Source organism: Ophidiomyces ophidiicola (assembly GCF_022830035.1).
Source record: "Ophidiomyces ophidiicola strain CBS 122913 chromosome Unknown scaffold_31, whole genome shotgun sequence".
NCBI lineage: Eukaryota > Fungi > Ascomycota > Eurotiomycetes > Onygenales > Onygenaceae > Ophidiomyces > Ophidiomyces ophidiicola.
In genome coordinates this window covers 1-260,378 of record NW_026054671.1, presented here as the reverse complement: position 1 = coordinate 260,378, position 260,378 = coordinate 1, and the positions used below count along the sequence as shown (strand labels likewise).

At 49.6% G+C, this 260,378-nt stretch overlaps 93 protein-coding genes across 93 annotated transcripts; 50 read left to right on the top strand and 43 right to left on the bottom strand.

Moving 5' to 3' along the window:
* Window positions 1-11: 11 nt before the first annotated feature.
* LOZ57_005773 (uncharacterized protein) lies at window positions 12-578 on the bottom strand (the record flags this gene model as incomplete). The annotated part of the gene is made up of 1 exon (XM_049254800.1): window positions 12-578. A coding segment is annotated over one exon (567 nt), but the record flags the coding sequence as incomplete, so codon positions are not given.
* Window positions 579-1,489: 911 nt separating this feature from the next.
* LOZ57_005772 (uncharacterized protein) lies at window positions 1,490-2,812 on the top strand (the record flags this gene model as incomplete). The annotated part of the gene is made up of 1 exon (XM_049254799.1): window positions 1,490-2,812. One exon carries the CDS (start codon window positions 1,490-1,492, stop codon window positions 2,810-2,812), a length of 1,323 nt encoding a protein of 440 aa, XP_049106316.1.
* A 224-nt stretch (window positions 2,813-3,036) lies between these two features.
* On the top strand, window positions 3,037-4,644 carry LOZ57_005771 (uncharacterized protein; the record flags this gene model as incomplete). The annotated part of the gene is made up of 1 exon (XM_049254798.1): window positions 3,037-4,644. One exon carries the CDS (start codon window positions 3,037-3,039, stop codon window positions 4,642-4,644), a length of 1,608 nt encoding a protein of 535 aa, XP_049106315.1.
* Window positions 4,645-5,415: 771 nt separating this feature from the next.
* Window positions 5,416-5,904, bottom strand: LOZ57_005770 (uncharacterized protein; the record flags this gene model as incomplete). The annotated part of the gene is made up of 1 exon (XM_049254797.1): window positions 5,416-5,904. The coding sequence occupies one exon, from the start codon at window positions 5,902-5,904 to the stop codon at window positions 5,416-5,418; it is 489 nt and encodes a 162-aa protein (XP_049106314.1).
* Window positions 5,905-7,328: 1,424 nt separating this feature from the next.
* Window positions 7,329-8,442, top strand: LOZ57_005769 (uncharacterized protein; the record flags this gene model as incomplete). Its single annotated transcript, XM_049254796.1, has 2 exons — window positions 7,329-7,461; window positions 7,526-8,442. 2 exons carry the CDS (start codon window positions 7,329-7,331, stop codon window positions 8,440-8,442), a joined length of 1,050 nt encoding a protein of 349 aa, XP_049106313.1.
* Window positions 8,443-9,281: 839 nt separating this feature from the next.
* On the top strand, window positions 9,282-9,913 carry LOZ57_005768 (uncharacterized protein; the record flags this gene model as incomplete). The annotated part of the gene is made up of 2 exons (XM_049254795.1): window positions 9,282-9,658; window positions 9,721-9,913. 2 exons carry the CDS (start codon window positions 9,282-9,284, stop codon window positions 9,911-9,913), a joined length of 570 nt encoding a protein of 189 aa, XP_049106312.1.
* A 1,762-nt stretch (window positions 9,914-11,675) lies between these two features.
* MDR1 (GTPase-activating protein) lies at window positions 11,676-16,557 on the bottom strand (the record flags this gene model as incomplete). Its single annotated transcript, XM_049254794.1, has 5 exons — window positions 11,676-12,551; window positions 12,604-12,706; window positions 12,761-14,314; window positions 14,395-14,766; window positions 14,855-16,557. 5 exons carry the CDS (start codon window positions 16,555-16,557, stop codon window positions 11,676-11,678), a joined length of 4,608 nt encoding a protein of 1,535 aa, XP_049106311.1.
* Window positions 16,558-17,414: 857 nt separating this feature from the next.
* On the bottom strand, window positions 17,415-18,740 carry LOZ57_005766 (uncharacterized protein; the record flags this gene model as incomplete). Its single annotated transcript, XM_049254793.1, has 1 exon — window positions 17,415-18,740. One exon carries the CDS (start codon window positions 18,738-18,740, stop codon window positions 17,415-17,417), a length of 1,326 nt encoding a protein of 441 aa, XP_049106310.1.
* A 1,179-nt stretch (window positions 18,741-19,919) lies between these two features.
* On the top strand, window positions 19,920-21,032 carry LOZ57_005765 (uncharacterized protein; the record flags this gene model as incomplete). Its single annotated transcript, XM_049254792.1, has 4 exons — window positions 19,920-20,045; window positions 20,095-20,484; window positions 20,548-20,653; window positions 20,710-21,032. 4 exons carry the CDS (start codon window positions 19,920-19,922, stop codon window positions 21,030-21,032), a joined length of 945 nt encoding a protein of 314 aa, XP_049106309.1.
* A 1,303-nt stretch (window positions 21,033-22,335) lies between these two features.
* LOZ57_005764 (uncharacterized protein) lies at window positions 22,336-22,914 on the bottom strand (the record flags this gene model as incomplete). The annotated part of the gene is made up of 1 exon (XM_049254791.1): window positions 22,336-22,914. One exon carries the CDS (start codon window positions 22,912-22,914, stop codon window positions 22,336-22,338), a length of 579 nt encoding a protein of 192 aa, XP_049106308.1.
* Window positions 22,915-24,614: 1,700 nt separating this feature from the next.
* On the bottom strand, window positions 24,615-26,047 carry LOZ57_005763 (uncharacterized protein; the record flags this gene model as incomplete). Its single annotated transcript, XM_049254790.1, has 5 exons — window positions 24,615-24,796; window positions 24,848-25,013; window positions 25,067-25,365; window positions 25,415-25,743; window positions 25,791-26,047. The coding sequence occupies 5 exons, from the start codon at window positions 26,045-26,047 to the stop codon at window positions 24,615-24,617; spliced, it is 1,233 nt and encodes a 410-aa protein (XP_049106307.1).
* A 2,035-nt stretch (window positions 26,048-28,082) lies between these two features.
* On the top strand, window positions 28,083-29,731 carry LOZ57_005762 (uncharacterized protein; the record flags this gene model as incomplete). Its single annotated transcript, XM_049254789.1, has 2 exons — window positions 28,083-28,387; window positions 28,441-29,731. The coding sequence occupies 2 exons, from the start codon at window positions 28,083-28,085 to the stop codon at window positions 29,729-29,731; spliced, it is 1,596 nt and encodes a 531-aa protein (XP_049106306.1).
* A 370-nt stretch (window positions 29,732-30,101) lies between these two features.
* SPT6_1 (Transcription elongation factor spt6) lies at window positions 30,102-34,563 on the bottom strand (the record flags this gene model as incomplete). Its single annotated transcript, XM_049254788.1, has 4 exons — window positions 30,102-30,358; window positions 30,420-34,089; window positions 34,164-34,343; window positions 34,393-34,563. The coding sequence occupies 4 exons, from the start codon at window positions 34,561-34,563 to the stop codon at window positions 30,102-30,104; spliced, it is 4,278 nt and encodes a 1,425-aa protein (XP_049106305.1).
* A 1,195-nt stretch (window positions 34,564-35,758) lies between these two features.
* On the top strand, window positions 35,759-37,509 carry STE7 (MAP kinase kinase (MEK); the record flags this gene model as incomplete). Its single annotated transcript, XM_049254787.1, has 4 exons — window positions 35,759-36,049; window positions 36,111-36,268; window positions 36,333-36,870; window positions 36,922-37,509. The coding sequence occupies 4 exons, from the start codon at window positions 35,759-35,761 to the stop codon at window positions 37,507-37,509; spliced, it is 1,575 nt and encodes a 524-aa protein (XP_049106304.1).
* Window positions 37,510-38,350: 841 nt separating this feature from the next.
* Window positions 38,351-39,072, top strand: LOZ57_005759 (uncharacterized protein; the record flags this gene model as incomplete). The annotated part of the gene is made up of 2 exons (XM_049254786.1): window positions 38,351-38,568; window positions 38,616-39,072. 2 exons carry the CDS (start codon window positions 38,351-38,353, stop codon window positions 39,070-39,072), a joined length of 675 nt encoding a protein of 224 aa, XP_049106303.1.
* A 319-nt stretch (window positions 39,073-39,391) lies between these two features.
* HFD1 (Hexadecenal dehydrogenase) lies at window positions 39,392-41,119 on the top strand (the record flags this gene model as incomplete). Its single annotated transcript, XM_049254785.1, has 4 exons — window positions 39,392-39,537; window positions 39,597-39,827; window positions 39,885-40,684; window positions 40,743-41,119. The coding sequence occupies 4 exons, from the start codon at window positions 39,392-39,394 to the stop codon at window positions 41,117-41,119; spliced, it is 1,554 nt and encodes a 517-aa protein (XP_049106302.1).
* A 512-nt stretch (window positions 41,120-41,631) lies between these two features.
* On the bottom strand, window positions 41,632-43,444 carry LOZ57_005757 (uncharacterized protein; the record flags this gene model as incomplete). The annotated part of the gene is made up of 3 exons (XM_049254784.1): window positions 41,632-42,853; window positions 42,930-43,349; window positions 43,401-43,444. 3 exons carry the CDS (start codon window positions 43,442-43,444, stop codon window positions 41,632-41,634), a joined length of 1,686 nt encoding a protein of 561 aa, XP_049106301.1.
* A 1,094-nt stretch (window positions 43,445-44,538) lies between these two features.
* LOZ57_005756 (uncharacterized protein) lies at window positions 44,539-45,330 on the bottom strand (the record flags this gene model as incomplete). The annotated part of the gene is made up of 1 exon (XM_049254783.1): window positions 44,539-45,330. The coding sequence occupies one exon, from the start codon at window positions 45,328-45,330 to the stop codon at window positions 44,539-44,541; it is 792 nt and encodes a 263-aa protein (XP_049106300.1).
* A 717-nt stretch (window positions 45,331-46,047) lies between these two features.
* Window positions 46,048-49,695, top strand: ISW2 (chromatin remodeling complex Adenosinetriphosphatase; the record flags this gene model as incomplete). The annotated part of the gene is made up of 4 exons (XM_049254782.1): window positions 46,048-46,161; window positions 46,262-46,288; window positions 46,357-46,500; window positions 46,561-49,695. The coding sequence occupies 4 exons, from the start codon at window positions 46,048-46,050 to the stop codon at window positions 49,693-49,695; spliced, it is 3,420 nt and encodes a 1,139-aa protein (XP_049106299.1).
* A 369-nt stretch (window positions 49,696-50,064) lies between these two features.
* Window positions 50,065-51,765, bottom strand: LOZ57_005754 (uncharacterized protein; the record flags this gene model as incomplete). The annotated part of the gene is made up of 1 exon (XM_049254781.1): window positions 50,065-51,765. The coding sequence occupies one exon, from the start codon at window positions 51,763-51,765 to the stop codon at window positions 50,065-50,067; it is 1,701 nt and encodes a 566-aa protein (XP_049106298.1).
* Window positions 51,766-52,027: 262 nt separating this feature from the next.
* On the top strand, window positions 52,028-56,518 carry LOZ57_005753 (uncharacterized protein; the record flags this gene model as incomplete). Its single annotated transcript, XM_049254780.1, has 3 exons — window positions 52,028-52,285; window positions 52,339-55,858; window positions 55,911-56,518. The coding sequence occupies 3 exons, from the start codon at window positions 52,028-52,030 to the stop codon at window positions 56,516-56,518; spliced, it is 4,386 nt and encodes a 1,461-aa protein (XP_049106297.1).
* A 1,424-nt stretch (window positions 56,519-57,942) lies between these two features.
* Window positions 57,943-59,689, top strand: LOZ57_005752 (uncharacterized protein; the record flags this gene model as incomplete). The annotated part of the gene is made up of 4 exons (XM_049254779.1): window positions 57,943-58,206; window positions 58,269-58,307; window positions 58,362-58,452; window positions 58,509-59,689. 4 exons carry the CDS (start codon window positions 57,943-57,945, stop codon window positions 59,687-59,689), a joined length of 1,575 nt encoding a protein of 524 aa, XP_049106296.1.
* A 754-nt stretch (window positions 59,690-60,443) lies between these two features.
* Window positions 60,444-61,686, bottom strand: RSM24 (37S ribosomal protein S24, mitochondrial; the record flags this gene model as incomplete). The annotated part of the gene is made up of 2 exons (XM_049254778.1): window positions 60,444-61,060; window positions 61,119-61,686. 2 exons carry the CDS (start codon window positions 61,684-61,686, stop codon window positions 60,444-60,446), a joined length of 1,185 nt encoding a protein of 394 aa, XP_049106295.1.
* Window positions 61,687-62,028: 342 nt separating this feature from the next.
* On the top strand, window positions 62,029-62,832 carry ALG13 (N-acetylglucosaminyldiphosphodolichol N-acetylglucosaminyltransferase catalytic subunit alg13; the record flags this gene model as incomplete). The annotated part of the gene is made up of 3 exons (XM_049254777.1): window positions 62,029-62,431; window positions 62,492-62,630; window positions 62,694-62,832. The coding sequence occupies 3 exons, from the start codon at window positions 62,029-62,031 to the stop codon at window positions 62,830-62,832; spliced, it is 681 nt and encodes a 226-aa protein (XP_049106294.1).
* A 566-nt stretch (window positions 62,833-63,398) lies between these two features.
* ARP1 (centractin- actin- protein of the dynactin complex) lies at window positions 63,399-64,687 on the top strand (the record flags this gene model as incomplete). Its single annotated transcript, XM_049254776.1, has 3 exons — window positions 63,399-64,166; window positions 64,247-64,561; window positions 64,625-64,687. 3 exons carry the CDS (start codon window positions 63,399-63,401, stop codon window positions 64,685-64,687), a joined length of 1,146 nt encoding a protein of 381 aa, XP_049106293.1.
* A 1,013-nt stretch (window positions 64,688-65,700) lies between these two features.
* LOZ57_005748 (uncharacterized protein) lies at window positions 65,701-66,207 on the bottom strand (the record flags this gene model as incomplete). Its single annotated transcript, XM_049254775.1, has 1 exon — window positions 65,701-66,207. The coding sequence occupies one exon, from the start codon at window positions 66,205-66,207 to the stop codon at window positions 65,701-65,703; it is 507 nt and encodes a 168-aa protein (XP_049106292.1).
* Window positions 66,208-70,359: 4,152 nt separating this feature from the next.
* Window positions 70,360-71,382, top strand: LOZ57_005747 (uncharacterized protein; the record flags this gene model as incomplete). The annotated part of the gene is made up of 6 exons (XM_049254774.1): window positions 70,360-70,477; window positions 70,541-70,649; window positions 70,705-70,908; window positions 70,970-71,020; window positions 71,072-71,210; window positions 71,272-71,382. The coding sequence occupies 6 exons, from the start codon at window positions 70,360-70,362 to the stop codon at window positions 71,380-71,382; spliced, it is 732 nt and encodes a 243-aa protein (XP_049106291.1).
* A 410-nt stretch (window positions 71,383-71,792) lies between these two features.
* Window positions 71,793-72,341, bottom strand: LOZ57_005746 (uncharacterized protein; the record flags this gene model as incomplete). The annotated part of the gene is made up of 1 exon (XM_049254773.1): window positions 71,793-72,341. One exon carries the CDS (start codon window positions 72,339-72,341, stop codon window positions 71,793-71,795), a length of 549 nt encoding a protein of 182 aa, XP_049106290.1.
* A 1,526-nt stretch (window positions 72,342-73,867) lies between these two features.
* Window positions 73,868-74,732, top strand: YHC1 (U1 small nuclear ribonucleoprotein C; the record flags this gene model as incomplete). The annotated part of the gene is made up of 4 exons (XM_049254772.1): window positions 73,868-73,934; window positions 74,010-74,168; window positions 74,233-74,313; window positions 74,392-74,732. 4 exons carry the CDS (start codon window positions 73,868-73,870, stop codon window positions 74,730-74,732), a joined length of 648 nt encoding a protein of 215 aa, XP_049106289.1.
* Window positions 74,733-75,397: 665 nt separating this feature from the next.
* Window positions 75,398-77,878, bottom strand: FLC3 (putative flavin carrier protein 3; the record flags this gene model as incomplete). The annotated part of the gene is made up of 4 exons (XM_049254771.1): window positions 75,398-76,039; window positions 76,094-76,594; window positions 76,663-77,453; window positions 77,506-77,878. 4 exons carry the CDS (start codon window positions 77,876-77,878, stop codon window positions 75,398-75,400), a joined length of 2,307 nt encoding a protein of 768 aa, XP_049106288.1.
* Window positions 77,879-79,625: 1,747 nt separating this feature from the next.
* On the top strand, window positions 79,626-81,585 carry HAS1 (ATP-dependent RNA helicase; the record flags this gene model as incomplete). The annotated part of the gene is made up of 4 exons (XM_049254770.1): window positions 79,626-80,175; window positions 80,235-80,956; window positions 81,017-81,277; window positions 81,340-81,585. 4 exons carry the CDS (start codon window positions 79,626-79,628, stop codon window positions 81,583-81,585), a joined length of 1,779 nt encoding a protein of 592 aa, XP_049106287.1.
* A 4,058-nt stretch (window positions 81,586-85,643) lies between these two features.
* Window positions 85,644-86,155, top strand: LOZ57_005742 (uncharacterized protein; the record flags this gene model as incomplete). Its single annotated transcript, XM_049254769.1, has 2 exons — window positions 85,644-85,748; window positions 85,805-86,155. The coding sequence occupies 2 exons, from the start codon at window positions 85,644-85,646 to the stop codon at window positions 86,153-86,155; spliced, it is 456 nt and encodes a 151-aa protein (XP_049106286.1).
* Window positions 86,156-87,452: 1,297 nt separating this feature from the next.
* Window positions 87,453-87,707, bottom strand: LOZ57_005741 (uncharacterized protein; the record flags this gene model as incomplete). Its single annotated transcript, XM_049254768.1, has 1 exon — window positions 87,453-87,707. The coding sequence occupies one exon, from the start codon at window positions 87,705-87,707 to the stop codon at window positions 87,453-87,455; it is 255 nt and encodes an 84-aa protein (XP_049106285.1).
* A 3,390-nt stretch (window positions 87,708-91,097) lies between these two features.
* Window positions 91,098-92,936, bottom strand: RAM1 (CAAX farnesyltransferase (FTase) subunit beta; the record flags this gene model as incomplete). Its single annotated transcript, XM_049254767.1, has 7 exons — window positions 91,098-91,392; window positions 91,476-91,754; window positions 91,805-91,922; window positions 91,972-92,099; window positions 92,154-92,228; window positions 92,287-92,442; window positions 92,590-92,936. 7 exons carry the CDS (start codon window positions 92,934-92,936, stop codon window positions 91,098-91,100), a joined length of 1,398 nt encoding a protein of 465 aa, XP_049106284.1.
* Window positions 92,937-97,477: 4,541 nt separating this feature from the next.
* Window positions 97,478-99,965, top strand: LOZ57_005739 (uncharacterized protein; the record flags this gene model as incomplete). The annotated part of the gene is made up of 4 exons (XM_049254766.1): window positions 97,478-98,605; window positions 98,664-99,515; window positions 99,576-99,774; window positions 99,835-99,965. The coding sequence occupies 4 exons, from the start codon at window positions 97,478-97,480 to the stop codon at window positions 99,963-99,965; spliced, it is 2,310 nt and encodes a 769-aa protein (XP_049106283.1).
* A 3,584-nt stretch (window positions 99,966-103,549) lies between these two features.
* LOZ57_005738 (uncharacterized protein) lies at window positions 103,550-105,725 on the top strand (the record flags this gene model as incomplete). Its single annotated transcript, XM_049254765.1, has 2 exons — window positions 103,550-104,446; window positions 104,538-105,725. 2 exons carry the CDS (start codon window positions 103,550-103,552, stop codon window positions 105,723-105,725), a joined length of 2,085 nt encoding a protein of 694 aa, XP_049106282.1.
* A 2,852-nt stretch (window positions 105,726-108,577) lies between these two features.
* On the top strand, window positions 108,578-111,879 carry cta3 (potassium/sodium eff; the record flags this gene model as incomplete). The annotated part of the gene is made up of 3 exons (XM_049254764.1): window positions 108,578-109,316; window positions 109,373-110,404; window positions 110,456-111,879. The coding sequence occupies 3 exons, from the start codon at window positions 108,578-108,580 to the stop codon at window positions 111,877-111,879; spliced, it is 3,195 nt and encodes a 1,064-aa protein (XP_049106281.1).
* A 467-nt stretch (window positions 111,880-112,346) lies between these two features.
* LOZ57_005736 (uncharacterized protein) lies at window positions 112,347-113,531 on the bottom strand (the record flags this gene model as incomplete). The annotated part of the gene is made up of 1 exon (XM_049254763.1): window positions 112,347-113,531. One exon carries the CDS (start codon window positions 113,529-113,531, stop codon window positions 112,347-112,349), a length of 1,185 nt encoding a protein of 394 aa, XP_049106280.1.
* A 1,469-nt stretch (window positions 113,532-115,000) lies between these two features.
* On the top strand, window positions 115,001-115,978 carry COQ3 (Hexaprenyldihydroxybenzoate methyltransferase, mitochondrial; the record flags this gene model as incomplete). Its single annotated transcript, XM_049254762.1, has 1 exon — window positions 115,001-115,978. One exon carries the CDS (start codon window positions 115,001-115,003, stop codon window positions 115,976-115,978), a length of 978 nt encoding a protein of 325 aa, XP_049106279.1.
* A 786-nt stretch (window positions 115,979-116,764) lies between these two features.
* Window positions 116,765-118,348, bottom strand: LOZ57_005734 (uncharacterized protein; the record flags this gene model as incomplete). The annotated part of the gene is made up of 3 exons (XM_049254761.1): window positions 116,765-117,634; window positions 117,751-117,890; window positions 117,952-118,348. The coding sequence occupies 3 exons, from the start codon at window positions 118,346-118,348 to the stop codon at window positions 116,765-116,767; spliced, it is 1,407 nt and encodes a 468-aa protein (XP_049106278.1).
* A 3,738-nt stretch (window positions 118,349-122,086) lies between these two features.
* On the bottom strand, window positions 122,087-124,348 carry sif3 (Sad1-interacting factor 3; the record flags this gene model as incomplete). The annotated part of the gene is made up of 3 exons (XM_049254760.1): window positions 122,087-122,256; window positions 122,314-124,234; window positions 124,295-124,348. 3 exons carry the CDS (start codon window positions 124,346-124,348, stop codon window positions 122,087-122,089), a joined length of 2,145 nt encoding a protein of 714 aa, XP_049106277.1.
* A 962-nt stretch (window positions 124,349-125,310) lies between these two features.
* On the bottom strand, window positions 125,311-127,455 carry LOZ57_005732 (uncharacterized protein; the record flags this gene model as incomplete). Its single annotated transcript, XM_049254759.1, has 1 exon — window positions 125,311-127,455. The coding sequence occupies one exon, from the start codon at window positions 127,453-127,455 to the stop codon at window positions 125,311-125,313; it is 2,145 nt and encodes a 714-aa protein (XP_049106276.1).
* A 6,366-nt stretch (window positions 127,456-133,821) lies between these two features.
* On the top strand, window positions 133,822-135,077 carry RAD50_2 (DNA repair protein rad50; the record flags this gene model as incomplete). Its single annotated transcript, XM_049254758.1, has 3 exons — window positions 133,822-133,841; window positions 133,893-133,941; window positions 133,998-135,077. The coding sequence occupies 3 exons, from the start codon at window positions 133,822-133,824 to the stop codon at window positions 135,075-135,077; spliced, it is 1,149 nt and encodes a 382-aa protein (XP_049106275.1).
* Window positions 135,078-135,780: 703 nt separating this feature from the next.
* RAD50_1 (DNA repair protein rad50) lies at window positions 135,781-139,798 on the top strand (the record flags this gene model as incomplete). The annotated part of the gene is made up of 5 exons (XM_049254757.1): window positions 135,781-135,801; window positions 135,850-135,933; window positions 135,998-136,450; window positions 136,501-139,737; window positions 139,790-139,798. 5 exons carry the CDS (start codon window positions 135,781-135,783, stop codon window positions 139,796-139,798), a joined length of 3,804 nt encoding a protein of 1,267 aa, XP_049106274.1.
* A 317-nt stretch (window positions 139,799-140,115) lies between these two features.
* rad1 (checkpoint clamp complex protein Rad1) lies at window positions 140,116-141,252 on the bottom strand (the record flags this gene model as incomplete). Its single annotated transcript, XM_049254756.1, has 1 exon — window positions 140,116-141,252. The coding sequence occupies one exon, from the start codon at window positions 141,250-141,252 to the stop codon at window positions 140,116-140,118; it is 1,137 nt and encodes a 378-aa protein (XP_049106273.1).
* An 839-nt stretch (window positions 141,253-142,091) lies between these two features.
* On the top strand, window positions 142,092-145,449 carry GCN5 (histone acetyltransferase; the record flags this gene model as incomplete). The annotated part of the gene is made up of 9 exons (XM_049254755.1): window positions 142,092-142,113; window positions 142,169-142,260; window positions 142,314-142,352; window positions 142,408-142,616; window positions 142,677-142,791; window positions 142,854-143,561; window positions 144,189-144,361; window positions 144,433-145,144; window positions 145,213-145,449. 9 exons carry the CDS (start codon window positions 142,092-142,094, stop codon window positions 145,447-145,449), a joined length of 2,307 nt encoding a protein of 768 aa, XP_049106272.1.
* Window positions 145,450-145,794: 345 nt separating this feature from the next.
* On the bottom strand, window positions 145,795-146,555 carry LOZ57_005727 (uncharacterized protein; the record flags this gene model as incomplete). Its single annotated transcript, XM_049254754.1, has 2 exons — window positions 145,795-146,463; window positions 146,550-146,555. The coding sequence occupies 2 exons, from the start codon at window positions 146,553-146,555 to the stop codon at window positions 145,795-145,797; spliced, it is 675 nt and encodes a 224-aa protein (XP_049106271.1).
* Window positions 146,556-147,642: 1,087 nt separating this feature from the next.
* CCC2 (Cu(2+)-transporting P-type ATPase) lies at window positions 147,643-151,278 on the top strand (the record flags this gene model as incomplete). Its single annotated transcript, XM_049254753.1, has 1 exon — window positions 147,643-151,278. The coding sequence occupies one exon, from the start codon at window positions 147,643-147,645 to the stop codon at window positions 151,276-151,278; it is 3,636 nt and encodes a 1,211-aa protein (XP_049106270.1).
* A 418-nt stretch (window positions 151,279-151,696) lies between these two features.
* On the bottom strand, window positions 151,697-152,736 carry LOZ57_005725 (uncharacterized protein; the record flags this gene model as incomplete). The annotated part of the gene is made up of 3 exons (XM_049254752.1): window positions 151,697-152,048; window positions 152,107-152,406; window positions 152,489-152,736. 3 exons carry the CDS (start codon window positions 152,734-152,736, stop codon window positions 151,697-151,699), a joined length of 900 nt encoding a protein of 299 aa, XP_049106269.1.
* Window positions 152,737-153,529: 793 nt separating this feature from the next.
* Window positions 153,530-154,312, top strand: LOZ57_005724 (uncharacterized protein; the record flags this gene model as incomplete). The annotated part of the gene is made up of 1 exon (XM_049254751.1): window positions 153,530-154,312. The coding sequence occupies one exon, from the start codon at window positions 153,530-153,532 to the stop codon at window positions 154,310-154,312; it is 783 nt and encodes a 260-aa protein (XP_049106268.1).
* A 368-nt stretch (window positions 154,313-154,680) lies between these two features.
* On the top strand, window positions 154,681-155,900 carry LOZ57_005723 (uncharacterized protein; the record flags this gene model as incomplete). Its single annotated transcript, XM_049254750.1, has 4 exons — window positions 154,681-154,854; window positions 154,966-155,284; window positions 155,343-155,361; window positions 155,420-155,900. 4 exons carry the CDS (start codon window positions 154,681-154,683, stop codon window positions 155,898-155,900), a joined length of 993 nt encoding a protein of 330 aa, XP_049106267.1.
* Window positions 155,901-156,181: 281 nt separating this feature from the next.
* Window positions 156,182-157,901, bottom strand: DCR2 (Phosphatase dcr2; the record flags this gene model as incomplete). The annotated part of the gene is made up of 3 exons (XM_049254749.1): window positions 156,182-156,440; window positions 156,493-157,826; window positions 157,887-157,901. 3 exons carry the CDS (start codon window positions 157,899-157,901, stop codon window positions 156,182-156,184), a joined length of 1,608 nt encoding a protein of 535 aa, XP_049106266.1.
* A 359-nt stretch (window positions 157,902-158,260) lies between these two features.
* Window positions 158,261-159,648, top strand: LOZ57_005721 (uncharacterized protein; the record flags this gene model as incomplete). The annotated part of the gene is made up of 3 exons (XM_049254748.1): window positions 158,261-158,504; window positions 158,566-158,636; window positions 158,698-159,648. The coding sequence occupies 3 exons, from the start codon at window positions 158,261-158,263 to the stop codon at window positions 159,646-159,648; spliced, it is 1,266 nt and encodes a 421-aa protein (XP_049106265.1).
* Window positions 159,649-159,719: 71 nt separating this feature from the next.
* LOZ57_005720 (uncharacterized protein) lies at window positions 159,720-160,939 on the bottom strand (the record flags this gene model as incomplete). The annotated part of the gene is made up of 4 exons (XM_049254747.1): window positions 159,720-160,476; window positions 160,565-160,634; window positions 160,688-160,742; window positions 160,868-160,939. 4 exons carry the CDS (start codon window positions 160,937-160,939, stop codon window positions 159,720-159,722), a joined length of 954 nt encoding a protein of 317 aa, XP_049106264.1.
* Window positions 160,940-161,805: 866 nt separating this feature from the next.
* On the bottom strand, window positions 161,806-164,147 carry CCR4 (Glucose-repressible alcohol dehydrogenase transcriptional effector; the record flags this gene model as incomplete). The annotated part of the gene is made up of 2 exons (XM_049254746.1): window positions 161,806-163,022; window positions 163,088-164,147. 2 exons carry the CDS (start codon window positions 164,145-164,147, stop codon window positions 161,806-161,808), a joined length of 2,277 nt encoding a protein of 758 aa, XP_049106263.1.
* A 1,706-nt stretch (window positions 164,148-165,853) lies between these two features.
* LOZ57_005718 (uncharacterized protein) lies at window positions 165,854-167,047 on the top strand (the record flags this gene model as incomplete). The annotated part of the gene is made up of 1 exon (XM_049254745.1): window positions 165,854-167,047. The coding sequence occupies one exon, from the start codon at window positions 165,854-165,856 to the stop codon at window positions 167,045-167,047; it is 1,194 nt and encodes a 397-aa protein (XP_049106262.1).
* A 1,785-nt stretch (window positions 167,048-168,832) lies between these two features.
* Window positions 168,833-169,368, top strand: LOZ57_005717 (uncharacterized protein; the record flags this gene model as incomplete). Its single annotated transcript, XM_049254744.1, has 2 exons — window positions 168,833-168,931; window positions 169,000-169,368. The coding sequence occupies 2 exons, from the start codon at window positions 168,833-168,835 to the stop codon at window positions 169,366-169,368; spliced, it is 468 nt and encodes a 155-aa protein (XP_049106261.1).
* Window positions 169,369-169,912: 544 nt separating this feature from the next.
* LOZ57_005716 (uncharacterized protein) lies at window positions 169,913-172,990 on the top strand (the record flags this gene model as incomplete). Its single annotated transcript, XM_049254743.1, has 1 exon — window positions 169,913-172,990. The coding sequence occupies one exon, from the start codon at window positions 169,913-169,915 to the stop codon at window positions 172,988-172,990; it is 3,078 nt and encodes a 1,025-aa protein (XP_049106260.1).
* Window positions 172,991-173,398: 408 nt separating this feature from the next.
* Window positions 173,399-174,409, bottom strand: LOZ57_005715 (uncharacterized protein; the record flags this gene model as incomplete). Its single annotated transcript, XM_049254742.1, has 1 exon — window positions 173,399-174,409. The coding sequence occupies one exon, from the start codon at window positions 174,407-174,409 to the stop codon at window positions 173,399-173,401; it is 1,011 nt and encodes a 336-aa protein (XP_049106259.1).
* Window positions 174,410-174,688: 279 nt separating this feature from the next.
* LOZ57_005714 (uncharacterized protein) lies at window positions 174,689-175,186 on the top strand (the record flags this gene model as incomplete). The annotated part of the gene is made up of 1 exon (XM_049254741.1): window positions 174,689-175,186. One exon carries the CDS (start codon window positions 174,689-174,691, stop codon window positions 175,184-175,186), a length of 498 nt encoding a protein of 165 aa, XP_049106258.1.
* Window positions 175,187-175,522: 336 nt separating this feature from the next.
* Window positions 175,523-177,526, bottom strand: vps5 (Vacuolar protein sorting-associated protein vps5; the record flags this gene model as incomplete). The annotated part of the gene is made up of 5 exons (XM_049254740.1): window positions 175,523-175,696; window positions 175,752-176,354; window positions 176,406-176,786; window positions 176,842-177,329; window positions 177,388-177,526. The coding sequence occupies 5 exons, from the start codon at window positions 177,524-177,526 to the stop codon at window positions 175,523-175,525; spliced, it is 1,785 nt and encodes a 594-aa protein (XP_049106257.1).
* Window positions 177,527-178,149: 623 nt separating this feature from the next.
* LOZ57_005712 (uncharacterized protein) lies at window positions 178,150-179,112 on the top strand (the record flags this gene model as incomplete). The annotated part of the gene is made up of 3 exons (XM_049254739.1): window positions 178,150-178,543; window positions 178,603-178,712; window positions 178,777-179,112. The coding sequence occupies 3 exons, from the start codon at window positions 178,150-178,152 to the stop codon at window positions 179,110-179,112; spliced, it is 840 nt and encodes a 279-aa protein (XP_049106256.1).
* Window positions 179,113-179,348: 236 nt separating this feature from the next.
* Window positions 179,349-180,305, bottom strand: MDE1 (Methylthioribulose-1-phosphate dehydratase; the record flags this gene model as incomplete). Its single annotated transcript, XM_049254738.1, has 4 exons — window positions 179,349-179,380; window positions 179,477-179,568; window positions 179,630-180,105; window positions 180,174-180,305. The coding sequence occupies 4 exons, from the start codon at window positions 180,303-180,305 to the stop codon at window positions 179,349-179,351; spliced, it is 732 nt and encodes a 243-aa protein (XP_049106255.1).
* A 549-nt stretch (window positions 180,306-180,854) lies between these two features.
* LOZ57_005710 (uncharacterized protein) lies at window positions 180,855-182,775 on the top strand (the record flags this gene model as incomplete). The annotated part of the gene is made up of 5 exons (XM_049254737.1): window positions 180,855-180,986; window positions 181,042-181,321; window positions 181,378-181,508; window positions 181,567-182,220; window positions 182,284-182,775. The coding sequence occupies 5 exons, from the start codon at window positions 180,855-180,857 to the stop codon at window positions 182,773-182,775; spliced, it is 1,689 nt and encodes a 562-aa protein (XP_049106254.1).
* A 742-nt stretch (window positions 182,776-183,517) lies between these two features.
* On the bottom strand, window positions 183,518-185,357 carry ALD6 (aldehyde dehydrogenase (NADP(+)) ald6; the record flags this gene model as incomplete). Its single annotated transcript, XM_049254736.1, has 4 exons — window positions 183,518-183,710; window positions 183,788-184,011; window positions 184,079-184,716; window positions 184,772-185,357. 4 exons carry the CDS (start codon window positions 185,355-185,357, stop codon window positions 183,518-183,520), a joined length of 1,641 nt encoding a protein of 546 aa, XP_049106253.1.
* A 1,016-nt stretch (window positions 185,358-186,373) lies between these two features.
* LOZ57_005708 (uncharacterized protein) lies at window positions 186,374-187,198 on the bottom strand (the record flags this gene model as incomplete). Its single annotated transcript, XM_049254735.1, has 4 exons — window positions 186,374-186,490; window positions 186,557-186,985; window positions 187,049-187,090; window positions 187,145-187,198. The coding sequence occupies 4 exons, from the start codon at window positions 187,196-187,198 to the stop codon at window positions 186,374-186,376; spliced, it is 642 nt and encodes a 213-aa protein (XP_049106252.1).
* A 1,122-nt stretch (window positions 187,199-188,320) lies between these two features.
* Window positions 188,321-189,812, top strand: LOZ57_005707 (uncharacterized protein; the record flags this gene model as incomplete). Its single annotated transcript, XM_049254734.1, has 3 exons — window positions 188,321-188,359; window positions 188,413-188,469; window positions 188,526-189,812. The coding sequence occupies 3 exons, from the start codon at window positions 188,321-188,323 to the stop codon at window positions 189,810-189,812; spliced, it is 1,383 nt and encodes a 460-aa protein (XP_049106251.1).
* A 161-nt stretch (window positions 189,813-189,973) lies between these two features.
* Window positions 189,974-191,859, bottom strand: ECM39 (alpha-1,6- mannosyltransferase; the record flags this gene model as incomplete). The annotated part of the gene is made up of 4 exons (XM_049254733.1): window positions 189,974-191,235; window positions 191,291-191,464; window positions 191,512-191,781; window positions 191,844-191,859. 4 exons carry the CDS (start codon window positions 191,857-191,859, stop codon window positions 189,974-189,976), a joined length of 1,722 nt encoding a protein of 573 aa, XP_049106250.1.
* Window positions 191,860-192,071: 212 nt separating this feature from the next.
* On the top strand, window positions 192,072-192,530 carry LOZ57_005705 (uncharacterized protein; the record flags this gene model as incomplete). Its single annotated transcript, XM_049254732.1, has 3 exons — window positions 192,072-192,105; window positions 192,168-192,413; window positions 192,475-192,530. 3 exons carry the CDS (start codon window positions 192,072-192,074, stop codon window positions 192,528-192,530), a joined length of 336 nt encoding a protein of 111 aa, XP_049106249.1.
* Window positions 192,531-193,764: 1,234 nt separating this feature from the next.
* Window positions 193,765-196,351, bottom strand: LOZ57_005704 (uncharacterized protein; the record flags this gene model as incomplete). Its single annotated transcript, XM_049254731.1, has 3 exons — window positions 193,765-195,961; window positions 196,026-196,228; window positions 196,316-196,351. 3 exons carry the CDS (start codon window positions 196,349-196,351, stop codon window positions 193,765-193,767), a joined length of 2,436 nt encoding a protein of 811 aa, XP_049106248.1.
* Window positions 196,352-199,629: 3,278 nt separating this feature from the next.
* LOZ57_005703 (uncharacterized protein) lies at window positions 199,630-199,896 on the top strand (the record flags this gene model as incomplete). Its single annotated transcript, XM_049254730.1, has 1 exon — window positions 199,630-199,896. One exon carries the CDS (start codon window positions 199,630-199,632, stop codon window positions 199,894-199,896), a length of 267 nt encoding a protein of 88 aa, XP_049106247.1.
* Window positions 199,897-200,666: 770 nt separating this feature from the next.
* On the top strand, window positions 200,667-202,295 carry HTS1 (Cytoplasmic and mitochondrial histidine tRNA synthetase; the record flags this gene model as incomplete). Its single annotated transcript, XM_049254729.1, has 2 exons — window positions 200,667-201,944; window positions 202,002-202,295. 2 exons carry the CDS (start codon window positions 200,667-200,669, stop codon window positions 202,293-202,295), a joined length of 1,572 nt encoding a protein of 523 aa, XP_049106246.1.
* A 146-nt stretch (window positions 202,296-202,441) lies between these two features.
* COQ6 (putative ubiquinone biosynthesis monooxygenase) lies at window positions 202,442-204,029 on the bottom strand (the record flags this gene model as incomplete). Its single annotated transcript, XM_049254728.1, has 2 exons — window positions 202,442-203,793; window positions 203,858-204,029. 2 exons carry the CDS (start codon window positions 204,027-204,029, stop codon window positions 202,442-202,444), a joined length of 1,524 nt encoding a protein of 507 aa, XP_049106245.1.
* A 287-nt stretch (window positions 204,030-204,316) lies between these two features.
* SNX4 (intercellular trafficking and secretion) lies at window positions 204,317-205,912 on the bottom strand (the record flags this gene model as incomplete). Its single annotated transcript, XM_049254727.1, has 2 exons — window positions 204,317-205,519; window positions 205,625-205,912. 2 exons carry the CDS (start codon window positions 205,910-205,912, stop codon window positions 204,317-204,319), a joined length of 1,491 nt encoding a protein of 496 aa, XP_049106244.1.
* Window positions 205,913-206,732: 820 nt separating this feature from the next.
* LOZ57_005699 (uncharacterized protein) lies at window positions 206,733-207,053 on the bottom strand (the record flags this gene model as incomplete). The annotated part of the gene is made up of 1 exon (XM_049254726.1): window positions 206,733-207,053. The coding sequence occupies one exon, from the start codon at window positions 207,051-207,053 to the stop codon at window positions 206,733-206,735; it is 321 nt and encodes a 106-aa protein (XP_049106243.1).
* A 769-nt stretch (window positions 207,054-207,822) lies between these two features.
* On the bottom strand, window positions 207,823-210,434 carry KEX2 (pheromone processing endoprotease; the record flags this gene model as incomplete). The annotated part of the gene is made up of 2 exons (XM_049254725.1): window positions 207,823-208,627; window positions 208,684-210,434. The coding sequence occupies 2 exons, from the start codon at window positions 210,432-210,434 to the stop codon at window positions 207,823-207,825; spliced, it is 2,556 nt and encodes an 851-aa protein (XP_049106242.1).
* Window positions 210,435-213,060: 2,626 nt separating this feature from the next.
* On the top strand, window positions 213,061-217,637 carry LOZ57_005697 (uncharacterized protein; the record flags this gene model as incomplete). Its single annotated transcript, XM_049254724.1, has 6 exons — window positions 213,061-214,657; window positions 214,725-215,992; window positions 216,045-216,170; window positions 216,225-216,439; window positions 216,508-216,803; window positions 216,877-217,637. The coding sequence occupies 6 exons, from the start codon at window positions 213,061-213,063 to the stop codon at window positions 217,635-217,637; spliced, it is 4,263 nt and encodes a 1,420-aa protein (XP_049106241.1).
* Window positions 217,638-218,257: 620 nt separating this feature from the next.
* TRR1 (thioredoxin-disulfide reductase) lies at window positions 218,258-219,500 on the top strand (the record flags this gene model as incomplete). The annotated part of the gene is made up of 3 exons (XM_049254723.1): window positions 218,258-218,279; window positions 218,367-219,266; window positions 219,331-219,500. The coding sequence occupies 3 exons, from the start codon at window positions 218,258-218,260 to the stop codon at window positions 219,498-219,500; spliced, it is 1,092 nt and encodes a 363-aa protein (XP_049106240.1).
* A 1,083-nt stretch (window positions 219,501-220,583) lies between these two features.
* On the top strand, window positions 220,584-221,201 carry LOZ57_005695 (uncharacterized protein; the record flags this gene model as incomplete). The annotated part of the gene is made up of 1 exon (XM_049254722.1): window positions 220,584-221,201. One exon carries the CDS (start codon window positions 220,584-220,586, stop codon window positions 221,199-221,201), a length of 618 nt encoding a protein of 205 aa, XP_049106239.1.
* A 934-nt stretch (window positions 221,202-222,135) lies between these two features.
* Window positions 222,136-225,399, bottom strand: LOZ57_005694 (uncharacterized protein; the record flags this gene model as incomplete). The annotated part of the gene is made up of 1 exon (XM_049254721.1): window positions 222,136-225,399. One exon carries the CDS (start codon window positions 225,397-225,399, stop codon window positions 222,136-222,138), a length of 3,264 nt encoding a protein of 1,087 aa, XP_049106238.1.
* A 1,428-nt stretch (window positions 225,400-226,827) lies between these two features.
* Window positions 226,828-228,172, bottom strand: TVP38 (Tlg2-vesicle protein; the record flags this gene model as incomplete). The annotated part of the gene is made up of 3 exons (XM_049254720.1): window positions 226,828-227,155; window positions 227,226-227,630; window positions 227,685-228,172. The coding sequence occupies 3 exons, from the start codon at window positions 228,170-228,172 to the stop codon at window positions 226,828-226,830; spliced, it is 1,221 nt and encodes a 406-aa protein (XP_049106237.1).
* A 1,666-nt stretch (window positions 228,173-229,838) lies between these two features.
* LOZ57_005692 (uncharacterized protein) lies at window positions 229,839-232,178 on the top strand (the record flags this gene model as incomplete). The annotated part of the gene is made up of 3 exons (XM_049254719.1): window positions 229,839-230,740; window positions 230,793-231,536; window positions 231,593-232,178. The coding sequence occupies 3 exons, from the start codon at window positions 229,839-229,841 to the stop codon at window positions 232,176-232,178; spliced, it is 2,232 nt and encodes a 743-aa protein (XP_049106236.1).
* A 486-nt stretch (window positions 232,179-232,664) lies between these two features.
* LOZ57_005691 (uncharacterized protein) lies at window positions 232,665-233,767 on the bottom strand (the record flags this gene model as incomplete). The annotated part of the gene is made up of 3 exons (XM_049254718.1): window positions 232,665-233,378; window positions 233,450-233,670; window positions 233,728-233,767. 3 exons carry the CDS (start codon window positions 233,765-233,767, stop codon window positions 232,665-232,667), a joined length of 975 nt encoding a protein of 324 aa, XP_049106235.1.
* An 852-nt stretch (window positions 233,768-234,619) lies between these two features.
* Window positions 234,620-236,376, bottom strand: AIM9_3 (Phosphotransferase enzyme; the record flags this gene model as incomplete). The annotated part of the gene is made up of 3 exons (XM_049254717.1): window positions 234,620-235,506; window positions 235,585-236,254; window positions 236,353-236,376. The coding sequence occupies 3 exons, from the start codon at window positions 236,374-236,376 to the stop codon at window positions 234,620-234,622; spliced, it is 1,581 nt and encodes a 526-aa protein (XP_049106234.1).
* Window positions 236,377-236,816: 440 nt separating this feature from the next.
* TVP23 (Golgi apparatus membrane protein tvp23) lies at window positions 236,817-237,605 on the top strand (the record flags this gene model as incomplete). The annotated part of the gene is made up of 4 exons (XM_049254716.1): window positions 236,817-236,901; window positions 236,986-237,031; window positions 237,118-237,404; window positions 237,457-237,605. The coding sequence occupies 4 exons, from the start codon at window positions 236,817-236,819 to the stop codon at window positions 237,603-237,605; spliced, it is 567 nt and encodes a 188-aa protein (XP_049106233.1).
* A 277-nt stretch (window positions 237,606-237,882) lies between these two features.
* Window positions 237,883-239,446, bottom strand: LOZ57_005688 (uncharacterized protein; the record flags this gene model as incomplete). The annotated part of the gene is made up of 5 exons (XM_049254715.1): window positions 237,883-238,367; window positions 238,428-238,745; window positions 238,802-238,959; window positions 239,016-239,161; window positions 239,279-239,446. 5 exons carry the CDS (start codon window positions 239,444-239,446, stop codon window positions 237,883-237,885), a joined length of 1,275 nt encoding a protein of 424 aa, XP_049106232.1.
* A 2,508-nt stretch (window positions 239,447-241,954) lies between these two features.
* Window positions 241,955-244,149, top strand: LOZ57_005687 (uncharacterized protein; the record flags this gene model as incomplete). Its single annotated transcript, XM_049254714.1, has 13 exons — window positions 241,955-241,979; window positions 242,119-242,251; window positions 242,308-242,391; window positions 242,448-242,578; window positions 242,638-242,768; window positions 242,823-242,921; window positions 242,979-243,186; window positions 243,246-243,393; window positions 243,446-243,522; window positions 243,577-243,640; window positions 243,692-243,768; window positions 243,832-243,903; window positions 243,962-244,149. The coding sequence occupies 13 exons, from the start codon at window positions 241,955-241,957 to the stop codon at window positions 244,147-244,149; spliced, it is 1,437 nt and encodes a 478-aa protein (XP_049106231.1).
* Window positions 244,150-245,609: 1,460 nt separating this feature from the next.
* Window positions 245,610-247,523, top strand: LOZ57_005686 (uncharacterized protein; the record flags this gene model as incomplete). Its single annotated transcript, XM_049254713.1, has 6 exons — window positions 245,610-245,689; window positions 245,758-245,775; window positions 245,830-245,954; window positions 246,011-247,005; window positions 247,073-247,209; window positions 247,262-247,523. The coding sequence occupies 6 exons, from the start codon at window positions 245,610-245,612 to the stop codon at window positions 247,521-247,523; spliced, it is 1,617 nt and encodes a 538-aa protein (XP_049106230.1).
* A 994-nt stretch (window positions 247,524-248,517) lies between these two features.
* Window positions 248,518-249,255, top strand: LOZ57_005685 (uncharacterized protein; the record flags this gene model as incomplete). Its single annotated transcript, XM_049254712.1, has 5 exons — window positions 248,518-248,537; window positions 248,649-248,723; window positions 248,823-248,866; window positions 248,936-249,025; window positions 249,083-249,255. The coding sequence occupies 5 exons, from the start codon at window positions 248,518-248,520 to the stop codon at window positions 249,253-249,255; spliced, it is 402 nt and encodes a 133-aa protein (XP_049106229.1).
* Window positions 249,256-250,829: 1,574 nt separating this feature from the next.
* On the top strand, window positions 250,830-252,624 carry SFU1 (GATA type transcriptional activator of nitrogen-regulated proteins; the record flags this gene model as incomplete). Its single annotated transcript, XM_049254711.1, has 3 exons — window positions 250,830-251,137; window positions 251,204-251,751; window positions 251,807-252,624. The coding sequence occupies 3 exons, from the start codon at window positions 250,830-250,832 to the stop codon at window positions 252,622-252,624; spliced, it is 1,674 nt and encodes a 557-aa protein (XP_049106228.1).
* Window positions 252,625-253,209: 585 nt separating this feature from the next.
* LOZ57_005683 (uncharacterized protein) lies at window positions 253,210-254,634 on the bottom strand (the record flags this gene model as incomplete). Its single annotated transcript, XM_049254710.1, has 1 exon — window positions 253,210-254,634. The coding sequence occupies one exon, from the start codon at window positions 254,632-254,634 to the stop codon at window positions 253,210-253,212; it is 1,425 nt and encodes a 474-aa protein (XP_049106227.1).
* A 1,378-nt stretch (window positions 254,635-256,012) lies between these two features.
* On the top strand, window positions 256,013-257,075 carry LOZ57_005682 (uncharacterized protein; the record flags this gene model as incomplete). Its single annotated transcript, XM_049254709.1, has 4 exons — window positions 256,013-256,317; window positions 256,402-256,711; window positions 256,796-256,851; window positions 256,916-257,075. 4 exons carry the CDS (start codon window positions 256,013-256,015, stop codon window positions 257,073-257,075), a joined length of 831 nt encoding a protein of 276 aa, XP_049106226.1.
* A 2,271-nt stretch (window positions 257,076-259,346) lies between these two features.
* ras1 lies at window positions 259,347-260,221 on the top strand (the record flags this gene model as incomplete). Its single annotated transcript, XM_049254708.1, has 4 exons — window positions 259,347-259,364; window positions 259,439-259,553; window positions 259,625-259,900; window positions 259,986-260,221. The coding sequence occupies 4 exons, from the start codon at window positions 259,347-259,349 to the stop codon at window positions 260,219-260,221; spliced, it is 645 nt and encodes a 214-aa protein (XP_049106225.1).
* Window positions 260,222-260,378: the final 157 nt, after the last annotated feature.

Below are 260,378 nucleotides of genomic sequence, written 5' to 3'. Positions count from 1 at the left end.
GGGGCGGAGGCGGGGGCGCGCGGGGCGGGCGCGGGCTGCAGGGCGGGCAGGTTGTCCAGCTTGGGCCGCTTCCGCGCGCGCTTGGGGGCGGCGGCAGCGGCGGCAGCGGCGGCTGGGGCGGCTGGGGCGGCGACGGCGGGCTTGTCCTTGGCGGCTCGGCCGCGGCGGGGCTTCACGTGCGGCGTGTCGTCCTTGGCGTCGGCGTCCTTCCGCTTTCGGACGCGACGGGGCTTGGCGTCGGGCTGTGGCTGGAGCGCGGTGGCGCCCGGGGGTGTGGCTGGAGCGTCGTGCTTCCTCGCCGGCATCGTCGCTGTTGCGGTCGCTGTCGTGGTGGTGCTGGTGGTGGCAGTGGGCGCCGCAGGATCAGGAGGCGCGGCGCGAGCAGGATCCGCCGCGGGGAGAGCGCGGTGGCTGCTGCTGCCGGCGGCGCTGTGCGGGTGGTGGTTGGTGCTGACGGTGGGCGCAGCGAAGCTCTCGCACTCGGAGAGCGTGCTGGAGGACGACGCAAGGGCGGGAGCGGCGTCTACAGCGTCGTGCGTCAGCAGGGCGGGGGCGGCAGCATCGCCGGCCGTGGGCATGCTCTGTGGCAGGTGACGCGAGGGCGTGCGTGGCGGTCACCAGGCGCGGTGGTGGTGGTGGTGGTGGTGGTGGTGGTGGACGACTGACGACGACGCAGGGGGGACGCGGGCGGAGCGAAGAAAAAAAATGGACGAGACGGGCGACGCAGCGAAAATGGGAAAAGTCGGGTGTGTGGAGGATGCGGGTGGCGGAGGGGAACACGAAAGCGCAGACCAGCAAAGAGCAAAGCCAGAGGCGAGCGACGGCTGGAACACGAGAGGGCGAGAAGGGCGAGAAGGGCGAGAAGAGACGAGAAGACGCAGGCAGGAAGAGGAGGAGGAGGAAGAAGAAGAGAGAAAGAGAGGAAGAGGGAGAGAAGAAGACAAGCGACGGGAGGCGAGGACGGCGCAGTTGGCAGAAGCAATAAAAGGAACTAATCTTACGGCCTGGTGGCATTTGCCTGCCTGTCTGCGCTGCGCTGCGCTGCTGCCCGCCCGCCTGGCTTGTCTGGCCTGGCCTGGCCTGCTGCTGCTGTGCCAGCTGGCCGCACGCTGTCTCACCCCTGTAATCCCGGCCGTGATCGAGCCCGCCAGAGCTGTCGCTGCTGCTGTTGCTTCACGCTGCCCGCCCGCATCGGCACACACAAACACACCGCACACCGGCCGCTGCTCCAGCCCCTGCAGCCCGGCCGCCGTCCTGCCGCTGCGCGCTGTCTCCTCGCGCCTTTCGCTTTTCGTCCGAATTCGAGATCGACCGCCGGCAGTCCGCGCTAGCCCCGATACGGCATGGCGCCCCGGCGGCTACCGGGCCCATTTAGAGTTTTAAGCCGCCCACCCAACCTGTCGGCGCGCCGCCGAAACCGAGCTTCGCCAACCCAACGCAACCCAACGCGCGCGCTGCCTGCCCGCCGCCGCTGTCCCGCTGTCCCGCCATGGCCCTGCGCGGCGAGCGCTTCATCGTCAGCCTGTCCGACGCCGAGGACGACGCCCCCGCTCCTCCCCACAGCTCCATCCCCGCCCTCCATGGCTTCGTCGCCGACATCAAAGAGCGAGAGCCCTCCGCGCCCGCCGCCCCAGCTCCTCCGCGGCTAGCTTCTACAGCAACAGGGTTTCCGCAGCCCAGGAAGAGGAATGCTCCGTCGGCATTCAGGCGACAGCGTGCGACGCAGAATGCTGCTGCCACCGCGACTCCGCCGCCAGCGAACGCACCGCGCTCGACCCCCGCGACAGATGAGCGACGCGCCATCGACGAGGAGAATAAACAAAGACTGGCGTCTATGGGAGCTCCTGAGATCGAGAGAGAACGTGCCGAGTTGATGTCGGCTCTGTCGCCGTCCCTCATCGAGCGGCTGCTGAAGAGAGCCACGATCTCAGATGAAGAAGGCTCAAAAGAACGACAGGCAACCAACATTAACGAAGAGAGCTCACGGCCAGCTGATATTCCTACCAAAACTCCAACTGAAGATATCCCCCAAGCTTCTACCGAAATACACCAGGCAAACACCCCTTCCCACGACGACACCCCACCTCCACAGGTGCCGCAGGACATCTACCCGGCCTCCCGACCCCCCGCCCCCATCCACTTCCCCAGACCTCCTCTCCGCGACTCGCCCATGCCCAACCTCGATCCCGCCTCGCCGTCCTTCCTCGCCGACCTGCAAACGCACTACTTCCCCGAGACGCCGCACAACGCCTCCTCGCTCTCCTGGCTGACACCCTCCGCGCCCGACACACCGCCCACCTCCGCCTACCACCCGAACAGCATCGCCACGTCGCTCGCGCCCGCCGCCCTGCGCTTCTCACTCACCGGCGCCCTGCTCGCGCCGCGCACCGCGCTCGCCCTGCCCACCACGCTCGGCCTCCACCACCACGCCAACGACCCCGAAGCCGCCGGCTACACCATCTCCGAACTGGCCATCCTGTCGCGCTCGGCCGTGCCCGCCCAGCGCTGTCTTGCCTGGCAGGTCCTGGGCCGTCTGCTGTACCGCCTGGGCCGCGGCGAGTTTGGAGAGAAAGGGAATGCCATGGCCGAGGGCCTGTGGAGTGTGGTGGAGCGCGAGAATGTCGTGGCGGCTATGCTGGATGAGGCTGCCGGAGGGCAGGGAGGGACCGAGCCGGGCGTGAGGACGCGGAGTGGAGGTATTGGGAGGCATGCGAGTGCGAAGGCGTGGGCGACCGAGGCCGTGTGGCTGTGGCGGCGTGGGGGAGGCGGGGATAGAGGCCTGGTGAGAGAGGGCGAGGTGAGGTCGAAGTGAAGCCGATTGCAGTCTGATGAAGATAGATGATAGTAATTTCAAAGGCGTTTTGACGGCACCGTCGGCTTGATCGGCTGATATTCGGAACGAGAAGCTCTCTCGTATTCACTCAGCTTAACACCATAGCTGAACGTATAAACGATGCATCGACTCTTCTCTGGCCTATCTTCTCCAGCTGTGTTTCTAAACTACTTACAACTACTCCTCATATCCCAGTCTCCGTGATGCCTATTCGCCTCCCCAACCGCACGTCCTTCACGCCCCAAACCACCGTCCGATCGATCTGGGAATCTCTCCATCTCCCACCCTCGGCCCTCTCATCCCTCTCCCTATCCTGCGACCCCGATCACGACCGCTTCTTCCCATCCTCCTACAAACTCGACCATCTCGCGCAGGCCTCCACCGCACTCGCCACCCTTGCCGGCGCCCTCCTCTACTCCACACGCGCGCGCCTCCCACAGCCTCCCAGCGTCACCATCTCCGCCCGCGGCGCTGCCCTCTCGTTTGTCTCTGAGCGGCTCTACACGCTCTCCTCGCAGCCGCCGCCGTCCTCGTGGGGCGTGATATCCGGCCTGTACCTCACGCGCGATGGCGGCTACGTGCGCGTCCACGACGCGTTGATCAATCACCGTCGTGCCATTGCCGAAATCCTAGGCGTCGATATGACGCCGGACGGCATGGTGAGTCGCGAGCGCGTGGCTCAGGTCATTCGGGAGGGTTGGGATGCGGAGGAGCTGGAGAGAGCGGCGTTGCAGGGCGATGCGGTGGTGGTGAAGCTGAGGCGGATGGGCCAGTGGGAAGCCTGGCCGGCGGGCGACGAGCCCGTCCATATCAACAGGTTTGCGGTTCCGGACGCTGCGACTGTCGGAGATGGCGGCGCGGGGATGGCAGGCCATTTTGGAAATTACACGGATGCCCTGGATCCTGGCACGCAGCCAAGGCCGCTGAAGGGATTACGGGTGCTGGAGCTAAGTCGAGTCATCGCCGCTCCAGTCGCTGGAAGGACTCTGGCCGCTCTGGGGGCAGATGTCCTGTGGGTTACGGCCCCGGATCTCCCTGCTCTCCCCGCTCTGGATATCGACCTCGGTCGCGGCAAGCGCACAATCCAGCTGGATTTCCGCCGGCCGGACGACAAGCAGACGCTCCTCGATCTCGTCCGGGGCGCTGATGTCTTGATCCAAAGCTATCGACCGGGCAGTCTGGCAAAATACGGGCTTGGGCCAGAGGATCTCGCGGCCGTGAATCCGGGGCTTGTGTACGCCAACATGTCCGCTTACGACGAGCGTCCGCAGGAGTCGAACGAGTCGCGGCCATGGGCCGGCTACAGGGGCTTTGACTCGCTGGTGCAGACGTGTTCTGGAATGAACGTTTCCGAGGCAGAGCACTTCCTCGCGTCGTCGCCGGGCCGTGGGAACGAGAGCACGGCTGACACCACCACCCCTGCTCGCGTCCTGCCCTGTCAGGCTCTCGACCACGGCGCGGGATACCTCCTGGCGACCGGGGTCCTTGCCGCCGTCTACCAGCGGGATTTCGTCATCGGCGGGTTTGGCTCCTACGCGGTCGACGTCTCTCTCGCCGGCGTCGCGAAATATCTCCAATCCCTGGGGCAGTATCCCGCAGACTCAGGATTCGCCGTTGCAGATGCAATCCCAAAGGAGTATCCGCTGCCCAGTGACGGTGGCGGCTGGAGCGAAGACCACTGGGAGACCAGGCAGAGCGGTTTTGGCGAATTGAGAGGCGTCAAGTACCCTGGGTCTATCGACGGAGGTCGAATTGCTTGGGATGTGATGCCAAAGAGGCTGGGGAGTGATTATCCGGAATGGATGGCTTGATGTCGCTGTTGCGGGCCACTACGCTTTGACACTCACTGTGGACGGTGCTTGCACCAATTGTCCTCGAGCCTGGCCGGCAGCAAATTTTACAATAATACTGGCCAAGTGATACACTACTCTTTTCTGTTTCTCTATTTTCGACGCGAATGCAAGTTGATCCTCGGGCTGACAACACTGCATAGCTCAGGAGCTGATTTAGCGAGAGACCTCTGACAACCCCCAGGTATTTTGTGGATCTGGTGTTAGCCAGCTAGAGAGCTTTTTGTTTCAACGGCTTTTACGCTTCTTTGACACCTTCCGCGGCGAGGAATCCACCCATAATCCTCCAAAGCGCAATGCATTTAACGACAATCAAAACAGCAAGTGATGCGAAATGTATCATATTCATATCGTCGGAATCATCATAACCTACGTATAAGTATTTATTACTAACCGAGGTCGCCTTTCACGCTAGTTTTCTGGATATAAATTGGATGGCCGCCTCCTGGTATTTCGGAATATACCACTGATGAACTCCAATCACTATTCCACGATCACAGAAGAAATCTCCTGTGTCGCAGAACGATTGCATGCGATCGGCATACACTGAACATGACTGCGCTTGTCCGCGTGGGAACAGCTGGGTTGAGGCAGTCAGCAATCATCATGGAAGACAAAGTTGCCGAGACCATGGACTTACTCCACTTCGCTTCGAAGTCCCCACGTTGTAGGAGTTGCCCTCCGTATGTCGCGGGTCCCCGAAACCCACAAAAGCGGTCACTAGGCCTGATGTTAGCGGTGATCAAGCAGCACACTCTGGAGGGATTGAAACGTGCCATGATTTCCAATTTCCCTGGCGATTGGAGGAGTAACGGGACCGATGCCAGCAACGCCGCCCCCTCCGCACAGACTGTCACCGATGACATGCGCGCCTTGCGAGTAGCCCAGCATGACGATTTTCGAATTTGGGCACCGCTTCACATACGCTGTGAGCTGCCTAGTCACAGCCTGGGTTCCTTGGGCGGAATTGGTATCATATGGGATGATTTTTGCTGGCCACACGATGGCCTCTCGTGTGGCACCGGTAAATAAGGCAGCAAGCGCCGTGGCCACTGGAGCCAACGTCGAGCCCTCGCCGGCCGCCTGGTTGCTGCCGCGCGCGCTCATGATGTGAACCGCCGCACACGCTTCCGTATTGGCAGAGACATCCCGGGGCGTCGTGGGGAGAGCTCCCGCAAAACAAGCACTCAGCGCAAGCGCTGTGAAAAGCTGGGCAAGCATGGCCGTGAAGGGATGGTCCCTGAAATTTGACAAGGCGGAGCGGCGTCGGTCACAGGGTTCGTGGAATGTCGAGCCGGAGCCTTCTGCGGTTCCCAGACAATGGTCATGCTCTTGACGGCTGGGGAAGCTACCAGCTATTTATATTCTGGGTTTGAACTGCTCTGCAAGCACAATAATCTCTAGCAATCCGATGCAGCTGCCCAGTTCTTCATCACATGCTTGTAGATATTAATGTAACATCGGCCCGTGGGCGGCGGGGAGGTTGCCGTCCCCCAGATTCTCCGCCTGACGGCAATAAAGCGATCTGCAACAAAAGTCCTCTGGCTGAGCAAGAGCAGAACTGGTTCCTTTGCTAGATGGTGAGTAGGGAGCACATTGCTGCTGGTGACTCTTCATGTATAGGGAAATTGTACAGAATAAGACCACCAAATCTCATATCATTGGTGTGTTTTAAGTAAACAATCATACTATTCCTAAAAAAAAACAGTTAAACTAGGTAGTTATCTAACGAGCTAGTTAGTTAGTTGGCATTCCCATGCACTTGGCTTCAGCTTCACTCCCCACAAAACCACTGGAAAGAATGGGTATTCTTATCCAGGTTTGTGCAGGCGCTGGGGCTGGGCTGTGGACTTGTCTCCTGGTTATCCTGCTGGAAGATCAGCGGACTTTCGTTTTCCCAGAGAGGATCATCGCCTGCTGGAAGCAGATCAGACGGGATTGCGCGGACGGCCTTGGATCCACGTGCAGGCTAGCAAAAGCATCGCTGCCACTGTTGTTTCATGAGTGGCGATGTTTTTAGACTAAATCCCATGAAGCATGTTCATACATGCCTAGTGGCGCACTTTGGATACAGGGCCTGAAGAGACAATTCAATCTAAATGATTAAAGGCTTGTGAATGTGATTTCTTCTCTGTTCATGGTATAGCACATCGCTATTCCACTTCTTACTATTAATTTGGGGTTTTTTCTTGTTGCCAAACAAAGGGGGCAGCTCTGTTTGTTTTCTGCAACCACATATATTGTCTATCACGGGGAAAGGGGATCAATATGCTGTTTGTTGTTGAATGACAGCCTGTTGAATCACAGTGAGGAACACTTACAACAGGAGCATGAAAAAATGCTGCGCAAAATAAAGGGCAAATGCCTGTGCGTGAGCAGCTAGCACCCTCTGGAGGCAGAAGATTGCGGAACGTTCTATACATCATTGTGCTCCTCGCTGGTAACAAACTGGGCCTTTATTCACAGCATGATACTCGGAGACAATGGATTTGTCGACCTTTTCAAACTTGCACACACCTTTAAATCAAAACTCCTCATCATCTCTCTTTCTCTTGGTTCCAGGCCCATAATCTGCATCTTCAGCAGTATTCCAGATCAGCATCTCTATCAGCAGGACAAAGGTACTAGACCTTCAAGCATCCACGATGAAAATGGCCTTAAAGGCCGCTCTTCCAGCCCAGCATAATCGTTTATACCAGGCTGTACGGTCTGTGTTTATGAAATGGCTGAGTGAGCTTGGGGACTCACTCATGGACTATAGCCTGATCGTCGATGAAGGTAAGCAACACCCAGTAAATCTCTCATTCGCCTTGCGATTTGGGCTGACGGAGATCACTACCAGAATCATTCATTAATCAGGGTTTCGTTCGTGTTGATCTCGGCCTCGTCCCATGGCAGAATCTTGGCCCGCTCTGCGTGATCAAAATCGCGTATGACGAACCAAAGGAGAAATGGCTGTCAGAAATCCGTGGCTGTGTTTCGGGAAGAGAAAATAGCTGTAGGCTTGCTATCGTGGTGGAAATTCATGAAAAGCCCGACGAGACGCGACAGCCACCACCAGCTGCGGAGCTATGGAGCTGTCTTCCCTTTATGCATAGACATGATGTCGGTCAGCTGGCAACGTCCATTCTGCAGTTTTGCAACCGGAAGGGCTACCATCTCACAGAGAGGTTCTCATGCAAGATCCATGTGCAGTACCTCCGTGAGACTAACCCGGAGCTGATCTGGGAGTGCGAGTTCACAGAAGAGAGAGTCTATTTACCTATAATGCATGATGCATACGAGGGAAAGCTCCAACTCCGTGAAGTTTTCTTGCCCGAATGGGAGACCAAAAGAGTTTATTCGCTCCCATTTCTTCAGCTTCTGGAGGCCATGCCGCGTAGCCTCAGCGCCCACGGATACGCGAAAGCACTCCACATGGCGGGCATGAAGAAGAAAGAATTACTCCCGCCAGTTGAAAATTGCGAAAACTGCAGGCTCTGCAAGAGCCACTCTGAGCCCTTCGAGTTTCTCAGGGGGATGTATAGAAGGGAAGCAGAGCAGAATGAAAAGGAAGAAAGGGAGCGCCGGGCGAAGGAGTACAAAAGCGGAACTGCGAAACGGGCCAAGCCGCAGGAAAAATTTGTACTCCTCGACGATAACGACAGCCTGGAAGATGCGGATGGCGAATTGGACGACCTAGAGGATGAAGATTCAGAGCAGGACGAGGCCAGTGAGTATGAGGACGGAGACGTAGACGGCGATACGGATATGGATTGACCCGGATCAAGGCTGGGTCAACCACTGCGGACTTCGTCTCGCCTGAATAGCTAGCAGAAATGAGGGCTTTGGTAATTGCATTTGGATTGGCGTTTGTATGTAGAAAGAAAGGGAGCTTTTCGACATTGCCGTTATGTGACTAGTTAAGGGTGGCTATCGTCGGCCGTCAAGCAACCTCATCACAGCCTCCGCAAGCAAGGAGTGACGCTCTGTTTCAAAGATGCCTTCGTTCTTGCGCCTGCGTTTGCGCATTCCAGTCGCTATTATGCATTTCCAACCCCGGCCTGTCCGTTTCATTCCATCCGAGACGTAGTTAGTCAGAACGGGATTTCGCTCACGGCTTTTTTTTTGACAGACGTCTCTCACCGTACACACAGCCCTCGTCCAAGGCTCACCCAGCATTCTCTTTTCCCTGTCTTGCAAGTGTTCATCATTTTGAACCCAGCTCGTTCATCGACTGTGCGCGATGGTATCCGCTTTGTCTAGCGATGTGGGAGGGGCCCAACAGGCGACGCTCAACAGCCCGATCTTTCAGCTTCCCATGGAGCTCCGGGAGATGATATACGTGCATCTTTTTAAGAGAGGGCGACTCCATGTCTGGTACTTCGGCAGCAAGGACTCGAAGGTGTTCAGGGAGGGTTGGTGGCATACCGTCTGCCATCGCCTGGCCGACTATGGGACAGATCGGTGTAGGACGCGCCCCATTGCTGCGCAGAAGAACTTTCTTACCCACGAGCAAATTGAAATCGCACGTCTGCAGGTCTTTGGGTGGCTGCTTAGCTGCTCCAGAGCGTGAGTTGTCATTTTATTCAGTATCTACGATCGTATCTGTGACTGATATGGCTGTATGCGCCCACCTCTCCAGGTACCATGAATCCATCCACTTCCTCTACTCCGCAAACACATTCTCGATCGAACCAAACTACTTTCCCCCATTCTCAGACGTGAAGCGACTCTTCCCATCCCACTGCCTTTCTGCTGTTCGATCTCTCGAGCTCCTATACCCTGTTGCCACATATCGTGATCTTCCCGTCCTTGATAGATTCACTTCTACGATTGCCCATATCCCGCTTATATTCCCCCACCTCCGCTCATTTCATATTGCAATTAGCTCCTGGTGGATGCTTTGTGCACTTGAGCACTGGGAGAATTTTGCTGCGGACCATTCAGAACTTGTCAAGTCCGAGTTACTCGGCACGCTAGATGGACTCGTGAGGTGTTTTAATGGCCAGCTTAGGGACTGTGAGCTAACGGTGGACCCTAATTATTATGAAATAGTGAAAGTGCTAGAAGACGACAGGACTGGCCCAGCCGAGGTTTCGATGTTCAATTGGTCGAAGAAAACGCTGACGAAAAGACATTGGAGGCAGTTGGATGGAGAGACGGACTCTATGAAATCAAAATTGGGTTATTGGATTGTCATGGCATGCTAAAGGCATGGATCCTCCGCGGAATTGTTGATAGAACTTGATACAGCAACGAATATGGCCGCCGAATATCGTGATATGGAAGGCATTCTCTCACTATTGGCTTTCCTGGGGAAATTTCCGGAGGTATTATTCTGGTCGCTACTGGTAGGACCTCAGACGGAAGTTGACCGGTATGGCTGGACTATGCATATTCTGCGAATTGTGCTGAAACGTATCGGCCGCTGGGTCTAATTTCCGTTGCATGTCATTACGAAAGCAGCCCATGCATGAGGAAACCTGTATTATACTCTAGCACTGCAACTTACTCAACCATTTAAAGACGATTTAATCCAGGAATTGGCATGTGTCACGCCCGCACATCAAGCTTTATACTGGCTTAACGCGCAACACCTACATCGTGGATGTACACAAAGAAGAGGATGTATATGTGAAATTAGATTATTTGACTTCTTTGAAGGCTCGTGAATACAAGAAAGGTACATAATTTTGCTCACATCCACCAGCTTTCCTAGTTCTCTGTTGCCTTGAATTAACACATAGTCCAAATATGAAACACCTCAAGAGACACTGAATTCCCGAACCTTTTTACCATTCCCACCTTATTAGGAACAGCTGATACAATTAACTTGATAGATGCAGTCATTTCTGTGCTGATTATATTACCTATCAGTCTTCCCCCGAGAACCAACCGATTGGCTTCATACGGGCCTCCGAAGAACTTTCAGTCTCCTGTCTTACGTTGTCGTAGTCTATGATAATATGGAAATGTGTACTCGCAATAAATATTTTGGTGCCTTTTTTAAGCTGGTGTATTTACGGAGCTCTATATCCGGCGTGCTGTCAAGCAATTCTACCCACGTTTGAAATGACCCATCTGGGATAGGATGTGCATGCTGAATCCTTGGAGTTCTCTCAGAATTTCCAGATGGCATATGTTAGATGTTGATAGCCCCTATTTATCAACTACCCAGTCGCGATATACTCAACTGGACAGTTGATATTTCTCATCACAACCTATTCCTTGAAACCAAGAGAGCCAGAACCAACGTCTTATGGCCAATTTGGATGCTTATCGGTGTTTTATCAGCATATAACATTAATAAAATAAGGGGTTTAAATCAAATGCCTCAGAAATCCCTCGACAACTCCAGGTTATGTTGGGGTAGCCACGGCAATAGTAAAGAACAAAAGTATTCCACAAAGTTATCTTCTTTTAACGAAATTGAGAAGTGCAGGGGCATAACCTTAACCCAGCTATAAAGAAACCGGTTACATACAACATCGTTAAAGCGAGTAGTATGACCCTTATCACATATCCTTCCTTAGAAGGCGAATAATGGCATTTACGCGACTTTGGATTTCAGCGACTGATACCCCTCGATTGTGAGACCCGTACATTCTGGCCTATATCTATTACCTTTTGATGATGATATAAGGAAATATCTTACTCATACCCTCTCGTTACCGCTATATGATTCTCAGCACACCAGCGATATGTATGCCTGCGAACAGCCAAAGACGCTTACGCTAAGCTTAAATACATAAATATGGCCTCCAGAGGGCTTGGGGGAAAGCTAATAGTGAAGGATTGGAGGCGATTTTCAAGTGGCTGGGTGAGATGGAGTTTACCATGCAAAGGGTCCGAGAGGGAAGGCCTTAAAAGAAAGATTTTAGAAAGGAAGACAGAGTTGGTCTAGGTCAGAAATAAAATGAGCATATCTGTGTCAATATAGAATAAATAAATAATCCGGGTGATATTAGTTATACAAACTGGTCTTCCACATGAGTTCTTGTTTAGATCGATCAGTAAATGCGATCACATATATGCTCCTTTCCCCTTGGCGTCTTCTCCATTCTCCTGGCAAAAATACTTCGTACCCAATTTCCCATCACTTGAACATAGTATTTCGCCAAGCGCAACCATCTTTTCGGACTGGTCTTCCCCGCTGGTCTACTGACTCGAAAGACGTAGTATAGTACCACTGTCGCTAACACATTGAATCCAATATATGCCCATCCAAGGCAAAAGTTTCGCCATCGTTGGTTCCACGATATCTCGGAGCCAGCGAGAAACTGGTCGCCTGATGATAAGGAGCAGTATTCACAAGACTTAATGGCAGACGGGTTATAAAGCTGACCCGGAGCTCCAAGCGAAAAATATCGCTCCAGATATTGACCACATGTGATCCCTGGCGGGGGATCGAATATGGCAAGTTCATTGCGGGCGCAATGGACAACACGGCCATGGAGAACAGTCGCAGCTAGTCCACCAACGATATATGTGAGCGGAGAAACTCGCCACATGAAAATCCAAAATCCCGGGAGCGCCTTTGGGGTCTGAAGGACGCCATTGAACGTGAGCATTAAACTAAACAGGGTCGTGGCAATGCTTCCAGCCGTCTGGGCATCAGGTAACCCGGCAATCACCATTTGCGCAAAGGTGGAGGCAAAAATGAAAAACTGAACGGAATATATAACGAATAAGCCTTGCCGCTCGGAGGATTGATGGATACCAAAGACTGGATAATAAAGCGCAGCCCACACAATGACACCGAGGAATATTTGATACGGTATTTCAACAATCATATTGGCTATAATAAACGCTTGCCAGCTGTATACCCGAGAGGGGCGCTCACGAACTTCGAAAAGGCTCCGCTGGGTAACAAATCGAGGCATAATCTGCAAGTGTGTTAGTGCTGAACTTTGCAGACAACATGACTTGAGACTTTACCTGCTGCACCAGGGTGCTAAAAATTGTCATAAGCATAAAAATGGAGAATAAAGAATTTTGGAGGCCTGCTATAGATGAGTTTTGCATGTAAAAGGAAAATCCACTGTGATTAGACTGGTTAGCATCCGAATAAGTATTGATTAGGGAGGAAACATACATAAATACCGCCGCCATTGCTCCTAAAATCATCTTCCCCCAGATATATGACGGCGTTCTCCAATATTGCTGAAAAACACGAACGGTAACATAGTATACCTGATCTTTGAAAGGCATAGCGAATTTTCCAGATGCATCAGTTAGCTCTCCAGACGACCCCTTAGTTTTCATCTCTGCATGAATTTGATCGATTTTCTCTTGAATCCTTTTAGATTCTTCGCTTGCATTCCACACAGCTGGCCAGTCCTGCTTGGATGTGCCGCTTGGACCTGCCCCAACTATGTCGAGCATGTACTCAGCAGGATTATCATTAGGCCCACATGGCACCGCACCGTGGGCCTCAAAATAGTCAAGGAGAGTCCGAGAATTATCCCCGATGTCTCCAAAATATACCGTTTGGCCACCTTTAGCCAAAAACAAAAGTCTATCAAACTGTTGAAAAAGTATCGCCGAGGGTTGGTGTATTGTTGAAAGGACGGCTTGCCCATTGTCGGCCAATTTTCGTAGAAATGTAACTATAGACCACGAACTCTGCGAATCTAAACCCGAAGTTGGCTCATCTAGGAATAGGAGAAGAGCTGGTTTAGCGGCAAGTTCAACACCAATCGTCAGGAGTTTTCGTTGTTCAACATTCAGGCCTTCTCCAGGATTGCCCACAACGGCTTCACTGAACTCTTCCATGCTCAACATTTCGATCACCTTTTCAACATACGCATATTTCTCGGCTTTCGAAACGGATCTTGGTTGACGCAACATAGCAGAAAAGCGAAGTGCTTCACGGACGGTAGTTGTTTCTAGATGTAAATCCTGTTGCTGAACATAACCAGTTTTCCGCTGGAAGGATGCATCCAGGGGTTTACCATTCACAAACATGTCCCCAGTGATGACGCCAGTTGTTGTACGTTGCGCCAGCGCATCCAGCAATGTAGTTTTCCCAGCACCAGAAACACCCATCAGTGCGGTGAGAGTGCCAGGTTGTACCCATCCGGAAATATTATCCAGGAGCCGTCTAGGCTCTCCTTTGATGCTTATATCATAGACCACATTTCTCCAGGTAAATATGTCTTTTTGAGGAGGAATGACATTAGCGACTTTTTCTCCCGGATTATTCTCGTTTGTATTGAAATTAACCGGGTCTTCATGATCACGTTGCAGTACACTAGTGTCGTTTTCTTCATCTTGGTGTACTGTCTGTTTAGGTGCATAACCTCGTCGAAAGATCAGATATTCTGCAGTTGACTGATTCGAAAGATTGAATTCAGTGGCAAGAAAGTATAGGCCATAAAAAAAGAACATGAAGCCAAAAAGGATTCCCAAGTTTCTCCACAGGTGAGTATAGCTGTAACCATAGCTCGACTTAACCCAGCTGTCTCCTGAAACGGTTCTTTCACCAGGAACAGCACCAGCCACGGCACAGTCAAAATTGGTTCCAGTTCCATACGGAGGAACAAGCACAGAACAACCGTACCGCTGATTATGTATCTCGTTCACAAGAATGGCTTCAAATGCGTAGGCAACCGGGTTAATCCAGCTGATCCATTTGAACCAAGGATGCCTAGTGCGATATTAGATACCAAGTTTGGAAAAAAAAAACATGTGCTATTAAAAGCAACCAACAATGAAAAATTCACTCACATATAGGATCTTTGAATCGTAAACCCCGTATAAATAACAATGGCAAGGATCATAACACCTGCATAAGCTAGAGCCTGTGATACTGTTTTTGTGGCAGCAGCAAGCGTACGGAAAATAGCAGACATAACCAACATCGTTATGAACGTGAATAGAAAGAAAATAAAAAACTGAGCCGGCTCTCTTATGAGCCCTCCTAAAAAGTAAAGAATGACATTGAATACTGTAGCCATTACAAATTTAATGGGAATGTCGGCCACAACACCAGCCATGGCCTCTGCATATGCATGATAGAAGGCAAAGCTGACGTGCTTGGCAACAATTGGGCGCTGAACGTCTATGTCCAAGTCAGTATCTGCGCGAGTGTATATAATTCTAAAGTATCTTACATAGTCTAGATTCAATTAGTTAGCTAAGCCAGTCTAAATTTCAAAAGGTTATATTAAAGAGAAGTATTACTGACCCGTTGATTTCTGTGATGGACATTAAGCCATTTAAGAGAATAGCAAAGAACAAAATTGAACCCTTTGCAAAGAAGCTACTCGTGGTGTCCGGAGTCCCGAAAAAGATCGATCCAATGATCAGTGACATTACAACATGACTGATAATAGCCGCAACTGTGGACGCCTTTTCACCCCACATTCGTTGATACGCGCGTACCATGCATAGTTTGAGTTGCATAAAAATATTGACAGTGTATGGCGACTTCTTTGGAACATGTTTCGCCTGAGCTTGCTGATGAGCTTGACGTTGCTCAGCTAGGGCTTCGCTGACAATAGGATATTCTCCTTCGTTTCGTTGGATGGCATCTTGCAAGTCTATAAAAGCCCGAGACTTATGCCAATGCTGCTCAAATTCCAATGCAGTCCGGGGGACTTTTCCTTCGAACCCTTGTCGGGCTCTTCGTTCTTGTGGGTTAGTGACGGAAGTGAGGAAATCACCCGTGGTCTGTCGTGGAGGACAGAGCCATCCCATATCTTCAAAATACTGCCTCGCTAACTTTGCAGGCCCAAAGTATATTTGCCTCCCTTCGTACAATACAATCACCTTGTCGAACATATCATATATCGCTTGGCTGGCTTGGTAAATAGCAAGAACCTGCGTCATTCCGCCGACATGGGAACTTATCTTCAGGGCACGGGTGAATTCAAGAGCTGTTGCTGCATCAAGACCCCTGGTTGAATTGTCCCAGCACACCAGTTGTGATCCAGAGAGCGACAATTCAGCAATGCTGACTCGTTTTCTTTCCCCTCCACTCACCCCACGAACATAATCATCGCCGACTTTCGTGTTTCGTGTATGGCTCAATCCATAGATACTCATCACCACCTTCGTGATGTGCTTCACGAAAGTCTTCCTTGGGACACCCATAACTCTAACTGACGGAGTTCGAGCGGCAGCAGCAAATTCCAGGGTTTGACCTACTGTTAAGTGAGGAAAATGCTTTTCATCCTCCGCGCTATACGTTGCCTCTCCACGAAACTCTTTGCTGAAAATACGTTGGGGCACGCCGTTATAGTGAATGACAGAATCCTTCCCTTTCTTGAGACCAGCTAGTTCACCGCTAAGCGTTTTCAGGAGCGTAGAGCATCCACTTCCAGGTCGACCAAGCACGATCAACATTTCTCCGGCGCTCAACATGCCATTGAAATCATTAAGTATCACTCTCTCTGACTTTTTACCAAGATATTCACGCAGCCGGAGCGGAGCCATCAAGGGTGAGAGTACAGTACTCTGGTAGTGAACAGCACTTCCGGATCCTGAAACGCGGAGATTCTTGAATGTAACGCCTGTCCGGGGTTTTTTGATGCCGTCATCTTCCATTAACTTCATAAACATCCGAGCCCACTTGTAGAAATCAAACTCCGGCATTGTTGGGTTCAAAACTGGATCTCCAATCTCGACGCCCGCCAATGTATCACGCCTTTCTAGCTGAGTGCTATCGGCCCTCTGTCGACTGGGTGACCGTGACAGGATGGAAGCAACCTGAGCATTGTCGGCGCCATAATTATGCTCAGAAAGGGTTCTAATAGCTTCGTATATCGGTTCATTGCTCTCATCCGACGAAAGGTCAGAAGGTGGAGTACTAGGTGATTCAGGACGATGCTTTTCGTTAGGATGCTTGGAGTGTTCAGTCACAGCATCGGAAGGTGGAAAGGAGCTCATTGCAATCAAGCGCAGCGGCGAGGTGAGCGATGCGTAACGAGAATTTGCTCGCCACTGCTGCAGGTGGTAAGCAAGTTAAAGAAATACCATTGTAAACGTAGGCCTGAGATGCTAAACTGAGCTTCGATCCAGAGTGCCTGATACATTTGCGTAACATTAAGCTTCCCGAGCCCCATTGTTCCCATAGGTCGCATGTCGTCATCACGATTTTTGTATGGTTTAACGCAAAACTGTTTTCCGCGTCGCACAGCGTCAACTAGAAACTCAGCGAATGATGGGGTGGGAAGAAGGTTAGACGAGTTAATCGGTAGCACAAAGAGGAGTCATAATGCTCTTGCGGATGTCGGCTGTGAATGATATAAAGTCAATCTCTGCTGAGTCTCATAATATGGAGTTTGGTAAACACGCTCCTCAAAGCTCTAGATCTTCTACGGGCCGAAAGTACCGCCACAAAGTTCGTCTCGCCATAGGTCCGAATCTAAAGTTTCCAGCGCCAAATTACTATGGGTTGTATTTCACTATCAATTTCGAAAAGTGTAGGCTTTCTTATGAAAAATGCTCTGCCATACGACTAGTAGTCTCACGATGGCCCGTCGTGTCGTGACATCAATGAACAGTCGATGTTGACTTGGAGTGCTGAGTCAGCGGTTCTGGCGCCTTACTCGACTTGGCATTCCCGACGTCCTGACATCGCGGGTTGTGGCCGAATTCCTCGCTTCGCCTCGACGTCAGCGCCCCTTGATCCTAGAAAAACTGGATTGATGGAACTATTCTACAACATGAAGAATTTGGTGATACAGAAAGATACCAGGCTCAATATCTTAGGATGAACGAACAACACAAATCGACGATATGCATCAGTAATGATTTGCAGCAATCCAGGGCCTTGAGATGAGTACGTAAAACGTGGCGAGAACAAAAAGCAGTTTAAAAATAGGCCTCGGCATCTGCATCTTGAATCCGCCTATACCTAAAGATTTCCTCCTTTCCGCACCGCCGAGCCAACCGCTGTGCACAGTATCGTCGGTTCTCATACCAAGATGACGCCCAATCATAACCATTCGCATAGCAGACTCAGCGCTTTCGCTTAAGAGCACCGGAGCGTTAGCGACCGCGTCTTCAAGTGTTGTGGGGCCTCGGACCATGCTCGTAAACGCATCTATTCCAGCGCTATAGTTGACTGTCGCGTTTGTGCCGATCGTTCCCGCAATCGCGATTACAGGAATCCCACGTTTTTTCGCCCGCAGCGCGATTTCGCCAGGAATTTTCCCTTGAGGAGTTTGATAGTCTATGCCACCTTCAGCTGTGATCACAAGGTCGCATTCGCCGAACAGCTCCTCGATCCCGAAGTATTCCATAATTGCTTCGAATCTTGGGCGCAGTGTGCCTCCCATAAGCACAAATCCCGTTCCTAAACCCCCAGATGCTCCACCGCCAGGCATCATCGCGACACTTACTCCAATTGTGGCCTGTACAACTGCGGCATATGTCCCCAATGCCGTATCAAGCTGATCAACTTGAGCCGCTGTGGCCCCTTTTTGCGGCCCATATACCCGCGCAACTCCTTTAGGCCCACATAGAATGTTCTTCCAGTTGCAAAGCACGTTGATTTGAACTTCCTTTATTCGAGGGTGGATTCCAGAAAGGTCAATGCTTGCCAGATTCTTAAGACTTTCTCCGCCGTTTGCTCGACCCAACTCGGATCCGTCTCTGTTTAAGAATCGTGCCCCCAGAGCTTGACACATCCCGACCCCTCCATCGCTTGTTCCGGAGTCTCCGCAGCCAATTAGTACTCGCTCCGCGCCTTCGTCCAGAGAAGCTGCTATCAATTCTCCAACCCCATAAGATGTTGTTTTAGTTGGATCTCGTCTTCCTTTTGGGACCAGACGCAGCCCTGCAGCTTCGGCAATCTCTATGACAGCTGTGCGCGGCCCTATACCGCCAAGAAACCCATATGAAGCGCTAACGGGATCCCTGACAGGGCCGGTGACTGTCAATCGTTTATGCTCTCCTCCGGTTGCTCTGACAAGACCGCGAGCAAATCCTTCACCGCCATCAAATAATGGCACCTTTCGAATGATTGCGTCTGGGACGACACGCAAAATACCAGTTTCGATGCAATCTGCAGCAGCTCCAGGCTCAAGACTTTCCTTGAAACCACTTGGTGCAACTAGTATATTCATAACTCTTCTTTAAGGGGTACAAGGTTATTTGAAATAAAGAAAATCGCGGTAGATACGTTTTTCCAAACAATCACAAGATTAACAGGTAACAGCAGCATTTACAGTTGAGATTGCTCCCTCATGCATCCTTATATCATTTACTTTGAAAAGTCAAACTAAGATGCCCTTCACAAATATTGGCAGTCCACAAAGATCTGACTGACATGCCGAGCGTGAGATGATTGTGGCATTGGGGGGCTGTGTCGAGGTATTTCCGGTCGGCGTTTCGAGGTGCCTATTCCTCCTATGTCACCTCATGAATGCCCTTGGTTGACATCCTTGGCTCTTCGGCTTTCTGTGGACGTGATTGTGGAGCCACAAAAACGCCAGCAGTTGAGCTGCGTTGGATGATGTATGATGCGGTCAAGACCGTCAAGGGAGCGGTTCGACAAGAGAAATCCTTTCAGGTTGCCAGCTGAGCTGAGTTGGCTCCAGCGGCGTTTACGCCCAGCCGATGAGCCTTCATTCCCCGACTCCTTGGTGTTCCTGGGCGCCGCTTAAGAGGCTCTTGGAAAGAAGCAGTGGTCCAGGCACGCTAGACTGCGTCTGGAACTTCTGAAAGAAGTTTAGCGCGATCCTGTCCAAGCTTACCTTTCTGGTGGATCGAGATGATCGCCCGCTTACCTACTTAGTCGTGAAGGGTAACAGTGCACGCGACCGTGGCGCGGTCTCTACGAATTACCTTCACCGCCACAGCTCCGGTCGCATGTTGCGCTTGGCTGGCGCAAAATCTGCTGATTGACCTGTCGTGTCGAGCCGGCTTTCAGGCCCAATCGGTCGGCCCTACTTTCCGTTTCTATTTCTGGAGTTCTAAGTCCCCAATGTAAGGCGTTTCATTTCATCTTGGCTTACGGAAGGGTGTGGGCACACCTGAGGCTTTCGTTGACCAGCGCCCCAGATCTACATTGGTTGACTTACCGGGGCAGTGCAAGGATAACAAATTTATGAAACTCACCATCGACATATGTATATGCCTTACCTACCACAATACTACAAATATCCTTATAAACCCATAGTCAATTTAATTGGCATTTATCTTTCGTCATCATTTCCTACTAGCCTCTCTCTACCAAAAATTTTTTAACAATCAGTACCTGTGCACCCTCTACTCATCTGTCTTGCTTTCAACGCTGGGTAGCTATGTTTTCCCGGCTGCTTGAACCTCGCCCCAAGGGGTATAATCCGCCAACTGCTGGGAGCCCGCCAGACGTTGAACAGGGAGTTAGTGATCAAGAACAAGACGAGGAAGCAAAAGATGATAATCTGGTATGTCGAATGCTTGCTTTGGAGATTTGAAATACTGACGGTTGGATAGGTCACTTGGTCTGGACCAGACGACCCTGCCAATCCTCTGAATTGGTGTCGACGTAGAAAATGGGTCTGCACAATGATCATTGCCCTATTTGCTTTTGTTTCTCCTGTTTCTTCGACCATGTTAGCGCCTGCCCTGTCAGATATTTCCAGGGAATTTCGTATCACAAGTTCCATGGAACAGGCATTGGTTATGTCAATATTTCTTCTTGCATATGCCATAGGCCCATTTCTTCTGGGGCCTCTCTCCGAGATCTTTGGCCGTGTTGTTGTTTTACAGTGTGCAAATACAATATATTTGATATTCAACACGCTATGTGGGTTTGCAAGTTCCAAGTCACAAATCCTTGCCTTCAGGTTTTTAAGTGGTTTAGGTGGAAGTGCTCCGCAGACGGTACGTCCATTAGACCTTTACTTGTTATATTTACTCTTGTGCTAACTATACCTGTTTCTGTAGTTGAACGGAGGTATGCTAAGTGATTGCTGGCGTAAGGAGGAACGTGGTAAAGCGATTGCGATATATAGCTTTGCGCCGTTCATTGGACCTGTGATAGGCCCCATTGGTAGATTTCCAGTTACCTATTTCTTGTTTAGAACTTTTTCATTAACTGCCCTGTAGCTGGTGGGTACATTGCGCAGTACACCACATGGCGATGGATTTTCTGGTCGTCATCTATTTTCGATGCCGGTATCCAGATTCTTTCATTAATCTTCCTTTCCGAGACCTATGCTCCCAAAATCTTGCATGACAAGGCGAAAAAATTGCGCAAGGAGACTGGAAATCAAGACCTCCATACAGAATATGAAACTCCAGATCGAACGTTTTTACAAATCCTACGCAAGAATCTAGTAAGGCCGTTTATCATGCTGTTTACTCAGCCAGTGATTCAGGTCCTTGGTCTCTACCGAGCATATCTATATGGTTTGATGTATCTTGTGTAAGTTCTTCCCTATATGCCCTTAAAAAACTTGGAACTTTCTGATAAGTTTACGTAAAGCCTAGCTACCTTCCCTTTCGTGTGGGAGAAGACATACAATTTCTCGTCCGGAACAGCAAGTTTGCACTATATCTCCCTCGGAGTTGGTTTTATTATCGGACTTCAAATCTGTGCTCCGATAAATGACCGAGTAGGATCGATCCCTATCCCCTGTTCCCAGACCCAACTGACTCGACATAGGTGTATTGTGCTCTTAAGAAGAGATATTCCGATCCTGGCCGTCCAGAATTTCGCATTCCTCTTATGATACCAGGAGGCATCCTTGTTCCGATTGGCATCTTCATTTATGGTTGGACCACACATTATCGGACCCATTGGATCTTTCCCGACATTGGCTGTGCGATCTTTGCCACGGGGCTGATCATCGGTTTCCAATGCGTCCAATCATACGTTGTCGATGCGTATAGTAGGTACGCCGCCAGTGCGACTGGCGCCGTGGCATTTATGAGAACCATGGCGGGATTCGGGTTTCCGCTCTTCGGCAATCAGCTTTATGACAGATTGGGGCTTGGGTGGGGTAACAGTCTTCTTGGGTTTATTTCGGCGGTGCTAGGGCTCCTGGCGCCTTGGGGCTTGTGGAAGTTTGGGAGGAAACTGAGGGAGATAAGTGGATATTGTGCGGGGTGACCACCAGGATGCTGCTGTTAGGGTTGTATTTAGCGGTGTTGGCATTTGGCAAGCAACTGTCTTTTGAGAGTTTTTAAGAAAGTTACTTCGTAATATAGAATGCTACTGGATGAAGGAATGAAATAGTGGATAATACCAACCGTTCATGTCAAAAATTAGCCGACAGCACTCTTAACAGAATTACTCCGGCTTGGAACTGACACAGACCATCGCCAACTAGGTGCGGAGTAGTTATGGATCTAAAGTTGGGTTGGCTTCCGAAAACTTAGTCAAAGCACTGATCCCAACCCAAAACTCAAAGCAGACATCAGGAAATATTCGGCAGGCAAGACGATGGCGATACAAGGAGTTAGCTGCTAGGAGGGATGACGTGTTTTTCTGGAGTTGTTGAGAGCTATCAAGTGAGACGCCTGTGAGTCCATGGGAAAAATGCGACTCTGAATTCTCAGCACCAAGGAAAAGCTTCGGACCCCTTTCTTACTAACTAGTTACTTAATTTCTAGACACCTGCACAAAGAGAATCCATGCTTGTATATGCAGCAGTACATCACCAGGAAACCCACACTCGTGCCGGCTAAATTATACCCGCTTCAAGGAAAGCAGCCCAGAAACTTTCTACCTTACACAAGATGAACGTCGCTAAAGAACGGTGTGATGTGAAAATTGGCTTTATCGGGGGAGCTCCAGGCACCCAGCTGCTGATTTGGCAATGTCTCCCGCGAAGTGACAGTGCGAAAGAAATTCATCCGCCACCAAGTATCACGGGGGCTTTCGACATTGAACAAGGCTAGAGGAATTTGTGCCTTCGAGACCCAGAGCTGCGCCTTGCGGTCCAGATCTGTAGATGCTATAATGCCGTCGACAATTGGGTCGGTGATGAAGAAGTGGTCAAACGGCGCGCCCTGCTTGCGCACCTTGCTTGGATTATAGACAAATGCCTGGTAGGTGACATTGTTTGGGTTCACTTCGAACTCGAGGTAGGTTTGCGGATCATCTCGACCATGGTGGATAAAAGCTTCCATCACTTCATACATCCAAATGTCATCGTTGATACGTTGTTTGGGGTCGAAATAGAAGCTACGCTCCTCAAAGGCCTTAAAAGTTAATTGCAGAGTATTTGGCTCCCAGCATAGGTCAACGGCAGTCTGGGGAAACGGCGCTTGCTCAGGCACTGATTTGCTAAATCTTGCTGTGGCCATTTTGGGGCATCTAGGGACGTCGAGTGATGGCCGAGTAGGTGGAATATTTGCCGGCTTTGGAATCGCTGAAACGGCAACGGCTGCTGTCAGCAGAGAGAAGAGAAGAGAAAGGACATGCATTTTCGCTGGAAATGGTATAAGTATCTCTTTGGCAAAATGACCAGAGAAGATACCACGAGGAGCCTGCAAATGTAAAATCAGGGAACGCCGCTGCGGCGTTTTATAGCCATAGTTGATTCAGTGACCATGGCTCCTTCCATTACATTCACTCCGGGTCTTGGAACGACGGCTGGGCCCATCGAGGGAAGCAATTCGAATTCACTGTTGGACAGGCTTATCGATGCATCGAAGCAATGCGGGCCTAAGATTTTGGTGTCAGGGTATCATAGAAAATGTGACTCTGCCAGCCCAGATCCAGGTATACACCCAGCCTAGAGCTGACTGCTTGTTTGGCCCAAAAGCAGAGCCATGGTACAGATCTATGGAGATCTACGCATTCAAGCGCCGCCTTGACTGTTGTGCTAGGAGAATTTGGCTCTTGATTGACCAATTGACATTAGGGCGAGAAGCTGCCCCATAGTTCGTTGATCGCTAGGGTTTGCCTGTATGCCGTGCCCAGCTGAAGGTCCTTTTGACAAGCGTTGGACTCTTTTTTTTGGCATTCGAGAGCATAGCATCCGACCCATTATTAATGAAGTACTCGGAAAAATGCCTCATTCTAGGTCTGACTACATAAAACGAAACCCTTGCCGGCGGTCGAAATTGTACGCCGATGGCAAGGATTTGTTGTCCGTGCTATTATAGTATCAGCAATAGTATTGTGAAAGGGATTAGGATAAGGACGTCAAACAGCGCACCAGCATTGCATTTGGATAACGCAAAAATGCTCCCGGAACCGGTAACTGCCGGGTCCGCGATGGGTGTTTGCCACAGTACTCAGACGGGCATAGAATAAAAAGAATCAAGAATAAATGCCTGGGAAGTCATATAATGGAGGCAGGATTTGTCGCTGTTCTCCAACTACCCATCCCATACATAATCTAACCTTCCCGTTAGAATGATTAAATATTGGATTTCTGCCAGTTAGTTATGTTGTTACCCGACGGGTCAAAAACCGGCGCTTCCAGACCGATGCAGTCAGGGGGAGGCGGATAGTCAAAACCCAAATACCGCCGAGAATGGTTTATCCAAGACAAAGATCAGGGTTTGGGGATCGGCCTCACCGGGGCTACATTTAATAATGGAATGCTGAATCTATATTTTAGTATAAACGCATGCGCCAGGATGTTGCAGACATGCTTGGGCGTGGTGTTTTGAGACATAACTAGTTAACTAACTAGTTGCTAACCCCAGCCCTTATTCAAAGGGCAACTATTATTAGTTAAGGAAATTTGTCGGGCGGCAAACAAATGGAATATAGTTAGTTACTCTGTACTTTGCCAGGTAAGTAAGGGTATTTAGTCGCCGTACTCTATGATGTAGTTAAGTCTAGTTAGGAGCCAGAATATCTGTCAGTTGCTCACCCAGTCAGCTATTTTTCAAGCTGTCAACCGGGCAAGCCATTGTCAGTTACATCATGGCATTCTATTCCAGGTCGATCAAAATCGGCTTCAGCTATGCAAAAACCTCATGTATACCCGCATTTCTTTCATGTGATTGCAGGAAGAAAATACAATTAAGCCCATTCTTTACATCGTAGCCTAAGCTTCTCCCCCTCCTAGCCAGGGATCCTGTAACAGTTCCTTTGCTGTTGCCCGATCTTCAGGTAACCACGTCAGGGCTCTCCGAATAAAACGAAGGAAACCCGATTTATCCTCTAGTCGGCTCTCAAGGCTTTCCATAGTTCGGCCATATGGAATAGGTGCAAGCCCTAGCCATTCACCTAGGCATTTATTAGACAGAAAAATAAGAATAAAACGTTCATAGCCTGTACCTTTCTCATTCCAAAAGTCGGCCATTCTTTCTCGATTTTTTTCAAGAAATTTTCTTGGGGGCGGCCCAATCGCTGCAATCAATTGTGCGAGGTGTGCAGCATCGTAGAGGTCCCCATCATCGTCGCGTGCAGTGAATAGACTGCTCGGCTCGAGAAGATCCCAGGCCTGATGGTCAAACATTTTAGTATTGAAGGTATTACTGAATATAGGGAGCCTACCGTAAGCCCAACACTCCAAATATCAACAGGATAACTCCAACAGATATAAAGTAGAGTCTCAGGGGCTCGATACTCTAGTGGCATTATGTCACCAGCATGGGGCCCTGGCCCGATCCTAGCTTCACCAAAATCAGAGAGAAGCATCGGTCCTTCTTTAGGCCGCATGAGTCGTGAAATGTAAATGGTCCGACAAGACGAGACCTGCTTGCGTGGCACAGGTGATGAGAATTCTGCTTCTTCGAGCGTTTTTAACAGATTGTTATCATTCACTCCAAGGAGCAGATTTCCAGGGTGTACGTCTGCAGATATTAGTGTCCATGAATGGGCTCTAGAGGTAGAAAGCAATACCAGTGTGAACAGCCTCGCCGTGGGTATGCAAAAAATCCAAGGCTTTAAGGAGTTCAAAAATAGCACCTTTGACGAATCTCTCATCGAAGCCATCCGGTTGAAAGACTACTTTCATAGCTTGCAAACTCATCTGCGCAACTTCAAAAACAAGTGTAATATGCGTGCCACATGGACCATCTATCGTGAAGGAGTCGAAAATTAATCGAATATTGACCCGATGTTTACGTGAGTTGTTTCTAACACGGTCTTCAACATGAGCGTAAAAGGGTAGCTCGCGGTGAGAGAGTGAAGAATTGACATAGATTTTCAGTGAAACGTATTGGTGGTCTCTGTGAGAGTTAGATAAATATTGTGGCCTGCAAGTCTGTTTAATTACCGCAAATCTCGAGCAAGCCAAATCGTGGAAGAAGAACCGAAACCAAGCTTCGCAATGATTTGATAGCGTTCTTGAAATATTTCACCTAGCTGAACAGGGTAAAACCGATCAGCTTTATAGTTAGGTATTTCCTCTTCCTCGATGAGGCGATCGGCTGGGATAGTTTGGAACCCATCTTTGGGTAGCACTCGTGGTTTTTCTGGGCTGTTAGCCGTCGTGGAGGAGAGACTTTTGAAGGAAGTGGCAGCTGCAGGCATCACCCTTAGTGAACAGCCAGCTCTTAATCGAATACCGGCCGGAATTGCTATCCGTTGATAGAAGTTGAAAATCACCGATTTCCTCATGATGTAAAGGCACTTTGTCTCCAAACGCGAGTAGTTATGGGGTTTGGGCGTTTTTTATTAAATCACATAAGATCGGCACAGCAGCTGACTGATTTCATAGTTGGCCTCCAGTTAAGAGGCGATAACGGATAAACTGGCTGTAGAACAGATTCCTGAGGTAGAACTGGAGTCCAAAAATGCTAGGTCACGGGTTTTCGCGCCCAGGGGCACTATGATCTGAGTGGCATTAGCTCTTAATCAACAGGTAGTGATTTAAATACAGCGACATCCGCGGGTTTACGCGTTACAACGAGTGGGTTTCAACTCGTCAACCCATTCATTTAGTTAATAACTTGATAGTCACAATTATCCTGTACTTCTCAATGGTTTCTAAGGTCTGCTCCAAACTACAACAAGCTCTGCTGTTGCCTGTGACGGCAATTATTCCGATACTACTGATGGGGACCCTGAATGCCTTTGGGAGCCGTCGTTCAGTCACCTGTCTTGAAAGTTAGTTAATTATCAACCCGCAATATTCGAACATATTCTGTTTCAGCTCAAAAAGTCGACGGATACTTTGAACTTTGGCGTCAGTTCGCCTTGCAAATTGACCTGTTTGGGCGGCGTGATCATAAAACCAAAGAGAATGTTCATATTGCCGTTGGCATCTTGGGAATGGTCAAAACGGATCGCAAGATCCAAGTAAACCAGGAATTTATTTTCGATATCCTTCCGCCTCCATGGTCGTGAACTCTTTCTTCTCTCTCTCTTGGCCGTCTGGGAAAACATATATTGGCAAGCTTGAACGACACTGACCGACTAGGCCTCTTGAGCCAGCTCAGAGAAAAAGGGCAAAAGGTCAAAGTTGTGGGATTGACTAGCCTTATCATCCAACACGCCGTCCCGTCCTATGACAGTACGCTCACTACATGATATAGTTATGCATGCATGCACTTGAAATGCCACGTCTAAAAGCCAACAAACCCACAATTAGCTCATTTAGCTCACTTGCATCGAAAACGGACTGGGGATGAAGGTAAGGTCGTCTCTCTTACCGTCACAAAACGCTAACTAGATAAATGTAGGCCTGTCTGATTGGGCCAGCGATAACAAGCCAAGTGCGGCGTGTAGAGCACACAGATGTTGTATCCCAAAGCTGTGGTTACTACTACCCAAAGGAACTACCCGGACTCCGTAATTAGGGCCACTGACTAAGTACACCAATCTAGTTCGCCTTTGGGGGCACATGTGAGTGGCGGGCACCACAGCCGGGTTAGGCTCTAAACTCGAGAAATAGGCTGAGCGACGCAAGGCCATACGCTAGCAAGGCAACAATGGGACCAGCTGTCGCCCACGTCTCTGAGCCTCTGCTTCGTGTGGTTTTATCAGATCAGATGTATTACTCTGTACGGAGTACATCGGGTTGAATCCGATGACCCCGCCACCCCGGCTATTTAAGGTTAACTAGCCACAGCTGGAGAGCCGGGTCACATGCGCCGCTAGCCCTACTGCCGGCCAATCATGGCCGCTAGAAAGACCCGGTGGTGGCCCGAACCACGCTCAAGCCGCACACGTCACCTATGGATAAAACGAGCCCGTCCGTGGCCGTTTGTGATTCCAACACCTTCTCGTTTCATTATTATTGCTCTTCCTGTTCTCGTGAGGTACACATATCCCTCGCCGCCAGACTGTCGTTCTTTCTTGACTGATTTCGTGGATCGTTTGTCCGATGAACTCTAGACCCTATCACTTCATTTGCGGAATCTCTTTGATCATCGGCCTCTCTCCTGGATAACCACTAACGTGCGCTGGGCGGACAACGGGCCAACATCTGCGCGCTAGACAGCGCTGTTTTCCCCTTTAATTCTTCCGCTGTTGCATGTCGTAAATCGAGTGGATTTATTTTCTCTCCGTTCGCCCCTATCTGTGATAGCCTAGCCACTGGAACCTTTCCCTGGACTTCGCCATCATGCCTGACCACAGTCGTGCTGGAGATGGCAAGAAGACTGTTTCTCGAAAATCCGTCAAACGTGACGCAGATCGACTGCAGACACTTCTATACTCCTCACCTACCAGCCTTGCTGCCCGGAATAATGCCCTAGATCTTTCCGATATCTCGCAGAGCGCCTCTAGGTCCGCTTCTCGAAACGTCTCACGCAATGTTTCTCGAAATATCTCTCGGGTCCAATCTCGAGAAGAGTCTCGTGTTCCAAGCAGAGAGCAATCTGATGATGAATTAGAAACCGGCAGTGAGAGCGGCGAAACTAGCCTAAGGTATTTTGCCGCAGCAGCACCGTCCAGAAATTTACCAACTCATCTCATTTCAGTACCGTATCCTTTGACGAGCGGCTCGGCGAGATCTCGGAATCTGGCGCTAACATAGACCGATCTTTACCTGGTCTAATTGAAGATCTTGTCGACCGCAAACACGACAGCCTTCGATATCGCGAAGAAAACTTGTTAGCATATTCGCGCATCCTTGCCCACCATTATGCCGCAGAAGAGTTAGAAGACCATGTGGATGATCTGCTCATAGTTTTTATGCAGAGCATCCAACAAGAGTCCTCCGAAAAAGAGACAGTACTGGCTCTCAGGTCGGCCTCTCTGACTGCCGTGACATCACTGGATGGTGCTATTTACAGCCGGGTGAGCAGCCTGGTGAAACAGAAAATTACTGGCGCTTCTTCATTGCCAGTTAAAGTTGCCGCCCTCCGTTGCTTAGGTGCATGTACATACTTTGGTGGGGCGGGGGAAGAAGAGATCATTGACGAGCTGGAATTTTTGATTGAAATTGTCACGTCGAACGGCCATTTCGCTGATGCCCCAGATGACCCAGAAATAGTTGTCACTGCATTGCAAGAATGGGGCCTCCTCGCCACACGAGCAGAAAGTCTAGAAGAGTTGAGCGAGGATGCAGTGGAAGCGTTTGCTGACCAGCTCGAAAACAGCGACACAGATGTACAGGTCGCTGCCGGTCAAAACATCGCCCTCCTCTATGAACGAAGCTTTTCGACTCTAAGGGAAGACGACGAACTTAATGAACGTGACCTACAGATATCTCTTGACGACATATCCAAAGCCGACTACAAAGACGACAACGGCACTCTCCTCGTGCAGCACTATAAACCATACCACGACACCCCCAAAATCGAGCAAAAAGTCCGCCATCTGTCCAACGTCTCCGGCCAGCGCGCCAGCAAGAAGTCCAAGCGCTCGCTCCATATGCACTTCGATGCGATCCTAACCACTATCGAGAACCCCTGCCACGGCCCACGCTACGGAAAGCTTATGGAGAACGAGAAAAGTGAAAGCTACGGCGAGCGCACACAGGTGAAATTCCGCCGCTTCGCCCCCCTCAATGTCAACAGATGGTGGAAATGGATGCGACTAGTCGCCCTGCAGCGACTTCTGGAAGGCGGTGTGATTGAGCATTTGCAAGCCGGTAGCCCCGCGATCACTAACAATTTACCGGGACTGTCCATGGAAGCTCCTCCTCCTGTGAAGCGCCCAAAGCAGACGCGAAGCAAGGGGAAGGAAAAGAGAGCTGTGGACCCGATGAAGGCTCCAAGTGGTAGGAGTGGAGAAATGGAGATGTTATTTGATACCTTGCACGTCTGATCTTGGTTCAACCAGTGGTATTTTGTTAGAATGCTATTGTTTTGGTGCCCATGACTGAAGTACAGCTTCTGGGAGTTAGATGGATCGGATGGGAAAAGTCATGTTATCACATCAGCATTTGGGCTACTGTCGATATCGAAAGCTTTGGAGTTTACAGGGGTACCTTTAGAGCCTTTTTATTGATAAAATAACATTATCCATATTTCATATCCGCCTCAAAGCCCTTTGGGGCCAAATGAAAAAAAGGGGGTAATTTTCTGCACCAAACAAAACCAACCCGATATCGCCTGCATCTAAAAAAAAATCCGCAAAAACATATCACAGTAAATATCAATCGTAAAAGTACATGCACACAGCCAACGGAACTACTTCATCTTCGAGCCTTCTTTCCAGTCAGCATATTAGTATACATCATCTTGAATCCATTGCATAATGCCGTCATGTCGGGATATGGGTTCCGTTGAAGTTCGTATCCCTGGGGTATCACCTTCACCGGCCAACTGTTCATTGATGCGTTTTGTCCCGCTTTGAAGCAGAGGTGAAAGTAGCCTGGGTGTTTGGAGTCGATGCAGAAGGCGTAGGTGGACCGGGTAGGATTTGCGGTGGTGTAGGTGGTTAACCAGCGTTCTATTAGTCGTTAATATATATATCACAATGTCACCGTGAGATAGGGAATGTATGCACATACCAGTAGCGTCTTTCGAGCCAGTTTGGTACTTCTCATGTAATACCATGTCATCGACCTTTCTAGCCATGGCCTTGACATGATTTACAATCAACTCGTCAAGATCGCTGTATGAATACTTTCCACCAATACTGAGAATCCTGCCAACGGAAAATTCATTGTCCTTATCAAGCTCCAGAACATCAATATGCTGGTATACGCCGTCTGACACCTTCCATGTAACCGCCAGATGATCAGGGCCTTTCGAGGAAGGTCTGATGACGGTGTCACCGCGACTTTGCGAAGCAAGAAATTCTTCAGCTTGAGGACCATTGAATGGCCTAAAAAGAGGGTGTTTGATGACCCGTAGGGCACGGCTGTTGCTCTTCGTTTCCTCTTTCATCGTGTCTTGATCACGCTGTTCCTGTCTATCATCCCATTCCTCAGGGAGGCGATCAAAGTCTCTCCGGTAAGGTCGATTTACCTGGTCTTCGCGAAGAGAAGCATTGGCGACGAAGTTCTTACGGTTCAAGTATAGTATTTTTGCCGGAACCGTTTGGTGGATAGAGTACAGAGTTCGAATTGGAATGTCATAGCGGTCTGTTAGTTCCACCTCAGGAACGAGAACGTCGACACCACAGTCAAGTTTGCCATCGATATGGTCATCTGTGATCCTTTTAATAGTTATTGGTATGACCATGCCTTCAGTCAAAGTGTCAGGAGTCTCGCCAGTAAGCATAGTGAATATTGCGTCTGTGCTAAGGAAGACAAATTGTTTTCGCAGTTCTTCGTATGGCTGTTGTAGTTCGGCACGAATAGTCTCAAGAGTGGCACGTTTTCTCTGGTTGAGATTTTTCTCTAGTTGTTCGGCATACTCTTCAAGAATAAGATCGTTGACTTTCTCTTGAGCGTCTTCCTTGACGAGCTTTCTTACAATAGCTCCAGGGCCGTTCTCGTCAGTTTCAGCCTTGATGTCTTCTTCATCAAGTTCAAGTGCATCGGCAGCCATCTTCCGACCAATATCATAATCTTCTGGATGTACACGGGTATTATCCAAATAATCAGTATCAGGATCAGCAGTGTCATAGTCAATATAAAGGAAACTAGCACAATTGTTCCACACTTTTACGCCCATAGCAGGGTATTGAGCATTAACACCGAGAAGCTCCATTCTGTTGTTTACCACACCGCCATTCATGTTAATAATTTTTAGTAGCTGTGAGGCTTTTCGGGGGCCAAGACCGCATACGTAGGTGAGAAGATTGGCTGTACACTGGTCATGAACAGCTTCATTTATGTCCACGCCGCACAGGTTAACCATGTCAACTAAAGCGCTCTCAAGCTGTTTTAGGAGTTTCTCTTGAGAGATGAGCTGTTGGCCAGGTTTGAATTGAATCGATACTATATCTCGGCCAAGCGAGGCGTATTCTTTCATCGGATTTTGGAGATATTTGGCGAGGGCAACACAATAAATACTGAGGTGAGCAAGGCCTGGATGTTCCGACCTGGCCTTCTCGCTGGTGTGATATAACCTTGCAACTTCGTCGTTAACAATGACTACATCGAGAAGATCGCTCACTTCCTCGTCGTTGTCATTAGTATATGGAGAGCTGCGCAAATTCTTTGCGTCAATGAGCTCCGTTAGCTGCCTGCAAAGCTTGCGAGTTTCAGGCGACATCCCCGAAACGCCAATCACATCAGGTCTGCGCCGTTCAACAAGCTCAATAAAAGGCTCGACATCTCTGCCATCAGCGATCATTCTGTCTGGATCGCCAAGAGCAAGATCGGCAAACTTGCCATTCTCCAAAACACGACCATCCTCCTCTACCCAAGCCCAGTAAATTGGATCTTTGCCGATTGTGCCATTGCCGGTCGATAAAGCGAGCACACGAGGAATAGTTCCAAGCATCATGCCTTTGGGTTTGTATGGAGCTTGGTCGAGTCGCAAGGAGAAAGCTTCGCGGCACTCTTTGCCAACATGGTTCTCGCACTCTGTCTTGATATTCTCCTTGACACCACGAGTCATTATCCTTTCTAATTTGCCGAGCGCCATGTCAAGGACTTCTTTTCTCGCTTTATTCCAGGCATCGGCCACTTCACTAAAATTGTCGGATTGAATGTCACGATAGAGCCGTTTTTTATAGCTATCGAAATTCTGAAATCGGACTTTAACCTCAACTAAACCTTCTTCTTCGGCATTTAGCATTCGTAAAAATAGTTCAGGGCGTCGTGCAATGTCAGGGAGCTGCTGATTCCTTAGGTACTTAAACTCATAATACGGGTGGTGTTCGTCGATCTTTTTGAGTCCCTTCTCGGTTCTGAAGCAGTCGATAACACCATTCATATAAAAGGCTTGTCTCAACTCCTTCCGTACTTTTGGGCTCATCGTCAGCTCCTCGGCAAACATTGCCTTGGCCGCTTTGAGGGCGTGAGAACCATTGGCAAAGTTGGTGTCGATATGACCATCAGCCATATCTTCCGGGAGTTCAGTCGGGTCGTCGGTATGATGTCTCTTTGCTTCTTTCATGGCATTCTGGGCAAATCCGTCAGGCGTAATTCCGAATGCACGAACGAGGCCATATGCTTTGCTGTTGCGAATTCTTTCAAAAAATGTCTTGGTAGCTGCTTTTCGACGATGGCTGATCGTCCCGTTTTCTCCATTTCCGTTGACCAACGAGACATCTTTAAGCTGGGATGAATATTCAAAGTAGAGGTAGTCCTGAATATCCTGTAGCTCCTCCATGGTGATTGCGGCTGGTAACATCTGTTCAAACACTTCATCTTGTACATTTGAAATAGTTCGAAGATTGTCATACGTTCGCTGAAGGATATTTCTTTTGTCAACAAGGGCCCGAAACTTGAGGTCATACTCGAAAATATCCCACAAGTCGGTCATATTTAACAACTTTTCGGCCCGGATAACGTAGTCTTGACCGTCAGCGTTTGATTCTCCGGGCGACACCGGCACTTTCGCTGTATGGATAAGATAGTCCTTTCGATGTTGAAAAATGAACGGCACTTCCCAATCATCGGTGACCATGAACTCGAGCACCTTGATGACCGCTTTTTGAAACGGCTCTTTTAACTCTTTGTCCAACCGTTTTTTCAACAGCATAATATTAGAGATCCAGAGAGCCTCTTCCTTAAATTGATCCTCGGAGAGAATAACATGCTTGTAGGGCTTCCTTGCGATTTGATAACGTTCTGGCTCATCAGTAAAGCGAATCAAGTTATCTTCCTCTGTCATCATCTTTTCAGCGAGTTGAGATGGCTCAAAAACATCTTTCAAATCAAGCGGCTTTTCTTCGTCTCTACGATCCTCCTCTTCCTCTTCTCCTTCCATCTCAAGGGCGAACATATAATCGGTTCCGTCTCCAAATGCGGCGCGCATGTCATCGAGAGCAGCTTCATCCAAGCCAGTGGCTTCGGTGACACCAAGTCCAGATATTCCTTTTCTAGCCGGGCGGGCAATTTCTTCATCATCCCGCATACGTTCGTGCTCTTCATCTGAAAAGACGTCCTCTTCAATGAAGTCATCTAGATCATCTTGAAGCCCCCTTCGATCCCGAGCACCTGCACGATACCGGTCAACCTCTTCTTCTTCCTCGTCAGAATTGAATATATCGTTGATTCCCCGGGAGACACCCCGTTCCCGGTCGCCTTTATGGCCACGCTTTAATCGCTTGAATTTTGACTGAGAGGGAAGGAAGAGCAGAATTAGCCACGATGAATAGCTACAAAAAAAATCACAAGGAGATTTCAAGTTACCTCTTGAGAAACAGGTGCTTCAAAGTCTGGGTTATTCTCCCCGATCAGGTATATGTCCTCCTCATCGAGGTCTTCATCGTCAAGAGTGCGTTCTTCGCGGCGTCGCTTTTTCTTTTCTCGTCGCCTTCCAGATCGGTCCTCTTCCTCTTCATCTTCGTCAACGATAAAGCCCTCGCGAACCTAGCGATGTCAGCTTCGGGAGAACCGTGCCTAGACATGAAAGCCTTACAGCACGCGCCGCGTCCTCGTCCTCATCCTCTTCCTCATCGCTAGAGTCGTCATAGCCACCATTTTGGCCCTCTTGACGTCCAGCTACTTCGCCTGTCTCAGCATCGTAGTCTTCGTCATTTTCCTCGTCATCCAACAAGGCCTCGTTTTCTAAAAGGTCGGCGGCGCTCATTCTGGGGAGTGGAGGGCCGGGTGAAATTCAAACAGGATGTCGCACGTCCCCGAGCCAAGATGCACACGGCAGCCGTCACGCTGAAAAGCGAAGGTTAGCAGAGAGAAGAAGCAAAACCAACTGTTCAAAAAATTCCCTTGCGCCTCTTCGCTCCTGGTGAGGTCAAGCTGGACTGGAACCAGCGGCGGCGCCATCCCCGAAGCGGCATAAGCGGCTTATGTAATGACAATGTGGCTTATTAGTGGCTGAAGCTTTGCACCAGCCATATTTCCCGTGACTGACTTAGTCAGCACTTCAAGTCACACGTGATGTCATTTGTCCGGTCCAAATTCGCGTCTTTTTTCGCCTTTCGAGACAAAAACTGAGAGTTGGCGAGGCGTAAAGTCTAGAAGCACGGGCGTTGTGGCGAGTCGTTAGCCGGCCAGCGCTGCAGCATGTGTTTGGCTTTCCGGGCTCTCTCCCACGGATCGGCTCAGGCCTGCATCACCAACGATAAGCTGAGACGCCGTCGTCGCTGCCCTGGCATCTTCCTATGACTCTTAGAGGCTGCTCTCCGTATATCGAGTGGATGGCAGGGCATGGCTGTGCCCAGCGACCGCGACACCACGCCCAGGGCTGGTTTGGCGCCCGCTGCGAGCGCCAATCGCCGTGTGTAGCCAGCCCGGCTGGCGTAGACTGCTAATCATCTGTCTTACAACGCCGCCCTCCAATCTGGGGGCGATTCGCACCTGGTCGCGCTGCGCCGGCCCGCAGAGCCCACCCGGCACCGCAAACCCAGCGAGCCTGCGCGAGTTATGAGAGCGAAGCTAAAAAAACATCTTGCACTGCCAATTCACTAGTTAGCGCCTTGTGTCAAACTCCCTGAACCTTGCAGATAGTCGAGTCCAACCCCTCTCTTGCAATATGCAAAACGGGATCGCCATCGTCAAGCGCCAGCAATGATTTGCCGTGCTTGAAATGCGCCTAGGCCTTTTTGAAAGCCATCAAGCTGCCTGAATAATAATAAAGGACTGCGAACACCCTCTGCTCGCCTGCCGACGTGCCCGACGTGCCCTTCCGCCCCCTCTCCCACCCGAAGCCGCCGTCGTTAGTGAATGCAAGCATTCTCTAGCGGGAAAACAAGGATTTTTGTCTGGGACCTCTACCCTGCTGCAGTGTTCGTCAACGACGTGGTTCGTCTCCCAACAACGCAGTTATGGAGGACGCCTTCAGAGCGCGGACGCTGAAGCGGAAAAATGTCAAAGGCCTTGCACTCAATGCCGCGGCCTCGAAGCTGGGGCCAAAGCCGTCCGACGGAGATGCACAGGTGCCTGGAGCTATCGGGAATACCGAAAGCAGCCGAACCGACACGTTGGAGATTGGGCTCGAGTTTCAGCTGGATCTTCGAAGCGAGGACCTGGTGGTGCTGAAGGAACTCGGTGCTGGCAATGGAGGCACCGTCAGTAAGGTCATGCATGCCTCGACAAAGGTCATTATGGCGAGAAAAGTATGCCCTTTTATTGTATCGCACGAATCCACGAGCCAGCGAGCTAATTGCTATCTGCTAGATCATCCGAGTTGATGCGAAAGAGAACGTGAGGAAGCAGATATTACGGGAGCTACAGGTTGGCCGCCATTGCGACTCTCCACATATCGTCACATTCTATGGTGCATTCACGAATGAAGCCCGAGATATTGTGCTGTGCATGGAATACATGGACTGCGGGTATGTTGAACAGGCGTTCTTGTTATGAACGTGTCACTGTTCTAATTCTTTTTGCCTCTCATAGTTCCCTCGATCGCATCTCGAAGGATTTTGGACCTGTTCGAGTCGATGTCCTAGGAAAGATTGCAGAGTCGATTCTCGGCGGACTTGTCTACTTGTACGAAGCACATCGTATCATGCACAGAGATATTAAGCCGTCCAACGTGCTGGTCAATTCAAGGGGACATATCAAACTCTGTGATTTTGGTGTTGCAACAGAGACCGTCAACTCCGTTGCAGACACTTTTGTCGGCACATCCACCTACATGGCCCCCGAACGTATTCAAGGCGAAGCATATTCAGTCAGATCCGACGTATGGAGCGTGGGCTTGACTATTATGGAGCTGGCAGTTGGCCGCTTTCCCTTCGACTCCTCTGACACGTCAGCTGGAGATAGGGCTAGTGCAGGGCCAATGGGAATTTTGGATCTCCTTCAGCAGATTGTGCATGAACCAGCTCCGAAGCTTCCGAAAAGCGACGCATTCCCAGCCATTTTAGATGAATTCGTTGCTAAATGCTTATTGAAAAAGCCCGGAGAACGCCCTACCCCCCGCGAACTCTTCGTAAGGCATTCCACCATACTGGCCGAGTCGTTACTAACATTCTGATACCAGGATCGTGATGCTTTCATTCAGGCTGCCAAAAGAACCCCAGTTAATCTTCGTGAGTGGGCCATTAGTATGATGGATAGACACAACAGAAAGTCATACCTCGCCCCCCCTGCGCCCCGGGCCATCAACCGGGATGGCTCTAGGGACTCGATCTCCGAATCTGCGCCACCTCAGCAACCGGATCCAAATCCGCATGTAACTCCTACCTCTGGTGAAATCCCTCTAAACTATTCTCATGAGCCATTCATCCAACGTGAGGAAGCAACACCACGGAAATTCACCGCTTCTCCAACTCTCGGCCTTGAACACCTCACTATCAATAACCAAGCTTCTCAAATGAATGGCCAACCTGGTTGGCCTCGGAGGTCGCCCTTCCTAGCCGGGCATCATTCTACAGTTAACTCACCACAGTCATTTGTGCCTCCGCGCATGGCTCCTTCGCCACGCCACCCCCATCCGTCACCTCGAACTGGCGCGCACTCAGCTGGTCTTCCACTTAAAACAGGCCCGTCACCCAGCGGATCGTTGCCTCCTCCCCCAGGCTCTAGCGGGCTAGGTTCCTGGCAACGAGGCCAAGGCAATAGGGTTTAGTGGAATACCCAGCTATGTTCTCTTCGAAATAGACTAGGCGATTGTTTAGATATTGTTATACTTACAATACCCACGGCGAACCAGGACTGCATTGGTCATCAGGAGAGCAGGGGTGCTTTAAGCAACACCCCAACGCTGCCATTCCTTATTACTATCTTGTACCCGCAGAACGGTGCTTTTTCGATTTCTCGGTGCTATCTCTTGCTTGCATGCTCAGGCGTTTTGGTTTCTTCGACTGTTGGCAGTTGTGTCGTCGCCATCATTTTTCCGTTTTTAATCATTCTTTGTCTCTGTGTCTTTGGATATAAAACTTTTGGTTTCTTATCTGCTTTTGTCTTTTGTTGTTTTGAATGCAAGCACTTTTGAGCCGCTCCTTCATACATAATTTTGACTGCAACACGACAGCTAAAAACCGAATGCAAATTTCGATACCCTTGTATGTACATATGTTGCACCTGAATGTATGTAGTTTTACTCCTCTTTGCGCTTTAGACTGGCACCTGACTTAAGTTAAAAACACCTTAACTCTTCGGTTATCCGTTCCATATTATACTTTCGTATATCGCCTCACACTAAACCCTTGCTGATCCAGGGGTTATATTAGACATCTGACGCCCGGTTACACTCCATAGAATTCGGAGGTACGGAGTACGGATGTGACTCATTATTCAACACGGACCAACTGCTATACATATGTGGGCATTTCAATACGAAGAGGTTCTCTTGAATTGTATAAAATCTACTGGGTATTGCCACTTTTTGATAGTTTATTTTTCTTAATTGTTAAAAAGGAAATCAACACACAAAACAATCTTGATTTACATATTTCGAAGGACGAACTATGGCAATACGAATAGCTAATGGAATAAAGTTACGCCCGGAGCTTGAAGATGAAAACGAGCGTTACGTGACAGGAGGTGCTCCCCTCCAGCCGCTACGCGCTATATTGCCCCCTAAAGAGTCTATGCCTACTGTTCGTACCGAGAGGCTTTGCCTTCGGCCCCTGACACATGATGACGCGCAGGCCATTTTTGACTGTAGATCGAAGGACTTGAGATTGTATGTATACATACATCGCACCATTTCGTAGCTAATGTATTATACAGAAATCACTTTAAAAATATTGATGACGTTCATGCCTGGATGGACAGGAAGATTTTCAGTGTGCCGTCCGCACCGGAAAGCCGACGGGTTCAATATGCAGTAGTCCTGGGAGATAATCCTGGCGGACCTGTTATTGGAAGTGTAGGCCTAAACCAAGTGCATCCGGTACCGAATATTGGGTATGGGATTGACGAAAGGTTTTGGGGAAAGGGATATGCGTCAGAGGCAGTGGGGGGGTTGTTGAAGATGTGGTGGGGGCTTCCGCGGACGGAGGGATATGAAGCCGAGGAGAAGAGCGACGACTGGGACGGAAAGGAGCGAGTGTTTGCAACTGCGGATAAAGAGAACACGGCGAGTCTACGAGTGCTGGAGAAGAACGGCTTCTATGTGTATTTCGAGCGGACCATGGGCGACGGCGTGCGGGTGTGCAGCGCGGCGGTGGAGCGGCCGGATAATTAATTGGGCCGGCTGGCAGCCGGCGATTTGAGTTTGGCCGGGCCCGATTACAAACAGGACAAACGGTGCAAACCAACGGTTTCACGTGTAGGTAACCTCGGTCGTTGAGGTCATTGAAGAGGAGAACAGCTGTCTGTGGCTGTCGTCTATCTCTTAAAAAATACCTTGCACAACCAAGACTGCTTGGACCCGGGGCTTATTAATTCTGCTTTTTCCAACTTCCATCTCTAATCTTCTCCTTGTAGCTCTGTACCTGTCGCTGGATTGTGTGATTATAGGCCATACTGAACTATACCTTCATACAGAGTACAGGTGACTGAAAATGGGCGCCGTTGATATCCCAACCCTTCAGTATACCCCAACTGGGGATATATCGGGCAAAGTCGATCGTCTTCGTGCTACCTTTTTCCAACAGAAAACGAAGTCCATTGAGTCCAGGATTCTTCGGCTTCGCAAGCTGTATTGGGCGTATGTATCGCGGTCACCCTCTTGGCCATCGGAGCTAATATGTTTCTTTTGAACTGCAGAATCAAGGATCGTGAAGATCGCATTAAGGAGGCCCTTCGCCGTGACTTAGGAAAGTCTGACTTTGAATCTTACCTGGCCGAAATCACAATGATGGAAAATGATATTATTTTCGTCACCAAGAACTTACCGAAATGGGCAAAGGACGAGAAGGCTGCTGATATCGACTTGACATATTCCTTGATGAAACCAACAATTAGGAAGGATCCGTTAGGATGTGTCTTGATCATCGGGTTTGTTTGACAATTCGTATTGTCGTCTGCATTACTCAGCTAATCATCTGTATCTAGAGCTTTCAATTTCCCATTTTTGCTCACATTTGGCCCTCTTATAGGTGCTATTTCCGGCGGCAATACCGTAATGGTTAAACCCAGCGAATCAGCACCAAATTCAGCTGTGGTCATACAAGAAATTATCGAAGCGGCGTTTGATCCCTCTGTTGTGTCTGTATCCCAGGGAGCTGTGGAGGAGACCAAGACCCTGCTTGCCCAGAAATGGGACAAAATATGCTTCACAGGCAGCAATAAAGTGGGTCGAATTGTGGCCCAGGCCGCAGCTCCGACTTTAACGCCTGTCCTTTTGGAACTTGGAGGTCGTAACCCGGCCTTTATTACAAAACATGCGGACCTCCGCCTAGCTGCACGACGCTTGTTGTGGGGAAAGACTTTCAATGCTGGCCAAATCTGTACGTCTCAGAATTACATCCTCGCCGATAAGGAAGTTGTGCCCAGGCTCGTGGACGAGTTCTCCAAAGCCCTTAAAGAGTATTATCCCAAAGGGCCCAGGGCCTCTCAAGACTACTGCCGGATTATCAACAAAGGCGCCTTTCATCGCATCAAGGCTATGCTTGATAACAGCAATGGCAAAATCCTTCTTGGTGGTAGTATGGACGAGGACGAAAAATTCATTGAGCCGACGGTTGTCCTAGTTGATTCCGTGGACGATTCTTTGATCACCGAAGAAAGCTTCGGCCCGATAATCACCATTTTACCAGTGACAAACTTGGATGAAGCTATTCGGATTGCGAATGAGGTTGATAGTACTCCACTGGCTCTTTACCCCTTTGGGACAAAGGAAGAAGTTGCAAAAGGTACGTTCACCGCACTTCGAGATATTCTGGAAAGTTCTCACTCTTATCTCTATTCAAGTTCTATCCTCTGTCCGGTCGGGAGGTGCATCTATCAATGATTCGTACATGCATGTCAGTATTCCTACACTGCCGTTTGGTGGCGTTGGTGAGAGTGGTTCAGGTTGTTATCATGGACGAAGCAGCTTCGACTCATTTGTTCACCGGCGCTCGATCACAACCACTCCTAGCTGGGTAGAGCGTGTCCTCGCAATCCGCTACCCGCCATATGCGGGGAAACTCAGCAAATTTCTAGGAGCTGGTGTGTTGAAGCCCAATTTTGACCGCCAAGGTCGTGAAAAACTCGGAATTTTCGGCTGGCTGGTCTGGTTTATCACGCTTGGTGGTGGGCCAAACAAATCTGGCGCTGCTAGAACTGCTGCGGTTACTCTCGGTTAGTCTTTTCCTTTCTCCAACATGCGGTTCTTTTTGGTCTTAAACCATGTGGGGACTGTCTCCGGCCTTCGGTGATTACTCCTTTTTCGGCATTGACATCATGAGGCTCCAATCATTCTCTATAACTGGGATATCAATTGTGATTCTAAAACTTGACACCCTCCTATTTTGGACGCTCTAATACACCATATATTCATTGCGTATGTTCTGACTATCGTGATAGTTGCCTACGCTCTGCATCAATACTCGCATCGAGCTTCGAAACTTTGAATATCCTTTGTCGAATAGCAACAGGGTTGCTTAAGTAAGGATCTTTTGAATCTGTAAATTTTTGTATATCTTACAAATAGCCCCGTGTTTTCGGTAGTAACTATGAATTTTGTGTATATAATGTTCATGATTTCAATCACCTCAATGCTATCATCCGGAGATTTGCTCCAATTTCAATACTTACCTGCCAACACCAGGCTAGATTAATATCACTTTTCTGCTTAAATATAAAATGCAGAACATTCTTAGCATCTTCTTTCGATACCCCTTCGGCTCACACAAACATACTTCACGCCCTTATATGGTTTCACACCTTCACCTAGGCCCCGACTTCGTCGCGGATCAACCGCCAGCGCATCCACACGAATTCCACTAGGAATCCATCCACGAATGGAGAAAGAGACCGAAACAGAGTTCGGCATGAGGAGGGATCGTAGCTGAGCCTTGCGGGCTGTAGAAAGGGAAGATTTGTTAGATGCTAAACGAGATTGCTGTTCCTCGGGCTGGTCGGTGAGAGTGCCATCGTCATAATAGCCATGTAAGGGGTTAATGCGGGTGTTTTCATCGACGTCATTTTCTTTTTCAGCCGCATTCTTTGTGACTGTGTCGATAAATCCAACTACAGTGCATCGTAAAACGGCACTTCCAGAGACGTTTCCTGTATCTTTTGGAGTGACAGGAACACGCCACTCTAGGAATTCGTTTCCTGGTAAAAACGTTGCTTCTCCACGGCTGGTTTTGATATCTGTAAGATATCTAACCGATGGCGGTATGGGAACGGAGACCACAACATCTTCTAAACTTGGAGAGGAGCTACCGGAGCCCCCTATATTCCCCAGGAATGACGGTGCTGAGCTTCCAGATCTAGAATTCAGTGGGCCATTTCCACGAGACGTATTGATGCCCGGGAAGTTTGTATTTAATGTAAGTCGGACCTCAAAATCCAACCCATTATTACCCAATGATTTTTGTAGCTCAATATTTGTCGGGAGAAAAAGCTTCTCCATAAAGGTGGGCGGTTCGTCGATACTAGGGTCTACAGGGAGTAGGTCAACCTCGTAGCCAGCAAGTATGAATCGCCCATCCGGTGGCACAAAACTTAATTCTCCAGGTTTCTCGCGCCATCTAGCAAGCCTTACACATGGGTGAAAAACGGGAAGGCTAATTTTATGCTCCAGGCTCTTGTGACCACCAGGTGCGGTCAAAGAAAGTAATAGATTGGGGACGCCTGATATTTTGGAATTAAAGGCGATAGTTCCATTGGCGACGGCGGACAATGCACGACCGGACGGCGCAATAGTGACCTGAAGCGACTCGACTATATCAACGTAGATCTCATTAGAGGTGTGGCGAACGCCCTGCCTGCGCCACGGGATAGCAGGGCCAGCGGATATAGGGTTGTTGGGGGCGGGCATGGTAGTCAATGAGGTTTTCAGGGGGTTCGAAGGTCCCAGAGAGGGAGAGGAGCTAAATTATTTTTAAGGTATTATATTCAGCAACAGCAATTGGCAGCGTAAGATATGCAAAACACTCCAATACCCACCCTGGTAGCCCTACACCACTGAGAAACTTATTCATCCATCCAGGCACCTCGACAACCTCCTGTAGGGCATTCGACTCGGTATTGCACACCACCCCTGCATCGCACATTTCGTTCAATATCTGTGCCACGACATCATAATTATTTTGGATTTTGCTCGCCAATAATGGCGAGCCTATGAAATCCTCCAACACGTCAATGACACGGTGGAGAAATTCGAGAACATGAAGCGGTTCTGTTTCACAACTTCCGGGTACTAAAAATAAGAGGTTTGCGTGAAGTGTTGAGAATACTGAAACGGGAGGAATCGCATCGGGGAGGTATAGCACCGAAGGACGTGGGGCAGGATGCTGAAGGAAGAGTGGGAGGAGAGCGGTAGCTGAAGGTGGGCGGGAGCTGTAGACATGCTCAAGGATAGGAACGCTATTCACAATGATTAAATTTTGCAAAATCAAAGGGTATTGGTATACTTACCTTGAATCATCATAAATATAGAGTGCTTCTATGATGTTGCTCATTTTGTGTAAGAATTGGCTGCGCAGAGCCCAATAACCCTTCCCTACATTTTATAGCTACAACTATAGCAGTTTGGAGTGAAAAGTAAAAATAATCAAAGCCAGAGAGCCCATGTAGAGTGTGATTTCAACAACCCAGTAGATATTTTGTTCATGAGTTGGATCGACATTTCCCTCTTTTGGTCGAATGACATGGTGGATTAGTCAGCATATAAACTTGCGCAAAGAGATTACTATGTTCCATATAATTCCATAGTTAATTCTTCTTACCTTTGGGGATTGTATTGGTGGAGGGAAGGCCTCATCCCGCAATTCGATTATTGTTCAACAGCTCTTTGGAAATACATAGGCAGAATACCATCTTTATATCTTCCATCAGGGTTAACTAGGGAAGAGTAGGGTCTGGTTCGTATATGTACATTTATCATTCACTTCATTGACTGGAGAAGGGGAATATTTTGATTCAGTTCTATTTGAAGAAATTCATGCTAACTGAGCTGTATCATATTCGACCTAGAAGATGAATCGAAATGCTCCATGGGAAATAAACCCCAAAGATATTGAGGAGATAGCCAATAAAGAAAAGTATCAGGATGATTGCCTAGCTTGTAGGCTTATGGGTAAGCTTTTATTGACCTCTATCCGTCTTCGGATTTCCGGAAACTGAGCCTAGGGTGTAGGCAGTGCCGCTTTCGTTGGCCTCGGTGGCTATAGCTACGTTTCAGGAATGAAAAATTTACGGCAACAAGAAGCAGCTATTCTGAAAAGCGGCTCAAAATACAGGATGGGGTCGAGACGCTTGGGTGTAGCATCAATATCGGCGACATTGGTAGGGCTAGGAGTTTGGCGTTTCTTCAGTTGACTACAAAGCTTTGAAGACGCAGTGTATAATGGAAGAGATGAATATTCAAAATTTAGCCTCAGCCGTTGCCTATAAAATATCCTGTAGCTATCTATCTGGTTAGAATAGACTTAGGAGAAAAATGATGATAATGCCAAAAAGTTTGAAAACTCCGCAAAATGCTGCATTATATGCACCGTGACCGGAAACAGGAAATGCATCGTTAAGTCGAACCTCCAAGTATCGACATAGTCGACTATAAGAACCTTCCCCGTTTCCCCCCTCCGAATCCGTCCTTACCGTTCCCTATATTTGAAATGTCGAAAAAGTCGTTGAAGTGAAATTTCCGTTTCGAGCCAATCGCGGAACTGGGATCTCGTGTAGAAGAACGGCCGTTATGTCGAGAGTTACTTCTATGGGGAGTACGAGGGCCACGAGGAAGGACTTCGAGTCGAACGGAAGGGTGTACTATGTGTGAATGATTAACTGATTCAGTCTGTATCGGCGGAGAAGTATCTGGTATCCGCATGTCGGTGTCCTCTGGTATAGCCGATGGAAACTGCGGGCCTGCATTAAACGTGAACAGAGTAGGGCGGCTATCATTTGCGGCGGAATGCGGAGTCGGGTGGTCTTGTCGGGGAGGCGATGCTGATCTGACTTGTCGGCCTGGCTGGCTAGATTCGACGGATTCTTTCCGTGTAAAATTTGGAGATGCTCCCCGATGTGTCTTTGTCGGCTCTCCTTTCTCGTCATCACTGTCATTTGCCGCAGTCCCCGTACCATCTATTCGCTCCGCTATCCAATGGCGAATTTTGTTTCCTTCGCCATCACTAATCCCCAACCCTTCCTTATCTAGAAAAGCCCGGAGATCCTCAAGGGCATCTTGGTATCCAATATGTCGAGATTGGATTTGGTCCGCAACAGCACTTTTATAAAGATTGGTTACTGAGAGCGCTGCAGTCTTGAAGGCCTGTAATAGAACTTCGGGGCGCTGCGTCGTAGAATTTGAGGAAGGCAAGGAGCTATTTAGCGACCGCATGGAATCCATTATAAGCCACCAGAATGATCTGGCAACAGACCGACGTAGATTGCGTGCACGGAGAAAGCTATGCTTTTGACCATGAAAACCTCGTGGAAAAAGTGGGGGACGTCCGGGTCGGAGTCGTAGGACAAACTTGACTCACTGGCCGGAAGAAAACAATTCTCTCAAAGCGTGGCGGCACTGGTAGGAAATATCACCAAAAATGGGTTCTCAGGAGCAAACACAAACTGTCTTGACAACGGCCTTGGGGTGACTTCAGTCTGTCACTTGTCACCAATGTCAGCCGCCCACCTGATTCGGCTGAACGTTCATTACGGTACTCCGTACTCCGTACTGTGGCTCGTTTCCGCGGGAACGAACCGTATCACCAATACGGCCACGATACATTCGGGATATCATTATTCCGATAGAAAGCTTATGAGCTTAGTCATATCAGATACAGCCAATCAACACGTCAGATTTGCCATTAAGCCTCGGGCGCGCAGTTGTCTCGTTTGGGAAGTTCAACTGACGGCGAGCGATTCCCACCCTCGCCGTCCATTCTCCCTTCTAACATCGCTCGCCACCTGGCCAGTAATATCGCCGTGCTCCCGCGCGTTCATGCGTTTCGCTGGATCTTATTGTCCATTACGACGCGCTCAATTCTTATTTACGCGCTATTCTTGACTTTTTTTTCTTTTTTGACAGCGGAGGGTTGCCGCAGCGCGGCTCACAATTTCCAACATGGCCTCATCGCTTGACATTGAAAATTCCTCCCAAGGAGATACACCTATGATTGATTCCACTAGAAACTCATCTATACACCCTGGTGATGATGAAGTCGCTGAACGTTCCGCAGTATGACTTTTCCGCGTCTCCTTGTCTAATTTATTTGGGCGGATCTACAAAAGGACTCTGCTTAAATCTATAGGATTGATGCTAACTTCATTTGTTGTAGGATTACCAAAACACACCTGGCTATTCGGTGAGCACAGCTTTCTGCTCTGTCCTCCCCGGCGCCTTACTGGTTGCCGCGAGACTTACCTCCTATAGGACTCAGATACAAATCCTAATACCACTGCCAGTAGTGCTGCTGGCGATGCGGGCGCGCCTGATGGTCGAAAACGGAGATCCGAGGCTTTTCAGCTTCGCAAGTCTGTTTTGGGTAAAAAGCATGGCCGTCTCGATGAATCAAAGGCAAGTGACCATAATTTACCTGGGCTCCAGCAATTTGCTGACTCTTCTGTTTCTCTCTAGGTTGATGATTCTATTCGAAGGTTCCGCTATTTACTTGGACTTACCGACCTCTTTCGACATTTTATAGATGCTAATCCAAACCCTCGACTAAAAGAGATTATGAGTGAAATAGATCGCCAAAATGAAAAAGAAGCAGCAGCCAAGAAAAGCTCAACGCGAAAAGGCGGTGCTAGTGGTGAACGTCGCCGGAGGACCGAGCAAGAGGAGGATGCAGAGTTATTGAAAGATGAAAAACGAGGAGGACCAGCAGAAACCGTTTTTCGAGAGTCACCGACCTTTATTCAGGGCGGCGAAATGCGAGATTACCAGGTAGCTGGCCTAAACTGGCTTATCTCACTGCACGAGAATGGTATATCGGGTATCTTGGCAGACGAAATGGGCTTGGGTAAGACATTACAAACAATTTCATTCTTAGGCTACCTCAGACATATGTGCGGCATTACCGGGCCTCACCTAATTACAGTTCCAAAATCTACCCTGGATAATTGGAACAGAGAATTCTCGAAATGGACACCCGAAGTCAATGTTCTTGTACTTCAAGGTGCAAAGGATGAACGTCATCAATTGATCAATGATCGTCTGATTGATGAAAAATTTGATGTTTGTATTACCTCCTATGAGATGGTACTCCGCGAGAAATCCCACCTCAAAAAGTTTGCTTGGGAGTACATCATTGTTGACGAAGCGCATCGAATCAAAAACGAAGAATCATCTTTAGCCCAGATTATTCGTCTTTTCAATTCCCGAAACCGACTACTAATCACAGGCACCCCACTGCAGAACAACTTACATGAACTCTGGGCACTACTAAACTTTCTTTTGCCGGATGTTTTTGGTGACTCAGAAACATTTGATAAATGGTTTTCCAATCAGGAAGCCGATCAAGATACCGTCGTCCAGCAGCTTCACCGGGTTCTTCGTCCGTTCCTTTTGCGGCGAGTTAAGAGTGACGTTGAAAAAAGTTTACTTCCTAAAAAGGAAGTGAATTTGTATATTGGCATGTCAGAAATGCAGGTAAAATGGTACCAGAAAATTTTGGAAAAGGATATTGATGCCGTGAATGGTGCGCAAGGGAAACGGGAATCCAAAACCAGACTTTTGAACATTGTTATGCAGCTGCGAAAATGTTGCAACCATCCCTATCTTTTTGAAGGAGCAGAACCAGGCCCGCCATATACTACCGACGAGCACCTGGTTGACAACGCTGGAAAAATGGTTATCCTAGACAAATTACTGAAACGACTGAGGAATCAAGGCAGCAGAGTGCTGATTTTCTCTCAGATGAGCCGTGTCCTTGATATCTTAGAGGATTACTGTGTTTTCAGAGAACATGCATACTGCCGAATTGATGGCTCAACTGCACATGAGGATCGAATCGCAGCAATTGATGAATATAATCGTCCTGGCTCTGAGAAGTTTATATTCTTACTGACTACAAGGGCTGGTGGTTTGGGCATCAACCTTACTACTGCTGATATTGTCGTTCTTTATGACAGCGACTGGAACCCGCAGGCTGACCTGCAGGCAATGGATCGAGCTCATCGAATTGGTCAAACCAAGCAAGTTGTGGTATTTAGATTCGTCACGGAGAATGCAATTGAAGAAAAGGTCTTGGAGCGAGCGGCCCAGAAACTGAGGCTAGACCAACTCGTGATTCAGCAAGGACGATCTCAGCAACAGGCCAAGAATGCTGCCTCAAAAGATGAACTTCTCAGTATGATTCAGCACGGTGCAGCTAGTGTTTTTAGCAACACGGCCGCGAATACCTTTTCAAAAGATATTTCAGAAGATGATATTGATAAGATTTTGAAAAAGGGGGAGGAGAGAACTGCTGAATTGAACAAAAAATACGAAAAACTTGGTATTGATGATCTTCAAAAGTTCACATCGGACAACGCGTATGAGTGGAACGGAGAAGATTTTACCAATCGCAAGAAAGATATTGGTCTCAACTGGATCAATCCCGCTAAACGAGAACGTAAAGAGCAATCCTATTCCATTGATAACTACTATAGACAAACGATACCCACCGGGGGTCGGACAGCTGACCCGAAACCTAAAGTACCCAGAGCGCCAAAGCAAATTCCAGTTCATGACTGGCAATTTTTCCCTCCCAGGCTCCGAGAACTACAAGATAAAGAGACTGCCTACTTTCACAAGGAGATTGGCTATAAAGCTGTCCTTCCGGAAGGCACAGAAGAAGACTTAAGCGACAGAGAGGCGGAACGTGAACTTGAGCAGCAAGAAATCGACAACGCAATTCCTTTGACAGAGGAGGAGAAAATAGAAAAGGAAAAGCTATCAGATCAGGGATTTGCCACCTGGAATCGTCGTGATTTCCAGCAATTCATCAATGGATCTGCCAAATTTGGCAGAATAGATTATGATGGTATCGCAACCGAAGTTGACAGTAAAGCTCCAGAGGAAATCAAACAATATGCCAAGGTTTTTTGGAAGAGGTACACTGAGCTCCAGGATTATCCCAAATATCTTCGTTCGATTGAACAGGGTGAGGAGAAAGTTCGGAAAATGAACCATCAACGCAAACTACTCCGCAAAAAGATGGAGCAATATCGCGTTCCACTTCAGCAATTAAAGATCAATTACAACGTTTCAACCACAAATAAAAAGGTATATACTGAGGAAGAGGACCGATTTCTCCTCGTTATGCTTGACAGACATGGCGTTGATGGTGATGGGCTGTATGAGAAAATTCGGGAAGAAATCAGAGAAAGCCCTCTCTTCCGATTTGATTGGTTTTTCTTGAGCCGTACACCAGTGGAGATCAGCCGGCGATGTACCACTCTACTTAATACAGTGGCAAAAGAGTTTGAGACCGATGGAAAAGTACTGAATGGCGAAACAGGTAAAGGAAGGGGCCGAGATCGTGATGACGATTTGGACAACGGTGAGGCAGACGGGCCTGTCAAGAAGAAAGCCAAGAATGGCGCTGTGGTAAGTGGTCATCCGCAATATGGAGCCGAGGCAAAGCTGATAGACACCCTGCAGAATAAGAAGTTGAAGGCTGTCCAGTCTGTCAAGGGAAGCAAGGCAACCTCTGCTGCAACATCCAGGGCAGCTAGTGTCTCATCCAACGCCCCAGCCACGTCTAAATCAAAGGGCAAAAAGAAATGAATTTTGAATATATACTGGCGTGAGGCAATTTTTGTATCGTACTTACTACTACGTACATTGGGAAGGATTTCCGGTCAAGTTGTGTTCATTTGCGGCGTTTCGTCCATGTTGGTGCTTTTCTAACCAAAATGAACATCTTGCTTTTCGTCGGTGACGTAGCTACATTTAAGGTGCCCTGTTCATCTGAGTTCATAGCCAAATGTTTGCATAGATAATCCCCTCGAACCCACCAACCACTAAGTATTACATAGGTTTATGTATGAAGGCTGCTTACCATATATCCAACGCCGACAAAATGCTAGAATGCTATATCTAAAGATCATATACAGAGTATAGTACATGGGTATCCAGAGAGGGCAAAACTGCCCATCAAAAAACGCGATCTGAAGATTCGGTCATAACGGTTTCTTGCTCAGGAGATTCCGGCTCAATGCGAACGTCTTCAGCATCAGGGACCTGTGTGGTGGTGCTTTCGAAGAAATTAGGAGTAGCTTTTATTGCACTGGTTTCTCCTTGCTCGAGAGGCGGAGTGCGCATAAATGCTTCACAAAGAAGGCCCGCGGCCACGCTAACGTTAAGACTATCAACTTTGGCAGGATCATCAGAAATATTCCCTGTTCTAGCACCAGGGATAGCCACGAAAGCATCGGCTTTGCGTTTAAGGGACTTGGATAGGCCATATCCCTCGCCGCCGAGCATTAGAACACAAGGTGATTTGCGAAGCTGCGAAGATAGGTGATGCGGCGATAGTAACTTGCTCCGCGGTATTGGGTTATAACCAACCATTTCACCAGATGATGGTGCTGGCGGTTCTGCGGCGAAGAAGCGCCACCCGTTCTGCTGTGTGCTGCTCATGAATGAGATAGGGTCATGAATAGACATGAGAGGAATATTTTCTGTGGCACCAGCGGAGGATTTGATAGTCACGGCTGATAATGGGGCCGAATTCCGAGATGAGAACGCAATGGCATCAACGCCGAAAAAATAAGCACTTCGGATGATGGCTCCCAGATTTCCCGGGTCTAGAATACCATCAAGAAGAAGAGTCAAGGGAAACCGAGATAACCGCTCCCTATTATGCTCTCCGTGCTGTTGAAGCAGCATAAGTGGAATGCGACCATTTCGGCCATTGACGTCTGCTTCTTCTCTTGACTGCGGTGCAACGTTGACATCAAAATGGGTGGCCGTACTTGAAGAAACGGGTTGATAGCTCAACGTGGGGAGCTTTGGTAGCGGAGAGACTTCAGCGACAAAGCCATTATGCGGTCGATTGTCGCAGACTTTATTCAACAGATTTGACCAGGTCCCAGAAACAAGTTTCACTCTGGCCCCTGCAGCAGTAGCAAATTTCTGCAGACCATTGACTTTAGTTTCTGTCCACCTCGGTGAATCCACATCAGAATCATAGATATAGAGGGTATATATCTTACGACGACCAGACAGTACAGCAGCTTGCACCGCGGAATAGCCGTAGATGAATTCAGAAACAGCACTGGAATATGGCACAGATTGAGGAGCAACAATAGATACTTTGGAAATAAGTGATAAAGGAGCCGAAAGATCTGTCTCTCTTTCCTTCTTCTTCCTTTTTCCCTTTGATTTGACATGAGGCTGTCTGGACCATCCCGGTCCCTGCATGAACCCGTGGTCATCATTTTCACATTTTCTCTTGTTCCAGCTCAGATTTTCCTTGGATTTTCCAAACCGGCTTCGTGAATTCCCCTGAGAGGCATCATCAGATCTAGGCGTCCAGCGTTCTCTTTGAGGGCTGGCATTATTCCAACTGGGCCTATTATCGCCTTCAAATTGTCTTTCGTTAATTCCGGACCATGTAGTCCGACCCATCAGTGGTATACGAGAATTTTGTCTCCCATGTGGCTTGCGGTCAGGTTGTGCCTTGTTTTTGCCGCGTTTTCCGCGTTGAGCCCAGGCAGGATCTTTGCGACGGCCCCTAGAAATCGCAGAATTAAGAGAGGCATGTCGAGAACCAGTGCGGAATCCGCCTGAATTCAGGTAGGAAGAATAAGCTAGAGGAGCCCTTGTCAGGCGTGGAGCCAGAAGAAAGCCCATTGAAGCAACGACCCGTACCTTCATATGTAACAGAAAATGAAAAGTTCTGGAAATAACGTTAAAAAAATACTGACTAAGCCGCGATAAGGCGATAAGGGGGCTATGGATTAGTTATATAATCCGTACTGCGCGTAGAAGACTTCCAACGCGTCGGCTTCCTCTAATTTCTTATTACTATGTACGACGCCTAGCCGATGATACATTAAAGCTCCATGCCTGATTTTTATGTGCCAATTGACTGCCCCTTGATGCGTAGATCAACATGGAGTCAAGCGATGACAGCAACAGTGAGAAAGGGGCCGCCGATGTCCTCAATCAGTTTGTGGCAATCAAACCCACCCAGCGGCCAAAGGAAGAGCGGTCAGATGATGAGGATCGGCTCCTTTGCGTTGCTATCTCGAAATCCAACTGTGAAGATGAGTTTAAATACTTGCCCGGCCATTCTTATGTGAAAGAAATTCTCTCCAAACTAAATGACGATGCATTTCTTGTCGAACTGGAAAGTGGAGATAGTATTCAGGTGAGAGAAATCGTGCAAGCGCTCAAGTTCAACATCTCATAAGACCTCTATAGATATCATACAATAACCTTCTAGAGTTCTCCGGCGGCTCGGCAGCTCTTCGGAAGTTTAAAAACAGCATTGCAAGACCTCAAAGATCCCTTAGGCGGGGAATACGGCCTCCAACAGATGGATTTGTGGATATTGAGACCCTTTCCTTATCCTCCGACGATGATCAAAATGGTACGCCGGATGAAAGTACGGATTCTTCGGCCAGCATAGCGCCTCGCATGCGCCGTTCGCGACGACTTATCTCTAAACCTACTCATAACTACGGCTTTCCTACTGAGGATGACTCCGATGAATTAAATAGCCCTGTAACTTTCTGCAGCGGTCGCTATTCATCCAGGGGAAAAGGACTTCGTACTTCGGAAAGACTTAAAGGCACCTCAGCCAAACGTATGGTCGAACTAACGGAGAGCGATCTCCCTGAAATTGAAACCTCAAAATCTGTTTCCAAATACCATGGCGCCAGAGAGATATTTGACAAAACTCTCTCTAGTTCCCAATTTCGACTTCAGCATCAACCTATCTGTGCCTCGTGTTCTCGTGGAGAAAACTTTGGCCGATTGGTGCCATGCCAAGGCTGTACGGACTCATATCATCAAGCCTGCCTTGGCTACCGCAACCAGAGGCTTCACCTTGTGACCAAAATAAATACTGGATATTTTATTTTACAGTGCCGCCATTGTCTTGGGGTTGCTAACTCGAAGGACCCATTAGTACCACATCTTGGGAAATGCACCCAATGCCATGATACGGGGTTTTTCTCCAAACCATTACGGCCTCAGTTGACTTCACGGCAGGAGCAGATGCTACGTGAGGAAAATGGCGGGATAGATCCTATAACGAATGTTGACATGGACATGGTGAATAATCCTGAAAATGTCATGTTTCGTTGTACAACATGCAAACGCTCATGGCATAAATCTCACCTGTCCACTATGGACCCAAATACGCTGCAATGCGAAGAATGTGAAAATGCACCCGGAGAGATTGAATCTCTAGTGGCATGGAGACCCTTGGACCTTGATAGCTACACACCAGGCTATACTTCAGATATGCTCCCTGAAGAGTCAAAGGAGTACTTGGTGAAATGGAGGAAACTTTCTTTTTTTAAAGTAAAATGGATGCCTGGTCCTTGGGTATGGAGCGTTACTGCAGCTGTAATGCGTAAAGCTTTTAACAAATCAACTAAAAGCTTAAAGCCGTGCATGACTACGGAGGATGCTACCCCTGAAGAGTTCCTCCATATGGACATTGCCCTTGACATCCGCTACTCGAATGTTGTTTCAAACAGAACAAGAGACATTGATTTAGCTCGTATCAAGGAAGTGAAAGAAGTTTATGCAAAGTTCAAAGGCCTTCCATATGAGGACGCAGTGTGGGAACGTCCCCCAGATGCTTCCGATACCGACCGCTGGCACAGCTTTCAGGCTGCTTACAATGAATGGGTCGAAGGCAACTATCTCGCCCCACCGAATCCTACACAGCTCAAGCATCGTTTATCTGCTGCAAGATCTCTCAATTTTGGCCAGTCCTTAGTAAAAAGATCGCAGCCTAGTATTTTAACTGGTGGTCAGCTGATGCCGTACCAGCAGGAAGGGTTAAACTGGATCTATTTCATGTGGTTCCAGCAAAAAAACGCAATATTGGCGGATGAGATGGGGTTAGGCAAAACTATACAGGTTATTGCATTTTTTGCAACCCTTGTCCAAGATCACTCTTGTTGGCCCTTCTTGGTCGTTGTACCCAATTCTACGGTTCCGAATTGGCGTTCAGAAATTAAAAGATGGGCCCCAAGCCTTCGAGTTGTGACTTATTACGGCCTATCAACGGCACGGAAGCTAGCCCATGATTATGAAATGTTTCCCGGTGGCACCGAGAAGTCAGGACTTAGATGCCATGTTGTTGTCACGTCATATGAAACTGTGGTCGATTCACATGCTCGTCGAGTTTTCTCTTCGGTACAATGGCAAGGTTTAGTTGTTGATGAGGGTCATCGCCTTAAAAACGACAAAAGCCTGTTTTACGAAACGATTTCGAAGATGAAATTTCCGTTTAAACTTCTACTCACAGGAACCCCTTTACAAAATAATATCCGCGAGCTGTTCAATGTCATTCAATTCTGCGACCCTTCCAAAGATGCCAATGTTCTTGAAGAACAATATCGAGACCTGAATAAGGACAACGTCAATGAACTTCATGAAATGATTCGTCCATTTTTCCTGCGAAGGACTAAGGCGCAGGTCTTAACATTCCTCCCTCCAATGGCACAAATTATTGTTCCGCTTTCAATGACTATCGTGCAAAAGAAGTTATACCGGTCAATTCTTGCCAAAAATCCGCAATTAATCAAGGCGATTTTTAACAAGAACGATGGTCAGAGGCTAAAATCATCAGAGAGACACAATCTGAATAACCTTCTTGTTCAGCTCCGCAAGTGTCTGTGCCACCCATTTGTGTATAGCAAGGCAATTGAAGAGCGGGATGTGAGTGCAACATTGCTATATCGAAATCTCATTGAAGCCTCTTCAAAACTCCAATTTCTTGAACTTCTCCTTCCAAAGCTTCAGGAACGCGGCCATAGAGTGCTTATTTTTTGCCAATTTCTGGATTTTCTTGATATTATTGAAGATTTTCTGGACGGTATCGGAGTCTTACATCTGCGCCTGGACGGCTCTATCACTTCACTTCAAAAACAAAAGCGTATTGATCTATTTAACGCCCCAAATTCACCGTATTTCGCATTTTTGCTATCAACAAGGGCTGGCGGAGTTGGGATAAATCTTGCCACTGCCGACACTGTTGTTATTATGGACCCTGATTTCAATCCGCACCAGGACATCCAAGCGCTTTCAAGGGCCCATAGAATTGGGCAACAAAAGAAGGTCCTTGTTTTCCAACTGATGACCAGAGGAAGCGCTGAAGAGAAAATAATGCAAATTGGCAGGAAAAAGATGGCACTTGACCATGTCCTAATCGAGCGAATGGATGCAGAAGAAGACGCTGGAGATGATTTGGAATCTATCCTTCGATACGGTGCTGAAGCACTGTTCGATGATAACGATAGAGCCGATGTTCGTTACGATACCGAGTCTATTGAAAAGCTTTTGGATAGAAGCGAGATTGAGAATACCAGAACCGGCGATGACTCCTCGGCTGAATCCCAGTTCGGCTTTGCTAGAGTCTGGACAAATGAAAACGCAAATTTTGAAGAACAGCTCTCTGAATCCGAAAGCACGACGCTAAGCAGCACCGTATGGGAAAAGATCTTGAAGGAGCGGGAAAATCTTGCGAAAGAAGAAGCATTGTCGAAAGCGGAGGCGTTAGGCCGAGGTAAACGTAAACGACAGACAGTGGACTACACCGTACCCCAGTCTCGAAGGGCTGAACATGCAAGTGATACTGATTTTACGGCCACCGACGTGACTTCAGATGTTGAAGAAGAGCCGGCCAGCCCACTTGAGCAACCTTCGAAACCACCACGGAGGAAACGCGGCCCAAGCCACAAATCTGCAACTTCTGCTCTTGGTATGGTTTTCATTCATAGCTTTTATATATTGGAGAATCTAACGTTATGCAGCCCGGCTCTACAAGCGTGCTCGGCTACCAGAATCCGCACCATCGTCGATGCAGTATCAGCCCTGCATCGCATGTGGCATCGGCCATCCGCAGGGATATTGTCGCCTCAAGCAGGCAGGCGTAGAGCACTGTGGGCTCTGCGGCATCGCCCACTTTGGTTATTCGCGAACATGTCCTCACCTGAACTCCGAATCTCAAGTGGCCAGCATGCTTTCTTCTCTCAAGGAGAGCACGGAGCAGAGAGCCTTGGTTGAAAATGCTACCAAGTACTTGAGGGGCATCAGAGGTGATCTAGTGCGTCGCAAGAAAATCAAGGCGGGGAAGCTTCAGGAAGCTACCAGCACAAACAAGAACCTCAGCCAACACCCGTACGCTCAGCCAAGTGCACCCATTCCCTCAGCAGTAGCAGGGCCGTCAGGAGCGCAGTTGGCAAGATATCCCGGTGTTGTCGCTCCCCCCTACCCTGCTACTGCCCCATATCCCCCGTATCCCCCAAATCTCCCTTACCCCCCGTACCCCGCATACGCCTCATATGCTCCATATCCTTCTCGTCCACCTCCTCATTTCAACCCCCCTCCTCCACCTCCACCGCCGCCTACCACACGCTAGGCTTACCTCGCGTTCACTCATAGAGATTAAGAAGATATTTCCTTGTTTTGCTTTGCTGAGACTAGTGGTAGTTAACTATGGTTGGTGGACAGATATCTATACAATATACTGCTGCGCGATTTTAGATGTTAACCATAATTAAGCTTCAGTGCCATCTCGTGTCTTTGCTTTCTACTCTATTCTCGATAGACGTTGCCTGCCCAGCCTTTGGTGGGCGGCACGTGACCAGGTCACGGGCCGGCTGGGCGCAACGTCCGGCCTTCCGTGGTTGGAGTGTTTGCTGTCAGTTCCAGCATCACCTACTCGACGTATGAAGGCACACGCCGGCTGCTGGGCTGCTGGGTACAGCCAAATGTACTGCTTAACCGGGGTGAGGTTCGGGCCCTCTTGTTCCAGAACTAGGCAGCCTAGTTCCCAGCCACGGGCCAGCAATATGGCCTTACGATCCGCCAATTTTTAAGCGTGCAGTGTAGAAGGGTTGACGAGTGCCTTTTTTATACTGTTGTTTTTTTTTTTTTTGGCCACACGGGCATACTTCGTCGTACTGACGCCCTGGCCCCCTCGTGTTTGTGCTCGTTGACGGGGCGTTTTCTTGATAATCAAGATGAAGAAGCCTAGCACATCATCGTGAAGTATATGCTGCCTTGCATCGTTTCTGCCTAGGGCATAGCCTCTAGGCGGGCGTTTCTCTTCTGGCCCAGTCGTAGAGGCCGGAAAGCCCTCTATTATACCAGAATTCCCCAATACCCGCGACCTGAGACAGTCTTGGATCCTGAAGTAGCAGCCTACTTATTTGTTGTTTTAGCAAGCTTGGGCTTCCGTTCTCCATCCGTGCCACGGATGCAGGCTGCCGAAAGTCAGCTTCTAGTGGATAAGACCGCTCCGCCTGGCCTGAGTGGACGACAAACTGGACTCCGTGCCTGTTGGCAAACAAGGACAGCAGCCTAAACAATGATGGCTGCTGCTATCGCGCAACTTGCGTTGCCGGTGTAAATCATGTGCTCCACGCCCAAGTCTCTCTCTCTCTGAGATACGTGGAGGCCACTCATCTCTACAAGCCCATCCATCTGTGTATTTATACTTCCATGCTGAAGCCAGTCTTTGTTTCTTCTCTATATCCTTATCATGGCGCTGGCGCACTCAGGATGCAAGGTGGTAGCAGTCTAGCTGGGGCTGTTGGTGTTCGTCGTGCTGCCCACGCTCCCCTCCCAGCAGGTGCGGCAACTCCCCTCCCCTTTCTGCTGTGTGTTATTCCTTTCTTCGCTTAACCCATATTTTTACTGTGTGCGTTTCCCACCACCCAGCCCCTCTATTTCTACTGTTCCTTTATTTCTTGTGCTCGCTTTTTCTACTCCTATCTTGTTCACTCTCATCCTCAGTGTATTCCAGAACAGCATATTTCATCCAGCATCTCCGGGCTCAGGATGGATACGTCCCTCCGCCCCCAGTTTTTCATTTCTCGTCAGGATGGCAGCCTTACCGCCCTTATTGCAGTGGATGAACTCCCCCCGCACATGTCCATTCGTGGCATCCCCCGCCTCCTGAATCAGAACGACACCCAGGGCATGACCAGCCTGGGCAGTGCAAACCATCGTGGCCTGTTCTATTCTGTTGACCATTTCCCTCAGAACCCCGGCTATGCAATGAACAACATCTGTGACCAAAAAGCACTGCCTCCAGGTCCAAAGGTATCTACTACACCTCTTTCTTACAAGCATTGCTGTTGAGCCATGTGCTGACAATCAAATAGAATGGAAATCGTCATGGAAAAGACCTTTTCAAGAATAATGTATGCAAATTCATTGCTCTCTAGATAGCTTAGTGATTGCTGATGCGTTTTCAGCACTCCAATCCCCGTCAGGCTAAAGGATGTGCTAAGAAGGAATATTGCTCATTTTGGCTTCGCCATGGAGAATGCGACTACCAGCAGCAAGGTGAGATGGACCCATTCTTTTTTAGTCAGGTCAAAGGGGCTTACTGGGCATCAAAGGCTGTATTTTCAAGCACGAAATGCCCCGCGATCCCATCACCCTCGAGAAGCTTGGTCTCAGGGACATCCCACGTTGGTACCGAGAAAAACATAATGTCAAGAGTATTGCGGCTAGTATTGAGAATGCACGGGCTCGCGCGAACCGCTCCAACGTTCAAACTCTGCTTTATTCTGGAAAACAGGAGCCTGAGCGCCTCGCAATTGAGGCTTCCAATAGTACCATCAATCCCAACAACATGGGCCCCGGTTGTGCTGCTGCGCCCCCCGCTTCTATCTCTGGTCCTATCAGCCAAGTCAATCTTGTCAATGGACCGGGCACCAATCATCATATCACAGCAAAAAATAATGAAGTCTCTTCAACCGAAACGCCTGGACATCGTCAGGGGTTCGACATTCCCTCTCATGGCGGCCCGACTGGATTTAACAAAGTAAACATTACCAATTTGAAAGACAAAGAAAATACTACAAATATGGACAAAGGTTTGCACTTCTACCGCCAAGCCTATCCGAATATCCCAAATGCTGTCGAGCACTTTACTGCAGCTAAGAATGGGCAAATCGGTACCAATTACCACATTCGCGCGATGGGTCAGGCTCAAGCTAGCAGTGCGACCTCTAGCCAAGATGGTCGATTGACTTCTGTCCCAAAACAAGGCACAAAATCGCTGTGGGCTCTGCATCGTGGGGCTGTCGATATATCAGAGCTTCCACTATCTCCGTTTCCTGTTCCTAAATCAATGGGAGACTTTACCATTAACCAAGAGCAGCCCAAGAAGCATCAGAAGTCCCGCCGTCTGTATCAACCCCGAAATGACGCCAAATCTACTAGCGGTCAGGAGAAGCTTGCTGCTAATGATGACACTAAACGCTTTTACCCCTTCGGTGTCGCCTCACCTCTCTCCGTGTCTAGGATGTGTACACCAAACATCGACACAAATGTTGGGTCTTATTGCTCTCCTAGTTCCTCTGGGAACAATTCCTCTGCTCAATCCACTCGTTCAAGCCTCGCAATCGGTACCTGCACTAAGACTACTCCGGAAAATCTTTATTATGAGCGCACTGCAAGTATGACTAGCCGTGCCTTCGAGAAAAACAACTATCCCCGTGATGATGGGGCTGAATTTGACCTCTTTAATCTAGGCGTAAATGATGATGTCCCAGGTCATTATGCAGCCTTCTAACTCCTCTCTCCCTCGATACTATATCACAAGATATCTGATTTCTCTGACATCTGATACACTGTCTTTGAAACCAGTTCTAGGAAATTTCTTGGCCTCATTTTGACTGGGAGATATATGATTCATGTATTTGGACAAACAATATTGGATTTGTCTTCTATTACATTGGATTATATAAACATGCCCGCTAGTTTCTCAAGTGACCCCTAGCGAGTGTTGTTGACCCTGCTGTGTTGATTCTGCACGAGATCTCGCAGTTTTTTAAATATTTATGTACATCTTACGTACATTCTCTCAGCCTTATTTCCCTACTTCCATACCGGTCCAGTGGAGTTTTTCTTTTTATACTGTTTTATACGTCTTGTTCCCCAAATTGTCTCTTCAAGAAACCGTATGGTAGTTACGCTGTGAACCCCTAAACTTGTCCCCCTGTGTTTCTAGCTGAGTCCATCGCTGCTATTTTACTCTTCTGTTGTTATTATTTTTGTATTCATTATCCATGTTTTCACACTCTGATGCATACACCAAATTGCTAAAGTCAGAGCGTTTCTGCCTTGTGTATTATGATATCGAGTTTTAAATGTCAATACTATTCTGAATGTTTGAGGCAAGTATTCTGGAAGTAGAACGAATGTTTATCAAGCGATTTTTATTTCAAAATATAGTACATATCGTACAGAAAATAGTAAGCTGGCTATCAAAAAACCTAGAGGTTACAAAGACATGGCTCTAGATCTTTCTAATTCAGTATATTGAACTATCTGCTAAAGCGGGTCCCTCTCTGCAGTATACGGCGCCTTGGTACCTTCACTTTAACTCTTTCCTTCCATTGATAAGGGGGGGTAGGATTCCGAGCTGTGCCCCCGCGTAGTTCAGGCAGATGATTAGACGCCATCCAAACAGTGGCGTTCCCGTCTACGCAATTCGAATTGCCTTGTTCTAGCCTTTCTTTCTCCCGTGCTACTTCCAGCTGTTTTCGCCTATCTTCCGTCATATCCCAAGACTTAGGGTACGCCACCTTTTGCTTCGGTTTATAATGGCGCAAATCAAGAGGGACATCCGCAAACGAGTCTCCTTCTTTGGCTTCTGTGATCAGCTTCTGGACCAGATCGCCGAGATACCGTTTGTTCTGTGCGCTTGTGGCGAACTTCTCACAGGACATGCGGACAACGTCAGTCCCTGGGTTGTAACGGGTGCCGACGAGTTTAAGGAAGGTGATGCGTTGGTCTTCGGTGAGGTAAGTAGGGGAGAGATCTTTCGAGCTGAGTTCAACCACAACCTTGGATTCGGCGGGATGGCTTTCACCCAGATAGGTAGTGTAACGGAAACGGAGGAGGTGGGTTTGGGGAGGAAGAGAAAAGGGCTTTGCGAGAGCTGTCAAATGCCGTTAGTCTGGGAGCACATCAGAAATGTAGAATACCAAGATACGTACCAGCTAATGAGGGCATATCCCATGCAGCTATACGGGCGTATTTTCTTATGTCGCGGTGCTCCTGGAGCTCAGCGTGAGCCATTGAAGTGATATCATCATCTTTCCAGTCGTCATCATCCTCATACTGAGCAAAACTGTCGTTTTCATCTTCTGCCCAAAAGCCAGTTTTTTCTGGCGGCTCCTCAAAAGGCTTATCCTCCTCATCATCGTCATCAAGATCATCAAGATCATCAAGGTCATCGTCATCGTCCTCATTATCCAGGGCGTCGAGACCAGCCTTAAGGTCTCTCAATGCCTGCAGATCCAACGTCGCAGCAGCTTCTTCCAAGCCCATACTAATCTTCCATTCTTCTAAGGAGGCTTCATCGTCATCGTCAGCTAGACCGGCGGATGTTGGAAGTGTGTCGAGAGCGCCATTGTGCTTATCGTGGGAGAAAAAGGGTGTCGCGGAGAACGGGCGGCGGGGGATGCGTGCAATTGGACATGGACACCGTACTTTTTGCTTCGATGTGGTTTGCCGAAGCACAGAAAGCGCTGTCCGGCTCAATGACCTCGCGGCTGTCGCCATTTCCAGTCGATTCACAGTTCGCGGTCTGTCTCGTCGCTCCTTTGATTCTTTTCGGAATTTATGATGGTCGGATGAATGTTATGCCGATTCCGGGCTCAGAGGGCTGGCCGAACCGCAATTGTGATCCATGACAAGTTGACAACAGACAAAGCCGGGGCGAGACACGCAGGGCGGGCATTTCATTCACCGGTTCCGTTGCTACAAATGGAACATATCATTACTGCTCACCGTTTCTAGATTTTGGCCCCTCCCTACGGAGTACTCACTGTGTAATGCATGTTATACTCCTGACCAGTCGATGGAATTATCATAAAATAGCGCCTACCTGATCGTGACTCCAAAATGTCTGCAGCAGGAAAGGGGACGGATATTTTCCAGCAGAAGAGCTGGAAGATGGATCCAGAAAGATATTCTTCTGACGACCCTGCCTCTCCTGTGAAGCTCTGCTTTGTGACCGTTGGCGCGACGGCATCCTTCAACACGCTTGTTCGGGAAATCTTAAGTGCGGATTTCCTGGAGGCCTTGCGAAAGCAAAGCTACACTCATCTTCTTATCCAGTTCGGCCAGCTAGGATACGAAGTTTTCAACACGTTTAAGAATACCAGCGGGCCAGATCTCAAAGAGAAGTTCGGGCTGGCTATCGACGGATTCGACTATAATGTGGATGGTTTGAAGCAAGAGATGATGGCGATAAAGGCCAACCCAGGTCTGCACAGACTTGAAGGAGTGATAATCAGTCATGCAGGTAACTTTCCTCTTAATAGACACTCATACACCCTACTGTGTAGCGACTGATTATAGGAAGGCTCTGGAACAATCCTCGAAGCTATGCGCTTCGGTGTCCCTACAGTTGTAGTACCGAATCCTGAACTCCTACACAACCACCAAGTTGAACTCGCTCAGCAACTGTCGTCTGTTGGTTATGTTATGCATGGCAAACTAGGGTAAGCGGCAGTGGTCTTTCTTTTTTGCGTTCAGGAAAGATTGTGTCTAATTGAAATTCTTAGATCGCTTGCTGGCCTTGTGGCAGAAGTAGAAGATTTCCGTACTAAGCTCCATTCGTGGCCTCCCGTCGACAGCCATGAGGGAGAGCCTGGGAGAGGCTTGACTGGGGTTATGGAAGATGAACTTGGATTCGTTGATTGAGAAACGATGCTCGGTGTCAGGGTGAACATGGGATATGGATCATAGGCCATTACTGTCGTGGATACAAAATCCACAGCTGGCAAACAAGCCCGGCGATTGAGATTTTGTAGAATTCTTTGATACATAGTTGTATCAGGCCCATTAGGTTTGAAGGTGTTGGCCAGTCTCAATCAATTATGTATTTACGTCAACAAACCTCCAAGCTCAAAATCAAGTAGCTGTTAAATCACAGGCCTCCTCGCGTATACCGTCGTTCACCCATTATTGTATTGTTGGCTCACAAGTTACAACCGTCTATTATCCGGGGTGTTGTCGAACTTTGGCCGCGAGCTACTCAATCTCGCTGTTCGAGCCAAACACACAAAGTTCTTGATCATAAACAAACCACAGGCCTGAAGCTCTTGTCTGATACCTGAAACTCCATGACATTCGCTTTCAAGAACACGTCGATGCGATAGATACTTCGCCCTCTGAATCCTCCCTGTACCTCCCAGGCCGCCGCCCGGTCGCTCGCTGAACGCGCACCGCGCCGCCGCCCAATTCATCCACCCCCCGAGACTCGCATTATGGCCGAAGCGACGCTCCACAATGCCCCCATAGTTCTCGACAACGGCAGCGGCACAATACGTGCCGGATTCGCCGGCGAAGATCTTCCAAAATGCTACTTCCCGTCGTTCGTCGGTCGCCCGAAACACCCCAGAGTCCTTGCTGGCGCATTGGAGGGCGACGTCTTCATCGGCCAGCGAGCTCAGGAGCTCCGTGGCTTACTCAAGATCAGATACCCGCTTGAACACGGCATAGTTACAGATTGGGATGATATGGAGAAGATATGGCAGTGGGTGTATGAAGGGGAGTTGAAGACTCTGAGCGAGGAGCATCCAGTGCTTTTGACGGAGCCACCGCTAAACCCGCGCGCGAATAGAGATACGGCCGCGCAGATTCTATTTGAGCAGTTTAACATTCCTGCACTGTATACAAGCATTCAGGCGGTGTTATCGTTATACGCGTCTGGTCGAACGACGGGGATTGTGCTTGATTCTGGAGATGGCGTGTCGCATGCGGTGCCGGTGTACGAGGGCTTCGCGATGCCCAGCAGTATACGGAGAATAGATGTTGCTGGACGAGATGTCACGGAACACTTGCAGCTGCTTTTGAGAAAGAGTGGATATGTGTTTCATACAAGTGCGGAAAAGGAGGTTGTGCGGATGATCAAGGAGAAGACGACATATGTGGCCCTTGACCCGAAGAAGGAAGAGAAGGACTGGTCAACGGGGGTAGGGAAGCAGGAATCAAAGATACAGGAGTATGTCTTGCCGGACGGGCATAAATTGAAGGTACTTGGATATACTCTTATGCTTCCATCTCAGTATTTCTTCGGCCCGGCATGAAAACTGACGGATACAATAATCGCTAGGTCGGCGTCGAACGATTCCGTGCCCCGGAAATTCTCTTTGACCCCGAATTGATTGGACTCGAATACCCTGGCGTACACCAGATTGTGGTCGACGCGATTAACCGCACGGACATGGACCTCCGCAAGTCGCTGTTCGCCAACATTGTCCTTTCGGGTGGATCTACGCTGTGCAAAGGGTTTGGAGACAGACTACTGCATGAGGTGCAACGACTGGCGGTGAAAGACATGCGAATTAAAATCTTCGCTCCACCGGAGAGGAAGTATAGTACATGGATCGGGGGCAGTATTTTGGCCGGGTTGAGCACGTTTCGAAAGGTACATTCCTGATATGCTTTACTTTGTGTCTTTTTTTCAGACTATTGCTAACCGGGCCTGCAGATGTGGGTCAGCATCGATGACTGGCATGAAAATCCGGATATCATCCACCAGAAATTCACCTAGCACGGACAACTATGCAAACTATGCAACTCAAAAACAAGGATATTACACCGACTTTGTTGTTGTTTTTATACCCAATGCTTGTATTCCCTTGTACAACACCAGGCACTATATCCTAGAATCTTGCATCATCTTGGAATTGGCTGGCATCTTCCTTAAGATTTTTCGAAATGTAGTTTATTAGCGCGCCTTTCTGTTTAGAGAGCGGCGTTTAGCTCCTAATAGCGGTACCTTGTGCGAGATTCTAGACACCACAGTGGTCTGGAAGAAAGAGCGTGTTCTTATTTGATACCCATTATTTCTTCTAATCACTTAAAACTAGGTGCAATCTTGTTGGCCGAGTGATACATGTGCCATCAAGGTGTTGATCTGCGCCCAGACCGTACGAGCTGTTGTATATGCCGCAACGTTCACAAAGACAGTCGGCGAATTCGTCTTGTGTACGGAGTACGGAAGGGAAATGGCATTGGCCGTCATATGACCAATGGGCTATGTTACAAGAAGCACCAACCCTCAAGGAGCATAATTTTACGTCTTTAGGAAGTATTAGGTGATAAACGGGCGCTATAGTATTTTACCTGACTTTTACAGATACATAGCAACCTATATATTCGCCAGTATACCAGCTCGTGGCGAGCTACTCTATCCTGTATTCCCAAAATCCCAACACAAAACGTGGGCGGAGTAGCGGGAGGGCAACTTTTGTTTGGTTTTCAACGATGTAATGTCGTTGCGAGCGGTAGGGAAGATCAGTTAATAATCGGCTTGCCTGTTGACAGCGTGAAAGAGAGACAGACTGGTGCAATGCGGGTGATTACCCTTGATGCGTTGACAAGTAAAACAGCAGGGGCAGTAAAAAAAAAAAAGCAAAGTGCTATGTGATGCGATTTTGATGATTGTAAAGTATCATATCGGTCGTTGAAAGGGGTTTTTTATATAATTAGGAAATTGTATGCTGGTACGAATGAAGGAGACGACCGAAATTGCGAGAAAAAGGAACGAGTTCGGGGCCATTGTCACGACGAGTTGGTTCGATAGCTGGTTCGCCACGAGTCACTGTTTGTCTTGGTCCACGAGGTCTTCTGCGGGTTCGTCGACTCGTTGCCGGAGCTGCCCACACTGGAAGTGGAGCTCTGTTTGCGGCTGAAAGTCGGATTGTAGTTGCAGGCATTGTTCGAGCGCGTATTGTCCTGGTAGAACGAGCTCCTCGCACCGCTTCGGCCAACGTGGAAGACGGGAGCAGCCTCCTTCTCCCGGCGCAGCTCGTACTCCAGCTCCTCGTCGAAGCTGAAGATGGCGATCTCACTGGTGCTGCAGGAGTGTATGCCGCCGCTGGAGAACATCTGCTTGGGCCGGTGCGAGGAGAGGTGCTTTAACGAGGCCATATGGTCCACGATAGGCTGTGTGAAGGTATTGAAGGCGCTGGTCTGGCCAGTTGTGCTGCCCCTCCCGGAGTAGAGGCTCTGTCTGCGAGAGGCAGTGGGGGCGGACGGGAGAGGTTCGACGAGGCGAGAGAGAGACATGGCGGTTGACAAGGAACAAATGTGTTGAATAAATCTGCTTTCAAAGCGGAGGACGGAAATTGAAGGCGTCGGTACAGCAGGAGAGCTTTTGACTGCTAGGCAGATGAGTCAAGTGGCAAACGGAGGCGGAGGCGAAAGGAAGAAAAAAAGGACAGCAAGCTTCGCAGAGCAGCGAGGCGGGAGAACGCTGAGGCAGCAGGGGATGTTCGACGACGGTGCACGAAGGATGGTACCTGGCAGTGAGTCCACAGATGGTTCCAGGGGAGCAGACGCAGGCCTGAGGCGGGCGAGTGGCTGTTATAAGCGTCCCTGGTCTGGCGTCGCCAACTAAATATACAGCACGGGGTCTAGACTGCGAGGCGAGTCCGCTGACGCTGCACGGCACCTTGGCGGCGACTCGCCGTGCGGAGCCCCCGGCCCCAATCGCGACGGCGAGCTAGTAGTTAGTAGTAGTGTGCTGGCGGTGACGACAGCGAGAGCCCGCACTCGTGTCTGCTGGCGGGCAGCTGCCCTCGTCTCGCTCGACGCCGGCGTCCACCAGCAGCATCGCCAGCGGCCAGCCATCGCCCGCACCGCAGGCCCGAACGCAGAAGGTACCTGTGGCGGCGGACCAGGGTACCTCTGCGCTGGGTGAGACGCCAGTGTCGACGAAGGTCTCTGCGACCCGCCGCCAAAGTCTCTCGGCAATTGGCGGCCCAGCTCCCGCCGTCCGCGCCCCTCATTGGCCGCCGGCTGCAGCGGGGCTTAAAGCGGCGGCCCGTCGCACATACATCGCCGTGTGCCCCGCGAGTGCCATCGCCGCTCGCCAATTCCAGTCTGCCACGCGATCCGCGTCTGCAGCTTCGCGACAGCACTGAACTGCTGTTCGCCCCCTCTGTACGCCGCGTGCAGCGCGCCCGCACCGCCTGCGTCGCACGTCTCGGGTCTCTCTGCGTTGCCGTGCAGTCGCGGCGAGCGGGGTTGCCTGCTTCGGACTAGCGTTGCTGCTGCCCTTAGCGGCAAACCTTACCTTCGCAGGTGACACACGCTGACATAATCGTGTTTCGGTCTTGTCACGCACCACCGTCCGTCGGCCAATCAGCCGTCGGCGTAGATGACGCAGGACGGCCAAGCAGGCGGTAATACGGCGCCAGTACCGGACGCAAGGTTCAATTGCGCCATTTAATTCCGCCGGAGAATCTGCTCATGATGCGCCCCCTGTTCCTGATGCTTCCACAGAGTTCCCCATCTGACGTTCTTCACGCTCACTACACGATGGCGGGAGATGACGCCATGGTGACAATAATAGTAATAATCGGAAGCCCGCACAAGTTGCACCGGCAAAAGACAGAACAGTAACCATGCATGAATGTGCTGTATTTGCATGGAATACGCCTCTCAATCTAGAGCACAAGTTAGGAGAACTGACCGCTAAACCTTGCTCTAACTATAACCACACTCAGCCCCTGCAACACAACATTACCAGGCTCAACCTACTCCGTACCATTCGCAAGACCGCCGGTCCTCCGTCGCCCAGCTTCCTTCTTAGTTCGCGCCGCAGTAAAACATATCACATGATTGTTGATTCCAGCAGGCAGGTTGCCTCCCGGGCCCCGGCTGAAATCCTCGTACAGGCTCTCACTGATATTTTCAACCCTTCGTGATATTTATTTGTCGGAAAAGATACCCAGTCCGTCATGTACCCGCAAGCAGGGTCTGTAAAGGATACACCATCCCTCCCGATCCGGTTCCGCGGAAGAAATACGGCCTCTCCCATACAGCTCGGGGTAGATACCAGTGCTGATTGGATAGGAGAAGGCGACCAGGAAGTCCGTATGCTCGCACATGTCCGCCCCGTGGCACTGCTGTGCCGTTACCCCTTTTGGGTCTAGAGTTTATCCAAGGCGCCGTTGCTCTTGAATTTTTCAATGATTTTGTGATGTTTGTCATAGGGCTTGTGGTCCCCATGGTAACAAATCCTATATTTGTTGCCTAGATAAATCTGATTTGGGGTGGGATTATTGAGGTAGTATAGCTGCCGTGGGGAAGGTAAATGACAAAATATTCATTTTCTTGGGGTTAGTAAAACGCAGCAGCTATTGCTCTAGTTGTGCTTGGCGACTGTGGTGTGTGATGTTTGCCTTTTGATTATAGAGGAATTTCAGGTAGTTAATATAACTTGGCCAACCATCAGAAACAGCTGGAAGTACGGAGTATCTGCTAACACTCATTAGAATTTGAATTTTAGCCGTCAGCTACGCTCTACTAGGACCCAAAATTCAATGTCTCCCTGTTGAAACCTGGTGATTGATGTGGTGTCGTCCCCGCCATTCCCATGCATGCTGCTCCACGTATCCGTGGAGGCCAGTGATCGACCCGACGATGGGACGAGCGCAATTGGGCACAGCCTAGCTTTGTACTGCAGGAGTTTATGTAGCTCTGATATCTCCAACACACGCTTCCTGCGACAAGGTCCTGGAATGTGTCCATGTGGCTCTATGATTTCCTCGGGATCAAGCGGAGCTGCAGGAATCTAAGATGCAACTAACGTCCGTACAATAATTTAAATGCAATATATATCACTGAGACGTTGAATATGTTATCGTTGGGTGTTTCTCGTGTATAACTTACTCAAGTCTTCAACACGGGCGTATCCCAAGCGCAGTATCCTAATATAGAACCGAATGCGCAGACCAGAATCAGAAGATCCCGCAAAAAGTAATGTTACTGTACCTGGTCATCCCGAAAGCCTCAGCGGGGAGCACGCTAACAATGATCATCAAAAGCCAACAGACTCAGTCTGTCTCGAAATCGCCGGAGTTGGTTCTTCGTATTGACCCACGGACCGTTCTTGGCATCGCTTCCCGCTCCCGGAATATTATTAATCCCGAAATATCTGTTTGCTCTTTGGCTTGAAACTACCCAACCACATTCCACTTCTACTGCATATGTACGGAATCTTAAATACCGTCTCTTGATCTTGGGTATATACTAAGATGAGACTACCGGGGTAATTTATTTTCACTTTATAGCCTCTCACAGTTACCCAGATGCATATGCACACAGAATCAATGTGTTCTCCAGAGAGGTGATCTAAAAAGCGGGACCTGAATACTTCACCCATGAACACTCAACATTCACACCTCTTGGCCTGAAACCCTTCTCTTGTACTGTTAGAGGCAGTCAAAAGTATTTGCTATTTTTGGTCCAACATGTAACCATTTTTAGCCTCCAAGTACGAAACAGCCCAGGTTATGATCATATAGGCGCCCAGGGAAGGTTGTTGACCAGTCAACGCCGACCGCGGTGATGTTTGTGGCTAGAGGTCACAATAAAAACACAAGGCGACTTGAAAAAACAATCTTTACTACCTAGCTGTTTGAAGTGCTCTCTTTCAAAGGCTTTTCTGCGATCCCTAATAGCCGCCACAACAACAGCGCTGCCCGAATGTGGTTTAGTGGCGTATCTCCGCCGCTTACCCGCGCGGTGGGTATACCTGAACTACTTTTTTCCCCTGATGCGTCAGTCCTATTTCAAATAGTAGGCTCTACATAATTCTCTCGGGCTCTTTATATCAGCTCTATAGTTTGAATATTCGCTGCGTTTTACTACGCGCCCAGAGCGCAATAAGGAGACCCTGCCTTGAATCAAGAACCAGTCGCCTTCTGCACTCCATGCACTTGGGAAACACAGGAGCAAAATAATCCCTACCTATGTACTCACGGCCTACAAGGAGCTGTTTAGAAGGGCTACAAGTTCCTCTACCAAGACAAGCTTGATTCGATGTTAATAATTGGCGACAAATACATCAGTTACAAGCTTCATACCCTTCCAGTAAACACCGCCCTATGAGATGCATATGTTTCTTCAAGCATGTGAGAAACAAAACAATAATTGTCGCAGAAGCAACACTTCTTTACAATTTTGATTCACAATAGGGATGCCAACCGTCAGGATGGAGACCCAATTGCCAGCTGAACCATTCTGAGTTTATTCTCTGGTGTTCAGATATCAGCACCTGATTTTGTATATAAAGGATGTTGTGAACACCAGTGTGGTGCTTTGGAAGCCACACCCTCGACTGGAAAAGAGATACATCGGATATACACTGCACCCTGGGAAAGGCCAACTTTGCTAACTTCTCTTCGTTCCAATTGCCTCATGTATTCCAGCATGTTCGACTCTGATCCTTCAATTCGTATGCGACGCTTCCTAGACTCAGCCCAGTATTTCGATAACTTCAAACCTGAGCTCACTAAGGTCTCAAAAGACGACGACCTATATCATGATGGTTTGTGAAGCTCAGAATACCATCTTTTTGTTTTTTGGTCTTTTTTGTCCTGACCAGCACCAGTTGCTTGGCGATTCCTAGATGGATGGAATGCTTTGAAGCTCCCCTCAATCTTGAGTATTTATCAACTTACCGGAAACCTACTTGCAATGAATCGGTACAACAAATATCGGTAAGTCTTGACGTTATCATCTATAACATAATATATTAACACCTTGTACCTAAAGATTGAGCCTCGAGAGAGAGGGGGAATTTAGGTTCCAGGGGTTGAGTTTGGCAAATGAGAAGCTCCTCTTTCGCGGCGTTCCTCGATATTGTCCTCTCGGGGAACTGGGAGTTACTACTCCCTGCGCTCACCCTGATTGTAAACTTTGCCAAGCCATCTGTGAGGGTTTTGGTCCCGATCTAGAGTTGAAGCAGTCAACCGGGTTGTGAGTTTGGTTTCTCGAACTACGTATCGAAGCGACCTAGGCTAACTGATCAATTTCGAAGTCACGGGGCTAGACTTGGTCTGGGGCTTTATACAACCGCAGAGAGCTCCAAGTATGTCGCTGATCTATTGCCTTTCTTACTTTCGAGCTAAAATTGGTGTAGGGCCGACAAGTATGCGAAAAACAAAGATACAAGCATTTACGATAAAGCTATGCTTCTTTGTAAGGTTGCTCTTGGAGAGCCTTTTAGAACAACGGAAGATATGCCAATGCTGACAAGCCCTCCTCCGGGCTTTGATTCGGTGTGTTTCATCTTATATCAAGTTTATCTAGAGTTCGATGTCTAACCACAACTGGCTGCAGGTACACGCTGTGCCTGGACGATCAAGCTCATTTTCATCAGATGAACGAGTCGTTTACACTGAGGAAGCGATCGTGCCAGCCTTTCTAATCATATACAACAAATCCGGCTAGGTCGCATAATATACCAATTACCTCCGATTACAGTGGAGAATTCCAGAACAGAGTTTGCTCTTGGTGCGAGCTTATATATAGCTTGGAGTATCGATCGTCTTGACATATGGTTGGCATGCAGTCTTTACCACAAGGAAAATTGATAGGTCCCCTTTTCGCCTTGGTCCTTTTTTTCTTTTTCTTTTGGCACGTTTTGGCTCCACAATATCTTGGTTAGAATTTAAGCTCTGTTTAGTTCTTTTGTTTATAGGTAGTAAATCTGCCTAATCTAGCATGCATGTGTCTAGTTGCCAGGAAATTTTAAGCGTTCACTGGCATTGTTAGTTGCAAAGACCCCCTATAGTAATATAAAGAATCACTACTCACCACTAGCATCCATACATCTTTTGTTGACTATTTGTGCAAGCAGTCTAAGCTTGCTCTCTTGAGCTGAGCAACTCCTGGCGAAGGAGAAAAAGTGCTTCAATAATCGTAGCGTTTCGAACCCGTTCGCGTGAGCCGGGAAAAAGAAATGGCCCGAAGCCCTTACTACCTTTAGCAGAAGCCACACCGATGAAAACCATCCCCACTGGTTTTCCATCCTGGGGATCTGGGCCCGCCACTCCAGTCGTACCGATTCCCCAAGAAGTCTGGGCCATGCCCTGCTGGGTCATAATGTCCCTCGCCCCGGTGGCCATCTGGGAAGCCACATCAGAATGTATGACTCCATGCTCAGATATCAGATCGCCGTCGACTTTGAGAAGATGCTGCTTGACTGGAGTGGCGTACGATACAACCCCGCCGCGGAAAACAGCACTGCACCCTTCAACAGATGTCAGAGTAGCCATGACTCCCCCGCCGGTGAGCGACTCAGAGACAGCAAGGGTTTCACCCGATTGCTTAAGCAGCTGAACAACTTCACGCGCAATATGGTATACAGTTTCGCTAGAACGAGGAACGTATACAGGTTCAGCCGCCATTTTCTATCGTTATCGTGACTGTTGTAGGGTACTGCAGCTGAGTTATATGAGAGCACAGCTTCAAGTGAAGAGTGAAGTAGTGACCGTTCTGAGGAGGGGTGGGATTCATTCTATCAGCCTCACGGCAAGGGTGCCTTGTGAGATAATGCATGCTGCAGGTGGGCTAAAGGCCATGGTCCAATAGTCGAGCAAGTACAGTCTCAAGAAGAGCGCGCAGTACGCTATCGAGTAGAAGCGCTACGTGAGTCTCAGCGGTTCGACGGCGGGTTTCCTTCCACGTACTCCCGCATTCAACACAGCACACCTGGACGTTAAACACGTTAAATGCTGTTGGAGAGAAACCGATGTTGCTCAAATACTTTAGCAGATCTTCGCAGAGAAGTTTGAACGGCGCATGCAGAATGGCTCAAAAGAGAAAACACGGGCCTGTGACTCAATACTTGACGGGCTGCCCCACGGCGATTAGAACACCTGGGTTGTAGACGGAGTACATAAGAATGCTCTGTGTGACTCTACGATTTACCAACCATTCTTTCCATTCTTTCGCTGTCAGTGGGTTCTTTTTTAGGAAGAAGAATATCATTTAAGGCCATGTGTTTTCAAGCGCAGAGAGAGATGGTGGTCATGGATCAGGGCGTTCATGCAGCGAGCGACGAAGGCCTCGCTCCGTAATTCAAAGCGGGACCATCTATATTCAAGAAAACTCTGCATCCGGGCATGGTATACTAATTTGGCGGAGGAATCGAACTTATAATGGATATTTTAATATTTCTCTCTGGAGGAGGTATTCTACAACCGAATTTAAAGAACGGAGTTCTGTTTCGCACTTTGGTGTCATGCCGCTATTATCTGGTTATATAAGCATTGACATAATGACTAATCAGGTTCTCTTGCACGTGATATAGTTAGTTAAATTATTTTGCCCCTCGTCTCCGCCCTGGCCATCAAGCTTCATTTGCGACGCGGATAGTTGGACGACAACGCGACGCCCTTAGTCAAGGGTTTGGTTTTTTCTTTAGCTAGGCCTTCTGTAGCCGCTCATTTTTAGTATTTGAAAGGGTACCTCCTTTGTCAATATCTGAAAACGTCCACCCCCTCGGTCAATTCATCAGACCGACAACGAAGCGAACGAAAACGTGGAGGCAAAGCCCTCGAATTGTCAGAGAGAAGGAAACGCTTCATTGAACACAGTCTCTACGAGTTGGAAAGTGCGGGTGGTATTTCAACTCGCCAATCAAGATGCCGAAATATAAGTCTACCCCCATATGGCCGCGATGCGTGCAGCATGTCTCCTCCGAGACTTGACAATAGGTCGTCCAGCTAACCTTCTGTGCACTCTTCTGTAGGTTGAGCTCTTCACTATAATAATACGATTTCACCCTTTGAGATCTTACTGAACTCCACCCGGGCACCGCTTGGAATTGGTTGGGGTCGGAGAGATGTTTGCGCCAACGAGATGTTCAATTCGCTAACATGGTTCGTGTGCCTTAGGTGACTATTGTGATGTATACCTCACTCATGACTCGATGAGTGTACGTAAAGCCCACAATGCAGGTCGGAATCACTTGAGAAACGTGGTCGAATACTATCAACGTGAGCTTCTCGTCCCGGTCTGGATTGCCATTCTATTTTGAAACGACTGACTTCTCTTTTTTTTTCGATTTCTAGAGATTGGTCACGAAAAGGCCCAATCGGTTATTGATTCCATTACATCCTCTTACGCCGCTGAAGGCCAGGCTGCGGCCAACCCCATGCTCCAACATCCCGGTATTCCTGGAGTTCCAGGCGCCCCTGGTGGATTCCCGCCACCTCCATTCGGATTTCCAGGTACGCTATAAACTGCTTCTACAGGCCATTCAGAGATACCGGTGGTTAACCATGCAGCGTTTAGGTCGCCCAGGGTCAATGCCATTACCACCACCATTTCCGATGCCAGGTGGTCCCGGTGCCCCGCCCGCCGGCATGATGCCTTGTACGTTGTCTTTCATCTACCACTGTTTGTCAATTACCCGGATACAGCAAACTTACTAAATACTTTCCGTCCGAACAGTTCCTGGCGGCAGGGGTATGCCCCCCTTCCCACCCAACGCTCCGTTTCCGGGTGGGGTACCACCCCCCGGCGAATTCCCGATCCCCCCAAACGCTCCGGGCATGGTACCACCACCGGGTAACCTTCCATTCCCACCACCCGGTGGTCAATTCATTCCTCCGCCAAATTTCCCGCTCCCACCCCCGGGTGGCCCTGGTTTCCCTCCACCACCAATGATGGGACCTCCAGGTGGTCCCAGCCCAAGCAACATGCCTGGGAATGCACCTAGTCCTGGAGTACCTGGAGGAGCAGCGCCGGGGCCGCCTGCTGGGTTTTCTGGCCCGCCTCCAGGAGTAGGTTGAACAAACGTTTCTTCGAATCGTTTGTGTCGTGTTCCATTTTCCCTTTGACCCTACCCCTGGTCTGGTGAATTTCTTCTTGGTGTTTTGTTTGTAATCGGTCGGCTTCTGTATTTAGAGGCGTTACTTTACCTAGGCGTAAGTTATACTCGGTCAGTGTGAAAATTTTTGAGCTTGATCAAGACTATGATCGAGGATAATTCAAAAGTCTCAGCATTTTGCTACAAATAGCATGATACTTCATTCTATAAAGATGTCAAATTTGTAATTGGAATTATAGGTACCTGTGAGGCATCACGTAAAGTATGGAAAAAGACCCAAACCGGTAATAGCACTCTCTAAACCAAGCCTGTCAAAGAACACTACAAGGATGCACAAGTAAATGTACAAAGAAAGTAATAGTGAAGGTCATCATAAGTAAATTGAGTACATCACAAGAGAACTCGCCGAACACCTTGAGAGTAAGGAAAAAGGTTATTAGCCGTAATAAATATTGTGAAAATATGTATGGGAAGTGGTGCCATGCAAAAATTGCAAGCACAGAGAAAACCAGCAATAAAACAAAACGCAATTGCTGGTCATGAATATCTTCAAAGTAATAAGTACTCGCTGCACAACTGTGCAACCTTATTCTCCGATATACCTAGTTTGCAAGTCAAAAGTAATTTTTAACGCTCATAACCAGCACCTCTTTGCCAGGGGCTTCCATTGTTTTGCATGCGGTATTGATGGGGATTTGGGGCTGCGGACCCATCTCTGCCAAACGGTGAGCCTGTGTATGCTCTAGGCACCGGTGACGTATTCTGAGATCGGCCGTAAAAGTCTCCACTATGAGTGCTAGCATTGTTGTTGTGATACATTCCACGGGGATCATGAGTTGGTGGTATGTTGGATGGAGAGAGTTGGCCTTGGCCTTGCTCCCCCATAGGGAAAAGTGGAACAGATGTGTCCACTGGGGAGTGAGGCGGTTGTCGGGCACCCTGCTGGCCGGTAGCAATACCAGAAACGCCGTTCTTGACGGAGTCATTGTGGCTGCGATTTAAAGACTGATTCGAGAATGAAGTATCGTCATCCATATACCCTTTTCCTTCGCCGCGTGCTGTCGCACCAAGGGCATCCAATTCAGTTGTCAGTTGGGTTTGAGATTTAATGAAGGAGCCACGATCATCCCTCATGGGTTGGTAACGCGTATCCGGGTTCTTTGATACAACGGCGTAGATTGAGGCAATGAGAACAAGAATAAGAAGTATTAGGGCGAACGCCACATTAGTGATGAAGAAGACAACGCCCATGACACCAGTTACAAGACCCTAAAAATAACCCATTAGTGAATATTATTACACATAAAATGATATTGAACTTACCGGTTGTCGGAAGATCTCAGTGAAAAAGAGTAACAGAAGGACATTGAAAAAGTTGACCGCAGCGATAGAAATGTTGAAAATATTAGTCTTCTTGTCCATCCAAGGGCGGAAAACGGACACTCCGATAAGCATTGCCAATTCAATAAAGAACAGGCCAAACGCTTGGACTCTGGGAGCATTTTGTGCTAATGCAATGAACATAGCTTTAACAAAAAGGTAGACCAGAACGGGAACAACAAAGTAGTATGCTGTAGCCCGATATTGAATGTAGAGGAAACCCCATTTGTTGAGAGCAGACGGATCTGAGTAGAGGATGTATGCTGGGTTCTTATGCATGAGCACTGATTTTTTAGCTAGGCGAATGACTTTCCATGCTGCCCAGGCAAGAGAAGCAACCACAGCAAGGACCATCACAACAGCAAGAACAACTTCTGCAGGAGAATCTTTATGCATCATCTCCCAGAGGCATAAAATACACATCTGTGGGAAGCCGATCAATGTCTAAAGAAAAGAGAAAAAAGCTCATTAGCCGCGGAAAAAACACCAGTGTTGACAACCTCAGAACTCACCAGCCGAAATAAGATACCTCTCATCACAATACGCCACCCATGTCGGAAATCCTGGAATTTTTCGCTCTTCATTCTTCCAGCTTTGGCAAGGAGTTCACAGACACCTTTAAATGCTGCCACGAGGCCCATAACAATAGCGACAAAAATGACGAAAAAAATCAAGCCGGTCATGAAGATATTAGTGCGTTCAATACGAGCCCGGAAGCCAACTCTTTCGATACCCCGAACGACTGTTGTTGCACTATTTTCGCTCACGCCGTCGTCTCTGTTTGTGCGCTTAACGAGCTGCATAGCTGCTCGGGTAACAAGCTCATGGAGTATTTCAGGTGATCTCTTTCTCAATACTTGAACCGATGTGTTCGAGAGTGACTGTAAAACGGTGGAAGGCTGTCCACCCGTTGCACGTTGATACCACGTAGCAAGTCGCTGAATAAAACCCACACGAATGATACCCATACTCCACTGGAAATTTTGCGTCCAAGATTGTACAATCGGAGGCATCTTCACGCTAGACATTCCAATCATAGCCTGAGCCTGGAAAAATCCAAACAAAGAAAGTGCATTAGCAGCAACATGCGCCGCGGTATTCGAGTGACCCAATCCAGAGGTGACAGCGGATGTGACTAGACCTAAGCCAGCGATAACAGCCACAATCCAAGCGACGGTTCGATGATAAACAGTTTTTCCATTGGAAAGCGCAGCCTCAACACAGGCGATACTGGTCCTCGAATTCGTTGAGTTTACATAGATTCTGACTTTCAAGTCAAGGTCTGGAACGCCATACGCAACGCCTAGTCTCATCATTAATGGAAAGTCCGATCGAAGGGTGGCCAGATTACCTACCTGGTACTCTATTGACCACATCAGAAGGGAGATTGTTATAATTAGTCTCCAGATTGATCGGCCCCTTGGTCATCGGACACACGGCATTATTTTTCAGCTTGCACGGGTCGATGACTTGCTTGAGTGCAGTGAAGCCATAGGCGATCAATTCCACTTGGGCAGTAACATTACCAGCGATGGAGGATACACCAACCACCTCAACCCTCAAAGAGTTGTTGTGTGGGGTAAAAAGGACACTAAAAAGTGTGGCGGTAAAGTTGGAATTATCCTGGCAGGGGACGAGGGACTTCGATTCAATCAATTTGATAGAGGCTGCAACATGGGAGAAGGGAAGAAACGCAACCAAAGCGCAGAAAAACGACAATAACCTCATCGTGTCGGTCAAGTTGGGAAAGAGCAATTCTATTCAGTCGTGATGGGGGTCGAGATGCTCCACGGCGTTCAGTAGTCTGAGAGGCGGCTAGCACGTCAGGATCCTCAAAACCACCCGCGATTTCAGAAAAACGGAGGATCAGTTCAGGACATATAGAGACAGGGCGATCACGACGGGGGAAGAAAGCGGTGGGTGATCGAGGTGGGTTATGCCGCGTGCGACGGCAGGTGGTTGCGAGGGCCGGTTTTGAGAATATCCGCTTTCCAGAGAGGGCGGTAAACGAGCGACGGAAAGATGGAGCGGCTGGACGAGAGTGTAATCAAATCATAAGAAAGCGTGGGACGGACAAGGCATGAATGGAAAGCGACGCCAGCAGGGGCCAAGCAAAACAAGCCAGCAGAGCGACCGACCAGGTAAGCCAGCAACGGCACGCGGACGAGAAACAGACGAGAGAACACGGGGGACAAAGGGCACTGAGAATAGAGAGATCAGGGGGGGACGTTGGCGGCGACTTGACGATGGTGAAGCCGAAGCGATGAGGTTGCGAGATCGAGATGCAGCAGGTGGAGACGACGCTACGGCGGGCTGTCTCATACGCGCTCGTACGGGGGGCGGCAGGGGCAAGGCGCTGCTTGGCGGGAAGGCTGGCCAATCGTGTGGCCGGACTGGCGCTTGGCGCTGCTGACTACGCCGTGCCGGTGGAGCGGCGATTACTCAGCAGCGCCTCGGCCGTACGGTATTGTCACGCTGCACAGCCGCCGGGCGCACACGCGTTCGCCAGCCCAGCCTCAGATCAACATCAGCATCGCCCGCCCAGCGCTCCGCAGCCGGTTTGCTTGTCTCGCCGCCCAGAATAGCAGCTATGGCTCGCTGATCGCCGCGCAGCCGCCTGGCCGAGCGTTTTTAGGCGGCCGCTACGGAGTACTTGCAGACATGCCATTTGGCGGTCCTCGGCGTCACTCTTGTTTCCTCCCTTTTGCTGCCGACCGAAAACAAGCGAGGTGGAATCAGTGCACCAAGGGCTTTTGTCAACCTTTTATTGTCTTGGAGCCGCTACCCCGTATTAGACGAGCCATGTTATCGCTGGGTTCTCCTTCGACCCGTTGCGCTTCCTATGCGCCGACAACAGCCTCCTACAGCCGGCATCGTACACTTTCCGCTCTGTTAATTCTCTCAGTTTTCCCGGCTCCGTTTTAGTCTATTATTAGGTTTCTCCTCTGGTTAATGGGTTACATGTCTGGAGGCAAATGTGTCCCATGTTCGCCCTTGAAGTTTCAAGTCTGAGCTTCGAACCCGCAATTCAACGCCTGGCCAAATAGCACCGCTATTATTCTTCTTCTTATTATTATTGCTGTTGTACCGCTCATCCATATAGTATTCCGTATCTTCTGAAACTGTGAAACGTCCTGTTGATGGTTTTGGACTCCGTACGGAGTTGTGCTCTTTTCATACACCACGAACGTAGCAGGGTCGCACTACTTCATATAACGATGTGTACAATGAAGCTCCCCATTCGTACGGTCCAGGAATGTTTGTAGGGCTCCAGTGAGCGAATGCCAACCTCCAGAAGAGATTCCATCTTGTGTTCATCAACTGATGCTGTGGCTGGTGATGGGCGGGGTGGCTCGTGCAGGTGCTTATCGCACTATCTTCACGTGATCGACATACGCAAAACTTTTTTGGTCGAAATTCGAAGCTGTTGAAGAGCGAACGACACCTACTTTAATAATACAGAATGCCTGCCGCAATGGAAACATCGAAAGAGCACTCGAAGAAAAGAAAGCGGAAGCATGCCGGGGGTGGGAATGCCCCTGCAGAGCCCACAGAGAAAACGATTAAACCTTCGATCCCGACGACCGTCACCGTACAGGAGGTAAAAAAGCGCAAAACAAACCATTCGTCGCCCTCGAAAGATGCGGACGATACTGATGGAGCCGAGACCCCAGATCCTACTACCGAAGCTAACAATGGGACTCTGGAAGCTCTAGTGGAGGAGAATGGAGACAAAAATGTGGAATCAGAAGCACCCGAATTACCCTCCCTAAATGCGGTCTCCTTGCCCCAGACAGAAAATGAGCCCCTGAAGTTTTCTGAGCTTAATCTTTCGGAGAAGACGTTGAAGGCAATACAAGAAATGGGCTTTGAGACTATGACCGAAATCCAACGAAGGGGAATACCACCACTGATGGTTGGTAGAGACGTTCTCGGGGCCGCAAAAACGGGCTCAGGAAAGACCTTATCGTTTTTAATACCTGCTGTCGAAATGCTAAGTGCTTTACGTTTTAAACCTAGAAACGGTTAGATTATAGATTTTCCTCTCGGAAAACGACCCTTACTCACTATTGTGCTTTCCTAGGAACTGGTGTCATCGTGGTGTCTCCTACCCGCGAACTCGCGCTTCAGATTTTTGGTGTTGCTCGGGAACTCATGGCACACCATTCGCAGACCTACGGCATTGTGATTGGTGGCGCCAATCGAAGAGCAGAAGCGGAGAAGCTGACCAAGGGAGTAAATTTGCTTATTGCAACACCCGGACGCCTGCTTGACCATCTTCAGAATACAGACGGTTTCGTATTCAAGAATCTTAAAGCTCTCGTGATCGATGAGGCGGATCGAATTTTAGAAGTTGGGTTCGAGGATGAAATGAAACAGATTGTCAAAATACTACCCTCAGAAGATCGCCAGACAATGCTCTTCTCCGCTACGCAAACGACCAAGGTTGAGGATCTTGCGCGCATCTCTTTACGCCCTGGTCCCTTATACATAAACGTTGATCACCGCAAAGAGCATAGCACCGTCGAAGGCCTCGAACAGGGCTACGTCGTGTGCGACTCAGACAAACGCTTTCTCCTCTTATTTTCGTTTTTGAAAAGAAATCTTAAAAAGAAGATAATTGTTTTCTTCTCGAGCTGCAACTGTGTTAAATACCATGCCGAACTTTTGAACTATATTGATCTTCCCGTCCTCGATCTCCACGGTAAACAGAAACAACAAAAGCGAACAAATACGTTTTTTGAATTCTGCAACGCAAAGCAGGGCACTCTAATTTGCACAGATGTTGCTGCAAGAGGTTTAGATGTATGCTGCTTACCCATTTCCACTCAAGAGGGATTATCGGTTACTAATTCATTTCGTTAGATCCCCGCTGTGGACTGGATCATCCAGTTTGATCCACCAGATGATCCAAGAGACTACATCCATCGTGTCGGTCGAACTGCTCGTGGTGCAGATGGTAAAGGGCGCAGTTTAATGTTTCTTCAACCTTCAGAGGTTGGTTTCTTGAAACACCTCCGGGATGCTCGAGTACCGGTTGTAGAATTCGAATTCCCAGCAAAAAAGATAGTTAATGTGCAATCTCAACTAGAAAAGTTGATCGGCCAGAATTATTATTTAAACAAGGTAAGTTCTATGTGGTCGCCTTTCTTTCAGCCGTGTGGATTCTTTACTTATTTTCCTCACAGTCTGCCAAAGATGGCTATAGATCTTACCTGCAAGCCTATGCGTCACACTCTCTCCGTTCTGTCTTCGACGTCAACAAACTCGATCTTGTCAAAGTTGCAAAGGGGTTTGGCTTTCCCACACCCCCAAGGGTAGACATCACACTAGGTGCCAGCATGAGTCGTGATAAAAAACAACCTACTCGACGAAATTATGGAAGCCAGTCAAAACATGGGTCAAAATTCAAGAGGAACGGCTCTGGTAATTAGATATCCTATTTCGTTTAATAGTCTAGAAGACCCATAGACCCCAAATTTATTGTTACGACAGAGACGTCGTGCCAATCTTCTACGTTAACGCCCTCTCCATTTGGTCATTGATGTTGCTTGCTCGCACTCCAGACCCAAGAAAGCTGTGTTTATTTTGTAGCTCTCTCAAGCCCATTCATTCTAAATAATCTCCGTACGAAAAATACCACACATGGTACCACACATCCTGTGTGAGTGTACTTCAATATAGGAAGACTATATATGACAAGAATAATGAAAGCTTCTAAGGGAACAAAACCCTGCCCATCAAGTAGTCCCATTTTTCGGTATACCAATTGAGGACATGGAGCGCAACAGGTCCAGTGGAAGCATGTAAGAAAACCAACCTTCTTCCAAAGTATATGGGCATTTGTACGTGCATGATCCGTGGTAAAATTGGCACCCCAGTGGAGATGATACTCCTTGTGTATCACCACTGGTTTTTGGTACCCTGTGGTTGTGATGAACATCCACGGATTGTAGTTATTTGTTGGCAGGAAGTTTTCAATCATTCCATTCCTAACACGCCCTTTAGAAAATCCTAAACTCTCAGACCACCAGCCTCTCTTGCTTATGCTTCTTTTAACCACCTCAGTAGCTCCTCTATACCAATCAGCATTTGTATAGATTCCGTACGGTCTACGGATCCTATACCGGAAGCAAGACTCTACATCCAGAGCAAAATACTGTTGCACAACATGGCAGCAAATATCACGAACCGGAAAGGAATCCGCAGCAAATCCAGCCGTTCAAGGCGGCAGATTTCTGATGTGCCACAGTGTCCAGTAACCTTACTATTAGGTCAACTCACAGGAACATGCGTGGTATATTTGGGCGTGGCTCCATTTTTGCTTGATGGTGGCACAGTATCCCAGTCACACAGTTTGTAAGCCCAGTGGCTAAAAAAAACAAATGTATTTTGTTCCTAAGAGCGCCCTAAAGTCTTCTTGGGCTACTTCAAATTAACTAATAGCACCACAAAGCGTGTGCATAAAGTATCCTAGCTGGTAGATGGCAGCTTCTAAAAATGTTGGAACCAATGTGAAGTGTGCACCAGCAATTGCCAGGCACCTTGGCCGATATTTAATAACAAATGTGACACGGTATGGCCAGTGACAACAAGGAAGGTTGCGTTCAATATGCCTCCATGCAAACATAACTGCATATGCAAGTAAAGCTAGAGGATTGGGACAAGTATTGACCATGATCCAGTACCAGCCCTTTTTGTGACAAACTGTGATATGACTTTAATGTTGAGGGACGTAATACCCAGATATACCCGAAATGTGGGAGAGAGGTGGGGTAGCTTGAATCAAAATAACTTTCTCATATCTAACTCAACAGTTCAGCAATGTGATAGCCGCTAGTCAATATGAAATAGATATGGCAGTTGAGAACCCGAACATTCAGAGGTTTCTTGCCTTTTTAAATTTTCCTATGGGCAACCATATGAGATTCAGGTATGTACTGCTGACGAATGTAGACAGACAGATATATGTCACTAGAATCTCATTAGATATTGATCACAGACACTGATCCTGAAAAATATCCACAACCTAGTGATCACGAGATGTGCTGCTGCTGTTGGCCTTGTACTAGCATGTTCCTTGACAGCAAAGGCCTTTGAGAATAGCAGGAGAAAAGAGGAAATGTTGAGACTTTTTTCTGATATTGTATGTACATGTAACATACGGAGTCCAATTCCAACGTGTCCGTTAAGTGAGTACAACAAACCACTGCCACGTAGGTTTTGGTTTTTCTCCTAGTTCAGCTATAAGGATAATCAGTAGGTATCAATACTTTATCGCATCCAGGTCAAAAACCTTGCTTAGTGTCGAATTGCAGATGATCATGTGCCTGTAAACATTTTGTATTACAGTTATGTCAAGTTGCAACAAGGAAAGTCACTGGAGCGCCCTCTGCAAGCCAAAACAACCAATACAGTGATCAGGAATGGAGTAACAAGTCATAGATGTGCTTATCGGGCATCTATCGGAATATGTTATGTTTGGCAAGTATAGTGACTGGATTTTTGAAAGTACCACGCCATCAAAAAGGGTATAAAAACGGTAACGAGAAGTTGGGGAGGGTGTTGAGTTCTCTCAACATCCAGGGATAATTATGAACCCTGCTAGGTCGCCGTGGTTGAAACTTACGGAGTATACGGGGTTGAAAGATAGACTATGACGACTGAGATCGGCATCGAACAAGGAGTTGTCCGGTTGCATGATGGTTCGCGCCCTGAAAGTTAGAAGAGCCATATTCGCATTGACAAAGTAGTGGGAAAGACCGGAAGGTGCTTTCGTTATCAATAGTTACACTGAAACTATTTTGACAGTAATACTGCGTTTTCAGTGTCCTTTTCCACATCAGATGAGAGTAATAGGAACGAGATATTGACAGACTCCGAAGAATCTTTAGTCAAGTGCATCCCAGCCCAGTGATCAGCAGACATGAAGGCGGTAATCAATGGGGAAGTCCAACGGAGATGCATACACGTATTTGCATACATACGGAGTACTCATGTACAGTATGTACGTACACCCAGGATAACCACCTGACCATCGATGGTTGTGAATCCAATTAGGCTGAACCATTCCATCGGATTTTCAGTCTGGATGGAAGCTAGTTTGACGGTCAAAGTGTACTGAGAGGACCTTCTAACAGCGCCATCACGTTGGCGTTACATAGAGTAACAGTCAAGATCAACCTCAGTGATTATGGAGAGCGTCGGAATTCCGAGTCTTCCACGGAGAAAAAGTGGCCCATACGAAAGTATATGCAGGAAGGGACCAATAAAGAGAAACAACCCAACATTAACCCCGATAGATAGCCTGGATAACAGCCTAACATCGCTAGCCTTAATGCAGGATGGCTGAAGGGGCGGGAAAAGGTGTGACCGGGATTGTTGAACATCCATGGAGCAGCCAGTCCTAGCCCCCCGTAATATGCACTAGTACGGAGTATATATGCAGGTATCGAGAGTTGTGACGCCGGCATTTGATCGGAAAGGCGTCCAATACGGTCGGGTGTTGAAAGCCGTTGAAACGAATCAGATTTAAAAGACCATCGGGTTCTCCCAGTGTCGGCTAATTAAAGGTAGATTGTGAGTGGCTAAGAAAGATGGTGATATCACGCCACATCATACCCCCAAGTTATGATTGGTAAAGGGGGGGTTCTTGGGATGACAGGAAGCGAGAGTTTTTATTTGAAGGGAAAGGGCGGAACTGGAGAAACAGCTTACCAAAATTATTGAAGGCGGTGATTGTACTCAAGCGTCTATATATAAAAAAGATAACATTGCAGTGGATGTCTGTAACACTTGTGTAAGGTTGGATGTGAACAGTGTAAAGGCTCAATGGTCCAGGTTCCATAGCCGTTCGGAAATTCCGGGTAGTAGAAGCTCCATTAAGATCAATGAATCCTTGAAGAAGTAAAACTAGGTGCATCTGTTGTTGTTCTTTTGGCCTATCCTTGCGGGCTGACTGTCCGGCGACCCAGAGAATCCGAGGACGTGGTTGCTGATCGATGTGGCGCAATATGCATTCAAATTTGAGACCTCGTTTTGTTATTGAAAACCCAACAAGGGGCGAGATTCCACCCGAGCCTTCCATCTTGGCTGTTCAACTGATAGGACAAAGCGGGCTATAGCTGCGTATAGAGCTCATGTTATGCATCAAGTACCCCGTACAATTAACATTCCGTGCGCTGCGGTAAGGCATTCAAGCAGGAACTTGCATACAACCCCCTTCTCGAGTGCTTTTTTTCAAGGAGAAAATCCGGGAGCATCATTTCCGGAGAAACTGCAAGATAACGGTATAAAGGTAGTTTCTTTTCGCTTAGTCCAGCTATAAAGCGAGGATTGACGCATATTAAATTTCATCTTCCAAACATATAGTCTAGACCTATATTGCCATTGTTAGTTTTTAGAAGAGATTCGGAATCCGCGTCAGACTTTGACTTCGTTTCAGTCATCTTTCAATTTGTTCCGCATCTCACTTTAAAAGCCCTATTCTAGAATGGCCGCGCCCGTAGGCGCCCGAGTTTCAAAGGAGGAATTCATGCAAGCGCTTGGCCTTGATGTTAATAACCCTCAGCATGACCCATTATATCGCGCAATGAGAGTGAGTAGCTGAAGTCCAATACCATTTTGACCAGTGGAACTGACAATCGCCCTCAGGACGAAGCGATCGCTGTTTATAATCAGATGAATTCGGATAGTTCAAATTTGCTGGAAAATCTGAGGCACGACCCGGAAGCGAGGCCGCCATACTTCTGGCACCACATGCGACCAGATAGACAAAGATGGGGTATCTTGGAGATCTGGTACCGAGCAGGACCAGTGACTCGACCTTTGTTCGATCGCGGCGCAACAAATGGCGAATACGGCCCTAATTGGGTAACTGGCTGGCTGCTTTACAGCGTCTTTCGCTCAAGAGATATTCGTAACAATCGCAATCGAAAGAAAAATGACGAAAACAGCCCTGGAAACAACTCTGGTAATACACCACATCCCCTCCCTTGTAAATAAATTGCTTCAAGAACTGAAATGTGTGCCAGGTCAACCCCAATCAAAGGGAGGGAAGGGTGGCACGGCAGGATGTGAGGCACCGACCAGAACTACGGGATACTATGACCCTGTGCGGAACGGCGCACGATGAATCTCCGACATACAGCGGATACATCGAACGGCGTCATGACATAAACTAGGAACAGGTGTTATTTCGGTCTTTGCGTGGATATTGGCAGGATTTTCCATTTTGTTCTATGGGCTCTCTTTTATGCTCTGTTTATGGCCTAGTATAAATAGGCTGTTTGATACGGTCTATCCAGGCATCGAACTGTCATTTTGTTTCGGGATAGATATTGATGATCTTTCTGAAGCTTTTTATGAAGGTCGCACCGTGCCAAACTCCGCACTGAACGACCGTTGCACCTGTGTTTCTCTGTCGCGCACAGACACATTTACGGCGTCTAAACTTCTCCTTGTACAGTGTTAGATTCGATCGGTCTCGGAATTATCAGGAAGGCTCATGCAACCAAGTTACCGAGAATAGAGCCGAAGATGTGACCAAATCACACTCAAGGTATTTGGGTTCGTCGGCTCTTTTTTGCTTTGAAACGGTGCCAATCGGAATAGAGGTATAAATTTACGGTCCAAACAGGGCAATTCCATCTTCATTTAACGAGTGGCTCAGGGTATGATTCTATTGAGAGGAGTGCAGGCTGGGTTGAATCAAGAACAATCCACCCAAAGTCCATTTTTGGAATATCAAATATGTTTGCACTGTTTGGCTGGGATTTTCACCACACATCCTAGGTAGTTACAATAGCCAAACATAGTGTCTCCTCTTTTCACAGATCAGCATGGAAGAGTAGCAGTGCGAAACAAGGCACATATTCTCGATGTTTGATACATAGCGGCAGAAGTAACTGGTTATCCTCCGTATACAGAGGGTTGCATCCAATTAACTAACTACATTCAAAGCAGGGAACATCGATCATTCTGGGGGTAGAAGAGCGATTCCAGCACTATATTCTCAAATTAAACTCGGCGAGGAGAATACCAAATTCTATGAAATCGTGTCGTCATCACAGTCGTTAACATTTCAGTCATAATCATGGCTCATTACCCCAGACAGTGCTGTAAGACCCGTCTGTCTAGCGAAAGAACTCTCGAAAACAAACAAACGCAGGCCGTAAGCGTCATAAGGAGTCCCATCAACCGGACACCTCTTATTTTTCGTCGTACATGTGGTCATCATCTGCTGAACTTCAGGGTCATTAAGCGGCTGTCGTAGAGCATAGCCGGAAAAGAAGCTTGGAAGTCAGAGCACGCGGGAGCCAAAGTGCAAGGCTCTGCTGGAAGCGTTGCCCTGGCGGTCTTCGCAGCTTTGTGGACTGCTGCCTCCGCTCCGGCTCCTATCACTGACAGACGACTCGATGTCGTCGTTGTGGTAGCGGCTCCTTCGACCGGTGCCGATGGCGACAGGCACGCCCTGGATGATTCCCCCGTGGTCATGGCCGGCGGGATACATGCCATCGTTCACGGAGAAGTTGCGGCAGATCAGGTAGGCGCGCATGGCGGCGTTTTCGCGCGCCAGCATCTCGGTTTCGCAAACGGTGTCGGTCTGATACTCGCGGTTGTTGACGCGGACGACACACGTGAATCCTGCGGCACCGCCGTACGGCTCGTAATGCGGCTCCGGCCAGCGGCGGCGACGGCAGAGGCCTGTGACGAGGGAGTTTAGAAAAAGCAAATCACGGGTTTGCTGCGCGACATCAGAGGGCCGTGGCAAGGCGAGCAAGGTGTCTCAACATGCATGTACTCTGTACAGACTAATAGGCGATGCTCAACGCAAACGCGCCCACATACCGGCTTGGTGTTGTTGGTGCGCAGGTACAATCACCCCCATACATGGCAGAATCCAGATCTCTAACAGGGAGGGCGCGTTTTATAGTGGGAAATCACAGGCAGGCCGAGGAGCGGCAGACAAGCGGACTACTGGGGCAGGACAACATACTGGCAAGATATAGGATGTAATACATGGCGAGAGGCCCTCACAACGTGGTTGGATCTGCTCTTGGGGTGTGATACGCGATTGTCGACTCTAACCGGCTCTAGAATTCACCAAATTCTGGATCACGGGGAGCGAGACTGAGATCCACAGAGGTTTCTAACGGCGGTCGTTGCCCGACAGCGCCACAACCATTCAATAGCACTGGCAAACGGTCAAAAGCGAAGATAAGGGGGCGAGGCAGTCCGTGAAATTGTTATCTGAACCGAAAGCGCCCAGTATAAATCAGGAAAAGACAATCGGGCAAGACTATAAGCTGGGTGCCATCACTCCTTCGGTCGGAAATATGTAGACGAGCCATTGTCAAGCAGACAGCGAAGCAAGCGCGTTTTAATGCAGCATCAGACTGTCAATGCCACGGTGGGGGCCGCAAAATAATCATATAGCTAATATCAGGAACCCTGGCCACCGAGCGCGAGCTTTTTTATTTTTTTCGACCAATGCCATATATGGTTTTTCCGCAGAAAGACCAACAGGCCGGGAAGAAGAATTTTGTCTTCCGTTGTGTGGGAATCTGGCTCCCCTTTTTTTGGCTTTTTGATGCGTTGGCAGCATATCTGCCAGTGACGGCGCTGAAATTCCCTGCCAGCCTATCAAGCGTTGATTCGCTGTCGATCGAGACTTGACAAGACCAGCGCTTGGACAAGTGTTCCTCTCGGCCCACCTCTAGCAAGGTGTGCACTTGCAGAGGGAGAGCGAGTCTGCGGCAATCAGGCTCGCTAGAAGCCTTCCCGGTCCCTTCAAATGTGATCGAGCGAAACCCCGCAGACAGTCAGCCAAACACCGCTGTTCTGTGGCCGTCGTCGACCCACGCAACGATGCCCACGGCGGCGGCCACTACTGTACAGTACACTCACGTCGTTAGTGGCATCCCGCCCGCCAATGCGATTACCGCCTGTTCCCCGCGCGCCTCGAGTCGGCCGTGATTTCGCACCTCCGCTTTGTCGAGTCAAACAGCCAGCTTACCGTGCTGGGGTCCAACCCACGGTCATGCACCTTTGCAGTCGCAATACAACCTCCAGTTAAATTGACTTTCCATCCCATCGGGATGAGGTTAATGCTCGCCCGGACCCGGGGATTGTTGACGGCTGAGTCTCGTGGCGAAAGGGTCCGGGAAGGCTACCAGGTCTTCATGTGCAAGTCTTGGAGGCTCGTTTAAAGTTACAACCCCTTTACATATGTAGCACTGAGATATCGAGAATATGCTGGTGGGACGCCTTTCGACAAAATGAAAGAGTGTTCTCCGTCTCGTCGTTCTACCGTTAATTCAGGGCTAGATGATGGATGGAATACTCCGTAGTTCCTAGTTGGCAGCCTTTGGGTGCGATTTGCCCCGTCTGTGGATATATTTACATGCATATCGTAACTCCACCTTTAAAAACGATAGCCGTGAGCTTGTAGACCCAAAAACATGCTGGCTGGATTCCTGGTTACAACAGGGGGGCATTCAGGCGACTGGCGCTCTGCATGTTGTCAAGCACAGCCTAGCCAAATGTCAAGACGGGGGGGAATGAACCGCAGAATATTCCTGTCACCTGGCTTTCCTCGGCCCTTTTTGTTTTGAAATCTTGCCAGCCCGCGGGTACGCTAGTTAAAGATCCCTGCGCTTTGCTCACCAAGGGCAAAATCGTAACTGCTGAGTGTTTCCCTCAGTTCTTGTGGGACGGGGTGTAGGGTGGCATGGGAATCTGTCCATCATTCTTAGTCCAAGACGGCATCGCGCAGGGATGCAACATGCCTGCACAGATGATAGCTGAGACCCTCGCGATGACCTATCCGGTATGTGCCAAGCAGGCCTCGCAGCGGGCGAAACGGCGATAAGACTGGTTTGCAGCCTTCTCTGGCTCTTCCAGTTACTCCGGTTGAGACCGGGATACCCATACAGCCAATGCTGCGGGTGATGGCCGCCTTCAAACTCACACAGAGACAGCAGAGTGAACGGAGAAAAGCCCTTCAGGAACGAGTGATGCCTTGCATCAACGCCGTCTTGTGTTGTAAGGCTGACCATCGCAATTTTCGGGGAAGGCATTCCGGATTATGAACTTGGCTCTGGTAGAGACGAGCGCCGTAACTAACTAGCTAGCCAAGACGGCTGTTCGACTTCAAATTACCATTCTCTGGCTGTGCCGCCTAGGAGTCCTGGATACGAGCTGGCTGAATCGTAATCCCGGAACATGTGCCGCACACAAACCAACTCGTCGGGTTACATATGACTACTCTGGATAAACGACTACTATGTATAAAGCATCGCCGCACGGGACTGCGTGTTTGGGGCGAGAGTTGGCAAAGATGCATGAGAAGCCCACACGTTGCGCCACGGTGTGTTCGAGTCCAGATGCGCAAACGGAAAGGCGAACAAGGCAAGAAAAAGCGTTGGCATTATGTATGCGCTGTGACAGGCATCAGACGCAGTGATGAGTTGGCAGTGGGGAAAATATGCAACATGCTCCCAGAAACGAGTTGAACTACGCCAGATGCGTCTCCTCTCCTGCAATCCCTAGGCGGGATCCGAAGAGAAGCGCTCAAATAAAAAACCAGACGTTGGATTTCCGGTAGTCAAATGCCTCACAATGCATGGGATGTTAAAACGGCTCATCTTGTGTGTGACGAGAACGTTCTTGTTTATCATAAGCCCTGGTTGCGACAATCGCCGTGGCGGGCCACACCTCGACGCATAATCTCGAATGTTCCAAGAACGCCTCTCTTTCACTCTCATTGGTGAAGCAGAAAAGATGTCATTTTCCATCGCCGCTAGGAAAATATGGGTAAGACATGCGGCTCTTCTTTAATAATGTCTGAGAACAACGAAGCGTGACATGGGTTCTTTGCCGCATTAAACCAGAACGGTATAGCCAACCACGTCTCCGTCGCAGCGACCATTGCCCCGGAGCCACTTCAAGGATGTATATTGAATTCTGGGCTTGGACGTGCATCGTACCAGGATCTCATGCCTTCTGCCGCAGAGTGAGGGATAGCAAAGAGGGGGTGCAGGACAGCGAGCCGGTCCCTTTCATGGAACACCACCCCGTCAGGTTCGATATCCGTCTTCGACGTAAGCGGGGCATGAGACCATGAGAATGCGGAGGAGAATGGGTCGCGCTCGGTGGGCCCTGCGGCAGTGTCAAAATGGTAGTTTTGAGTGCTACTTAAGCCAGCGAGAGTGTAACACGTATGATAAGAGTCGGCTGGTCTAGAATTTGGATGCAAGTTAGTTCCTTAGTGATAAAGTAAACAGTGAGGGGGATTTCGATTGCTTCTCATGGTTTCGCTTACTTTCCAGGTTTATCACGCAGCCCTCCATGCGGAGATTGACAACAGCCCAAAATATATCTTGTCAAACCCTCACGGCTGTAAAGGCTCCCAAAACGGGGTTGAGGATCGTTCGAGCTTGCCTGCGTGCCGTTCAAGGCAGCTTGTACCATTGGCCAGGAACCTCCCAGCCAAAAGCTGTAACATCCATCTACCAATTTGTTCGTACGCCCCGAAAATCCGCCTTCAGGGGCATGTTGCCTTGCTGACAGCCATGATACCAGCTGAGGGACATCCAGATACCTAGCCATGATTAGCTAAAGTCCCAATATAACAACACGGTACATATTAACTTATTAATCATTTGAGATGGGCTACCCATGAGGCACAACGCCCCGAGTGCGCAAAAGGTGTAGCTGCCATGTGCTTCCGATTTGGGGCTTCCAGATATACCGCCTTCATACGTTTGACCTGAGATACCATCAGTTTAGACTTTCGGGCCGTTGAAATGGACTCCCACATGTAGAAAGGTATTCTGGCAACCCGCTCAGAAACGTGTCATGCCCAAATTCCCGTGCTGGTGCATCCGGGGGCAGTTCAACCGGAAGTCCGAGTAGCGCCAGCATCACCAATGCACAATATGCGCCTCTACTTGCCGATTAGCCTAAAGAAACCTCTCGCCATGCGAGAGGTAAAACTTACCGAACGTCTTCTTCGCCTCCAAGACAGACTTGAAATCCACCATCCGCCTGCTTCAATTGCCCTAACCACTTCCAGCTTTCAAAGATATTAGCTCAAAACCAAACACGAGGTCACGCGAGAGATCCTAACTTACATTGCTACCCGGTCAACTAGCTCCAGCGCTTCTTGTCCTCCTACCATAGCAAGGCTCAGGATAACGGCGTATGACGATGCACAATGCGACATTTGGCCGTGTCCCCCGCCAAAGCCTCCAGTGCGATTTTGCATGGGAAAAATCGTCGATATGACTCTGGTAGAGAGGCGAGTTAGACAGGGCTCAGACAACAGTAGCATCGAACATCTCAAGATAGAAGACAAAGGATTCATATCACTCCAGCGCAGCACTGATAGCAGTACTGGCCAAATAGAAATGTAGACCGACAACATATCAACTTACCGCCTTCGAAGTTGGGTCACATCTTCTCCCAAAAGATATAGCCCAATAAGCGCCCAGTAGATCATCCATGGACGACTCGCATCAAGAGCGGCAAACCCGCTTGGATAGTCTTCCAGAGCATCATAAAGATAAGCGACGTGGGTTTCTCTGTACAGACTGGGTATGCCATGCTCATTGAACGGGCCGTAGAGCGTATCAGACACGCCCTGCAGAAACGGCAAACACGTCTGAACGGTTTCTTCCTGGACCTGAGAAGTCTTGGTCTCCAAGGTATCACGGATCGCGGGAAGCCGAGTAAAGAGATCCGGGACCGCCTGCGGCGGAGCGTATTCATCTGTCGTGGCCATTTTCTTCTTCGATGGGTGTGCGTCTGGGCGGGGTCGTGGTGGGCGCGCTTTGGCCGTGCCTCCCGATGGTTTTGGCGTGGATTGCTTGAAGGAAGGAAATCGAACCCGTCGACGGAGCGGCCTGGCGGGCCTTACGCCGCCATACATGGAAGAGATAGGTTCATATACTCCGTGATATGAATATGAGAACTAGCACCTATTGTTCTGCGCGTTTTCTTTGTCGCAAGGATAGTTAACTAGTTTGCCTATTGTTGTCGGGTTTGGAACACTGCACAATCGTGTTGTGTTTGCGAGAACCATGGTTCTTTTTGCTTACCAGGCCAAATAGCATCCGAAACCAGCAAGTTGACAAATGTTATGTCTTGATGAGGGCCTTCAAGTGCCTTCACTTCCGTTCATAGAATCGAATGGACTCGGTCTCATCTCTGGCACTTTCTCATCCGGTAGAAGACCATGCCGCTTGAATAGAACCATGACCAGTGCGAAGGGCACATATCTACAGTGCTCATTTCTTCTCTCCGCTTAGAAAGAAAATATAAAAACACCCGAAAGAAATGGGAATCGCTGGGCAGTCGGAAGTATTGTATTTGATAGTATATCGCTGTCTCAGATATCTACCAAACACTACTACCAATGTGTTTTAACTCCATCTGATGCAAGACTCTAACAAGAAAGAGATGCTAGCGCATGCTGGCCATCCTCTCTTCACTAGCAGGCAGGGCTCCCGAATAAATCTGGGCTACAGAGTACACTATTTGTCTACACTTGATCGTGGACTACGGAGTACTTGTGGTCGTCGAGAGCAATAGTTATCGCCCAAATGATTATTTTTCGACAGTCCCGCCATGAATGCCGAAATTCCGATAAAAGTATATAAAAAAGAAAAGGTAGGTGAGCATACGGTGTTGGACGTTATCAGTCCCGTTATTGCCCTTCAAAGGCTTTTGGGGGGCTACACAACCGTCTGGTGGTAACTCTGAGTGATGGGACATACCTTCCACGAAATCAATTAACAGTAACGTCATCTGATATATACCGGGACTGCAATCGAGCATAGCGCGCCCGATGATGTCAAAACGAATGCCATATTGTCAGATTTTTGTCGGCCCGAATTCTTCCTTCTGCAAGAAAAGGCAAGATCAGGCTTTTCGTCCACTTGATCTCGCTTCGGCTATTGTGGTAGCAATGAGCACAGGGCACTCCGTTACGCATGGTGACATTGAGGTCCGTGTTGAGGGTCGATTTTGTTCTGGACGGCCTTGATAAAACTTGTTTCGTATCACATATCAATGCACAGTTTTCAATGGAGAAAGGGGGGAAAACAAGGTAAACCATTCCCCGTTCCCCGAGCGGCAAGCCAGCTAAGCATCAGTATCAGCATGAAATAACGCATGGACTGCTGGTTCTTGACTGTGGGTTAGGGGGACGGGGAGAAACGACGAGCAAAGAACCCAATAGTGAACAACCGGACAACCCCGCCTGATCCTGGGAATAGTATTCATGACCAGAGGTGCCCCACGTCGTAAGGCATGTCTCAACAAATTTCATTGATAGCCGGCAAGATGCGGACCGTGTGATTGCATGGTAGCCAGGCCAAGTCAAATAGATGTATGTATGTGCCATAGCGGGTACTTTGCGATTGACAAGCATGACAAATACTGCCAATCAATAGCACCTAATAGGTCTTGGGTTTCGCAAGGAAATCAATAGTGACCTTGGGTAGAGTTGACTTGTCGAAAAACAAGCGCTTAGCAGCAGAGAATTATCTTGCCCATCGACAAGACTCATGTGTAAAGAGGAATGCATACATTAGTTAAAGGGAGGGCTAGGGCGGAAGTTATGGTCACTGCGCGCCCAGGATTCCCAAAATAGTAAGCGATGGGAGAGCTCTGATGGGAACCAGGGCGGGAGGAGGAACAGTCAGCATTCCAGCACCAACATACGACTTGCATGGCGCCACCTCTGATTGGCAGTCAGTGTCTGGGGTTGGTAATACGGAGGTGCAATTAGCCAGAAACGCCGGGAAACGTGCGAAATTCGGTGGTTTAAAGCCTGGACACAACCGGTCAAGGCTCCCAACGGACAAGGGCGCATCACTTTTCTCGTATGTACTGGAGGTACTCCGAATGTGCATTTGGACTGCTCCACAGGAGGCATCATCATGGGCCTGGTAGTGACGAGATGAGACCATAGAGCCTCGCCACAGCATTGTGCGATAGTGCGTAGTTTTTCGCGTAAGCCTAGAGAGGCGGTCAATATCTTGCTCCGACGGAGAACAGAAGGAGGCAGCGAGTTCTAGGCTAGTTGTATTCGCCAAGGCGCGAGGCAGCACACAGTGTTCGCCCGAAGATTTCGGCAAAGGCTGCCAGGAGGGGTCGAGGTCCATCTTTTCGCCTTTTTTTCCCAGCCTGCTCCAGGGTCCACGATGGCACAGCGCTGGCCAAGGTCTCTCGCAGCGCATGGGTGTTAGCGCCGCACGCGGCCAACCCAACATGGCGCGCGTGCATACCTAGCATCAGTCATATCGTTCGGACGGCAAAGGCTTGGAGGGGTTGTATCGAGTCGTGAGGGCGGGCGGGCGTGGGCCGCGAATCAAGCGGGAGTTGGGCGAGCCAGGCAGTGCCCATTGCGTAATGGCGGGCACCACTCTGGGGCAGCAGCCGGGCCCGAATAGGCATAGCCTGCAGGAAGCGGCATCGCCAAAAATGGATACGTCCTGCTGGAAAAGAGCAGATCGAGCGGGCGAGGAGGGGGAGCTGCAGTGTTCCGATCGTCGAATCGGATGATATCGAGATGGCGGGGCAGCAGGACGCAGCAGAAACACCACCCAGCCACCGAAATTATCCGTGAGGAGAGCTTCCACTAGTTAAGTTTTCTGGATCCGAAACAAACAGGGAGTGCGAATGGGTGTCTCTGAAGCCGGGGATCGGGGGGAAGGGGGCGTCCCCTGTCGGAGATGCAAGCAGGCAACTCTGTCTTTGATGCCGTGCGTTCGTGCAGAACAGAGCCCTCAGTCGACGGCAGAATAATGAAATGGTCGATGCAGGATGTATGAAAGCGCATGCATCCGTCGCCAGAACCGCCGTCGGGACGGCGTTGCTGGCTGTTCTCCCGCCCAGAGCAGACCGCCTGATCTCAATAATCATGCAGGCAATTTAAACCCCACGGGAGATGACCAGCATATCCTGGGTCGGGCGAGAGTTCTGGCAGGCCATGGAAAAGACTTGGGATCGGAGAATTTTGAATTTTTAGCGACAAGATCGAGGATTTTCGCTTGACCTGGACGAAGCTCGCGTTGGATCCCAACCCATTCCGCGAGCGGCCTAGCAGTAATTTAGGGCCGTATGGGCTAGTACGGATCTCTTCCCTTCTCTCTCGCTTTCTCTCTGCCCCGGCATTCTTTGACGTGGCTGCCGGGCTTCCCCAGACCTCAGCTCGGTTGGGCACCACAGGAGACTGCCGCAGATCATCATCTCCCGCGTCGGGACGCACCAGTGTAGCGGACCAGCCTGCTCGTGAGCGTGCAGGCGGAGGGGAACCATCGACAGGCGACGACGCAGACGGGCCAGCAGTGCTGGTTCGGACGAGAGACGGGCGGCGGTATCGACGATACGCTCGCTGGCAGGAGCGGGTATTTGGGCTGCGCGCGATTCGGGATGAGGCCTGTTGCCCCATCAGGTGACGGTGGGCGTGGTGGTTGGCGCGCGGGTGCGTGGCTCAACCGCGGCACTGGCGGGCAACGACGATCAGCGCGCCCGCGCGCGCCAAGGGGCAGCGGGCGGTTGGCCGTTGGCGCATGTGCGTGTGCTGGCAGCGCGCACGCAGCCAATGAGCGGCCCGGCGTGGCAGTTGGCCAGCCTTGCTCCAAAGGCTTTTTTTCGCTTTCCGAGCGGGCGCACAGCCAGACGGCAGGACGGGCGCGGGACCGCCGTCGGGCGCTGGGAGAAGAGGGGGGGAGCGGCGGTTGGGAGGAGCCGGTGCGGCGAGTGCTCGCTCGCCGGCCAGTTAGACTAGCTAGCTCGCGCGCCCGGCACAGCGCAAGCGCAGGACAAGCTCGCCGCAGCAGCGGGAGAGCACGGCGGCTGGTCTCCAGCGTCGCGCGCGCGCATTGACGCCGGCGCACGCCTAAGCCTCGGGTGTGCCGGGGGCTCCGTTAGGCGTGGCTCCAGCGCCCAGCGCCCCCCTAGCCGCCCCCACCGACGCCGGCGAACCAGAGCCCGCGCCGGCTCACCGCCAATCCGCCTCCCCACGCTCAAGTAACGCACACGTCCCCCCTCCCAGCCCGTCTCATCCTCCTCTCTCTCTTCCTCTCGTCTTTGCTTCTTCGCTGGTCGGGCCCCTTCGTTTTCCCAACAGCTAGCTGCCCGCCGTCCGCTCGATCCATTCGCCGTCGTCGCTGGCCTTGCCCGTCGCCCTTCAGCTGCTCACGAACCGCCCGCCGCCGCCCCCTTCGACCATCGCTGCTGTTTGCTCCAGTTGTTTCTCGTGATTGTGTTCCGCTCGCCAATGCTGTCCGCTGCTGAGGCATGACTGAGGTTAAAATGTCCGCTGACGGGATGATTGGCCTCGACTACGACCCCCGGAGATTCATCTCAGCTCCGACATGGCCGCATGTGGGCATCGACCAGACCTCATCGCAGCACCATCGCGCCGACGGTAGGAGACCCGCCGCCTCGCCGTTGCACGCCAGCTGCCATGCCTTCGGCGCCGTCGCCCCTGACCACGCCCTGATCTCGGACTGGGGCATCCAGCATCTTCAACCGCACTTGCAATATGCTGCAACGCAGCCTGCGTCCCTGGAGACCCCGTTTACAACGGGCTATCATGTCTCGTTGCAACCCACGCCCATGGACCTGATGCCAGTCACAGAGCATCTCGACTCGGGCCTGCTAGGCGGGGCCTACATGCCGCTGGCGAGCGCTGTTGACGTTGTGCCCTATACGTGGCATGACTTCCAACCGGACATTGCGTCTCTCGCGCCTATCGATGGCCTGGCAGATATGTTTCAATCACAGCATCTTCCTGACACCAGCTCGCCCACAGAGACGTATCTGGAAGTGAGATCGTTGCCTAGCACGGCTAGCGACCACAGCTGGACCTTGATAGATGGCCAGCAGTCTCTCGATTCATACCAGGACCGCAGTGTCTTTGTCAACCCTAATCAGACGTTGCACCATCGAAGCCTATCGGAGTCGTCGTACTCTGACTTGGACCACAATCCAAGAGGTTCACTAGGCAGCTTTGTGGATTTACCGAATGCCATCAACTCGCCCAGCTCGGAATCCAACCTTGAATCGGAGTATCATGCCTTTCCCAGAAGACCGTCCACAGATATCGTTTCGCACGGTTCGTCGTCGCCGCCAACGGCCGCCGTCAGCCCTCTTGCAGTATCTCGACCAATTCCAGTGCTTGCTAAGAAGTCAACGACCACGTCGAGATCGCCAAAACAGGCTGCAGGCTCTCCGCCATCCAGGAAACCGTCACGCAGAAGCCCCATTGCGGCCAAGAACACGGACACCAAAGTCCGAAAGCAGTCAGACCCAAACAAGCCCGAAAAGGAGAAGCGTGTTGGCAAGCGGAAGGGGCCTCTGAAGCCAGATCAGAGAAAACAGGCGAGTGAGATTAGGAAACTGCGAGCGTGCCTTCGTTGCAAGTTCTTGAAGAAGACGGTAAGCTTTTGGAGGCTCGGCGAAAATTACATCATCAGAAACTAACATTACTGTTTAGTGCGATAAAGGAGAGCCATGTGCGGGATGCAAACCTTCCCATGCAAGACTTTGGCAGGTCCCGTGCACCCGTATTGATATCAAGGAGATTGGCTACTTTATGAAGGACTGGAAAGCTGACTACGAACGTCACATCACACTTGGCTTTTCTGTTGGGAACATTACGGGGTTTTCTGATGTCGAGCGGACTCTGTTTATCACCCACGGCTATGGAGAAGTTCTTCCTGTCAAGGCTCGCGAGGTGTACGTGCGCGATGAAGAGTGCTTCAACATTGACTGGGTCGAGTCGCTGAAGCGAAGCCCCAACACATACGAGTTGAAGACGGCGAAACTTTCGGCAGGAATGGAAGGCATATCTACTGCTATGCTCTCGGACTATCTCGACAGACACATTGATGGAAATGGCAGCTTTGAGAAGTTCGTCGATGATTATTTCGGTGGCACGCCCTTCCTCACCCAGATGCTCAAGACTGCATTCCGCTTCTATTTCCGCACCAAGATGCCAGTCATCCGCAAGGCGCTCAAGCTCATACTGGCATACAATCTCACACTACACGTCACTATGGTTGAGGGGCTTGGCGATTTGGAGCATTTTGTTGGGAAGATCGAAGACAAGACGTCGATATACAACGGCAAAATCATGGCTCCGGTCATGATTAACTTCCAGATTAAATGTGCGTTGGCCAACATGTGGCGCGACTTGCAGAAGGACGTCTTGGAAGAGCTATCAGCTCTGTACTCTAGCGTCTACAGCGGAGAGAAGCTCAAGAACTGGCCAACAATCTTTATTCTGGCTTCGATACTACTCGCTGTGTGGGAAGAGATGCAGTTTGATTGCCATTATCGTGTACCTGTAAGTAGTCTTTTGTCCCATGCTTGTCTGACGCGTCAATACTGAGCAATGCCGTTCTAGGATGCTGCTGCCGTCAAGAAGTTTTGCTCCGACATGGAGACAACACCTGTTGGTGTCATTATCGGCCTCTTCCAAGCAATCTCCCAGAAGCTTCCTGCATTCACGGACTGGAACTCCCAAGAACACCACCACCTCCTGAACTCCAATCCTGATGTCTGTAACACCATGACTGAAATTCGGGAGCATGTCCGCCAACATGGTAAGCTTCTATTCTCGCTGCCTCTATGTCGACCTGCAGATTGCTAACGTAAATCACCAGAATCCTACCTCCGCACCCGTGCCAATTCCAACTTTGACCGCAGCGACTTTGATTGCTTATCCAATAAATTCCTGTCCCGGCTCGTTTTACGCGCAAACCAGGCAACCCGAGAGGTTGTCCATGCATCGTGATACGATAACTACCCCGGATATATGCTATTAACGGCCTCTTGATTCCAAGCAAGCATTTCGTCTCACCTTAGACCGATGAGCTACGACCCATGACTATCTATGACACAAGAGTACGCTCCTATTTGCAAACGAAATGAAACGAGGAAACGACAAGCGTCTGTCTGCGTTTTTGATCCGTATAGCTTTCCGTCACTCATTTATATTTCCTTTATTTTTTTTAGGTTTCCTTTTTTTGAGTACAGCGATATTTTTCCGCCATATTATACCTATTTTGATTTTTTTTTTCTTTTCCTCTGTTTGTGCACTGCCGTTGGTTTTGACGTTTCGCTTTGTTTTTCATGCGACAATGGAACGAAGATGATGACCACGATTTAACGACTACGCGACGCTTAGTATTTTGCCATCGAGACATACAACACATGCACAGAAAAGCCGCCCCAATTATCAGACAAATCAACGACCCTTCGGGGCGCTCAAATTCAGAACACAGCACCGATTGTGACAGGCGCACCCATCTTCTTCTAATGTTTTTTTATCATTCGTGCTATTGTCTTTTTTTTTTTTTTTTTTTTTTTTGGTTTTATGCCATTTTTGGATCTTTCATGAGTTGGTTTTCACAGAACTAACTCTTAAAAAAATCGTCATTTTGACCTGACTCTTTTGTGTTATTTTTCTGCCCGTCTGCACTTTGCATTGCATCCTAGGTGATGTATGTATTGATCCGGTCTATTCTTTGGTTGTCCCACAGATATTCTGGCAATACAATATTGGGGGCGAAAAAAACTTTGAACCCAGAGTTTTATACATATGTACTGTACATTTCACAAGTAATTTAGGAATACTGTTTTCCTGTTTTGCTTGCCGATACTGGTGTTGTGTACGATCGACTCTCATTTTCCACGCCAGTCGCCCAAACAGCACCGATTTGTGTTCCTTTTTCTTTTTTTCTTTGTATTAATTTGGTCTGGAGGGCGCGCGAGGGATAAAGGTACGGGTCAAGAGGGCGATTTTCCTTTGGCGATTTGGAGAGACATTTTTGTAAACAAGTTGTTAGTAACTACTAGTTTGAGATCCAATCTCCCACACCATGGGAACGTAATGGTCCTCCGAATATTCAATAACAACACTCTCTAGGCATGCAGCAGACGATCCGGCCCTAGCCACCAGCGGCTAGGTGCGTTTGACCTTGAGCTCCTCCAAAACACCTTGTGGGAATAGCCTTTTTGCAAATCGTCGAGATGTCGAACAAGCAAGCGATTTGAATGGGAGTCACCCTGTTGGCACTCTTAGTCCCGCCTGCAGTCTAGGCTAACGCGCGATCCATGACCGGGAGCTGGCAGGACGAAAGTAAACATTTTTGTTCGCACGCCAAAACACATGCTCTGATGCAGAATGAAGCGTTGAGTGCTGAATCTTCAGTGTTCAACCATGTTGATATAACATGGCAATCGCGCGATGTCACTTGAATGACGCAACTGCAGGTGACTCAGCTCCGAGACCGGTTTATTACCCTCAGCAGGCTTGGGGCGTGTCTTGTTTTGTCATGTGTGCCTAGAAGGTTCTCGCGGGTTCCACCTCTAACCCTATCTGGCACACTAACAGGGGCAGCTGCCGCCGTGATTGGCGAACGCGAGAAAAGCCCCATTCGGCGATACTGCCCGATACCGCAGGCGGAACCCCCGCTGCTTCGCCTCCCCTCACCTCCGTGATCCTCTTTGCCGCCAGCCTACTTAAACCCGCCGCCGCTCTTTCTTCCTGCATCCTCACACCATTTCTCACACCACCCTTGCTTCTTAGACATTCTGTGCACGGCCTGATCCCTTTGAACACCTTCCTGCCCTCCCTCGCCCTATACACTGGTGCCTGAACTCCATTATGCAGATCTTCGTCAAGACCCTGACTGGCAAGACCATCACCCTTGAGGTCGAGTCCAGCGATACCATTGATAATGTTAAGACTAAGATCCAAGACAAGGAGGGCATCCCTCCAGACCAACAACGCTTGATTTTCGCTGGTAAACAGCTTGAAGATGGCCGCACCCTCTCCGACTACAACATCCAGAAGGAGAGTACCCTCCACTTGGTCCTCCGCCTCCGTGGCGGTATGCAAATCTGTAAGTTTGTCGCCTTGATGGGAATATCACCACAGTGTGCTAACACGTTTGGCTCTCAGTTGTCAAGACTCTTACTGGCAAGACTATTACCCTTGAGGTCGAGTCTTCTGATACCATCGACAATGTGAAAACCAAGATCCAGGACAAAGAAGGCATCCCCCCCGACCAGCAACGATTGATCTTCGCTGGTAAACAACTCGAGGATGGTCGCACCCTCTCGGATTACAACATTCAGAAGGAGTCCACTCTCCACCTTGTCCTTCGTCTTCGCGGTGGTATGCAAATTTTCGTAAAAACCTTAACCGGAAAAACAATCACATTAGAAGTTGAGTCTTCTGATACGATCGACAACGTCAAAACAAAGATTCAAGATAAAGAAGGTATCCCACCAGACCAGCAACGCCTAATCTTCGCCGGTAAACAACTCGAGGACGGCCGCACACTGTCTGATTACAACATCCAAAAAGAGTCTACCCTCCACCTTGTTTTGCGGTTGCGCGGTGGTATGCAGATTTTTGTCAAAACACTTACCGGCAAGACCATCACATTAGAAGTTGAATCTTCGGACACGATTGACAATGTCAAGACAAAAATTCAGGATAAGGAAGGTATTCCACCCGACCAACAGCGCCTCATCTTTGCCGGCAAGCAACTTGAAGATGGCCGTACGCTTTCAGACTACAATATCCAGAAAGAGAGCACTCTGCACTTGGTTTTGAGATTGCGTGGAGGAAACTAGGCATCTGTATATATGGTGTCGAATGATTGGCTCCTCACTTTTTATGTGGTGCATTGGTTGGTACGGCGTTTGTGAATACAGCTTTTACGGTGTATAATTCTGCATTCATGTGGCTGTGATGACTTTCTCTTATGACAATACTACCTAACTCAGGTTACGGTCGATAATACCCATCCTTATTTATCAAATCAAGATACATATCTGCCTAACACCCAGTACCATCAAATAATTACGTCTATGATCAGCACCTTGTTGTCTTGCTTTGTGCAGTCATTTTTATTTCCTATGCCAGAACTATAACTTTTCTGAGTTGTAAGATCAACAATAATGTTGGAAGACCCGTAGACTGTATAGATCGTATGACGAAGATGACAAAAACTCTTGAAATTAGTTGAATAGCAAGTAAGGGAAATATTACTTGTAGGTAACTACCCTGTACTTCGTACTTTAATTTGATCATTGTGAAGGTTGAAAGCAATGGAATCAAACCAAAAGGAACTGACTAGTCTACTTTTGGTTAATTAGCTAGTCAGCTGATTGACGGAACAATATTTATCCGAAATTCCGATTGGTCTGACCCATATCACATGACTGGAAGTCTGGGCCCTAACGGGTAAGGGCTATCGTCAATGAATGAAGAAACTCAATATCAACAAACCTCGAGGTTCCTCTCGCACCCTCTAGGCTGGTTGATAGCTTTCAAGGAGCGGGATGATGTGATGACCTGGCGATATGCCCTCCTACTTCTACAAGATTTGCCTTGAAGTCCTACAAAACGCCTCAGACAGCAGCTGCACCAGCTCAGCCACTACTGACACAATATATAATTCGCTACGGCCGTTTTCCAAACAGCTGAGGTTTGGACACTCAAACCTGATAAATCATTCATCTCTTTCAAACATTAATTACAGCTCTGCAACGAGCGAATTTGGCTTTACAAAAGATTCACAGTATTCCCCTTCCGTTAGTACTAAGGGCTTGCCAGCTCCTTACTCTACCGTACACTCAACGAACCCTACCAGCGATAGGCGCGCCGATAATATATCCATTGGCGGCATCGATATGGTTCCAAAGCCAAACGAATGCGACTTGAATGCTCCGGAAGCTCGTGGTGGTGCTGATAACAATCAAATAGCAAAAGGTATTGGCTCAAGTGCCATTGGGGGCCTGGCTACAAAGGGGAGATATGTTTCTCTCGATCAAAAGGCATCAGGTAGCGTATGGGGCATCATTCATCTCTTTCGTGAAGGCGATCCTACTCCAGGTCTTTCTCGAAATGATGACGACGATCCATACTTCCTGAAGGGCTCTTCTGTTGCGCGAAACACAAAATCATCAGCTTCAAAGAATCCCAGATACTCAGAAAAAGGAGCGGATGGCAAAGGGCCTGGTTTGCCTCTTTCTCTGGAGGACTGTACTACTCTGTGCATTCTGGCTGTCCCTTCATATATGTATCCTTCGGACTTCATAGGCTGGGTTGGCCAGGAAACGCAGAATGAAGTCAGCCATTTTCGTATGATCCGAACTGAGAGACGGAACCGTTATATGGTTTTAATGAAGTTTCGGAATGGTCGAAAGGCCGTCGAGTGGCAAAAAGAATGGACTGGGAAGGTGTTCAATAGCACAGAGGTGAATCTATTTGAAATGTCCTTGTATTTTCTACAGTCGTTACCAAATAAAATTCACTATGGAACACAGCTGATATCCAGTTTTGCTATAGCCTGAAACATGTCATGCGGTATTCGTGAAGGATGTCGAAATTCTGACACCACAAACCTCACCAGATACGAAGTTTCCAGACACTAATAATGATCCATTTATTTCGCAAGCACAATCCAGCGCTGCTGCTGTAGCTCCGTTGTCATCTAAGCCGTTAGCTCCTCCTACGCCCTCACTTATTGAACTACCGACGTGTCCTGTTTGTCTGGAACGTATGGATGAAACTAGCGGGCTCCTCACTATAATATGCCAGCACGTCTTTCATTGCACTTGCTTACAGAAATGGAAAGGAAGTGGGTGTCCTGTATGTCGTTACACACAGGAAGATCTTGGGAAACGTGCTTCCACCTTCGGTTTTGATGAGGATCCGGCGGAGTGTTCTGTATGTCATTCTGAGGAGAATCTTTGGATATGTTTGGTATGCGGTAATATTGGATGCGGCCGATATGATGGCGCGCACGCGTTTGCACACTTTGAGGAAACGGAACATTCGTTTGTAATGGACCTATCATCACAGCGAGTCTGGGATTATATTGGGGATGGATATGTCCACCGAATCATTCAAAACAAGTCCGATGGAAAGCTTCTGGAGCTGCCGGCAGCTGACCACAGTGCTCTAGATCCACCAGATTGGGACGATGCCATCCCGCGAGAAAAGTGGGAGAACATGAGCCTGGAATACACACACCTTCTTACAAGCCAATTGGAAAGCCAGCGTACTTATTTTGAAGAAAAGGTTGAGCGGGCTGCAGATAAAGCGGCCCAAGCCAGTGCTGCCGCCTTGTCAGCACAAGAAACGGCAGAGAATATAGCTAAACAGTTCAAGGCATTGCAATCTGATCATGAGACACTTCTAAAAGAGACAATGCCTGCTCTTGAAAAAGACAAAGATCGGGCAGAAAGACGGGCAGAGAAATTTGAGTTGCTATCGCGCAAACTAGAAAAAGAGTACCGCGAAGAAAAAACCATCAACAGTAGCTTGATGGAGCGCGTGGGATATCTGACTAGTGAAGTCGACAAGCTGAAAACCGCTAATGAAGATTTGAGTGAGCAAAATCGAGACCTCACGTTTTTCATCAGCGGGTCTCAAAGGCTAAAAGATCAAGGCGAAGACGTGGTTGAAGGCACCGTCACTGTTCCAGAACCCTCAAAGACTGGAAAGAAAAAGAAAGGAAAAGGCAAGAAATGATTTGGGAAAAGATCGACTGCCAACAGGTTAATTAATTCATTATGGTAAAAACATCATATACAATTTACCAGTTTTTCGAGAATCCGGCGCGTTTTACGAGTTGAAATACCTTGATAGTGGGGTTTTGGGGAAAGGGGCTGGAGGTGTGGGTTGGCATTTCCTCAACGCCTAGGCGGTCTAGCAAAAGGGTCAATGCTAACGATAGGTCTTTATAAAATGGTTGGCTACCCAAGCATACCGCGCAGCCTTTGGCAAAACTTATTTATCCTAACCAATGAACAACTCCTATCATGCATGCATACGTGAGGTAAAGCGGAGGCGCCTGCAATGGGGCACGTGAGCTACTTCCGTCGTGGAGAGTTTGATGTCAATATTGTGAGCAAGCGATGAACTCAGATCGAAGTCTCGAACAGTCTACCCAATACAATACGGCCAGGTACGATTCCGATCGTAGTCTGATTTCGCAGTGCAGAACGAAACCATCCAATCCCGTCCTTGGAAACTCTTAAACAAGCTTCAAGGCGTGCGGCAGGTCTCCCGAACGCGGATGGCGTATCGGGTTGGGCGGAGAGGAGCGGACGCACCGGGTCACGGTCACCCCCACAGGCAGAAAAATCCACGGCAGGGGAAAATTTTCTCTTATTTGCAGCCACTTAATCTAGCACATGTTGCAGTCTCTCGTATACACCTACATAGAAACGTCTCTGTACACAAAAGAGTCGGGCCTTAGGCTACATCTCTGCCGTACAAGATGCCGGTTCCCGGGAGGAGGAACGAATGGGGGTGAAGACCAGACGAGACAAACCTGTTGCTTCTTTACTATTGGGCGGCAGCTCGAACAATGTATATAGTCTCTTAGACACTTTCATGAGTTGTAAGTCGATCCTTTCCTTTTCCGCCGAGCGCCCAGGCATTGAGCTTCTCTCTTTCGCCCGCAGAGAAGGTCGAGCCCAGTCCGTTTTTGCCAATGCTTTCCGCTCAAAAGTTATTTCAAATTTCCCGACGATAAGAGCGGCGGCGGTGGCTGGCCATGTTTCGAATGTTGTGCATGCACGAACAAGGCACGTGGGCGGAAGCGTTTCCGATATCGCGTGTCAAGCCCTTACTTTGCTGAGGACTGCTCGCTTCGTCAGCTCACGCGGAGAGGCCGTGAGTGCCATCCTGCTTCAGTAGTTGGTTGCTCCGCACAAAGTCCGCTCAGCTCCGGGGCGTGAAGGCGGCTCCGGAGGCGAGCTGCAACAGCGTCCCTCGAGCCTCCGCGATTGCCTGACTCGCGTCGAGGCCGCCGCCAACGGGAAGCCGCCAAGGCTGCCCTCCACGCAGCTTGGCGCTCGGCGGCCACTAAGGGCGGTCACGCCAAGAGCTCCGCCGCGTGGCGAGACACTGAGTGACGTCATTAGCGCTGTGATTGGTCAGTTTTGCTAATCGATCTGGTGGGGCGTTGCGGGAAAGTAGCCAATAGGGACTGAGTGGCCCGGAGGAGGTGGGGGGCCAAGATGGTGGAAAGCACGATGGATGGGTGCTGTCTCAGGAAGACCGAGTGGCCTGATAGGGCCTGTTAGGGGTCATCTGGGGCTGCTTGATCATATCTCAGTCAAAGCATGTGGTAGCATAAACCTCCAACACAATGGAAGAACAGGTTTGGGCCAGGTTTATTAAGGAGGGAACTCGTTTACTTTGGTGGCGCCCAAGGTTTCCTAGGGCCAAGCCTGGCATATGAACCCGCTGTGGTCCGTACCCTCCAACAGCTCGCTGGGTGGAATGAGCTTTGCCAAATAATGGAAGAAGCTTCTTGGCCAGCCTTGGGTCGCAGGAACTTAAAAACCTTTGGGCTCGGAAGCTATATATACCCGGATTCCCGCTCCGCCTGTGCAAGGTGTAGTTCCTAGAAACAGTCGCGTTCCCGCTAACGGTTCTTTTTTTCTGCACGAGAACTCACGGAGCAATAACCGGCGCCTATCCAGCCCGGAACAGCGGAGACAGATCATTGGTATTGCGAAGCTCCGATTCGGATTCTTCGATCACAGGTCGTGGCGAGTTCTCTCGTCGCCCTTTCGAAACCCGGCTCCCTCACTTTGTATTCAACACCACGCGAATGGGTTTATTAACCCTCTATCCCTTTGACCAGCAAAAATTAGACCACCCCTTTCCTCTCTTTGGACCGTCCTTCCCTTCCGCCTCCTCGTCATACGGGTAAGAAAGTGCAGACGAACAGTCAGATTTGTACTTTCCCCTTCCACTACCCTCCGAAAGCGTCGTTTATATAATTCGAGGATTCTGCGAAGCTTCATAACAGTGTAACAGCTGCGTGATGCATTCCTCCGGCAAAAATGGCTCGCCGGTTCAGGAGTACGAGCGACATCCGTTTCTGCTCTCTATCGATAATCTCGTTCCATTCCTGCAAACAGACCTGGAAACTGGTCTGACGGGCGATGCAAGAATAAAAGAACTTCAAGAAAAATATGGCCCAAATCGTTTGCTCAGTGAAGGCGGAGTTAAATGGTATACCTTGCTTGGCAAGCAAGTATCGAATGCAATGGTATTGGTAAGTTGTACATCTCTTCAGTACCCGCACATGTTGTTCCAAACCCTCAAACATATTATTTTCGCGACTGGTCCTACCAGTGCTTTCGCGTAGTACAGTAGTAGGCCAAGGTTTGTCTGAGGTGATGGTGGTTGTCGAAAAAACAAATTCTGTCCAATAAGAATATGCATGTTTTTTCTTTTGTTTCTCGTTCCTTTTGCTCTCAGAATATATCACTGCAAATCATCACTGGCATTATTACTCTATCATAGATCCGTTGATATGGCAGTTAGTAACCATTTCTGGGGGATAGGTACTAGTTCTTGCCATGGCTCTCGCCTATGGCGTCCAAGACTATGTCGAGGGAGGCGTTATCACGGCCGTCATTGTCGCAAACGTGCTCATCGGCTTCTATCAAGAATTCCAGGCCGAAAAGAAGATGGACTCACTTCGTTCTCTATCTTCCCCGTCTGCCACTGTGATCAGAAGTGGGCATGAAGTTACCGTTCCTTCTGGCGAAGTTGTCCCCGGTGATATTGTTCAAGTGAAAACTGGGGACACGGTGCCTGCTGATCTTCGCCTTTTCGAGGTGATGAACCTGGAATGTGATGAGAAAATCTTGACTGGAGAAGCCGTTCCAGTTGCAAAGGATGAAGAGTTTGCCACTGATGGAGATGAACTCGCCATTGGGGTGGGCGATCGACTAAATATGGCCTACTCATCTTCAACCGTCACCAAAGGCAGAGGACGTGGGATCGTGGTCTTTACAGGAATGCACACCGAAATTGGCAAGATTGCCCAATCCATGCAGGGTAAGCGCCGCAAACCCGGCCGCTCTATGTCCCGCAAGAAGTATGGCACTTTTCAACCTGTAAAAGGCGGCGCTCTGCGTGTTTGGGACCGGATTGGAAAATTCCTTGGATTGACTGAAGGTACTCCGTTGCAAATCAAACTGAGCAAGCTGGCATACTCGCTCTTCGGATGTGCCATCTTACTTGCCATCATCGTATTCGGCGTCAACAAATTCAATGTAACAAACGAGGTTGCAATTTATGCCATCTCCACAGGTAAATATCCCAAGATAACAATCTCAGCCTCTTTGATATAATAGCTAACTGTCTAGGCATTGCTATCATCCCCGAATCTTTGATTGCTGTACTCACCATTACCATGGTTGTCGGCATGACACAAATGCGAAAGCGTCGAGTTGTGGTGCGGCAGCTTAGCGCTCTGGAAGCCTTAGGAGGAGTGACAAATATCTGCTCCGACAAAACTGGAACTCTTACTCAAGGACAAATGGTCACACGAAAAGCATGGATTCCGGGTGTCGGTTTGTACACGCTGCATAAATCCAACGACGCCAATAACCCGACACGCGGCATAATTAGTCTCGGCCCTGCACCAGCATCCAAGCAGGAAGCTGAAGAAGAGCGTGAGCGCAAGCGAACCGAACAGGACCAACTTCGTAGTGCAGCGGGATTAAAATTCGATGTACCTCCTGAAAAGGAGGAGCGGGATAAGCGAAAGCAAGACGAACTACGGAACGAGAAAAATTCCTCTAACGATGAAGATGAGGATGACCAACCCGGAAGCGTACCTGATGTTGTTCCAGAGCTAGAGGCATTTCTAGAGTCAGCAGCATTGTGCAATCTGGCTAAACTTCGTCTTGATAATGAATCTAATCAGTGGCAGACTATGGGTGATCCCACAGAAATTGCATTGCAAGTCTTTGCCCACAGGTTTGATTTTGGAAAGCCAGTTTTGGAGAAGGAAAAGGGCTGGAAGCAGCTGTCTGAATACCCATTTGACAGCAGTGTAAAGCGCATGTCCGTTATTTATCGATGCCAGGAATCTCCCGAGACTGTTATTTTTACAAAAGGAGCTGTCGAGAGGATTTTGGATCTCTGTACATCTGTTGGACTTGGAGAGCACCAGGCCCCAATGGATGCCTCCACAAAGGCAAAAGTACTTGACCAGATGGGCTTTCTTGCAGAACAGGGATTGCGAGTGTTGGCTATCGCACGAAAGCCAGGACCAAAGGCGTTCGATCATCATATGGAGCTTCCGCGAGAGGAGGTTGAAAAAGACCTAACGCTTCTTGGCCTTGCTGGTTTATACGATCCGCCCAGGTTGGAAACTAAGGATGCTGTGAAAGGTAATTTTGAAATATCCCTTTACGCTATCATCAAAGGCTAACTTTCAACAGAATGTACCATGGCTGGCATTCGAGTCCACATGCTTACAGGTGACCATCCTTCTACAGCGACTGCAATCGCAAAAGAAGTTGGGATTATTCCCCGAAATACAGCTACTCTCTCTGCTGAAGAAGCCGCATCACTTGTCAAAACCGCTGCTGAGTTTGATGGAATGACTGATGAAGAAATCGACGCTCTTCCATCTCTTCCATTGGTAATAGCTAGATGTGCACCGGACACAAAAACAAGGATGATTGCTGCCCTTCATCGCCGAAAGCGATACTGCGCCATGACTGGTGATGGAGTCAATGATGCACCATCCCTTCAAGCTGCTGATGTCGGCATTGCCATGGGCATGGGTGGTTCAGACGTTGCCAAATCCGCTTCTGATATCGTGCTGACCGATGATAACTTTGCGAGTATTGTGAACGCCATTGAAGAAGGCCGCCGAATGTTTGAAAATATCCAGAAATTTATCCTTCATCTCTTGACCTCAAATGTTGGTGAGGTGGTTCTTCTTATCGTTGGCCTTGGATTCAAAGATAACACGGATGTCTCCATTTTCCCGCTTTCACCTCTTCAAATTTTGTGGATCAATATGTTGACATCGTCTTTTCCGGCTTTTGGTCTTGGTCGTGAGAAAGCGGATGCCGCTGTGATGCACAGACCTCCACACGATACCAAGAAAGGTGTGTTTACATGGCAGATAATTGCTGATATGATGGTATACGGATTGATCATGGGGTCGTGTACTCTCCTTACCTTCGTCATTATTATTTATGGTGTTGGTGATGGCGCGGCGTCCTTGGGTATCGATTGCAATCGCACATCAAGCGATGCTTGCACAACCGTATATCGAGCGCGTGCAGCAGTTTTTGCAGAGCTCACATGGCTTATCCTTATCTCCGCCTGGGAATTTAAGCATTTCCGAAACAGCATGTTTAACCTTAACCCATTCCGCGACCATAGTGATGACCGTGTTCCCTCATTCCCCTTCTTCCGTGATGTCTGGGAGAATCAGTTCCTGTTCTGGGCCGTCGTCATCGGTGCCCTCTCTGTTTTCCCCGCCGTATATATCCCCGGCCTTAACACGAAAGTCTTTAAGCATCAGGGCATCACCTGGGAATGGGGTCTGGCGTTTGGATCTGTTTTTGTCTTCATTCTTGGCGTTGAGGCCTGGAAGATGATCAAACGGAAGACAGGCTGGTTCGCATCGGGCGAGGACTATGGAGGCGTGGCAGCAACCGGCTTCAGACGACGCTGGCCAAGCCACGAATTGGGCCTGAGACAAGGATTCTTCACATTCGCAAAGACCTTGACTAGAGGAAGCGAAAAGAGCGTTGGTGTAGGTCTGACGAGCTCCAGGTCGAGTGTCAGTGGGAGGGAAATGAGCAGAGGAATTGCCGAAAACTCCAGATCAAAGGAACGAGTCTAAAGTTTATCATCATGGCGACTTCGGACGTGTGTTGTTAGCTCTGATAATTTGACTTTGAAGAGAGTGTGGGGTTGAAGCATAACGGGCTGTAGATGGCGGCCAATGGACCTGAATAATTTGATATCTCTATTTGCATTTGTCTGGTAAAATACTAGCTGTTGAATATACAAGCCTACTGTTTACAGTGAGCTTGACTTTATAGACGTCCAGCTTCCGAGCTTAGTCAGCATAGTTACCTGTCCGGCCACCAGCCCACATTGATACACGTGCAGATGTCCGTAAATATATTCGAATGCGAGCGGCAAATAAGGAGCAAATGGCAGTTCAAAAATGATTTGAGCCTTGTTCCTCTTTTGAGCTTAATTGTCGCTAGAAATCTACGGGTTGTACGTATGCATGAACGTGTTTATCTTAAAAAGAGCAGTTAAGGGTAGGTAGGGAATATATTGTAAGTTGCAAGCTCAAGATTATCCCTTTATAGAAGGCCTCTCCCAACAAGTCGCATACTCCCCGCACTTCAACACGTCTGCCCGTCGTCGACGCAGAATTTTCAAGGGCCCAAATCTCGTCGCTTTTATGAAAGGAACAAGCTCCGGATACGGAGGTACGGAAGCTGGGTATTTTGCTTCTGAATGGTGCTTGATGGACCGAGTCGTCCTCCGAGCTGCAGCCCAGTCTGCCAGGAAGCTCCGATACGCCGCAATGCATTTTCCTTCTTCTAAGGGAACAATTAAATCCCATTCTTTCATATCTTCGACTTTCTGTACTTCTTGTTCATCAAAAGGAACTTCTCTAAAATGATCGTCTTTGGTAAAAGTTTCGTAGACAGTGAATATGAGGCCATCAATGTCATTGCGCCTCTCTTCTTGATCCTCCGCTCCAATCAAACATGATCTGTCGAAATCAAAAATTTTCAAACCTTTGGTAGTAGGCTCGAATAGTATGTTTCGAGGGGCTATATCTTGATGCATAACTCCAAACCCAAGGTTTAGATCGTCAATTGCATCTGTAAGCTGTTTAAGCCAAGAGAAGTAGAAAGGGCGATCACAGGGGCCTTCACGGTGGTTTTCCCGGTAGTCTTCAAGGGTACCGCCTGGGATATACTGCAAGGTAAAACCAAGTATCTTTTTAGATACATCGTCAAGAACCACGCGACGGAATGTGACAAATGATTCGTGGTCACGGAGCGCTTTGAGAGTGTGTAGCTCCCTCCATATGTATTCGACCCGTTGTTGATAGATTGTGTATTTGAAAGCAACAATCTCACTGTTCCCATCACAACCTTTGTATTCCACAAGGTCTGTACACAGATGAAGTCTCTCTCTCTCAGTGAGCTGTGACCTGTATGCAATCTCCTGGTCGGTCAGAGGCCCTGGGTAATCTGGATACCTGAGCTCCCATGTTGGATCCTCAGTAGAGACCCCAATCAGCTCTCCATTAGCAGACACCTCTAAGGTATGTATGTCAGCACCAACTGCATCTGCATGCTGTTCAACAACCTTAATTGCATCTTCTTCATCAGGGAGGGCTTCAGCAGGGCCAGTTACCTGGAACCATCGCCGTAGTTCCCAATCGATCACTGCCCATTTATGAGGGCCTCCTGGCGTTAGGGCACCCTCGGGGCTGTAGAAGCGCCAGGACGGGGGAATCATCTCGAGTATTGCCGAGAAGCATAAGACAGCTGTTTCAGTTTGGATTAGCTGGCGCTGCAAAGACAAATAACTTGCAGGTCACATTCAATCGACTTCTCGTTCCAAACTGTCAAACGCAACTCAGGCGGGACAATGAAGCTTCATTGATGCAAGTTGTGAAGCAATGGATGTTGAGATGCAGCTTTTGATGAAGGCGCTAACTAATGCAGCATATTGCCTTCATGTCATTGGCTGCCGCTCAACACGCCTGGCGTTGTGGCTGACAATCCCGGCCCAAAGCCTCTGGTGAGGGGCTCTTTGGCCTGGAATTACCAGGGGACTAAATTCTCCAAAGCTGCAGTCTGTCCACTTATGTATGCACCCAAGCTTGCCCTGGCCCTCAAAGACGCATCTCATATTCGGTGCAGTTATGCTGTTGGTGGCGGGCATTGGATATGGATGCACCGGGACTAAATCTCTTTGATACGCCTCCTATGCATGATTGCTGTTGGTGTAAAAATCAAGCAGGCGGTAGAGCACAACCATATGTATGTCGGCACCTCGCCGCAGGAGAGATGTATATCGCATGAAAGATTATTCCTTGATACTAATTTTGGCAAATAAAAATTCATTTTCGCCCTCTGTTATTTATAAAAAGGACGTACGCCTCTTGCCTAACCTCAGGACCTTAGTGCATTCACAGCTAATTTTTTTCAATTCTTCCTATACGTCTCACTCACTAATAGCTAACCCACCGACGATGGCCCGTTCGAGTGAAATTCCGAGGATCAGCCCCAAGTTCATTCCCTATGCAATGAAGTTTCAACTCCTTAGACAACCTGATAGCCATTGCAAGTGCGGTTGGTACATATTTAACTCCTCCGTATGCGGCCACAAGTTCCGAAGAGTCTCATACAAGTGCGGGAGAAAGACTGGAATTACGGGGAGAAAACGATTCTGCGAGGTTCCCGCATTTCTGACCACTGTGGCCGTTGCTCAAATCGACCTTCCATGTCCGGACTGCTGAATCGGGGGTGACGAGAGGTACGTAAGTTGTGGCGTTGGGTGATCTCGAGTGGGAACTAATTGGGTTAGTACAGCCTGCTTGGTTCGCTTATACGTCCAGAAACATCCCCGCTTTGGAGCGCCATTAAGGAGATCACTTTAGTTTGGATAGCTGGATCAGCATGCGTAGCAATGTCTGTAGGAGTACGGGGTATGGTGTCTATAGTCTAGAGCTCTGATTGGCCACAGCTATGTTTGCTTGTTTTGCTCAGCGTACCTAGCGTTTGCAGTGTTTGCCTTGTTTTTATAGATACTCCATCCCATCCAGTTCTGACGGATGAAGCAAAAGCGTCGCCAGCCTAACAGCTGTAGCCCACCCACCGGCGTAGCTTCGAACATCATGTATGCGCTACGTGCTCCTGCTCACCCTCCTCATCTATTCTCCCACCACTAACATCGAGACAGACACCCCCTTCCGGCCCACGATGGCATCCGGCCTCCTCCCTTGCACCGCCGCTCACAACCTCTCCCGACTCCTCCACCATGTCCCGCGGCGCACCACCCTCCTCCGGCGACTCCTCCGGCAGCACTCCACCACCGCGACCGCTCCGTCCTCGGTCTCCGCCGACGAAATGACGCATTTCGCGTCCCTCGCCAGCAGCTGGTGGGACCCGCTCGGCCCGTCGCGCATTCTACACCTGATGAACCCGCTGCGGCACGAATTCATCGGCTCGTGCCTGGCTGACGAGCAGCCGCAGCCGCAGCCGGTGCGCAACGACAGGAATCCGGGACGAAGCTACCTCGACGTCGGCTGCGGCGGCGGGATCTTCGCCGAGTCGCTGGCGCGCACGATCCCGCTCCTACCGGACTCCTCGCCATCGACGCAAACAGACGCCTCATCGCTACTCGCCATCGACCCGTCGCCGACCATGATCGAGATCGCGCAGTCGCACGCCCGCCAGGACCCCACGCTCCACGCGCACCTGCAATCCGGCACGTTCACCTACCGCAACAGCACGCTCGAAGCGCTGCTCCTCCCCGCATCACCCACCGCCGCCACCCCGCCGCGCCAATTCGACATGATCACCGCCTTCGAAGTCCTCGAGCACGTCGACGTGTCAACATCGTCGTCGCCGCGACACTTCGTGCAGGCCTGCATGCGCCTGCTGCGGCCCGGCGGCTGGCTGGTCGGGTCGACGATCGCGCGCACGTGGCCGGCGTGGGCGGTGCACCAGGTGCTGGCGGAGGCGCCGTGGCCCGTGGGCGTGGTGCCGCGCGGCACGCACGACTGGGCCAAGTTCGTCGACGTGCGCGAGCTGCGCGGCTGGGCGGAGATAGAGGGGGTGGAATTGGCGCGGTGGAGGTGTGTGGGCGCGGTGTATGTTCCCGGGGTGGGGTGGAGGTTGGTGGCTGGGTTGGAGGAGTGGGGGAATTATTTCTGGGGAGTGCAGAAGGCGTGGTGATTGTATTATATGTATGGTATGGTGTTGTGTGGAAGATGAGGATAGTATGTATAAAGCTGTTACTACGATTCCACCGCATCCAGGGCACAGATAGCATTGACTAGGTACAATCTTGCTAACCATGCGTAATATTAGAGAAGAAAGAAAGAAAGATGATTGAAAAAAAAAAAAAAAGAAAGAAATGACGTATCAACCCTAGCACAGTTGGTGCCCCTCTATAATAGATATTCCAGACAGAAAGGAAAACAGGAGGGTCAATGGCATCTTCTCGTGAATCGTCTCATCCGGAAGGGGGGTAAGGTGATCACCAAGTTCTGCCAACACACCAAAGAGAGAGAGAGAGAGAGGGAGGGGGGTGGAAACAAGGAGACTGTGTACGGAGTGTGAAGCCCGGAACGCCCAAGCCCAAGTCTATGATGCGAAAACAAAGAAACGGAAAAAAAAAAAAAAAAAAGGCAAAGCAAAACAAAAAGCACTACTGCAAAGGAGGTGACAAAAAATACAATATTATGCGGGCATAGTATGTTGTATGTTGGGAGGCGGTGAGGCAAGGGATTGGAAACAAAGCAAGCAAACTGCTCCAAAAAATGCAACCACTAACTAGATATAAATGGGAGTTGAATAATGGGAACAAAGAAAAATGATATGTATGTGTAGGTGTAGAGATGGATAGTTTTTGTTGGGGAGGATTGTCGCAAAAGGTCCAAAATGCGATGTGGGAAAAAAAAGGGGGTTGTCGAGGGAGAACTAAGCCAAGGTTGGCTTTAACAAAAATATATAGCTAGATCAAACATGCGCGACCCAGGGCTCCTCGATCTTCGGCCGCAGCTCGTAATTATCCGGCTCGGTGCTCTGCGGGCGACGGATGGAGGAATTGGGGTAGTACATGTGGGCGGGCGCGACGAACGGGGGAGGATGAGGAGGAGGCGCAGACGGCTCCGGGTACGCGTACTCAGGGGCGGCAGCGGACACGGAGCCGGGCGAAGGTATGCCGTTCAGCGGGGGCGACGCCCAGCCGACGGAGGCGGCCAAGTGCGGGCTGGCACCGCCGCCGCCGCTGCCGCTGCCGCTGCCGCCGGCGACGCTGCTGGGCCGCGACGTGGAGCTGTGATTGGGCGGGGGCTCGAGGGGCTGCGGCGGGCCGTAGCCGCTGGGGTGCGAGGTTAGCGACGGGCGGGCGTGGTGCGAGAGCGAGAAGCTGGAGAGCGTGGGCGACGGCGCGGACGACGGTGACGCGCGTGGGCTGGGCTGCGCGTGGTGGTGGTGGTGGTGGTGATGGTGGAAGTCGCCGCGTAGGTGCGGCGGCAGCGAGCCGTTGCCCAGGAAATGATAGTCGCCCATCGGCCGGTGCGGGTTGAGCGGCGGCAGCTCGTGTTTCGGTGAGAGCGAGTTTCGTTGGGCCGGCGAAGGAGTGCCGTGGGCGGAGGGCGATTCGGAGTACATTCCATCGCCTGGGCGGCCCAGCTTGCCCTGTCGAAGGTTCGCCTCCGTCTCCGCGGCGGCTTCCTCGATCGTGCCGGTGTGGTGGTTTTGGTGCCGCGTCAGCGTGGTGCGGCGCGTGAAGGTCTTCTGGCAGTTGGCGTACGGGCACTTGTAGGGACGCTTCCCCGAATGTATCCGCCGGTGCCTGGCGAGCGAGCTCGAATCGCTGAAGGGCTGATCTTTTGTATTAGCACAGGCGATACTTTCCCAAGCCGCTAAAACTCGGCGCGCGGCGTCAAACGGCGAAAAAGTAAAAAAAAATTATAAAAAAAATGTAGAGATAAAAATACCTTTCCACAACGGTCGCACATATGGGGCTTCTCGCCCGTGTGCACGCGAGTGTGCACCGTGAGAGCGGAGCGCTGGATGAACTGCTTGCCACAGCCCGGCCAATCGCACACATGCGGGCGAATACCGCTGTGAATCCGTTCTACAATAGTAAGGATTAGAGCCAAGACTTGATCTAAGACAGCAGTTCTTCTTCAACTCACCATGTCTGGCCAGATCGCTGCGTCGCGCGAATCCCTTGGAACACGTTTGGCAGTGAAAGGACTTGGGCGCCGGCTCTCCGTTTCCTCTTCCGTTGGCGGTGCCGGGGACGTTGGGAAACATATTCTCCTGGTCGGGGGGGTAGGTGCCTCTTATTAATGGGGTGTGGTGGTTTCCCGAATGGTATTGGGAGAGATTGGGGAGCTGGATGGGCGGAGGGCTGGCAGAGTAGGCGAGGTGCTGGGCGGCGGCGGCGGGGAGGGGGTTGTGCTCGGAGCCCATGTCGGAGGGAGATCGCGATTTGAGATGCGCGGCTTGAGCGAACTGATGCTGCAGCTGGGCTTCGGCGGCTACCGCGACTGATGCTCGGTTTTTGTTGAGTATGGTGGTGATATCCATGGCCGCGTCGTAACGCGCGAACAGGGATTGTTGGGAATTTTAAAAAAAAAAAAGTATAATATATTCAGACGGTTCGTATACGTCAAGAGTTGCCCTTGGGTGCAGAGGAAGCCAGGCGCACACGACGACGTTGTCGATGCATATAAGGTCGAGTCTGCAGGTAGAGACAAGGCTTCTGGGGCTTCTGTGATGAATGAACAACGGTCAGCACCGGTGCAACGTTCACGCCTTGCGGTCAGCGGCGAGGCGACGACTCGGTAACACACAAGAGGGCTCAAGTGCCGGGCAGTCTCGATATGTCAAGGCCAGGGGCTAAATGTTTAAGCACGCAGGTATCGCAGATCCAGAACACTGGGAACCAGTCGAGAGCCAGCAACGACAAAAAAAGAAAAGAAACAAGCAAACGAAACCAGCAATCCTAACCGGAGGCTTACTCACATGGCGGATCAGCAACCGTCACAGTGCGACGCGGCAATCGGGAGCAGGCGCGCGCGCACAGGGAGAGGGCTATATGCGGGGAGGATGCAGGGGGTTTGGTGGTTGAGAGCAGGCCGCGGAGAACGGAGGGCAGCTGGTTCGCGACAGGCAAGTAGCTGGCTGGGTGGAGGCAGGGTTGGGCTGCAGGTTACGGTGGCGCCATGCGGCCTGGATAATAAACAGGAGAGACCAAGGCGAATAAATTGGGGCGGACGAAAAGGAGGGAGCACAGATGCGCGCTTGGCGACGCAGGGTAACGGTGTCGAGGGCGGCGGGCGTTTGGGGCGCGGAGAGCGCGGAGGGTATCGGCCACGGGAGGGTGCAGGAGGAGGGCCAGGCCGCGTGCGGGTGTTGGTGGAGGGGCCCTCTGCAGGCGGGCAGCGGGCGTCGCGGCGGTCGACGCACCGGGGGGAGGGATGGGAGCACCGGCGGTGATAGTGGTGTGACGGGGGCGTGTGCTACAGCGAGAGAGAGAGAGAGAGAGAGAGAGAGAGAGAGCGGGCGCGCAACGACCAAGGCCGGGCGTTGTTCACCGAGAAAGCCTTCGGGCTCCCACGCGCATCCCTTGCGGGCGGCCGACGATCTGCGAGATTTTCTGCGCGTCTGGGCGGGCTCGGGGTCGGGGGTGTCACGGACGGCAAGGCACGACGACGACGGGAGTAGTTGTAAGAAGAGACGAGCGGTGCCTGGCGGTCATTCATCAGTCATCGTGGGTGGGTGTAGGGAGTCGAGCTCGGCTGTATGCGCGGCGGGGAGAGAGGGAGGGCAGGAAGAGGAGGAGGAGGAGGAGAAGGAGGAGGAGGACAGTGCAGCAGCTGGTCGGAGAGCGGGCGAAGGATTATTGAAACGGCGGCGAGCAGGGCAGGGCAGGCAGAGCAAGCAAGCAAGCAGAGAGCTGAGCGGAGTTGGGGGATGGGTAGTCAACGCACCTTTGGAGGAGGAGTGGGTGGTAGCGGGCAGCGAGTGGTGATGCGAGAGGGAGGGAGGGAAGAGAGAGTGTGTGAGTGTGTGTGTGGTGATGCCAACCTAAAAAAATAAAAATAAAAAAAAGACAGGGTGGCGGCGCGCAGGACCAGCACACAGACACGACGGGCGAGCGAGAGAGAAAAAGAGCGAGAGCGAGAGAGAGCGAGAGAGATAGCGAGAGAGACAGCGAGAGAGAGTAGCGTCTGAGCGCGAGGATAGACAGACAGGGGCCGGGGCTGGCTTCGAGAAGGCCGCTGGAAGGCCCGGCGGGCGTGAAACAGGCCGCCGTGGTTAGTTAGTCAACGGCCTTACGCTTGGCATCCTTCGCGATCCTGGCCGCCGTGCAGCGAAGGAGCGCTGCGACGGTAACTACATAAGAGCATCATTAGTACGGAGTAGTTAGTTACTGGACTGCTGTTACTACTAGGAAGCCTTCTAGAAACCTCATTTCGGGCGGCCCATGTTTCACCTCTCCGATCCACGCGCTGCTGCACCGACCAGCCTCAGCCCCCGATCTTACTCTTCTTCTTCTTCTTCTTCCTTGATAATAATAATAATAATATAACTAACCATCGGCCGCCATGCGCCACGCCCGTCACGCCACCAAGCTGCCCAAGGTCCATTCTCCTTCTTCGATTCTGATTCCGCACCCTGCCAAGCACTCTCAGCGTGGACCGGTGCGTGAGGCTGCCGTTCTTCTTATTCTTCTTATTCTTCTTGTGCCATCCTTTGGGAATCGATTTCGCCCGTTCCTTCGCCCGATACTATTCTTATATCGCTTCAACGTGCACCGCCTGCCAACCAGCCAGAGTGGCTACGGAGTACATCCGGCGTATTCCACGCCCGTGGGGTCGCCTTGTGCGCCGTGAGACCGCTAACTAGTAACTAACCAACTAACTAGTCTTTGTCTGCCGTGCGCGCGACGTCGCCCGACGATCGACCGTTACATACATAGTTAGAAAACGACACAAAGCGACGGCCTGTTATTATACAAAGCCCTGTTTCCGCCCGCCAGGAAACGGGCCTGCCATGCACATACATACATACTTAGAGTTACCCCATGCTCCCTAAACGCGTCTTTGTTCGTTTTTTTTAACCTCGATGGAACATCATCCTCCCTGGCCCCCTTCCAGACCAAAAGAGAGGAGGATTTCGTTCTCGACGCGTCTCCTCCCCCTGCTAGTGAGAGTTCGCCGGGCCCGCCCCACGGCCTGAGTTCAATTCTTCCCCCAGCAGTCTAGCGGAACTAGTTCACTATCCGGCCCTGCGCCGAGTGGAGCAACGCGGCATCGTCGCGCAGCTCCAGGAATAATAATAATAATGCTAATATACTCCGTAATATAGTCAAGAAAAGGGGGGCAGTCGGCATACATGAATATTGATTTCCCCATCAGAGCGTACGTAATGAGAGGAAGGTATGTAGTTAGTCGACTAGTTATAGATATCTAGTTAGATAATAATAACCCAGGCCAAGTCTAAGAAGACTCAGGAAAAAAAAAAGAAAGACAAAAAGGAAAGAAAAAAATTCAATAATGCACAGGACAGGCTGCGTTCTGAACTCCTCGACAGCGTCCCCCTGTCCGCTTTTTTTTCCCAGCAGGCCGGCCGGGGAGGGGAAGGGGGGGGGGGCGGGCGACGGACGGGCCAGAGGGAGGAGGGTGAGCGAGACGACGACGGAGTATTTTGACTAGCTAGGTATTTACGGAGTACATACTAGACTACCGGCCAGGAAACAGCCAGAGCTTCAAGGCCGCCGCGTCTTCTGGCCGCCTTCTAGAAACCAGGGCCAACCATGCCCGCGAAAAGAGCCCGGTTCCACCGTGCGCCGCGCCGCCCCTTTAATTTGCGTGCACTACAACAACCACCACAACAACAGAATAATAACAATAATACGGGCGAAAACGAGAGTTGTTGTTGCTCCCCCCGGTTTGCGTGTTTCATCGTGTTCTACGACGAAAGACGAAAAGCAGAAAAGTAACTAATAAAAAAAGGAGGCATGCCGCCCTCTCTGGGCTGTCCCAGGCCGGCGGGTATCACCCCGTCGGTTTCGACCATGCAGCGAATGAATACGGAGTATTTATTAACTGTTAGACACGGAGAAGAAGAAAAAACAATGCCCCATCCTGCTGGTCGGTATGGAACGCCAAACGCACCCAAAACGCCGGACGGGGCCAGTCATGGCAGAGAGCACCACTAGATATGTACACCCAAAACGCTCGTGAGGAACCAATCAGCAAAAAAAAGAAAAGGAATCAAAACCCAATGTTTGGATATTAGGGAGCCCCCCCCCCCCGCTCAGAGCGAGCCGCCGGTCATGCTCTGACCACGGGCGGGAGCCACGAGCCGAGACGGCTTTGCCGCGCCCGCCGGCAGCCGCGTCGACAGAATGCCAAAGCGCAGAATGACCTCGGCCAGCGTGACGATGATGGAGATGAAGATCAGGACGATGATGATCCACGTCTGGCCTATAAGGAAGATCAACTTAGTATACGGAAAAAGGGAAGGGGGACCACCACACTTACGCGACATCTTGTTGTCGGCAATGGAGTCGGACAGGATCTCGATCAGGTCGAGGAAGACGCGGCAGCGCTCGTTCAGCACCTGGATGCGCGGCTTGATCTCCAGGTACTCGCGCACCGCCGTGTACAGCGGGTGCAGCGTCGGCTCGCTGTCCCAGAAGAAGTTGGGCACGTCGAGCATGTTCGACGCTAGATCGTAGTCAGCAGTAGTCATGATAGATAGGATCTCGGACGACGCACAGAGATTCACCTCCACGCGGCTCTTGAACAGCTTCCCCATGATGCGAAAGACCTCCTCGCGCTGCATGCCCAGGTGGCCCGTCAGCGCCAGGCGGCGCGGCACGTCCTTGGCCTCGGCCATCTGCTTGGCCATGACCTCCTCGAAGAAGCTGAGCTTGGTGCTCTGCGCGATGCCGTGGCTGATGGCGAGCTTGATCATGTGGTCGCCGCTGCGCAGCGTGATCATGTCGTTGTACACGCGCGGCCGCGAGATGCGCGTCGAGTACTCGAAGTGGAACTCCTCCGTCTCGAAGTCCGCCTCCGCCAGCCCGTTGGTCGACAGCGGCATCGGCAGCCCGTCCTGGCTGCACGCGAACGCCAGGTCCGCCAGCACGTCGATCTCCTGCCGCTCGCTGAAGTTCCAGAACACCACCACCCCGTAGCTGAACACGAACATCTCCGCGAACGACAGCGCGTTGGGCGGGATGCTGGCCGCCCGCGCGCGCCCGTGGCCCCCGCCGTCGTCCGCCCGCTCGCGTTTGTCGAAATCGTACAGCTGCTCTCGGCCAGACGGGCGGTCGTGGTGATGGCCATATGTCTCGCCCTCGCGCTTCTGGCTCTCTTTTCCTGCCGCTGCGTCATGATGGCCGTGGTCGTGATGGTGGTGGTGGTGGTGGTCTTGCACCGAATGCTCGTCCTGCTCCGCATAGTACTCGTCATGGTAGTCCCTCTGCTCGTTCCGCGCAATCTCCTCGTCCAGCACCACCTTACCCTCGGCGCTGCGGATGATGGGGCTGCTGCGGATGCGATAGCCCTCGCGGCCCGGCAGCAGCGGCAGGTGGTAGGCCGTGTACAGGCAGTCGTCGTAGAGCTTGGTGCGCGCGTCGTGCGACGCCTTGACGAACGCCGCCGTCAGGCTCATCTTGTAGCCCTGCGCCGTGCAGTACGCCGTCACGCGCGGCAGCTTCTCCGCCCGCCGCGCCTTGGGCAGCCGCTCCGCATAGCTCTTCGCCTGCTCGGGTGCCACCCGCCGCCGCCGCTGCGCCTCCTCCTCCGCCAGCAGCGGCGCCAGCTCGTTATCCACCGCGAAGTCCCAGCTGCGCAGCTTGCGCTCCGCGCTCACCCGCCGGAACTTCTCCTCCGCCGTCTCGCCCGTGGCCACGCCGCCAATCAGTTCCCCTTGTCGAGTCGCAGCCGCGCCCGCCGGCGCCGGAAACACCCCCCCCTCATCCCCCACCACCCCCCCCTCCTCCTCCTCTTCTTCTTCTTCTTCCTCCCCTCCGTCTTCAGTCCCCTCCTCTATCACCGTCTCCGGCAACAGCACCAACTTCTCACTAATCTTCGTCGAGCGCGGCGGGAGATGCGGCAGCGCCGCCAGCCGCCCCGCCGACCGCGGCCTACCAGCATCCCCGGCTCTCCCACCGACTCCAGCACCAACACCGCCACCACTACCACCGCTAGTGATTACAGCTGTGCTGCTGGCACCACCGCCGCCGCCGCCTGCCGCCGCGGCCGCGGCCGCAGCAACGGCGCTGATTCTCGTGGCGCGCGGGCGGGCGCGACCGGGCGGCGGGTGGCGCTGCTGCATGGACGGCATGTCGGACGCGTACTGCAGGACGTTGTCGACGGTGATGAAGCGCGCGGCGGGGTTGGGCAGGGCATGCGGGTTGCGGCGGTTGCGTTGGAGGTCGCGCGAATCGGTGACCTAGGGGTGGGAGGTCAGAAAGAGGGGGTGGATAAGACAAGGAAGATGGCTGTGGCTTACAAGGACAGTCGGGTTCCGTTTTCCCATCTCACTGCCTCCCTTGGGAGCGACCATTGGGAAAGTGTTGCGTGGTGGAGTTTGTTGTCTTTGAAATTGGCTGAAAAAGAAGGTTGCTTCGCCCCAAGAGGTTTTATTTTGGGCTTAGGGATGATGTCAACAAAATTAAATTTCGGATGAGAAGAAAAAACTAACAGATAAACAAGCAGAGAACTACTCAGAAACAGCCTCCTCACACACAAAGGCCTCCACTCAGCCTTCTCCTCGCCAGCGTTGAGGACAAGTGGCGCATCGTTTCGGCGCGCGAGGTTGCGGCTCCCCTCCCCCCAAAGCTGCAGGCTGGGCCGAAAGCGAGTTAGGGTCTTGGCGCGCCCGAGCTCTGTCCAGCACGCCGGGGCCGGTCCAGGAATATTATAAGGCCTGTTAAGCATACGTCCGAAAGCATGGGGTGCAGGATTGGGTTTTTAAAGGCTAGGAGGTAGTAGTGTATTATTTATTATTAGGATCATCGACGCAAAGGTCTTGGGAGATTGCAATTTCGGGCAATATTTAATATGCTCCGGCACATGTCACATATGGCATGATTTAGCTATCTGGTAAGGGGGGTTGACAGGGTAGTAGGTAGGTAGTCTCTTCTATCTTGCATCTTCTCCTTTTCAACATGGCATGCATGAAATTGCCATTATTATTTTGCACATTCAGAAACAAATAGGGAAATTAAAGAGCTGAGTATAACATGATGGAACAGGCTAATAACAACAAGAGACTTTGAAACACCAAATACAACCGCCAGATGAATGAACGAACATAGACCTTATTGCAGGATGGGGCATATATGTCATGAAATAGAAAGTGTATGGGTATTGTTTTGTTAAAAAAAACCAAATAGCCAAACCATTCATAAATCTCTTTTTTATTATATTTTTATTTTTATTTTTGTTTCAGTATGCAGAGGAAAAGAGCGAAAAAAAAAAAAAAAGACAGACAAATAAAAGGGGGAGGAGGGGGGGAAAGAAATCCTATCTCAATCTGCGATCTTCATCCCAAATCTCCTGTTTCATCTTCTCCAACCGATCATGCTGTCGCTCCAGCTTCAGCAGCTGGTGCTCCGGCGGCGCCGGGTGATTGGACAGGTCTTCATGTAATTGGCGGTACTTGGCGTAAAACTGCTTGAACTGCTGGGACTTTTCGCGGAGCCGCTGGCGCAGCAGCGCGATGCTCGTGGGCGGAGTCCGGTTGCCCGACGTGCAGTCGCTGCTGGACACCGTCGACGGCCGCCGCCGCTTGTGCTGCTGCTGCTGTAGGTCCGGGGTGCTGCCGGCGTGTCTGATCCCAAGGCCAACGCCGCCGCCGCCGTTGCGGATGGTCGTGGTAATCTCCGGGTCGTTTTCGGCTTTGCGCTTGAGGGACGCGGTCCGCTGGGCTGGCTTGGCGGCATTCGACATCGCGGGCTTGGCGCCCGCAGTGGCTCTTTGCCGGGGGTGCTGGAGCATGAGTGGAGACGACGAGCTGGACGACTGGTTGGTGCTGGACGGTCGGCTTCCGCTGTCTATATCGGATGCGTTGGTGGGCGGTGAGGAGCCCAGTGGTGACCGCTTCTGTGGCGACCGATTATTCGCTTGTTGCCATGTTTTCGACGCCTGCGATTTGGGTATTGGGCCATTTTCTGAGACCTTGGGTGTCATCGCGGGCGATTTCAACGCAGCAGACGGCTTACGCTGCTGAATGGCAGGAGACTTCTGACTGGCTTTCACATTGTTGGGTGACTTGGTGCGTGTAGGTTTAGAGTCGGCCATCTCAGCATCGTCATCAGAATCGACCACAAACTCGGCCGATTTGAACTTCGCATCCGATTTGGCGGCATTTTTCTTGTCAGGAGCCTTCTCCGTCTTTTTCGTAACTTTCCCTGCAATAGTAGTAGTACCCTTTGGTTTTGGAGCCGCTGCTCTTTTAGCCGTAGCGGCGGGCTTTTTCTTCAGACCGGATGGGCCGGGCTTCTTATTGGCAGCGGTATCAGCATCTGCTGGCGTGTTAGGAGTCGCCACGCCGTTCATCGGAACATCAGATTCATTTCCAGTGCCGGACTCTTCTTTGGTCTCATCTGGAGATGGCTGGACGTGGATACGGGGAGTGACGCTCTTCGGCGGAGGACAGGTGCGGAGGTTCAGACGAGACAGAACTTTGCCTTTGCCTCTCTCGTTCTTAGGAAGTAGCATCTGCCATAGTTTGTCCTGCTTGGAGAGCCTCATCCGATCGAAAGCAGAGATGGCATTGTCAATGGCCTCCTGGCGCTCGTCATCGGACGGATAAGGGAAGCTCCAGATGTCCAGGTCCTTGTAGACCTTGTCTCGGAGGTCGTATTTCTCTCTGTTCAATCGATTCTCGGTCCCGTATCTGCGGACCAGGGTGAGGCAGTCTTCCTGGGACGAGCGTGTCTTCTGGGCGAGGAACTTGACAGAGACCGGCCTGACGGCGAGCAGGTGAAGTAACGGCGTTCGTAAAGCTTCTAATCTGACTTTATCCTTACTCTGGGATACCGACGCAGACGTGGGCGTGAGGGCCGGCGACTGGGCGGCCAGGAAGGCGGGGCTGGCCGGAGAGGACCGACTGGCAGCGTTCTTGAAGAACTTCTCCTTTTCGATATCGGCCTTGCTGGTCGACATGCGAGCCAGGCTGGCGGCTTCTCTGCCGGTGGCAGTGCGGTTGTCGCCGGCTCGCAAGGCCCTCATCTGGTCGGCGGTGATGACGGGGGTCTTCTTGGATTCCTTGCCATGGCGAAAGGCACTGAGACTCTGCTCCAGGTTGGCCAGGGCATCGTCGGTCGCTGCGGTGGCTTCCTTCGCTCGCTGGACCTCCAGGCTGTGGCTGAAGATGCCGGAGAAGTAAAGGTTCTCTCGGGCGTCGAGCGACGAGAGGTAGAGCTCGGAGCGGTGGTTCTCGGGGTAGGCGTAGATGGGCTGGGCCTGGGCGCCCCAGAAGAGCGAGGGCTGTTTGCCCAGACGCACTCGAGCATTCTGGTCGTTCCGCAGGCTATCGAGCAGGTCATCGAGGGTATTCTGGGCGAGGTTCAGGCGTAGCACCTGGGCTGGTCTCTGGGGGGAGTCGGGCGGGCTGTCGGGTCGGAGGAGGCTCAGGCCGGCGTCGGGCACGGCGAGGGAGGTCATGGTAGGAAGGAGAGCGAGGAGAGCAGAGGATTAGGATGGGTAGAGGGTAGATAGCTGCAGATCAGCTAGGCAGAGGGCAGTGGGCGAGGAGGGTGGGCGCCGGGTAGGACGGGAGACTCGAGAGGAGGAGTAGGAGGGAGGGCGGTCATTGCGGGAGGGACGGCATGGTGGGAAGAAGGCAAGGCGATGGCAGAAGAGAGACAAAGAGTAGAAGGATGAAAGAGGAGGGAAAAAAAAAAAAAGAGAGAGAGAGAGAGAGAGAGAGAAAGGTGTGTGGTGAGGGAGAGAGTGCGTGAGTGGGAGGATGGGCGAGAGCGGATGTTTGGGATGCGCCAAAGGGCTGTATGGAATCATCCGCTAAGTGGTTAAGGGCAGGGATGGCCGACACCCATGCAGGCCGCGACGGCGACGTGCCTCTGGAGCGTGAGACCGGCACACGATTACTACGACTGCTATTGCTGCTGGAATTACTCTACTGCTACTGTTGCTGCTGGTGGTCTTGTCGCTGGTCCGAGACCAGTGCCGAACACTGCGGTGGTCCTGGGTTTGTTTCGAGTGTTTGTGTCCGAAGGGATTGCTGGCGGAGGCCTGGAGGAACGCAAAGGAAGCAGCGGCGGCGGTGGGGGGGGGGGGAAGCCAGCAATCGTTAGCTTCCGTGGGATCTTCTGCCCCCCTCAGCTCGTATTATCATGGGACGATGGTTATTATTATTATTGTCGTGCTGGAGAGCGGCGACCGACATGTCAGAATCGACTGGGCGGCACGATGACGGGCGTGTGTTTGTTTGGCCTGGCGGTGGGGGAGAGCGCAGGTCACTAGGCCTAGCGTGCCGCCCGGCCAGCTCGCCGGCGCTGCCCAGCACAACACACGCACGCCCGTACGCACGTCGGCAGGAGCGCAGTGCTGAGTAAATGAAACGGACGCAGTTTGCGAGTTCGTCAGGGCTGCGGGATCCGTTGGCTGCGGCAGCAAGCAGTGCAGTGCAGTGCAGGGCACGGCAAGGCAGGGCTTTGCAGGGGGGGGAGAGGAGGGTGACGGGCGATCCTTCACGACCAACGATCAGCAGCGGGCGCAGCGCAGTCGAAACACACAGATGTTTTGGAGCGAGCCACGGCGGCGGCGGGCTGAAACTGCGTGTCTCTGGCCGTGTTTCCACGGCGGCTGGCGACGCAGTGGGCTTCCGGGGCTGTTCTGCAGCGTTAGACTTCCGGCCCAACCGACGCCGGCCCCGACGAGTGGAGCGCGCGCGCGCGGCGGGCGTCCCGCCACCTGGACGGACGCACCGCCGGCTATACCGTCCAGCTGCCCGTGCAACAACACCGCAGCGCGCGCGCGGTCACCGCGGTGTGTCTATCCCGCGTCCACCGCCGTCCACGTGGCGCGCGCCGGGGCGGGCGCGACGGCTGGCCGTATACGTACACGGGCCGTGCAGCCCGTGCAGACCGTCCAGCCTGGCCAGCGTGCCCAGCGGCAGGATCGCGCGGCACCGCCAACAGCAGCGACGGCAAGGGCAGGTTCCTCACGCGTTCTAGAAAGCCCCCGATCGACATGCACGCTGGCTCGCGCACTCGCAGGGCCTCTCTCACTACGGAGTAGTCAGTAGTAGTTAGTAGTTAGTCTCCCGCCGCGTCGATCGCCTGCACGCCCAACGTCACCTGCCGCGACTGCGCTCCCCCCGTCCGGCCCTGCAGCTGCTTCTGGAACGGCGACGGCCCCGCCGCCTGACGTTCCAGCGCAGGCTCCACCTACTCTGGCTCCTCGCTCGGCGGCGTCTTGGAGAGAGGGATCATGATGGCCCCTCCCGCCCCCGGCTCCCAGGAGCCAGTGTCCTGCTCGGTGGCCCGGTGTAAATTAAATAATAAATTACTCCGTATTGCCAGCCAGAAAGGAGCACCGTGGACCTCGCCCACTGCGAGCCTGCGATCTCCGATCGAACACGACCCAACTCGCTGGGAATCTGTCTACGACCAGGTTCGCACCCCCCTTCCTCCCGCTCCCCATCACCGCCTGGCCACCACGTCCCGCGAATGCCCGGCCTACCAGCCCCTCGAGCGATACCCGATCGCTGCCGCGAGCCCTCCTTGGCGGGTATGTCTTTAACCACGCCATCCCGCCGTCGGCCTTCGACTCGCGATCTTGGGTCGCACGGCTATAAACTATGTCCTATGATTAGCATGCTTTCTTGCTGGCGGTCCGGGGACCCAGTCTAAGCCGCCAACCCCCACGCTTGCCCATGTCTTTTTTTCTTCCCGGGGTTCTCCTCCAAAGCCCGGTGAAGAAAACAAAAAATAACATAAAGAATAATTAATGCCTTGTCCTGGTATCGCCCGATGTGATAGCTTCGTCAGCCTAGAACAACCCGAGGCTTGTCCCCGGCCTGCTTACACACCAGGGAGTCAGCATGTCGTGCTTCCGGGCTCGTCTTGTTATTCTTTATGACGCCGTGCGGAGTACAGGTACACATGCTGCCCTACCTGGGCGAGAGGCGGAGAGACCACATGACGGATGTACGCTGTATGCACATCCGACATATCTCTCCGACCTTGCAGTTCCTCCGCATAGCAACTCGTCACGACTACATACATCTGTAGACCATTCCAGGAGTCTGGTATCGCTGCACGTTAAAGTGGCAAGCCACACACCTCCAATGCAAAGTACTCCTGCCCGTAGCTTGCTTGGACCGGCTTCCCGACCCGCGCGCTGTGCCAGATCCAGCTGTTGCTCAGAGGCAAAGCAAAAGAAAAAACAAAAGAAAAAAAAGGAACGAACAGTCGTTCTCGACCACTAATAATAATAAATATGACCTGTCGCTTCCCATCAGGAAAATCCTGGAAGTTTCAACGCCCGTGCTTGATTCCTATGACAGCAGACCCGCGGTTCCGATCCCGGTTCACAAGCCGCCTTTCAAGACTTCGGGTCGCTTCTGGGGGAAGTGTCTTTTGGAACTTCGTGACCCCCCACTAGTTCCTCCCTATGCCAGCTTGGCTAGCTGCACACCAGCTGGATATCAAGCACGTCGACAGGGTGGTTTTGCCACTTATATCGCCGTCCATTCCAACATTTCTGATATTTCTCCCGGAGACTCCCAAGACCTATTGGTGGTTCCTCGTACTCATCCAATGGACTCATATTTCTTCTTCTCATGTAGGCTCATTATTGAGTGCTCTGAATTTACTCAAGATCAAGTAAATTTAAATTAGTTGTATGCCTTAATTCATACAATCTCTATCCACGGGCACCAGGGCCATGCTCTGCGACGGCTCCGATATATAGTATTACAGTCACTATATTAAGGATAATCGATCTATTCATTTCGATAGGAAACTATCATAAATACTTCATCAATCAACCTTTGTTCGGGAGCTTGGTTCTTTCCAGGCTTTATTGTCTTTCTGGCTTTGATGTCTTCAAGGATCTAGGGATACTTGGAGGGCAGCATGGGGCCTCACAGACCCTCCCCCTCACAGGACCAGGCCCCCAAGGTAGATATATATACTCTATTCCTTTTAATGAGCTAATACTACTCGGTCGTTCCAAGCATGCTATTATTTCACCTTGATAGTTACCGTCACTCGGCATTTATAATGCCGTACTATTTGCTTCATAGCAGTATTGCCATTCAATCAGGGTGGCATTTGGAGAAGCCCATGTGAATACGACATGTCTGTCTCTCTTCTTCCTCAACAAGATGTCGTTGATTGATGCTTTTGCCTGCTTAGGCTCGAATCGCTCGGTCTTACTGCAGCTGTCCTCGTTTAACATCTGGACTACGGCGGGATTGAAGAATTGAGTGTCATGATTAATGGAGCCGTCTCTGGTAAGAAATTCTTTATTCATACTAATGAAGATGATTGAGCAATTTTTATGTTTCAATAGACCTCTGGTCACTGATGTCACTCTCAAATCATGGCAGGCTGCAGGTGACTGACATTATCTGTATGCTCGAGCAAGAATCATCTCAGATTGATGGTGATATTTTTGAGAACAAACTCAGTATGGGTAAGACTGGTGAATCTCTGAGTTTAATATCACTCACAACCAAACCACTATGATACTATTGGTTCCGGTGGTACTTCCAATCCATACCAACAAAACCTGAGAAAAGACTAGAATCCAGCTTCTTCAATTCTTCCAAAATCTGGACCCCAACGACTGAAAAACCAGCAAAACTGTTGTGCTGAGGTCCTATTCAACATGGAACAAACAGCGATTCCCCAAAGGCAGATAATTATTGAAGCACAGATACTCACATATAGAACAAGAATGATAGACTGTGGCATGAATCAAATTCAACTTGCAGAATATGCAAAATTACATTCTACTCTTGTGAAAAACCTGAAATCTGACAGGATGCACACCAGCAATGCCACCACCGCAGCAACTGCTGAAGAGATAGGTGGGCGCTTTGACAAGAGTCTGTATTGTCATCTTCATTAGACATTACTGTGTCCTCGACTCCCGGAGTCCTGGACTGAAGCAGTCTTTTCTCAACATCAACTTTCCCGCGGAAGATAAATAGAGCTTCAACCCAAGAAGTTAGGACGTCATCCAAAAGCCTCCTCCTAAGCAAGAGCAAGATATTCTTGATCCAAACCTGCCTCAATAAGAGCATGGCTTCCTCGGATAGAACTAGGGTCTAACAACAACTCCTCCCCGTCATTGTCCAGCGCCCGGCACCTTCTGGGACATTCTCTAATTATCATCCCCGTAACCCACTAGAAAAGGCCACCGGGGTCCTTAACGCCACAGGTTATCGGCCTCAGCCCGTGATCTCGCCAATGCCCATCGCCCGTCCCAAGACACGCGCGGGTGGCCGGCCCCGCAATTTTACTTCGTCAGCCGCCCAGGTTTAGTTAGCCGCACTATTGACCACTCAGAGGCCGATCTGCATCATATAAGCCCACCTCCGTACACGCCGCGCTTGCGAACTTGGATGTGGATTGCAATGTTAGACGCCCATATTATCCTATTTGCCTTCTTCGCGCCGGACTTCTTCTCGCGGATCAACTCCATATTATTTCAAGACTAGTTACCTTCCTTTCAGCCATGGATCTACTAGCCAGTTGGCAGTACAGTTCCACATTTTGCGGAATCTTAGATTGGGTCTACCATGATGGCATTGTTTGCTTGTACGCAAAGCGGCGAGCTGTTACTCTATGCCAGCTTGATAACATCCATCAGTATCACTCAGCAGCTCATTACCTAGTTAGTTGCCTCACTTGAAACATACCGCACTTCGTGAGCTGGGCGTTGAAACCACCTAGCTTGAAAGCCGGTTTTTCTCCACGCTCGACAGTAGGCTCCATAATCTTTCAAGGAACAGACCTGCATATGGAGAAGTCTGCCAGGTGATACGGTGTCGTGATGCTGGAACTAATCATTCCGACCAGAACAACCAAATGGCATACTGGGGGCCGGTTTCCACACTCTTTCTACAACTTGCGATCCTTCGTCGGGGCCATTTCCCCAAAATGTATATAGTTACCGCGAATTTAACCTTATCTTAGTAGGCAGGTGCCCGGAAAGTAAGGAGTATCGCGCTGTTCTGTTGCTAGCTCTCCATTCTACCGGCCTTCATTCGACCAGCCGCATAAGACGCGGTTAAAGGCCTTCCTACCATCACAAATCAAGCTCTGCCAGAGGTGGCCAGATATTATCCTTCATGTGCCCGAAAGGCGCAGCAGGGTTGACTTTATCCCATGTTTTTAGAGATCGGCGTCCTGACGTCTTGCCGGTCGCCCATCCAATCTGGCGATCCGTTCCCTGCACTCAAGCTGCGACAGATCATCTCGGCCAAAATATTATTGCTGGCGCCTATGTAGCTGAATCCACCCAGGTGCGAGAAAAACTAGCCAAGATTTCTAGACAGCCATGGACGTAGAGGAAGCGGGACGATGATGGATCCGGTGGTGTTTTAGAAAGGCTGCGCGGGAAACGATAGGCAAGATGGGTTGCTTCCGGTTTTAAAAAAAGTTCCGGTCAATATGTACGCGTTTTAGAATTGAGTGGCAGTAACGTAACTAATAGGTTTTGATGAAATTTGAGGCTTTGATTCTGTGAGTCGCCTAGCAAAACACTAAACCTAGTGTAGAATAGTGTGGCTTCTTCGAATAATTCCCGAGAACCTCCCAGCGAACTCCACACCTCCCAAGCTTTCCATGTTGAACGCAACAGTTTCGCCATGATTTCGGGTAGGTAACCAAGATCTTTCATTTCCTTGATTCGCATTTATCCGATTAGCTCGCTATCGTCGTCTGAGCTCTATCCTCCATTTGATGAACATGCAACTTCCATGATGAAGTTATGACAGTAAGCTGACTGCTCTAGAAGATGCAGATGTAGAAGTGCTAGAAGCCATTGCTAAAAATGGCACAATGGATTAGTAGGTCTTGACATTGCCGGCACCCTGATCCGTCTTTGCTGATCGCTCGTTGAAGTGAAAAATGGCCCGCGCTCCTCGAACCCTTCCTTGAACAACTGCGACATGTATGGACCTCCTAAGCCGCCAGATAAATTCAGCAGACTGATTCGCGGCAATATAGATTGCCCACACCGAGTTTCCAACTCTGAGAGTCCGATCTAACTCCATCGATACCGTCCCCCTAAACACCCAGTCCGCATACGCATCGCAAGACCCAAATTCACAGGCAAATAGCAATAAAGAAAATGCTCCTCCGTCGCAAACCCAACTTCAGTCACCACATGCCCGACTACCTGTTCCTTCTTTCTCGCCTGAGTCTAGCATACGGGTACCAGATTCCCAGTCCCAGACTAGCCATGATGACACCCCATTACCCGTCCCTCTAGAAGTTATGCTTGCTTCTATCGAATCAACACTAAGACGCGATTTCTCACTGAGACCTCCACATACGATCCAACGACTTGTTGAACTTGTTCTACGCCCTACGAGGCATTATAAAACACTGCCCGCTTACCTTCGTGCTGTGGATAGGGTGGTGTCGGTATCTAGCGGGGCTGATGTATTCCCCCTCTCATTCACCACACCTCATAATTTAATGGTTGATAACCAGTTGTCGAATGGCATAAATGGCGTGACGAGCTTTTCTCTATTTGGCGATAGCTCACTTGGAAGCGATGAATCTCTTGGAGGTGCTCTACTCACTCCGATCCCATGGCTGAACAGTGCAATGTCTGCTCATGCTGGCGAGGGTCTAATGTTTCACCACCCTGGAAACGGGCCTTTGCTTCACCATGGAGGTATCTTCCAGGAGCAACATCGCCCTCTGGAGACGCCAATCCATGCCACGGATACAGAAGACCCTGCTAGCGATGAAACAACTCCACATGCGCGTGGACCTCCCATGGTGGGCGTGGGAGATATAGGCCTACAAGATGGAAAAGATGTGGAAATGGCACTGCTGACGAGCGGGCCCGACGTCTCCTCCCAGGAACCGCTATTGCCCCAGGAGACACAACAGGACAAAGGCGATGAAAACGCTGGCCAGGAAGGGGACACTAACGGCAGGGCTGCAGCAGATGATACATCCGTAGCCTTGGAGGCGCAAAATAGCGCGCCCTCTGCTCAAGTAACAGATACTATAATACAGGAAGGGGGTGGCACTGAAAACGAGGACAATGAAATAACTAATATCGGCGCATGAGATGTGCTAGTAAAATCTTTTCGTGCTATGACGCGCTGTAATTGTGGCTTTCTTTGGATTTCTGGGCGAATGATCTAGGTTTCTTTTAGTTAGTTATCTGTGGGAGGAGTTCTGTAGCCTGGGCGGTAGAATATGCTGCATTTGAAACGAAACACTGCTACAAAGACGCCTACGACCCCAATACGATCCCATTTGTTAACTATATTTAGCGACTTCATGCATGTTTGCTATTGACGGGTTTGTCGTTAAAATTAGCCACCATTCCGTCACATGATACCGTGTTTAAACGTCGCGTCAGGCTGACAGGCAACTACGTCGTTATTATTAAACTAGTTCAACCTCTCCCTCCACGCTATGATAGAGACAGCCTCGTAGCCACTTCTTCCAACGCGGATTGACGCAATCTAGTAGCAGAAATGTCAGTATCCCCCAGTTTTTAGGGTTGCTGTATTGACCGGGCTTGAATTTTAGGTGTAAGCTCTAATTGGACCTGGTCTCGAAGATGATTCTGGACATTAACCACAAAAATCACTCTAGCGAAGATCGACAAGCTCTCAATCCTGGGGTATGCAACTAGAACTATTGCAGTATATTTTGTTTATTTGTTCTTAACATAATCTGCTGCACAGCGTCCGCTCCTTTGATAATACTCGAAGCGAGACTATCCAGTTCCACACTCCCTTAACACTGATTGTCGGATACAATGGATCAGGCAAGACTGTACGTATGAAATGGACAGATATAGCCGACTCCGTTACTAATTTGCCATCAGACGATCATTGAATGTCTTAAATATGCTACGACGGGCGACCTTCCGCCCAATAGCAAAGGTGGCGCTTTTATACATGACCCAAAGGTATAGCTTGAGCTATGTTGGCAAACTATTGAGATGACTTTATGCTAAGATATCAAACGCTTAGCTATGCGGTGCGAAGGAAGTTTTGGCTCAGGTGAAACTGGCCTTCAAAGCAACTTCCAATGCAAAGATGGTCGTCACGCGAAGCCTACAACTAACAGTGAAGAAATCGACCCGCGAGCAAAAGACCCTGGAAGGCCAGTTACTAATGGTGAAAGATGGCGAAAGAACTGCCATTTCCTCTCGAGTAGCCGAGCTAGACCAGATTATGCCACAATATCTCGGAGTTTCAAAGGCAATCCTGGATAATGTCATATTTTGCCATCAGGACGAGAGTCTCTGGCCAATGAGTGAACCGTCTGTGCTTAAAAAGAAATTCGATGAAATATTCGAAGCACAGAAGTACACAAAAGCCATTGATAACATTGGCGCTTTGCGAAAGAAGCAAAATGAGGAACTTGCTAAATACAAGATCATAGAACAATATGCTCGAGAGGATAAGGACAAAGCCGATAAGGTAGGGAAACCTTTCAATTATTGCTAGTCACGTTTACTGATTCGTCGCAGGCGGAGAAAAGATCAATTGTCCTCCAGGAGGCAATAGAAAAACTTCGTACTGAAAGTCATGATCTTTCTAATCAAATGAGACGGGCCGCAGAATTGGCAGATAAAGCTTGGAAGGAGTCCGAAAGTTTTGCCGAAGTCCTTGGTGCTTTAGAAGGGAAGCGTATTGAAGCCAAAAGCATTCAAACCAGCATCTTCAATCTTAAGCAGCATCTTGTTGAAGTTGACGAGTCGGAGGAATGGCTCGAATCATCCCTAGAGCAATTCGAGTCTCGACAGGAAGAGTACCGAGAACAGGAAGATACGTTCAAGGAGAAGTACTTGGAGCTGAAAGAAAATATTGAAGGTAATAGACGCCGGCTGGGCCTGAAGCAAGCTGAGCTTGGTAAGCATGAAAATGATAAAGCTCAGTTTGAACGACAGATGGAAAGACGCGGCAAACTTATAAGAGATATCGCCCGCCAAAACAATCTTCGTGGATTCGAAGGTAGCCTGAACGATACTGAGATCAATGACTTTCAGCAACGAATCCAAAGGCTTTCTAAAGACAAAAATCAAGCTCTAGATAGAGCGAAGAGAGACACACAGACAGAAACACGAGAAGCACAGGGTATAATAAATCAACTAGGCCAACGAAAATCTGCTCTCCAAGAGGCTAAAAATGCTGCCAGACGGCAGATATCACAAAATGATAAAGAGGCTGATTCCTGCCAGAAGCGCCTTAACGAAATTAATGTTGACGAGGGAAAAGTGACGCTTCTCGAGTCCAAAGTACGGGAAACGGAGCAAGACTTACAAAAAGCTAAAGAGAACGCGAACAACTCCTCCTGGGACAAGGATCTTCAGGCTAAAAATGCAGAACTCCGCTCGCTAGAGGAAGAGGCGTCAGCTTTGAATACAGAGTTGATAGAAAACACCAGGAAAGCTGGTGATCTTGCTCGCCTTGACCACCTGAAAAAGGAGCTTAAGGATAGAGAACGGAGCTTGGAAACGATGACAGGTGCCCATGGCGACAGGATATCACAGCTCATTGGTTCAACTTGGAGTCTTTCAAGCATCGAACAAGAGTATGATTCAGTCCTGAATAACTCTTCTTCAGCCTTAATCAAGGCAGAGCGTGAGCGAGATGCCACCAGCAGGGAGCTAGAGTATGTTGATATCACGCTAAAGAATGCCCGAAAATCTCTTCAGCAACATAGGCAAGAATTAAATGACTGCATTGAAAAAATCCATGAGGCAATAGATGGCGATCCGGAAGAATACTTAGATGTTGTCAAGCAAAGGCAAGAACAGCTTGATTTGGCCAGAAAAGATATGGACCAATATGCAGGTCTCGGAGAGTATCTTAGCAAGTGTCTTGACGCAGCACAGGATAAGAAAGTCTGCCGTACATGTGGTCGTGGTTTCAGGACAGAAAAAGAAGCCAATGAATTCGAAGCTAAACTTAGGGCTTTGGTGAAGAAGGCAACGATGAATGCAGATGACGAAAGCATTCATCTATTGGAAGAGGCTCTAGAGACGGCAAGGAATTCAAGTACATTCTACGATACGTGGGGACGTCTTTCCAATACAACGATCCCCGAAACCGAGAAAGAAATCACCAACCTTGAGTCACAACGGGAGCAATTCCTAGCAAAAGCCGAGGAGCATGATGTGATAGTAAGCCAGAACAGTGAATCTAAGAGGGATATCGAGTCTTTATCGAAGATCATTACCACCGTCGTTAAATATTATGCTGAAATTAAAACTCTAAAAACCCAAATCCAAACCCTCTCTATAAAGCAGCAAGAGTCAGGGGCCTCGAGAACGCTAGAGGACATTCAGGATACGCTGGCAACGATTGGAGAAGAATGCCGTGAGTTAAAGAGGGTGATCAACAAAACTACAAACGAAAAGGAGCAATCTAGATCTGAAATTACTCGGCTAGAACTTCATCTTCGTGATGTACGCAGCGAGTTCAATGATGCCAAGTTCCACCTAGAAAAAAAAGCCTCCATCGAGGCTCGACTGGAAGAATACCGCAGCCTTAACGCAAAACAGCGTGATGATATGGAAAAGGTGGATCGGGATATTGAGGACCTTATCCCAGAGATGTCAAAAGCCCAAGCTAAGTATGACGACATTAGTTTGCGTAGTGAACAGAAAGAGCGGACACTACAGCAAGAGGTTTCAAGCTTGAATGATTCAGTGCATCAACTTGATCTTGCCAACGAAGAGATTATTGCGTATAACGATAGAGGCGGTCACCACCAGCTTCAGCGAAGCGAGCGAGAGGTGCAAAATATTACGACGGAAATTGATCAGCTGGAGGGAGAACAAGGAGCCCTCACACGGCAACTGAATGCCATTTCGGCTCGTCTGAAGGATAGTGAGAATACAAAACGCCAATATTCGGATAACCTTAGATACAGACGGGAAATGAAGAGTCTTGAGGAGGTGAAAGCAGAAATCTCGAGATTAGAAGCTCAGAATGCCGATGTCGATCGGGATCGTTTCAGGCAGGAGTCAGATCAGCGCACACGGGAGTATAACAGCCTCTCTGCCAGGCAGGCTAGCAAGATGGGCGAGATGAAATCAAAAGATGATCAGCTTATGCAACTTTTAGCTGATTGGAATACAGACTACAAGGATGCAGCCATCAAATTTAAAGAGGCTCACATCAAAGTTGAGACCACAAAGGCTGCAGTGGACGACCTTGGAAGATACGGCGGTGCTCTAGACAAAGCTATTATGAAGTACCACAGTCTGAAGATGGAGGCAATCAATAACATTATTGAAGAGCTTTGGCAAAAAACGTATCGAGGCACGGATGTTGACACCATTCTCATCCGCTCCGACAACGAAAACCCAAAAAGCAAGCGTTCTTACAATTATCGCGTGGTTATGGTAAAGCAAGATGCCGAAATGGACATGCGAGGGCGATGCAGCGCTGGCCAGAGAGTTCTTGCCAGTATCATCATCCGCCTGGCACTAGCAGAATGCTTTGGCCTAAACTGTGGGCTAATTGCACTTGATGAGCCGACAACTAATCTGGACCGTGATAACATCCGTTCTCTAGCAGAGTCGTTACATGATATTATCCGGGCAAGGCAGCAACAGGCGAATTTTCAGTTGATCGTAATCACTCACGATGAAGAATTCTTACGAAACATGCAGTGTGGGGATTTCAGCGATTACTATTATCGAGTCTCTAGGAATGAAAGGCAGAAATCCATTATTGAACGGCAGTCTATTGTTCAGGTAAGTGACTTTTACTTATGCTATACATTTTTACTAATTGTGTTACTCTTAGGTGATGTGAAATTGACGACTAGATGACTACCTTGTATTGGGTACTCCGTACATATATGCATATTGCGATTGCCTTAATTGGGCTTCGATGGATGTTTTGGTCTACCGGCGTTGTAACAACATCTTTGGAAAAATTATATTACGAATAAAATGAGGATCCAACATCAGATTTTAGTGCGAGGCACTGGACATCTAGGCTGTACTTCGTGCCATAGGATATTTTAGAATAATGGTTGGCAATCCATCGAGAATGAAATATTGCGTAGAGAACTTCATAATCTCCCATATTAAGATTCGGATTTGAAACGATAAGAGACACCCGGTAGGTTATTCTGCCGCCTCCTCCATTTCCTCGTCCTCCACAAGCGGCACAAATCTAAAATCCACAAAACTTACGGTCCCTGTTGTAGTCGTTTCTAAGTTCCGAGTTGCTCTAGCTTGTGCCTCGCGACTAGTCATATTCTCGCCTAGTTCGATCATAAACTGCATGCTCAACACACCTTGATTGTCACCACGGATGCTAACTTTGCTTGATATGGCCATGGCACGTAACGCTTTTCGGACAAGTGCAAACCGATAACTCTGGCGGACGCGAGATTTTGGAGGAGGCGGGCTCACCAGAAACGTCTCTGCAACAGCGGGGGCAAGTTTTCCCCGTTTAGGAGGTTTAGAGCTGCCATCGTCGTTGAAGGACTTGTATGTCGAGTCGGCAAAGTCATCCGACTCTTTGTCGATAGAGAATTCCACGGCCGATTCGCCAAAAGGCCCTCCTGATGCAGAAAAAGCAAAATAAGGAGCAGCTTTTGAAGAAGCAGAAAGCGTCAAAACGGTAGGATCGGTTGAATCTAGTTCCGTAATCGCATTGTGTAGCCAAAGGGACCTCATAATTATCTTAAAGACGATGGCATCACGCTGAAGGGGGATTTCTACATCTTCTGTGGAAGATGTAAATGTCGGATCATCAGGCTCGTACGTAGTGAGTTCACATGTGGTGGTGACGCCAGCTTCTGCGAGAGTAATACATAACGGAGATCCGGGCCTGACGTATGTGATAGTGCATGTGCGGTCGAGATGCAGGGCAGATGCTGAAAATGCATTGGAATTCAGCACGGGATTTGAGGGATGGGCGGAGTCGGTCAAGCCGAAAATTTGAAGGGTCTCGATCAAAGCGGTGAGAGAAACGAGGAATCGGGGGTATGATGAAGTGTTAGATAAATCATCTTCGGCACTAATCTGACTGGGGATAGCCGTGTCGTCTGGCTTAAAGGAGAAGCTTGTGAATAGAGACTTGTCTAAAAAAGCGAGTCCTTGCATGACCCTCCCGTCTTCTGCAGAGAATCGGATCCCTTGCGGAGTAATTTGAATTGCAGCCTTTGAGGCAAATCCGATACATCGTAATATGACATAAAGATGATGGGTGAAATTAGAAACGGCAGAGAAAATCGGTGTGGCACTTGAGTCCATAGTTGCCATCAATGGAGAAAAGAAAACCGTTCCTCAACCGGGCTGTTCTTTGAAATAGCGCAAATAAGAAAGACGATATTTGTACATAAGAAATTCCGACGGATGAAAGGTGGGAAAACCAGTAGGTTTATACATATACACCGACAGCACAGATCATGAAGACGGCTCCAAATCTAAAGGAAGTCAGAGGACGCTACTTAGAAGGTATGGTACCAAAGCTCTCACCCAAATGCAAGAGATGCAGGCACACCACACAATGCAACGTTTGACAGAGACCGATCTACCACTGTTAGTAGAAGCTTTTGCGGCCAATACGGCATTACTTACTCAGGCCAAAGAAGCCAGTGAGCAGGATACCTGTGAGAAAATTTAGCAGGATATTCAGAAAATATTCAATCCAACATGTCTATTCTAACCTGCAACCAGGAGTGTGGATGCAACGAAGAATTGGCTGTCCTTCGAAATCACAGGATAGACGTGGTTCGCAGATGCTGCAACCCAAACCTCTTCAAGAGACATTGGAGTTGATGAAAGATGCTAAAGTACTAAGGTATGAAAATAAGGGGATTTGCAGTCTGGAGTGTAATTGTCTGGCGAACAAGACCCGACAAGAACGCACGATTTGTGGAGTGATGTGAAGCTCTCTCGTCGCGTCGCAAAGTCCAGGTGTTCAGATGGCGCGGTTAGAGTTCGGCTAGCGGGTTAACGTATCCCAATGTCAGCCTGCAGGTTGGCGGGTCGGGAATACTATCATCCGGCGTACTCTCGACATCATCGCTTCTACCGTGATGAGCTGGGTCACAGACCAATGATTGCGTTTGAGGGTGATTCGATGCAGGATGTCGCCGACGGTAGTTGACAGTAGGCTAAATGCTGCCTCAAAATGATATTATTGTGGAAACATTGACTTTCCCAGGAATAAAGCGCAAAGCGTCCGACGAGCCTACCCCGGAGTCGAAGCAGAAGATAAAGAGAGCCAGAACAGGATCTCCAGAATCTGAGGCTGGTGTTCGTTACTTTTAAATAGTTGAAAGAATATCTGCTAACATTATGAGTTGAAGGAAAAACCCCCACTCAAGCTTGTACCATATGCGGAGAAGGTATGCCATCATTCGCTCCGACCTGATATCCCTGCTAATATTTCCTATCGCGAAGCCCGCAGTGTTAGAAGAACGGCGCGGTGACATCGAATTTCGTGTTGTTAATAATGACGGTTCGCGGGAAAGCTTTATCATTCTTACGGGACTCAAGTGTATATTTCAAAAGCAGCTCCCTAAAATGCCGAAGGACTATATCGCACGGTTGGTATACGATAGAACACACCTATCTATGGCGATTGTGAAGCATCCATTAGAAGTTGTAGGGTATGAAACTGTGCCATTTCAAAGCTGTCTTTGCGACTTTTGCTGATTGTTGCCACGCAGGGGAATCACATATCGACCCTTTAAGGGAAGAAGGTTCGCTGAAATTGTTTTTTGTGCCATATCTTCCGATCAGCAGGTCAAAGGATACGGTGCTCATCTCATGTCACACCTAAAGGTAGTACTTCTCCATTTCACTGGAGCTTGCAACATAGTTTCACTCTAATCGAAGCCGAATAGGACTATGTGAAAGCCACTTCAGATGTAATGCACTTTCTGACATATGCGGACAATTACGCTATCGGGTATTTCAAGAAACAAGGTTTCACAAAAGAGATCAGCTTAGAGAAAGCAATATGGATGGGCTATATTAAAGATTACGAAGGCGGCACCATTATGCAATGCACAATGATCCCGAAGATTCGGTACCTTGAATCTGGGCGTATGCTTCTGAAACAAAAAGAAGCTGTGCACGCTAAGATACGCGCTTTCAGCAAATCTCACATTGTCCACCCACCCCCAAAAGAGTGGAAGAATGGGCTGTGCAAGATTGACCCATTAAGCATCCCAGCCATCAAAGAATCAGGCTGGTCTCCCGATATGGATGAATTGGCTCGCCAGCCACGGCACGGGCCCAATTACAATCAGCTTCTGCATCTCCTTAATGACATGCAAAACCACAGCGCCGCCTGGCCATTCGCACAGCCGGTGAATAGAGACGAGGTTGCCGACTATTACGAAGTCATCAAAGAACCGATGGATTTGTCGACTATGGAAGAGAAACATGAGAAAGACCTGTACCCGTCACCACAGGACTTCGTAAAAGATGCTATGCTAATCTTTGATAATTGCCGACGGTACAACAATGAGAGCACACCTTACGCTAAAAGTGCGAATAAGTTGGAAAGGTTCATGTGGCAGCAAATAAAGAATATACCGGAGTGGTCGGTAAGAGTTTATCAGACTCCCTATACCCTTTATATACGACTGACTACCCATTTTTCGATAGCATTTGGCTGAGGGGCATTGATTCGGGGATTGGGAATAGCTCGGTATTTTTATAGCGATTCTTAAACGGGGCTAGATTATAGGATAGCGGAGTTCAGGGGCTCTGAAGCAGTATGGTTGAGGTAGAAATTTTGTGTATTTCTTTAAATGCTCTGTCAATATTATACCTGGGCTTTTAAAGCCCCTTTTGCTGGCTCGGACGTGGAACAATAATAATGCGGGTACATGCGTCTGTGCTAGTGAGCTCTCACATCCAAGCAACGCCACAATCGAACTCTCTCTCTCCATCCAGTTTCACTGTTGTATCACGCTTTTACGCTCTTTCAATTCTCTCCAATCCTATGCCAGAAGGCCTTTTTTGACCTTTGCCCTTCATTGAGTGGCATGTCCATCCACTGCTGTTAACAGTTGTTTGTTTTTAGCGCGACTGGACTGTCCAGGAAACATTCTCTCTAGCCGCCACAACAGGCTGAAAATTCACCCTTTAATCTGTCTCTCATACTATGTTTTGAATTAGAACAACTGTTGGTTTGTCGACACCACTACCCTCAGCACTTGTATTGCTAGAGAGTCCAAAGCAAGATGGCTTCATCGTCATCTATTCAGGAGGAGGAGCATCGCAACAGACTCCCTACTCTCCTTGAGGTCCTTAGTCGCAGAACGCTCGCGCCTGTTGATCTCTTTTCCTTCTATATTTATATGAGAGACCAACAGTGCTCTGTTGACTACCTAGATTTCTGGTGAGTATCCACAGTGGTCTTCTATACTAATACCAGTGATTAGCTGACATCGGCGCTCGCTTCAATAATAGGCTTGATGTATCACAACACATGTCCCTTTGCCGCCATTATGTTCGCGAACTACGTCGCTCCGTGCTCCTCGAGACCCCCGAACCAGAAAAGTTCGACTCCTCAGACTCCCCAAACCTCGCACCTCCTAATGGTGCTGGCCCTTCGGGACGTGGTTACCCCCCCGGCGACGATTTCGAGGACGACCAGCGCTTGTCGGCCTTTCTAAGATCCGAGGGACGAACATCTATGTATTCAGCGCGAAGCAGTGAGGACTCTGGCCGGTCAGAACGTCGCTTTTCCTCCGTCGATCGGACTCGACGTGTTAGCGATATGTTTCCCCAACATCATCAAAATAACTCGAACGGCTCCCCAGGCCACACTGTTGCGCGACCTGACATTCGTGCTAGTGCTGTGCGCATACTTTACACATACCTACTCCCTGGATCCGAACGAGAAGTTGTTCTCCCCGATACTATTGTTGGGGAAATTGTCCATATGATTGAGCAGGAGGGCAGAGATGACCCTGAAGTTTTTGATACCGCCAAAGATTACGTCTTCCAGGCTATGGAGCGAGATGCCTTCCCTGGCTTCCTACAGGCAAAGGCCTTGGGAAACCTAGTGCCGCCTAGTATCCTAGCTCGGCTTGTCCTTGCTTTGACGAGTTTGGGAGCAGGATTCTGGGCTGCGTTTTATGTTGTTCTAACAGATACTCCACGACGTACAAGATGTTGGGTACGTTCATAGCCTCTTTTTCTCTTCGCGCGAATTTCGAACTCAGAGAACTAACCTGGTATTGTTAGGTGATCCTACCTTTCGTCGTCGGCGCATATTTCTTATCCTCGTATCAATACAGAATCGACCCACTCCTCGCGTTCATCGGCCTCAGCGAATACACTTTTATGAATTGGACTTCAATCCGCGAACCCTATGTTCGATCACTACTTCTCAAACGAGCGTCCGTCTCGCTTGCCTTTGCTACATTTCTTTCTATCGCCCTATGCGTTCTTTTTATTTTCGTCCCTGGGACTCGATTGTAATATCATATTTCTTTTTTCTGCCAATTATGATGAACTCGCTTGCGATGTATTCGATAATCATATTTTTTGAGATTTCCCCCTGATTGTTCGCCGCATGGATAATTGATGAACCTAGTTTGGGAACTACTAGCCTTGGTGCACGGCGTTACTTATTTTACTTTATACTTCAGTTTTTACTATTTTTGTGATAGGATCTCATTGCCGCGGTCCCCTTCTCTATTCGCTGTCCGTCGCTTTAGTTATCGATGTGGTCTTCGACCTTAATTCTTCATGTATGTTAACTTGAAAGAATCCGCAGTGAAAATTAATACCTCGCGACAGTTACTGCCAAGGCCGCTTTCCAGGTTATGACAATCTATCATTAACCCCAAGAATTCGTTTCGTATTTCTCATTAGCCTCCCTCCATACTCACTGTTGAGCGAGTCATGAAAATTCATCTCGGAGTTTATCCCAGGATAACCGTAGGACGACCCAAAATCGTTGGCAGCACTAAATTCGCGTTTGTAACCAAATTTGCGCTCTCCGTGGCCTGTCCTATCCCTAGAAAAATGTAAAGACCTTTTCGAGCCGGCCCCACCTATGCTGTCTCCACCTTCACCGCTCCCGTCGTCATGATCGTCCCATCCATTAAGATTTCTCTCTAGACGCGTGGCTCGAGCTTGTTCTTGGATATATCTCCTTTGTGCATCCGATTTAATCTTGGCGATTTCATCCTCGATCGCACTCATCACTCCCTGACATCGATATTGCCATTCTGATAGAATGGTGACCATGGAGTTTAGAGTATTCGGGCGAATATCACGGAGAGGCGCGATGGAGATGATTTTGATAGTTGGGGGAGAAGTTGCTGGAGAAAAGCGAGCCGATATCAATGAGGAGTATATCGCATTTGTGACTAGACTCTCGAGTTCAGTGTGGGAGGAGAGCGAGAGTGACGTCATGACGGCAGAATACGTGAGAGGATTATGCGTTCGTGCCAACGTGAGAAGTGACAGGAGGCGGAGCTTTTGACCCTGGGCCTCGTTCAGGAGGGGTAGGTCCGGGGTGGCTGTCGATGTGGTTAGCAGTTATCCGACACAGTTAGCTCGAGCACGGTCACTTGCATTGATATTCCTCCCATGTCCCCCAAGCAAACAGCTCCAGTAGTGTGAGAAAGGGCCGGTACTCCTCGGGTGTTTCGGGCGATCTGAGGCTTTGTACAGCTGGGGTCTCCAGCAGCTCCGCAAAAACAAAGGTGTTTGGGGCAGCGGTGGCATTGGATATGAGATTGGCCAGAAAGCGGGGCGACGGCGAGGCAGTTGAGGTTGCTAGGTGGATGAACGGCTGAATGGCCTCCAGGGCCTTGCTGTGTATCTGCTCCATTGTTGAGAATATATGCTGGGAGGGAGTTTCGGTGGGCGATGTGAGACAGCAGATCCAGAGGCACAAGGGGGACGCTGAGCGGGCCACGAATACTCCGCGGTACCAGCGAATCAAGAAATCAAAGACAATTTAGGCGTGAGATCTGCACAACCGCTAGGCAGCCCACAACCCAGCCTAGCGTGCTCCGTGTGTGAGAGATGGAGTCGCAGATGCTTCACAAGACGGAGCTGCTCGTCCGTGCCCGGTTAGCGCGATCGCCCGCGCAGCCGCCCGCCGCGGGCCGACGATTATCCGCAGGCTAAGTCAGCCTGGCGACTGCCCACCCGCCGGAAAGAGACGACGAAGGCGTGTTAGCCTCTTGGGGCGAACGAGACAGGAGTTGCGCAGAGTTTACGCCCGCCGTCGGATGAAGTTTCACACGGTTGCGGATTGTGTCGCCCATCTCACGCTCACGCTCACCCTCAGCTGGAACCCGTAACCAACTGCGCCCTTCGGCGTACCACGCGCAATATGTGAAGGCTAGTTAGTTCAGCCAGCGTCGCATTTTACCGCCGAATCCCGCGCCTTGCCTCCCACTTTGGCTTTCCCATAAAGCCATTTTCACTCCCCCTTTTACTTTTCAGAGAAGCCGGCCTTCTTTCCCTCTTTCCTGGTCCTTAGATTCCTATTTTCCCACCTTTCCAATTGAAATATCGATGATGTCGGGACGCTGGTGATGAACCAGAACCCTCGCCGCAAGCGAACGGAATACGGGCTACCCGGAACACCCTTGCTTTTTTTCCCGGCCGGTTACGCTTGATGCTGTGGCCTTTCACCGACCGCCATCCAAAATGATATCTCCGTCCTCTTCACGTTCTGCGAGCTATGATCGCACTCTATCCCCACCCCACACAGCCCCACCGAGTGTTAAAATGGTTAGAACGACTTTAAGAGTGGAGGGCATGACATGTGGTGCTTGTGTTTCTGCTATCGAGTCGGGATTTGAAGGTGTGAAGGGCGTACAAAGCGTGTCTGTTAGCCTTGTGATGGGCAGAGGTGTCGTGGAACATGATTCAACAGTTTTATCCCCAGAAAAGGTCAAAGAGATGATAGAGGACCGTGGCTTCGACGCTGACATCCTCTCTACCGAGCCTCTGAAATGCGCTAAAGACGGACTAAGTCTTTCTCTTAATAATGGAGGTCCCCAAAGTCGGCTTTCAACGACAACACTGTCGGTAAAGGGGATGACCTGTGGTTCGTGCACATCAGCAATCGAAACAGGTCTAAAAGGCATCGATGGGGTAGTTGATGTCACCGTTTCGCTACTCTCGGAGCGAGCGGTAGTCCAGCACGATGGCTCCAAGATTGCACCAGATCAAATTGCCGAAATAATCGAAGATCGAGGGTTCGATGCCGCAGTTTTGGACATTATCTCTCCCGAACAACCCGGGAATACTTCACAAATCAACGAGTCCGCGCTAAAGAAAAGTCCAACACAAATGAGTACTACAGTTTCCATCAAAGGAATGACCTGTGGAGCTTGCACTTCAGCCGTTGAAGGTGCCTTGAAAAATGAACCCGGCTTGATTCGCTTCAATATCAGCCTTCTGGCTGAACGAGGCGTCGTCGTCCATAACCCAGCCACCCTTCCTACCTCAAAAATAGTTCAACTTATCGAAGATGCCGGCTTCGATGCCTTTATTCTTTCCTCTGACGTCGATTCTTCTTTTCTCAACCAATCTTCCGCCTCGCTTGGGTTTAATCTCTATGGTTTAACCGACGCTGCAACCGCTACTTCCCTAGAAACTCAACTGCGCGGGACCTCTGGGGTACTGGGCGCAAACGTCAAACTTTCAAATTCACGTGTCTCTATAACGTATGAGCCTTCTAGAGTCGGTATCCGAGCGCTCGTCGACGTCTGCGAAAAGGCCGGGTGCAATGTCTTGATTGCCGATTCTGAGGACAACGACGCTCAGTTAGAATCCCTAGCCAAAACAAAAGAAATACAAGAGTGGCGTAGAGCCTTTTGGTTCTCACTTTCGTTTGCCGTTCCTGTTATGTTCATCAGCATGCTGATGCCGATGTACCTCCCTGGTCTGGATTTTGGAAGTTTCGAAATTATTCACGGCTTGTTCTTGGGCGATCTTGTTTGTTTATTTTTGACAATACCCGTTCAATTTGGAATCGGGATGCGATTTTATCGATCCTCATTTAAGGCTTTAAAACATCGTTCGCCTACCATGGATGTGTTGGTGATGCTGAGCACTTCTCTAGCGTTCGCCTTTAGCGTTCTCACAATGCTTGTCTCTTTGCTCTGTATGCCCCATTCGCGGCCAAGCGTCGTTTTTGAGACCAGTACGATGTTGATTACCTTTATCACTTTGGGTCGATGGCTGGAAAATCGCGCCAAAGGGCAGACATCTCGTGCCTTATCGAAACTGATGTCCTTAACCCCATCAATGGCAACAATATACGAGGACCCCATCGCTGCTGAAAAGACAGCCGAAATGTCATTGGGTTATCGCACTTCGACTGAAGAGAAAAATTCGCCATCTGGCCCTGTCCGGGCTTCGAACCAGAAAACAATTCCAACTGAGCTGCTCCAGGTCGGTGACGTTGTCTGCCTGCTTCCGGGAGACAAAATTGCTGCAGATGGTATGGTCATTCGTGGAGAGACTTATGTTGACGAGAGCATGGTTACTGGCGAAGCAAACCCAATTCATAAAATTCAAGGTGCTCAGGTTATAGCTGGCACCGTTAACGGATCCGGATGGGTTGATTTCCGCGTTATAAGGGCTGGGAGAGATACGCAACTCAGCCAGATCGTCAAGCTCGTCCAAAATGCCCAGACGAGCCGAGCACCAATTCAACGTATGGCCGATGTCGTTGCCGGCTACTTTGTTCCTGCAATCCTGACTCTTGGGTTGATTACGTTTGTTGGATGGATGGTTCTCAGTCATCTGCTTCCTACGCCACCAGATATTTTCCTTCGCGCCAGCAGTGGAGGAACTTTGATGGTCTGCCTCAAGTTGTGCATATCGGTTATTGTCTTTGCGTGTCCGTGTGCTCTGGGACTAAGCACCCCAACTGCTGTCATGGTGGGAACTGGTGTTGGTGCTGAACATGGAATTCTCGTTAAGGGTGGTGCGGCCTTGGAGTCCGCAACAAAGATTCGACACGTTGTCTTCGACAAAACCGGAACCCTGACAACAGGAAAAACAACAGTTGCAGACGCTAAAATCGAACGCACTTGGTCCTCAAATGAGTGGCGTCGACGGCTTTGGTGGCTCGTCGTCGGCCTAACCGAGATGACCAGTGAACATCCTATTGGCAAGACCATAGTCTCCGCTGCAAAGGCAGAAAACGGAGCCTCAAATGACGATCCACTTAATGGCTCTGTTGTTCAGTTTGAGGCATCCGTTGGCAAGGGAGTTTCAGCCCTCGTCGAGCCTGCGTCTGGTGTTGAACGAGTCAGATTCAACGTTTGTGTTGGTAATGCCGTTTACCTTCGCTCGAAAAATATCCAAGTCCCTGTAAGTGTCGATGCAGATGCCGATGGCCCACTTTCTCCCACGATTTCCAGAATCCAACCTTCCAAGTATGACACCGTGAATGGAGCAACTCGAGTGCATGTTGCCATAGACGGCGCCTACACAGGTACGATATGGCTTGAGGATTCATTAAAACCTACAGCGAAGGCCGCTGTTGCGGCTCTTCATCGAATGGGCCTTACTACTTCCATTGTTACAGGAGACACATTCAGCACTGCTCGAGCTGTTGCAGCAGCGGTGGGTATTCCAGCAGATTCCATCCACGCCTCAGTCAGTCCGATCGAAAAACAGGCCATAATCGCTAAGCTTCAAACGGTCTCCGGAATCTCTGTCGCTATGGTTGGTGACGGAATCAATGATTCTCCTGCTCTAGCAACAGCATCGGTTGGCATTGCACTTTCCTCTGGCACTGATGTTGCCATGGAAGCTGCAGATATTGTTCTTATGAGGCCCGATGATCTATTATCCGTTCCTGCTAGTCTATGCCTCGCCAAATCTATCTTCAGGAGAATAAAGCTTAATTTACTTTGGGCATGCCTGTACAATGCCATCGGCCTGCCGTTTGCAATGGGTGTGTTCTTACCATTTGGAGGAATATCGCTGCATCCAATGGCCGCTGGAGCTGCAATGGCTGCCTCTAGCGTTAGCGTTGTGGTGAGCAGCTTACTTCTCAAGCTTTGGAAACGGCCCCGGTGGCTTGATACAGAGAAGCTAGAGAGGGAGATTGAGCAAGGCAAGATCGACCCAATTGGCTACAGACGCCGTGGGTCCGATACGTGGTGGCAAAGCAGTCCATTTGCATCCGATCAACCGGTCCGCATTGGACGCGGCGCTACACGCCTTTTCCAAAAGGTCGTCAAGGTGTTGCGGCCGAAAACGAGGAAAACAGAAGAAGATGGATACGTTCCTTTACAAACAGTCGAACCGACTAGCTAGCCCTTTCTTACTATCTTTTTTACTTAGTCTTTTCTTGATCGTATGTATTTAGCCCGTTTCAAAGCATTGTCATCATAATACCCGCTAGGCGTGTTTATATGGGTTATCCGTTGTTTTTTTTTGGGATTTTCGGGAAGAGATGCATAAATGTATGTACTTATGTCAGATGGTTACATAGGGCTATTAATGTCTGAATATATTTCGTTAAGCAATCTTCCCATTATTCAAACCACGAACAACCTCTGAAGTTCAACCGAACAGTCGACATTGATCCATAGCTAGCTATCGAGGAAAGCTTACTGAATAAAAGGAGGCCCAGAATATAGTGAGAATTGAGATTATAGATAGAGACCAGAAAGAGAAAAAAAGAAAGCATATAGTTCCTAGCTTCTAGCTCCAAAGTAAACGCATCATATCATCAGGTCTTCCCCTTTCCAGTGGGCTTTTTTGGTGGTGGTGGGAAGTACATTGTAGGGGTAGGCTGCTGGGCAGGTGTTCTAGCGTCCGTGCTGGCCGCTGAAGAATCAACCGGCTGCGACCGCAACGGGAGATCATGTCCGCCACTAAGCTTATTGAAGGCCATCGTGCGCGGAGTGATTGGCTGCAGGCCATTCTCGCCCTGGACAAAGTTCGGGTAGCAAGGTGACTTAAGGGATTTGAGCTCTTCAAGAGTCTTTTGCTCTTCGAGTTCCTGGCGTTTCCTTTCACGGATCTCATCTGTCGGGAGGCAAGATATTATGGCAAGAATTAATTGAGCGGTGAAAATTGTGCTGTCGATGTGGTTAGCTCAACAAGGTAAGGAAGGTGAGTACCCTGAGAAGTACCTACATCATGATGATGGTGCACGCAAACCCCGACTTTGCTTGCTTGCAGTATCCAATATTGCTAGGACGGGCGGCGACCTTGCAGTTTTTCGTGATATACCACGGAGCACCCGGTTGGGGATGTTTTGGATCCGACATGTCGCTTCCACCCTGCCATGCTGCCGAGACGCAGTAAAGCACCAGCAAAATGGTATGGATCACGACAGAGAGAGGTGGGTAAAAGACATTCAAAACAAACATTGGCGTCTTAACCAAGAGGAAGAACATGCTCAACACGGAAATGATAAGATTGAAATTTGTGATACTATTACGGAGTCATGACGTTAGAACTCAGTGGAATAAGGAGGGTGAGAAATAAAGGAAGTAGAGAAGTATTGTCTCCATACAATGGGCTCCACGGCCTAGGCACCGTGTACGGCTCGTAGTTTGCAAATTTGTATATCAATTCATCCGGCGAGCTATTGAAACCGTTGTCTGCGCCATCTTGCCACAGCCTCTTTCGATATAGATTCGGAGAAGCGATTCCAAACAGAGCAAGCACAGCAACGGTAAACGGTAACTCGATGGCGAGCAGAAACCTGAATGCGAAGGGGGAAATGAACTTTCGTGGCAGATACCACATCGGCTTCCCCATCATGCACAAGCAGCGACGCCAGGCAAGGAGGTAGGGCGGTAGAGGCGGTCAAGGGCCGCCTCTCTGGCTGGGGATGATGACCGGGCTGAGGGGGTCACGGTGCGATGGTATCCCAGCCGCGACTCCAGACCAGCCGGCAGCAGATAATTAGATGGCTTGAGCGAGAAGGCAAGTCGAAACGCAGGATCATGAACCCATCTCCAGCACCTTTAGAAGGTAGGGCGGCGCTCATGATGTTCGCCAAATCGCTAAGCGCCGGGGTCCTGAAGCAGCGCGCGGGATTGGACCGCGACGGCTGGCCCGCTCCGTCATGGGTTCTTCTGCAGTGTGACAGGCCGCCAACCCCGGCCAGCCAATGACGGCTCGAATCAGCTCTTTTCACAGTGCTGGGCGGGCGAGCCTGGCGTTGCAAGCCGATCGCCCGCGAAATGCATCGCGACGCCCAACTGGCAGCAAACCCACGATGGCCGTTTTCGACTCAAACGGGCCGCGCGCAAACAGGCAATTCTGAGTCAGCGGGCTATCTGCACTGGGTGGTTGGAACGCGTTTGTTTGTGATGTTTGCACCTTCGGATAATGTTTCGGCGAATAACGGAGTGGTAATGCTTACGTAATCAATAATTAGTGACCCGGTTGCTTAGTCAGTCAGCCATCTTGCCCCTCCCGCTCCCCCACCACGACCACATCTCAAGCTTTGACGCTCCCAGCCCCAGTCCGCGCACAAGGTTCACGTCCGTTGAAGGTTGTTCGTTCAGGCCCCACCACCGCCAATCTCCGCTTCAAAACAGAAAGAATGGGCACTCGGAGTCTCATTTGTGTCTGGTACAAGGGTCGCTTTGTTATTGCCCAGTACACTCAGTTCGATGGGTACCCAGAGGGCCAGGGGGGGCACATTTTGCGTTTTCTGTTGGCCGCCGGCAATGTGGAGCGCTTAAAGGCTGGTCTCGAACATGTCAAAGTCATCAGTGACAAGGAGCTGCGGCAAATTCAAGAGAAAGTCCAGCAGGATAGCAGGGCCAAGAAAAATGCTGGAGATCAGGCTACAACATATGACAGGATGAGCGGGGAGAGCGAGATGGATCGCCTGTTCCCTTCTCTCTCCCGCCTGACGGGCGGGGGCATCCTAGCCGTCGTTGCCGAAGCCACCGCCGAAAAGACCATCCCCATCCTCATGGATTTGAGATTTGCCAATGACTCCTTGTTCTGCGAGTGGGCCTACTGTGTTGATCTTGATGCCGGGGTTTTTGAAGTATTTGGAGGGGGCTGTTCCAAGGAAAGCTCCGGCAGCACACGGTTTCAGGATGTTGGAGGACCAGAGGAGCCTGTCCCGACTTTCATTAAAAGCTTCCCCCTTGACAAACTTCCCAAGAATCAAGACGTGCTTGTTCGGACTTTAAACAAGGCTATTGATGCGCTGCATCGGGGACGAAGGGGCGATGGTGATCTTGATGATGACGAGATGGAGGAAGAAGAGGAAGACGATGAGGAGGATGATGGTGAAGAAGAAGGGGACTTGAAGGAGGGGAGTGACAAGACTGCTGCAGATGCCTCGGGAGAAAAAATAGCAACATATTGAAGTATTCACGGTATCCGAAAAATCGCCAGACTTCCTTGCTCAAGGGCTTCTTCTCGGCGAAAATGAGTGTCCAATATCAGTAGTCGCTACTAATACGCTTTATTTCATGCATGTAACTACTACACTCGACATCTTGCAGCTTAGGGATGTGTTATCTAGAATTGTCGGTGCCGGATTCAAACTTCCATTACTCCTAGCTTCAAGGCGGGCTGTTCCTTACATAGTTATTACTTAGCATGGAGCTGCATAGAAATATCCGGCCCAGGTCCAACATCATGAACCACCATTTGATAGCCATCATTAATCCACACCAGAGCTGGATTTTTCATTTTCTAGCATAGCTCCCGGCGCGTGAACCGATCTTCCCGATGTCGCAACCCGTCGCTAGCAAGTCCGGCATACCCCACGAGGTTCGTACAGCGACAGAACCGCGGCAAACCTCGCTGTACCCTGTCCGGCTCTCCTATATAGAGCGAGTCAGCTCAGAAGTGCGACTTTTCCGATTTGAACTCCTATCAGAAGATTCTACCTGCTCAAAGTTTGTGAGTGTATCGTTCTTGTCCCTTAGACTCAGTATTCCCCGCAGAAACCTGGCATTCTCAAAGCACCTAGCCCCGTATTCATATCCAGAAGATAAATCTAACGAAGTCTAGCTGTATCCACCGGAGACCTTCACTTTTCTTCCCGGTCAATGGGTGGACCTCCACATACCCACATTGCATGATGCAGGTGGTTTCACAATAACCTCCACGCCGCGAGAGGCTTCTCCCGGAGCCTCAGAACAACCGTATATCGAGCTTGCGGTGCAACAATCCCCAAATCCAGCAGCAAAATGGCTCTGGTTATCCGAAAAGGAGATTCTTGGCACTGAGGTTCAAGTGCGAGTGGGCGGGTCATTTGTTTGGCCTCCACCTGTCACAGAAAGCCATTTCCCAATAACCGATATTCGCAATATTGTTTTTATAGCGGGTGGTGTAGGCATAAAGTACGTTCTATTCCATTTCCAATTACTGATTTAACACTACCCCAGCGTTTATTCTGCTTTATAAGTATGTGAAAGGCATTGCAAACATGTTGCTTCAATTAAACATCTAACATTGTCTATAGCCCCCTCATATCAATGATCTCCTATATACACGACGCTAGGTCTGATTTGCACCCTTCTACCAAAGTTCACCTTCTTTATAGCACCAAACTCCCATCATCAGTTCTTGAATCAAGCTACAGAGCTCAAGATATGCTAGACCACATCCTATTTCTCCCACGACTTAGACATATGGTGCGCTTACAACAAAAGGAGCAACAGGAGGGACAAAATCGCGGAGGGCAACTCCATGTAAAACTATATCTGACTAACATCTCCGCAGTCGATGTCAAAGGCGTAGAGGATGAGCTACTTGGCGATGTGTGCCTTTATGACCGTCGAATCTCAGTTGCCGACATACATGACCTTGTTTCGACGGTAAGCAATGAGCGTGGCAAAACTGTATGTAATATATGTGGACCCCCGGGAATGACAGATACATATGTCGATGTGCTGAAAGGGGTTTTTGGGGACGATAAGGTTTTTTTCGAAAAATGGTGGTGACAGGTGGGTTGCTTCCTTATCAAATAGTTGGTTTAAAAAAACATGGAAAGCCTGCCTGTGCAAGGCGATGAGGGAAAACACAGATTGCCAGACCATGGAAAAGGGTATCATGTATGTATACACACATATAAAGCATCGAAAAAAGTGCTCCCCTACAGGGGTATATATCCTAAAGAGGGTATTTAACAAATGAATTACCATCCACCAATATGTAAATCCTTCAGCTCCAGAGAACGCCGAAGCAATATGTAAGCATACTATACAATCATGCATGTCGTCCGCTAATTTTGAGGGACAACGATTCTCCCACTATCGACCAGCATCGCCTCATCTATTCGTTCGCCAGGGTTTCCATGCTCAAGCCGTTTATAAGATACTATTCGAGCTTCATTCATATCAATATCGAAGAACCGGACACGACGAACAAAGTTGCCATATCCACCGTATCCCCCAAAACCAGCACCCCCAGCATAGCACATCCACAACGCTGGGAGGTCCTTTGCATTCTTTTCAAGCATGCAATAATCGTTGGCATGATCACTAAAATCAACGTATTAGCGCCTTGTGTATCAAAATAGGAGGAAGAACGCACTGTCCACATGATACAAGTACAACATTTTCTTCTGTAAGAGCATCTTTGAACCCGGAATTAAACCTCGGTGCTGTCGGGGCCTCAAGCCACCCTCCCTGATACGGATTCTTAACATTTCGATACTCTGGTAGTGGGATATGAATAAACGCCAAATTCATATGGATATGGGTATAAGACTGGTGGGCCTTCTTCAGCCTTTTTGCAGTAGTCTTGAACCAATTTATCTGGCTTGGCTTGAGCCAATCATAACCAGGATACTGGCGTTCATCTGGAGAGTACTTATGCGTGTCAAGCAGGTAAAGGCTGAGAGCTGAATGAGGGGAGCTATAACCGGGAATTTCAAGGAGATAATTGCCGACCCCATCCACATCTTCCGGTCCTGGCTTGGACAGAGAGTATGGTAGACCTTGCAATAGCGACATGAGAGCTTTTCTATCAAGATTGCCTTCATCATCGTGGTTTCCAAATATCGCTGCATAAGGGATCTTGCGTTTGATGAAGAGCTCTGCAAATTTATAGGTCGCTGTCTGAGCATCCGGGGCTGTATCGCCATTGACCTGATCACCACTCAATACAACTAAGTCGGGCTTCTCCTCGTCAAGCAATTTTCCCAAAAATTCGAGCGTTCGGGGGTCGGCCTCACATTTGTTGCCATCCTTGAGCTCAGGAGAAGGGTCACGGCAAACTCCAAAACCAGTCGCTAAATGCAAATCTGAAGCTTGCATGATTTTAAATTTGCCACCTTTTCTTATCCTAGGTATTGGCTGTTCTATTTTCTTGTTGGCTCCTCTCCGGATAGTCAATCGCGGTTCAGTGACTGTATCCAGGAGCAGGGGAGTGTCCTTTATTTCCCAGTTTGGACGCGGGTCCACCGCATCAGCGCCAAAGAGAACATCAAGCGCAGTAAGCGTATCGCTGGTGTGATGCGAAGACCTTAGAAGCCAAATCCCTCCTGGTCTGGATTCCCATTTTGCATCCGATCCGGCTCCAGGATCCAACCGGCCCATCTTCAAATCTACAACGATTTTGTCGGTTGGCAGGAGGTCTTCCTCCTTCTTCCTCTGAACATGCAAGTATGCTTTCGACGTCCATCCCTTGCCCAAATACAGATCTTTTTCAATCCTATGCCAAAGTGACGCATCTAGCCTACAGCTTGAGAAAAGATTTATTGAGGAGCATGTAGCAATCGTGACATCGGTCACAACCAGTCCGGGATGGTAAATTGGTAGGTATTGGTGTATACGGGAGGGTAAAACAGAAACGCGGGAATCGAGGATGAGGATGAATAGTAGGGCCAACGTAACCAGTGCACCGAGTTTCAAAGCCGTCCGAAGCTATTATGGTAGGAGGTAAGTTAATGAAGGTCAAGGTAGAAGAAAAATATCCCAACATACTATTCGGCGGTTCATCCTGGCGACAAACCGCTAGCTTAGGGGATCTTCCTCAGGCTATATCTTCCTTATAGTGTGAGATTCGAGATTCAAAGATGGGATACCGCCCATCGTGCGAAATGTTGAAGCCAACAATCGAAGAGACGAGAGAATATACGATTAAATATCAAGAGGCTTTCGCCCAAGCCCGTCCCGGTCCTTTGCCTCTCAAGTATAACTTGATGAAGCGGTCGTGCGGCCACGCGAGTACCGGGTGGAAATACTATCATCCGGATAGCTAGTTACTCCATGGTTGTAATTTTTTTTTTTGAGATTGACCTCACCCGCTCGAAATCAGTCTCTCTAGCTAATATATGTGTCATGCTCAGCCTAGTCGAATGGCCCAGTTCCTTTCTACTCTCCGCCGCTTCCTAACACGACATCCCAAAGCTGGCGCATATGAACCGCTCAACACCAACTTTTCAAGGTTCGAAGAAGGCGATGTTGTCATAGTGAATGGGAGGCATCCTCTGTTGACAGCACCATTGGGGAAGAATAAGTCTACAGGAGTCAGTCGTGGATCGATTGAGCACAATGATATTATTGGGAAAGCACCTCGCGACCTCGTGCAGGCACGTAAAGGTTTGTTTCACAACCATTCTCCATCCATGCCAGCTTGCTAACACCTTTTCTCTCTGCACAGGCCCGCAATATAGGATCACTTTCCCAACCCTTGAAGAATATGCTACCCTAAGCCCCCGATTAGTCACGCCGGTGTGTGTTCTTTCGTGGCGTCCAAACATTAGAGTATCATTGACTGATTGGGGAGTAGTAGGTCTATCCTGCTGACGCCAGTTTAATTGTGTCGCTTTTAGACATTCATGTACCAAGCCCCGTAAATGATGGGATGCTAGGTGAACCTCTAGAAATTCTTGAAGCAGGAACCGGCCATGGATCACTGACGCTGCATCTTTCGCGTGCAATAAACGGTGCCAACTCGTGCCCACCTCGCATCCCACGCCGTTTGCAGAGGCACACTGTCTCGCAAAACGATAACAAAAGTGTGCTGAAGAATGAGGAATCGCTAGTGTCGGGCGGAATTGAGCCCAGCCAACAGGCTTGGAATGCCTGGCGCTCTCAACGTCGAGCTATTATTCATACCATAGAAGTCTCAGCCAAACACTCTACTCACGCTGAGAAAATTGTGCGAGGCTTTCGACGTGGTATGTATGCTGGAAATGTTGATTTTTACGTCTCCAGCGTTGAAGAATGGATTGAAAATGAAAATCGACGCCGAAAAAAGCCCTTGCTATCAGATACACCAAAACCATATCTTTCATACGTTATTCTGGATATGCCCTCAGCGCATTTACGAATACCAAACGTATCCCCCATTCTCAAGGTTGATGGCCTTCTTGCTGTATTCATGCCAAACGTGACGCAAATAGGAGATTGTGTAAAAATCATTAAGGACAAACGTTTACCGTTGCGCATGGAAAAGGCAGTCGAACTCGGGACTGGTATCAGCAATGGCAGACTTTGGGATATAAGAATGGCTATACGGCGGTCCAAGCCAGCCCCGGCTAGTGAAGAAGCCGAGAAAACACAACCTGGAAAGGAAAAGAACGAGGAAGTGTCTGACATAACTAGTCAAGACGCAGTGGCCGCTATAGGGCCCGAGGAGCCGCGAGCTGGTGACCCAGTGTTGGTCTGCCGACCCAAAGTTGGCGACCGAATTGTTGGAGGGGGCTTTATAGGACTATGGAGACGGATTGCCGAGGAATAGACTACCAACATTCAAATAAACGAGAGAAGCTAATATTTATCGCAACTTATCAAAAACTTCGAGCAGCTTTTCTACAGCTTGGCCTTCGCCGACCCCTCATCCACCCCACTGCGCGCCAGCACCCACTCAGCGACGTCCTTGACGAGCGCTTCCTTTATTCCGTCGGGCTCCGCATGTAGTTTATGGTAGCCACCATCATATTTCTGAAACGTTGAATCACTTACAGAAGCCGCCTCCGTGAAGCGTCTAGAGGCGTCGAAATCATTAACCCGATCAGCAGTCCCGTGGCACACCCAGAGTGCTGTTGCTTGCGATTCCATTTTGGGTGTATGCTGCAGGGCATCAAGCCAGGCTGCCCGATCCAGCATTCCTGCAAGCCCTTCGAGCGTGCCAGTATCATGGCAAAGTGGATCGTTTTTCCATTCCTCACAAACACGCACGTCACGACACATGGTGAGTGGATCGAGTGCTTTGAATAGTTGGTGTTGTGGTCTTAGTCTTGCAGCCAACCTTCCCATGAACACGGTAAGTCTGTAAGGGGCGCTATCTGGGTGTAAGGCTATCAGTGGCGAGTACGCCAGAACTCCCCGGACCCAGGGCGGGAAGTCTGGTGAATTGAGCATGTAGTAGAGTACTTCTGCACCACCCATACTGTGGCCCATCAAGAAAACAGGCGGTATCGTCGATTCTGCTGAGCCCTCTGCTGATGCCTGCTCTTTCAGCGAGCTATAGGTGCTCGTCAAGAACGAATGAATATCCTTCAACACAGTCTCAGTTGAGCCCGTAAGGCCTCTAGATGACGGGCTTGTAACAGATTTGCCCCATCCACTGATGACGCAGCAGTGTCAGAAAATATAGATATAGAGATAGTCATGATACAGTCTGATAGACCAAATATGAGGTTTAGTATGCATACCGCTGATCAAACGCCCGCACTTCAATGCCATAGCTAGCCAGAGCAGGGAAAAAGCCGTAGTACGCATTGCCTGTCATATTTAGCATAAATGCCTACAGAAAATGCATGTGAATGGGCTCATACAATGGTCGCTAAATCCGTGGACGAAAACGATGACAGCCTTGGGAGGCCCGTCGGTCTGCATGTAGAAACATTAGTTATTGAGGTATTATCTGGCATCCAAACTATATGTATGATGGAAGAGAAGGATTAAGAATCGAAGGCGTCAAAGTCACGCCATCAGAGTGTGAGAGCTGTAGTTACCTTCCATGTTTTCGTGTATAGCTTGATTCCTCCATCCTCCGGGGTGTGTTGACCCTCCTTAGTGACAAGCATGATAATAATAGATGGGCAAGTGGTAGGGGATTTTAAAATGGAAGTGTAGACTCGTCAAGTGAAGTTCTAGGAGTTGTTGAGGAGAGGGCTTGGTAGTTGGAAGTAAACTAAATAGTCTATTCCGTATCTACCTCATAGTTATGTAGTTGGCTACCTAACCAGCTAGTTCTATGGCTAGTTCCATGGCTTCGATCAGGCAGACCGACCTTCAAAAACAACCAAGTCAGAACCAAATGGGAACTAAGGGGGCTAACCAACCATCGGAAATCAACTCAATTTAGAACATTCTGGATGAAAGCCAACTTATTTCAATAGTCTCCTTTCACGTAGTTACTATAACATGGAGATGGATTTGATATGGGATGTTCACTTCCCATGACTACGAAGTTTTTTGAAACAACTGTCAATGGAAGTGTCTGTATGGATTAAGCACAGCGAAATAAAAAGCCATCGTTCGCCATCATAAAGTGAAAAGAAAGTAGGTCCTGAGCAGCACCACCCACCAGCAAATAAAAACCAAGTAAAATGATAAATGATTTCTCATTGCTCCCCAAATCCAGCCTCCACAACTAACCATAAAACACCGCTCAGCAGTCCCTGCAGCCAGATGAGAGAGACTACAGCAAGAATGCAAACACTTAGGGGCAGAGTACACAGGCGGTGGATATGAGGAAATTGCCACGCCGTCCAAGAACAAACTCAGCTGACAGAGAAGGATGCACAAACGACCATACCGAGAAAAAACAAAACCAATGCAATAGGACAAATATCAAAAGAGGGGGAAGGAGTGCGGCACGAAATACCAGATCAAGAATGGCCAATAGCTTTGCCAGTCAATTATAATGAACACGAAAACAGGAGACCCCTCATATCGGTTTATCCCGCTGCGGACCAAAATCTACCTCGACAGGCTTATTCTTCTTGCTCTTAACGGCAAACTCCGCAAGAAGTGCCAGATGATCACTAGGGAAGTGATAATTTGGGAACCCAGGAACCCTCTTCAAGTATTCTTTATCAACCTCACCTAACAGGGCTGATACTTGAAGTGAGTTGGAGGAGTACCAGATGTAGTCAATCACGTCCGTGAATCCAGGAGTGTAATTAGTAAACTTTAACTCGCCAATGGAAGAATATGCTGATTTCAACGTAAATGGGTGGCTCATTCCCACACGGCTAAGATTTCCGTACAGGCGTTTTTCAAGGTCTGGATGCTCTTCAGCCATGCGACCATGAGCTAGAAGATTATAGACAGCCGACCCTGGGCGAGAGTTGAAATCACCGCAAACCAGAATAGGGATCTGTGACGCGCTAGTGTACTGCACCGAGGGGGCCGGTTCAACAGGGGTGGAAGTTCCTTGATTCTGTTTCCCATCTTCCGGCTCCGAGAAACGAAAGGCCGCCTTGTCAGTGCATGGCGGAACTTTGGTGTATTTCTCTGCGAGTTGCGTGACCTCTTCCATCATAATGGCAACCTGGACGAGCTTCACATCTTTATAAGCCGGGTCCCAGTAGATATGCGCATTGACGACAATCAAACGCTCTCCCGTAATCCTGTTTTCTAAGAATATCACAACAGCAATATTATCCTTCTGCCATAGTCTATTATAGATGTCGTCCTGGCCTTTCGCATCCGGTCTTCGAACAGCGGTCTGACCGAAATGAATCATATTCTTCTCAAGCAGAACGTATTTACTGCCCTTGAAAAAGGTAGCGCAACCATCCACTAACTTAGCCTCCTCTTCCGGCATGCCTTGAGCTCGACCTTTTGGCCAATAGACACCCTTGTAATCATTGTACGCGAGCTGTTCGCGGAAAAAGCCATGATAGCTCCCTTGATCGATTTCCTGCAAGCAAACAATGTCCGCATCGTGACCGCGTATTTCATTCAACAGAAGGTCTCGTCGGAATTCCCATGCTAGAGCTCTTGATGGCGCATATCCGTACTGCTGGTTTGTGGCATATCTGTCGCAAAGAGTATTGTAGGTAAGAGCGGTAAACTTGTTGTCACTATTGCCGCCAGAAGAGGAGTTTTTGCCAGTTTCGTCAAGAATAAGCCAGTCGCGATTCGAAGGAGGCACCTGGGCTGCTTGGAGTTAGCTAGGGCGAAAAAGAACGAAAAACGGGAGTGTAAGAGACATGGCCACATACCAGGCATTTCTTCTTTTAGGTATTTAATGAGCGACTTCGTTCCTTCCTGCATAATGCGCGACTTCAGAATGTCCGCGAGGGGATTACCCTCGATACCAAGGGTGTCAAGCTGGTACAGGTAGCCCAACTCGAAGGGGAGGGTTTGGAGGTGGTTGTCGAAAAGAAGGAGCTTCTTGAGATTGATTAGCATTCCGATTTCCTCCGGTATTTCCGTCAGCTCGTTACTCGAGATGTCTAAATGGGTTAAGTTTTTCAGTCTCCCAAGATTTGGAGGAAGTGTTTTTAGTTTGTTATGATTCAGATACAGCTTGTCAAGAAAGATATACTGAAATAGCCCACCGGAAAGCGAACGAAGACCTTGCCCACCAAAGTCAAGAGCCATCCAGTCTTGTCTACGGTGATCTTTGGTTGCTGTTGCCCGATTTCGTTCTTCTATTCCATTATCATTTTGATCTGCCTGGTTGGACGACAATTGCAGGCCTTTCGTCTGTTGTGCAACCGCCCGCGCGTAGTAATGGGGCGAGCTCGCCTGTCTTGACTCAGCAGCGAGCTGTAACTGTAGCTGCCAGTGCTCATTCATAGGCTCTTCAATCTCATCTTCCACATTGGCAGTTGTTCCATTCTGCAGGTGTGCCGGGGCAAAATGCTGGTTTGTTGAGGCTAGCGTTGCCGCGGTAAAACTATGCTGGTGAGCGAGATTTGACGTTGATTGCGAATGAGGGTGGTGGGTCTGCTGCGCATGATGGGGATGATGGGTTGGGTGCTGGAATTTCGGCATTGGCATTCCAAACCGCTGATGGGATTGGCCATTCATCATGACAGGCTGGCCCTGGTGGTTCTGGGAATACATGGCGTAGGAGTTATGGCTAGGCGATTGGTTCAGAGGAGGAGAACGCGACGGTGAAGGGGTGTCGGTGTTGAACTTGAGCCTCCCGTTTGGGGAGCCAGTTCCGTTTCGGAGAAGGTGTCGCTGGTGAGCAGAGTGGTGATTATGCTGCTGGGCCTGAAAGTAAAACTGCCCGACCCCAGGCTGCTGGAACCTGTAGGTACCATCTGCCATTTAACGAGGCAGATGAGACCGGGGGTGTACTTCAGGGAAGGTTAAACGAGAGATCTTCAAGCAGGATTGAGTCGGCGGGAGATGTGGTAATGGGTGGAGTGAACGTCTGTGTCTCTTCAACATCAGGTCCTCAGGGGATTCCCCTGCGAGCGGGCCTGTTTTGCAGTCTGGTGGTCTAAACACGGCGAGGGCCGTCTATCAGGTAGAGGTAATAGCCTCCTCGTGCGTGTTTTGTGACTCCCAACCACCGGTAGTGACGGCGCTAGCAGCGGGCTTGCAAGAAGACTCGGGGGCCTGAGGCGCAAGGGAATCGAGTCGAGCTACCAGAGAAGTCGATGCCACAATGAAAGCTTCAGAGCAAGATCCGCCGATGGTCACGCAGAGCAGAGAGCAGTCATTGATCGCGCTGTGTTGGTCTGCCTTCGCCGTTTCAAGACGCAGTTTGGATCTGGCGGGAGAACCTTGAAGATCACCTGACCCGCGATGCCCGATCGGGCACGTCAGTCAGGTGACTGGTGGCGGCGGTTTCGGCAGAATCCTTCCGGCGCGGGGAGATGAATGAAGGAGGAATGAAGGACTTGAACTTCCACGGACAGACTTATTATTGCAGATATTCTTATTGACCAAGCGCACTCGCTGGACTACCGTTGCACCGAGCTTTGTGCTTCGATTTGCCTCTAGCTGTGTGGCTTGCACCCCTTCTCAACCCGGAAACTGACTACACATCCATACAAACAAGGCGTTGCTCGGCCTTAACCTGCACGCCAATACGGTACTCGCCACTGCCCATAAGTCCGTGTGGTGAGCTTCAAGAATACTTGCTCGGTGGATCGCTGCGGCGCTTGGGCCAGAAAACGATCTCCTCGAAGCAGCTTGTCTATCTCTGAAATCCCCCCCTGCTTGCCCGACCACGGACCCTTCTATGTGCAATACGGCATATGTCTTTGTGTGTTATCGCTGTTGGGTTTCAAGTGTCGGCTATTGATGCAGGGGAATATCACAGTGGGCTACAAAAGTCGCTATTGTAGGCTCTCAGCTCCGTACGGAGTACAGAGTGCGCATTAATGAGGGAGTCCTCCGCACTCTTTCCGTTGAGCATTGTTGAATAACTACTATCCGTAAATTGTATATTCACTCTGATACCGGGTTTCGCCTCAAATTCACTGCAGTCTGGAAAGGGCCTCGTATGACTTCCCCTGCATTAGCAAACGTGTTTCATCATCAAGAGTTTGAGCCCGCGCTGTTGGCTGCTGGAGTTTCCGAGCATAGTTAACTTCGGTGCTTAGAGCCTCCGCTAGTTAGTTACATATTGTAGCCTCGTTTCTATCGAAACCGAACAATGCTAGACGTCCTCAGAAATTGATTCAATGTGCTCTGTCGACTCTTCAGTTGCCCCGCAAGGCTGGATGGAGAGCCCCTCTGTTGTTTGAGCGAATTCTCCGAGGTGTTTCACGCCCCTTTCTGCGTCATGAAGAGTGCTCAGTACTTAATAACATCCTCTGCTAACACGCAATTTGTGGCCTAACTAGTCATCCCGTTGGCGCCCGGATCGCTACCATCAGCGCATATTTCGTGCCGCTCAGGGTGCCCATGCGATCCTTTCTCGATCACAAGCAAGCGAGAGCGCTTCAGCACGACCTTCCCCAGATGTGGCTGCTCAGAGAATAGGGGCTTCACCGAAAATCATCCCCGTGCGCGCGCGAGAAATGGCCGGGCCTGCCGGGCTATCGTATCTCTACATCCCTCCCACCTCGTTCGCAAATGATCTCGGACGGCATGAATACTTCAACCTCTCTAGCATGACCATCGCCTCATCATCGTCCGCTGCCTCGTCCTCAACAGACTTTACAATCCATCCTCTTGTTCGTCAGCATGGGCGAACATACCTCCGCGATCCAGAAAATCCCTATCCGTTACCATGCGACCTTCTCGAAATCCATCGCCAATCGCTGCGATCGCTAATGCTGATCGAGGTCTTTGGCGCCCCGTTCTGTTCGCCGCATTTCGAAGATACTCCGCCAAAGCGGGTGCTCGAGATTGCATGTGGATCTGGGTTGTGGTCAAGCGCATGCCACGAATATTTTGCGAAACGCGGCCACTCGGAGATTTCTTTTACCGGAATTGATATCATCAACGTTGCTTCGGATCTACAAAAGCAAGGTGTCGACTGGGAATTCAAACGTCATGATCTACGAACATCCAAACTGCCCTTCCCAGACGACCACTTCGATTTTGTTTTCATCAAGGATGCCGGCATTGCGCCCTCAGGCCCAGACCTTCAAAGCACCCCGCTTGCAGAGTCTCTTCGCGTCTTGAGGAAAGGAGGCGTTCTAGAAGTCTGGGAATCGGATTTTATTTTTCGATCCTTGCTTCCTGATCCACCTAGCGTTCCTGGATTGTCAGAGCGAACTGAAGGGCTGGCCGAAACTACAGGGACGTACACCATATCCTCAGCCACCCCCTTTGCGGATGCGCAGAACCCATTTTTGCGCGACTATAACTTGTGGATCGAGAAAGCATTCGAAACACGCAAACTTACTCCAATGCCCTGTGCAACTGTGAACCTATCTTTTACCTCCGAATCGGAATCGTTCGAGAGCGTGGATAGCCGCAGAGTCGCCATACCTCTTGGAGAGGTAAAGTGGGAGCAAAAACCACACACAGGAACAGCGGCGCGGCCGCCACTGACAGAAGAGCAATTGGCCCTGCGCCATACTGCCTTGTTAGATGCTTTGCAGATGATGGAGAGCATGGAGCCAATTCTTAGGGAGGCCAGTGGAAAAGGAAGAGCCGAGTGGGACCGCTGGTGGGCGAGTATGAGGCAAGACCTATTGCAAAACGATGGTGTCACAAGCGGCGAGTGCTTGGAAGTGGGTGCGTGGTGGGGGCAGAAACGGTGATCGGGAACGTTTCAGACATAAATAGGCGCTGCCTCGATGATCTTATAATTCAGCCCATGTCAACTCGTTACATTCTTTCGTCATTTTGGTCTGATTGGTGTTGTTGCCGAAGCTTCTCATCGGCTAGAGTAATGGTTCTTGAGAAAACGGTACCGCTTCAGGTAATACCTATATCATGAACAGGTTTAGGCAACTTTCCACGGGTCCAGTTGAAGCTGGGACGAGATTTCAACAAAAAAGGGGCAAAGAAAAATAGAGTGGCGGTAGTTTTCATCTCTTTCTATCTTGCGTGTATATAGTAGAATAACTTTTAGGGCTCAAAATTTTCCTCTTCTTGTTCCCAGGTCCAAAGAAAAGTAGATAGGAATATTTACTTACAGTGCTTCGATTTCTACCATGTCAGATGTCAGTCTGGGCAATGAACTTTTGAAGAATCCTAGTGGAGGTTGACAAGAGCGCACCTTTCTTTACAAAATAGGCTCTCTGGATGCCTTTTTTGATCTGTTCCTCGTCTTTCAAGTGAGCCTGACTCAGGAATGCGCGATGGAGTCTGTCTCGAAAAAACTGATACCCAAGGGGATAGTTGCGGCCTAGATGTAAGAGTTCTAGCACGTAGACGGTTTGGATTAGTATCATAGCTTCAACCAGCTCTGACACTGCTAACACTGGTATTGAATCCGGGGCATTTTGTGCATAGGGGAAATCTTCTGCCTGTGCGTTTACATTTCTAGTACATACCCTTGTAGACCCGCACAACCTGATATCGAAGGGCGTAGTGCATATTGCAGGGTCTCCTGCTTAGAGTTGAGGCTGCTATCTGAGCAGCCTTAGAGTTTTCTGCCCGTATGGTATGCTCTCCGCCTTCCGCACGGAATCCAGAAATGTAGGTAGGTTGTTAATATTCCGGCCCGCCGCCTGGAAGGTTGGAGTCTGCGGGAGTCCGCGTTTCCGCGACGGGCCGATGAAGACGATCACGTGGATCGGCCAACCGGGCCGAGGCCCGATCGATCGGCGTTTTGGGGTGAAGCAGACAGTCAACTTGTCTTCCAGGACGCATACACCGTCAAGCCGCGTTCTCAGTGAGAAGTTATAACACTGAACTAAAGCTACTATGGCATATCGACTTATGGCACGAAGGCCATTCATCCGTACAGCCTTCAATCTGCGCAAATGCATGCCTACCACCAGCTCTCCCAATCTTCCCGAACCACAATCTTCATCTGCCCCTCCCGCACATCACAAATTCGACTCTAAATGGCTTTCGAAAACGAAACAACGCCTTGCAAAATGTATGCAATATGGCTTGAAGCCTGAGCAAGCTCTTGTTGCTGGTGATATATCCCAACAAGTAGCTCGAGACTGGCGGGAACTCGTTGCAGGCGGCGAGGGCTTCTTGACATGCGAGAAGCGACAAGGGCTATCAAAACACAATGTTGTCTGGGGAGAAATGGTATAGACAGTACCTGACCTGATTGGCCAAACAGACATATTTGATACTGACTTGACTCTCTTCTGTCTTTGGTTGATGGCAGGATGTCATGGTAAGTACTGATAGCCTCTGATGACACGTCATTTTGAATTGTACAAGTATTTTTTGATGCTAGGCTGAAGCAATTGATGCTAAATTATAAATAAGGGTAGGTTCTGGTCTTTTAGTTGGTTCGCGTCTGCGACACGAAGCTTCGGCACACATACTGAATTTCTTCGCTCAAAGGGCATGTAAACAACGTGATGTATGTACGATATGCAGAAACGGGTCGTGTCAATTGGACACGCAATTTTGCCATGTACCACGACCCGGCGCATGAAAAGCAATGGCTAGAAATGATTGGGTCGACAGGCATTGGTCTTATTCTGAAAAGCATTAAGATCGATTATAAATTCGTATACATACACCGCCCTAGCCTTGACCCCGGTAGCACGCGCGTTCACTAACTGTGGTTACACCGTAGCCGATGACATACCCAGACCAAATCAGCGTGTACCACAAGCTGGCCCATGCACCGCCGTCCCTGTCTTCACCCAACCCCAACGCCTACTCTGACCTAGTTTTTGATGTAGTGATTTTATCTGAGGCCAAACAGCGAGTGGCAGCGCGCTGCCATGAAGTTGTCGTGCTGTACGATTATCGGATTGGTAAGAAGGTTTCCGAGCTTCCCCAGTATATGATAGATCAGTTTAGGCACACGTGGGAGCTTCAGCAGGAAGCCAAGAGAACCAATAGACAGAGGATGCAGGAAATAGACGACCGGATAAGGGACTTGGAGGTGCAGAGTTGGGATCGCAAGGGCGCAGTTGAGGACATGGGCTCTGTAGGGTAGACGGTGCTGCATCTCTGCCCAACATCATGGCTGGTGGTGCATGAACGCTGCCGGCACGTGTTCAAAGTGTTTCGGGGGTAGCGGAGGGTTTAAGCTTCCCATCCACGTGAGATATCCTTCGAAACATGGGAGCGGCGGATGTTTGAGGTTGATTTAAATGTGCGCTCGAGATAGACTACTGGCGTGAGCTGCCGCAATCCAGCGCATGGACCGTGTCACGGACAGTGAAATTGCAGGCAGAAGCGCGGGTATTGCCACGCCGGACGCTTAGCTAATCCTGTGGCTTGTACTCCGTAGTCAGTTAACTCACTCCCTAGCCTCGAGGGCGGGAAAAAGTAAACCGCCAACACTCTCTTTGCACCCTCCGCATGGCCTAGCTGCTCTCTGCCTAGGCCCACGCTTATCTTTCCTTTCTGTTGCGTCTGTATTCTTTATCTGTAGCCTTCGTCTACGCTCTCGCACTCTTTGCTCTCCCCCCAGCCGTCCGTTCCTTGGCCATTGGCTGCCAAGTGGATTTGGACGTTGACCAGCGGCGCTCTTGTCCATGACACGACCAGCAGCAGCAGCAAGGAAAAATCACCAAGGTAGTCGTCATGAAAACGGTCAGGTCTCTTCTAGTAGGAAAGTCTCCAAACAGAAGTCGAATGGCCATTTAAATGGAACTTTGAACGGTCACAAACCCCCTCCCGTACCCGACCTCCCTCCCCTCAACGCCTCCGGATCCGAGCGACCCTCGACAACGCCGTCGCCGGGCAGTATTAAGTCGGATGATGCTGTGGAAGGGACAAATATGGTGCTGAATGGGCAAATATTGGCTAGGGGGGATGGGAGCAGTGGTGGTGTGGCGCCCAATGGCCATGTGCATCAGCCCAGTTCTGCAAACGGGGTGGCTTCAGGAATAAGAGGTGGGGATTGTGTCAATCGCCGGCCGGAGAAATTGATGGGCCCAATGCCAGGTGTTAAGAAGGCATATGCTAGCAAATCCGTGAATCCATTTCATCTTGCTTCCACGATCCTCAAAGCTTGCCCCATGGCCGACACCATTGCGATCCTTATATTTCTACTGCAGCTCCCACCTATCATGCTTACTCTCGTTCAGTTTCTCTATGCCTCAATGACATTTATGCTTCCAGCGGGCGTCTCCAGCGGTACACTTACATCGAACTTCGACATCTTTCAGGGGCCTGCGGGTACTCCCTCCCTCTCGACCATGATCGCTATGGATGCATTTTGTCTACTGGTCTGGAGTCTATTTATGTGGAATTGGGCTCGAAACTTCGCTATTGACCTTGCACACATTCAGGTAGCCATAGCTTTAGGTGCCGGAAGTTCAGGAGATACAAGTGGCGTTAACGCGTTCTGTGTTTCTGTTCTTTTGGCTGTGCATTTGCTTCGAAGTGAAGGGATACAAGATTTTGTATTTGGACATCTACTTTCCGCGAATATTGTTTCGAGTGACATCTTGGAGAAATATTCGATTTTGATTCCCACTGAACTCAAAAGAATACAGAGCCCTTCCTCTCCAGGCTGGGTGCGAAGTCTTCTTGCTGTGCACATTCTGGCACAAGCTGGGACAGCAATGGCTAGGCGGTCTATGGCGAAAAATCGATCCCCGCCACGAACCAAAACAGGGAAACGACATGATACAGAAGCATCTGCCGGCGCACAATTTGACTCTTCGACTCTTGAACCTGGGGCATCTCCCTCACCACTGACCAACTCAGAGGCTCTTCCTTTACCTGGTTCCGTAACGAATGAAGGCAGGGATCGTGTTTCCAGTGCGAAGAAAAGAAGACGACAGGCGAATGAGGCGAGGCGATTACAACCATTCTGGGCTGCATTAGCAAGCACAAAACTTACTGTCACTCGTGAGTATGACCGTTCGAGGCATGGAAACTGGTACTCTCCCGACTTTCCAGTCGCCGAAGATGATCTTGAAAGAACACCTCCAGGCAACGGCCTGATCTGGATTACCCATATTGATAGCAGTTCGATCAAATTTGCGGCTAGCGATCTAGCAACAGATGAAGACCCTATGTTGAGTGGGGCGTATGACTGTGGAGCCTCTGATACTGACCCGGATCCTTTCTATGTTTGTGTTAATGGGGCTCACTGGGCCCCTGTTAGCCTGACTAGGATTCCTGAGAATTCTGATGAACCTTCTTTAGTTCATTGGAGAGGAGAAATTGCTGGATTGGCACCTGACTGCGCTTACGCCTGTAGTTTCGTGCGCTACGATAATGACGAGGAGATTGGCTTTGTGAGCATGAAAACACCTCCGGCTTCGGATACAGATCAAGGTAAGAACTTTGTGTTTACCTTGATTCCTGGCAAAACTAACATGTACGCAGCATCCATTGCCCCTCCTATACCGTCATCTCCAAGCCAGTCTTTGCGGCCATCTTCTCCAACTACGACTCTGAAAAACTCAATTGTCAATGCGGAAGCCAAGTTAAACGAGCGCCGGGCCAAGCTGAAAAGAGCTAGAAATGACCACAAAATTCAACTTTCTAAAATCAAAAAAGAGCTCGACAATTTCACCCATCGCCTGAACAGTGGTGGCGATGACAGCAGGCAAAAGCAACGGTCTCTTCAGTTGGAACGAAATATCCGACAAACGGAAGAGGCAACCGCCGCTTTTGAACTTCAGTTAGAAACTCTCGGGAGTATACCAGAAGAAGAAATGCAAGAATGGGATTCTCACAAAGCCATCTATCAGCAAGAAACTGACCAATTGAAGTCTCTGAAAAGTGAATTGGACGATGTCAAATCTGCCACAGATCGTGAAGCGTCATCGGCTGAAAACGAGTTGACAACTATTGTACAGAAAAGAGAGCGCCTTCAGAATCGCTGTAACAGACTTTCTGAGCAATATGAACGTATCACGAATGCTAATAGTCAAGGGCTGAACGAGCGGGAACGACGTGCTGCCGAGCAAATTGCTAAAGAACAAGAGCATGCAAGGATAGAGGAAAACTTCCAAGAGCAACTGACAAGTCTCACTGCTTCCCTAGAAGAATACCAACTCCGTACCACACGGTTATGGCAGCAAGCTATGGCAATCGAACAAGTCTACCAGCAGCAACAACTTTACATCAACTCAGGCCCATTGACACCCGAAGGCGATCTCCCAGGAACGAAGACGCAGCCAGTAGATACGACTTCTTTCAATGGCCCGGTGTGCCCCAGTGTCCCAAACATCACCACGGCTTTTCCGATGTATAACGCAAATGAAAAACCCAGCTTGGCCCATCGGAGTTCAATGTCTCCAGTTATGGGAACCTCGCTCCATGCAGGATACACAGAGCCACAACTCTGCCCGTCTTCCCCCTTCGCCAGCAAGCGCTCAATGTTCACCCCAGAACAAAGTAGCCATCGTGGCCGTTCCATGTCAAATTTTTCTAGCCGTAGTACGCAGGTGGAATACAGCACTCCCCCACTCTTTGGGGACATTGCAGAAGCAGAAGTTCGCCGGAATCCTACCTTCATCCCGAACCCACTGAACCATAGCTTAGCTCAATTCAAGCGGACTGATAGCCGAAGTAGTGGTAGTGGGAGTGGAAGCGGAAGCGGCGATGGTAGTCCCCATTCTAGCCGTCTGAAATCTGCTTGGCCAAGTTGATAAGGGATAGATATTGTCAAGATGGATTGTTGGTTGTGCACAGATAGAAAGTTGTTCGTCCCTCCTAGTAGCTAGCTTCAAGAATCGAAGTGCTCTCTGTAACAGTCGTGTCATTCTTAATAAAAAAATACTTGTTTTACTCTGGCCAGACATAATTATGTTGCTTCAGTCACCACATGTGAGATGATCAGGTATACGGAGTAATATGAACGATATTTCTCATATACGGAGTATAGAGCCATGCATTTATAGAAACGGTGCTGCTATGATATATGCATCCGAAATGGGAATTCTATAAACGAAATTGATCTGAAGGGTAAAATATAGGATACTTGGAGTTCGCCGTCATGTCCATCTAACGCTGGAGGAAGAGCAAATAGAACCGGGAAGAGCTAGAACACAATTCAATCATGGCTCCCCTTCTCGTGGTAAGGGAGTGACTGGTTCACCGATCTTCCAAAAGCGAGTGTCCGCGTATGTAAGGCATAGTTCATTTGTAGAATGATATGTTTCAGATTGTTGTGGCTGCCTCTGTGATTGCTCGCAACATATCTTCATGACCGTGCCAAGGACAACTACATGGTCTCCAACTCGAATGCTCGAGGGATGATATCTGCACTCTAGTATAAACGGAAAATTAGGTAGAGAGCCATTATCCGCAGTAATGCTTGCTTCCTCTCCTTGAATAACGAGTCGCGGCGGTTCGCCTTCTGAAATCGCGGGCAAATTGTGGGGCGAGCTCAGCGACGCAAACCTAAACGTGCCTTTTTTATCCTCAAGCAAAATATTTTCATGGCCTCTTGAAAACTCCCTCGCTAGTCTGGCTGTGGCCTTGTTCGACGATAACAGATGAACCAAAAACCGCTGTGACGAGAGGATCGCATCATATGTTTCTGATGGCATTTTCACGTTGAAGGACACAATTGGATCTGGGTATAACGTTACAGTGTTAAAGGATGATACAGTCATTCCTCGAAAAGCAGAACCAGCGTCATTATTTGGGAATGTAGATGTTATTATTGCGACTGCGTGAGGGACCAAACGCATAAGCGAGCGAACCTGCGATTGGATATTAGTGTCGATGGCAGTGAGTGAATACGGCTCGGTAGATATATCGTCCTCCGGAGCTTCTGCAGCTTTCTCTAGAGCTGTCTGGGCCCCATATTTCGACTCCTGGGTATGGGTAGGTGCAAATGACTTTGTCAGCTTGTTGATTTCTTGCGGAAGCGAACGTAACCCAGGCGTTATGGTAGGGCGGACAACATCGGCGATACTTGTAACATGCTTGAAGACAATGGTCTTAAGCATACGGCCATAATGGCGCTGGCACTGGAATGTTGCAAGTGAGCCAAGGGCGTGAGGACGGAACGGCGAAGCCGCACGAGACACAGCTAGTCTCGAGGTGAGAACAAAGGGCATATTCCCACAGAGTCGACGTTTGGTAGCGAGAGCCGATACTCAATCATCTTTCATACTAGGAATCCACCACCAAGTTAACGAGGTAGCCATGTTAAACTGTTTAGATGTTCGCAATAATGGTTTGCCGACGACAGTGATGAAAAAAAAAGCTTACCTAAGCGTGTCACAACATCCAGCATTCGGCCTCAGCATTCATTTTCTGTTTGACAGCTATTAAGATCTAATTCCTTTATAACAAGAGTGAATCACCGACTCTAGAGCCGAATAAACACCAGCACAATGTCAATTGCCATCCCTTTCCGGCGCATTGGTGCGCCATCGCTCCCTTCTACTACGACCACCTACATCTGCTCCCAGTGCCGACACGCAACGCTTCTACGCCGTCCTAAACGCCCCTACACCTTCACACAGCTCATTACCCTTTCAGACGGAAGCACATTTACCCACCGCACTACTTCGCCTCAATCAGTCTATCGATCTCTCCGCGACACTCGCAATGCGCCGCTCTGGAATCCTTCGAGCGACCGCCTGCTTAACGTGGAGGAAGACGAAGCGGGTAAACTGAGAGCATTCAGAAGCCGATTTGGACGAGTATGGGACTCCGCGAGTAAAGTCTCTGCAGAAGCAGGATCGAAAAGCCGAGCGCCGGCGGATGAGAAAACTGCACCCTCCGCAGAGGAGATGGAAGATGAGGATGATAATTTATTGGATCTGATTAGTTCGTTTGGCCAGGCGGAACCAGAAGCTCCACAGCCGAAGGCTGGGAAGAAAAAATAAGTGATAGCTTTGTTGGTTTCTACATGCACGTTCATGATCTCCTGGAAATATCTTGTTTCCCCTAACAACCGGGTTGTACGAGTAGAGAGACTAAGTTTCGTTCGATATATGCATTATTGCTATACAAAGTGGGTTTCTAGAGGTGATTTTTGCGTGAGAGGCTCTTCATTTTTTTTTTTTTAATGTACAGATAAGAATCAAAAGCTGTCATACACCCCTAAAATGCTACAGCATCGTTCAGCATTAAGTTCCGACCGTATTCTGGAACCAAATATTCATCGAAAAACAGCGTATGGCGTTGTGTGAGAAAAAATACCTGCTTGCGTAGCTTCATTATCATACAAATTGCTCGCCCTGAAGCATAGTCGACTGTGGACATTCCGTGGTGGGGCCAAGCTCGTTACGGTCCTGAGGGGGCTCAGAGACTGGTGGCGGGGCTCCATTGAAAAATGGATTCGTATCGTCGCCTGCATCAAGTTGCATTAGGAATGTTTCCCATAATTCAATCAACTAAGTCAACCGTTAGTCATCTCGAACTATAAGGAATGAAGATGGATACACTTACTTCCTTCTGGGCCTCAACAGCGCTCTCCAAGAACGTTTCAACGCCGGATTTGAAATCTTCAACTTTCTCTTGCTCAAACCGTTCAAGTTCATTCCGCATTAATTTGCCCATATCCTCGAAAAGAAGTCTTGTCTGATGCACTTTCCTCTCTGCATCTGCCACATCTGCATTGGCTTGATTTAATCTATCTTGCTGAGATTTCCCTTGCCGCAGAAGCTTATCTTGAACATTCCTTCTTTTTTGAAGTTCTGATTCGGCGGTATGCCAACTCTGAAATGATTTTTGCCGTTGACTAAATGCCATTTTCACGCTTCCTATGAGCCGGATATACTCGTCTATTGTGATGCCCAGGGTAAGTATATCTTGCTGGGCCTGTCGTTCGTAAAGTTCACGTATTCGAAGCTGGATTTCAGAAAGACCCTCTAGGGGACTCGACAGGGCAGGGGATAATTCAACAAGCGCCAGCGAGTGTAGAGATGCTGAAAAATCACTTGCAGCCTCAGCAAGCCCTTTACGTTGTTGGATCACTGTATCCACTGCTTTCATCAAACCCTTCAATTGATTCTCAAGCGCTTCAAGGTAGATCTTTCTATCATGGAACCACTGTCACCAGTTAGCCTTAGCAGCAGAGTACATATTACTAGGGTTTCTCACGTCATCATGTTCGACGAATTTAGTTCCCCCACCGACCGATATGCCCAAAGAGCTAAACATCCCCTTGCTTTGACCTAAATCTGGCTCTCGGTTTTCTTTATTTTTAACATCCATATTAAATGCTTCGCTTTCCAAGAATATCTTTAAATCAGCATCATGCTGAAGTACCGGATGCGCTGCGATTTTATTCAGCATACGCTCCAATGCAGCTCTTCTTGATTCAACAAAATTGGATTCGAAGCGACCGACTGCCTGCTTCTCCGGTGGTGGAGGTACAACAATGCCGGGGTTATTATTATGCAGAGAATTGTATAGCCACAGAAAGTCACGATATCTTCTAGTAACGGCAAATTCGGGCCGTATGTAAGCTTTCGATGTAGTCTAAGCGCAAAGATCAGATGGTAATCGCGAATCATGGAGACCACATAATACGCACCTTTGTCCTAACCTGGTAGACAATGTGGCTACTTGTGAGATCACCTACTTTATGGGGATCCCCAACTGTAATATAAAATGAAGGCTTTGCAGCTTGTTCAACGGACATACTCGGCTTTGTCTGCTTCTTTGGTACATCTCCGACGTTCGGATGTGGTTGGATAGGAGGAGGTCTCATTTTCGGCCGAGTGTCGATATCATCTTCTAGATTGACCGATTCCATGAGTGCTGCACTGGATGACTGAGATGTTGATGATGTCGGGCGTGTTTGACGGGTCGCAAATGGCTCCTTTTGGGGAGGAACGGGGCCTTGCTCAGAGATGGGTTGCAACGAGCTGCCACCCAGCGGACCTAGCGGATCACTCGAATCGTCGACAGCCTCCAATTTTGTCACTTGAACACCAAATTTCTTTGGCGTACGTACGCCTCTGGACGAAGGAGATCGGGGACTGGTAAGGGACGATGGGGAAGCGAGCTCATTCTGTTTGCCTATTGAAACGGTCAATCAAGATGTAGGCGACCATTGTGGAATCTGATCAAAGATTACCAGACTCATTCTCATTAGAAGTCTTGGACTGGGAGGGCATATCTGGGATAGCAATCAGGTCCACGTTTGGGTCAATAAATGGTGTGCAACTTGGGTTTGACTTACCACCCCATGGCGAATCGCCATTGTCCAGATCCATGAAGCAAGGGGAAAATGAAACACTATTGAAGATTTGGGAATTCTTGGCGCAATTCTATAAGAGCAAGGAAGTTTCTTCAGAGGGGCGATGAGAGAGAGAGAGTATATAGAGACGATTCGCGTCCGCTTGGCGGCGCAGTTAACTAGTCAGCTTGCAAGCCTATTTGAAGAATGACCAGAAAGCCTGCCTTGGCTGGGAGCGGAGTAACTATGTGCCGGGCATAAACCCCCTCCCAAGCACATACTCCGTACTATATAACCCTACTATGCCGCTCAAACCACGCGCGTCAAGATGCGGTCTTTCCATCAATATTGTACTCGGCCTCCCTAGGCTTCTGTGTTTCGTTGGAGCCCGCTCTCGCCTAGCGTCGCTGCATACGGGGCCTTTCGCGCCCTGCGCACCACTTTCCTGCATGTTATCCCCCGGACTGACTTGCCAAGGGAAGAATGGAACACGATACCGACTTATCCAACCTTTAGGATCCCAGATTCGCGGGAAAAGGCCTAACGTATGGCTCGCTGTGGATGATTCCAACAATGCTATCGAGTATGTCACTAAACGACCGCCTCACGGCGATAGTCATGCTGGAGAGTCACCCTCCGCCGCATTACTTGCATTCAAACATGAACTTGCAGAGACTTTTCAAGAAAGATCCAATGATTCGCAAGCTTATCCATTATATTCCTGATTCGGAGCCTGGTGGGCCAATGATGGTTCTTGAAGCATTTACTAACTCGCTTTGGGAAGCGCGGAATGCGAGGCCATTGACTGCAAAGGAGATAAAATGGATTATGAAGGGCGTTCTTCTAGGCATATTTACAGTTCATATGAAAGGGTTGGTTTATACTGGTGAGTGTAAAGTGCTGAAATTTTATTTCAACATGAATTTTGAACTTGGCATATTCACTCTCACTTTAGATCTGAAAATGGAGAATGTCGCCCTTGGCAGGTTTGATCACTCAAAACCGAATGAAAATGTTCGTGAATTGATTGTCCGACTCGCTGATTGTGGTTCCAGTACGTTAGGTTTTATTTGATATTGATATGTTTTGAAAAGTCCCTGACTTCTCGCGTAGTTAGTAAGCCATCAACCAAAGAAGTGACCTCCCTAACATACCGGAGCCCTGAAGTTCACTTCGGCAAGCCGTGGACTGAAAGTACAGATGTTTGGTCCTGGGGAATAATTGTGAGTATTCTTAAATGCGGAGCTTTATTGTGTGTACATACATTCTGGCTAACTTCCCTCACAGCTAGCGCAATTGCTTCAAGCCCAAGTCAATCATAAATCACCAGGAATGTACGATACGATTTCCACGGGACCCCTGCAGAACAAGACGAAAGCTGTTCGCGATCAGCTTGCTATTGACTTTGACCTGGCCTCCGTTCCGTTCTATGTTGAGGACAAACATTGTGCCGGTAAGCTACCTTCACCACAGCCAGACGAAGCATACATGTGGGCAAATGATATGGTAGAGAAAGGCGTTGCTGGCGAAGACATCCAGTTCTTGGTTGAGGTTTTAAATCCGGATCCCAATGCACGCTTGACTGTGCGTGAGATTCTTGAGAGTGGATATTTAGAGGTCTGATTTATTGCATAAAGTCCCATATAGTTTTACTGCATTGCTTTAGATGTATCCTGGAATACGGCCTTAAGCCATCTAGACTCTATGTATATGCTTTTCCGCCGTCGCATAGCCACTGCAATTAGCTGGGCTTCCAAACGTAAAGGTGGGCATCCCTTATCGCTAGAGGGTGGCAAGCCTATCGAGGCGATTGATATAACTTGAGCGAACATTGAACCTAAAATGAAAAGAAGAAAAATCTAACGTTTGATTTTGATAGGGCAGTCAATAGCTAAAGTGCTATTAAAATTTAAGGGGTATTTGCACGGAATAAGTACTGTAACATCTTCGGTCCAAGCAACGAAGTGTCATTGAATCCACGGCATACCAAGCTTATGCATTTCCACGGCCAGCTGGAAGAGATAATCCAAACTCTCGCACTGGGTCTTTGCCTTTGCGACAGTATCGCCCCATACGTATCTGCCAGAACAAAATTAGCAATTGGTTCGGCATCTAAAGCGTAAAGCGCTGGAACACATACATTCCATGTCGACGGACAAGCACCGCATATGTATCCGGGTATTCATCCATAGCTTTCTCCAAGCTCTCAGTTAGATCCTCTTCGAAAGCTGTATTCTCAATAATGGGTATTCTAAGAGTGTCATGATATCCGAGCATGCCTTTCCCTTTCCCTTTTGGAATACCCTTGATCTGCTCGATGTTGTTGATTTCAAAACAGCCAGTTTTGCCTTTCTCTCTCTCAACTAGCAGCGTAACTAGGACTGCCCATTGTGAATGTGTGTGAATTGAGCAGGTCGCCCCTCTTTCGAAGGCGGCCAGGAACAGTGGAGTGCACGCTGAGGGGTTCAAATCCAGTGGCTTCCTGATATACTGTCGTGCAGAGGGTGGGTATTTCGGCGTTGGATATGAAAGGACGAAGATGTCTTCGGACTTAATCTTTTCTTTCTGCACTCCAGAAGGGGCTATGTAAATATGATCGCCTTCACGAATAGAAGTCTAACAAAGATTGCTTACAATTAGCGTACCCGTTTAGGCAATATTTAGTAGAAAATAGGAATTCTCACACCACCTCCGGTCCCAGTGACCCATCCCAATCTGTAAAAACCTTTGCACATTTCTGGAATCAGATTTGCAGGATGTTGTGGGTCAGAAGACTGGACCAGGTGGTCGCAGCTCTGTGTTTCCGTGCTGGCCATTGTACACCGCTTCCTGTCCAAGCAATCGACAGAGGTGGAGCGTAGGTGTCAAGCTTGGACTTAACCGGGCGAATTGTGGCTGGTATGAGGTTTCCGAAGTCCTCGAATATGCCAGAGCCCGATACAACCCAAGATCAGAAAGCTACCCCTCCAAGCATGTGTGAGCAGTGCGGAGGATTTGCGGCGGGCAGCCACCGGCCAATGAAAACAAGCCATCTAGGCAGTTGTGCAGCGCATTGGACCTGTTCGGGGATAGCGCCGTGCATCGTGGACGATACCAGTACGGTAACGCCAGGCGTGGGACGCGTACGATACGGTCGTTACTAGCGGCACCAGCTTGGCCGGGGTACTTCGCGCAGCTCAGGAAAGAGGCCACCTTTCACAGCTCGCCGATTTAATTAGCTCCAGGCCACGGACTTCACCTCGACCTCGTCTATTTATTCCCGCTCCATCCTCTACTACCTGATTCTCTGACTTTCTCCTTTCAGTCGATCTCCCTTCATTGTGTTGATAGTCTAGCTGCCCGTCCTCTTGGGCGATCCTTTCACAATGCGTCTCAACGCCCATACAGCCTCCGTCATCCTGTCCTATGTAGCTTTACTGTCCCAAGCTCAGGCAGCCGACGAGTCAGTAAAAAAGGAAGAACCAACTGCTACGTCCATCGATAGACCCGCATTCACTGTAAGCTTTGGCCTACCCGTCACTGCAAAAGGCTTTTCCTAATTGTCCCCTGCAGGCTTCGAACGTGAAAGCACCATTCATTGAGCAGTTCACAGACGATTGGCAAAAGCGATGGACACCCTCGCATGCTAAGAAGGCGGATTCGGGTGAAGAAGAGTGGGCGTATGTTGGAGAATGGGCTGTTGAGGAGCCGACTGTGTACAAGGGCATCAATGGTGACAAGGGATTGGTGGTGAAAAACGCCGCCGCTCACCATGCCATTTCCGCCAAATTCCCCAGGAAGATTGACAACAAGGGAAAAGACCTCGTTGTTCAGTATGAAGTTAAGCTTCAAAGTAAGTCAAGTATACCGTGGCGAGACGTTTGTTGTGTCTGGCTAACGTTGGAATAGATTCCTTGGTCTGTGGTGGTGCGTACATGAAGTTGCTCAAGGATAGCAAGAAGCTCCATGCAGAGGAGTTTTCAAATGCCTCCCCTTATGTTATCATGTTTGGACCGGACAAGTGCGGTGCTACAAACAAGGTATGGTAGCCTCCATCTATAACCGTAAATGAATTCTCCTAAATATGTTTTTTTCTAGGTTCATTTTATTTTCAAACATAAAAACCCCAAGACTGGTGAATATGAAGAAAAACATTTGTCGAATCCGCCGACGGCTCGTATCTCGAAGCTCTCTACTTTATATACTCTCATAGTTAGGCCAGACCAGAGCTTCCAGATTCAGATTGACGGAGAAGCTGTCAAGAACGGAACTTTATTGGAAGATTTCGAGCCTCCCGTCAACCCTCCAAAAGAGATTGACGATCCAGAAGATACAAAACCCAGCGATTGGGTCGATGACGCGAAGATTTCGGACCCAGATGCCAAGAAGCCACAAGACTGGGACGAAGATGCTCCGTTTGAGATCGTGGACACCGAGGCTAAGAAGCCCGAAGACTGGCTCGACAATGAGCCCACGTCTATCCCCGATCCCGAAGCTAAGAAACCCGAAGATTGGGATGACGAGGAAGACGGTGACTGGGCTGCGCCAACTATTGCAAACCCCAAGTGTGAGGAAGCCCCTGGTTGTGGAAAGTGGGAGGCTCCAATGAAGAGGAACCCTGACTACAAGGGCAAATGGACTGCGCCCATGATCGACAATCCTGCCTACAAAGGCGCATGGGCCCCTCGAAAAATCGCTAACCCAAATTTCTTCGAGGATAAGAGACCCGCTGACTTTGAACCAATGGGTGCTGTAAGTTGATCCTCCTAAGCATTAATTATAAAAATGGCCTGTTACTAATTGAATTGATGTCAGATTGGCTTTGAAATCTGGACCATGCAAAATGATATCCTCTTTGACAACATCTATATTGGCCATTCCGTTGATGATGCCAAACAGCTGAAGAAGGAGACGTTCGACATCAAACACCCTATTGAAACAGCCGAAGAAAAAGCAGCTGAACCAAAAGACGAGCCCTCCGGTGATGATGATAACCTTAGCTTCAAGGAAGATCCAGTCAAGTACGTTCGCAGCAAGGTTGACCGCTTCGTTGGGCTTGCCCGAGAGAACCCTGTCGAAGCCATCAAGGAGGTTCCTGAAGTTGCAGGTGGCTTAGGCGCTCTTTTGGTTACCTTACTCTTTGTCGTTTTCAGTGCCATGGGTCTTAATAGCCCCACACCCGCCCCAGCGAAGAAGGAATCTGGAAAGGGCAAGGATAAATCGAAGGAACAAGTCGCTGAAGCAGTGAGCACTGGAGCAGAGAACGTCAAAGCTGGAGCTACAAAACGGACCAAGTCTAGTGACTAGAGAGAGAAAGAGAGGATGATTTAGGTTGAGCTATCTGTGCTAGCCCAGTCAACAGGCTTAAAACACATTTTCGGAGCCATTACCCAGCTGCCTTTGGGAAATTAGATGAGCGTTGGTACGATATCATCGGGAATGAAAAAAATATTGGCAGGTATACCAATTCATATTATAATTGAAGGTAACGCCTCTTATGCGTCCTGGAATGGCGTTTAGCTGGCCATCGATTGCTACTTTATATGCACTTTTTGTATGACTATGATGTGGTGAAAATCAGCGGAGTGCGAGTTTACTTCAGCTTATCAAATTTTATTTATGGTTCAAATTGAAATTTGTCATGGTCAATATCGTAGCTCCATACCCCGTAGACCCGGCACTTCGCTTATTTTCAAGTCTAGATTCACGAGCCGGAGAGGGCCCCTGACTTGTTTGATTATGCTCCTAAGCACGCGTCCCTGTTCGTGGCATGCCCGGTATTTATGTAGATGCCGATGGCCGTACGATAAAAGGTATTATTTATCTTATATTCCTACTTTTCATTTCATTCCACATAGATATATACAGAGATAGCACAGAGTATCAAAGTCGAATTTGCCAAATTCAGTCGCTGCTCTCGCAGACTTGTCGCCCCAGAACTAAAAAGAAAAGAAAAAAGTTTCTAGGAAATACAGCAGGACACTGAGAGTCATAAGGCGACCGTGAACGAAAAGATAAAGCCAATGAGAAAAACGAGAGCCACACGAAACTATTGATGTGTGGGCATTACTACGCTGGCTTTTGTGTTGATAGCGTCTTCACTCCTCCACAAGCTTGTGACGGTCTTCAACTGAGTATAGAAGTTCAATCCGGGTTTACCGTAGAACGTGCTTGCACCGCCGCCGGCGATACTCTTCTTGTTACCGGTGAATGAGAACATTGGGAGGGGGACTGGGATTGGTCTATGGAGAGAAACGAGGGATTATTATTAGCCAATGAAATCTGGACAAAGGAGAGGGAATAAAAGAATAAAGCTTACACATTGATTCCAAGCTGGCCGGCCTCCAGTTCGTGTTGGAAGCGAGAGGCAGTTGGCCCAGAGCGGGTGAAAACAGCGGCGCCGTTTCCGTACTCGTTAGCGTTGATGAGAGAGATGGCTTCGTCGACGGTTTCGACCTCAAGGCAGACAAGAACGGGGCCAAAGATCTCCTCACGGTAGCATTTCATGTGTGGCTTGACGCCAGTGATGATGGTTGGACCAACCTTGGAAACGAATATCAGTCAAACTGCTAGAAAAAAAAGACTTGGATCGAGTGCACAGAATACATACCCAGTTACCATTAGGATACTTGGAAGGCGTGTAGCCACGGCCATCAAGAAGGATGGTGGCACCCTCCTTTTCGGCACTGGCAATAAGTTCCTCGATGCGCTTCTTGCTATCTGGAGTGATAACGGGGCCCAAATCCGCGCCCTCTTCGAAGCCACCATTAACATTAAGAGCCTTTGCGCGCTCCGCGATCTCGGGGAGCCATTCCTTAGATTCGCCAACCATAACAAGGGTAGACAACGCCATGCATCGTTGACCAGCAGCACCGAATGCCGCACCAACAATGGCATTGAGAGCATGGTTCTTGTTGCAATCAGGAAGGACAGCAGCATGGTTCTTAGCGCCCAGGTTAGCCTGGACACGCTTTCCATTAGCCGATCCACGAGTGAAAATATATTCTCCAGCACGATTGCTACCGACGAAGCTAATGGCCTTGATAGCAGGTTCATCGAGGATGAAATCAACGGTTTTGGCGGCGCCGTGAATGACGTTGATAACACCGTCTGGGAAACCAGCTTCCTTGGCGAGTTCAACAAGGATCATGGCAGCTCCAGGATCCCGCTCAGATGGTTTCAGGATGAGCGTATTTCCGGTCATTGTCGCGATAGGGATACACCAGAGAGGAATCATAGCTGGGAAGTCTGCGGAAAATGAATTAGACCCGCCCTATTCGTGAAAGGAATAGGAGGAACTTACTGAAAGGGCAGATAGCAGCCACAACGCCCAATGGCTCACGATAGGTTCTTGTTTCCATATCCTTTGCAACCTCGAGCAGTTCGCCGGTCATCTGGGTTGTGATACCGCAGGCAGTCTCCGCCACTTGCAAACCACGGAGAACATCGCCCTTAGCATCAGCAAAGGTCTTTCCCTGCTCCAGCGTAATGCTGGCAGCAAGACGATCCCAATTGGCACGGATCAGGTTGACATATTTGAACATGATCTGCTGTCTTGCCATGATGCTTGTGGCTTTCCATGCTGGGAAGGCCTTCTGGGCACTTTCGACCGCAGCTTTCATCTCCTCGTTGGTGCTCTGGGGCACACGAGTGACGAGATTGTTCGTCGCTGGGTCATGCAGGTCAATCCATTGCGTGGCGCTGGACGAGACGAATTTATTATCGATGAAGTTGCAAGTGTCCACCGGCGACGAGATCCGCTCGTGGGTTGTGGGATACTCAGTGGCAGTCGAGGCAGCAGACGTCGTCGCCGCAGGCATTAGCTGTTGAGCAGTGGCATGTAGCCTGCGAGCAGCTATGACTGATCGTGAAGCTTGCGAAGAAGGCATCGTGCGCGATGACAGCGAGGCTAGAGAACTGCGGGGAGAGCTAAGAGAGCGAGCGGAGAGAGCAGGGATGGAGCGGGAGATAGCACGCCGAGCAGCCATTGTCACAGACGGGCAGCAGTGCAGCAAACAAGACGATGGTAAGGATGGAAAGGAGGCCGTTAGCAAGATAGAAAGAAGAAGAGGACGAAGCAAAGCCGCGTAGAAATATATCGAAGTGCTTGTCCGGGGCAGCTGTAGCGTTTAGTGGCGGTTCCTCGGATAAGCGGTTGCACGCGGCCTCGCTGGTCAATCAGAACCCGCCGTGGCGACCAGCCATCGCCGCTCGGCCGGAGCTTTTGCAGCGCGCATCAGAGCTGTACTCCGCACGGAGAACGGAGAAGCTCTGCCATTATCGGCATTTATGTTATTGAGCTGCTGGGTACTCCGAACGGAGTTCAGGCAATGAGCGAGGATGTTATTATTAATAGCGGTCAGGTACTCCAGGGGGAGAATACAAGCTTTCTCATATATGGTTCGCCAAAGCTTTCTTCGAGGCAGCAATCTTATACTATTATACTCCATAGTGTGTACCTGAGATCAGACAAGCATTTACAGGCATTCCTCTTCGCCTCTAGAGGGTAGTTTCAACTCTTCACTACATATAACCGGGCTGGGCTTGGGTTTAAGTCCAGCTCTATCAATATCGCCCCTTCTGAGCTTCTAGCAGCCGCTCGCAAGCAAGGCTGTTCCTGTCTATGAAGCTCTGTCCTCATAGCAAGTCTTTTCTGACCAGGATAGCCCCAAACCACAATTTGGATCATCTTTTCGACCCCAGAAAACACCTGGCAGGAATTTGCGGGGGACATCTGTCACATGACCTAAATTCTTGGCGTCAAATATGGTGACATAAGCAAAAAAGCCCCGCGAATTGCCAGCACAACTTCAATGCGAGTTTAGAACCAGAGTTGTATCAAGATGTGTCCCATTTGTACTGTCTAAGAGAATATGTAACGTACACCGCCGCTTCACCTATTAACTCACTCGCTGCCAAGATAATCGTAAACCAGTCTGGCCTTAATGACTTTGCCGTTTTTCTCGGCCACCACACGGCGGGTATACCGCCTCACGCCGTCGATAACTTCAAACCCCCAGACCTGCAACGCAAATTAAGTCAGCTCGTCCTCTCACCAAGGCACCAAGGAATATATTTAAGCGCGTACCTGCTCAGCTGTCCAGCCATCATTGACGCTCTCCACCCAGCTCTGCACCCAGAAATCCTCCCCCTCACCAGCCACGAACCCCTCCACTTCGGATCCGTCCGCCAAGGTTTCACCCTTCAAGAACTTGGTGACAGCCACCTGCTCGTCTCCAGCCTTGGTCTGAACTTCGACATCTGGGCGAACCTTACCGTCTGCTGGTGCGGTGCCGCGTACATATCGTGATCGGCCCCTGACAGTGCCGAAGATGTGGTCGGTGTGTTCGTGCTCCTCCCAGCCTAGGACACGCTGTTCGGTGGTGCCCGAAATGCCGCCGGTGAGGGTTTGCGCAATGTCAACGTGGGAAATTCCAGCGTCGTCATTGTACTGCTTGACATGAAGGGTGATGGTCGCAAGGCCGATGGTCTTCCGTGTTAACCAGGAGATTCCTTGCTACAGTTTGCGTGTTAGACTTCAGGCTCCTTGGCCCCGCTTCAGAGGGGGGAAAGAACGTACAAGAGACAGAATGGGGTCGGTATCGTTCGAGATCGTTTTGTTCTAATATCTGTCAATACACTCTGTAGGGCGTAGGTCAATAACTGCATGGCTTACCATAGTCCAGCGACCGTTGAGGTCCTTAATAGTCTTTTCAGCAGGAGCAGCCATTTTGATAGGTGGTTGAGGGCTTGGTCAAGATGGGCTAAAAGGCGTGAGGTATACTAGAGAGCGGCAGAGACAAGATTACAGTGAGCCTGAGGGCCAAGTGGTGAACAGGGGAAAAGGTCTAATACGGCCAAAACGGCGGGGGCAGCCCCCTCTATATAGTAGTTCCACAGACGAAGCAAAATGCGTTGTGGGGTACAAACGGAGTGCAGCGAGTCGCTGAGCCTCGGAGCAGCCGCTACGCAGAAGAATAATCATGTGCGAGCAGGGTAGGCGCCAAGCAGCGGCTGCGCAAGGCACATGCTTTTGCACGCGATTTTGGGTTCGCCAACTGCGACTCTCCATGGAACTGCAGCCTGCGATCGAGCCTTAAGATGGCTTTTGGCCCCATCAGCGCGGCGGTCCGCAAGCAAGCACAGGCTGCAGCGTTTCGACGAGTCTGAGAGGCCCATCAGCCAAATCTCCCGGCCAGTATGTCGAACCGCCACTGTTTGATTCAAGCCATTGGTTATTGGATCTTGAAATTTCCATGAAACAAGGGCCAGCCACGGTCTGAATCTGGGGTGAGAAGACAGACATATCGACTACTCCGCATCGATTAAAGTGGTCGCATGCTTCGTGCCGTCTAAAACACTAATAATAGCAATCCTCCGACCGTCGACATCGCTGAGCCATCACCGAATAGGATGATGAAATATGGCTCGAGCTCACGCATCAGCAATATTGTTTTCTGTGCCTATATGTAATTAGCAGAGCCGGCATGGTTGGTAACTACGTAGTTGAGTTACTGTCACTACTAACTAACTAGTGGATGTAAGGGGTTGGATGGTACCTGTTAACGATGCAGAACGGCCACGGCCCTTGCCACAGGCAGCAAGGAGAAGATACCCACAGGCAGAGAGGTGTGGCTTCTCCCAGTGCATAGTTGACTATCTTGGTCCGGAGTATATTGAGCTGTTGACCGCAAAGCATTTTCTCTGGGCTCTTAAATTAGTTTCGACGACCTCATTGGCGGGTAGTCAGGTGATGCTTATTGTTGACATCAAGGGTTCGCGATCAAATACTGTTAACTGAGGAGTTGAGAACGCCAGAGGAAGCGGAAGATACTCGACTCTGTATTTTGCGATGGCTTTCAACAAGAAATATGCTGGTCTCCCGGATCTGGTGAGTTGGTACAGTCGAACATAGTGCACAGGCTAGGCTGACTCCTGGCATAGGATCTTGCGCCCGACATATACGAGACCCCCGAGCTTACAGACGATTCGACCCTGCCCGTGAGAATCCAGATAGCCTAAGAGAAAATCTGCGAAATCCTGACGCTCTACAATAGACAGCTACCGTTCGATCCTCGTCACCCTTCCCAGAAGAAACATCTACTGCAGGAATTGACCGCCAACGTTTACAACCTGACCATGCACGGTCCCAGTTTGAGCCTGTAAGAGTAGATGCGAGCGGCGTAGATTTTTCAGACAGTCTGGCCTCCAGGAGAAAGTCGTATCGAACTGTTCGGCGATCAAGGCGGAGACGGGATGATGGGACAGAAGTCTTAGGCGATACCAGTGAAGATGAAGATGAATCTCTAGAGCGAAAACTAGCAAGATTGCGCAGGGAAACAGAAGAACTAAAAAACGAAATTGCCAATCGGAACTCTCAGTCGGGTGAACGGGAGGAAGAAGACGAAAACGAGCTCTCACAGAAGTCGATTTTGGAGCTGAATAAAACCCTGAACACCCTCTATATATCTTCGAAAGGGGGGCAAGGCTCATCAGAAGAAGCGTTCACCCGCCAACTCGCCACCGGTATTCACATCCCCAAATCTGAAAGGGCGGATGAAACACCTGCCGCTCAACAACTGGGTGGAATACCCTCATCACTCTTGGCAAATACTGCGTCCTTCGATGCCCGGCTTACTCTCCTTGAAGCTGCCCTCGGGCTCTCACAAGCCCCCATCTCAGTATCTCCTGATGACCCTTCAGATTCTGACCTTCCGCCAATTCTCCCCACCCTACGTCACCTCTCTTCCCAACTCTCTACCTTAACGAGCACCCTGACCAATACAGCATCCAGCGGCCCGGCTGCTATCCCATCTACACTCACCACCCCACACCTCGAAGCTCTAACCACCAGAATTCGTAAACTTACCGCTGATGCAGAAGCACTCACTGTGGCTCGTCGACGTGCCACAGACGCTGCTCGCGCCGTCCTAGCAGCCCGTATCGCCGCTGGAACAAGTGACGAACCCCCCGAGATACCTGCCGCAGCGGCACAGGCCACGCCTACGGAAATTGAGGCTGCAGCTAGCGAGCAGGCATCCAAAATCCAAGCTCTCTACACCACATTGCCTACGATCACCTCTCTGCACCCACTGCTACCTAGCGTCTTGGAGCGCTTGCGCTCATTACGAGTCATCCACGCGGGTGCAGCGAGTGCTAGTGAAGATTTAGAGGTTTTAGAGAAGAGGCAGGGAGAGATGAGAAAGGAAATTGATCAGTGGAGAGAAGGTTTGGCAGCCATGGAAGAGCGGATCAAAGAAAGCGAAGCCTCTATGAAACGTAACGTGGATGTTGTGGGCCCGTGGGTGAAGGGTTTGGAGACAAGATTAGATGCTTTGGATTAATGACTCTGTCGTGTTTGCTGTCAAAAAGCAGAAGCATGCCTACCGGCTACATCGCCTCGTTCTATACTTGCGTATACCCCTTGTCGTAGCAGCTGTCATACCTAAATGCCAATTCAAAATCTTGAATAATTTACATAAGTTCTATTTTCATCAACTTCAGCTTAAGAACGAACTCTAGGGATACGCCTCATAATTTTGATTTTGGGCACCACTCTGACCTCTAACCACCATCCACGTGTGAGATGCCTTCTAGCACTCTGCCTAAACCATTCCCATGCGTTAATAACCGCCTCACTAGGGAATATTTTCTTGAGAAATTCTGATTGTGCTTGCTCTGTCCCATCTTCCTGACCTGGCTTTAACAATTTGAGTCCACCAAAGCCTTTGATTTCTTCCAAGAGTTCCCAGTTATCTCTGCCCTGTACGACATTTTCATTTTCGACCAAGGCATAATCTAATCGATCCCAAAAAGAGAGTGAATCGATCAAATTCTTATCTTCTGTTTTGTCATATATCCAGCGGGTGGTGCCGGAGCGTAAGGTTGGCATACGCCCGTCGGCTGACCCAGGAAGAACCACCATCGGGTGTTCCGGAGGCGCCTTTTCTAGAAAATGGGTAACCCCGGTTTGGCATGTAAGAGTATCCATATAGACCCTTAACACTGGTTCGGTGTTATGGGCAAGCTTGTGGAGTCGGTTAAGCGCTTGAGCGCCAGGATAATTGGCAATTGAGGCTGGGAGAAGCACAAAAGTAGAAAGTAGGAAAGTAGCGAGGGTAGAAAGGAGTAAAGTCACGGATAGAAAACGGTATGGTACAGATTTAGCGCGGTGGATCCAGATATACGATGCGCCGAGAGCAGCAGCAGCGGTAATAGGGGGAACAGTGTATAAAATAAATCGCCATTCTTTATGCGGCTGAGCGCTATAGAGAATGATGTATGCAAGAGAGGGGGTAAGCAATGAGGCTGCAGCAGGTCGTCGGGCCGGGATTAGGCACGCCATTGGGATGGCAAGAAGATAGGTTACAGGGTTGAGAAGCAATCGAGGGATTGCACTCGTGAAATAAAAATGCCAGGGATGGACTCCCCAGTTCGACGCGTTCCCGGAGACCACATTATACAAGAAAGCCGAAAGTTCAGGCCAGAGAGGATACTTCTGCCAAAAGAATGAATCGATGGGCACGGAAACAAAAAGTCCGACCAAAACGCCGCAAACGCCAGCAGGAATAACCTCGCGGCGAATATTAACGTTTCCTTGAGTCCAGTGGTAGATAGTGACTGTCGCAAGGAGCAATGCGATTTCCGAGCGGAAAATGATACCCGCAAGGGTAAGAAAGTAGAGACAGAGACGATATTTCACAGCCGATTTAGAAGGGGTTGGGTCTACTGCAGCATCAGGTAGAAGGCATTTCAAGGCAAAGGTAGCTACGAAGAACCCATTAGCTCCACTACAATCTCTCGAAGTGGAGAAAATGCTCACTGATTCCAAATGCAAACATGTTTGGAAGAGTCCGGGATGCATAGTATATCACATGGAACTGGCTGGCTTGGAGGAGAGTATACCAAACGCCTGCTTCTCTACCGAAAGCTCGTTTGACAGCGCGGGCGTATGCTATCAATGACACTGCGTTTAATGCTCCCAAAATTCCCCTTACTTCTTTGTATTAGTGAAATAATTACATGCAGAATAAAATGCCGTACCTAGTAGTTGGCTTTGTATCTTCGCGTTCAGCCATATGAACGGCCGTGCAACTCCTGCGAGCACCACGGCTCCGACGAAGGTCCGCGGCACAGCGCCTGGGAACGTGAAGTGATCATAATTTTCACGGAACGCGGTTGATGTATCCCCTGATGGTATGCCATATTTCAGGATATCGTGGACAGCTTGGATATTGAAGGACTCTTCGACTTTCGTGTAGGGCGAGAGGAAGAGATGTAAGAAAACCAGGCAGGGGATGAGCAGGAGTAGCTCTGGCAAATAAAACATTCATTGTTAGTATATTGAGGATGACTGAGATACTTGAATCACGTACCAGTGAGCCTTGCCATTATAAATTCGCGCCCATATGCGGTTCTCCTGCCTCTGGCGCAGTTGAACGTTGAAGCTCCAGACAGGCCAGCTCATCGTCAACACGCCGACAGCCTAGCCACCAACTCCGCACATCCACACTTCTCGCAACCTCTCGACGCTCACCCGGAGCCTGCTTCTTGCTCCCAGATGCATTGGCAATAAGCAGCCCAATGCCAATCGCAATCACAAAATGTTCTTCTTTATGTTTGGAAAGCTCGTCTACAGTGCGTAGCTCCCTACCCGTCGCAGGTCCCGGCGCATAGCTAACCAAGACAACCCGCTCCAGGCATCATCCTGATCATCAACGCCATCGCCATCCTCTCCGAAGACCGATTTCTAGCCAGAAGTATGCCCACTCCAAACTACCACCTACACTACTTTTTGCAAACACAACAGAAGGGCTCATTTCGATTTAACACAGTTGGCTGGGGCCGTACCCAATCGGACCCAGGATTCGGCACCGTAAACGATGACTCCAGCATCAAGGCGAAGTCAGTCAACCTGATAGCCAGCGTTCGAACTGTCATGAGAAGTACGTGCTTCACCCATCCTCGAAAATGACCCCGGACGCTGACTGGTTTTCTTTGGCATAGTTCCCTTAATCGCCATAAACACCGTTGTGATTTTATACGAACTTATCCTGGGATAGACTAACTATATGCCCATTTTAAGACCTTGCGTTTGAAATACATCGGCCATCGTTTCCTGGCCTTCATCGGTGGTTCCAACTCCCTTTGGGGTGGTCTCGTGTCTGATATGTCAGCTGCGATGAGAATGACAAATGAAGACAGAATTTGGGAAAATGGGCGTGGCGTTGGATTTATGCACGAGTACGAGGCCCGAGGGTGTACTCTATATTATTGTACATACACACGGCACGACGGGGACGGGCAGTGCTGTTGAAGTTGAAATTCTACGAAGCGGATATGCAATCCACCGGTCTAGGCTGCCACATGGCGGTATGTAATAGCAGAACAGCGTCAACTTGTACTGACACATGGTTGGAAGACAATGTATTATCTTTTTTCCTTTTCCCTTTTGGCACTAAATAAATATATACAAACAGAATGTATTGTATTTGCAAACGGCATGAATCAGGAGAGATAAACGCACCGACACCATCAGACACAAATAGCCGTCCATCAATTCCAGTTATAATTACCACATTGTTCTGAGAATAGAAGGTCGCTAGTTGTCCAAAGAGCAAGACAAGGCAAGAATCTTTGGGGAGAGAGGCTAGCAGCAAAATAGTAATTGTATAATCATGACTTGCGACGAGAGGGCCACTATATTAGGATTAACGGCCCGGCTTCGAACCCTAGATCCGGGTAGGGGTAGAGGAAGTCTTCATATAGGGGATAGGGAAGCAACAAAGAATCCAGCAATTGGCAGACGTTCAATCAAATGCAATACAACATTCACGCCAGGGCGCATGCTCCATTTTTGCAGCGTTCATATTTTTTTTTGCAGGTAATATAAAATTAAGAATAACTCAGGCGGCATTATCCAGCCTAATAGTTGGAAGAATGGTAAAAAAATTCCAAAAAAGTCAGATAGTTACATCCGCCACCAGAGGACTTGGAGAGAAGATCTGTTGTAGAATATCGCTGAGGATCGGTAGGCGATTTTTTCAAAATAATTTAGGGAGCGAGTGTGTATCTATATGGTGAGAGATCTTGAATCTAAAGAGAAAAGAAAAAAAAAAGTATATCTGAAAATCGGGTATATATGGGGATCCAGATCGGGAGGAGCGGGTGGAGGGATACCTCAAAAACGCGTAGATCTTTCATATAGATAGAGAAGAAAATAGAGGAAGAGAGAGCTCGTCGTAAATGGTTTTCGTATATCAAACTCAGAAAGAAGAGCATAATACTTAGACATTATTAGAATACAGTAAACGACTTCGACCGCAGATTAAACCGGCTCCGTTTGGTCGACGCCTGCTTGAGCAGCGGGTGCTTGTGCTTTCCCGGCGGCGGCGGCGGCGAAATGGGAGACGCAGCCTCTGGGGAGACGGGAGTCAGAGCGGTTCTATCCGTGGTGACGGAGACGCTGGTGGCATTTGTCGAGTCGTCCTTGTCGTCGTCGGTTGAGATATTAGACGGCTGGGCGCCAGTGGACACGTCAGTGATCGATTCGGGCGGGAAGGCTACCAGGGGAGGGACGGGTGGTATGTCGGGGACTCGAGACTCGCTGCTGTGGTCCTTTTCGCGGTGGAATAGTTTCGAGTGGCTGACGCTTCTGCTAACTAGCTTGAACCGAGCGCGCGCACTGGTCTTTGGTAGGCCATTCTCCTTTTCGGCCTTGTTGGTGTCAACGGCGCGCCGATCCTCACTGGCCTTGGTGAGTTTACTCTCCTCGATTGCGGCTTTGAGCTGAGCCTCTTCTCGTTTCCTGGTCTGTTTCAGAATGGCTTCCGACTCCTTTTGTTTCAGCTTGATCTGCTTCTCTTTCTCCTTTTCGGTGGCCTTCCTCTCCTTTTCCTCTTTCGTCCGCTCCTTTTTAATATGCAGGTCGCCAATCTTGGGAATTAAGGTGCTAAGGGGCGATTTTGGATGCGGGAGGAGATTCGAGAACGTCTTGGGGCTGGCTTCGTCGGACTTTCGGGCCAACTGCGGCGGCGCACTTGACGCAGGCGCCACAGGCGAAAGTGGGGTGTTCCCGTTTACCGTGTGGACGGTGGTACTGCTGGTATCGGTGGCAGTGAGGGCACGATTCAACTGAGGGGGAGCTAGGCATCCATCCGGCTTGTGCAGCGTTGGCGAAGTGGGCTCCACCAACTCGGCATCATCCATGGCGGGGATTGGAGTCTCTTGGGCCAGTTCTTCCTGCATCGCTTCGAAAGTGGTTTCTTGATAAAACAGCACGTAAGCCGAGGCTAGGCCCGGGCGGTCTCCGAAGAAACCGCGAACGTAGTTCTTATCAACGGGCTCCACCATCTCATCGTCAAACAACAGCCAGCCTTTGTCCTCAGTTTTGATGATGGCCACGTAATGGCCATGATATGGCCCACCGCCGATGTGGACAACCACAGCGTAGAGCTCATACAGGCGATCCGAATCGTCAGCGTCATCGGTGGTGTTGAACAAACGCAGGTGGTACGGGTAAACCACTCTATGGAATAGCTTCTGCAGCCGGTCTAGGTCTTCAGAGTACTTGAACCTCTTAAGGTGCAGAGCCAGCACTCTCGGTAATCGCTTGAGTTTCATTCTTTTCTCCGCCTCTTGTAGTCCTCCACAGTTGTCGCAGTGGAATTTATTCCGTTCACAGAGCACTTCTTCTTGCGAGAATTTGCGCAAACAAGACGTCACCGATGTATGCCTTTCAAGGTCAACCGATAAATCCAGAAACACTTCATCTCTCTGAGAAATCGTTTCGCATGTAAGGCACTGCGTTTCCGAAGTTAGCGTTCCTTCAAATAGTTCGTGGACCCAGCGAGTGTTATGCGGTGATGCGGCACCACTTGAAAGCGTCGTTGACACTGAGCTCTCAGTTCCAGCTAGCTCTGAAGTGTCCTCACTGCCATCGGATTGCTGATCAGCATCCGATAGTAAGCTCGCATCAGCCTCAACATTGGAGACGACTTCATTGAGCAGAAGATTGAGAAACTCGTGGGCGTCCTGGTGCATCGTTGTTCTAAACATCTCGTGTTCTCGGCGGAGGACTTCCAAAAAATGGTAGGGGCGGATCACGCCCATCCGCTCGGGGCTGGCGACAATGGCTTCAAAAATGTCTTTCAACGAAGTGAATAGCGATTCTTTCATGCCGTAACTCATAGAGTTATCCGCCGTTTCTAGCACAGGTAGGGTGTGTAATGCGACTTTCTTCTTATATTCGACAGAATCTTTATTATCTTCGGGTCTATTTAGTTGGTTTACTGGAGGCGCGGGCTTCCCGGGAGTGGGAGGCTGGGTTTTTGATTTGAGAAGCTCCTCAAGAGGGACATTTGGGTCAGGGTAGTGTAGGTTTTTTGACAGAGCATCGTTTAATATGGCAGGCGGAGAGCGTTTCGGGTAGTTGATCACAGCATCTCGGAACGGAACGGAGTAGTAGAGACATTGCAGTATGGAATTACAGTAACTATTGCAGCGACGCAGTCAGCAAGAAGCACGACACGGACAGTCCGAGGCAAAGCAAAGCGTACCATGTGTTCCCATATTGCACCTGTGTTCCATTAGCACCGCTGGCCTCTGGAGAGTATGATGAGAGCCTTACATTTTCCATCCCAAAGAACTTGTCGCTCCCATCATTCCGCAGAGGGCCGGCGTCGAGCAGCATTCGTTGCAGCGGCGTCAAGGCTGGGGGGAAAGCGTCCTTTTTCGCCTGGGTTGCAGCAGTGTCAACGGCCTAGCCGGAGCCGGCATTCAGTCAGTACAGGAACGATTTTTTTTAAAAAAAAATTTCCGGGCGTGAGCCTATGGACAAGGCGCTTACATGGTTGCTCTTGAGCTTGTCTAGAAGGCCGCCCATGGTGAGGTGCGGAGGGGGTTAGGTTGCCGGTGGGAAAATTGTGCTCAACCACGGAGAGCGGCAATGCGAGGACAGGGCGCAGGTAGGCAGCAGAGGTAGCCCCGGTCGCCCCGACGCGAGACGAATATTGGCCGGTCTAGCACCCGCCGGGCGTCATGCGAAAGAGGAGCGAGAGAAGGGGAGGGCGCAGCGAGATTGGATCGAAGCCGGTGGATGGAGAATGGCGGATGGAGGGGACGGGCGCCGCTACGACGACAGGGAGAGCGGGTTCACGAGCACAATGGCGGTCAATGGCAAGCTGGACATGCCGTCGCTCGGAGTCTGGGAGGGTGAAGAAGCGCAGAGCAGACGGAGAGACAGGCCGGCTGGACAGACAGGCAGGTAGAGCGCAGGGCGAGCGGCGACGACGACGGCGAGAGCGAGACGCCAAGGGTGGAGAGCGAGACGGGACTGAGCGCGGGTTGAGCAAGCCGGGGGGCGGGCGGAGAGTCGCAGCCCAGCGTCGCGTCTCTCGTAACAGCCGGCGAGACGGGGAGAAACGCCGTGCGGGTGAGGCTGCGCTTGGAGGTGGGAGGGAGGGCGAGGGCGAGGGCGAGGTTTATGTCGATTGTTGGTTAACTTAGGTAGCTAACAGGCGAAGGTTGACTTCCAACAGAGCAAGCAGCAATACGGCGGATCGCCAACTCGGGCGACTTTCGCCTCTCACTCTCGCTCTCTCGCTGGCTTTCTTGATGCTTATACACACGCAGAATAAATGCGACGGCCTTTCTGCGGCCAGGGCGCGCGCAGGCCACCGGCCAACGAGCTAGAGAGCGACGAGCGCAGAAATTACCCGCTGCTGGCTCGGCGCGCCCGATGCTAAGACGCTGCAGGCGACGAACTACGAGACTCGCGACGAGACGGCAGACACACGCCCGGCAGCGCTGGAGATGCTCACCGACGGACAGACACACACGCACAGCCGCGCTGGGGCTCTCCAGCGGCTAAAAGTTGAAACAGCCTGCACGATCCTGCGGCGACGGCTCCCCCGCGCTTCGCCGGACGCCCGCCAGACCCGCGTTTCGGCCCCAGAAAAGCAGGGAAAAGCTGGTCGTGTACCCGTCGCCTTCGTCTAGTCTGCATTTGCTGCCATGATGTCCATCGTCGTGGTGGTGGAGGGCTCTGCCGGCGGCGGCCAGACATGCCATTTCAGTACATAGGATCCCCGCCAGCTCGCCCAGAATCGCGCGCCGGGACAATACGAGGCGCAAGGCTTGTCTGTTCCGATATGTTGGTGATTATTATAATAATGCCCTCACTCCAGCTTCCATTGCCTGCATGGCGCTTCCCTAGCATTGTCGTCCTCGCCCGGCAATGTACATACCACGCCCTTGCGGAGAATTACCAGACCCCCGCAATTAAAAGACGTTGGTTAAACGGTCGCCGCGCCTGGATCGCCCGTCCCCAGCAGTTGGCCAACCGGGTCTCCAAGCCTCGCAAACCTGGCAGCTCGATTTGACTCCGTCTCGCCGGGCGGATCTTGATGGAGGCCGGCATGCAGGTGCCATGCCAAACCTGTTGTTGGCCAGCCCATCAAGCGAATCATCCATATAAACCCATCCAGTGTGGCGATTGCGACTTCAAACCTACAACTAACTAGGCCGATATCACCTAGAAATAAGATGATCAAAAGGCCCTCCTTTCAAAACTATCATCTGCATACCTTTCAGCCCATCACAACTCGACTTCTCCCCTTCTTCTCAAGACCTCTGCACAAGCCGATCAACAGGATGTCCCGGTGGTTACACATGTTGCGAACCCGCGACTGGAAAAGCCAACAGCCCGCGATTGGAGGGACCGTGCATTGCCGCTATGGAGATGTTGGATGATCTGTTGGCCTATATTCAACCATCGAAGGCATTAGCTTAACAACTTGCCAGTCAAAGGCGCATCATCCGGCGTTGCTCGCGTCTGCTCTCCCCTCCCGTGTTAGAGCTTGCACGCTGATATGTGGAGTGTCGTCAACCCTGCCAGTCATCCGCTCTGACTCCTCACATGTCCTCCACCAAAACGCACGCCTTCACATCGGAATCTTAAACATGGTTGTTTCTGGTGCCTACATCGATATGCATCCCTTTTATACTTTTTACTAAAAAAATCGTTGATATGCAGATCCCTGATTCCTGGAACCTTCTGCGTAGCCGCTGTGGTTCTTCTCGCCCACATGTCGTGGCACCGCGTAGCATCGGCCACCCCGCATCCCCCCCCATCAACGTTCCCCATTCTCTTATCCTCTGTCTGTTAAATATCGCCACTCGTGGCCGTCTTACGCTTGGTATTTTTGCATTAATACCTCTATTATATCCTGCTCGGTTTCTGTTTGAAATGAGCAGAACACCCCACTCTCAGGCCCCCGCATCGTCCACACCACCAACAGAGCCTCAATTGGCACCCAAACTTTTTATACCTTCAACGGATATCAAAGGGTCCCCGCAGGTCAGCAGGTGTTGACTGTAAGAAGAGAAGACACATGACCATTCAGGCCGTGCAAAACATCTGGCATGTGCTGTCAGCAACACTGCCCGTCAGGTTTTCGTCTGGCATAACCTGGAGTTGATGAAGCAGGTTTATGAGGATTGCTTTCAGCAGGTGGAAACTCCCTAATGTTGTCACACAATCGTTCATGCACCTTGAGACATACTTCTGGTGCAGGGGGGGGAATAAATATCCGAAGGTACACAGGGAAATGCTTGTCTAACCCCCATCATCGCACAAATAAACCACACTTGCAGATGATAAGCGAAACTCGCATATTGATGCCTGTCATTATTATGGTGAATGTTAAGATTGTCTCGAGTCGCTTTTGGAAACAGGCTTGCCCGATCAGTGATGTCTCCAATTTGGCCTATGAATGCCTACTTAGAGGATACCAACATCCATTCCTGGTTTGGAGCATATTCAATTTGTTCTTGTGCAGTGATAGAAAGGCAACTGCTATCACTAGTTCTTCTTTTGCCATATATACCGCTGCATTTTCACCTCCAGAAAATATTTCTGTACGTGATGACAGCCATGCAGTTGGTATATATGGCACCCTTTCTTTATTTTCACTGCATGGCGGCAAGATCCTACTGGTCACAGTGCATGCATATAATGACAGGGGAACAGGCAATCTTTTGCTCTTGCTGTTGCTCTATCCTGCTTCAACCCCCAAAGACAAACGCACTGCCGTTACACCACCTAAAATTGTACCAGCGTTCAACTATATACATACAAACGTCCTTTATTTAACCTACAAGATGGCGCCACGCCAGCCCAACCATTCAGGGCCCTATGGGAATAGTATGGGAATGGGTTCAACGCGGGCCTACGGCAGACCAGTGGGAGGCACTCGACAGGGCGGTAGCGGTATTGGGCCACCCCCGGAAGAGGCTAATCTGGTATGCCTTGGGAACACATCAGCATACCTTGCTATGGCTGTCTTTGTGGTCATTGTTGTCGTCGCCATCACTCTTGGTGTGTTGTTGGGAACTGGTAAAATAAAATCTGGCGGAAAGGAATGGTGATGCGTCCGGCTACGAAAAGTGAGAAAACTGAATTGGGTTCCAAAAATAGCCCTGGTATCGACGTATTTATGAAACATCATCGAGTTATTCTAGCGATTTTGAATTTGTGGCGGTCTGCAATGCATGGAAACGGTGTTATACAGTTGGTGTTTTGTGATACACGAGGATTAGGATATTGTTAAACGTTTTATTGGTTTGGTAATCAGCGGAGTACAGAATGCCGGATCCTGCTTGAGCAATATGTCACTTGAGAAATGCAGTGGTCTGTGGAAGCCAAATCTCTGGGATTTGGAATACTCCTATCTCCGCGGGCGCGAGCAAATGCGGTGTGCCTTCTTCTAGATAGTTACTTGCCGTCAGTAAATGTTCCTATCCTAGACCAGGTTCCACAGTCCTGGAGAAGGGGTATGGTCTAATAGAACGAGACAAAAGATGATCTTCAAGACTATGTAGACGAATGGCTAAGAGCCGCCGGAGTTTATTTTATTCCGATCTCCGGTCGAGTATGACTCGACGCAAAAATGTATGGGGGAGTGCGCAGTCAGGCAATTCATGCTCGATTTCTTTTATAAAGGTTGCTGTGTATGAAGAACCGATTTCTAAGACTGCGGTGGCCTCAGTATACCACACCGGTGTCTGGTCGGCTGCGAAATTGCATCCCCGCAGCCAGCGTGCCTTTTGCTGCCCTGCCTTCACTCCCTCCCCCACCTTTCCTCCCGCACACCCAATTTCTCTCACTGTCATACCGCGCCAAAGATCCAGACGACAAAATGCCGAAAGAAAAGGTCACTTTTAACCTGAAAACCCCCAAGGGTACCAAGGACTGGGCCGGCCCTGACGCACTCCTCCGCGACCGCATTTTCACCACCATCAGCAACGTCTTCAAGCGCCACGGCGGCACTGCGCTGGACACTCCTGTTTTCGAACTACGTGAGATACTGGCGGGGAAATATGGTGAAGATTCAAAATTGATCTACGATCTGCAAGATCAGGGCGGAGAATTGTGCTCCCTCCGTTACGATTTGACCGTACCTTTTGCGCGATGGCTGGCCATGAACCCCGATGTTCGCAGCATAAAGCGCTATCACATTGCAAAAGTATACCGGCGCGACCAGCCGGCGATGACAAAAGGCCGTATGCGAGAGTTCTATCAGTGTGATTTTGATATCGCCGGCGCGAATTTCGATTCCATGGTCCCTGATTCAGAAGTGCTGAGAATTATCACGGAGGTATTCGACGAGCTGGGCTGGAAGGGGAATTATACAATTAAAGTGAATCACCGCAAAATTCTCGACGGACTGTTTGAAGTCTGTGGCGTTCCGAAGGACAAAATACGCACAATCTCTAGTGCTGTGGATAAATTGGATAAGCTACCTTGGGCTGATGTGCGCAAAGAAATGGTCGATGAGAAGGGCCTTGATCCTGCTGTGGCAGATAAGATCGAAACATACGTTATCCGAAAGGGAAGGAGGGATTTGCTAGATTCTCTGAAGACGGACGAAGTACTCGCCGCAAACGCATCTGCGAAGACTGGTTTGGACGAAATGAGCTTATTGATGGACTATCTCGAAGCCTTTAACATCCTGGACAAGGTATCGTTTGATATGAGCTTAGCAAGAGGACTGGATTATTATACTGGTTTGATCTACGAAGTTGTTACTGAGGGCTCTGCTCCCACTGCGTCTTCTTCTGCACCAGAAGCTCAAAAGGCACAACGCTCGGGAAAGAAAGATAAGTCGAAAGTAGATGCGGACGAGGACCGGTCTAATGATCCCTCGGTTGGCGTCGGCAGTGTTGCTGCTGGAGGTCGTTACGATGAATTAGTTGGCATGTTCTCAAGCAAAGCTCAAATACCCTGCGTTGGCATTTCGTTTGGCGTTGACAGGATATTTTCTATTACAAAGGCTCGCATGGAGCGCGAGAAGAGCGATGCTCTCCGGAGCAGTGAAGTGGATGTCTACGTCATGGCGTTTGGCGGAAAGGGGTTCACTGGCTTACTAAAAGAAAGGATGGATATCTGCAGATCACTGTGGGAAGCCGGAATCAAGGTAAATATCAACTCAGAGTACTGGTTGTTTTAAGGATAAACTGACGCTGCTTTACAGGCCGAATTCTCCTACAAAGTCAAGCCCAAACTTCCCCAGCAGTTTAAGGCTGCGGAAGCGGGCAGCGTTCCCTTTGCTGTGATTCTAGGCGAAGATGAACTTGCAGCTGGTGAGGTTAGAATTAAGGAGATGGGCTTGCCAGAGGGGCACCCTGAGAAGGATGGTGTGCTCGTTAAAATTTCAACTCTGCCATTAGAAGTGAAATCTAGGCTAGAAAGAAGGAATGCTAAGACTGATGGAGAGGGCATTGGCGAGGGAATTTCGAAAGGAGTTGAAGCTCTAGAGGTTGCATAAGGGGGTTTTCCCACCTATTAACACCAGTTGATACCATTCAGATCTCCCACAAAAGCCACGATAGAATAAAACATATTTAAACACACTTGCGAGGTCTACTTCGCAATTTATGAAAGAAATAGAGATACAGAGTGCATATCTCTGCTTTATGCACCAGAAGCAACCTTCATTAAGATATTTTTGACAGCAGGGACTCGATTCACCATGTCCAAACCAAAACCCCTTGCCCACGCCACTGGTCCGTTTCCAGGAACGTTATACAGTTTATGGAGAAAATCACACCCAGCGCCAATCTTTGCGTTGGGATACCACCTGTCAGCAGCGTAGCGTTCCAGGCTCAGTAGGTCTCCAATATCCATACCGTGCTGTATAGCATATTCTATCGAACCGTGAAGTGAAGCTACGTCTGCGACACCCAGGTTCAAGCCCAGGCCACCGAGGGGGTGGATAACATGTGCGGCATCTCCAACAAGGGCAATTCGAGGTGAGATATATGTAGAGGCATGGCGGTGTCTAAGAGGGAAGGAAGCGATGGTTCGGGGTTGAACGCCACCAACCATAGGGGGGATGGACGAAGGGCAAGGGGTATGATTTAAGCGCCAGGATAGCTCTTCGTTGTGTTGATTCGATGGGTCTGAAGACGAAGATGGGAGAGTAAACATATAGTTTAAGTCTGTCATCGATAATCGAAATGCAGCGTTCACCATCGAAGTGAAGGCCTCCGGGGGAAGGGATTTCAAATATGCCGCATTTTGGACGGTGGTAGACCAAACCAGTGTAGCATAATTGCCAGGAAGTGGGAGCATAGCAACTGGCCCGCCGATACCGGGAAGAAAACGTTGGTAGGCTGTTACTGGCTTCAGAGAAGAGGTATCTGAGGGTGATAGCTCGAGAGTAGCTACAACACCATGTCGATTGTAATCCCAGCCGTCTGTTGATATGTCCGCGAAAGATCGAACAGGGCTATTGATACCATCCGCCCCCACAAGAAGTCGTGCAGCAATTTTCGGTAGTTCAGAATCTTTCCCTGCAGCGGCAGACGACGAAGAAAGTGACAGCACCGGCCACGCGGACAGATCAGGTCCGTCCGAGTGATCGACTCCATTCTCAATGGCAGCAACGGTGGTCGACGAGAAGACAGAAACTCCATCGCCCAGTGACTCTATCCGAGAAAGTAAGCCGCGAATTAAATTCGCGTTTTCCGTCATCGTTGCAATTGTCTGAGAAGAACCGCCCGGAAGCAAGTTGGCAGACCAGTCAAACGATATCCTCGACCCAGTCACCCCGTCCCACACTTCCATCTCCTCGTAGGGCTGAACACGGGAGGCATCGACATGTGCCCACACGCCGATTTTCTGAAGGAAGGCGACGGACGAAGGAGTCAGGCTGCTCACGCGGTTTGAATACTGAGCGGAATCGAGCTTCCATTGTTTGGCCTTGCTGATGTCCTGGCTTTCAACAAGCGCGACTTTCAGCTTCGAAGTAATAGGAGAGGCACCTGGTTAAATAGAAACCATCCAGATTAGCCAAATCAGCACAATTGAAAGCTTGGGGTCTCGTACGCAGAGCTGCTAGTAGGGCGAGGCCGGCAGGCCCGCCCCCAACGCACACGATGTCATAGATCTCGGGGATTGGAGGGCTGGCGGAAGTGGACGCGAGCCTTGTGTTGAGAAGACCATGTCTACACGATGAGCAGACATATGCTGATAGATGTGGGCGTAAAGGGAGTCGCATGGTGGCGTGTGTGGAGTGAGGTGTCTGGATTCGGAGAAATCGTGGCCCGCAAAATGAAGGTACGTAGAAGCACGGGGCATAAGATCCGGACGAATATTTGAATAAAAGTTACTCGTCATTTCGAAACTACATAGCTCAATTTCTTCCATGTCTATTTTAAAAGATTTAAACATGCAGAATAAGTATGTTCAATTATTAATGCGAAGGATGCCAGTGTATAACATCAAATTATCGCCTGGATCAATACCAGCCCCTTGATAAGGCGCTTCTGATCATCTCTCCGATACCTATCGTAATTCATTTGGCGCTTTATGTTTGTCCTTCTGTTGCGAACTCACTTCTCCCCTATCGAGTCCATCCTCCATCTCCACGATAAACCTCTCCCACGTTGCTAGCACCCCCTGATAAAACTCGACGTGCTTCTGTGATAAGGCACCTAGAGTATCCCGAAACTCAACGGCTTTGATGCGCTCGAAATCAGCAATTTCTCGAACAACTTCCTCGTCAAACATCTCAGACGTCGTTTTCGAGGTCTCCACCTCACGATTTAGCTCGTCAATACGAACCTCTAGTTTGCGTACACGGTCTCGACGACTTGTCTCATGGTTAAGGCCTCTCATATCTTCCATCTTGGAGCGAATGAAGGAGGCAGGGCTACTTGTGAGGGGGTTTGTCGCGTAGTATGAAGAAGGATTGTTAGTAAGGTTATCGCGCTCTCCAACGGCTTTAGTGCGATAGTCAACAAGGGCTTCATAATCGAGCTGTTTCTGCTCTCGTGTCTTGAGCAGTGTCTTCAAAGAAACAATATACGCTTCCATGTCGCGAAGACTGCCCAGGTAATTCTGATCGGTATGATCTTTCAGTGATTTTATGCCCCGTGTCGTTTCCTCTATTGAGGCAGCGAATATCTGTAATGGAACTTCAAGATCGGGCTCCAATGGCACAAGCTTGCGGAATTGCATTGCAAGTTCGCTATAATCGGTTTCCAAATCACTTTCCCGTCTCGTAACACGGGACACCACTTTTTCAACGTGGCTCAAATCCTCATCAAGCTTGTCCGCTTTTTCTTTCACTTCAATGAATCTCTTATCAGGCTTGTGGACTTTGGTAAATGCGTTTACAAGGGTGTCCGTGAAATTGTCGAAAATTCTACCAGCCCCCTCGGAAGAGCCGGTAGAATTGCGAGATGGCCGCAATCTCATATGTGCATTCCAGTCCGGCGATTCTAGGAATATGGCTAATATAGGAGCACGCCGGAGGACCGGATGTAGGGCAAGCCGCTTGATAAAGCGATGTAAAGACCAGGCACGACGATGTGTAAAGTCAGGGCCGAACCTGTCCCCACGGACATATTCCATCTTGTGTTTGTCCGGAAGGGGTGGTACAGCACATGCTGGATATTCTCTATAGAGTGTTTTATAAAGAAACAGAAAATCGGTGAACCGTCGGCGAACGGTGAAGTCATAACGCTGAAAGGATTTGAAATCGGTCTACGCCAGGACCCATCACAGGCAATCTATGTCAGAAAGAGCAAGTTTCCAGTTTCTAGGGACTTAAGGATGGGTCTGCATGGGAAACAAACAAGGGAGACTAACATGTGTAGTCACAAGGTAGGAAATAAATGCATCCTTGGTGCCATCGTTCTCCTTTAACGGCGTGTCCACTGTACATTCTAACGTTCCATCGAGGCCTGTGAGATAAGTCATGTCTCCAGGCGTGGCCAAAAGCTGATCCTCGCTAGCTAGACTCATGCGTCTGTTGCCATTGACATCATGGCTGGACGGCTCGGTATCTTCAGTATCGGTGTGTATATTCGCGGGGCCAGATGTTTCGCTTTCAGTGTCATTCCTCCATGACACGGAATCGAAGTCATTGTGATCCATCACAGGGTGTTGTTTCCCCAACCACGGCAGGGCCGTTGCGGGCTATGGGTCGCTAATCAAGGCAGGCAGCTGCGATTCAGTGCGGTAGTCGCGGCTTGTCGAGGGTATGTATGCACGGCGTGTGGTTCTCAGCCAGTCCGGACAAAGAGCTTAGATGGTGATAATAATCCTCAATGTTTCCTCGTTGCTCTCTCTCCAGCAGCTTCAAGTCTAGGTTAACAGCTGATGAGTTAATCCGGCTTGGGGAGTTAACTACGTAGTTGAGCTGACTGAGAGTTCACGTGCTCCCAAGCGTGGCTGGAGAATTTTAAAACGCGAAACAACAGCGCGTTCTTCTCTGTTTCTTTTAATCCATCTCAGCAGTCCATGGCAGATTCCACTATGTTTGCAAATGTCCATGCATTATCTCACCAGTCTGAGTTGCATACATTCATCAATAAACAATGGCAATTTGCAGAGAAACCGAACTTCATTAAAGGATAGCCATTATGAGGCCTTCAGCTAAAGCACAGGATTGACCGACCCATTGCCAACACCCATCACACACGGAGACTTGGAAACCCATATTACCCGTTCTTTTTGAGAAAAACATCGACCTATCGCAGTATGGCGCCGTGGATATCGTTGGTAAGACGGTAGGCAGAAAGCGAGGTAATTGCACCGGGAAATGCTTGAAAGAGGCAAGTTGCTATTCGCTGGGGATATTTTTTTTGGTTTTATATTTTCGATCGAGCGACACTAGTTCCGATTAAAGAAGTTCGTTGAAAAATGTCAGACGCATCGAGGATGTTCAGCGAACAAAACGCCATTCGCTCAAGCTTTACGCGAGCTGCAACTTGGCATCTGGACTGGAGACCCTGACTTTCAGACAGAGCATGTCCTTGCCGGACCTGGTCCTCAACAACGCAAGAGTTGCCGCCAAATTGCTTTTGTCCAAGATCGAGCTGTGGGGAAACGCCACCACATGGCTGCCAGGGCCGCCGAGGTCCCATTCGACATAGAGGCCGTCGAACGCGTATCCTTCAGTGATTTCCGGGGCTCTAGCGTACACTTCGTTCTGGATCTGGCTGAGGAGTTGCGCGTGGGACCCATGCGCGTCAATGAGGATGGGGGTCGAGGTGAGCGCGTTGATGCGGAGCATGATTGCAATGGGAGACTCGGCGAAGTGGTGGATTCTCGCCATGCTGAGAGATTGCGTACCGGCAAAGAGGATTGATTGACTGATGGCGGAGATGCGATGGTTCTTCGAGCACAGGGAGCTGGAGGGGCTGCTAACGAAAGACTTGACACGTAGCTGGGTTGGGTGGAAAACACACGGAATAGCCTGAGCTTGAGGAACACCGCTTATGACTCGCCTTGCGGGGGGTCACCTGCGCGTCGGTGTATGTATGTATGTACACCGAGTTGGCTTTCCAGATCAGGCACGAGAGCCCCAGCCGAGTTCCCGTGACCTCACCGCCCAACGCAAACACCCAGAGGCTTCGGGCCTGTGTTCTCCATAGCCATGTATATTTCTGGAGTCAACCATACGATTCTCGCTGAGCTCTCCCGAGCGGTACCTACCCCTCACGTGTGGCCGGGTACCGCCGCTCCTTGGCAGCAAGTGGGGGAGGCCCGGGCCTAGATTGGCTGGCCGCTGGTGCGGGGCTGAGCAAACCGGAATAACATATAGCCGAACGACAGTCATACTACGATGACTAAGCTACTATTGAGCCAAGACTTTTGACATTCAATGTTTTCCTGGTTCCTTCCTATTTACTTATATACTAGAAGAAAAGTGTCACAAATTCTATCAAGTGATATCAGGTCAATGCCCCCGAAAAAAGCAGACTAAAAATTTTGGGCATGCTAATGTCCTTAAAACGCCAGGATATTTTCCCCAAATGAAAAGAATGAAGCTAAAAATATTATTAAGAGCTAGTCGTATGAGGCTCTCCACTTCCTCCCGATTTCTCATTCCACTTGGGTTCCGTGTGGCTTGGGCTTTCCTCGTCACCGCTTTCGTCATCATCGTAATAAGGCTTTTCTCCGTCCTCGCTTCCACTGAAAATTTCTTCGTCGCTTTCCCCAGCAAACGCGTCGTATAACTCACCACCCCGGCGTCGTCTTTGTGGATTCTTCTTGCCAGCTGCCGCGGCCACAGCTCCACTAAGCGGAGCCTCTTCGTCATCCTCAACGACCATCTCAAACTCGTAGTCATCGCGGGGGTTATTGCGTAGGCGCTTCCGATGTTGGACTACGAAGTAAATTCCCAATGCAACGCAGAAGGTGAAGATGAGAGCAACAGACCCATAGATCCAGATTTGAGTGCTCTTGGAAACTCCGAATGTGGGGAAAGGTGATGGGAGGAAGTTATCTGCAAGTGTGCTATTCCCTGTTGCCGTCGCTGTTGGTGTCGCCGTCGGTGTGCTGGGCGACGGAGAAACTTGGTTAGTGGGTTTAGCGTTGATGGGGCGATGAATGTGGTCGGTTGGCGTTTGCGTCGCGGCGTTGGTCGCAGTGGGCATAAGAATACTGGTGGTCGCGACCTGAGATGCAACTTCGCTGGTGTCGTGGTCGTGGTCATCGGCAGCTGGTAGCGGATGAAGTTTCTGTTTCTTTCCGTCAATGGCTTCTCCCCAAAGCGTGAGCTGCCAATCCACAAACACGCCAGTGTGTTCATTGACTTCAGTATCCTTGACGATAATCGTCCACTTTCCCTTGCCATCTTCACCCCTATAAAATCAATTAGCAACTAAGCACATAATTGCAAAGCGTAGGACCTTTCTCACCAGTGAGCAACGGACATAAATGTCCAATCAACATATCCCTTTCTTTCGTAGTCCGCGCTTCTGCTTACGCTCAGGTGGCTGACAACACCGCTGGGGCTAAGAAGTTCGACGCTCAAATCGCCACGGCGTGTATGGTTGACGTTCATGGTAACGGTAATATGCTCAATGCGCTCAAGGTTACTCTTTTTCAGCTTATCTGCAGTGACTTCAAACGAGCTTGCAAGGCCATGTGAGCCCTGAGGAACTTCATGCTGTACCATTAACCAAGGTGAACGAAGCCACGCCTGAGGCTTAACCAGTTTCCAAGTCTTTGCCAAATCAACCACAGCATACGCATCAACTTTTCCATATCCAAAATCATGACTGAACTTTTTGCCGATCGCCGTTGTTTGCCACCCTGGACTATTCAGATTGATTGGAATCGCAGTTTCAACAATTAGGTATTGTATATCCCGCCATGTGAGATCTGGGCGTACACTAAGAGCAAGGGCGACTACCCCAACCACGAGGGGTCCGGCAGCGGAGGTGCCACCATGCCTGTTGGAGCAAGTGTCCAAGCCAACATCAGTCGTGGAGATGGCGCCGTTGCCACCGCTGCTATATGTCACAACTAACTGTGCAGAGCATGACTCGGAGTAGTATGGGTGGCGGTCTTCTTGATCGATAGCACCGACAGTGATACTGTAGATGCTGTTCGTGTATCCATCAAAGTTGCAGTTGTCCCCACTTGCAGCTCCATTCCCAGCAGCAAAGACATATATTGAACCCTTGCCGCCTCGGCCTTTCTGGACGCCATTGACCATAGCACGTCGAATGAGGAGGCCAGGAGCATCCATTGTTGCGCCATTATCGACGGGACCCCAAGAGCAAGAGTATATCTGATTCTTCTGGTATGCGTAGTTGATGGCTGCAGCTTCGTCTTCATCGGAGAGGGGCTTCGATAAGATTCGGATACCCGCAACTTTTCCGCCGTAGGCCACGCCAACGCCGCAAATATTGTTCTTGACAGCGGCAACTTCTCCAGCACAACGGGTTCCATGTTTATCATCGACAAGCCGAGGTTTCGGCTCCTTCCCTTTGTCATTAAAATCGTAAGAGCCTTCTTCAAAGTAGTTTTCCTTGAGATCATGGCTATACATATCTAGACCATCGTCAACGATTGCTGTAATAGTGCCGTTGCCAGTAACTCCGTCTAGCCAGAGCCCTGTCACATTCAGGTCATGACCGGGCTGCTCAGTATTGAAAAGGTGCCACTGGTTTCCAAAAATTGGATCTTTGATCATGAGCTGGCCGGCAATCTGCTGCTGCCTCGCGATTGCGGCGGCTTCTCCTCGGGACTGTTCTGAGCGCCTGGGTTCCAATACGGCCACCGACGGCGGCGGAGGTGGTACCCTCTTTGCCAGTCGTTGCCTCAAGACCAATTTTTCTGAATGAAGAATGCCATCTAGTCCATTGTCATCACCTCCTGCAGGATCGAGGTGGCGTTTCCTTCGTCTTGACCGCAAGTTATCGAGCAGATTATCCAGGCTCGTCCCTCTCTTCTTCGCAAATGAAAATGTATAATGGTCCTCTAATTCTCCTATTTGCCCTTCATTCCTTGCTCCTAATAGCTGAGCAACTTGGTCTGGGGATGACGATCTTCGAAGGTGAACGGCAATATAATCACGGCTCTCGTGGTCGCGCGGGGCGAGACTCGAGGAGGAGAAGGAGATGAAGAGTGAAACAGCACCGAGCAGTGATAGAAGCCTCATGATTCACAGAAAGGAAAGTGCACACGATGTCGTTGTCGATGTGTGGCTGGATGGCGGTGCCAGGCTAGTGTAGGTCTGGGGCGGAGGAGTTGTCGGAAGGCCAGCTTGTTATGAAAGGAGCGGCGATATATAGATAAATAAAAATGACAGTTCGCAGGGGAGAACTTAGTTATTATCGAGTAAGCCCAAGAAGACTACCCGCTGCATCCTACCCTTGATGTGGTGCAGAGGACGCGCGTGTTGGCTAAGTGAAGAGGTGGCGGCGAGAGGGCGAAGTTAAGTAGTTAGTTAAAGTGACACGCTGGCTGAAAACGGACTCCCACAAGCCCGGTGATGGCAACGCAGGCAGCAGAGCGCCCTCTGTCCGATGAACGAGCAGCAAATCAGACCTGCGGCAAGGTCAAGGGGCACAGATCCATCAGTCGAGAAACTGGAAGCGTTAGGGAAGTGGGCGTCGATGCAGGCTGGCTTGCAGTGCCAAGCGCGATCGATCCTGAACTGGCTGAAGGATCACAACTCTGTCGCTACGGAGTACGAAGTACTTTCTCGACTTACGGAGTACTAACCAGTTACTTGACTAGTGCGCGGGAGAGGCCTGGACGGCCGGCGGCCTCGCATGAATTCAAGAATAGCTTCGAGATTCGAGGCCATCCAGCGGCAGCCGCATTAGCCTTTGTTTCATTGCTATTATGGAATAATGTTTCCTCCGCCACTCCGTGCTCCGTCTTATTTAACTAGTTACAGTAAGTCTGTTACAGCCAGGAGACACTCCCAACTACACCAGCAGCCCATCTCTACCTCCCAGGGAGTGCCAGAAGAACCTCTCGACGGGCAATTATGTCACAGCCTCTTCAAATACTACAATAAATATTCCGCTGGCTGGCCTAAATATTGCTTTTTTTAGGTTTGCCTGTGTTCCCCTGTAAGGCCAATGTTAGAGCGAGCCCAAGCGGCTTGGAGGCTCTGGGCACGGGTTTCACTGTTGCTGGATGCTCCTCGAAACCCAGTGTGGTTGTATACTTGACACGCCGTATGTAGAACTTAAGCCCTACAGCAAAGCTTTTGGCAACGAGCTTAATATCGTTGGATTTGCAGTGCGGATCAAATATATCATGCAGAGGCTGGGCGAGGGCAACCACTGATGATGAGACTGCCTATCACATCAGGCCGGTTTGCTTCGATTCGCATTAAATCTGCGGGCAAACAACGGTAGTGACCAAGGAAAGCTTCACCATTACATTTGGAATTGTCAAACGACCCTACAGAAGAGGCCTCTATTGTCAATGCGATTCGGCATCAGGAAACGACAAGGGTTTCAATCCTCCAGGGCAGCGTAACGGTGCCTGAAGCAGAGGTACCCACGATAAAACGCCTCATCAAAGCAGGACTTGCCTTTTTGGCTTCCCGAATAGCCTAGAAAGACGGCTCGCAACTTAATCGGGACCATCGAGAGCCAGCTGAGACTGCTTATAGCTGGTGCGAGACGCGGCAAAGGCTTGACCGCCTCCCATTGTGGTAAGGGGGACGTATCATCGCTGCATTGAAGCCGGATTTAGCTGTGGGCCACGGCGGAGTCTCCGTCCGGGCCTGGCGCGGGAGGATAAAAATCTATGCGAACTGCAGTTGGATCAAAATGATTGAGACATCATCTGTTATGCAGAACACGCAAACAAGGGCAGCATATGGCCCTGCTCGGCGAGTTAGGAAACGTTTAGAAGCAAAGAGAGGATGTAGTAATACGAGCGCTTGTGGTTTTCTGGCTCACATTTTCTGTGCAGCACGGCCGTTGAGCCGTTTTCTATCGAGCACAGACTGAGAGAGCCAATGCAACCATAGCTCACAGCACCTCCTTGTGTCTGCAGATAATCTGTCTTCCCCAGCCCAGTGCTGGCTGGCACATTGCCTTCGCAGGCAGTGGTGTTGCTGCTTGCGCGGTTGGGCACGATCCCCTGCAACGGCCATCATTGGCGTTGACCACCCAGCCACCCGACTCGGCCAACCGCCGCGCAAAACGTGCATGTGTGTCGACCACGCCCAGAGCAGTGCACGACACTGCTAGGATACGATGCAGGCTTCTCTCTCCTCGAAGCCTGCGTCTTCACTGCCTGGGAGCCTGCGCACGGCTGCTCGAGAGCTTCGCTGTCCATCCTCCACAGGCCCGGCGGCCGCCTTATCTTATCGGATGTGACGCGCAGAGCCCAACGGCGCCAACACGGTCAAGCGAGGCCGTTTCTTCACACCGCAGTTCCACGAAACCAGTCTGTCTTCACTTTGCGTACGACTCCTTATTTTTACCCGTTGGATGCGCCGGGTAAGCTGTGTTGTCGTTTTGACGCTATCTCAGGGGCACAATTGAGGTTGCTGACGAGATCTAGTATCCATTTCTCGAGCTCAACCTCTCCCTTTCTCCTATATTGATATAGTCGTCGAAGAACATAGACAAGCCCACCGTGAGACTCGACCGCGTCTCATTACTAGAAGCTATTATCGAGCTGCATGGGCTCGACAGGGTGCTGGAAAACGAAAAACTACTCCATATACTACATTCACTACGGGGCATAACTAGACATAAGGTATGTCTTCAAATTTTCAATAAAAAAGCGTGTCGCCAGCTCACCGAATAGTCATGGCTTCACGGCGAAGGGCAGGCTCGATCTCGCAAGCGCCCATGGACGCAAAGTCGTACCCAAGGGCTGTTCAACCTCGATATGTCGAAAATCAAGATGACGAGAGCTTACCGCCGGGCCCAGAAATACTTATTATACGTGGAAACTCAAATGGACGCGCTCGAGGCTCTACAACTTCGAGCTCATTCGCTGAGAGAGCCAAAAATCTACCCCCAGAGCGCCAACTTCCTAATCCCCCTCTCACCGACTCAATAGATAATATCCAAAGGTCCATATCAATGCCAGCAGCCGCAATTAAAGCAAATACAACAGAATCGCGATCCCCGCAGACTCGGCTTTCCAAAAATGAAGAATATGAGCTTCCTTCCGCTACTCAATCTTCTCCCCATCCACAGTCCAGCGAGCAAGTCATAACCAGGACCAATTCGCAGGCTACCTCAAAGAAAGATGATGCAAAGAGACGAGATCGTGACTGGGCACCGGCGCGATCCCCATTGCAAAAACTCGAGGTAACGCTGAATGATATCAGCAAAGAAGAAAAACGCGCAAGGATCGAGGAGGCAGAAATGCTCCTGAAAGAAGCTAAAGCTGGACGGAAAAATCGTCTCGCAGTTCGTGATGTGCGCGAAACGCCCAAAGTACACGAAGCAGGCCAGCAAAAGAGAGATATCCCTCGACCAGCTGCCCTGGAGGATACTGGCATTTCAAGAAGCACTAGTTCACGAAATAAAGAATCGGTGCAACATAGAGCTACGGCAGAAACATCGAAGCCTGAGCCTAGGGAAGCCTTAGTAGACCGCGATAGTAACGACTACCAAGACGAAGTAGTCGCTCAGCGTGAACTAATACCGAATACTGCTGGAGATCGGAGACCATTCCAACCAGCCCAGGGCAACTCAAAAGCCCCCGATATGAGCTTTGATCAGTTCATGGCTGGCGACGTCGAATATTCCTCGTCACAGCGGCAGAAGTTACAACCCTCTGCAAATCAATTTAGGTCTCAAAGCCTATCTGCCAGCAAGAGTCCGTGGATGCAAGCACCGCAATCCGCTGCTCCCCCATCGAAAGCAGGCGCCCCTGTACATAGAAGCAATAGTAAAAAACTTCAAAAACCTATGCCTCGTGAGCTTATGGACCGATTTGCCCCAGAAGCCTCTACAAACGTTCCAATATATGGAGCTCAGGAACATAACTATGAAGATTCTCCTGAGGCTGATGTCCCTACCCCAAGAGCCGAAATCGAGCCTGAGACTGACATCAAAAGCTCAATAAGACAGAAGAAAGTTGACCCAGTATATCCTAGTCTGGCCACCGTCAGCACTGATGGTCCATCGGACGATCTAGATTCCGCAGCAGGGGAGAAAAAGACAGAAAGCAGGCAGAAGCGCATGTCTGTTACATTTGCTGTTCCCCCACCCACTCCGCCTCCCCTAGATGAATGGAGAAGCGCTACTGTTTGTAGACTGCCTGCAGATCATTTGAACCTGCATCATTTTGATGCTTCAAAGGCATGGTGGGAAGGGGGCGGCTCAGGAAGACGAAAGAGAAGTCAGTCAATAGCTAACGACGCTCCACTTGCTTCACCTAAGATCAAGAGTATGTCTACACATTTCTATGATACATTGAGACTTATTCAATCAGAGAGTTAATAACTTTAATATAGGGAACGTCGCGTTCGATCCTCCACTACATTTAAGATGCGGTCCTCTCCTTCGGTTTACTGGTATTAAGAATGACCGTATTGACACCCGTGTGGGGCCTATCGAAAGAGAATTCTGGAAAGGTAGCATCATGATAGCTACCAAGGATTCTGTTTCTTCATATACCGTTCCACCCACTCTCCGAATATTCTCTCAACCTCGGGACCTGCTTCCTCCTCCTCCGGCAGAAATTCGATCTGAGCACGGGGAGCAACTAGCCCCGGAATACGTTGACCCTATTGCTGGGCTCACGAAACTTGGGAGAAATGGAAAACTGCTTTATGTTAAGCCAGTCGATCATATTGAAGAAGGCAGAGATCTTTGTTTTGTAGAGAACGAGGATGGGCTGTTCGAAGACTCTCCCATCCCATTGGATTATAGCGCCAGTCATCAGGTCAGTAAGTCGCCTGACGCGCGGATCAAAGAGACAGATGGAGAGTCTTTTGGGAGATACAAAGAAGTGAAGGGATTCCGACTATACGCTGATTCAGCAAGAGATGTGACCTTTTGGCGCTTTAACCTGGAAATCGAGCTTGGAAAGAAACAAGAGCATATCGCGTACCGTATTAACCAGGGCTCTGCCCAAGGCTTCTGGGTTCCAGCGAAAGGCCAGGCAATGAATATAATGTTCTACAGTGGTAATTGCTTTAGTGCCACTGTTGATACAGACAAATTCAGCGGACCCGATCCGCTATGGCGAGATGCTCTCAATGTTCATCAAACACGACCATTCCACGTCATGATAGGCGGCGGATCGCAGATTTACAATGACGCAGTAGCTTCCAAGACTACACATTTCCAGGCCTGGCTGGATATAAAATCTAAATACGAAAAATTCCAGCACGCTTTCAATCTAGACATAAAAGCCGAACTTGAAGATTTTTATTTAGAGAATTATTTACAGTGGTTTTCACAGGGTCTTTTTGGCATGGCTAACTCTCAGATCCCGATGGTCAACATGTGGGATGATCACGATATAGTTGCTGGGTTTGGATCTTACCCCGATGATTTCATGAACACGCCTGTGTTTTCTGGGCTTGGGAACATTGCATTCAAATACTATTTACTTTTCCAACACCAGAGCGTCCTAGAGGAGACACACTTGAATGAACCAAGTTGGATTTTGGGACCTACTCCTGGTCCTTTCATTCACCATCAAAGTCGAAGTATTTTAATGCATTTGGGAAAGCGGGTTGCACTTTTGGCAGTAGACTGTCGAACAGAACGCACTGTAAGTGCTAGATCGGGAAATTTATTATCGCTTTAACTAACAATTTTTCCAGAAATATGATATTCTAAGCGACGCCACTTACGATTTGATTTGGGGCCGATGCCACCAGGAAATTATGAAAGGGGAAACAAAGCATCTTCTAGTGCTAATTTCACTTCCTGTGGCCTATCCAAGGATGGTGTGTACTGCTGTTTGCTTCAAGGGGTTGTGGCGAGTGCTGACAGGGTTATAGGCGTGGCTTGAAAACATGACGAGCAAGGTTATAGATCCGGTCCGGTCCCTTAGTAAGGTGGGTTTGTTTGGGAGCTCTGAGAACAGGGTGGGTAATGGTGCAGAGTCCCTGGATGATCACTGGACTGCGAAGCTGCATAAACTCGAACGAAAGTGGTTGATAGAAGATCTTCAAGAGCTTGCAGCCCAGAAGTCTGTTCGAATCACTATTTTAGGGTGCGTACTCCGTTTACACATTTCCATTCTGGATTCTTCTAATTTCTGACTCCTATTATTTGTTGCAGAGGGGATGCAAACTTGGCAGCGATGGGACAATTTTATGCGGACCCAAAGCTCGAGATCCCTAAAGACATGGATTATCGATATATGCCAAACGTGGTATCATCGCCGATTGTCAATGCACCGGTTCCAGATATCATGAGTGATGCACTCAATCGCCGAAACAAGGTCCACCATGTTGACACAAAAACAATGGAAGACATGCGGCCGATATTTACACATGATGTCGACGGCAAACCGAGAAATAACAAGCGGCTTCTGCCGAGAAGGAATTGGTGTTGCATCCGAGAATACGCTCCAGGTTTGTTGCACGCATCATTAACTATATTACAAACATGAGAAGCTCTGGATTCGAGATCTGACCGCTAAAATAGGTTCAACGCCCGCCCACACGCCTTCAGAGCCAAGCACCCCGGATCATCCCAGAGTGGGGAACCTTGCAAGGTCTCTATCGCTTTCTCGTGGAGAAGGCCGCAGCTTTGGAAGAAGTTTCTCCATCTCCCGTCGCTTTTCCCTGCGGGGCCCACCGCCCTCAAAGGGTGCCGACCAGATAGTCTCGGTTCCGCAAAATACCACAAAGGAGGCCGTGCCACGACCGTTGGAACACGGGGATGGCTATTTCCCGCCACAGCCAATACGTCCGCAATCGGACGAGGCTGGGCACGAACCAAGGCCAGGCGACTTCATTCGACGGCGTACAGACCTCAGCGTCAGGGACGTCAAACAAGCACTCCGACAAGGAAGCGATATGCATCATTTCATCAACCTTGAGGGTGGCTTGGACATCACGCTGAACTGCGAAGTCAGCTCCACCGACCCTGCAGGCATCACGACACCGTACAGGGTCCTGGTGCCTGCATTGGCGTTCGATGGCGAATTCGAACCTAGCATCCCTCTCCAGAAGAAAAGATGGTGGATGATCGGGCCGAAGCGGGCAGAGGCAGGGCAGCAGAATCGAGACAATTTGAGCGACGACGAGTACGACGATCGCCCGGTCCCGGATGCAGACAGACCCTACAGCGACGGCCCAGCGCAGGGGAAACAGGGCCCGTCGCCTCCCCCCGACGGCGTGGAGCAGGGATACAGCGGTGTGGACGCATACAAGCCGAAGAAAAGGCGGTTTGGGCTTTTTTGAAACTGGCATGAATCCCCTGGACCGCGTCGCATTTGTTTCTTGCTTTGTTTGAGCCGGCTTCTGAGTGTTTTGGCATTTTTGATTTGTACAGCTGGCGGGCCGCCCTCCGTGTGTTGCAATTTCAGATCCCCGTAGTATTAATCATGCGTGTGTACGAGTATACCCCTGGTTAGGTTGCGAGCAAATGATAAGGTTCTCTTCGGCGCGTTTGAGCCCTCGAGAAATGATTTGCAGAGTGGAGATTGATCTTCTCCCAAGGCCAGTTACTGTAGCATCTACCCTCGCGCGCAAGAGACCGCAGACGCCCTTCATTTCGCGAGGCCTCGATTTGCTCTCGCAAACGCCGCCATTTGTAAGCCCAGACGCTGTCTTGCGGTCCAGCCCCAGCCTGCTCGCCGCCATATAACCACCACGCGCTCGCCCTACCCTAGCCGTTTCACCCCCGCAATACCTTCAAGCTGTTTTCCTCACTCTTCCGCCGTCGCGCCTGTGCTTCTGTCCGCTCTGGTGTCGGCTTCTCCATTGCTGCTGCAGCATCTCTTCAACAGCGGACGGCATCTCCAGGACCTGCGGGCGTTGCGCTGCAGTCGTCGAGCGTCAAGACCCATCTCCAGCACAGGATGGCGCATTCCAAAGTGATCAGTGAGTCGTGCGGAGCTGCTGGACCCCGGTTTCCGCTGCCCGGTTGATGGCATCAAGGCTAACGTGCGTGTGTTTGCGCTGAAAAAGTCATCGGCTCCGGCCCCGCCGCCCACACCGCCGCCATCTATCTGTCGCGTGCAGAGCTGAAACCCGTTCTCTATGAGGGTATGCTTGCCAATGGCACTGCAGCTGGTGGCCAATTGACCACGACGACGGACGTTGAGAACTTCCCCGGGTTCCCCGCCGGCGTTGGAGGTATCGAGCTTATGACCAAAATGCGTGAGCAATCCGTTCGATTTGGAACCGAAATCATCACAGAAACCATTACAAAGGTGGACTTGTCCAGCCGGCCTTTTAAGCTGTGGAAAGAGTGGTCTGATGGCCCCGACGATGCGCCCGCACACACCGCAGATGCCCTCATCATTGCTACAGGTGCCAATGCGCGCCGGCTAGACCTCCCGGGCGAGGACAAGTACTGGCAAAATGGAATCAGTGCTTGTGCTGTGTGCGATGGTGCGGTGCCTATTTTCCGAAACAAACCCCTCTTCGTGATCGGTGGAGGAGACTCCGCCGCCGAAGAGGCCATGTTCTTGACCAAGTATGGTAGCAACGTCACTGTGCTTGTGCGCAAGGACAAACTACGAGCTAGCAAGACCATGGCTACCCGATTATTAAACCATCCCAAGGTCGTGGTCAAATTTCACACTGTAGCGGTGGAAGCTCAGGGTGAACCCGGGCCCCGCGGCTTGATGACCCATTTGAAGGTTAAAAATGTCGTTTCGGGTGAAGAGGAAGTTCTTCCTGCCAACGGACTGTTCTATGCTGTTGGACATGAACCCGCTACCTCTTTGGTGAAAGGCCAAATTGAGACCGACTCTGATGGATATATTGCCACTAGACCAGGCACTAGCTACACGAGTGTTGAAGGTGTGTTTGCTGCAGGAGACGTTCAAGATAAGAGATACAGACAAGCCATCACCAGTGCAGGTACGTTCTCATGCCCTATCCAGGCCCATGGTATTCTGAGTGTGACATTGACACGTTTATATAGGATCTGGCTGCATTGCTGCCCTGGAAGCTGAAAAGTACATTGCTGATTTAGAGGATATCCCTGAACCTGCCGTTGCATCTACCATCCAGCAATCGGCGACCCAGGAGGATCATCAAAAAGAAGAAAATGCACCCGCTTCGCTGGAATACAAATCTAATCCTTTACTCTAGATCATTCGCGACAATTAGCTCTCGTTCTGATAGAATGTCATTTTATGTATAGAGATTCCTGGGGAATTTTCTGGGGGGTTGCAACGGTCGCCATTGCTTGGGGTTATGTTCTGATCAAATTGGAAAACTACTAGACTATGCCAAATGATAACAATTTATTGATACACGCATCATCCGCTCTCCTTGTAGTGTATATCTTTTAGGGAGGTATAGGTAGGATTTATATCTTGTTCGGGGCAGGGCAATGCGGCATAAAAAACTTGCAAAATACTCCCTATTGCTCATTAGAACAGTCCTCAAAACCTAGCCAGCCATATACAGCCACAAAGGCCAGGTTTTTGCTTATATAGTACTTGTAAAGAGACGGTGTTGAGTAGAAGAAATAAACATACTGGACCAATCTAGTTTTCTAGTCCCACAGCCTATGAGCAGAAACGAAAGGAACAAGAGGGCGGAATTTTTGAAAAGTAGACCTCTGGCAGAGCCAATGCTATGCCGGTCTCCTGGACCCGAGAAGAGAGCATCTCAAAGAGAGAGGAAGAGGCGGTCCCTCGGTCACTTAAACGTATCATCCTGAGGTTCCATAAAAGCCTTTTGATATCATCCGGCCAGGCTTGGTGCGCATAAGAATCTGGTAGATATATCCATTTTGGCTCTATGAGCCCTCCAAGGCATTCAGCTCCCTGGTTACTGGGCCAAAATTCGAATGCAACAACCACTCCCACACAGCAACAAATCAGTACTAGCGCGTTATCAAAATCACGGGATATACCGCAAAGGGAAATGCATATAGAACACAATCAGCTCGCGAACACAACAAACCATTCGCACAGAAACTGAATTTTGTTATTTCTGTGACCTCCTTTTCATTCATCACTGTCCCTCCTATGATCATTTCAAGCTTCTAAGAAGCTGTTGCTGCCATAATAAGCAGTCACAGCTTTTCAGAAGCCGTGAAGATCACAAACACGGGCGTCTCCTGTTCTTTTGTCTCCTTTTTCTGTCTCCTTCAAAACATCTGAATTATTTTCCCCCTGTTTCAGAAATCACAGCTTAACATCTTAGCGTAGGCTGTCATTCAAGATGAATACCCTTCCTAGATTCTACCGTACTATCAACCAGCTCACCACGAATGAGACAAACGAGGTTCCGGCGAATTCTGGTATTTCAGGAGACCAGCAGCCTTCCTCCGCCCAAGGCCCGGACATGCCACGCCAGCTTCTCAATTGGGTTCCGATTGTCATTGAAATCATCTGTGCCCCTGAGCATCCTGGAGTCAACGGTGGCAATGGCCGTGAATTCAGCTTTTTCGATTATATCCCTCGCGACATGATCGGCCGCAAGCTCGAGTCCTCCAATATTCGCTGGGAGCCAGCTGGTCGCTATTTCGCCGGCATCCGCAACAGGTATCATGACATCGTCTTGAATTCGCAGACTTGGGACTGCCAGTTCTGCGGCGATATTTCCAAGTATTTGTATATGTCGGGCATGCCACGCCTCATGGAGGTTCGCAAGTGGTTTGTTTATGCCATTCCGATTTGCCGCACTGTTGGCGCCTGTGATCGAAAGGCTGTCGCCCTTGTGGATAAGATTTTCAGCGAGCGATTCCCAGATGTTGCGATCCCGGATGGCCCTTGCTGTGAGGTCTGTGGGTTTATCAACAACCTTAAGTGGTGTACTCGCTGCAAAATGATCCAGTAAGGCACACCCTTCTCGAGATTATATATGATACCTAGGAATTCTAATATATACCCATGCTATAGGTACTGTTCAACTGTGTGCCAGGCACATCATTGGGCAACCCACAAGAGGGACTGTAGAATGGTTGAACGTGAGAAGGTCATTGCAAAACATTAAGCAGTAAGACACAGATATCCACATATGCTGCTGCCAATACTGACACTAGCATATTTATAGTACAAAATGAGCCTTCCATAAAAAGCTTAACGGCAGTTGAAGGGTCTTTGACAGCTTTTCTGTGACATCTTCTTGACTTTCTCTTAGTTTCACTTTCTGGAGGTATGGAATGGATAAGAGCCGTTTTTTGTCAATTTCATTTGAATAAGGTTGAGCGATGGGTTTGTCTGCTTTATTAAGTAGATAATCAGTTAATCCTTCTGTGTTTCAAACTGCTGTCCTAGGCAGTTCTGCTATTTCTTCAAGTTGGATGTTGAGGGATGCACATACCTAAACTCAGCTAGTTAACCTAATTAATAGTACCCGGCGATTGGCTGACTAATTTATTACTAATAATCCTAGTTGTAGGCAAACAGTTTGGCCTACAGAGTAATTTTCGAAGACCAGACCTTAGTAAATACGAAGTCTTAAGTGAATGGCATACCGCCTGGTAGCCAGTGATGTTTTGGCAGGTACGGAAAATGAGGTAGGATAACTAAAAGTAGACTATCAACAGTCAAAAGGCAGATAGGCGAGAGCTTTGGACCCCGAAGAAGGATCTAAATATGCACAGAAAGAGGGAAAATGCAGATTCAAATAAAATATATCCATGATGCTGTCGCTAATGCCAACGCTCCTTCCATGCAATCTCCCCATAAACATACAGATAGAAAGAAGAAAATACGTCTTAGCATGCCTATTATTAGCTGCTGGCGAGAGTAGACATTAGCCAATGTTCCTAGAAGTTTTTACTGCTGCCATCATCGGCTAGGCACATTTTCATGGCTTGTACAAATTCATCATATGGGTGTGTCGCACACCACCGGTCTTTGACCTCGTAGGTTCGCCGTTCCCACTCCACAGTATCGTCTTTCCACTTAGACAGCCCCTCATCATTCGTTTTGCGATTTACATCGATTTGCTCAAGGTATGGCTTTTTTATATCCTCGGGTGCATCGCGCCACATTTTTCCTAACGACTGGCGGATTTCATCACGGGGGGCCCTGGCTTCGGAATTACCTGTCGCCTGACGGTGGGCATCGTCACATTGTGCCTTGCAGACAAACCAGTAGTCTTTTTGATACAGAAGAAAAGGGTTTAGTGGTTGTTTTCGCGGCCTTGGTTTTGCAGGCCCTAGTTCTAGGACAATAGCATCCCACATTGCCTTGTCATAAGCTTCTTTGTAAAGGACATCGGCGACGTTTGCCTGTCGACCAGGAGATGCCACCATTTTCCCTTTGATGTTATTTATATTGGATGGAGGTGCTTTGCGTTTCTTAGAATTAGCTGTTGCTGGTTGGGAGGATACGTTAGGGGGCGTTATAGTGGGGCCACCAGAAGGCACTGCATCTTTGGGCAGTACAAGAGGGCTGGGGACTGTAACTGGTCCGACGATTGATTCAAAAACTTCTCTTGCAGCACGTAATCCAGATAAATATGCACCATGTACCGTGGCAGGGTGTGTACCGCACGTTGCTTCTCCAGCAAAATACAGATTTCCAATGGACTTCGCCATGAGATCGTAATCTCCTGGTAAGGCTTCTGCAGCCACATACGAATAACTGCCACGGGAGAATTTATCTTGGCCCCAGCGAGTAATGATTGTCTCCAGAGGATCGGTCACAACTGTATTTTTAAAGACACTTCGAAGTTGAGACATGACATCGCGAAGAATCTCTGAATCCGAAGAATGCTCGGCCTGGTGCGCGGAATCCCCCGCCATCAGAGCGATAAGCATCGGCAGGCCACTCATCTTTATGCAGTTCCAGAATAAGTAGAACTTGCCGCGCCCAGGGGCATAATCTGCTTGGGATAGACTACCCGAGATGGTTGGCTCACGTAGGAGCCCAATCATATCCCTTTCGATGTCCCAAAATGGTGTTTCAAACACTAATATCACCTTATTCATAACACCAAATCCTAATCTATCGATAGCATCTAGTTTCCAGGATGGCAAAGCGGGTGAAAATGATATGGATTTGCTTTTCAAGACACCAAGAGGAGCGGTGAGAACGACTTTATCTGCCGTAATTACCTCACCATCGGCAAGGTGAATTCTGGCTTTCGCTTTTGGCACATCATTTTCTTTAAAGCAAATCTTTGAAACTATCTTGTTGGTGCGTACATCGAGCTTCGTAGGGTAAGACCACAAACCCTGTGGAACTTGTTGATATCCTCCGATAATCTGCGCATGTTCACCCTCGAATTCGTTGCCCATATCCTGGTCCCAACCTGATAAGCTAAGACTCCCGAGATTGGCAGCATTGGCGTACTCTAGGTTCGCGTAGTGCCAGTTGAGCAGCCTCATGTCTTTTGGGGTCAACGGTAGGAATTCTTGACACTGGCGGATCGCTTCATCCATAATAGCACCAAGTGTTGGGGTTTCCGATCCTTTGGCCATTTCATCCAAAGAAATCGTAGCGGAACTGGAGATACCATCGCGCAACTTCCACCCCATGGCCTGGTATGCCAGAGCAGCAGGAATTTCTTCAGTAATTTCAATATTGGCGAGCTGGGGGGAGACCACTGGTTTGATATCCGCCGTTCGATGACCCACCCCACGCCGAAGTCTTTGCGCTGGAAGCAGCATATCTATTGTCCCAAAGGCTGCCGCATCTTCATACTGTTTGATTGTAACGCCGTCATCTAAGAAAGTATCTCGTCCAGAGTCTAGTAATTCACGATTGCCCTCAGCCGTCTTATTAATCTTCGTTTTGTGGCGATACGTTCCAGAGCGATTGAGAATATCATAATAAAGCTTTTCGACCATAGCATCCTGAAATTCATCCGCAGGCTGGCCATCAGAGTCATGTATGGTGGAAATGTCTCGTAAGAGATGGTATCGTAAGGCTAACTGCGCACGGATAATGGGATCTAAAGGATTCCCGTGGTCAAACCCTACAACAATCTGAGCCCCCATTTCAGCAGTGGATCGTAAACCAGGCTCTAGGACATCTGAGTTTAGAGATTTCAGCGGATGAGAGTAAATACGGCCACCAATTCGCCGTCGTCCCTCAAGCACAATCACTTTTGGTGAAACCGAATTCTCATCCAGATTTTGAAACAAATTCTGCACCTGTCTAGCACATCCGAGACCAGCCATGCCTGCGCCTATTATTACTATTGTTTGTCGCTCTTTTTTACGGGCTCCTTTTAAAGCACTGGGATTCTTTGGTATGTCGACACAACCGAAATTTATATAACCACCGCGTACAAGCCAGTTATAAGCAACAGAAGCAAGATTCATCCATCTCCAGTCCTTTGCGCAACCAAGTGCCTCTTCTTTTGTGACGCTAAGCATAGGGTTTCGGGTCCATAATCGAAGAATACCATTTCGAATAGAGAGATACGCTGTGACATGAAGGTGACAAAGATGGTCTTGTAGTATCTCCTGTTCACCTTCATGAAGAGCGTACGGGTTTAATCGTGAGGCATGGGCTGCAGCCACACACTGTTGAGCATAAGCCGACGAGGACAATCTGTAAGGAATTGACGATCTTGGGCGGGCTTGGTTAAAAATAGCCGGTTTCTGTTTATTCTGGAGCGACAAGTGTTCCGGTGAGGGAGTAGGGGGGGTACCGAGCGTGAACCCACTTTGAGCGTCTGGGGTAGTAGGCTTGTCAATGGGAAGTGGTGAGATCAAAGATGCCGAAGTCATTGATCTACTTGGAGTATACGGGATTTCTGAATCCTGAAATGACCTTTGTGAGTCCTCAGAACTATCGCCTCGGTCACACAAAGGTTTGACGGGTAAATTGGAAGGCCAGTGAGAAGTAAGTGGTCTATTTTGTGTTTGTTTATGTTCCTCATTCTTTGACTGGCATTGCTCTTTCGGTCTCTTAGGGGAGGTAGTGCCTGCTGGCAAGCCATGTTGCTCAAACGTCTCATGACCCAATTTGGCATCTGACTCGGTTTTGATTAGCAACCTTTCTGATTCAACAACATTGGCCGGCTCCGATAAAGCTTCGCCGTTATTTAATGCACTGCCGCCTATGCCAACCATTTCGGGGCAAGCAACAATATACTCGAATCACAGTAGGGAGGTCGGAGAATCTGTATGTATAGGACTTAGGTGTAGTATGAATAACAAGGCCGGCCTATCAACACAGTTGAAGGCTATCTTTCTTCTTTCTTAACATTAACGGCCTTATTGAAAATTGGATAACAACGCCATTCTTGTGCGCTAAGTCTGAGAAACTCGCCTGACGCAAGATGTTGTCGGGTCTGCTTTGGCATGGGATTAGAAAAATGGGGCTTCCTTCTCACAATGATCTAAAGATCAAAATTAGATATTTCAATTCTGTGCAAAATTGATTGGAAAGAAGTCGTAGTGGAAAACATAAGCGTATATGAAAGGGGTTGGGGGGTACTTACTACTTGCTTCGAATGGCGCTTTTTAGCGGAAAGGCGTAGAGACCAGACCGACCATCATTCAGGCGATAGCTATGGAGTTACATACATCCTTCAGCTTCACAAAGAATCTGTGTCGAGACAATTCCACTGCATAAAACCCACCAGGTCCTCTTCTACTTCACGGCAGTTCAACATGGATACATAGGCCCCCTTCGCTAGGACCCGAAATGTTACATAGACGTCGTCCCCAGCGTACATTTCAGACTGACATCGTCTCGCAACGTCTGCCCTTCACTGCACCCAAATCATGCCACTTTCACCCACGGACCAAAGACATAATATAAGACCTCGGGGCTCGGCAGCGTATTTGCGGCCCTGTAGGAGATGTTCTTGATCATATCCATCTGATATTGCCGGCTTTGCATCCAATGTGTGGTCTCGCTTGCAACCCACTTTAGCTTGTGGAAGAGAGGAAAACCCAACCCCATAATACATAATATGCATATCCGCTTGTCTTTGTAGTGCGCCTAACCTCCATACTACTATATGCTAATACACGTTCAGTTCTACGATTTCCCGAGCTCCTTTTTCACCTACTCCCCCTAATGAGCGTTACCCGAGTGCGCAAGATATGCATATATCTGTGTCGGGATTGCATATGTGTTCGAGACAGTAACATAAACCCCACATTAGTAACGATCGGCCCTCATAATACATACTCCCTTATTTCCAATACAACCTGAATATCCTCATTTTGACTACAGAAACCAGAGGACATCTTACTCATAAGCGCTAGAAAGCATCCGCAGAAAGTGTAAATGGCTTTGTCTTACTCTCTACGAAATGAGTATAACAAACGCCTTTGATCACCTGTTTCCGAGGCCTCGATAAGGTGTTTCTGTACAAATCGAGTTTTGGAAATTAAGAAATTGCTAGCTCACTGCAAATCAATTGAAGAACTATATATTGCAATAAAATTCGCTCCAATGTAGTCTAAAAGCATGTATACCCTGCCCTAGTTAAATCAGTCAATTCCTATATCCTATACACCGTAAGTGTAAACCAGAACCGTGTGGCGTCAAGTCCGCCGATGTAAACTATAAGTATCATCTATCTCGCCGTCCCCTTCCCCGAAAATGTCAGAATCATTATCTGTGAGCTCGTCCTGATAGCCTCGAGTGTCTATTGCTACGTGGTCATTATCTATATCCCTCCGAAGCTCGCGTTCTTGATCTCTGAAGCCGATTTGCTCTTCCTCATCCCGATCCAGCGGGCTGGATGCAGCCATGAATTCGTCAGGATCATCAGCGAAGGAGCCAGGCGGGGGCAGCTGTGACGGATCGGAAGCTGCTTGCGCGAGAATTGCCCGTTCTTCAGCCTCAAGTTCAGCAGCACGAGCGAGGGTACTGTGAGTATATTTGTTAGTTGAGAAAATGTAACTAGGCGGGATATACTGAGTACCGTCTATATATATACCAGCCAGTAAATATTCCAATGCAGACGCCGATAATAATGCTAGTGATATTGATAGCTTTCGGGATCGCACCCATTTTTTCTCCGCTCTGGGCGAGAATGCGAAGCCTGCTGCCAATAAAAGTTGCCACAAATAATTTTGGAGTTATTATGGCCGTGGCAAGACCATACATGAGTGGTTGCACTGTAGGAAACGTTGATATTGCTCCATTGCATACTGAATACGGTAGTGGACAAAGTCGGATCATGCACAGAAGCTTCAGCCCATCGTATTTTAAGGTCAGGGCAAGAGCTGCGAAGCGCTTATCATGTTTGATAATGCGATGTACGAATTCAGAGAATATTGTGCGAGATAGTATAAAAGCACATGTTGATCCGACAACTGTTGCTGTAGCGAATACTATCCAACTAAGCAACACATTAGCAATCTGATAATAGCACTGAAGAACACTCGTAATATACCCTTTCCATATACCAAACAAATAGCCACATACTGTCCCAATAGCAGACCAGCCAATTAGGGGTGGAAAGGATACTATAAACGTGCAAACCCATAGAACAAAATACACCAGAGGGGATTTCTCCCAGTCCGAGGCAACGGGTTCCAGCCATTTGAATATATGGCCTGAGAGTATCATAAATCCAACAGTAAATGCCGAAACGACCAAAAACGCAAATATAGTCACAACCTTCTGCCATACTGTCAATTCTGTCCAAAGGTCGTAGAGCCGGATATAGGTTCTTCTAATACGATTAATGGCCTTATCACGGAATCCGACGGACGCCACGAGGGAGAAGGTGGACGAAGTACGCCTACGGCGGCTGAGACTGGAGCGTGGCCGGCTCCATGGTGGGCGAATTGGTTCTAGGCCAGGGGAGATAGATTGCTCTCGAGATAGAGGTGAGGCCGGAAGCAGCTCAGCGGCATCTAGGTGAGAGTGCATGGGCATTTCTAGGTGAAAAAAGCGGCAATTGATATTGACGCTGTGTTATCCAGCCTCTGTTTGAGAAGGCAAGTTAATTCTTATGCCTGGTCATCAGTTCGCGGTGTTCGTGGGCGAAACGGCTAGTTAGTTGATCAGCTTCCGGAGTACCCGGTAAGTTAAACGCGAGGAAATATCACCGCAGCGAGGCAGGGGTCAGTACATTGCAACTGGAAGGAGGAAGACCGGCCGGAGAATCATATATCAGCCGCAAATTGAATGAAATGCGGTGTTCGAGCAGGTATGACGGTCGAGAGATGTCTCGACAGCCCGCCTGCAGCCACAGATCATCACGTAACTTGCTGTGTTGCCAAGCCCGGGCTGTTGTGCTGGTGGCTTAGTCAGCGGGCCGAGCCTCGCTCCCTCGCCGAGTGCATCCGATATGCTTTGCAGGATTTTTAGCCGCAGGAGAACGCGCAGCCAGAGAGTGGAGAAGCAGAGACTATATGGTTCACCCCCAACATCCGTCTTGAGCACTCCACAAGGGTGGTTTATAGTTAGTTTAACTACGGAGTACTCTGTACAACAAGCTGCGTTCCTTTGTTGCGACCAACCCGATCATCCATTCTCTGCCTGCTACTCACCCTAAACAGTATCCCGCTCGCTTCTACTATGCCGCCGGTCGAGGCATCGCCTGCCAGACCAAGACAAAGCTGAAGAGCCGTATATCGTTCGAAGCACGTCTGCTATCCCCCAACGCCGCTGAGCTGTTCTTCTACGCGACACCACACACACACAATGAGAGTTTCACAATATAGTATGAATACAGAGCAATCTGTACGGAGTATTCTGTAGAGTGGCAGCTTAAATGAACTTGGTCGGCAACCTAACTCAATGAAACAAGAAGATGACAGACAATTCATTTCAGACTCTCCAGTCAAGATAGTAGCAAACTTGCTATGTTCTAGCAATCATACTGCGCCCAGATAGATATTATTGGAATATTTTTTGTATAACAATGTCAACATAGTACACTCAACTGCAAATCCCATCTATAGCATATCTAAAATGAACGCTGTTTATGATGTTTTAAGTAGCTTTTATCATCAACCACTCTACACAGACCATATGGTAGCTTGTTAAATTGAGTTAGCTAAAGTGTTGCAATGATTCCAGAATGTACCCTGTAGGAGTTACTAAAAATGCACTGGACAAAAAACATGTCAGAGAAACCCCTAAATAAATGCAGCAAGTTGTTTTGATCTGGGTTGTGGCGGGCCTGTAGAGAGTTTCCTGTGTTGACTAGAGTTTGGGGTGAGGTTGAGGTGCTGGTGCTAGTTGGTTCACTAAGGCTGAGCAAACAGACCTTGAGATTCACTACAAGCACCACCAGCCTCATGTCGTTGTTTTACTTCATTCAATAACTAGACAGCACTGTTTCACTGTTGCTGTGGTTGTTGCCGCTTCACACTTTTCTTTTGATATCTTCAGCTCTTTCTTGTACATAGTCTATCATGTAACACGTCGAGTTAGGTGGCCATCCTTCACCTCATCTCATCTTCTGATCCCCGCCCGAGCTTTTATTTATATTTCAAAATGAGCATTCATCTATCATCTTGATTTAGATCAACATCTTTGTTTATGCCTTTACTTTTACTAACCCTATAGCTGCTCGAATCGCCCCTCAGCAGCCATGGTTGCAGAGGAGATCTTTGAATCATGCTTGCCTGTTCTCAACGATGCTGATATTGACGAGGAGGAAAAGGCAGAAAGACTAGAAGAGTTTCTGCGCGACAAGGCTCAGTTAGAGGGAACAGCTCTAGAGAATGCTGTGCTGGATGTCCTCTGGCGCCATCGCAACTCCCTGAAGGGCGGCGCCTCGCCTCCCCCGCTTCGACATACTGTCATCCGCCGCTCTTCGCCTGCATCGTGGCAGCTCACTCACTCATCGACTCCCATATCTTCCCCGTCTACCAGTACCGCTGCCCTCTCCGGCTTTCCCGTTCCGCGTGGTGGCTTTCCCCGTACCCCTCGGTCCTTGACGGCATCCCCCTTTACGTCCCCTCGCCCCTCACCTCGCCTTGCGTTCGTTCAGCCAATTCCCCACAGCCCCAGCCTCAATGCATACGAATTTGCTGAAAAAACATCAATACCGGAATATGGTGACCTAGGGAGTGATAATGTAGATTGGCTGGTGAACGAAGATGCCAAGAGCACTGTGTCGTCTACCGCCCTGAGCGGCGCTGCTCCGGAGTGGGTAGCCCCAAATGATATGAGTCCATATGATATATTACGATCTGTTTTGGGCGACAGGAATTCAAACGATGACATTGAGGCGGCGCTGGTGGCCAACGGTTACGATCTTGGCGCGACGATAGCTGCTTTGACCGAAAAGGACGCTGTGAACAATACTGCAACCTCGAGCAATGAAGGCAGAATTCTGGTTGGGAAGTCCATGGCTATGGAACTTTCACGTCCTTCGACGCCGTCAAATCAAACCCGGAGCCCGATTGTTTGCAAATACTGGTTATCCACCGGCCAATGTCTTCGCGCGGACTGTCGCTTCAGTCACGATTTGACAAATCATATCTGCAAGTAGGTTATACTGTCTACCCACTCTGTCTCTAGGAGGCTTACACATGCGTAGATACTGGCTGGTGGGCAATTGCCTTGCTGGAGATGCCTGCCCTTTTTCCCATGACCCCTCCGCGTTGGTCGGATGCCTCAACTTTGGGGTGAATGCTAACACAACCTTTGGCTCTTCGGCGACACAGTCCCAGCAAATGCTACATCCGCACGACAACTATGAGGCTTTCCCAGCTTTGCAGCAAGCGATCGGTGATCAGTGGCCTACATTCTACCCTCAAAAGCCTTCAGCTCAGTTTATGCCTAGCTCCAATCCACACCACCGCGGAGTTTCTCCTTCTAATGTTCGAAATAGAAATAGCCTGCTAGGTCAATCTTCACGACCCCATTCACGACCAACTAGTCGACATCAACAGCGCGATTCCGCCGGATCTGCACTGTCCGTTGATGACCCGGAGATGTTTCCCACCCTCTCATCACTGAATCCAAAGGCCTCGGGCAAAAAGCACCATGGAAAACGTGGTGGACATAACCTCACCCGGGACGGAAATGTTAATAAGGAGGCCTCACAAAACTCTATCGCTGACGTAGTTCGAATGTCACCCTCCTCAAACCAACGCAAGGGTACACCCAAGGCCATACGTCCTGTCAATGATAATAACGAGAGTGTCGGTGCTTCTCCTTCAATACCTACACCCCAACATTTGCCGTGGCTTGAAACAGGCCCTCGTACTAATCAACTATATGTCAAATGTCGTGTGGATGCGATCACACATGGTAATGTCAGAAATAAGTTTCTTCAAAGGTGAGGACTAACTCTTTTAAATCTTTATCTTCAACTTGTTTCTTACCTCATTGTAGTGCTGCTCAAGCATGGAACCGTAACGACGCAAGGGCTGCAAAGGCTTTGTCCCTTCGTGGCCAGGCTGAGAATGAGGCGATGCGCCGTTGTTACCGTGAAGCTGCGCGTCACCTTTATGACTCTGGCATTAAAGAATTAGAATCCAATCCTGACCATGAACTATACGTTGATCTACATGGATTCCATCCCGGCGAGGCAATTGAGCACCTAGAAAATACCCTTAAAGAAAATGCGAAGGTGAACCGAAAACTTCTCTATGCCATTACGGGTACTGGTCACCACAGCAAAAATGGAAAGGACAAGATCGGAAAAGCTGTAAAGAATTGGCTTACAGACTGGCAATACGTATTTTGTGAGTTCAACGTGCCGAGCGAGCGTGGTGGGTACATCGGAGGAGTGCTTGGTATAGATCCCACGAGCAGCGACCGGAGCAAAAGGCTTTCAAAGATGAATGGAAAAGATTTAAATGAGGATAAAAAAGCCCTTCAGGATGTTAAGGACAGCCTCGATGCTGGATGCTCCACGATGGCCCCTAAGATGGGCAAAATACAACTTTTGAAAAGGGAAGAACCCGAAAAGAGATAGAGGCCTCCCTTGGCCTGATAATGGTTACCTGGCGCGTCGGCGCCCTGCCTTTCTGGCGGTTTCTAGCCGCCTCCTTCAGATTGGCTTTCTCCATAAAGGTTTTGGTGAAAATCCTCACCCCTACCTTAGTGAAAGTGTCGAGCTTAGAACAACTGCCCTCGGAGTAATTATCGAGAACAGCAGTTGCTATTTTAGAGTTGCCATGTAAGGCCACTGAATGTCGAAATAGCTTATGTGATATGACTCTCAAGACTTTTCTTTGAATATCATGATTATTTGGTTGAACCCGATCTCCTCTATCTAGTGCCTATAGGCTGCTTGTGATAATTCCAGGTCATGGAAGTGTTGTATTCGTTAGAAAGTTGCGGTCAACGCCGTGTGGTTTCTGTTCGGGATAGTTATATGTCACCGCGGGCCATAGCTTAGGCGACGCGAGACAATTTTAAAAATGCCGTTGGGTACGATACTTTATGGCATAATGAAAACTTATTGAGGTTCCTGGGCTTTCCACTCCTCCATGTATGCTGTAACATCCATACCACACTCTTCTGCCTTTCTCACGATAGCCCTGGCCTTTTCAGCTACAGGGACATCAATCATTTTGCCATCAAGCGTCCACGCTCCTCTTCCCTGCTTCGAAGCCTTATCATCTGCGATAGACACCCGTACTGCCCATTCTAGCTCCTTTCTCCCTGGACTAAAAATATCCTGCACAACGGATATCTGTGAAGGATGAATGCATTGCTTTCCATTGAAGCCTAGTCTTTTGCCATCTTCTGCTTCAGACCTTAGAATATCGATCGCTTGTTCCTGCTTTGGATTTGTTCCGGCTTTGGCGCCATAGGAAGTACATACAAGATCAATCGTGGAAGGAAGATTGTGTGCTCGCGCGGCTGTAACAATGGCGGATCTAGCATAGAGAAATTCCGACAGAGAAGGTGTACGGGTAATACTTAAATCAAGTGCGAAGTCTTCAGCAGCAAATATTAGGCCAGATAACAGAGTTGACGTGGTACAGATTTCAGAAAGATTTGTGAGAGATTTGGCACTTTCAATGAGAGCCAAAATGGATATAGGCGAACGGGGAGTGAAAGCCGGGGCGGTAGAACGCGCATGCTCTACCATATCGTGTATGAAGCGAAGATCAGAGGCGGAGTCGACTTTGGGAGCCACTATCGTAGACAGGTTGGGCGATTTCAACTGTACGTGTTACCGGCAACTGTCAATTCTGCAGCCCTGGAGCCCAGTATTGCCCTCGAGGGCATACACACCATTTCTTGTAGATCGCGTTCTGCTAGGCCGCTGCCTACTGAATTGATCCGTACGGCTCGCTCTCTGATTCCATCAAACTTTGGCTGGTCCATCTCGTTTCGAACCATATTGCGCGCCGCATCCTTTTGAGATGCCGTTACGCTGTCTTCCAGGTCGTATGCAACGCAGTCAACGACAAGATTTCGTGATTTTTCCAGCATTCGCTGGCTTGAGCCAGGCACTGAAGAGAGTGAAATTAGCTATTTGCAATGCTTTGCAATTGAATTGATATGCGTACCGTACAAAAGGGCCCGGCGAAGGGCTTGTTTTGTGGCCATGTTGGTACCACTTCCGCTTCCCTGTCTTTAATTCTCGAGGCCGAAATGTCTAAGTATAGCCGGATGAACTAGTTATATATGTAAATTCGAGAGCCTAGAGCTCTATGGAACGGGTTAAAGCTTCCCCACACTTCGCTTCTCGGCTTGACGACGATGCTGACATAACTATGTAGCTAACTTGCCAGGAACTGCCAGCGACGATGAGAACCGAAATAGACGGGTGAAATGCCGGGCTTCCCAAATTCTCAGCTGTGAAGTCCGTGTCTTAAGTGCACTGCCGCTAAGCCCACTGATTTAGTATGTTTGTACATACATGCTGTACATACATGCTCTATGTCTAGGTCTGAAAACCTTACGAAAGTAGGAAAATTATATAGCTAGTGAGAAAGGTAATAGATTAATTAAAGAAGAACCTTAGACATCACATCTGAAGCTCGTCCTAGAAGCTAAATAACTGCAACGGAGTATTCTAGAACCCCTGTTTAAAAAAACGATATGTTATTAGAGGATGGGTAATAGAAAGACAAGATGATTGAAATAGGTTAGTTAGCTGGATCAAAGATGGTCAAGGTAAATAATTCCATGGCATACCAGTTATGATTCCTAGTGTTTGGCGGATGATGACAAAATAAGCATAGAAGATCGCTGGAATTCAGTCAACGACTGTACACTTCTTTCCAAGTATAGGCATTCCTTGTATGTATTCATGTACCTAACGTAATTTCATAGGTGCCATCATACAAGATGGCGGTCGGGCGAGCTCCTCTTCCGATGGCTAAAAACCAAGGTGGATTCTAACAATCCTGGATATTCAGGAGCTCAGCTTAGGGGTGTGCATTTTTGTATATTCTTCTATGGGTTAGTAGACTCTGGATTAGTCAGTTTCCACGCATTTAGTGCCTGCCGCACTTCGTCTTTGTTGTCGGCTGAGGCTAGAGTTTCTCTTGCCAGATTCTGTAATGTTTCTGCTTTGGCCCGGAAATCTTGGGAATGGACCCAGCCATCGATAGGAATATCAAGAGAGCTAAACAGCTCTCTATAATCATCCCAGGCATTCTTCTCAACTTCATGCAACGAAATATCATGTGGACTAAATGCTATGGGGCACGGGCGGTCTGCATCGCCCACTAATTCATTCCAGTTCTGCCACACTTGATGCATCATCTGTTTGAAAATAAACAACCCGTCGTCTTCCCATGTAGAGCCAGCAAAATCAATAAGTTGCTGTCTGATCGTAGCATGGGGATCAGATAGGGTCTGAAATATGTCACTATCAAAATATTGAAATTTGGAAACGTAAAATCCCTGTAGCTGCGATAGTTGATACCTCAGAAACGTTTCTTGCTTTTCATTCTCGGTGAGGCCTGCCGCTGGTGGAAGATCGAAAAGACGAGGACCCTGGGATCGCAAAAATTTTGGTATTTTGCTTTGAACGAAAAGAGGAAGGCTCATGCAACCTTGCCAATCAATAATGCTGACTATTTTACTATTCTCAACAAAGATGTTTCCAAGATGCAAATCAGAGTGCCAAAGCGTAGCTCGAGATAACTCATTGCCTGATGGTATTATGTCTGGCAGGATTTTCAAATATTTCTCTAGGAGATGGATATGGGAGCTGGGAGATTCTTGGCTTGTAGATTGTCGTAATGGATCAGATACATTGCGTGGTTTTGCAAACCTGCGGATCCAGTCCATTTCACGATTTGCTATACCTTCAGCATATGAGACCGGGGACGACCCTAATAGTCAAAAGCTGTCAGTCATATAGTTAGCAGTAAGTTAATTCCACCTGTTTTTACATGGTCCCCTGTGTTTACCCATATGTCTTCGCTCAGCTTCCCAAAATTGAAGTGCAGCAGAAGGGCCAATGCAAAACCGACTAGGAACGCCTGGGATATTATGGTAGCCATTAGTTTCGCCGCGATAATATAAGCTACCATAGTATTTAAAGTCTACAAAACAGATATTTGCCTGTATTCTGACCATCTGAGAGACTAAATCCACTTTTTCAGGTATACCCATGGACAGCCAAGTTTTCCCCAGTTCTTCACCTTGAGCTTTTTCCATGATAATGTATTCCGTTCCAACCGGTTGGTCCTTCTCGCCACTCCAGGCAAGCACCCGTGGAACTGGGATATCAAGCTCATTGCGAAGAAAGTCAAGGGTTGCAACCTCGCTCGCTGTTGCTATTCTGGGGGGTAGGTAAGGGTTGGGGATTCTTGCAACAATTTGGACACCATTATCCATTGTAAGTAAAAACGCCTTATTATATGCGCCCTCGGGAAGCTTGACCATCTGGGTACATGTAGCGGCATTGACAGAACTTGCTGCAATATCCTTAAGCTGCTGGACGTTAAAAGGCTGATAGCGTTTTCGTAATTGATTTGCTTCATCCCAAAGCCAACGTCCTGAAGTGTACTTAAAGAATGTGTGGTCACTAGGATATTGCGATCCCACAGAAGCTGCAGCTGTTAGGTGGGACCTTGTCTATACAAGGACTTGAGCGGAGCCAGCTTACTGCAGGACTGGGTATGATATATTTTCTTTGTGAGATCACAAAAAACTCGCCTCGCACGCTAAAATACGTGCCTTTGTGAATTTGCCAACATCGTATAGCCAAGAACTTTGAGAAGGAGCCAAAAGCCCTAATACCGACTGATAACTAATACGGCCTCTATACCCCGAGATCCATGCCGTTTTCACTCGAGCTCATCTCAAGTTTGTATTTTCTCTGCGCTAGAGAGTTTTATATTTGCTGCGATAGTGTGCAGTCCACAAATTAATCTCATCAATATTTCAACATTCTCTTTGCTATTGGCAGGGGTTCACAATTTTGAAGACCCTCATCATTCTTCTTATCTCAGAATGTTTGTGTTTGGAAATTGAGAATTTCGGGGTACGGCCCGTTCGGCGAATTGGCACGGTCACGTGCAAACTCACTTAATTATACACTTCTGGTGGGAGCCTCGATGCTTCCCAGATGAGATTATCTCATTGAAAGCAGCCGTAGTACTCCGTATGCACAGGGGAGTCGCAGGCGTTCACTAATATGGATCAGCTGCAAGCTGGCGACCTGAATTGGCGCCTTAGTGCGCATCCTATCACACTATTATTCTTCTTAAGCTTCAGAATAGGTGCGTGGCCATTGTTCCCTAAATGGACTTTCTAAAAAGGTTACTCCTAATCGTGGCTTTGACTGACTGGATTTTTCGAATTAGGAAGCTTACTGATGTACCTATTTGGTGTCTTGTTTATTGATGATTTGTTCGTCAGGCCCTTTCCTATCAATGTTTTGGACAGGAGTATACACGGCTACCTGGAGGACACGTATTGATATCACTTTCTCACAGCGTCCTCGTTTTCATCGCTACGCTTCTCTTTCTCTCAGCCGATTTCTATTACCTGAAAAATATCGCTGGTCGTAGGCTAGTCGGACTTCGATGGTGGAATGAAGTCAACACTGCTACAGGAGATTCGCACTGGGTTTTTGAAAGCTCAGATCCCAATACGCGATCCATTAATGCTACGGATAAGAGGTTCTTTTGGATCAGTCTGTATGCAACTCCGGCGTTGTGGATTGGATTGGCCATTCTGGCTATTGTTAGGCTACAAAGCGTCATCTGGCTGAGTCTTGTTGGTATGTCTCAATTCCCTAACTACGACGGCTCTGGCTCTAACTGAATAAATAGCAATTGCGCTCATCCTCACCATCACAAATACGGTGGCATTTTCTAGGTGCGATCGCTTTAGCCATGCCTCAAACTTTGCAAGTAGCGCTTTATCAGGTGGAATTGCAAACAACATTACACGGGGTATGTTCGGAAGATTATTCAGATAAGCAGTTTTTACACACCTTCGACTCACCCTACAGCTTATTGGGGCATTTTCCACGATCCAAAATAATTTGCTGGGTTCTATAGAGCTGTTTTACTACCGAGTGATTATATTGGACGGGGCGTTTGGTGTTCATGACAAGAGTACGGTTTTTTCAGGGAATGTATACTGAAAACCGCTGCGTTTATATTCATCATGTTGTCTCTTATACCAATTTAAAATCATATCCAGGCAAAATGTATGTACAAAACGCAAACCCACAACTTACTCCGTACACGGATTCAGATCCTGGCCCGCTGTATGTCAGAGAGAAATTTCAACTCCTGCCTAACAGCCAAATCTCTGAGGATTTCTTCACTACCCCCACCGACGACGAACACCCTAACATCACGGCTGATAGCTTCGATCCTCGCCCCCCTACCGGCCTTGTTATAGCCAGCTCCTCCAAGGATCTGCTGGGCCTCTCGACACACCTTCTCCAAACAGCGAGTGGACATTACCTTCAGAAGTGCTGTCATGCCCCCGACGTCAACATCTGTATTGTGTCTCTCGTTTTGTTGGATAGTGTAGGCAAGCTGTTCTAGAAAAGCTTGACAAGGCTCAATGAGCTGGCCAAATTTACTAAACTTAGCACGAATAATCTGGTTCTCAATGAGAGGTCGGCCAAAGGTCTCGCGCGACATCGCATAATTAAACGCATCTTCGACACAAACGCGGGATAGGCGAATGCAGGCTGCCGCCATACCGAGTCGCTCGGGGTTGAAGTCTGGTTATTTAATTAGCTATGAGATGGGTTGTGTTGTGCAGTGATTGGGATGACTCTTACTAGACATGATATACTTAAACGCTTCATTCTCCTGTCCAACCAAGTTTTCTATAGGTACTTCCACATCATCAAATTCCAAGAATGTAGAACCACTAGCGTTGACTCCAGAGTTATACATTCTCCTTCGAGAAACCCCTTGTGAAGCCAAAGGTATAATAAGTAACGAAATTCCGCCACGGCCTGGGCCTCCGGTTCTAACAGCAGCGGTGCAATAGTCCGCAAAAATGGCGTTTGTGATCCATTTCTTCGACCCGTTTACAACATATTTATTTCCAACCCTCTTGGCGATGGTCTTTATTCCGGAGACGTCAGACCCGGCTGTGGTCAGAAAGAGTCAGTCCTCAGCTACATTCATGAGACGGGCCGGAACAAACCATCAGGCTCAGTGATTCCCAAACAAAAACGAATTTCTCCTCGAGATACCCCTGGCAAGTATTTTAATCTTTGTTCTTCGTTCCCAAAATTGATAATTGGGGGGCAGCCGATGCCATTGCCGGCATTCATGCCCCAGAGGATTCCAGAAAATCCTACCCTTTTCAGCAGATTAGCACTGAGACAGAGATACCAATAGTTGGAGTTTGTATATACCTTGACAACTCGTCATTAACAACAAGAGTGTGGAATACATCCCATTTCTCTGGTTCAATGCCAGCGGGCATGGATATTCCGCCCATATATTCCCGCTTCGTAGGCTTTACAATAGCAAACCCTTTTTCGACATATTTTCGTACGGCCTAAAGAAATGAGTAGGAATTAGATCGTAACGTAGAAAGGGTTCAAGCTTGGTACAATCTTTAATCTTGATATTGACATAATAATCTTTATTTTAACTCCAGATCAGTTGGATTTACCTCATCAGGGACTTGACCGACTCGCTCCCATTCCTCTGCATGTGGCATCAAATCGTTCTCAACATATTCGCGTACAAATTGACGGAGTCTCTTATGGGAGTTGTCGTAGTATGGCGATGAATTGCGGTAGTGCCATAGTGGCTCGGCGAAAGGAGCGGTGGTTGTCATCGTCCAGAATAACAAGAGAAGATGATATATCAAAACAATTCCAGAGTCTTGAACAAAACGCTTCGGTTAGTAACCTCATTTACAGTGCCAGGGCAACAGTGTGTATTCTCTTTGTCTTTGATAACCAACCAAGGGGGTATAATACCCGGCAGTTTTAGACACGAGGTGCAATGTGGGAACAGGTTTCATTCAATCCTTTTCGTTAGCCGGCCGAGTACCGGTGATAGCCAAGGGCATCAAATGCTGAGCAAGCCTCCATCTCCGCAAGTAATGAGGGTAGTTAATGGCGGCTTAACTCGAGCCTCGGCAAGGTGGTGGTTAGCTTCGCGTTTAAGTTATCAGGCCAGCCTGGGAATCCATGGTCAGAATTGGCAACGGATCGGAACATCACAGTTCTAGTGACGGAATTGACTGTGGATGTAGGATATACGTATGTATGGAGTACGCACATTGTAATAATAACATAGGCTACTCCCGCATCGTAGGTTGCCGGCACGATCCCTGGTGTTTTCGAAGGCAAATTGATATTTTCAACACCCAATGCTGCGCCGTCGCGCGACCAGAAAGACGGAGATAAACTCGCCGGGGCCGTCGTGAACAAAACCAGGCGTTTCATCATAGTTATGTACGATGGCGTGTGAAGGTCGGTTCCGATTTGGAAATTGTCTCTAGACCAGGCCGAATCTCAACGCCATCCCTCAACCGAGCCGAAGGGGCGGCGATCCACGGGCTGTCACGACTCCCAACGCAAGCCAGTAGTGGGACTTCGTTTGGGGCTCCTCCACCAGGCACCTGGCTGGCAGGGAAATGGGACGGTTCCTCCCGTTGCAGCGCCCAGGGGGGCTCCCAGGCCCGGCTGCAGGAAATGAGCTCCGGCAACCCAAACGAGAGGCGCGAAAAAAAAAAAACCCTGCATTTTTGGCGCCGCTGGCACCCACGCTGTCGGTGTAACTAGGTAATGGGCCCTGTCAGGCCGGGGTTGGCAGCACACCCCTATTACGGGCATGCTTGAACGAGGCGCCGAAGCCGGCTCGTTGGCATCGGTCACACGCTGGGTTAGTTACAGGTGCGCCTTTGTGGCTCGCGTGTGCATCCAGCTCGGCCTGTCTCGAACTGATATCCTAGCCGACCGAACGCCACAGCTGCAAGGGTGGCCATGGGCTGTTCACGATGCAGATATGCATCGAGCCGTCGCGGAAACGAAGAGCCCACAGTACTCCGTACTCCCTTCATTGCCTTTGTCTAGTATCTTTGAAGTTTACTAATAATTGTACGAAGTATAGGTCTTAATCTGCCAACTCCGGTCAAGCCAACTGCAACTCCAGTCTCCTCATTCTCTGAAACCCTAACCACTTTTCTTTGTGCAAGTCTTGCTTTGTTGAGGTAGCGTACATATGCATGGAGTACACACATAGTTGCATACAAACGGCGGTGTGTTGACAACCCGTATATTTTCTATGAGTGGGATACCCAAAAAAGTTCCGGCAACCAGGAACTGGCTCGTTCTTCAGATGCTCATAGAGATGGTACCGGCGGTGTTAGACCGGAATTGCAGTCAACGAGTAGTTACCCTAAACCCTCTCGCAGGGGCTATTCCTTCACTATGCTTCCCTCATTGACTGGGTCAACATGCCTTTTGGGCCGGGTGTTTAGTGGGCTACCTGTCATATACTGAAGGTTTGAAGCCTACCATTCCGCTTGCTTGTTCTTCAAGTATCAATATATCGCATTGGATTATCGTTATATTATTTCTTACTATTATTTGGCCATAAAAGTATGGCACACCTACATACATACCTTGAGAATATTCCAATGTCAAGACCAAGCTTAACTGTTGCCTAGTTACGTCGTGAATTGCACGGAGTATTGCAAGTTGATGTGTTGGCGGACCTTGATAGTCCATACAAAATCAATAAATCTACTTTATCAAAGTATTCGAAATACAGCCCGTTTCTCATTTTCATACCAAGTTGTTACTGCTTCCCATGTCATGAAAAGCAAAGATACATGGCGCAGGCTATTTCTTCAGTATCGGGAGCTCAGTGCCCTAGTATATGATCAGAACAAAGGCATGTTGTCCAAAGCCCAGCCTCGCATGCAACAAACCGATACATAAAACAGAGAAAATAGGAGGGAACCGCCTGTCTCACTGGTATGTTTGTAGGAAAACATAAACTCGCGTGGGCTGTTCGGTAACGAAAAGCAGCTGGCAAAATTACAGAGTTTCCCAAAGGGGTAAGGCGGCAGGTCTGATATTGTTCTCACTTCTATGCCCACTTCTGTTGTTTCAACCAACATCATCTCCTCATCATAGTTGCTTATCCATCCAGAATTGTCATATACATACCCCCAGAAGAAGTTTAACGTGTCTTACCAAGCCTGGTCTTCTGTAAGTTCCTGGCCTTCATTCGGCACAGCCAACGTGCATTCTTGATGTGACTACCTTGAATAGCACACGCGATCTTTATCATAACAAAGGCAAACATCCTAACTAACCTGACAGTCAAAATGCCGGGTAACTGGAATGAAAGAGGTTTGTCTCTATCTTGCTTGTATAACTTGCAATCCTGATCTTAGGGCAGTGGGATTCATGTAGTCATGAGCCATGATTTTTTTCTGTTTGCCAAAGACGCAATGTAAAAAGAGACAATTGGCTGACCAGATTACTGCAGGCGCGGCCTGGAACGCCGGCGAGGGCGAAGGAAACTGGCAAGAAGCTGGTTTTGACAATGAGAATAACTATGCAGAGGAAACTGGAGGTATTGGCCAGGCTGAAGGGTCTGGAAATGACGGTGGCTGCCGCAAGTACGTCGAACGTACTTTTATAAGATAAAGGATAGCTGACTTCCATTGAATTTCAGCTGCGGACAGTCTGGACATTTTGCCCGCGAATGTCCTGAGCCACGCAAGGCCTCTGGAGCTTGTTTCAACTGTGGTGAGGAGGGGTAGGTCATTCCACCATTAAGCAACAATGAGCCAATTTTAATTCGAGAAAATACAGCCACAATAAAGGAGATTGCCCGAACCCTCGCGTTTTCAAGGGCACTTGCCGCCTCTGCAATACAGAAGGCCACCCAGCTGCAGAATGTCCTGAGAAGGGACCTGAAATCTGCAGGAATTGCAAAGCTGAAGGTAATACAGCTTAGAACACTCATAACACGAAATTGTGACCTAAAAATATGAAAACCAAGGCCACAAAACCAAAGACTGCACAGAAAACCGAAAGCTTGATCAAAATGATATTCCCGATAAAATGCCCGAAGAAGCCTGGAGCATGATGGAAAAGGCGAGCAAAGAACGAGATCTAGAAGATTTCCGCGATGTGAGTATAGTTCTGTTCAGTCAACCACTCTCAGGCTGACACTCAGATCCCAAGGCTTTTAAAATCTACTCTAAAGCAGCACCTCTAGCAACGTTTGATGATATCGAGAAAGGTCTGCGCAAGGAAAAATTCAACGTTTACCTTATTGCATTGGTACTCCCCCCCCCCGGCCCATTCAATGGCTTATCTCTGACACGCTAAATGGAAAAGGAGAGAGAAATTGGGGACACTCTGATCTCTATTAACCTGCAGGGGAAACTAAATTGCAAATATGTTGTGGGCTTCTACTTCAGCGAGAAACCGCAACGTGCGAATCTCAAGACACGTTGGCCAAGTTCTCCTGAAGATAATCTCAACCGTCTTGCCGATGCAGGTTTTCCTATGGATCGTCAGGTTCCGAAATGTGACAACTGCGGGGGTATGCAATCTTCGAAAACGAGACTGGAGGGCGTTGTTTGCTAATCACATCAATCTTAGAAATGGGGCACATCCGCCGTAGCTGCAAACAGGACCGCGCCGAAATTGAGAAAGTTGAAGTTAAGTGTGTGATTTGCAAGGAGGCAGGCCATCGCGCTCGTGATTGCACCCAGCCTCGCAAGGAAAGATCTGGCTGCCGTAACTGCGGGTGAGTGAAGAAGTATTCCATGTCGTCGGAGCGTAAAACTAAATAAATACAGCCAACCTGGGCATAATGCCAAAGACTGTACAGAACCCCGATCTGCCGAAGGCGTGGAATGCAAGCGGTGCCAGCAAGGTATGTAATTTCGGTCTCAAGGTAATCCCAGGAGAATGCTGAAAGTGCAACCAGTTGGTCATTTTGCAAAGGACTGCCCCGAAAAGGGTGATGGCAACAGGGCGTGTCGCAACTGCGGGTAAGTTGCCTCCCAGAGGTCGAAGTATTTTTTCATTAAGGAGTGGTATAGTGCGGAAGGGCACCTTTCAAGAGATTGCGACAAGCCGCGCAACATGGATAATGTTACATGCCGGAACTGCGAGAAAAGTATGTTTGTACCTGCGCATCTTTTCTCCTGTTATGAAGCCGATTGCTGATATCCTGTCGTAGCTGGACATCTGAGCCGCGAATGCCCCGAAAAGAAAGATTGGTCAAAGGTTCAGTGCAGCAACTGCAAGGAGAGTGAGTAATAACGATAATGCCGTGATGAGATGAATTGTCTAGGACTGACTGTTCGTAGTGGGCCATACGGTCAGGCGCTGTAAACAACCGATGGAGGGCGGAGAGAGTGGAAACGGTGGGGAGTACGGCGGGGCTCATGGTGGGAGCTACGGCCACGGCGGAGGCGGACAAGATGCCTGGTGCGAACCCTCTGGTCAAGTCGGAGGATGGCCCAACGACCAAGCCAACACTGGCAGCAGCTGGTGAAGGGGTTGGATTCTGACTCAGAATTCGTGCGGCGCTCCTGTCCGTGTTCGCGGGAAAAGATCCACGTTAGTGCTGCAGGTCGATCGGAAGCTTTGTTGAAGCATTGTACTAGGGTATCTCTCGTCTGCTGCAAAAACTTGAGCCACCAGGCGGAAAAAAATGTACTGTACATACAAAAACAGAGAGTGAAGCTCTAGAGATTCCAGGCAGAGAATGCAACACATTTCTTACATAATCAGATTCTTTTCTTCCACGACCCGCGACGGTTCCACGGCCGAGCAAGCTGCACAACAAGGGCGCGACAGTACGGTACCGACCGCAGGGTCCGGGCTGCTTTGCAACTCAGAAGAACTACTCTAACTGCCTTCGAGAAGGAACATCCGGACTTATGCTGCTTGAAACCTGTCGATCCTTGCGCCTCTCGCGCGGCGTCGCCCGAGGTCCCAGCCGCCATGTCATATGCCCATGAACCAACTCCCTGCCGCCAATAACTGCGCAAATTCACCGACCACGCCTTTCCAAGCACGCGTCCTCTTCTGGAGGCTGGAGCGAAACACCCCCGGCGATGATCATCGGAGATGCAGAGGATGCAGTGCGACCTGATTGGCCGTGCTGCTTCAGTCGCACGTCGCCGCTACACTAGGGCAACCCGCCGAGCCAGCCTTTTGTCCACCAGAGTTGGTGGCACGCCGTGCCTGAGCGTGAAGGATGGATGGATCAACGGCCGGAGGTCCACTGAACCCCCCGGATTCCAGGGTGCAACGCTGTCCAGCAGCGCTCTCTCTCTTGGGTCTCCAGGCCCTGGCTCAGCAGCCACCGTGCTGGGTTAACATATCCCCGGAATCAAGGGCGGAAGAGACCCTGTTCCTGCTGCTGTATAGTTACGGACCTGGCTATATCCGCCAGGGCGACGCTGCAACCTACCACAGATAGTTACCTAACTTCGTGGGGGTGACAGGCACGCCGTACGACTACTACGTGTATGCCGACCTTTCGCACGGCGTAGAGCAGAACTCGGCCGGGAATGACGCTGCATGGGCAGAGACTCTTGGGGCCGCCTTCCCCATCGATCCACCGGCCCTTGAGACAGGCAACGGGCTGTTTTGTCTTCTTGTCTAAGGGCCGTGAGAGATCGTGTGGGGTTTCTCCAGACCACTAGGCTAATTGGCAGGAGCCAGACAAAGGATGCCGAACTCGTGGTGTCCATGGCGCCGTTGCCGGCCAGCGATCGTCTCCTCTCTGTGTTATTTGATGATCCTGGCGTCTGCGAGCACAGGGATGGTCGATAAGAACCTTTGTGTCTCCGTTTTTTCCAGGAAATTTTCCTTTTATGTTTCCCTTTGTGCTACCTTGCTTTTTTTAAGCTTCCCGCTCGATTTTTGTATACGGAGTACCCCAATGCTCTTCGCTACTAAGGGGCTTCTACCCATTTAACGATAAAGAAACGCGACTTTGCAGATATGGGCAGCAAGAATTATCTAGGGTTTCGAGGGACAAAGCTCAATATCGCAATCGGTGTGATTGCCGGGCTGGATTTCCTGTACGTGATACTGTGATAGGCTCCATTCCAGCGCATGCAGGTGAACTCCAGCTGACGCAAGCTTACAGACTTTTTGGTTATGATCAGTATGTCTTCATCTGGAATTTAATTGTTGAATTATACTTAATACTATGACTTAGAGGTGTTATGGGCGGTCTTTTGACCCTTCCATCATTTGCTACAACATTTCCTCAGATTGATACCCGAAAGGAAGCACAAGTCGGCCTCACTGCTCGCGAGAGGGACCATAGAGCGACAATTCAGGGTAACTGCATCTTGTAAATCTTATCATTGTATCAAAGAAACTTATCAATACGACAGGGATCTCCGTTGCTTCTTACAATGTTGGGTGTTTTTTGGGTGCCATCGCCTGCATATGGATCGGTGATATATTTGGAAGACGCAAAACTATCTTTTTTGGATGCTCCATTATGATCGTTGGTGCTATTTTACAGTGCGCCGCCTTCGATCTCTCGCAGTTTATTGTTGGGCGCGTTATCACGGGCCTTGGAAACGGACTGAATACATCGACGGTCCCAACTTGGCAATCAGAATGTTCCAAATCACATCGTCGTGGCCAACTAGTCATGATTGAAGGCGCCTTGATCACTGGTGGTATATGCATCAGTTATTGGCTGGATTTTGGCTTCTCGTTCCTCGAACCCAGCAGTATTTCATGGCGGTTCCCTATCGCGTTCCAGATAGTGTTTGCCGTCATTATCATGATGTTCATTTTGTCTTTGCCAGAATCGCCCCGATGGCTGATACTCAAGGGTCAGGAAGATGAAGCTATGCGTGTTTTGGGAGCCCTCAGTGACCTCGACGCTGACAACCCATATATCAGCACTGAATTCACTGCAATTAAAGAAACCGTCTTGGAAATGTCTAAGAGTGGATTCAAGGATCTCTTTCTTCGCAACAAAGACCGTCACCTGCACCGAGTCGTACTCGCATACGTCAACCAAGTGTTCCAGCAAATTTCTGGTATCAATCTCATCACTTATTATGCAGCTGCTATCTATGAGGGTAGCATTGGTCTGAACGGGTCCTTATCCCGAATCTTGGCTGCCTGCAACGGCACTGAGTATTTCCTTGTCTCATGGATTCCGGTTTTCATTATTGAAAAAGTCGGTCGTCGCCCACTGATGCTTTTCGGGGCGGTTGGGATGTCCTTCTCTATGGTTGTTCTAGCTATATCTACTAGTTTCGAGGGCCAGGCGAAGCCTGGTATTGTTGCGGCTGTTTTCCTATTTGTTTTCAATACGTTCTTTGCCATCGGCTGGCTTGGAATGACCTGGCTTTATCCTGCTGAGATAGTAGGTTACCCTTTCTTTCACCTTGGCGCTCCTACTATTGGAGATGCGGAAGTTAACATTCGCCTAGGTGCCTCTTCGTATTCGAGCTCCTGCCAATGCCCTGTCCACCTCTGCCAACTGGGCTTTCAACTTCATGGTGGTCATGATCACCCCAGTCTCCTTCAGTTCTATCAAATACAAAACCTACATCATCTTCGCAGTCATGTAAGGCGATTCACTCCGAATGGCCTTGTTAGCATGCTAATATATCCTGCAGCAACGCATTCATCATTCCAGTTGTTTACTTCTTCTACCCTGAAACGGCATACCGCTCTCTGGAAGAGATGGATACCATTTTCCAGAATACTGATTCTGTTTTCTCTGTTGTTCGTGTTGCTAGAGAGACTCCTCGCCGCTATGGTAAGCATGGCGAGCTTCTTGACTTCGAGGCGGGCGTTGAGCAATCGCGCGCTGCTGATGCAAGTGGTGCGAAGTCCGATACGACAGTAGAAGAAAAACCAAAGCAGGATACGACATAGCCATTGTCTTCTCCAATGTCTATTTCTTTTTAAGTTTGGTAAATCCAGTATTTTGTAGCGCTCACATTTTGAGACTAGTTTCCTTTCCTGTGTAGAAAGATGACATTAATATAATCTGTGATAAAAATACAAGTGTATTTCTCACTGGCAAATGGTTCAAAGTTCATTTGACGGCATTTCTTGAAACCTCTATCTGTGCAGAACATCTTGATAGGCTATCTAATCTGATCTCCCTCTAACGCGACGCAAACAGGCGCTCAAAAACAAGCAGAAGCAATTTTGATAAAGAGCAGAGGAAACAGTTATAGGCCTGGAACCCATCATGAGAAAGAGACACATTATGATAGTTTATAGGGAGCATATGCAGACTTTAAGCATCTGCTATTCTCCCGTCAAACTCATTAGAAACTCGTCTTCTAAGCTCTTAGATGTGAAACATGACCGGGTCAAATTAGGACACGAGCTGGAGATAAACGGTTTCATAATTTACCTAAAAATTGCCCCGGGCCAGGTACCTACTCCGGAGATAGTTTGATTGAAGCCTTATAAGCTCGCTGTCGTCACCGAACCGTGCTTAGTCATCCGCCAACCCCCAAGCTTGACAGCTTCAGGGCTACGCCGCTGAGCAGCACAGGACACCAGGCAGCTTCGATTCCAGATCTTCTTTTGCTGTCACGCATCTCCATTCCTCTTCGCACGCCATTCTTCACGTTCCTCTTTTCGGATTTGTGCTCTACGGTACGTACATATATAGGTACGGAGTATATTCATCCTAATTTGTTTCCGGAATGCGCTTGCCTGTTCTCACCAGCCACCTTTTCACCACAGACTCGCCACGAAGTGCAGCTACCACAGACTCCGGCGTTATCTCCTAAGCTCAAGATTAATCGCCCTTTCGCATTAGACTCAATTTCTTCAAGCGCGACCTGACGACAGCAAATACGCCCAAAACTACATACGCTTTCGAATCGAGTTGGGACGTGATATTTCAAAGATGGACTACTCAAATATTTTGTATGTGAAAACTCTGAATAAGGAAGATTACGGTCAAGGAGGCGACCGTCGGAAGAAGGCGCTCTGCCGAAATTTATTCAGGTCGAACGGTTTCTAACAACACAATCGCAGTCGTTTGGTCAATCTGGCCGTCGGTGTCATCATGGTTCTTGGAGGAATTTCACAATTCTTTGCCGACCCTAAATTGTGAGTTTCTGCGGTGGTTAATTAAGTCGTGGTGCACCAGCTTTGCGCGAGCTGGTCGGCCTACGCGAATAGATATTTTTGCTAACCTGATCCATCCAGCCGGAACATAATCATCGGCATTTACGTTATTATCTTCGGATTAGGTACGCTGATTGGCTTTCCGATACTATACGGATATATCGGGCTGACATTGACTTTGTTGCTTTTTGTAGCCACGGGCGGGCTTGAGCTTGTGCCGAATGTTCCGCCCCAGATCTCGCGACACGCCTCGTTTATGTTCTCGTTTATTGGCAGGGGCATTTGTAAGTGACCAAAATGCATCGACTACGGCGAATATTTATCTTACTTGGGATGATTAGTTTACGTTTTTGTGGGGTGCATTATCCTGGAGAACCATGTACTGCGCATCATCGCCGGCTCGATTGTGGGAATCGTGGGTGTTGGGTACGTTGCGCTCGAATTCATTCCATCTATCGAGCCCCCAGCGAACATGCGGGAGGCGGAGCCGGCCTGGGGAGCGGAGCAGATCTAGACTGGCGAATTCGTGACCGGGCTGCTACTACTACGCCAGCGGCCCCGGCCCTAGACGGCGTCCCCCACACTGCAGCCCTTCGATCGACATCCTGGGGTAGCCAGAGCCTGCCGTTCAGGCGCCTCCAGCCCTGGTACTGGCCGCTACGCTTTTTTTCCTGGAGAGACATCCGTGGTGTTTGAGTGTATACTTGGAAATAAATTGCCCTCGGCTTCTTTCGTGTTGTACTTTAAATGCATCATCGATTCCGCGCTTTTCCTCTTACGGCTAGCCCGTAGTCCCCGGCCCACAGGCCAATAGGCAGTCCGCCAGACATGCTGACGCACCCACCGTGGCCAATCAGCGACGCTGGATTGCAGATTGGCAATCTCGCATGACGCGCCACGCCGGAAGCAGCCTAGCGCCGCCCACCGGGCTTGACGCCGCGGGTTATCAGATGGCGCTTCAGCCGCAGCAGCAGGCGAGAAACAGGCGGAGGCAGCAAGATTTGTAGGTAGCGAGCAGCAGAGTAGCACGGCGAAGCCGCGGGCAGCTGGCCGCAGCCGAGAGAGACACCCCCGCCTGAAGAGCCTGAGCGCCGTGGGGGCGCACGCGGAAAAAAGCACGGCGGAGAACGTGTCGCCTGCACCAAGAGATAAGATAATCACGAAGTAAATCAGCATCGGATCAACTCCCGACAAGGATCCGCCGCGTTGCAGCCCTTTTTCCAGCCGGGGGGTTCGCGCTCGCATGCCTCGCTGCGCTGCTTGACTCGACTCGCTGCTGTACCCAGATCCTTCAGTCTGCCACCGCTGCTCCGTCTTGTTCTCGCGTCAGTCCACTCTACCGCCCCCTGAAGCCTGGAGCCTGGCAAACGATCTTCATCGACTCTCTGGAACCGTTCCGTGCCGAGCAGGCCTGGTGTCGCTTGAAGCCTTTTTTTTCTTCTGCCACTAAACCCTCCGCTGGTTTTGTTTTTTCCCGTTGTGCTCCAGATCGCTCCAGGTGGGTGAGCTTGTGCCTCCAAATCCGGCCCCTGTCGTCCTCGATCCTTTGTTTGCCTTTCACGTCCTCTTTTTCATCGGCTTAATTATCTGGCTTTTAGACTGCTCACTCGACTGCGACGCCTGTCATAGCCTGGCCTCTCGCCGATCCCCGTCCTTGCAGGCTTCCTCTGAAAATCACACCGCTTGCCCCCGACTTCTGCAGCGCTTATCACTGTACTCCATAGTTCGACTCCTCAACAGTTGGTCCTTGGCTTCCTCCAATCCTCCATTCCCTTCCACGTCACGCTTTGGTGTCGACACCCTCGAAACCCACTCTGTTGCTGGGCTCAGACCCAGTGATCCGACAGAGTTGAAGCCCGGTGTTTTTCTTGCTCCGATTCTCGATCCCATACCTGCCATCTCGCGGACTGCAGCCTTGGCTCTGTCGATAGTCGGGCATCATAACGCCTGGGCGCTGACCTTGATAATCCTACTCCAACCAGACCTTCCCCTGTTGAGCATCTCGGCTCTTGTTTGCTTGGAATCTCCGAAAGAACGAGTTCTTGCCGATAAAGCGAGCGTTGCAGGGGCTCAGCCTTACTTGCCTCAATGGACGTTATCAGGAACCCCCCTTCCGCGAACACCATCATGCGGCACCCATCTGCCGAAGATCTTGATGCCGCACACCAGCTCGTATCCTCTGCTCGCGGAGGGAGGGACCACATACCTGATTATGCTGGTTCGGGAACCATGGCGAGGTCAGAAGGTAGCGAGATCGAACGTGCTCCCAGTGCAGGCAGCGCAGGGAGAGAGCAGCAAATGTTGACCGCTCCCAGCGATGACAATTTATCTGATGCCCAGCGCCAATCTCCAAAACCACAGGGCAAAAATCAAATCTTTCTGGGTAATTCTTGCGTGTATGCAGCCAATTCTCACCCAACTAGTCCTACGTAGTTTTGATATTAACCCAGTCTTTCTTCTAGAAACTGTGGAACTAAAAGAACGCCGCTCTGGCGCAGAGCACCCAACGGATCGACGATATGCAACGCCTGTGGTCTTTATTTAAAAGCCCGAAATACTGATCGCCCTACGAACCGAAACCGTGCTCCCGCTACCGCTACCAACGGACCCAACTCTCAACTCAACGCCAACTCCAGAACCAGTTCGTCTCCAGCTGCAGAAGGGTGCCCTGGTAGACAATCTCTAGTCTCAAGTGATGGGAAAGAATCAGCTGGAACATGCCCTGGTGGTGGAAATTGCAATGGCACAGGAGGTGCTGTCGGCTGCGATGGCTGCCCCGCCTACAACAATCGTGTATACAAATCCACCATACGTCCCGCCGTAAGACACGTTTCGAGGACGCCTTCGCAGATTGCTGGCCAAGCAGGAAACATAAACCAACAAACGAGCGACCCAGCGGAGGCGCCCGGACAAGATCCTGGCCTGCCCACTGCCTGCCAGAATTGCGGCACCACAATCACTCCCTTATGGAGGCGAGATGACCAGGGTCATCCCATTTGCAATGCTTGTGGTATATAAAATATCCTCCGTTTCTTTTCCTTGATGGCTCACTTTTCTCTTTCTAGGTCTCTATTCTCGGCTTCATGGCAGTGCGCGACCAGTCAATATGAAAAAGTCGGTTATCAAACGGAGGAAACGAGTTGTTCCCGCTCTTAGGGATCGATCACCAACCGCCGGCTCATCCCACGATTCATCAGTCTCTCCCGAAATGTCAACCGCCTCTTTATCAAGTCAGTTTGAAGGAAGCAGGTTCTCACACCCTGAGCAGGCACATCCGTTTATCTTGGGGGAACTGTCGCCTCGAATGCTCGCTGCATACCAATCGCAAAACAACACTCCTCCCGCTATTGATTTCACTGGGTATAATTCAAAATCTGCGCCCCTTCCCCATTACGGGCCTCCGCAAACAGAGTATTTAAGCGTCGATCGACAGGCACCAAACAATGTGGCTTCTAAAAAGCGTTCCTTCGAAGATGCCCATTTACTCGATACTTCTTCTAACAACTCTACTCAATCATCTTCTGCTCATCTCCCACCCATGAAACATCCAGCACTCTCTTCCGTGTCTCAATCCGGCCGCTTAAGCTCTATCTCATCCCTTCTCAATCATGCTGAGCAACCCTACGACCAATCTCATATCGACCCATCCCTTGGTACATCTGCTCCGAGAAGACATCAAGCACCGTCTCCCTACCCTCAAGCGCCAACCTCCTTACCACCATCCTCGTCAACAAATATCGCCCCTGCACCTCCTTTAGGACCTGCAGCAATCTCGGAAGAAGCGCTCAAAGCAGAACGGCGAGCTCAACTTCAAAGAGAAGCTGAGAATATGCGCGAGGCCCTTCGGGCTAAAGAGAGAGAGTTGGCGTCCTTGGAGCCGTAGCAGCTTACTCTTCTTTAAGTCATTCTTATTGTCTTTTGTTTTCATCCGCTTTGATCATTCAGCGCCACATTTGACTTGTTCCAATATTTCTCGTTTCTGGTATTCCATTGAACTACTATGATTAATATCTTCGGTGTTTTTGTGGTTTGAATGGGTTCTTGACAACAGGCCTCTACTGGGACGGAAATGGAGAAAGGAGGAAGCGGCCTTTTGTCATCAAGTTTTTAACTTTCTATTTACATTTATGTTTCTTGCATCAGCCTCTAACACAATCACCCTTTCCTCTGAACAGGCTGTGAACCCTAAGTTTCGCGGGATTTTCTCTTCTCGTAGCCTTAATAACATTGATAATATGCCACAATTTGCTCGATATAAAAAATTCTATAGCACTATAGCCGCAACTCTATTCTAGTTTATGCACATCACATGAACAGTAGGCCGTTGATAATCCAATCAACCAACCACCACCCACTGAACTTCGTCGAAATAATTACCGAGGAATTTATATAGCGTTATATGTAAGTCGTTAGCCCGGCAGTGGCGATATAAAGGGGTATATTAAGCAATGAATAACAGCGAACATCACTATGCGGTGTCTGAAATACTGAGAGAGGATGCCGATCTTCGCACCCTGGGCCTAATTAACGGCGCACTCGACCCGCGCATATAACTAAACCTTGTTGGAGTGTCATCACTTCCCAACCAGCCGGTAACTATCAGCCATGGGCTGGTTAAATAGGCTCTCGGGTGTCCAGGATCCGGCCACGGCTCTATATCACAATGGCCATTTTGATCTTTCTGCCATGTACCATTCGGAGTGTAGAATTGACAAACGCGTCCCCGCAGAGCTTGCATCAATGCATGGCCACGAAACCTGGACAGGATGCTCTTATCGCCTTTGAAAAGAACCGGATCAACGTACGTGAGAGCTTGCCGCATCATGGCCCCGGCTCGTGATATGTCATGCATCCAGGGTTTGGGAGAACTGGTGATGACAACAAGAGATACTTCTGGGGGAGTATGACTGCGTTCCGAGACGGGTCGGCCTAGCCAATTGAAATGGTGTATCCCAGGGTCGCGCGCCATGCACCGCTGTTGCCATAATATCTCGTCTCCAGCAGCGCAAGATAGAGGTAGGATATCGGCAGGCTGCCCGTCATGTGAAAGTCCCGTACTGTCATCGGTGAAGATTGTTTCGTACTCAAGAAACATCGCTGCTGTCACCGAATCCGTGACTGGATTTGACAGGGCAGTAATGGGTAACACGACGGTCGGAGGCACAGGGCCTGGGTCACAACTCATGTCAGTGTTTGTCATGTTATGTTCCAGGAGAGCTACTGAAGAGACTTCACCATTCCTCTTGGTGTCTGTCTGTTGCATGAAGTCTAGAGCATGGTCTTGCTCATTCCGAGACTCCGACTCCACAAGCATGGGGTCCGTGAAGATTTCATCGCCCCAGTCAAATTGGTCTAGCTTCAGTAGCTCTGCGACTTCTTCTTCACTCAGGGCAGCCTGCAGAGAGCGGTCACTATGACAGGGCAGTGTTTCGTTGAATTGACATACCTCCGCGAGACCCACGCCACGGCTGCTCTCCTGCACCTGTGCACTCTTCGTTCCGTCCTCGAAGCGCTGAACACCGACTGGAACGGAAAAACAGTGCTCAACCAGGAAAACGGCTACATCCGGCAGCCACCTGGCAAAGAATGGAGATGCATCCCGAGGTGGCTGCCGGAGCGGGACAATGAAGGTGGCGCTGGAGCTGCGGAGCAGCTCTGTCGGGCTCTGAAGGGCGGCGTTGATGAGAAAGAATGGGCCAGGAGTGTCGGAGGTGACGATGGCTGAATAAAGCCGAGAGCCATGCTCCTGCTGCGACAGCCGCTGCGGGTAGCTGATATGGGAAAGGGCGTTGCAAGGAAGGTGTCGGTTGGGGCGGGTGGCATCTTCCTGCAGAGTGCGATGGATGAGTGGCTCCCAGCGAATGTGGCCGCCAGTCAACGATTGTGATGGCATTTTGAGGTCGTTTATATTTAGGAGTTTATATCCAGCCACAAAGGCTCCAGGTAGTCGATAAGATCGAGTAAGGATTTGATATTGTTGAAGCACTGAGAAATGACAGACAGAATGAAGTGGACGGAAAAGAATTTCCGGGTCCTGGTAGTCAAGAAGGGAACGACTCAAAAAAGACTTCCATGCCAACCAAGAAACAGCTCATTGACAGCAAGAACCGGGTATGACAACATATATCCTCAGAACGGAATAAATCACTGATAGTGAAATTTTGGGAGGCGGTTTCTGCATAGGCATAGCGGGCTAACTATGTCAAAGGAGCTCATTGTCCACTTAATATATAAATCAACAAGCAGGCCTTTGAGGGTGGCACCAAGTGACTCTGTAAGATGGGACCGTGAATATCTAACAACACAGACTATTCATGGGATCTGACCGACTTTTGAGGTTTTTAAAAAAGTATTCAATGATGGAGCATATTCACTGCCAAAACAAGTACCTTCAGCGTTATGCATCAAGATAGGCTAGAAAGGTTTCCAAAAAGAAAAAAAAAACACCTGATTGAAAAAAAGAAACCTGGGAAAACAAATTTCATTCAGCAAGGCAGAAAACAGAGTTTGCACAACAAATGAAGGCATTTCCGGCTTCTCCACAGCTGAATTTGGGTATCTGGGGTACTGGTGAAAGACCAGGCAAACAAGCAGCCAATACGGAGTACTGCCATAACCAGGGTAGGAGGAGAGGTTGTGGGGAAACTCTCCATTATTAGCTGGTATTTTCACCACACAAAGCTGAGATCAAAAAGGCACGGCTAGCTCTACTTGAGGCCCCAGGCACCGTTATGATACAGCAGGATGTTTGCGTCACTGCACGGACGTCACGGCCCCTGTAGGACATTGTTTGCAATCTTTTTCTTTACCAGTAGTGGGGGCGAGGAAGACACAATAGCTGAGACTTGAGGGTATCATTTCCACAACTAGTTAGCTTGAGAGGTATGTGTGGTTGTGAGATGTTGGAGGTACAAAAATGACAAGATGGCGATTATCTACGGAGTAGTTAACTATCACAGGCTACCATCGGTTAGAACGGGCCGCGATGGGCCTTGGGGGTGTGGGGGTAAGAGCATCGCCAAACATCCCCCCCAACACCCACCATTCACACCTACAAGCGCTGCAACAGGCCATTGGTCCCCTTCTTCCTTCTTTTCCCGTCGTGCATATCACACATGCGTTGTTTTCACACCTGCAGAAGACTCCTCGGAAACGTCAGCCGGTATACGAACATCTCTAGCCCCGCCCATTCATTCTATCTACGCCTTCTACTTCAGAACAACAACCGGACGACCCGTCGGATCCTCCAGCAGGCATACGCGCGGAGAACAATGGCGACGGCTATGGGGAAGCGCCTGGAAGGCAAGACCATCGTGGTGACGGGCGCGTCGTCGGGGATCGGGCGGAGCACGGCCCTCGAATTCGCGCGCACTTCGCCGAACGATCTTAGGCTGATCCTCACGGCCCGGAGACTTGATTCGTTGAACAAGGTTGCCGAAGACATCAAGGCCGAAGTCGGCGCCGGCGTCAAGGTGTTGCCGTATCAATTGGATGTGAGCAAGCCGGAGGAGATCGACCGCTTCGTGAGCTCGTTGCCGGCGGAATTCCGGGAGATTGATGTTCTGGTAAACAACGCGTGAGTCTGTCTGCTAGTTACATTCTACGTTCGCGGTTCTCTCTCAATGGAGAGCTAATGGGGTCTTGTTGGGGCTGCTTGTAGAGGTCTTGTCAAAGGCGTTGCGCAGGCGCCAGATATCAACCGGGACGATATCAAAGTGATGTTCGATACCAATGTCACCGGCTTAATAAATATGACACAGGCAATCCTTCCGATTTTCAAGAAGCGACCCGACGGCGGGCGAGGGGACATCATCAACATTGGAAGTATTGCCGGCATCGAGGCTTACGCGGGTGGCAGCATATATTGTGCGACGAAGGCCGCCGTGCGCAGTTTCACGAGTGCCCTCAGGAAGGAGCTGATCGCAACGAGAATCCGGGTCGTTGAAATTGACCCTGGTCAGGTGGAGACGGTAAGGATAAGAATAACGAGCCCCGAGAAGAAACCGAGAGTATGTCCGCTGATCACAATTTTGTCCTATTTATTATCATTATAGGAATTCTCCGTGGTTAGATTTTATGGGGACAAATCAAAGGCGGATGCTGTCTACGCGTGAGTAAAGAATAGTGCTTCTTGCTGTGGCAGACGGCTCTGACCAGATATGCCTTGTTGGCAGTGGATGCGAACCTTTGACGCCAGATGACATCGCCGAAGTTGTTGTATTCACGGCGGGTCGGCGCGAAAACGTCGTGGTCGCAGAGACCGTCCTGTTCCCTCAGCACCAGGTAAGCGGCCGCTCAGACCTCCCAGCAAAAGGGTTTCGGGGATGGGGGTAGTTATATTAATACAAAAGGGCGCTAGGCTTCCCCGACTGCGGTGCACCGGCGGTCATAGAGCTGGTCCACGTGGAGAGATGAAGATCGGCTTAGGGTGGTGCATATGGTTTTGTAAAGAAGTACGGAGTAATCAGAGACTAAGACCGCAATTAACTAGATCTGACTCGGAGATGCAGGCCAGCTGTGGGGATGTAGTTAGTTGACGACGCACTCGGCCGCCGTAGGGATACGCAAGATGATGTATGTCTGTGTGGATGTGCATGCGCACCCCATAAGGATCGTAGCTCGTAGGGCCGTGTGTACTCCGTCTGGGACGTTTGGAGCATACGAATTAGTTAGTTGGTTAGTTACACGGCGAGCGGGCCAGCTAACTAGCTAGGTAGCGGGCTCGGCCGGGGGCAATTGGAAACAGAGAGCATCAGTGTCTCAGGATGGAACTTGGCTCTCAAGGCCACGGGCATTTTAGCGGGGGGGCTTGTCGTTTCCACATCGCTTGGACGACGGCCACAGCCCCTATCAGGTGATTGTTCGCATATGCAGGTCATTTCACAATCCCCAGGATTGGCTCTGCATATCGGCAGCCTGAGAGAGAGAGTATTATTATTGAGTGTCTTGCCATGTGCTCGCAGCTCGTCCAGCAAACAGATACAAAGTGCGGAGTTGCTCCATAGTTCGTACCGAGGAACGGTCGCCAGGCTGGCTGTAGTAGTATGGATAAATGAGAAGTGCAGCGCGAGACGACTGTTGATCGCAATTCGACGGTCAAGACGATCGCAGCCATGGCGAAGGCGAAAAAGCATGCAGGAAATTCTTGCTTTGCAGATTCTCCATGGCCCGATCGATGATGGACGTAGAAGCAGCTCTCCTCCTCGGGCTGGGGAACGAGGGGGGCTGAGGTAGACTAGAGATCATCAAACGCCGAATGGCGTAGTTTTAACTACCGTCCGCGTCTCAAGCAGGGCGGTCGTCGAAGGAGGGGTTGGTTTGACGTCGGTCGTATACTTCGTCGATACGGGCGCTGTATACCGATGCACGCCCAGGCCGTGGCGATTCTTCCCACAACAGCGTGCGTCGTTGTCTTCAGGGCGCGCGGGCAGGGATTGTTCCCTGCCACGGGCGGCGCCCTGTGCTGGTGGGCTCAGTCCGCGGGGAGTACATACGCAACTACTAACTAAGTACTGCACGTCTCTTCTGGTATTCTTCATCCTCCAGCTGGTTTGTGGTCGGCGGCGGGGCCTGGCGGGCTTGGGCGCCCGGTTCTCGGGATGGGCACACCCGCCCTCCATCGGCATCAAGGCGGTGGTGGAAGCGTTCTGGAAGCGAGCGGCGGCAAACAATTTGTCTGTCTGTCGGTCTGCGTGCTGGGCGGGCTCTAGGCAGGACAGGTATCGCTACGCACCCGCAATCAAGCCTTGGGATGGGGGACCCGCGCGATCGAGCAAGGCACACGCGTCCACGGCTAAGTAGCGCAGCTACAGGGCTGGCGGTGCAGCGCGGAGCAAAGGAGGAGGGGAGGAGGAGGAGGAGGAGGAGGGCGTCTGGTCTTCGCGAGCCTTTGCACCGGGCGAGGGTTAAGGTTGACGGCGGTCGCTTGGGCGAAGCGGAAGCGTGTGGACGGCGAGTGTTTAGCTGATGGCGACGAGCTCTGGCCGGCTGCTGGGTGGCTGCCTAGGCTTGCCGAACCGCCGCCCGCCAGCTGGCTCGCCCGTCCGCTCGTTTGCTCGCAGGCTCTCCTTTTCGCGCCCGCGATCCCCTTTTGCCGCCTGTGCTGGCTCGCCATCGCCGTGCTGCGCAACGCGACCACGACGGCGCGCACGCCGTAGCCAGCCAGCTAACTAAGTGGTTAGTTATGCTCGTAGCCCACCAGCCAGCAACTATGTAACCAACCAGGCCGTCGTAGACTCGCGCAGTCGCTGGGTAGACGCAGCCCCTGACAGCCCGTCCGAGCGCGGGTTTAGCGCCGCCAGCCAGCCGTCGGTTGAGAGAGTCGCCCGCCAAGCCGTCACCCCCCCCCCCCCCCAAGCAAGCAAAGCAACGCAAAGCAAACCATTCCCATTCCAATCCCCAACCGCCCTTCTCTCGTCCTTCCCGCCCCCCTCTTGCCGCCCTCGTCCTGCTCTCTCCAATTGCTCTGCCTATCTCTGCTGTCGAGACGCTCTCCTCCGCCGTCTCTCTCTTTCTCTCTTTCTCTGTCTGTCTGTCTATCTGCCCCCCTGTGTCGCCGTCGTCCGCGCTCGCTGCGTTGCTGCCCGTCCCGTCCCGTCCGGAACCATGACTTCCACGTCCAAGGTGCGTTCTGCTCTGCGGCCTCTGTCGCCCGGCCTGCCTGCCTCCGTGCTTGGCTGATGCCCGCCTGCGTCTAGTTTCTGCGTGAATACAAGCTGGTCGTCGTGGGCGGTGGTGGTGTCGGCAAGTCGTGTTTGACCATACAGCTCATCCAAAGCCACTTCATCGACGAGTATGACCCGACCATTGAAGGTAATCGCCCGCACCACGCGCCCTCCCCTGCCCGTGTCTGCATGCTGACCTGCCGCCCGCCCGGTTGACAGATTCGTACCGCAAGCAGTGTGTCATCGACGACGAGGTCGCCTTATTAGACGTCCTCGATACCGCCGGCCAGGAGGAGTATTCCGCCATGCGCGAACAGTACATGCGCACCGGCGAGGGCTTCCTACTCGTCTACTCCATCACCTCGCGCCAGTCGTTCGAAGAGATCATGACCTACCAGCAACAAATACTGCGCGTCAAGGACAAGGACTACTTCCCCATGATCGTCGTCGGCAACAAGTGCGATCTAGAAAAGGAGCGCGCCGTGTCCCAACAAGGTAAGATTCGCGCCGCTCGCCTCCCATGGCGTTTCCTTAACCTTCCCCCATTTTGCATGCAAACTAACGCCGCTTCGCCATGCAGAGGGCGAGGCGCTGGCACGCGACTTCGGCTGCAAGTTCATCGAGACCTCCGCCAAATCCCGCGTCAACGTCGAGGACGCTTTCTACGATATCGTGCGCGAGATCCGCCGCTACAACAAGGAGATGTCTTCCTATTCGTCTGGCGGCGGCTACGGCGCCCGCTCGCCCGAAGGCAAGATGGAGGTCGACGACCGCGGCGAGAGCAGCGGATGCTGCGGAAAATGCGTGATCATGTAAAATGAAAGAAAGAGAGAAAAAAAAAAAAAAAAAAAAAAAAAAAAAACCCACCCCCGCCTCATAAAAAAAAAAAAAAAAAAAGGAAACAAAACCCAACGGTGGGAGAGTAGGGAGGGCCCCCACCCACCGCTCAGAGCGAGACGCCGGTCGTGCTCGG